This window comes from Pelodiscus sinensis, chromosome 1 (assembly GCF_052426305.1).
Source record: "Pelodiscus sinensis isolate ZL-2025 chromosome 1, ASM5242630v1, whole genome shotgun sequence".
In the NCBI taxonomy this organism is placed as follows: Eukaryota; Metazoa; Chordata; order Testudines; family Trionychidae; genus Pelodiscus; species Pelodiscus sinensis.
This window is the reverse complement of record NC_143052.1, coordinates 159903048-160180848: the sequence shown is the minus strand read 5'-3', so window position 1 is coordinate 160180848 and position 277801 is coordinate 159903048. Positions and strand designations below refer to the sequence as shown.

The 277801-nt window shown below is 42.6% G+C and overlaps 5 protein-coding genes across 8 annotated transcripts; 4 read left to right on the top strand and 1 right to left on the bottom strand.

The window, feature by feature from the left end:
- Positions 1–18282: 18282 nt before the first annotated feature.
- On the top strand, positions 18283–39806 carry SH2D1B (SH2 domain containing 1B). The gene is made up of 4 exons (XM_014570339.4): positions 18283–21493; positions 26042–26105; positions 34024–34192; positions 37209–39806. Exons 1-4 carry the CDS (start codon positions 21207–21209, stop codon positions 37244–37246), a joined length of 558 nt encoding a protein of 185 aa, XP_014425825.1. The 5' UTR covers positions 18283–21206; the 3' UTR covers positions 37247–39806.
- Positions 39807–43641: 3835 nt separating this feature from the next.
- On the top strand, positions 43642–76856 carry CIP2A (cellular inhibitor of PP2A). Its single transcript, XM_075908291.2, has 21 exons — positions 43642–43941; positions 45444–45591; positions 47021–47133; positions 50222–50316; positions 51149–51245; positions 52804–52926; positions 53101–53246; positions 53464–53539; positions 57195–57422; positions 57999–58158; positions 61022–61163; positions 62066–62165; positions 64108–64226; positions 64839–65031; positions 67720–67794; positions 67900–68010; positions 68963–69159; positions 69618–69731; positions 73329–73411; positions 73991–74130; positions 75221–76856. The coding sequence occupies exons 1-21, from the start codon at positions 43840–43842 to the stop codon at positions 75389–75391; spliced, it is 2733 nt and encodes a 910-aa protein (XP_075764406.2). The 5' UTR covers positions 43642–43839; the 3' UTR covers positions 75392–76856.
- A 30185-nt stretch (positions 76857–107041) lies between these two features.
- MYH15 (myosin heavy chain 15) lies at positions 107042–176637 on the top strand. The gene is made up of 43 exons (XM_075908240.2): positions 107042–108032; positions 111942–112083; positions 113345–113448; positions 114202–114345; positions 115881–116037; positions 118886–118913; positions 120425–120518; positions 121950–121970; positions 122583–122675; positions 123414–123477; positions 123578–123676; positions 128322–128425; positions 128896–129034; positions 129173–129291; positions 130968–131117; positions 132381–132551; positions 133099–133278; positions 134897–135029; positions 136705–136772; positions 138847–138934; positions 139163–139280; positions 139582–139705; positions 140864–141000; positions 141368–141623; positions 142181–142423; positions 143060–143236; positions 143722–143867; positions 144895–144985; positions 147803–148192; positions 149403–149529; positions 150429–150547; positions 151200–151396; positions 151693–152042; positions 154323–154447; positions 157259–157374; positions 163067–163259; positions 164001–164204; positions 165716–165841; positions 168786–168956; positions 170009–170113; positions 171594–171689; positions 172600–172737; positions 176502–176637. The coding sequence occupies exons 2-43, from the start codon at positions 111993–111995 to the stop codon at positions 176517–176519; spliced, it is 5814 nt and encodes a 1937-aa protein (XP_075764355.2). The 5' UTR covers positions 107042–108032; positions 111942–111992; the 3' UTR covers positions 176520–176637.
- A 2385-nt stretch (positions 176638–179022) lies between these two features.
- Positions 179023–211777, bottom strand: HHLA2 (HHLA2 member of B7 family). Of its 2 annotated transcripts, XM_006116806.5 has the most exons (7): positions 210954–211629; positions 192696–192791; positions 191260–191571; positions 188198–188458; positions 185122–185424; positions 183158–183261; positions 179023–180149 (listed from the first exon to the last, which is right to left on the bottom strand). In XM_006116806.5, the coding sequence occupies exons 2-7, from the start codon at positions 192748–192750 to the stop codon at positions 180126–180128; spliced, it is 1059 nt and encodes a 352-aa protein (XP_006116868.3). In that variant the 5' UTR covers positions 192751–192791; positions 210954–211629; the 3' UTR covers positions 179023–180125. The 2 variants fall into 2 exon arrangements, with proteins under 2 accessions (XP_006116868.3, XP_006116867.3); XM_006116805.5 differs by lacking the exon at positions 179023–180149 and having other exon boundaries at positions 183107–183261; positions 210954–211777.
- A 60-nt stretch (positions 211778–211837) lies between these two features.
- On the top strand, positions 211838–241355 carry IFT57 (intraflagellar transport 57). 3 transcript variants are annotated; one of them, XR_016347781.1, is made up of 11 exons: positions 211838–212204; positions 216364–216526; positions 226842–226960; positions 228150–228240; positions 231173–231241; positions 231783–231905; positions 234306–234377; positions 234969–235100; positions 236918–236999; positions 239573–239639; positions 240967–241037. XR_016347781.1 is itself a non-coding variant. In XM_075908250.2 (11 exons), exons 1-11 carry the CDS (start codon positions 211870–211872, stop codon positions 241143–241145), a joined length of 1413 nt encoding a protein of 470 aa, XP_075764365.1. In that variant the 5' UTR covers positions 211840–211869; the 3' UTR covers positions 241146–241355. The 3 variants fall into 3 exon arrangements, 2 of the variants coding, with proteins under 2 accessions (XP_075764365.1, XP_006116864.1); XM_075908250.2 differs by having other exon boundaries at positions 211840–212204; positions 236937–236999; positions 240967–241355; XM_006116802.5 differs by lacking the exon at positions 211838–212204 and adding an exon at positions 212564–212932 and having other exon boundaries at positions 236937–236999; positions 240967–241355.
- Positions 241356–277801: the final 36446 nt, after the last annotated feature.

The window sequence follows — 277801 nt, the reverse complement described above, 5'->3', positions numbered from 1 at the left end:
GTGACGGAGAAATGTTTTATAATTCGAAAGTCCTTTTTTTTGTAGTTTTTTTCCCTCATTGGTCAATGTTGATGTTTGAGCTGGTAGTTCAGAACTGGGAGCTTATGCTCTGAGCTGAGTGCATTCCTTTAAAGTCTGTCAAGCAAACTGGAGTTTACCATCCCATTGTCCTATATTCAGTACTGCTTTTAGTGTATGTGCTTGTAACAATCTGAGTGACACTTTGTTTTACAAAGGATCTTGAACAAGCCTATGGAACTGCTTTTAGTCTGTGACAAGGCAATTTGTTGAATCATTTCAGCATGAAAAGCCAGCATGACAGGCCTTGCTTATTTTTCAGCAGGCAAGAAAATAACTTCAAGCTTATGTTCTTCCACCAGTGTTCTACATGAAGTAAATAGGCACAGCTGGAAAGCGGAGGGACTAATCGTGCTCTCAGAGGGTGTACAAGAAACAATCAAATAGACATTTGATAGCTTAGTGATTGGGTGGCTTTGAGATGGTGTCACAGGGCTGACTTAGTTTTCTAGTTGGATAAAAACCACTTTTGTTTTGAAACCTTTCAGCTTTAAAAATCTCAAGGATAAAATGAGAGGTAAACTTGCTCAGGAAGGCCATCTAGTTGCAGAAGAGTTCTTGCACATTTTGCAGCTGCACTCCAGGTTTCTTCATTTTCTTCCATTTGTCCTGAAACCTGGCAAAAAAAATTGACATGCTGGTTTTCACATCCTCTCCACATATAAGCTCCTCATGCAATCAGAAATATTATATCAAGTGAAGAAAAAGATGCTGGAAAGGAAAAGATGTGATGTCCAGAGACACAGGTAAGATATATTCAAAGGCATTAATGCACAGCACCATACAGCTTCTGTAATGTGCCTTCTATTCTTCATATTACTACATGTTAACATTCTTGCAGCCCCATGGAGGAAATTACTGTACTTTAGTCTCAAGCAAAAAACTTGTGGTGGATAGTGGTCTGCATATCTTACCTGAAAGTCATCTATTCAGTCCTCAGCCTTATTTCTAGCTACAGGATTTCTACATTTCAATACCTTCCAGTAAGTTGAAAATCACACAGCTGCTGTATATGACTGATCTTTTGTTCACGCCCCAGCATGAGTAATGTTTCATACAACACTTATCCTACACATGTGTTTAAAAACTACTTTTATGAAATGATTCTTAGTGAAGCCTCTTTAAATAATAAAAGGTGGGAAATTGGACAACTACCAGTAACAAACACAGCAAAGCAATAGATAAAAATTTGCTCCAGTTGTCAATGGCAGAAAAACAAAAGTATAATTGCATTAAAAAAACTTAATTTGAAGAATGTTAGCTTGCACAGTCAAATATACATGTTAGAAAATGCTAGAATTAGGGTTGCCTCTGTAACATTAAATTTAGTCACTTCGTGCATCATCATAGTCTTTAAGACCAGCGTTTCACAACCTTTATTTATAAGGTATCCCTTTTTTTAAAAAATTATTATAAGTACCCCCAGGACCTACAGTTTTCAGACACATTTTTTTTCTACCATTGCAACACATTTGTTTAAACAACTTAATCGTAGTCAGACGGGCAATGAAATTTTTGGGTGTAAATCACACAAAAATAATAAAGAGCTGTAAAACTTAAAACCAAAATTCAGTTTTCTCCAAATTTCAGTTGTGTTGACATAGCCCCAAGACTTCTCTTGAGTACCCTTGAGGGTACTCATACCACTGGTTGAGAAACACTGTTTAAGACTATGTGCTATCTTTTCCCCCACATACTTCCATGAGATTTGCAGACAAGGTTCTGAATGTACTAAAAATGCAGAGGTGGAAATTTGATATTAATATTCTTTGCTGCTGCTCCTTTTGTAATCAACATAGTTAGATCCCTTCAAATCTATGGATATTCATTTTTATATCCACAGGTATTCGCAGATTTGTCTATTAGTGGATCATTTTTGCGACTTGTGGATCAGATGTGGATACAAATTTTGTAACTAACCATCGTTCTTGGTGATATGGAGATTTTCAAAGGTGAATTGATTGCTTATTTCCTTTAAAAAATCTCATATTGTTGTGAGAGGGAACCGTATGTTTAAACCCCAGTAGAAAGCAGGCACTCATTAGAATTTTTAACTGCTCTGCTGAATTGAAACTAATCAGAACAGCAGAACAGAACATTAAAAGCAAGAGTTATTCAGTTGTACTAGTGTTACTGACATATTAAGGAGGCCTTTTATGTTAAGCCCCTTTTCTAAGGCCTTTAACTTTCTGGAAGGATGTCACCATTTAAGTCAGTGGTTTGAATCCAGTCAAGTTAGCAATAATAGAAAACCATTACCACCCAATGGAAGAGTCACCTATAAAAAATGAGTTGCTGTTAGTTCCAAATGTGATGGTAGCTAGTTAGCACTAGGACCTGAATTAGTTGTCAGTCTTGGCAGGGTGTAAGATGAGAGTCTCCTTAGCCCCCCACTCTACCCACACAGGCGGTGGCCTGGCAGCCAACATTAGTTGCCCCAGGGATGGAGCTGGCTCCAGCATTAGGAAGGCGGGATAAAGGACAGGCTGCAGTTTACCCTCAGTACATTCACTGTCTTTTCAAAATGATATAAAGCTATTGGTAGCAATAAAGCTACCAATTAGGGATTCAAGATAGTGTTGTTCACAAAACAGCCTGGGTGGCTTTCGCTTGAGTCTGATGGGTAGCAAGTGACATCATGGTTGTTTGCCGATTTCTTCTGAATTCTTCAGAGCAGGTATGGGAGGAACCTAAGTGGGAATTACTCGTGCTGATTTCATAAAGTACTGGATAAATAAGTCATTGAACCAATTCCGACTTACCAGAGATGTCACAGCATTTAGAGCTGTCACAGCATGCAGTTCCTCAGTGAAGCAGTAACAATGTGGCCATGCTGTTTTACAATGAAGATGATGGGTTATGTTCACATGGAATCTAGGTTATTGCCCCATAAAACAGGACAACGTGCTAGAATTGTTAATTCTACGTTAGCAGTGCTTAATTAGTCAGTGTGTTTAACCAAGTGATCAAAACAGCAGGCCACAGAGAAGAAGGGGATGGTAGAAATAAGAGAGCACCATTAAGCGTGAGTATCACAAGCATTCAGAAAATGTAGAGTCCTCTGAAATGTGATGTTTATCTTAGTGAAAGCTTTAAGCTTCTGTTTTAAGGCATGCAACATTGGGTTACTATAATAAAAATGATACTTTTACAGTGTCTTTAATCCTGAAAGATTCCTGGCGATTTTGCAAACTGTCCACTACAACTCTACAGCAACCACCTCTGGGGTGGCAGAGTGCAACCAGTGGACATTCAGCACAACTATGGGCATTTTGGCTAAGGAGATAGGTGAATTCCTAGTTGTAAAAAAAGTCAAGGCAAAAAAAACAGGGCCTAGGTTTTAAGGGCTCATAAGAAAATTGGAGAGAAGACATGTTGTGTTGCCATGGAAATCATTAGTTTGAATAAACTTTCTCTGAGAAGAGACATTAAGCAAACCATCTCAGCCAGTCAGACTTGCACTTTCCATTCTTAGGGTATGTCTACACTAGCCCCCTAGTTCAAACTAGGGTGGCTAATGTAGGCATTCGAATTTGCAAATGAAGCCCGGGATTTAAATATCCCGGGCTTCATTTGCATGGTCCCGGGAGGGCGACATTTTTAAATCCCCTTAGTTCGAACTGACTGCCCGGCTACATGCGGCAGTCAGATGTTAATCCGAACTAAGCCCTTAGTTCGGATTAACTGTTATTCCTCCTTCAATGAGGTATGTCCCTAATGACTAAATCAGGGTGCTGCTGCCACATTTTCTCCATTTTAAGTTCATGTAATCTCTGCCATTCTCTGTTCTGCCAGTCAATCAGCTTCTGTCACTCCAGCTGGTCACTCTAATGCCTGGCCTCCAGCTCTATCCTCATCTTCCCCATGAGCAGAATTTCTCCTTTAGCTGCATCTTCTTCCATTCAAAATCTGCTGCTCTGGAAATCTGTCTGCTGGACTGTCTGTGGCAAAGTCTCCTTGATAATCTATGTATCCTATAGAAGAAGTGGAGATATCTTCTAGGCCAGTATTTCTCAAACTTTTTTTTTTTTATAAAGTACAGTACTCCTCTTTTCAAAAAATAAATTATAAGTACCCCCAGTACCTACAGTTTTCAGACACTCACAATTTTTTTCTACCATTTCAACACATTTGTTTAAACAACTTAATTGTAGCCGGGCGGGCAATGAAATTTTTGGACGTAAAAAGTTCAAAAATAATAAAATGCCGTAAAACTTAAAACAAAAATTCAGTTTTTTCCAAATTTCAGTTGTGTTGACATGCCCCCCCCCCCCCCAGACGTCTCTCGAATACCCCTGAGGGTACTCATACCACTGGCTGAGAAACACTGTACAAGGCAACCACTTGAGACAGGTGTTCCATGCTGCCCCAGATCGCAGGAGCACAGCTTGGACAGCAGCTTTGACTTTCTGAGCGCAGCAGCAGGCACTGTGCACACAAGCTCAAAGCTGATTGGTCTTGGCTTATTTGTAACTCCTGCTTGCTCCCTAGCTTTATCTCCACAGAATAAGTTGATCTGCTCGTTGTTTCAGTCCTGCACAGAATGTTTATATAATTGCAAAGGTCTCTCTCTCAAAATATTTACACACAATTACACTCATCGCACTTGCAACCACCATAAAAGTTCCATCTTAAGCAGTACATGGACAAAAGGTGTTTCAGGGTCACTGACTGTACTCTGCATGAATGAGGGAAGGGTGCTGTGCTTTCATAAGCACCATCTTGGCCCCTGCCAGATTGGTAGCTACACTTCTTTTTTCACAGAAAAGACAAACACACATAGTAACAAGGGCAAGATTAAATCCATAGTACATTTTACCCAAGATCCTGGAGAGTTCACTGTTGCATATGCTTATGACAGCAGCTGATTTTTCAACCTGTGCAAAAACAAGTGTTCTTCCCAGTGGGATGAAAGAGACAAATTCATGAGAAGTGAAATAAGACACCATCCCCTGAAGGGCTTGATCATGGTCCAGTGATACTTGTTGTGTAGCACTGTTTCAAAACGGCACTGGGTGGACTCAGCGTGTTCCCTGTGGCCATCATTACAAAGCCCCATGCCAACAATTACCAGTAAGGTTGGCTGAAAATCTGTGAATGCAACATTTTCTCTTTAGCAAATGGAATTTCATAAAAACAAAAATTTTCCCAGTGTAAAATCCATCAGGATAACACCTATCTCTTCACCTGTCTGTGCTGATGCAGTGCCTCGTGGGAGATGAAATTCCAGGTCTTTAATGCCTCTATTTTCCGCTGCACATACGGCTCTGCAGATTACATCTCCTTTGATGCACCTGGTCTCTTCTTCAGGGGTATAGTCCTGAATGGGCAAGTACAGGAAGACCCCTGCCTGGGTGATTTCATGCATGGGATGCTGTCAGCCGACGGTCAGGGCAGTAAGTCCCTTATGACCGGCTGAAGTTCTTTTAAATTGTGCTTGGTTCTGTTACAGCAACTGAAGGAGTCAGGTTAAAGCTTAAACAGTTACTATTTTATTGTTACAGGGCAAACTTAGCTGTTAAATGCTACTGCTGTGTTACAGATAACACAGCCATTACAAAGGACAGGACAGAAATTACACTAATAAGTCACTTACAGGTACCATGAAACCCTTTTGGTTCTCTGAGCTCTTATTAAATGCATGCAAAATAGACACCTAGCAGGTATAATTCTCACCCCTACGTTCCAGACTTGGAGTGGCCAGCGTCTTTCTCTCAATCCCTCAGGAAGAAGTAGGGCGAGGTTGGGCGTCCCACAGACCTTGGGAGACAATCAATACCTGCCAGCAGGTGTAGATGATTGGAGCTCAAATGGGGTGGGCTACTAAACCCCTCCTTATACCCCTTGGGTCACGTAGGCTTCTTCCTTGTCTCAAGTGGCCAATTAGGAAAAATGGCTTTGAATGCCAAGTTTCCCACAAAGGGTGCAAAGCATAATTCACACATGGGAAAATGCAGACAATGGGCACCTCTGGTATGTGATGGGCGAAGATTCCTCTCCTAGGACAGTGCAGGTGTGTCAATTACTGGTACTAGCCATCACGGTGACGGGAGGCCTCCCAGTCGTCAGCTAGCCCATTTACTGTCTGGTTTCTGTTTATGGTAGAGTCAGGGACAGGCAGCACACCTGCGTTCCCAGGGCATCAAAGGCTGACTGCCTTTCTCTTGCTCTCGGGGAGGGGGGAACCAAGATGGGGTTCATATCTGGCTACATTCCACCCCCTTGACACGCCTCACTATGTCCCAGAACGCAAGATGGCGGTGATGCCAGGACCTGTTGTCCTCCTTGGAGGAAGCTAAAATCGCCCTATCGGCAGGGTCTCATCAGATAATTTTGGATCAAGGGATTGATTAGGATCGCTTCCCAACGCCATATACCAGATTTGTGCAGAGGAGGTAGCACTGTACACAAAACGCCTAACAATACATAGAAGCATGCAGCAAGCAATTACGACAAGTAAAATGGTTAATATAGTATTTACAATAGAGTGAAGGAATGGAGTTAACGAAAGTCCTAGGTGTTGGGCTAGCCAATCTAGCCATGAGGGTTTTTCGTTCTCAGTTACAGCGTGTATTATTTTAACAGCGCCTTTTATAGCGAATGCATCTTGTTTAATTTGTAACCATCAAGATTGGTTAATTATCGCATATACTCCCCCCCCCCCTGCTGGGCTAAAACTATGTCTAAGGCTATTCACTAATGCCTTCTCCAGCTCAGCTACTCCAAGCCAGGGCAGGAATGTGCGGGTGAACTGGTGAAAAATCTGTAGGGTGTTCTATAAGGGGGTTCAGGGTGAATCTTCTTGGTATCCAGTGCAGGAAACTTCCAAGGTTAGTGAGACCAGGAGCTATAATGTGGGGGTGTACAGTGAGCCCCCCAGGGGCAGCGTGCCTCAGTGAGCAGCACCCTATTTAATTCAGTGGCAGATACTTGTAGGCTTTCTGCCTGCAAATGAAAAAGAGTCCTGGCTCTTCCTTTAGAATAGGGGAGCAGGGTCACTTATACCACCCTGTTCCAATGGGTCCTTTCTTTGGGGTATGGTGGGTAGCACAGTAACTATCATTAGCGGCTGTGCAATGCAAGGCAAGCAGCAAGTCCTGTAGGACCAGATCCGCTGCAAAAAGCTCTGCCCTAGCACACTGGTTTGGGACCGGTGTTAGGAATAATGAATAATGACTGAAGTTTAGGGGAATAATGGTAACATTGCTAGATAGTGGGATGTTATATCCCCGGCACCTTAAGGGTTTTTGGTGGGTTGCATTGGGATAGACATCCCAGACTTTTAATTTCTACGCTTCCCTAGAGGTTCCTGTTATATACTCCAGAGGTTGATCCCATAGTATAGGTTGCCATTGTCCATGCCACCCCCAAGTTCCTTTCCCAGAGCCATTCCGAAGATCCTGGTGGTCGGGGTCACTGTCGTTGAACCAGGCTGGTTCACATCTGAGGATGTACACGTCCAACAGTCTGTGGCGCCAGTTTGGATGGCATTCTAGAAAGGGTGCCTGGGAATGGCGGAGGCTGCTGTGACCACAAGAAATGTTACAACAAGTCCAAACATCATGCTGTCGCTCGGATCGGGGTCTGTCACACAACCAAGTTTGATTCTAAAAGAAAGCACAAAGTCAACCGGTCTTGGATACAATCCAAGCCTTAGTTATAGTTATTGGCATCCTTCGGGTCGGGTAGGCAAAGCCAATTCCCAAGACAATCTCTACTCCAGTTAAAACATACTTCCACCCTTGCTTACTGGTGGGTGGTGGACCAATATAATCTACTTGCCAGGTTGCCCATAGTATTTTTCCATCTCTTAGCCTGGCAAACCGTTGCCCTTCTGTTATATGTTTCCTTGAGTTCAGCACATAGAGTGCAAGCTTGTACCAGATCTCTGGCTTGTTTGTGTGTGATAGGCCACCCCCTGGCATGTGCCTGCCACACCAGCTCATCGCTTCCTGTGTGTCCCAAGGTTTCATGTAGCCAAATGTACAGGCGTTCCCAATCCACCTGGGCAGCAAAAATTTGTACTGCTGCATCTGCTAGGTTATTTAGCTGTGCAGTCAGGGTGTTATTCTTTTGGCGAGCTGCCACATGACCTATGCTTAAGGCATTTTGGGTTGCATACTGGTATATCCATTTCCAATATTCCAATCTCCAAACAGGTTTTCCTCTTATTTCCCAGTTAGTTATCCACTGGGTGGCTCCAGCCCATATAGCATAGGAGTTAGTGTAAATGGAACTGGCATCTGCCTCATAAGCTAGTTTGATTGCTGCCAGCTCTGCAAGCTGAGCTGTTCCTTCTATGTTTGTGGTCAGGGGTGCAGTGGATGTGTCTGCTGAGACAGCAGCAGCCTTCCCTGTCCACTTTCCTTTGAAATAGGCAGGCAGCCTGTATTCACATATAATGTTGAATTTAAAAGCAAGCCAAAAGTGTTATCAACTCAGCCTTGAAAAGAGACAGTTAAGTGTCAAAGCTTGAATTTCTAAAATAATAATTTGGTTTCTAGAAAGTTAAATTTAACCTTAAGAATTGAATGCCCAACAGAAGCACTAACCAATTTGTACCTTGTCTGTTTGTAATTTTAAGCAAGAGGACATTATCCAAAACAAAATAAAACTAGTTAATTTGAAACCCACGAAATAGTTACAATATATAGAGCTCATTCTTTATGCAGTTAACCAATTAAGTTTCAGTAGAATCCCTAATTTTCCTTTGCAGATTTAACAAAGGTGTCCATAGACAAACTGTTTACATTTGATTGTTTCTTTGCCTAGATGGTTTGCACAGTGCTTAAGGAAGAGGCTGCAAAGAAACAAGATATCATTTTTAAAACAAGATTTCCCTTCACATCATTTAATTCCTTCCACACTCCCACGGAGTCCACTTTTTGTCTTCACATTCCCTCAAATCACTTGCTTTGTCCTTTCAAAGAAAATGTTTCTCAACTTTCCAATGTCTGCTCTACTTTCCTTATTCCTTCAACTATGCCCATAGGGCTCCAAACTTTTTGCCTTCCCCTTTCTACATGCTTTTTCCTTCTTATGGTCCATCCTAATTCCTGCTAAATGACTTTTTCCAATGACACAGTTTTGTCTACTATTAATTTGGTAAGGAGGGTGAGCTTGTTCACTAAGCCTCATACCTCCTGGTCCTTTTCTTAAGCATATTCCTGAAGGAAGGAAAAAAATAAATCTGAGAGTTTCTTTAACTCTCAGCACCCATCCTTAAGGGAATCTAACTCGTCTGGGTACTGAGGGACATGCATTTCTACTCTCCACTTCTGAAGCGGAGGCTTTTACATTTTTGCAGTTTCATATTTGTATTCTTATTCAGTGAATTTTGAAGAACACCTCATTACAGGTTTTCCATAGAAGACAAGCTGCAGCTGCTTCCCTCTCCATTGGAGCCAAGGGTTTACATATCCACGAGTAGTTAGCCAATTGTCTTCTAGGTCTGAAATTGTATGGACAAGCAGCTAACACTTGATCAGATCAAGGGCTATGCCCGAACCTTTGCAAGATTTTGTTCAAAAGGGGTAACATCTTTTACAAATGCCAATTTCTCAGTCTTCTCTCTGGGAGCCTTCTTAAAAGACTGTTTACATTTAAACATTTGCTAGTATACCCAACCCCCTATTGGGACTAAAATAGCAATACCAATACCTCCTTTTTTTTCTTTCTGGAGGGCTACAATTTGAACTTTCTGATCTCAGGTAGTTTGCTAATTAAACTTAGCTATTACCTGCAAAGTTTCTTTGTGCTGCCAGCTAGGGCATTTGCATCACAAAGGAAATTACAACCTGTTGTGGCTCCTGGAGCCTTCACAGCCATTTTTCCTTCTACAATATACATGGCATGTCACAGGAAAATGTACAATCTTTGTTTACAACACTACTTAGCCACATTAAACTTTGCATAGAGTGTAACTCTTTCTTTATGCTCACAGTTTTCCTGTACTTTCATTAAATAACTTGGACTGAAATGGTCTTACTGAAAGTAAACCAAACCAATTTGTTTTAAACCTACAAACAAGATTACTGGATCTTGAAAACCACATTTATTTATACTATATATATGTATATTTACACACAGATACACATACATTCTCTCTGAACCTTTCTTACACTATTTCTACATACCTGTACAACAATTGCATTCCCTTTTTATTCATTGGGGTAGTTAAATTCCAATAGAACCCCCTCCCTTTAGAGTTCTTTTAGCAGTATCTCTAATAAAATGTACAGATTTGAGTCAAATTTGCCTGGATTATTTACAGACATTCCTTTGGAAAAAGGGCCCATTTTTCCTTCAGAATGGCTGCAAAGAAAATACAATTTCCTATCTATACCATTTTAGCATTTGCACAACTGCTCAATTCTCTCCACTCTCTGTAGAGTTAAATTCTCTGTGGGTTTCTTTTCTTAAAACACTTTCTTATCTCTAAAAATAATAAAAAAAAACTGGCCTTGTTTCAGATATTACTCTTGTAAGTATTGTTTGAAGGATTTAGATTTCTAGTACTTACTGCCTTTTTCTCAGTTCTCCCATAAGGCCTTCAGTCTATCTGTTACCTGCCTGCTTGTCTGGGCCTGATCCTGTTTTCCTTGCTAAATGGAAAGTGGCTCCTTTCCACAGACTCAGGCTTTGTCCCATTCCTTAACTTGCAGGCAGTTCTATACTTACAGAACTGTACCCACAACTCCTCAGGATTTCCCCAATCATTTTCTAACATTTCTCTATCCCATTTTGGGTTGCCCCAACCTTCCTGGGCAAACCCTTTCACTATACCACTAAAATCCATGTCTATCATGACAAGCTTCATGTTGCTGTATGTGAACCAGTAGCACAATCCTGCCGACTATGCCTTGTCTCAAGTGGCCAATTAGGAAAAATGGCTTTGAATGCCAAGTTTCCCACAAAGGGTGCAAAGCATAATTCACACATGGGAAAATGCAGACAATGGGCACCTCTGGTATGTGATGGGCGAAGATTCCTCTCCTAGGACAGTGCAGGTGTGTCAATTACTGGTACTAGCCATCACGGCGACGGGAGGCCTCCCAGTCGTCAGCTAGCCCATTTGCTGTCTGGTTTCTGTTTATGGTAGAGTCAGGGACAGGCAGCACACCTGCGTTCCCAGGGCATCAAAGGCTGACTGCCTTTCTCTTGTTCTCTGGGGGGTGGGGGGGATTCATGTCTGGCTACAGATGCATAGAGAGAATCCCATTTTCAGAACAAAACAGCATCCTCCATGTAGCAAAAGTGCTAGAATACCAGAGGAGCTGAGCTGTCTCCTGCCACATAATGTTACCATATGGTAAGGTTGAAACATTTTCATTTTGCTAGGAAATGCCTAAGCTTGTTCTTTCAATGTTTGTGAATCAGACTTTTTTTTGTGTGCAACTTTCATATATAGGCCAATAACCGATGTTAAAATATTGGAATTTCCTGCAGGGTGAAAATTGCGGTGTTCAATCTGCTAATGGTTTTGTGGATAAGACTGCAGTTAGTTATTGTTTCTTAATTCTGATTCGTCAGTGGCGAATTTGGATGATTATCCTCTTTCCCGATTAATTCATAAAAATAAACCATTCTGCAGAGTTGTGGGATCAGGTTTCTTCTTAGCTTAACAGTTTGGAGACCAATCTAGTGAGATATCATTATAGGTTGTTTTGCAATTACTATAGTATTGCACAATTGACTCTAGTAACACCTATTAATGCCTTATCTTGGCAATTGCATTTGTTTCTTGAATTTACATTGTGACTATTCTCTTTCAGTCTGAAAATCCAATTGTGGGGCTGTAACAAAGAGATTTCCCCCCCATCCCTCAATTATAGTTAGGGTATCTATTTGGAGTGCCCAGTTACAGAGGCAGCACACTGGATAGGCTTAAAATGTGGGTTGGTTTTACAATGTAGATGAGACCAAACCATATATGGAAATCATACTACAGCTTTGGACATTACAGACTTTGATGTGAAAACCTAGTTTGGTCCAATGTGCACTGTAAATGTGAGCTGTATTTTAATTTTAGGATGTTATTTTGAGAGGGGCCTGCATCGTGGCAGTCTTTCACATATTATAGAAAAAAAAATCTAAGGCTGCAGCAGACAGAGCTGGAGCTCACTGCTCAGTATTGTATTTCTTTTCCCACAGATCCGCTTTTACTATCTGGTCAAAAATACAAGTGACCACTTCCTCTACATCTCTCTTTTTCTTTTCACCTGCTAAGTCTTTTGTTTGTATAGTTTAGCCAACTGTGCTGTCAGGTCCCAGGCTTGTTAGGCAAATTCCTCTCAGGTGCTCACCATTAGCATGTCGGCAGGTCACAGCAGAGCTGGGCTGGGAGGCTCACGTCATTGGACTTCCCAAAATTTGCTATCTGGCTGTTTTTTCTTCCACCTTTCTGACTTCTTCTGCCAGCTCAGTGGACTTTACTGTTGTTCTCTTAACTGAAGATGAAGTAGAATTGGATTTTGATATTGAATTCCTCTCACAATGTGAGTCAATCTGGTCTGATGCATCCGCTCAGCAGTCACGGCGCCTCTCTTGACAGTTCTCTCTCTGTAAATAAGCTTAAGCCTTCTAGCCCCTTTGTTGTCAGACATTAAGGAACTAAAAATATTCTCTGTGCTCCCTAAGGTGTGAGCAAGGGCCGCTAGATAGGGCTGGCCTGACCATATAGGCAATCTAAGCAGTTGCCTGATGTGCCAGGCTTTCAGGGGTGCCAATTAGATTGAAGTGATTTTTTTCTCTATTTAAAAATATATTAATATGGTCTCTCTTATAAATGGAAGTATCAGATATTGTGCTTGTAAAACAGTGCATCATTGCCATGTCAGAAGTTGAGTTCTGTTATTTACTTCATAATGTGGAGCACGGCTGTGTTTGTAAATACAGTTAAAATGTGTCCTGGCATAGCTTCAAAAGAGCGCCGCCTGGATTTGCTGCCTGGGGGCAGAGTCTGGCAGTTCAGTTGTTCTCAGTAGCCCAGTGTTGTCCAGTCATACAGTTTAGTCAGGCTTGCTCAACGCTTAGTGAGGGCCAGTCAGAGATGCACAGTAGCTGCTGTTCTGCCGTGTTATGAGACATGATTCTGAAGACTCTGTGCCCATGAAGAATCTGTGTTGTGATGGACTTGAAAAATTGGAAAAGAGGTTTTAATAAGATTGTATAAAGGAGAATCACAAGTAAGAATCACTCGTAAGGTTGTGTATTTATTGTAGACTGTTATTGTTAAAGTAATAGTAAAGCCCTGATTTTGGAAAACCTAACTGCTAATGTTAACGAATACCACATAACATACACATTCCTTTCCCTTCTAACTGCAAACAATGAAACTTCAGGGAAAGGAAAACAACAGCTGCAACAGACCAAGACGTTTCCAGAAGGATGCAAGAGTGATGAAGCATTTGAAAAGATACTAATATATGCTTGTGAGCTTGCTGAGGAATTTGAACTATCAACAGACGTTGAACCAGCATGTGGTGGGAGAAAGAAGCAACAGTTAACCTATGAGATGAATTAGTTCAGGATCCAAAACAAAAGTTCAAAATAACTTCTACTTTTCAGCCCTAAGTACTGTAGTCTAGTCAGTTAAAGAACAATTTGAGCAGATAGAGCAGCTTGATTCAATATTTGATTTTATTGACAATGTACGTGGTTTGCAAAATAAGACTTTCAAACAGATATTAGAACATTGCTTGAAGCAAGAGTTGGCATTACCATATAGAAATTCAAAAGGTATTGAGGCAGTAGGTTTGTGCAGTGATCTGAAGACTGTTTTACAGTGACTTCCAAAATATCTTATGCCTTAAGATATACTGAAGTTTATTTCTGAACCCAGGCCCACAGTCAACTTTCCCAACATCTTCATTGCTCTTCAAATTCTCTTGACTGTTTCTGTTGCTAGTGGGAAGCATAACTTTTCAAAGTTAAAACTGATAAAGACATACCTTCATTCTTCCATGCTGAAAGAAAGACTTGTTGGCTGGCTACCATCTCAAGAGGACACGCAATAGCTTCATGACATTGTCTCAAACAACTTATTGCCCAGCCTGTGAAAGCAAAAGTGTGAAAAGCAAAGTTTGAAATGTTTACACAAATCGATGGCCCAGTGCAAAAGGGTTACCGCTCAAAAACAGACTTCATTCAGTACCAGGGAATAAAGATTTTCAGAGCTTCCCCAAAATCTGTTCCTTTGGAAGGAAGACAGTTGCAACTTGAAGTGCAACTATTTATAGCGCTGACCAGAAACACTGTGTGGAACTCAAAATGATTAAAACTTTAAAGTGTCAGCTACTGGGTAGTTTACCCTATACAGTATAATTGTGCTAGGATTGATGAAAAGTAGAAAAAAAAATCAATAAACATATTTCTTTTTACATTGTTCATTTTGAATGCCAAGTAAATAAAGGTAAAATTTCATTCTAGACTTCTTATTTTCTCTATATTGAATGCGGCGGGGAGGGTACAAAAGTCATAGTTCGCCTAGAGCACCACAAACCTTTGGCCTGGCCCTGCCTCTATGTCCTCCTTCACATTGAGCTTCAGGATGCAAATCGTATCGGATGTTTGGTCTCTGGAACTTTCTACTGGACATCTTCACTTTTCTGCATCAGGTACAGCCTACTCCTTTTCACTGGTATATTCCAATCAGGGTTCAAACTCTTCTTCCTCATGTATTGGGATGAGACCCCCACCCCCACGCCAGCAAATAATCTTAACTTAGGACAGAAGCTTGGCTTAGGATGGGACAGCACAACCTTTTCTGATGCTTGCCACAGTGCCTTTGCCTACTCATCGGGTGAGGATGCTTCGCCCAGGCTTAGAACTGCTAGGTGAAGGCCCACCACATACAGTGTATCAGTTAGGGTCTTCCCTTCTTTCCCTAATAAGGATGACATCTTCTGAAATTACTCTGTATCTGAGGTGGTGGCAGAGCTGGGGGGAGGGAGGAGAGGTGGGACTTGGGGGGCAGGATGGAGTCTGGGGCATAGGGTTTGGTTGCCCTGCACCCTCTAAATCTGGCTCTGGGTGGGGTCTGGTGGAAATTGGAACCTCCCAGCTTCCACAAGCTGCCTGCCGCTGCTTTCTCACTTAGAACCTGTGGGGGTTCCACTGCCTCTCAGCTCTCACAGTGCTGCAAGGATACCCTTGTTCCTCACAAAAAGTGGCTGCATATTCTGTGCTTGCTCAAGCATGCTATGGCTGCCTGTGAAATGGGTTTACCTGAGTCTCACCAATGCCTCAGGTATCCTTATTACTAGAAGATAGTTTTCAAGGTCACTATTCATCTCTTTGCACTTGTATGTTATAGTCCCACCATGCCCCGTAACCCTCTAACGAGTACAGACATTATGCAAATTGATTTCCTCAAAATATAACTACATTATTTCTGGCAAATTAATGGCTCAAGCACCCCATGAGGCAATACTTCCCCATTGGCAGACACCGAATCTGTGTATAGCACAAGGGAAATTTTAATACAAGGGAATGGAAACCAAACAGTTAGGGGTGCCCACCCTCCAGAGTTGTCCTGGAGTCTCCGGGAATTAAAAATTAGTCTTGAATTAAATTATGTCATATGATGAAACCTTCAGGAATATGTCCAACCAAAACTGACAATCCTACACTCATTTTAAAAAAACAAACAACAAATGGTCTGGTAGCACTTTATAGACTAAGGGTATGTCTACATTACAAAGTTAATTCGAACTAACAGACGTTAGTTCGAATTAACTTTGATAGGCGCTACACATACAAACCGCTAGTTCGAACTTAATTCGAACTAGCAGAGCGCTTAATTCGAACTAGGTAAACCTCATTCCACGAGGACTAAAGCCTAGTTTGAATTAAGTAGTTTGAATTAAGGGCTGTGTAGCCACTTAATTCGAACTAGCGGGAGACTAGCCCTCCCCAGCTTTCCCTGGTGGCCACTCTGGGCACCACCAGGGAAACTCTTCTGCCCCCCTCCCGGCCCCGGAGCCCTTAAAGGGGCACGGGCTGGCTACGGTGTCCATGCCAGGTGCAAGCCTGCCAGCACCCAGCCAGCAGACCCTGCACCTGGCACAGCACGAACTAGCCACCCGCTGCCCCCCAGCCCTCCGCCTCTTCCCAGGACCAGGCTGGCGGCTCCCAGGAGCCTGCCTGGGGCTGCAAGAGGCGAGCGCCCACCTGGTCTAGTGCAGAGATCATGGACCTCATCCACGACATCCGCACTAGGCACAGGAAAGTGGCCGTCTAGGGCAGGATAGCTACCAGTCTGGCCACCCAAGAGCAGGTTTGCATGAAAATCAAGGTGGTCCACTGAGACCCCCGACCCTGAGCCCTGAGCTTAGAACAGCCGTACTGGGTCAGACCAAAGGTCCATCTAGCCCAGTACCCTGTCCTTGGGCAGGGACACCACTCCTACCCCCTGACTAATACCACTCCATGGACCCAACCTCCATGACTTGATCTCACTTCTCTTTAAACTCTGTTCTAGTTCTAGCCTTCACAGCCTCCTGCAGCAAGGAGTTCCACAGGTTGACTATTTGCTTTGTGAAGAAGAACTTTCGCTTATTAGTTTGAAGCCTGCTACGCATTCATTTCATTTGGTGTCCTCTAGTCCTGCTATTATGGGAACTAATGAAGAACTTTTCTTTATGCACCCTCTCCACGCCACTCATGCTTTTATAGACCTCTATCATATCCCCCCCTCAGTCTCCTCTTTTCTAAGCTGAAAAGTCACAGTCTCCTTAGCCTCTCTTCATATGGGACCTGTTCCCAAGCCCTGATCATTTTAGTTGCCCTCCCCTCTCCCACCCTCTCTCTTCCCTTCTCCCACCTCCTTTTCCCAGTCTCCCCGAGTTCTGTTCAATAAAGAGAGTTTCTATTTTTGAACACACGTGTCCTTTATTTTGTACATCGGGAAGGGGGGCTAGGGAGGGGTAAATGGAAGGAGGTGAGGGAGGAATGGGGTACAAGCCCCCGATGGGGAGGACTGGGGTGGCTCTGTAAGCTGCTCGGGATGGAAGATCTCCTGCAGCCCCCCGATTAACCCTCCCCCCAGATGGCAGCCTGCGGCAAGTGCAGCCGGGCTGATGGCCGAGTGCTGTGATGTGCCGAGTGTGGGCATTCAGGGCACTCCAAGCCAGGACTGCTTTGCTGTCCCTCATTGAGTTAGACAAGCGAGTGGGGAACCCCTGAGAACTGTCTGTCTGGGATGGGGGTTGGGTCCCTTTAAGCACAGCCCTCGGCTAGCCTGAGACAGCAGCTCCACGCTCTAAGTCCTAATCTGATGCCCTGCCGGCACTGCTTCCGGCCAGCCTTAACCTCAGTTCAGGGTCCACTCAATGTGGACATGCTAGTTTGAATTAGCAAAATGCTAATTCGAACTCGTTTTTAGGTCTACATTAACTAATTCGAATTAAGTTAGTTCAAATTAGTGCTGTAGTGTAGACATACCCTAACAGAACATGTAGATGGTATCATGAGCTTTCGTGGGCGCAGCCTGCTTCTTCAGATGACCGGAGTTATGAGTTTGGGATGTGTACACTCGAAATAAATAGGAGAGGAGAATGGGAGAGGGGAGGGAAGAAAAAGAGAAGGGGGGTGGGAGACAGAGCATCAGTAAGTATACGATATGGGTACTTAAACCGAAGCAGATAAAAATCAAAGTCGATAGATTCCCATGTCAGGAAGGATACTACACAGGTCGCTGTTAGCACCTTCAATGGTTTTTAAATTGGTAGCGTCCCAACCAACTTTCATCACGATTGAGTCCATTAGCATGTGAACTGAATTTGCGGATGAACTGTAATTCTAATGTTTCCCTGTGGATCTGGCTTGTAGAGCTGGTTTGTGACAAGATAGCCACTTGGAGATCTGTCAGAGTGTGATTTGGAAGGTTGAAATGTTCCCCCATAGATTTCTGTACGTTTCCTTTACGTATATCTGATTTGTGTCAATTGATTCTTTCCCGCAGAGACTGTCCAGTTTCTTCTCTCTGTGTAGTACCCTTCCTGACATGGGAATCTATCTATTGACTTTGATTTTTATCTGCTTTAGCTTAATTACCCATTTTCTAGATACTTACTGATGCTCTGTCTCCCACTCCCTCCCTTTTTATTTCCTCCCCCCTTCCTTTCCCTCTCCTATTTATTTCGAGTGTACACATCCCAAACTCATAACTCTGGTCATCTGAAGAAGTGGGCTGTGCCCGCGAAAGCTCATGATACCATCTACATGTTTTGTTAGTCTATAAAGTGCTACCAGACCATTTGTTTTTTTTTCTGTAACAGACTAACTTGGCTACCCCCTGAAGCTTCTACATGAATTAGTTTGGGAAAACACCACAACCATATTCAAAACAAATCTGACCCCACGATGTGTTGAGCAGTGTCCTTTGGCTTAATTTCTCACCTTACAGGAAGAAAGTCTGATGAGCTAATCATGCATTGCTCCCCTCTTCCCCACTCACAGTTGGCTTTTCTTAATTAGCAGCAAACGAACCCTTAGATGTTGAATCTAGCCAACTCCAACCTAGGAGAATGGTTATACATGTTTTGTCTACTATGCCTGGCAGCAATGTTGTTTAATCCTTTTTTTTTGTCAGAGCTCACAGCATTTTAAATGGCTAACCCTTGTGGAGCCATCGCCACCGCAGCTGCTGGTCCTAGTACCTCCGGTGCCAAGTCCAGGCCATGCTCATCCCCCACCTTCCAGCCTGGCCCACCATATGCAGTGTTACTCTCCATCCCTAAGCTCTCCTGCAGCTGCTGAGCATTCCCAAGGGAGCTGAGTGTACCCAAGAGCAGCCAAAGCCTTCCCAAGCCCTGACCCTGCTAATGGTATGCACCATGTATACTGTGTGTTTGGCTGTGGGCAGCACTGAATGTGGGAACTGTTCTTCCACTAGGATGGAGTTTGGGGGAAGGGGAACAAGTGGATCGAAGAAGGATAATCCTGTGAAACCCAGAACTGCTGGGAGTTATGCGCACGTGCATCGAGGTTTACAGAATCGGTTGGAAAAGGCTTTTCTTGTCGACCGATCCCCATCTAGACTGCCGCTTTTTGCTGGCAAAGTGCTGTGGCGGCAAAAAGCAGCGGCCATTTCTATTCAAATGAAGCGTGGGATATTTAAATCCCCGCTTCATTTGCAATAGCGATGTGCCTAATCTACATCCCTCTGTCAGCAGAGGGGTGTAGTTTAGACACACCCTTAGATGTGAATATGGGTCTGGGATTTAAATATCAGATTTTTAACTTTCAGGGTTGTTCCTCCTCCCCACCTCCATGTTACAATTTACTGCACACCACTCAAACTCTGTTCTGAATACAGAATTATTAATTTCCTCCTTAAGTTTTTCTATGGCACTTATCACTAGTACCTCAGCAGTTCACCAATTTGAATGAATGTAACTTCAATACACACCTTCTAATTATCAACAAATTAGACAGATGCCCTACAGACAACAGCCTCCTTCAGTACACCACCCAGCCCTGAGCAAGTCCATCCAATGGGCTGAAGGAGGCCAGGGTCATGTGGGAAAAAAATAAGATGTGTTCATGTAATTAAATACTGTACCCTAATGCATGCACAAAAGGGGGATTACTAAAAGCTGCACATCCAATCTGAATTCTGGCATTGCTTAACTGGTGAGTTGAAGTAAAACTTCAACTTTAATGCTCTTTTAATGTTTTTTTTAATGAAATTACCTGTTTTTAAAAAGCAGACTAGAAAAACAAACTCATGTGGCATCATAGTGACACTCATGGGTCACCAGCAGGTTGGGATATTTACAGGCACAGCCCAGTTCTCTGCCACTTGAGCTAATGATAACTGATAGCAGTAGTTTTATTATCCCCTGTGGACCAGCCGCTAGAGTGGGCTGAGATACACCCACTGGAAGATTGTAACACAGTGGTTCTCAAACTTCATTGCACCGTGACTGCCTTCTGACAGCAAAAATTATTACATGATCCCATGTGGGGGTGGTAAGGCAGTGCCTGAACCTTGCTGCCTTGGCTGGGGTGGCACAGCTTTGGCTTCAGCCCTGGACTCCCAGCCAGTCTGATGCGAGTCTTGATGACCCCATTAAAATGGGGTCCCAATCTGCAGTTTGGTAGCTGCTGTAAATATAACATATGCATTGGCGACAGCAGAGGAATTGTGAGACTTGGGAATCTGGAGTTCCATTCCAGGCTCTGGACGGCATTCAAATGGGCACAATTTCACAGACCATTTTGTCTCTGGTTTGTGTATTTTGTGCCTTTTCTACCCTTTATAGGTTCCTCAGCTTTCTTTTGTCTCTTTGCTTTAGTAGTCCTACAATCCCTCTCTGGGTTTCCCTTCGTCATCACAATTTACTCCCTCCTTTGCCACGTCCCCATGTCTGCCTCTTGTCCCCTCTGCATTCAGTTCAGAATGCTGCCTCCTCTTTCATGCTACCTGGGCAACAGAAGCGGGATTTACTAGGAGAACAGAAAAGACAATCTTATTGCTCTCAGTTTTGGTTCCAGGAGTCATGGTGTCCGGGAATAGCAATTCAGTAGAAAGTCCTGCTCTATCCCTGCATTCCTGGGCTGGAACATGCTCAGCACAGGCTGAATCTTGGGAGAATTTAGCTGCCAAACTCTACGAAATTTCTGCTGAACATGTGTGAACTGCATCTTTTTTCAAAGGGTTATAACTTGGCTAAATTTGGGTAGATTTTCATGGGAACACCGAAGGAACATCCTTGACAGCAGAGCAATCCATTCCTCTGCCAAACTGCACATTCCGTGTTCTGAATCTTGGCTACACTACAAGCGGCTCTATAAAATGTGTGCGTAAAATGTTTAATCTGGGTTAAACATGTTGTTCTCTAAACTTGTTCTCAAGTAGCTGAGCAATATTTACTGGTATGCCACCCCCAAAACAATCTCCACCAAAAATAAAAGTTGAAAAGGAAAATATCAGCCCAACTGACTAATCTTTGCCAAAGTTAAGAGCATTGGAAAACAGGGTCTTATAATGAAGTGTTGGGGGATGGGACATATTTCAGGTAAACCATTGGCCATGTTTCATTTCCTGTGTTACGTTCATTTGTTCTCTTAACTACCATCTGCTGAAAAGCTGTCCAGAACGGTCAGTAACAGCCACACAGATGAATGCGCTGATACACTCAGTGCTTCAAAAAACACTTCTACTAGCACCAGTTTTAGTTTCAACATCTTCAAGCCAACTTCATTTTCATGCCAGACCGCTGAATTCACCTGGAGTTAACTATAAAGCCAAGGGACCTGGGAGGCATTCTTCCATGGAGTTCCCATTTTATCATGGAAACATAACGAGAAAAACCTGTGAAGACTTACTGAGCAAGAAAGGCAAGAATGGCAGCTTTTTATTACGAGAGAGCGAGAGCATGGAAGGAGCCTTATGTCTTTGTGTTTTGTAAGTATTGTACTTTACAACATTTATTAATTTTAAGACTATCACAAGGGAAAGCTATTACATCCTTTAAGGTGAATAAATAGCAAATGTGAAAGTGATCTCGCAGGACAGAAATGTAAATAAGCTGCACATCCCTAGTTACTGTACAATATACTTTGTAGAGGAAAGCTGCATGCATTACTTATGGAATAGGAGAGAGTGGAGGCTCTGGGCATAAGCGGGTACCTACATCTGGCAGGAGGAAGGTGGCATAGTTTGGAATCCCTGAAATTAAAAAGTTTGGAAGGGTGGCACAGTTTGCTCCGCATACTGTCATCAACGGTCAAATCCTATATCAAGCCTTTACGGAGGGCGGGTGCGAATGGTGCGAAAGCACCCCTCCGTGGTCCCCAAGTAAGCATGCACCAGCTGGCCAGGGGAAGGCAGGAGTGGTGTGCTATCCAAGCCTCCCTTCCCCATGCTCTGGCTGTCCGGGGGAAGACTGGGGATGATTTCCCCACTTGCTTGGGGAACCGCTGGGGGTTCATTCACACACTTGCGGTCCACATTTACAAAAAAAAAGCACACACCCAGAAATTCCTGAGTATGGGTCTGCATATGCATCTCTACCTGCAATCAAGCTAAATCAGATACCCTCTAGGTTAAAGTGTCTGGCTCATTATTCACCTAGAATTCCCATGGGCAGCACTAGTTTTGGCATTCTGGTCAGGTATGGACAGCCCATGTTCAAGCTTGTGCTGCCACAGCTTCATTGTTCCAGGACCGGAGCTAGCTAAGTGAAAGCTAGCTTGGGTAACTCCGCTCTGTCTGCAGTCACACCCAGTGATTGCGCTACAGACACACTCTTAGCTGTGCTGTTTCTGCAGAGGTACAATAAAAAGCTTACTTTGTCTAAGCTAAGCAAATCCGTACCCTAAAAAACGAAATGAACAGATCTTTCATGTCAAGGCAGTTCTATTTGCACACAGTCATGTTCAACCACACTTTTTTAAAACATGGCTTGAAGTAACCACATAAGACACACTGACATCTGTTTCCAGGGTATGATAGCTCTACATTGATAAATAAGAATCTCAAAGCACTGTGAATGTTGCCTTCCTAAAATATAAGTTAGGGTTGTCACATAATTTAATCAAAATAATGATTATTAATCACAAGTATTTAAAAAGTGTGATTAATCAGTGTTAAACAATAAATACCATTTATTTATTTATTTTTGTTTTCTACATTTCCAAATATATAGATTTCAGTTATAACACAGAAAATAAATTGTACTGTTTTAACATATTATTTTTACTATAAATATTTGCCCCATAAAAATAAATATTTTTCAATTAACCTCATAGAACTACTGTAGTTAATCTCTTTATCATGAAAGTGAAATTTACACATGTAGAATTTTTATATACATATATATAATTGCTGTCAGAAAGAAAATAATCTAAAATTTTGGAGTCTCTCACTTGGTCCTAATTCTCGTTCTGCTGATGGCTAAGATCAACAAATTTGTTTACATTAACTGGAGATAACGTTGCCCACTTTTTATTTACAGTGTCATCTGAAAGCAAAAATAAGTGTTTATACGGCACTGTTGTAGCCAGCTTTGCAAGGTATTTACTTGCCAGATATGGCAAACATTTGTAGTTCCTTTCATGCTTCATCCACCATTCCAGAGGACATGCTTCCATGTTGATTTTGCTTATTTAAACAAAGTGTTAATTAAATTTGTTACTGAACTTGAGAGAAGAATTATGTTTCTTGCTCCGTGGTTTTGCCCACATTCTGCCATATGTTTTGTGTACAGCAGTCTAGGATGTTGACCCAGCATATGTTTTCGGATTTAAGAACACTTTAATTGACGATTTGACAAATTGCAAAGAAGGAACCAATATGAGATTTCTGAAGATAGTTACAGCACTCAACACAGTGTTTAAGAATCTGAAGTGCCTTCCAAAATCTGAGAGGGTTGAGGTGTGAAGCTTGTTTTCAGAAGTCTTAGAAGAGCAACACTCTAATTCAGAAACTATAGAACCCGAACGACCAAGAAAGAAAGAATCTTCTGTTGGCGGCATCTGACTCAGAAGATGGAATTGAACATGCATGTTATTGAACAGAACTTGTCATCAGCATGGAACCAAATTATCTGGAATGGTGGTCAGCTCATGAAAGGGCACATGAATGTTTAGCATATGTGACATGTAAATACTTTCCAATGCCAGCTATAAAAGACACATTTGAATGTCTGTACACATTTAGGAGACATTTATAAATAAGAAGAGTGCTGTGTTATCTCCAGTAAATATAAACAAACTTGTTTGTCTTAGGAATTGGCTGAATAAGGACGGTTTTGTTTTTGAGTGTAGTTATGTAACAAAAATTCTGCATTTGTAAGCTGCACTTTCACAGTGCTTTTCTTTTAGTTATCTTTTTACAGTGCTGATAATTGTATGAAAAAATATAAAGTGAGTACTTTATACTTTGTATTAGAACATAAGAACAGCCGTACTGGGTCAGACCAAAGGTATCCAGTATCCTGTCTGCCGACAGTATCCTGTCTGCTAGCCCAGTATCCTGTCTGCCGACAGTGGCCAGCAGCAGGTGCCCCAGAGAGGGTGGACCGAATACAATGATCAAGCGATTTGTCTCCTGCCATCCCTCTCCAGCCTCTGACAAACAGAGGCCAAGGACACCATTTCTATCCCCTGGCTAATAGCCTTTTATGGACCTAACCACCATGAAATTATCTAGCTTCTCTTTAAACTCTATTATAGTTCTAGCCTTCACAGCCTCCTCTGGCAAGAAGTTCCACAGGTTGACTACATGCTGTGTGAAGAAGAACTTTCTTTTATTAGTTTTAAACCTGCTCCCCATTAATTTCATTTGGTGTCCTCTAGTTCTTCTATTATGGGAACTAATAAATAACTTTTATCGGCCCTCTCCACACCACTCATGATTTTATAGACCTCTATCATATCTCCCCTCAGTCTCCTCTTTTCTAAACTGAAAAGTCCCAGTCGCTTTAACCTCTCCTCATATGGGACCCGTTCCAAACCCCTAATCATTTTAGTTGCCCTTTTCTGAACCCTTTCCAAGGCCAAAATATATTTTTTGAGGTGAGGAGACCACATCTGTACACAGTATTCAAGATGTGGGCGTACCATAGTTTTATACAGGGGCAGTAAGATGTTCTGGGTCTTATTTTCTATCCCTTTCCTAATAATTCCTAGCATCCTATTTGCCCTTTTGACCGCCGCTGCACACTGCATGGAAGTTCTCAGAGAACTGTCCATGATAACGCCAAGATCTCTTTCCTGATTTGTCGTAGCCAAATTAGCCCCCATCATACTGTACGTATAGTTGGGGTTATTTTTCCCGATGTGCATTACTTTACATTTATCCACCTTAAATTTCATTTGCCATTTTGTTGCCCAATCACTCAGTTTGGTGAGATCTTCTTGGAGTCCCTCACAGTCTGCTTCTGTCTTGACTATCCTAAACAGTTTGGTATCATCTGCAAACTTTACTACCTCACTGCTTACCCCTTTCTCCAGATCATTTATGAATAAGTTGAAAAGGATTGGTCCCAGGACTGACCCTTGGGGTACACCACTAGTTACCCCTCTCCAATCTGAAAATTTACCATTTATTCCTACCCTTTCTTTCCTGTCTTTTAACCAGTTCTCAATCCGAGAAAGGACCTTCTCTCTTATCCCATGGCAATGTAATTTACACAAGAGCCTTTGGTGAGGGACCTTGTCAAAGGCTTTCTGAAAATCCAAGTATACTATATCTACTGGATCCCCCTTGTCCGCATGTTTGTTAACCCCTTCAAAGAACTCTAATAGATTAGTAAGACAGGATTTCCCTTTACAGAAACCATGTTGACTTTTGTCCAACAAATTATGTTCTTCTACATGCTTCTATGTTGTAACTGAAATTAATATATTTGAAAACATAGAACAACGTCCAAAAATAGTTATAATTTTAATTGGTATTTTATTATTAACTGTACATTTAAAATTATGTTTAATTTATAGTAATTTTTAATCAAATTAATTTGTTTTGATGTAATTTCTTGAGTTAACTGTGACTAATTGACAGTGCTAAAATAAATAAATTATAAAAGTGAATGTGTGCCAAAATTTGAGTCTTTCATGGTAGTGCCTGAAGAAAAGTAATGATAAATACACACAATATACTTCTGGTGCCCTTTAGAAAAAAGTAAATTGACACCTTTTTCTGTTTTAAGAAATTGAGCTGCAGAGTTAGCTTTGGATTATCAAACTTCTCTAATTAAATGGCTAAGCATTTTCTAAAATAGCTGTTTGTACAAGTGACCTACTTTGCACTTTAAATGAGATTTAAATAGAATGTAATTTCTGACAGCAAAAATGTAATGACAGACATTTCCTGAGATTGGATTTTAGTTGTTTATTATTTTAGCTTGGTTTACATTTAAAAAAAAAACCTCCCACCAAAATGTTTAGATGCAGAGCTATATTGTCTATGTTGATTTAAAAAAACTTATGAAAGGGTATCTCTTCACAGCTTTGAAAAGTTCATCTACACTTATCGAATCTACAGAGAACACGAAGGTTACCTTAGGATTCAGGTAAGAAAATACCATTTCACCTGCAAAAGAAAATATTGTTTAATGTCATTCTCTAATTTTAAAAAATCATATACATAAAATCTCACCTTCATAAGGTATTTTCACACCTGTATTCTTCTAATGCACTCTTTACAGAACTTTCTGTCATTACCCATTTGTTTGGAAGTAACACAATATTACAATCACACCACAGCAGTCTTTTTGTATCTGGTCGTTTATTGCCTGTCTTCCCCATAGCTACTGATTTGACCACATCTTTCTGACAACATGAAATCTCTCTCGGGCATATCTACTTTCATATTTCTTCATCCTTTGGTGAAATGGAAGAGCATTCCACCAGAAAAGACCATGCTGTTCCCCATCTAAAAACAAGCACAGCTTTTTGAGCTTCTTAATATTAACGGGGCTTGAATTTTGGAATTAGTCCTTTCCTTTTAGAAAGATCTGTTTATAATATTTTGTTTGACTGTAATACTGAAAAATGCTCTGGAGCATTACTGATTCGGGATGGATCCAAGTCAGCAATTTAGAGGTGAAAGGTTCTGAATCCTATTATTAGGGTCCTACCAAATTCATGGACCATTATGGTCAATTTCATTGTCGCAGGATTTTAAAAATTGTAAATGTCATGATTTCTGTTATTTAAATCTGAAATTTTCCGGTGTTGTTATACAGGCTCCTGACTCAAAATGGAGTTGTGGAGAACTTGCAAGACTATTGTAATAGCGGTTGTGATAATGATACCGGTATTTCAAAGCTGGGCAGTAAAGAGTGGTAGCTGCCAGGCAGGAGCCCAGCTTTGAAGGCAAAGCTGCCACAAGCAGCAGCACAGAAGTAAGGATGACATAGTATGGTATTGCTGTCCTTACTTCTGCCCTGCTGCTTGTGGCAGCTTTGCCTTCAGTGCTAGGATCCTGCCTGGCAGCTGCCACTCTTTACTGCCCAGCTTTGAAATACCGGTATCTGCGCCCTCAATCAGCAGCCTCCGTTCACCCAGCTCTGAAAGCGGTAATGCAGAAGGGTGACATGGTATGGGACTGCCACCCTTATTTCTTCACTGCTGATGGCCAAGGGAGGAATTTCAGGAGGGTGGAGGAGGCAGCAGCTGTGCACTCCGGGACACCGCTAGCTTTTCATTCCGCTCCCTGGACACTAAGGGAGTGCGGGGAAAGTACTTGCATTCTGTGCCTGCCTCTCATGCCTGGCTGGTTAGCTCCCTTCATCCGCCAGGTATGAGGGGCGGGCACGGAATGCAACTATTTTCACCTCACTCCCTTAGCGTCCAGGAAATGGAATGAAAAGCTAGCGGTGTCCTGGAATACACAGCTGCCCCACCCCCCTTTGCCCCTCCTGAAATTCTGCCTTTGCTGCTGGAGTGCACTGCCTTCAAAGCTGGATGCTCAGCCAACAGCACACAGAAGAATGGGTGGCACTACTGTGACCCCCACCCCAAACAGTCTTGTAGCCTCCTTGCAACTGCCTTTTGGGACTGGCCTCCCAATTTGAGAAATGCTGGAAATCTGTATGGTATATTGTTAAAGTTTACAAAAGACCAGATTTCACCGTCTGTGATGCATTTTGTTAATGGCTGTGAATTTGGTAAAGTGCTGCCTATTATTATGATTGGCTGACAAAACTTAAAATTTTAGTTGTCAGTCTTGCTTTCTTGAATCACAGTTGCTTCCTATTCGTCAGAGGGTCTTCTTTCACTGAATATTAGTTGAAATATGGTTTTGTATTTTTTTCCAACACAAACTGTTTTCCAGGCTTCTGCAACAAGCACAAATGAAAGCAATTCTCAGGCTATTTGAGAGGCTTTCCAAGCAGGGGCATTCTTCATCATCGACAACCATGGGTTCAACGCCCGTTGGTGTCCGATGCATCCCTCACTATTTCCTTCCATCTTTCTCTGGCCAGTGCGAAGCGGCTTAGTTTCTGTAGACTAGCTCCACACCAATCTACTATATCATCTACCCATTCTCTGCCTCTCTATTCAGACCATCCATTATGCCGAATACCAAGGTCTTAACTTTTCGCTTGTCGTTCATACCGCAGATATGCCCAAATAGCTGTAACTTCCGTTGTCTAACCTTCTGCAATAGATTCTCTTTTAGTTGTATCTTCCTATATAATTTTAGCTGTATCTTCCTTGTTGGTGTCCTTCTGCATCCATCCTAGTCTCAGGATCTTTCTATAACAACTCCTCTCGAATGCTAATATCCTTCTCTTTTAATCTTTCATTATCACCCACGTCTCACATCCGTGCAACATGCTACTGAATACACACGTTTTCAAGATGCTCAGCTTCGTTCCTAAGCTAATCGCTTTACTTTTCCAGATCTTATCCATCACCTTCAAACTCACTCTTGCTTTTGCTATTCTAGTTGCTATTTCCTTCTTACAGTCTAGATCATATATCATGTTGCTCCCCAAATAAGTGAATTTCTCTATGTTCTCTAGTTAGATCCCATCTATACTGATCTTCCTTTCTATTTCCTTATCTCCAAATACTATTGTCTTTGTTTTATCGATATTCATAATCACTCCACACCGCTTCCCTTCCTCATTTAGCACCTGCACCCTTCTCGCTAGCTTCTCTTCATCTTCCTCGATGATAACTATATCATCCGCAAACATCAAGTTAATTCTGCTTAATTTTATTTTATTTTATTTTATTTTATTTCTCTGCAGCACAGCGTATAGTCTGCTTGCTAGGAATATCTGGGGATAGTTCACCAAACTAATTCCCTGGCATTCCAGGGGCATCAGATACTGGTAGTGGGTATTTGACTAGAATTTGGTGGTCTGTGTTTAATCATTTAGAAAAAGCTTCTGTGCGGGTGCGGGGTATACAGAATTTTTTTTACTCCGCAGGTGGGTGAGCTCTCCATCGCCTCTTCCTGTGGCTGCGCAGCCTCCAGCCTCTGGGCGGGAGAGGGCTCACCCCCCGGTTCCTGCGCAGCCGCAGGAAGGGGCGGGGGAGCACTCACCCCCCAGTTCCTGGCTGCCAGCCTCCAGCCTCTGGGCGGGAGAGGGCTCACCCCCCAGTTCCTGCACAGCTGCAGGAAGGGGCGGGGGAGCAGTCCCTTGCCCGGAGGTTGGTAGGACCTGCTCCCCCACCCCATCCTCCGGCTGCGGAGGAACCTGTGGGATGAGTGCTCCCCAGCCCGGAGGCTAGAGGCTGGTGGCTGCGCTGGAACCTAGGGCAGTGAATGGCTAACCCCCCCACCGCACCGTAAATATACCCCCAGCATAGAAAAGTCTTGTATACCCCCTGGGTTATATTCGTGCACGGGGTATACAAGATTTTTTTACTCAAATAGAAAAAACTGTGGGGTATATTTGGGTGTGGGGTATATTCACTAAATTATGGTACTTTTTTTTAAAGTATCCCTTTTAAATAGGAGCGGCCCGAGGCCGGCTGCAGCAGCTGGTGCCCTAGGCGGGGCGGCGCAATTGACGCTCCTGCCTGCACGGTAGTCAATGGCCATGACATCATCATCGGGCGCCCGTGCCAGTGGCGCCCTAGGCAGCTGCCAAGCTTGCCTACGCTCAAAGGCCGCCCCTGCTTTTAAGCCAATCTCCTGATTTTTGGAATGCTTGGAGTTGGCAGTACTGCATACCTTCTTTTGGAAGGGGATAACATCCAAGTCTTATCTTTCCCCGGTGCAAGTCTTGAAAGCCTCAATCACAGCAACCTAGGTCAATAAGAGGTATGACCACCTCCTGAGTGTGTCAGGGTATGTCTACACTGCAGTGTTTTTCCGGAATAATGGGCGTTATTCCGGAAAAACAATTCTTGTGTCCACACTGCTATTGTGTTCTTTTGACAAAAAGTCGAAAGAACAGAGGGGGTTTTCCGACGGCGGTAAACCTCTTCCTATGAGGAAGAAGCCTTTTTTCCAAAAAAGCTTTTTCAGAAAAAGCTGTGAGTAGATGCAGAAGAGGGAGTTCTGTTGAAAAAAGAGGCCTCCAGGAAATAACACAGGTGCCCTGCTGGTCACTCCGTCCAAACGCATCACAACTCTGTAGTTCCTGTCTCCTGCCAGCTCTTAAAGCCATAGGCACCCGGGACAAGCCTTGTGGGAAGAAGCTGGCCCTGAGAGCTGCACCTCACTGTGTGGCTGACATTGCCATGCTTACCTGGACCCATGGCCCAGCCTCAAGCTCCCTGAGAGCCCACTGGCCCTACACAGGGCCCCCAGGACTCAGACAGTGGCACAAAAAGGCGTGTGCCATTCTGGTCTGGGGCGGAGATCCTGTCCCTCCTAGACATCTGAGGCGAAGAGAAAATCCTGCAGGATCTCTGCTCCAGGTACAGGAACACCAACATATACGTCCAGATGGCCGAGGGGCCACCACCCCAGGAGCCTCGAGCAAGTAAAGAGCAAGTTAAAGAGCTCTGACAGAGATATGCTAGGGCAAGGGAGCGCAGCTCTCGCTCAGGAGCGGCCTGAGGCCGGTTGCGGCAGCTGGCACCCGAGGCGGCAGGCGCGATCGGCATCCCCACCTGCACGGCCGTCAATGGCCGTGACGTAATCACGGGGCGCCCCGCTCTCACTCCAGGGCAGGACCCCACTCCTGCTCCTACTACACTGAGCTCCACCACATCCTGGGGGCCAGGACAGCCCCTTCCCCACCCATAGTCGTGGACTCGAGGCTGGAGATGCCCATTGTTGCCCACCTGGGGCTCTCAGGCCAAGAGGAGGAAGAGGAGGATGACAAGCTGGAGGAGGAGAAGGAAACAGCCAGCACCATCACCCTAACCCTGGAACTGGTACCCCAGGGCCTGGATGTCTCCCAGTCATCCTCCAAACCAAGGAGGGATCAGCAGGTGAGCGCTCTTAGTTTTTCACGCACACAGGGTGGGGGAGGTGGCTGAGGGGCTAGGGGGCAGTCGTCACTCGGCCTTCTCAGCCTGGCCCTTGTGCTGCAGTCCATGCATGTGGAAGCACGTGCAGCACCAATCTGCACCACGCAGCACCAGGAGGCAGCTCCAGAGCACCCCCGGACTCCTGTTCACAGGCTCTGGGGAGGCCACACACGTCTGCCCCCTGGGAGGGATGCCCTTCCACCACTAGCCACCACTGGAAGCAGGCTGGGGACAAGGGCACACATGGCTGTGCACAGACCGAGGAGTGCCGCACACAGCACACAGGCATGCCTGCATGCTCGAGGCACTACCTGCACCTGCAGGTGTGTGTGTGGCCCCCATGGAAGGCCAGGCTGCTCTCGACCTCTCTCCTGCCCTGAGATCCCAGTGTGGCTGTACACTTCCCTTGCCTGCTTGTCCGTGGGACAGGGTGGGAGGGGCGGGAAGCATGGTCCCCTGAGCACCTCTGGGCTCCTGTGAGGCAGGGCCTGCTGTCCAGGCCACACGTGGTCTTGCTCCTGGGACATCCCCCTCCTCAGGCCCGAAGACTGTTGCTTGCAGCTCACAGAGGAGGGCAAGGGCTCAGGGAATGTGTCTGCATGGATGACTGACCACCTCTTCCTCTCTATTCTCCACAGCCAGACCAGCCATCACTGAGGGGCGATCACTGCCAGCAAAGCCAGTCGCTCGACCCCAGGGGAGCCGCAGGTGTCGGAGGATCCAAGAGGACCTAATGAGGGAGCATGTGGCCATCCTCTGGGACATGCAGCAGACACTAGACCAGAAGGTCCGGCAGAATGCTCAATGGTGGACCCAAATGTGGGCTGAGTTGGTGCAGCAGGGCCAAGACATGTGTGCCACCGTATGGAAGATGATGGAACACCCGGCTCCTCTCCCTGCTCCTGCCCCTGCCGGCCCTACCCCCCCTGCCATGTCTGTGACAGCTCCCCTGCCATGTCTAATCCTGCTCCAACCCCCCCCCATCGCCTATCCCCCTGTTGTCCCAGGCCCCCCCAGACCCAAGGCGGAACTTCCAGCCACAGCACGCGTGACTCCCAGCCCTGAGCCCTCCTCCTCCTCCCCCCTCCAGATTCTCAGATCCCCTCCTCCCCAGCTACTTTTACTGAAAAAAAAAATACAAAGTTATGTTTTGAAAACAAAACTATTGTTTTTATTGAGTTTACAGGGAAGGGAGGAAGGGCATCGGGGGGGCAAGGCTCAGGCCCCTAGTGGGGAGGCCCTGAGGAGAGTTACTGGGGTTCTTTAGAGAAACTTTCCCTCAGAACCTCCCGGATGCGCACCCCCAGTTGATGGGCATGGTGGATGGCAGCTGTGCGTGGCTGTCCGAAGACCCTTCCCTCCCAGCCAGCCTCTCCCCCACTCCCCAATAGGAAGACCTCTCCTTTGCTCTCCACAATGTTGTGGAGAATGTAACACAGGGCAACCACCTCAGGGCTGTTGTGCTCCCCCACATCGAGGCAGGTCAGGAGGCACCTCGACCGAGCCTTCAGGCACCCAAAGTGCAATCCACCTGCATGCAGGCCTTGCCCAAGTGGGCATTGAATCAGTCCCTGCTGGGGTCCAGGTTGCCGGTGTACAGCTTCATGAGCCACAGCATAAGGGAGTAGGCCGCATCCCCCACAATGCACAGTAGCATCTGCACGACCCTGACACGAAAGTCACGCTGGGGTAAGAATGTGCCAGCCTCCAGCTTCCCATAGAGGCTGGAATTTCTGAAAATGCAGCCATTGTGTGCCCGGCCTGACCACCCAACAAAAATGTCCGTGAACTGTCTGTGGTGCTTGACCAGGGCCTGCAGCACATCGAGAAATAGCCCTTGCGGTTAGTGTGCTGGGTGGCTCAATGTTCTGGGGCCCGGATGGGGATGTGGGTTCCATCTATGACTCCCCCATAGTAGGGGAACCCCAGGGCTGCAAATCCAGCCATGATAGGGTCCAGATGTCTGAGGCGGATGACCCTGCACAGCAGGATGGAGTTGATGGTCCTCACCACTGGCAGAAGGAGACAAAGAAACACATGAAGCAGAGAATCAGAGGGGGTGCCTGAGCACCCTATGAGGCCGTCTCCCTGGCAGAGCTGTGAGAGGATAGGACTACAGAGCCCCCCGGAGACAAGGCTTCCTCCCCCTCCAAAACCTACCCCCTACACCCTCCAGCCCCCTTTCCCTCGGGTCCCCCTTTCCAGCATTCCCCCACCTGCAGGGACTGCAGCCTGAGAGTGCCTTCCCTCCATGAGGAGGTCCTCAACGGTGGACTTCCCCATGCCAAACAGCCACCTTCCTGTGCCTAGTGCGGAGGTCGTGGATGAGGTCCACGATGTCCGCACTAGCCCAGGCGGGTGCCCGCCTCTTGCTGTCCCAGGCAAGCTCCCGGGAGCCACCAGCCTGGTCTCGGGAAGAGGGGGAGGGCTGGGGGGCATCGGGTGGGTGGCTCAATCCGTGCCAGGTGCAGGGTCTGCTAGCTGGATGCTGGCAGGCTTGCACCTGGCACGGACACCATAGCCAGCCCGCAAGTTCGAACTAGGCTTAATCCTCGTGGAATGAGGATTACCTAGTTCGAACTAAGCGCTCCGTTAGTTCGAATTAAATTCAAACTAACGGAGCGCTAGTGTAGCGCCTATGAAAGTTAGTTCGAACTAACGTCTGTTAGTTCGAACTAACTTTGTAGTGTAGACATACCCAATGTGTGGTGGAGTTAGTGGTGATACCAGCCCCACAGAGGAGGTAGGCAGGACTAGGGCAAGGAGACAGGCAACACCAGCCCCAAGTAGGGAGCAGAGTGGCAGAGCTTGGGTAAGCAGCTCAGGCACATTCTGCATGGGGATGGAGAGCAGCTCGGATAAACAGCAATGCCTGACCCACGCGGGGAGGGAGTTGGGAAGCTCAGGTGAGTAGCTTGGGCCAGCTCAACAGAGGGGAGTGTGGGAACCTCAGTTAGCCCCAGGCGGTGTCTTGTTTTCCCTTTAGAAAGTATGGTTGCCCTTTGGATGAAACACACATGAAATGCATTTTTCACTTTCGTGCAGACTTCTGAAGATGTTCCACAACGGGTCTTCAAAACAATAAAGGATTTAATATACAACTATGAAAAGCCAAATCAAGGACTAATCATCAATCTTCGCTACCCAGTAAAGAGACCAAAGCCCCCAAGGAGAGTAAGACACTCCAGGGTAGTTGTGGATGAAGAGTATGATGGTAAGAGATTAATTGCTATCTTTTTAACCTGGTGCTGCACTGACAGTTCTGTGAGTTCCCCTCTCTTTTCCTCAGGTCACAGAGAGCCCAGACAGCAGTTCTATGTATTTCACTCAGCCCTTGTATCACGTTGAATCACATTTAGAAGTGAAAAGGGAGCTCTGTCAGCCTTTTTACCTACAAATAAGGGTGGCAGTTAGTAACAATATAATGGCAACTCTTAGAACTGGTGAAGACGTGAAAATCAGTTCAATCGATGGGTAAAACTGAGGCACTCACAAAGTTTGAGAAGTCATCTAAACTTTGTAGCATGTCACAGTGAGAGTCAAGAGTGATACTTATAATTCTTGGTTCCCACTCAACCTCCTGATAGTTATAGTCTTAAGCACTACTAGTATGGGCTGGATTTGAACCCATGAGTTAGAAGAAATATTCTGTATCATCCAGTACTCTATGCTTGATTTTACTCTTGGAAATTTAAACTTGCAAAAAATTGAAAAGAGAAATTACACATTCTGCCTAGCTGATCAAAATTCTACCAGTGACATTAGCTAAATACTCCCATAATGATGATGGGGTCAAAGGCATATTTAATTACTTTGATGGAGTTTGGATTTGATGTGTAATGTTTTAAAATAAAAAAATAAATAAAAGTATTGCAATTATGCATTACTCTTGTATAGTTATGTATTATATAGTATAGTTCCTGTAAAGTGCTAAATAAGTCCCATGATTTCAGTGAGAGCCCCCCCCCCGGCTCTAAATTTCCTTCATACCAAAAATGGCACAAACAAACTAAATTATCTTTGAGGCTTAGGGGAGAAAATATAATGTAACATCAGATTCATAGTTTTCTTTTGCCTTGTGGTCTAACATTATAAACAGCCTTAAATCTAAACTATCTGGAAAATAATAATTGAAAGAGGAAGGAAGGTCCAACAATGAGGGCAGCGTTCCAGAAGCTGGAAGACCCAAGGTCAATCTTTGTTCTGCCATAGTTGTCTTTTGTAAAGCTGGGCAAATCACTTTGGTTTTGTCCCCAGCTATAAAATGTGGATAACACTCAATGAAGGATTTAGATAAATTAATTAAAGATTATGAGGCTCTGAGATATAGTATACTTCCGCTGTGTTTTACTGTAACATGTCTTTGGTTTGGTAAGGACGAATTGAGGCCTTGTCTACACTGGCAATTGAGTGACAAAGCTTTTGTGGTTCACAGGTGCTTAAACACCTCCCCCGCCCCAGACAAAAGCTTTGTGGAGGCAAATACTAGTTTAAACAGTGCTTTGTTGGCAGAAGTACTCTCCTGCTGACAAAGCAAACCACTCATAAAGGATGGAAGAGCCAACAAAAAGCATTTAGACTGCCTGTCTTTTAGCGGACACGTTGACATTGCTAGCTCCCCAATCAATAGACAGAGAATAGCAATGTGGATGAGCATCCCACAGTTCAGTGTTGAGGGAAGGCAGAGCTGTACTTCTTGAGATTCGCTCCTAGCTCTGTGAGCTTTCCGTGGTGAGGAATGTCAAAGCAGCACAGCTGTCTCTCCAGCCCTTCTGCAGCAGCAGAACAGTAGCATTTCAATTATTAGTTTTGTGTTTGTTCCGCAATTGGAGCAGCTCACTCAGCTGTCAGATACTTGCCAGAGCTTTGAAAGGGAAGGCGTGCATGCCTGCAGGGAGCAGAGAAAACAAAACACTGAGCACAGCCATCAGGGCAGGCATTGTGGGATACTGGTGGAAGCCAGTTCTCTCGACAAAACAAACAGAAAAGTCCACACTAGCACTTTGTCACTAATAAAGGGAGGGGGAAATACAGAAGTACAGAACTAAATTCAGGTTGGGAACCTCTCTAATCCAGAACTCTCTGATCTGGCATGGTGTTTTAGTTAGCTGGATGTCCACTTATCATGGCTGTGGCCTAGTTTCCCATAGTTGCATGAAGTTTGTTTACACCCACCAGTCTTGACTCTTAGGCTACATCTACACTGCAGGTTTTTGCCGGAAGAGAGTATGCTAATGAAACGGTCATTAGCATTTGTTGCGCTGTCATTTGCATATTCTCTGCCGATGCTTTTTGCGCATAAGGTTTTTGCGCAAAAACAGGCAGTGTAGACGGGTCCATTTTGCGCAACCAACCCCCCCCCTTTTGCGCAAGATTCTTATATCTCCTTTTTTGAGGCATAAGGATCTTGTGCAAAAGGGTTTTTTTAGTGCAAAATGGACCCGTCTACACTGCTTGATTTTGCACAAAAAGCATCGGCAGAGAATATGCAAATGACAGTGTGACAAATGCTAATGAGCGCTTCATTAGCATACTCTCTGCCAGCAAAAACTTGCAGTGTAGACGTAGCCTGAGTGTTCTGTGCTGTTATTTAGCTCTAATTTAACTGTCTTCTAAGAGACCAGGAAGCAGGGGACGTGTCGCTAATGCTGCTAGACAATGTTGACCTTCTGTGGTCTGGCAAATTTTCTGGTTCGGCACCTGTCAGGTCCCCAGGGTGCCACACTAGAGAGGTTCAACCTGAACAAAGTTAAGGATTCTTAGGTTCTTTTGCCCTACAGTTTACAATCGACTTTCAATTTGGAATTACTATATGTAGTGGGAGGTTATGTTTGAGCAAAAGCAATGAGATCCAATGACATGTCTTGGTTTCAATTCAGAAACAATTGATCATTTCTTGCTATGAGGTGTTTTTAACTGTACTTCATGAATATGATAGTTTAAGAATTGAGTTTTCAGGTTCTGGAAGAGAATAATGCAGGATTTCTTTGGCTTGAGTTTCAGGCAATTTCACTCAGACAAACGGAGAAGGAGTGGTGTCGGGGGTCAAATCTCTGGGACACTGGTCTTAGACTAGTGTCATATATAACTGGTATCCACAACTTTGTGTATGTTTCCATCTCAAAAAAACAAAATAAAATATGTTGTTTTAGAACAAGCTACTCTCCTCACACTAAAAGATTGTTGGAACATACAAATGTTGACATGTTGATATGCTGCTTTCTTTACAGAAGTTGAAGATCCAGATTATGTTGATGTTTTACCTTAAATCATCTGGGAACTAGTTTTGGTCAGAATCCATCTCTTATCCTGCCTTCCATCTCAGCAGATCAAATATAAAGAACTTGCTCTCAGAACTTTTCCTTGCACATACCACATCTGCTGGCTGAACATTATCATCAGTGGACTTGTGCCACTCCTCAAAGCAACAGACTTGTACTCTGTGGGACACAATACAAGTTATATTTATTTTATTCATTATTAGATTAATTTATTTGTGTTTTAAATTTGTTTTTACCTTTTGCTAACTGAAGTTCTAGCTGCCACAGTCTACAGCATAAACAATGTGGAGCCCTGTGGCATCTTAGAGACTAACAGATTTATTAGGGCATAATAAAGCCTATGCCCTAATAAAACTGATAGGCCATGTCTAGACTATGGAGATGATCAACGCTGTGGCAGTTGATCTTCTGACGTTCAATTTTAGGGCAGGACTACTCAACTTTGGAAGCCCTGGGGTCCACAATGATACTCACAGCAAATGCCGAGGGCCTCAACTTAAGTGTAGTTTCAGATACATGCAAATATATACGCAAATATATGCAAATAGCTTCTTTAACACTGACGGGCATGATACAAAGCACTTCCCACAATGCCCCAGTGCTCCTGGCACTTCCTCCCTGGGATCTAGAAATGTCAACACCCTGTATCTGTCTGTTCCAGCCAGCTCGTCCGCTCGTGTCTTTCAATGCTCACCCTGCCCGGGAGATGCCATGCCGTTGTGGAGCGTGTTCCCAGGGGAGGCTATATTCACAGGATCCCACCTATGGGCCATGTATTGAGCCCTGCATAAACCTAACCACACTGTGGGTCGCAAACCAACAGACCACGGGCCGCATGTTGAGTAGCCCTGATTTAAAGGGTCTAGTAAAGACCCACTAAGTTGAATGCTGAGGATGCCCTCGTCAATGCCAAAACTCTTACACTTTGTGAGGAGTAGAAGGGAAGTCGATGGGAGCATTTCTCCTATTGGCCTCCTGCTGTGAGGCTAGTGCTAAACTTAAGGTACATCGACTCCAGCTACTTTTTTTTTACATAGCTGGAATTGCATACCTTAAACTATCCTTTGGCTGTAGTTTACACCTGGCCTGTCTCTAAGATGCCACAGCACTCCTCCTTGGTTTTGCAGATACAGACTAACGTGTCTACCCCCCAAGACTAGCCTACAGCATGTTAGGAAATAGTAAGTAAATATGCTAACTGTACATGCGTAGATCAAATAGTAATGGCAGAACTGAACCTACTATGATACAAACTGAGTAGACTCAATAGGATGTTAAAAACCTGTTTGTTATGTGCTTGTTCTTTGCATATGAGACATTAGTTTTGCTGTGTTTTCAGATAACTGGTTGGTATATTCAGCTTCAGAATCTTTACTATCTTGAAGGAACCATGCTATCCTGTAGCACTGAAACAATCTAAGGCTGCTGGCAAAAGAAGTACAGAAAAAACTCCAATAGTCTGGCACTCCTGATAGTCCGGCATCAAAATGGCAAGAGCCTAGATAGTGAGCTTCGGCAAAAAATGAGTTACAAGGTAACAGCGGCAACAGCTGAACTGAGCAAAAAGGGTAAAAAAGGCTTAAAAAAACTAAAACATTATAGTATACTGTATACAGTATGTACAATAAAAAGGGTTAAGAACACTTTATATATAGTATATAATGTATATATATATATATAACCATCTTATAGTACCTCCTGATAGTCTGGCATATCTGATAATCCAGCACCACCTAGGTCCCATAGATTCTGGATTATCGGAAGTCTACTGTATTGGAAATGGAAGATATACCGTAAAGTGTAAATAAATGAGTTGGGCTGTTTTTATACTTATTCATGGTACTGCTAAAGACTTATTTTGAGGACTGCAAGTTTCTACAAAGATGCATTTAAGAACAGTTTGATTGTTTTTATATTTAACATTTGTTTTGAGAATTGCATTTGTTGCATGCATTTAAAACAGAAAACAAATGACTCTGTGGTGCCTACATTTCTTTTTTTTTTTAACAAGAGTTGACTTTAAATAATTAAACCAGGGATCTGCTTATTATACATTTTTCTTCTGAAGGTCACCATTTGTGGAAATAGTGTGACATTTTTACTGCTAAAAAAGAAACCAATAATACTGACTCTGTTTTTGGTCTGCCAATGGATTGTTCTTTGACCTCTAGCAAGTCATTTAACTTTGCTGTACGTGTTCCACATCCGTAGAAAGAAGATACAAAGGCATGACAAAAATTGATTGTTTAATGTATGTAAACTGCCTTGAGAGCTTCAGGTAACATACTAGATAATTGTGAATTTTGACTACTGGCTCATTGTAAATTTAAAGGGCTGGTCATTCCACATTTTGTAAGCCGGGGTGGGCAATAATTTCTGATGGGGAGGCCACGCCAAGATTTTGGTAAGTGGCCAAGGGTGACACTTTTTTGTGGAGGGGCTGTGGGGTCTGGGTGCAGAAGGGAGCTAGGGATAGCAGACTGGGGTACAAGAAAGGATTCTGGCCTGGGGAAGGGGCATAGAGAGGGTGCAGGGTCTGGAAGGGAGTTGAGGGGAGGAAGGGGCTGGGTGCCAAAGGCAGGCTCTGGCCGGGAGGTGCTTAACTAAGCTGTGCACGTGGTTCTCTGCACTGCCAGAAAGGGAGCGGGGAAGGGAGAGGATTCATTTGCTGCCTCCCCAGCAAAATCTTTTAGCTCCTATTGGCTGATTTCAGGCGGCAGGGGCAGCATGCTGAAGCCTCTCCCCACAGCACAGAGAGCAACACAGAGCAGCTAGCCACTTTTATTGGTGCTGTTCCCGACTACAGGAATAGACTTGGACCAGATCACAGGGCTTGGCAGGCCGAATCCACCCGACGGGCCATATCTTGCCTACCCCTGTTGTAACTGAAGGGTATTTGCAGTGTTGTGATACAAACAGGTGTTTAAAGTAATCCTTTCACCTCCAAGAAGATTAGTAGACAGCCACAACATTGATTTGCATGGGAAAGTAAGTTGTTGCCCAAGGGAGAAAAAGTGGTTTGGTGTTGTAGGAAAAATCTTAAAGAAATACAGGTATTATTGCTTTATATTAGAGCTCGACAGCCTCCTCCCCATTCTAACATCAATTATCTGAATAAAGTTCATTAACTTTGCTCTTCCTACAGATATCTTTATGGGACATTTTTTTATGATTATATTAAATCAACACAAGCCTGAATAAGAAAAACAGTGTTGAAAATGAGTTTTCATTCTGGGGACTCTAGCTTGAAAGTCCCAGAGAATTAACACTCTCTTTACTTGACTCTTCACTAGCTGCAGAACCACTTCAGCACAGGAAACCACAAGTTTCTTTACCCCAATGTACTTTAACTCTAACTTAGAGGGCCACTTCTGAATCAAAATGGCAGTTAGATTTCCTGTTCAACTTTTAGCCAGTGCCCAGTGGGCCAGTCATTAAGTGAAATTGTTTTTCTGAGATAAACACTTATATTCTAGAGCAGAACTAACATAGTGTTATTTCACCCAGGCTACTAAACAACTTCAGGGTGGTTATGATTGTTGGTCATTAGGAGTATGTCTACATTACAGGACAAAGTTGAATTAAGATACGCAAGTTCTGCTACATCAATTGCATAGCTGAAGTAGCTTAACTTGGCTTTTGGCGCTGTATACACAGCAGGAAGTCAAAAAGGACACTCTTCCTTCGACTTCCCTTACTCCTCATGAAAGCAGTTACCAGCATCGACCAGAGTGCCCCTCTCACTTCAAATTAGCTCTCTTAACTAGACCGCTAATTCAAACCTGGAAGATTGACAGTGGTAACTTCAGTCTTCCTCTGTAGTGTAGTAGTACCTTAGGTGACCTAGAGATAAAGGGCGTTTGTATGTTCTCTTATTATCAGTGCTTTAAGTGTGCCATGTCACAAAATAATATTGCTACAGTCTGAGCCAGGTAGCAATGCAGACTTCAGACCTGTTTGAGGGAAAACCTTGCTGATTTCATTGGCTGCCTGCCCTTCTTGCCTATATCTGGAATGAAGAACAAGTGATCAGAACTGCTGCAGAAAGGAGAAGAAAACTCTGTCTCGTTCCTCTCAGGAGTCCAAGTGGCTTTCAAAGGAAGTGAGAAAAAGGAGCAGAACCCCGCCCTCCTGTGAACCAGACAGGAGGGCTCGTCTTCTCATCTCTCTTCCCTACTGAACCTTGCCTTAAACGGGTCCAGTTATGACATTTTGGGGATCAACCCCGATGAGTGAGGGGGCTATCATCTTGCCCTGCAATCTGGGATGCTTCATAATACTTTGCTGCTAGACCACTCACTAGCAGCCAAATAGCAGGCAGCTCACGCCCTGAGGCTATGTCTAGACTACATTCCTTTTTTGTAAAAGGGTTGTAAATTAGACGTATCGCAATTGCTAATGAAGCGGGGATTTAAATCTCCCCTGCTCCATTAGCATAAAAATGACTGCCGCTTTTTTTCTGCACGAAGCTTTCCCGGAAAAAAGCGCCAGTCTAGACGCTGATCTTGCAGAAAATAAAGCCTTTTCCAAAAGATTCCTTATCCCTCTATGAAATAAGGGAAATATTTCATCCAGCGCGTTATTACGCAAGAAGGGCCATGCTTCTGCAGAGCGTCCCCACTATCCACTCGCTCTTGCATAAGAAGATTTACAGTAAAGCGTGGTAAAAGAGGGCTTCTTGTGCAAGAGCTACACTCTTTTCTAACAGATGTAAATCCTCTTGCACAAGAGCTCTTGTGCAAGAGGGCAGAGTGGATGCACGACAGGGGTTTCTTGTGCAAAAAAGCCCTAAGGCTAAAAGAGCCATCAGAGCTTTCTTGCACAAGAGAGTGTCTTCACTGCCATGGATGCTCTTGCGCAAAAGCATATCTTGCATATGGGAGTGTGGACGTGTTCTTGCGCAAGAGTTCTTGCTCAACCCTTGAGCAAGAACCCTTGAGCAAGATGTTCTTTCGCAAGAAGCCGCCAGTGTAAACATAGCCCTTAAGTCCTCACTCATACCTTTGCCTTCTCTGTGCCCCACTCCCACCCCTTTGGAGCCAGTGTTGGGGAGAACAGGCTTTTAAACTAGCTCTTCCCCCCAGCACCAGCTCCTGCTTTCTCAGCATGGGGACAATGTGACAGTTAGGAGTGTGGGTGGTAACAGAAGCATCTTAACCCACTTCTTCAGATGAGTGGAACGTGCCCACAAAAGCTCATGCTACTATATAGGCTATGTCTACACTGGTGGGTTCTTGCGCAAGAACAGCTGTTCTTCCACACAGCATCCATGCTGCCCGCCTGCTCTCGTGCAAGATTTAAAGTTAAGCATGGTAAGAGAGGGATTCTTGCACAAGAGCTACTCTCTTTTCTAACAAGTGTAACAAGACCCCTTATGCAAGACGGCAGTGTGGATGCACGGCAGGGGGTTCTTGCGCAAGAAAGCCCTATGACTAAAATGGCCATCAGAGCTTTCTTGTGCAGGAGAGCATCCACACTACCATGGATGCTCTTGCGCAAAAGTACATGGCAGAGTAGATATGTTTACACAAAAACATCTTGCACAAGAACCCGCCAGTGTAGACATAGCCAAGCAGTCCCTGCTCACCCCAGGTCCTGACTGCTGCGCTTCCGCCTTTTAATTATAGTAAGAGTTGCATGGGCAGGTCTTACTACATTTAAAAGGCAGGGGCACAGCGGGGATAGCGAACGCCCCACCTCACGCCCTTATGGACTAATCCGGTAGTAGTGGGTGGACATCCCAACTGCACGATTAGCTGATGAATCGAAGGCTACGTCTACACTGGCCCCTTTTCCGGAAGGGGCATGTAAATTTCACCAGTCGTCGTAGGGAAATCCGCGGGGGATTTAAATATCCCCCGCGGCATTTAAATAAAAATGTCCGCCGCTTTTTTCCGGCTTTTAAAAAAGCCGGAAAAGAGCATCTACACTGGCCCCGATCCTCCGGAAAAAGCGCCCTTTTCCGGAGGATCTTATTCCTACTTCAAAGTAGGTGAAATTTACATGCCCCTTCCGGAAAAGAGGCCAGTGTAGACGTAGCCAAAATGTAACATCCCGCCCCAGGACACCCATCCGGTCTCTTGCTCTTCCAGGACAGCCTGGGGCAGGGGCTGCAGCTCCCAGGCACCCTCCGTGCCAGCTGGCTGGAGCAGGGGGTCTGCATTGCTGCTACTGCCAGCACCAGGGCAGGAACTGGGGGATGCTGCCCCCCCCCCCCTTGCAGTGGTTTCCCCAGAGGCAGAGCCTAGAGTTGGGTTCATTGGCTCTCAGCAAACGCCCCGCCCACTGACCCCAGCGCAGCCCAATAGCGACAAAGCGCCCAGGCAGCAGCAAGGCAGAGCCCCGCCCCCCGCTCCCAGCATGCCCCGCGGCGGGGAGACTGGTTCCTCCCAGTCCTGTGAGCCGAGCTCTCAGGGCACCCGCCCCGAGCGTCATGGCGACCGCCTCAGTCCGCGCCGCTCCCGGCATGCACCGCGCGGGGGAGGGGCCGCTGGCTCTGCGGGCTCGTAGCTAAGATGGCGGCTCGGGCGCCAAATACGATTGCGACTCGGCTGCGCGCGTGAGGCGCCGGGCGGGCGGCATGGAGGCCGCGGCCTGCTTGAAGTCCCTGCTGCTGGCCGCCGCCCAGTACCGGGCCGCCAGGAGCGAGCCCCACGCGGCGCTGCTGCAGCGCAGCCTGGAGGTGAGCGCGCGGCCGGCGGCGTCACGCCCCTTGCTCAGGCTCGCCCGCCCCGACGGGGAGGGGGGGGGGAATTACTGTGGGTCCTACCGTAACGGGCGCGTGTTTTCTTAGAGCCCGGGGGGGGGGGGGCTTTTAAAAAAAACGATGCTGGGAGGCGCGGGGCTTGGCAAAGCTACAGCAGCTGAATCCCCCCCCCCCCCCCCGCGACACTCAGCTCGAGCCCCCGCCCCGCGCCCTTTGGCTCTGGAACTCAGGGGCGGTTGCAGAGGCAACGGGATGGAAGGGGGGGGGGGCTCAGTGGTTTGAGCATTGGCCTGCTAGACCCAGGGTTGTGAGTTCAATCCTTGAGGGGGCCGTTTAGCAACCTGGGGCAAATCTGTCAGGGGTGGTACTTGGTCCCTCCCTCTGCAGCATCATCTCGCTCTGGATTTGGCTGCTGGTCTCATTACATCGCTGCCTTGGAAATCGCACTTCTTGGATGTATTTATTGTTGGTCTTGCTTCTGGGGGCCCCGACGTGACGCTGTAGAAGTAACTTGCACGACCAGGGAGCTTTTTTCTGTCTCTAGTCAATTTATCTTTTCAGATATGGTCACTGTGTTGCTTTTCCTGTGTAGTAAGTAAATTGGTTCTGTTGCTCCTTTAGACACAGGAACCGAGTAAAGGAAAACGCTATTTTATATACACTTGCACTCTGCCACCTGCCTAGACCTGCCCCCCCCCCCCCCCCAGCCCTCTCCTGCACCTGACCTCCTGGCCAGGCACTCCCCCCTCCTTCAGCCCACTCCTTCATCCTGTCAGGCCCCCCACTTCTCAGCCGGCTCTTACACCCTACCAGACCCTGTGCCCCCCATCTCTATCCTACTCCCCAGCAGTCCAGTACTGTACACTAAACCCTTTACTCCAGAACCTAGGAGGGCCCAAAAAAGTACCAGTTCTGGGACTCCAGAAGAGTTAGTCTGGCCCATGAGAATCCCTGAATTTCTGTCCTCCCTATCCTCCTCCCCTTCTCCCTCCACCCCCTCCCCCCTGGAAAGATAAGAAATGTATGTTTTTTTAAAATATAAAGGACACTACAGTAATGAAAAACATATTTCCAGAATTCTAAAAATTCAACAAAAGTGAGCTTGAAAAAGGCAAATAAAAATGTCAGTGTGCTGTTAGTGATGCTAGAGTTATTGACAGTATTATCTTTTCAGTTCAGTGCAACTTAGGGATGTTAAATTTCAACTAATTAACAGAATAGTCGATGGAATTTCCATCAACTATTTGATGAGTCGATAAAGACTTCTGCGTTCTGCCTTTGAAATGTACAAGAGCACCAGCAGGGGCTCTTGTCCATTTCAAAGATTGAAATGCTGTGTGGAGGCCAGGGCCACTAGGGAGTCCCGGATAGTGGACTAGTTACTTACATCCCTAGTATAACTACCTTCTCAATCTTGTGTTGAAATGAGACAAATATGGTTGTAGTTATATTAATAGTTACTCTAACATGTCTTTTAGGTTATCTCTGGATTGAAGCTAACGAGATTGTTTGCATCAAACCAAATACTGCCTAGCGAATGTCTGAGCTGTCTAATAGAGCTCATCGAGGACCCAAATATAAGTCCATGTCTAACATTGTCTGTGATTACTTTGTTGTCACAACTAGGTAATTTATTTACATCTAACTTTTCTTTTAAGAGAATTAAAGCTCATTTTTCAAACATTTTTAATAAATCTTAAAACAGTTTGAATCAGTGACAGGTTGCATGCAGAAGTGAGTTATCTGCTATATTATCTGTGCAAATTGCATTGATTTTAGGGATGGGGAATTAACTGCGTGCTGGAGAAAAATTACCAAGAATTTAGTTTTCTATTTTATTCCTGGCAATGTCTAATGTCTTGCATTTTATGGGATCACAGAAATTGCCAAACTGAATAATAAAAAAGCCATCTGATTTAGTTCCCATACCAGATGCTTCAGAAGACTATGTAAAAGCTCTTTTGCTTGACTGCTATCTAATATACCCATATAGGAGAATTTTGATTCTAAATCCATACAGTCAGTGGTTGTCTTAACATTCAAAACATATGATGGTGTGTATCTCTTTCTCTACATCAACCTGGCTTATGTAACCGGTGAATGACACATGGCAATATTAATTTTCTTTGATAGTTGCTTTCCCTTTGAGATGCTTCCCGGTTGCAGTCAGCAGAAGTGTCTGAGATATGAAACAGAATGCAGGGCATTTGTTACAGGGATGCATTTTGGAACTTGCTCCAGGTTTATTCAAGCCAATCTCCAGGATCTGCTTGAAGGGTGATCTTTTCTCTCTGGTCCATGAAAGTCAGGAAATAAATGAAGTTGCAGAGTATTGGAAGTGGGCTGGCCATTTTAGGTTTATTACGTCTGGGTGTATGTTGCAGTGATAAGGGGTAGATAATCTGTTTTTAAAGGATCATGATGGGTTCCGAAAATGTAACAGTAATGTAGGTGAAATGCCTATATTAAGCTTATTAAATTATTTTGTAAGTTTCTTGTACTCTATCCAAGGGTGATAAGTCATGGTTGGAGGTAGATATGAGAATGAGTAGTTTATAATGGCAGTGATTTCCTTTATAAAAGTCTGCATGTTTACTCAATAGTGTGACTAGTTCTATCTTGAGGTGCATTTGATTTGTGAGTAAACTGAGTTTTGAGGTCCCCCATTTCCCATCTTACTGGGGAAAACTGCAAGTGGATTTTTCTGCTCATGCTAGTAAAACTGCTTGACAGTTTGCACAGCTGACCTACAATAATTCAGGAGGGTTTTTTTAGATAGGATGGAAGGGTCCTAGTAACATCCTGTGAAATAAGTGGTAGTGGTCCCATTTCGCATTTGGACAGAAGGGAGGCTAGAAACAAGCAGAGAGAAATTTTGACTTGCTTATGGTTATAGATCATGTAAAAAGTTAGAACTGGTTTTAAAACAAATACAAACTAGGGACAGAGCTCAGTTGCTGGTTTCCAATTTAGTGCTCAGACCACTAGGAAATGTTGCTTCTGTTACTAACTGTGGTTGTGCAGGATGACTTTAATAAATGCCTTTACATTATAGTTTTGGACAGTGAGACCAGAGAAGCTCTTCAGAATACTTATAATTTGACAAGCGTGCTGGCAGGAGTGGTTCGCCGAAGCTCTACCAACCCTAATGATCCAGTATTGTTACAGGTAAAAATAGTAATGCTTAATACTTTATCTATACCATAGAGTTAGTTCTTTTAAACAGTCCACTCTCAAACATTTATAACAAAACCAAAATGTTATCTTTTCAGTAAGCAGACATCTCTAAAAGACATTATGCACTTAAAGGAACTCAAAATGATCTTCATAATAAATAGACGGCGAGGAGTCCTGTGGCACCTTATAGACTAACCGAAGTGTTGGAGCATAAGCTTTCGTGAGCAAAGACCCACTTCGTCAGATGCATGTAGTGGAAATTTCCAGAGGGAGGTATAAATATGCAGGCCAGAATCAGGCTGGAGCTGACCAGGTGGATCCAATCAGGGAGGATGAGGCCCACTTCTGGTAGCTGATCTGGAGGTGTGAATTCCAAGAGAGGAGAAGCTGCTTTTGTAGTTAGCGAGCCATTCACAGTCTTTGTTTAATCCTGAGTTGATTGTGTCAAACTTAAAGATTAACTGTAGCTCAGCAGTTTCTCTTTGAAGTCTGGTCCTGAAGTTCTTTTGCTGAAGGATGACTACCTTTAGATCTGCAATTGTGTGTCCAGGGAGATTGAAGTGTTCCTCTACAGGTTTTTGTATGTTGCCATTCCTAATATCTGATTTGTGTCCATTGATTCTTTTACATAGGGACTGTCCAGTTTGGCCGATGTATATAGCAGTGGAGCATTGGCACATGATGGCATATATTACATTAGTAGATGTGCAGGAGAATGAACCAGTGACAGTGTGGCTGATCTGGTTATGTCCTGTGATGGTATTGCTGGTGTATATATGTGGGCAGAGTTGGCACCGAGGTTTGTTGCATGGATTGGTTCCTGAGTTTGAGTTATTATGGTGTGGTGTGTATTTGCTGGTGAGAATATGCTTCAGGTTGGCGGGTTGTCTGTGGGCAAGGTCTGGCCTGCCTCCCAAGGCCTGTGAAAGCTAGGGATCATTGTCCAGGATGAATTGTGTTCTGTTAGTTTCTTTCTTGGGCTTGTCCCGTAGCAGGAGGCTTCTGGGTACACGTCTGGCTCTGTCAATCTGTCTCCTCACTTCCTCGTGTGGGTATCATAGTTTACAGAATGCTTGTTGAAGATCTTGTAGGTGTAGGTCTCTGTCTAAGGGGTTGGAGCGTATGCGGTTGTACCTCAGTGCTTGGCTGTAAACAATGGATCGTGTGGTGTGTTCGGGATGGAAGCTGGAGGCATGCAGGTAAGCAGAGCGGTCGGTAGGCTTTCGCTATAGGATGTTGTTTATGTGACTGTCACTTATTTGCACCATGGTGTCCAGGAAATGGACTTCCTGTGTAGACTGGTCCATGCTGAGGTTGTATATTTAAGTTGTATATTTTATTTACTCTCTGTTTTCTATAACACCATCTAGGGATGTGAAATCCAGCTTAATTGGTTAATTGATTAAACATTGTTTATTTGGTTAATTGATTAAAGAGGAGGGTTGCTGAGGAAATAAACTGAACGGGGATGCATCGACTTGGCTGGAGCAGCCCCTGTCCATGGCAGGCCCCTGTGGGGGCTGGATTAGCCAGCTCCCACTGGTTAAGGTTAAACATTGACCTCCCTAACACCATCATAATAGTATCTAAGTGATGTACAGATGGTTCTAGAACTACTTTTCAGTACTTACAATCAACTGCTTATTTATTTTTATCTTGTGATTTCACCATGCTCTAATTTACAAAAACTATTGACTTAGAAACTTTCAACATTTACTTAAGAAGCTAGTGTTGGGGAGAGAGTTCATTTTCTATAATTTTGAAGCAAGTATTTAAAAAAATAACTCTTTTAGTTGACCTCTGTCTTGCATATTTCTATGCAACTTGTAACTAGGGATGTTAGATGTTGGGTAATTGAAGTGTCATGTAATCCCACAAAATCTTAAAGGTTAAACCAATTATTCTATAGTCCCTGGGGATGGGGATGTCAGCCAGTGCATTCCTGGCCCCACTGCTAGGGAGCCCTCTGCCATTTCTCACTTCTCTCCTGCCTCTTGCCCCCCCCCCCCCCCACTCCTCCCGTCTCTGATACAGGGGGAGAATGTGAGTAGTCAGCGAGATTAACTGATAAGCTTCGGCTTATCAGTTAATCATGTAGTCAACTACTCACTGACATCTCTACTTTTAACAGACCTTTTTAACTCCCCCTCGTATAGCACTCTTCATCTGTAGATCTCAAAGTACTTTACAAAGGAGACAGACCTCGCTATTCCCTTTCATACAAGGGAGACTGAGGCATAGAAGTGATATAAATACTTATATACACTGATTGTCTAGTCAACTTATTTGATCAGTCATTAATGAAGGGAAAACTGATTTTCCTCAGTGAAGGTCTGCAGATTACTTACAGTAATTTCATGGTTGTTTTCTTCCCTCTGTTCACAGCTGTTCTGGCACCAATAGCTGCAGGCTAATCCTACTCATTCTTAAAGCAGTCCTCCCCAGATTGATTTTGGTGCTTTTGAGCTGTTCTCTTTATTAACCAGGAGCATTTGGCAATGCTTTTTTTAAAAAACACTTTAGATTTTCTTTTGGCTTATACTGGTTTCCCAGCTATCTATTCGGAGACTGGTGGCTGCACAGCCGCAGGAAGGGGTGGGGGAGCGCTTCCATTCCCCCTCCTGGAGGTTGTGCCGCTGTGTGGGACCCAGGGGGGTAAGTGCTCCCCCGCCCAGAGGTTGTGTGGCTGCACGGGAACCAGGCGGGGTGAGTGCACCCCCGTCCGGAGGGTGGCTAATTCTCTGCACCCCCGCACCTGTAGAAGCCTCCCTTCCCCCGCACAGTTTGAAAAAAAAGTCTTGTAAACCCTGCGGGTTATACTCGTGTGCGGGGTATACAATATTTTTTTTTTACTCAAGCTGCAGAAACCGCGGAGTATATTCAGGTGCGGGTTATTCTCGGGTGTGGGGTATATTTGCTAAAAGACGATAGATCCAAATATAACCAAGTCTCAGAATTGATAGCCATTGTTCTTATGACCAATTAAACTGTTGAGAAGTACTCTTATCTGCAAGTGTCTATATTCTACAGTGGAATGTTGTGGGAAAGCTATGTAATTGATTTTGTTTTGTTTCTTCAGAGTATTCAACTTCTTCAGAAATTAACCTACAATGTCAGAGTTTTTCATGCCAACGCCAATGTTGATGAATTGATTTTATTCATAATGCACCATATGTAAGTTGTGTTGTTTTTCTTTTTTAGCTAAGCATGTTTCTAATCTTTAATAGCTTCATTAATGTGTTATTTCTCAAGCTTTTGATGTAGCATATGTTATGTAGTAATCACTTCTAAATCATTCGTCTCTTTCAAAGTGCTGCTGTTGCAAAGAATATTTAAAGATGGGACATTTACTTGTGATTTTTAACAGCTGGTGGAATTTAAGGAGAATGTGTGCTTTTTTGAGGAAATAATGAAAGAAATAAACCAAAAAACTAAAATAATAGTGAGGGCATTTAGATTTATCACACAATTTGAGCCGTTAACTCTACAGCAAGTTCTGTGTTGGCAGATATCTGTGCCTGTAGGAGAGCTCTCATGACGTCAGTTCATGCATCTGGTGTCCGTTGCAGGGTGATGACCATTGACATGAACAGTTAATGTGATTGGTTTTACTTTTGTATTGTGGTAGCTTTTCCATACTGACTGTGTATTCGGGTCTTGGGGTAGCCGTGGTAATCTGTAGCTGCAAAAATGAGGAGTCCTGGGGCACCTTAAAGACTAAGATTTATTTGGCATAAACTTTTTTGGGCAAAAACCTTTTGGTCAGTTGCGTGATCACATTTGCAGAACTGTTTTTTAGCCATAAAAGCTTATGCCCAAATAATGTTAGTCTTTTAGGTGCCACAGGACTCCTCTCTTTTTTGCAAGTTTATAAGCGTCTTTGTAATACTTGACTAATTGGGGTGGATGCTTTTGCATAGAAGCAGACTTCATTGAATTCTTAATGTATAAATTAAGCTAAATTTCTGTAACTGTTAAATTCTTACGTCCTGTGGAATTCTTTTAGCCAGTCAACAGAAGACGAATTAACAATACCATGTTTGGGACTCATGGCAAATCTTTGTCGACACAATCTCTCTGTTCAAGCTCATATAAAATCTTTGGTAAGAAACCTCTCTAATTATGTATTTTCCTTTGAGGGTAGACAAAAGGAAGAGATTAGTGGACTCTGATCTTTTGATGACCTAGAGCTTCCCTTTTGCCAAACACCCTGTTTCCTTCACATCCCTCGTGCAGGGTTTTGATTTCCAGTTGTGTTCCAAAGCTTGCTGTGCCATGTTATCCCACTGATCATTTTCCACAATTTTAATGTGGAGCCCCCACCTTTTCCTGTGCTTTGTTCACACCATTACCATCTCGTTCAGAGATCACATGCTGCTTTCACACTTCTTTGGTGAAGTACTAAATTAAGGTTTGAATCTGGTCCATCAGTTGAGGTGTTGAGAGAAGCACATTGTTTGGGTATAACTTGACTGTTTAAGGCTTTTGCCTTTCTGAGAAAAAACAAAAATCACCCCAATCTTCGTATTGGAGTCATGTCAGCATTGACACCAGTCTGTAAAACAGTACTGTACCTTACATTGTTGTTCCCACCACTGCACAAATTAATGTTAATTATGGCTTAGAGTTGAGTGATGAATTCACAGCTAAGTGGGAAAATTGTGCTATTTTATGGGGAAAGAGACAGGTTCCATGCCACTGGAATTAATCCAGGGGGCCAGATTAAAGTGAAAGAAGAAATATACATCTCAGCTACTTTCCCTGAAGACTCAAGCAGTAAAAGTTCTGTTGCTTAACACTTGTCTTGTCTTGTGGTGTGCGGGTGTGTGTTGTGTTAATTTCTCTGCTACAATTTTATTTATTACTGGAAACAATTTGGAGCAGTTACATGACATGAGGTTTAAATCAAATGCTGCAGAATTAGAGTACCCAGGGTACTAGTTAAAAATAATATAGTTATCTTTGAAGTTATTCCTGGTTAGTTAGAGAAAATTTAAACTAAAAATTTTCACCAAATAACTTTCACCCCAATTAAGACTACAAGGGAATAAAATAGAAATGTAAAATCTACCTTCAGCTTTGCCAAAGTATTTAGAAGTATACTTAGTTATTTTCAGCAAATGGAATAGTTAATCCTTCCATAGATTACATTAAATATAGACTTCCTTTGTAACATCAATATTTATTTTAAAAAAATTATACTTAGTTATTTTCAGCAAATGGAATAGTTAATCCTTCCATAGATTACATTAAATATAGACTTCCTTTGCAACATCAATATTTATTTTTAAAAAATTAAGCGAAATAGATAAATTTTGTGTCAGTTACACTAGCTAACTTTTTTATCTACAATGACTTGTTTGAGAAAAGGCATTCCATTTATCTTGAAAAATGAGGGTGAAAACCCATTTCCATTGTTTTATTTACCATTCAAGTTTGACTTAAAAATCTCTGTTCTTGAGGATACTTCTCATACCAGTATATGCCTTATATGGAAATAACATTTTGTATATTTCCCCGGTAATTCACTGTCCTCTTTCTGGGTTTCACCTTAGAATAGCTTTTAGGTTATGTTGAATCCTTACTTGTAAATCATTATTCCAGACAGTTCTTTTGGTTATGTCATCAATGTCTGTTAATGAGTTTCTCTTTTTTACATAGAATAACGTGAAAGGTTTCTATCGTACCTTGATCAGTTTCTTGGCCCATAGCAGTTTAACTATGGTCGTGTTTGCACTTTCGATATTATCAAGCCTTACTTTAAATGAAGAAGTTGGAGAAAAGGTAATATTTTGGAGTCTTGTTATGAAAATCTCATTGAAATTTGTAAACTGAGTAAAGCTACTAAATAACCTCATTGACTAAGTCAATTTTTCTGACTGGAGTTTTTGACTAGTGGGGCATGATTTATTGTTACAGAATAAATAGCTCTCATTCCTTTTTTTTTTTTTTTTTAAGCTTTTCCATGCCCGAAACATTCATCAGACATTTCAGTTAATATTCAACATTCTTGTAAATGGCGATGGCACACTTACAAGGAAATACTCTGTTGATCTACTCATGGATCTATTGAAGAACCCCAAAATTGCAGATTATCTTACTAGGTATGACTCTACTTAAGTATACCACAATTCTTTTTTTATATAGTAGTTACAAGTTTGAGGATGTTTTCTTTGAACTTTAAACTTCAGAAAACAATTTCATAACTATTCTAGGAAGGGACTGGGAGAGGACATTTTAATCCATTGCTGTTGAAAAATGTTTAATTGGGTAACTTTATTGAAATAAGAACTTAGTTTATTTTTTTCATTTATAATACAGATATGAACACTTCACCTCTTGCCTCTATCAAGTATTAGGCCTTCTTCATGGAAGGGATCCTGATTCATCATCAAAGGTATCTTACAGTGAGCGAAACTATGGAATCTTTTTACCAAGCATTTTGCCTAAATCAGGAGCTTACTTCTAATACTGGCTCTAGTTACTTGGTGCCTTAAGCATATCTCTCAGGTTTCAAGAACTACTGAACACCTTTGAGTCCATTAAAATCAGTGAGCGCTGAAGGTTCCCAGTACTTTCTGGGATCAGGTAGTTAACCTTTGTCAATTTCATTGTTCCTCAAATGAAATAATTCTTCTTATTTTGAAGATTGAGTCATAACCTGGAAATAGTAAGTCTAATGCATATTTTCAGTTTGCCTTGCATATAATGAACACTTAGCTATTTTTAAAGGGTTTTGTAAATCTGCCTAGGACTAATTTTACAACGTGGCAGACAATATGCGCAAAATCATTTTAATGCATTGGACATTGAATATATTAGTGAACAAAAAGATATAGGCTCTCTATATGAAGATTTCTAGAGGTATGTTGTTTGAAATCTCTTATGAATGTGCACATTCTCATCCATTAATATCACCATATATTAAGGTGTGCTTTGCCAGTAGATTGCTGGGCATATAGTATGCATGGGCAAAATATTTTTTTGTTTGGTTTAATAATCCTTATGGTTTGGTCAAATTATTTGGATTTCCATCACACTATTTAAAGGGATAGCTATAGAACCCTGAGAATCCGCAGGCATCCATAGATGTGCAAACAGGTATCCGTGGCTCAACTTTGCAGATATCAATGTGTGTACAAATTATGTATCTAGAACACTATAAATTTGGGGATGTCCACAGGTATTCATTGATGAGGATGCAGATATCATCTTCTCATTTTTGCAGATAGGGATGCAGATAAAATTTTGTATCTGCATAGGGTTCTAGAAAGCTACATCATAGGGAAATTGAACTTGCTGTCTTTTAAGAGCAATTTTTTTCTTTTAAATTAGCAAGTATACCTGGTTTCTTAAATACATTAATATCTAAAAAGGCTGCAAACAAGCAAGTGATCTTTTGTAATAGAAACCAGTATGGATGAATGATTCATTTTAATGAAAAAGTGGATATTGATTTAAATTGCATATTTTGTTAAAATGTAATTTCATTTAAAACTACATTTAGATTTCAAAACCTATTTGAAGGCCTAAATTGGCTACTCTATTATTTTAAGCTTCAGGGGATCAGAGTTTTAGTCTGTTACAGAAAAAAACAGCAAATGGTCAGATGACCTGAAGAAGTGGGCTGTGCCCATGAAAGCTCATGATAATATCTACATGTTTTGTTAGTCTATAAAGTGCTACCAGACCATTTGTTGGTTTTTTCTATTATTTTAAATTACTCTAAATAAATGATACGCATACAGTACATGTTTCTTGCCAAGCTAGAGAAAATCACTGACTAAGCACCTGAAACCAGAGTTAGGTTGAAATCCTTAACCAGCTTTCACAGCAATGGCCTCTTGTGCATGTGGCAAAAGTGTTTTTATTTAATTTTATTAAGATAGTTCAATTATTAACTCATTCAGATTGAGAAACAGACTGGGAGCTGAATAAGCTTGCTTTTTCTTTCAATCTGTGAATAAAAATCTCAGAGGATGAGGTCTGCTGGTTTTATAATCTTGAAGGATGTCTTGACCAGGAAAAGTCGGTTCATATAACTACTCAGTCAATCAGTTAAATTACTACTTATGTCAATCTGCACTTGAAAAGAAGTTTAAGCTAACAATTTTTATACTACCTTGAAGTGCTGGATATATTGGAAAAAAAGTTTATCAAAACATGTTTTGCTTTTAAAATGGATACATTAAGCAGAAGTCATAAATTGAAGTTATATTAGTAAATAAGAAATGTATTATTTGCCTATTTCTAACACTAACGTATATTCACTTTCTTAAATTAAACTATGAAATTGCTCTAATTTATATAGTTTATCCTCCTAGTAGCATAAATACAAAATGTTAGCATAAATACAAAATGTAATATAAAGGTTGTATTGTAAATTCATTTTTTTCATGGTTAAATGGCAATGAAAATAACTTTAGCTATTAATCTTATTTTGCTTTTTTACTTTAGCTATTTTCCTAATCATTGACTTAAATCGAGGTTTCCAGTTTGCTAAATTAAACTATGGCTATTAAATTTAGTTTAATCAACTCATCGGCTAGTCTGTGTATTTTCCATCGGCTAGTCGAGAAGCAGGGGAACTAATCCCTCTGCAGCTCTACCTTTTAAACATATTACATGAGGTTCGTGGATGATATAGTTATCATTGAGGAAGATAAAGAGAAGCTAGGGAGAATGGTGCAGGTGCTAAATGAGGAAGGGAAGTGGTATGGATTGATTATGAATATCAATAAAACGAAGACAATGGTATTTGGAGGTAAGGAAGATCAATGCAGATGGGATTGAACTAGAGAATATGGAGAAGTTCATGTATTCGGGGAGCAACATGATTTATGATCTAGACTGTAAGAAGGAAATAGCAACTAGAATAGCAAAAGCAAGCGCAAGTTTGAAAGCAATGGATAAGATCTGGAAAAGTAAAGCGATTAGCTTAGGAATGAAGCTGAGCGTCTTGAAAACATGTGTATTTAGCAGTGTGTTGTACAGATGTGAGATATAGGTGATAATAGAAGATTTGAAGAGAAGGATATTGGCGTTCGAGAGGAATTGTTATAGAAAGATCCTGAGAATAGGATGGATGCGGGAGGTCACCAATGAGGAATTATTTAGGAAGCTACAGCCAAAAGAGAACCTACTGCAGAAGATTATACAATGGAAGTTATAGCTATTCGGGCATATCTGCAGAATGAATGATGAGAGAAAAGTTAAGATCTTAGTATTCAGCATAATGGATGATCTGAATAGGAGAGGCAGAACCCGGAGAGAATGGGAAGATGATATAGTAGATTGGTGCAAAGCTAGTCTACAGAAACTAAGCCACTCTGCACTGGCTAGATATAGATGGAAGGAAATAGTAATGGGGAGCATTGGACACCAATGGGCGTTGAGCCCATGGTTGAGGATGATGAGGCTCTTAATACATTTAAAAGGCTGAAGTGCAGCAAGGGAGACCTTGTGTAAGCCAAGCCAGCTGATTCCCGCTGCACACAGGATCCCTAGGCTATGAACCAGCCTTTAAATGAAAGAAGGCTGGAGCTCAGCGGGAAGACTCAGTGCAAGCTTAGAATCAGCTGTCCCAGCTCATGCAGCATCCTCCCTGCTGCATTTCTGCTTTTAAAATGTATTCAGAGCTGGCAGGCTCTGAATACATTTAAAAAGCAGAGGCATAGCGTCTGGGACTGAACACGATTTGGGAGCCAGCTGATATCCACCTCGCGCCTGGTTCCTGCTTACCCCCGGTTTCCCTTGTCCCCCATGGAGATGGTTCTGGGTGTGGGGGGGAGCTGACTTTTAAGCCAGCTCCCCCCAGCACCGGCTTTTGCTTGCCCCCCTTTTGATGCCTCTGATAGAAGCAGCAAGGAAGGGAAGTGACTAGTTTACTAATCACTTACATCCCTAAATTAAACCATAATTAAAATCAATACACTCATGGAAATGCTGACATAGTCTTGGCAGAAGGTGTCACGGTGCACAGTTCTAGAAGATATATTTGCTTAATTGCGTGACTGTATAATATTTAATTCCTCTTGTTCTGATTTCTTCAGGTCTTGGAATTATTACTTGCTTTTTGTTCAGTGACTAAACTACGCCACATTGTGCGTCAGACAATACTGGAGCCATCTGGTGTGCCAGTCTCAGGAAGTACCAGATTCACATCCCGCTCAAAATCTTCAGAGCCATCTATTGCTTTAGTGCACTGGTTAAACCAACCATTGGAAGGATCTGAAAATTGTTGTATTCTAGCTTTAGAATTATTCAAGGATATATTTGAGGTACCAAGATTGATTTTAATAGTCACCTTATATTTGAATTACACATTACTGATTTAGGAACTTGTGCACTTACAATTATATATCATCTGTATATTTTATTTGGAAAGCAAAGCATGAAGATAATCCTCAACTGTAATACTTACAAAATATGCAAGTCTGGAAAGAAACATTATAACGCAATTTCCACTTAAGAGATATCTGATATATAGATATATATAAAGTGTTCTCTTAAAGCAGCAGGCAAGTTTTGCATTTGGTTCAAAAATATTTAGAATATGAAGTTTCCTCAAGAAATAGTAAACAATTGTAGCTACTTTGAAAGATTTGGAGAACTGTGGTGATCTCTATTGATTCTGTATAGTTTCCTTAAGTTGATTATGCTGGTCAGTAGTTTGACAAGTAAATCTAAAAACAGCAGTCATGTTGGGGAAGAGCTCGAGAGGCCCCTGGGATGTGGATTCATGAATGTCACAGGATGAGGATGTCAGTGGGCTGACCTACGGATAGGAGTAGGTTGCACCTCCTTGATTGTGGTTTTAAATTTTGACACAGTCTGATGTCTGTGTTTTGCTGCAGGATGTTATTGATACTGGCAACAGTACTTCAGCTGAACGCTTTGTGGATCTTTTGCTACCTGTCCTTCTTGATAACCTTGAGTTGCCAGAGCAGAATCTAGAAGAGCTGTTAGTGAAGAAGAAATGTGAAAGAATGGTGAAAGTTATTGATGTCATGCTAAATATCCTTATTCAAGTTATTCCCATTGCCTATATACTGTGAGCTCTGTTATAAGATCTTACTGGTTTTATAGATGCTTATAAAATCTTTTTTCAAAAAACTTTTAATTTTTTCAAGATATTAAGGACATTCATTTAATTTAATTTTTCCTTTTCTCTTGCACCTTGAAATTCTTTAGAATGAAGAGTATTTTACTAGGTTATTGCAACCAATATAGAAAGATCACCTTACAGTAACTCCTCCCTGCAGCATGGAAGTTATGTTCCTGAAAAATGCTACTTTAAGCATAACAATATTAAGCAAATCCAATTTCTCCATAAGAATTAATGTAAATGGGGGTGTTAGGTTCCAGGGATATTTTTTTTTCAACAGACAAAATGCAATATATGCATATTACAGTATACATTGTAGGGCTGTCAAGCAATTAAAAAAATCATGATTAAAAAAATTTAATCGTGATGAATCGCGTGTGCTGCCCCTTAGAAACACTGGCGCTATTTCAAAAGGACAGTGCTGAGGAAGCCTGGGATTAGCTGGAGTCCTCAGCTGACTCCAGGCTCAGTGCAGCTGCCCCTTTGAAATGCAATGGCTGCATTTAAAGGGGCAGCACCGCAGGAGCCTGGGATCAGCTGGAGTACCCAGCTGATCCCAGGCTCCTAATGCGCTGCCCTTTTGAAGCCCTGCAGCTAAAAAAATTAACGCACTAATCCTGCCCTGTGTTAATCGCAGGCATTAATGCATGTCAATTGACAACCCTAATAAATTGTAAACAATTTAATACTGTAAAGCTATGATGATTGTGAAGCTTGGTCGAGATGGTAAAGTCAGAGGGTGGATTGTTTCCCAGAGAACATCTTGTTACTAAATAATGAACTAGCTGTCAGCTGAGCCCTTAAGGGTCAATATATTGTAGTTAATGTACCTCATACTCTACAAGGAAGTATGAACTGAGGATCAAGGGAGGAAACATAATAGACGCATGGTAGTTGCTACAAACACTTCTCTGCAGAAATTTAACATGAAGAACCCTTCCCTCCAATCCCACTGGAACACACTTCTCTTCTGGATGGCACATACTCAGCTGCACAGTGCCAAGGGGTATAACAGACACACACACACATTCTGTGTGGGGGTGTGAGAGTGAGAGAGAGAGGCAAACAGAAGCACATTGCTATTTGAAGTACACTGCCCTTTTAAGTGTAGTAGATGAGCAAGCTCAAATTTAGGCATCTGTAGTTGTGATATCTTGCTTTGTGGACATGGGGAATGGAGTATGGTGGGGTTCAATTATGGGGAGGAGGGACATCCTGACATCAGCACTCCTTTCGCTCTGCACATAGCATGGAGTGATGCTTACCAGGTAACTTAACCAGTGCCAGGAGCGGTTCCTGGCCTGCAGCCTGCCATGGGTCGCTGCTGTCCCAGCACAGGGGACAGAAGCCAGTGGTGGTAGCCCTTCAACCAGGATCCCACTTAGTTGTTTAACTGGTTAAATCTTGTGGGATTCTTACATTTAAATCAGGAGTGGGCAAAAGGGTCTCCATGGGCCGGATCTGGCCCGCCAAGCAGGTTGATCTGGCCTGCATAGGCCCTGCTGCTCCCCTGCCCCCAGGCCAATTAGGCCCTGGGGATGGTGGAGAGCAAAAAGCTTCCTCCATCCTGTGAGCAGCATGCAGTGCTTCAAAGTGCAACACGCTGCTCCCAGGGCCAGAGGAGATGTCACATGCTGCCGTGCCCCCCCCCAAGCCCTAATTGGCTTGTGGGCAGGAGGAGTGTGTGAAGTTTCCTCTGCCCTCCCCTCCACCCTGTGAGGAGCTCAAGGCACTTCAAAGTTCCATATGCTCACGCAGGGTGGGAGCAGGCCAAGGGAATCTTCGCACAAGTCAGGGCTTGGGGGTGGGGGAGCACATGACGTCTCCTCCTGCCTTGCAAGCAGCGCATGGCACTTTGAAGTGCTTCATGCTCTTCACAGGGTTGGGGTAGGGCATGAGGAGGCTTTGCGCGCGCTCTCCCCATCCCCAGGTCAATTATGGTCTGGGGGTGGGGAAGCCCAGAAGTGTTCTGGCCCCACCCCTTCCGGGGCAGCCCCAGGGGCACTTCAGAAAATTTGTAAGTGGCCCTCAGCCAAAAATTATTGCCCACCCCTGGTTTAACTGGTTAACGGATTAATCAGGAATTTACATTCCTACTCCATTCCTGCCCCCATTTAATCAGTTAAGTAGTTAAACATAATGCTTAACTGGTTAATTAAAGAGGATTTTACATCCCTATTATGGACTATTGTTTGGACAATCAGGATTCTGTTTCTGCCACAGATTTCATGTGACCTTGAGCAAATCACCCTCTCCCTGTCAGTGCCCTATCTGTTTAGTAGCCCCCCTCTCCTTCTTTTTATTATGCTATCTCACATCAAAGCTGAGTATAAATTCATGATAATTTGGAATGGTCAGTTACTATGAGGAGCACCATAAATCTTCCTATACATGCATTTATTTGTTGGGTCTCTTTTGAGCAAGCTCTGAAGTGAAGGTGCCTTCTTTTCAACTAATAGGTATTTATTTCCTGCATTATGTCCGTGTCCTTTAGAGATTCCCATCCAAGAACTGGCATAGCCAAACTTTGCTCTGCTAGTGACTCACAGCTTAATATGCTTTTAAGTTTTGGTTTAAGTGCAAAAGAAGTGATTTTGTTTGGAGAGAGAAAAACAAAGCGTATTCCTTTATCTTTAAAGAACTGCATTCTAATTGAGCAGTGATGTTTACTTGTCTAGTGTTTCAAGCATTTGATATTTTGAATCTAATTAAAGTTTTCAGTATGTTGTAATGTATCAGAATAAATTAGTTTACATCCTTAACTGAAATTACTGCTTTGTGGAGAGGACACAATGAAAATGCATGCCTCTAAGGTACTGACTGCAAGTAGATGCGCATCTCTAATAGAATACCAGTTTACGTATAGTGGGATTGATGTTGCCTATGGGACAAAGGTAGTGGACTCAGAACTGTGGTGAGCATGCTAAAATCAAATTAATCTAAAACTTAATTTACTCTGAAAATGAGGGTGTTAACGTTTTTTTTTTAAAGCCTTATGTTTCAGTTAATGCTAGTTAACTAATTTAATTCAAATGTACCACTTAATTGCTGGTAATAGTATTTTCTTGGCAGTAGACAGCAGCATTGAGAGACAAATGGTAACATGAGCAGTTCAATGAGTATTGTCATCTTTGCACATTTTGTAATTCTTTCAGGATAAATTGAAATTCTGGTTATATGGAAAAGGTAATTTAGTATGTACTTGTACAATTTTAGTTATTGCTTTATATCCTAGGTATATTTAATGTTCAAGCCATCCATTCTTTAACATCATTGGTTTAGATGACTGAAGTTTCGATATCTGTTTGAAATTAGTTTGGAAGAAACATTGAAAATACACGATTTCAGAGAGAGCAAATGGGTTGGCACATGGGAATGGCCTTATCATACCTTTCACCTTAGTATTGCCAGTGTGAATTTATCTCAGATGATTGGTGACTAGGATTTATTATTCTCCATTAATTGCTTATGTGAAATTAATGTCAGCTTTAAGGTTTACAAATGTATCATGTAAAGTCTTGCATTATTGCTATTGGCTTTCTTGTCATTGCTTGCAGCAGAGACCAAGGTATGAAGATTATCCATTCTCCTAGAGAAAGTGCACATTACATGATAGAATAGGGGAAGCTTACATTGCTAGCACCTCTTTTATATCTGTTCTTTGAATTGATAGAGGAATTGAATCTCCAGGGTTGTCATTACTTGACTTCAATGGTACAAACTTTTTTCCAAGGCACATCTTTTTTTCTAAGTAGCTAAGTGTAAACGTATTCTTGGTGTATATATTTAAACTTTTCATTCCAATTTTATTTAAAGCAAACTTGCTGCTGATGTTATTTTGAAAATACTTGATCTTATGAGCAGACTTAAACAGTTGATGCCAACTATGGAAGTCAGCTTCTACAAAATTCTTCAGGTAGACTTTAAATATTTTATAAAGAACCATTTAAAAAGAGAATATATAATATATCACTCTTGATTTGATTCTGAATGTGTTTCCATCATAAATCTTAAGTGTCCATAATATATTGAAGAACTTGCCCAGGGAACTGTGATTCTTTCTGTTTGTTTTTCAGTCCAAAAGCTTTTATATGTTTGTTTAAAATATTTAGTGTTTAACATTTTGACCTTTTGTTTCACTTGTATTAGTCTTCAGTCCTTTTATTTCAATGATGTATATTAAGATACACTTAAGCATACTGTTTATGATCAACTGCAGATATAGTGTAAGGATTAAAATTTCAGGTGTCCTAAACTCGGAAATTTATTTTGGCTCTCATATCAAGTAGCTGGCTTGGTGGATTGATTACTAGGAAATGAAACTTTTAATCTCTTGTGCAAATCAGATTTAGCTTTCTTTGTGTACAGGCAGTCCCCGGGTTACGTACAAGATAGGGACTGTAGGTTTGTTCTTAAGTTGAATCTGTATGTAAGTCGGAACTGGCAACCAGATTCAGACACTGCTGAACCTGACCGCCAGTTCTGACTTACATACAGAATCAACTTAAGAACCCCAGGCGTCCCCAAGTCAGCTGCTGCTGAAACTGATCAGCAGCTGATTCCAGGAAGCCCGGGGCAGAGCAACTCTGCCTGGGGCTTCCTGTAGTCAGCGCTGGTCAGTTTCAGCAAAAGCTGACTTGGGGACGCCTGGGGCAGAGCAGCTGGGCTGCTGCTGGGTTGCTCCAGTAGCGCCGCTCCTGGGTGCTACTGGACCAACCTAGCAGCACCCCATCTGCTCTGCCCCAGGCGTCCTGATTCAGCCGCTGCTGAAACTGACCAGCAGCGGCTGAATCAGGACCTGGGGCAGAGCAGCTGGGGTGCTGCTGGGTTGGTCCAGTAGTGCCCAGAGCGGGCGCTGCAGGACCAATTGGCAGCGCCCCAGCTGCTCTGCCCCAGAGTCCAAAAGAAAAGCCTGGTCTGCTGGGGGGGGGAGCACACTAGCTCCCCTCCCCCCCTCCCCAGCAGACCAGGGACACGGGGAGCAGAGCCTCTGAGGCTTTGCTCTGGCAGAGCCTCAGAGGCGAGGGACCCCGCCGCGGCTGCGGCTTCAGTCCGGGAGCCTGTGGTCTGCTGGGGACCAGGGGCACCGGAGCAGCTTACCAACGGGGCTTTCTCGCCCCGACTTCCGGGGCGAGAAAGCCCCGTTCGTAAGTGCGGATCCGACTTAAGTCGGGGACTGCCTGTACTACAAAATCATTTATAACTGACAAGTCAGATGAACTGTATTCAGCTCACTTTCTTGTTGACAAGTGTTCACAGAACAAAAAACACCATAGTGTCTGTATTTGGCACCTTCGTTTTCAAACGCTAAGACACTTAACTTCTTCCTTATTCTCATTGGGTGTTCCTCTAAAACTTGATGTTTAGATTTCAGGAGAATGGATGACTTAAGCTATTCTAGGCATGCTTCTGGCATGGTTATATAAATCCTTAAAACCCCTCTTGTTCAAAGTGGAGGCATGTGCTTAAGAAACTGCAAGTTTGGCTCATTTGTCTTCCTTCTGATATCTAGTCCAGATGGGAGGACAATGACCATTTGCATAGGTAAGATAATTTTGCGCTCAGAGACAATAATATCTTTCCCTCATTACATGTTATCTGAACTGAATGCCATTACATAGTCCTGTGCAGCTAAAGTGCAGAATCCTGAAAGCAAGCTTTTCATGTTTGTAAAAATTCATAGCTCTGTTAAATTAAATGGGTTCAGAAAATTGCAAATATGTATATCTGCATACATTTTTACAAGGGTAACTGAAATTTAAAAAATTATATCTGTTCACATTGTTTTTGGTCTATTGCAATATCTGGATTCCGTGGTTGATTATAAATATAAATTGACACAAGTGGTTTCTGCCCAGGATCAACGTTTGATTACACCTTTGGCTTTTGCTTTAACATCAGACAACCGAGAACAAGTACAGGCTGGACTTAGAATACTGTTTGAGGCAGCACCATTACCAGACTTCCCTGCTATAGTGTGAGTTTCGTGTGGGTGGTAAGGGGCTAACAACGATATCTTTCACTTTCATTACTTTAGTCTGAGTGATTTATTTAAAGTCTGAACTTGCATCTTTTTCACTACTAATGTTCCAAATGTCTGAGTAACTGTTACATTCTTCAAAATGTTTTCATAGTTGAATCTTTCATCATCGCAAATTCTGGTCTGTTATGCATGCTGGGCCACATTCACCATTCTCGGACAAGTTGTAAAGTCCAGTAACTCAAACTGTCAAAGCTAGGAACAGATGCTGTGCAATTTAAGAGGAGCTGGAAATATTCTTTCCAATAGGATACAACATTTGTTTGTAGATATAGTAGATAAAATTCACAGTGATTGTAGAGAGAAACTGCCATATGTGAATAATTTTGTTTGTTTTTGAGTTCTTCTCCTTTTTGTCTCAAAACATTCCATGTACATATCTAACTGAAGTGTAGCTAGTACAGTATTTTAGTTCTAATAGGGATGATGTTATATTTTCCAAGTGTGTGTTCATGTTGTACAATTCTTTGTATAAAATCATTGTCTCCACCCTTCAAATTGACATTCTTTCCAGGTTCTGTTACTTACTTTATAAATCTTGTTACATAGGCTTGGTGAAAGTATTGCAGCAAATAATGCTTACCGACAACAAGCGACAGAGCATGCGTCAAAAAAAATCCATATGCAGTCATCTGTTACTAATACTATGCCCATGAAATGCTCTACTTCCTACCCTTCGGGTGATGATGCAACAACTTCAAACATTCAAGAACTAATACAGAAACTTCAATCTGGACTGGAGGTTAATAGTATTTTTTATATTTCTGGTAGGATAACTACTTACTTTGTTAGTATTAACAGAGTTGTAGCACCTGAAACTTTTAGGCTACAGTATAATGTTGACAAATGTTAACTCGGACACCGCACCAGAACTCAGTATGTATGCTATTATATTCTCAGGCAGAAGCTCAAATAAGAGGGCCCCTGTTGTGTCCAGAGAGATCAACAGTCTGGCCTATTAGACTTTCCTAGTTGAGAACCTTTCTCTTGATAGTGTATTGCTTATGTTTACCTAGCTTGCAGATATGGGACTTAGCAGATATGTCCCACAAAATCTAAGATCTTTGTTGCAATGATGCACAAAGGGATAAGTTATTTATAGAAATACATTCCTTGAGGTGTGGGGGATGGAGGGAGCAAATTGCATTCTAGCACATAGGCTGTGGGATAATCACTCACCTTTTTTAGATACTTGTCTGCAAGCACCTCTCGATCTTGATATTTATCCTCACAGCATCCCTATGAGGTAGAGACGTTGTCTTGCAACAGTGGAAATATTACTTCCATCTGATACAGCATTCATTATAAGATGAGCAAGCAGCTTTAACATTCTTTTTTATTTAAATTTTCTAAAGCATGTGTCTAGATAGCAAATACAGAATTTGTTGCATTAACTTAACTGGTTTCTCCAGTACAAAATAATTCCAAATATGGCAACAGCTCCTGCAATCGAAACTGTAAAATGAATTTCTGACAGAACTAAAACTTACTGGCATACACCTAGTGTTGTACTTAACTCTTCATATCAGAGGAGCTGTTCCTTCCAAGAGGAAATGTCTTTTTACATTTTTTGTAATTTATTCCATTAACATGAAATACTTCAGTCTTAAATGTTTAACACAAGCTATCGAAGAAAAGTCATTGTAGAACAAGGGTGGGGAACTTTGGGGCCACTGACCCAGAGAAAAACTAGTCAGGGGCCGCACACAGGTGAGAAGTTTAATAAAAAAACAAACAAACAAAACCCAAACTCACACTGACTTGGTCCCTGACTGAGAAGAAGAAAGGCAGTCCTCACTGTTGAAGCAAACGCCTTACTTAGTTTATGCGGCTAAACAGTTTTATTGGCCAATAAAAGCAAAGTGAGCCAAACGTGGTTTTAGCAAAGCTGGGCCCAGTAAGGCTGGCTAATAAAATACTAAAATTAATTGTATACCCTTAACCAAACAAGTTTGACGTTAGGGCAAGAAATTAAAGCCAACTTTAAAGAGGAATTATTATTAGCAGAGAAAAAAACAGGTTTAGAGGGAGTTTGAGCTTTAGCTTAAAATAGTTTATTAACATATTTTAACAGCGCATTTTTTTGGCCTTTTTTTTTACCTTGGTGAAGGCCAGTTTACTTTTTTAGCCTACGTGCAGACACAAGAAACTGAAATGGCTTTTGTTATACAGAATGGCTTTTAGCTAAATATAAAATGGTTTTTACATCACCTTCTCTTCATACACCAGAGTCTAGGATGGGCCCGGGCTAGAGGATTGTGTGTGCTCCAGCCCTGCGGTGGCAGGGGGTTGAGCACCAGCATGGGCTCTCCAGTGCTGGGGGAAGGGAGCCCTGATCTTTGGGGGATTGGATCCAGGCAAGCTGCGGGGGGCGTCAACCAGCCCCCTGAGCCTTAGGTTCCCCATCCCTACTGTAGAAGAGGTCATCTTTTTGTAATGCATTTTAAGTTCTTCACATGAAAAAGCTAAGTAAATTAAAAACAAAATAGTCCAAAGAATGTTTTATCATTGGTCTTGCCATGTTTGTACATTTTAGTAAAATTCTAAATGAGACCTTATGTGATCCTTCAACTTTGCATCCTCTTGGATCCTACTGTTACAGAGAGAATTAAAAACAAATGGGGAAAAAGAATACATGTCTGATCTTCTACATTAGGGAATTTTCCCTGTGTAGGAAGTGATGGTGTCACAAGATGTTAGTAAACTATCTTTGAATAATACTTCTATACTGAAAAGCACAAACAGCTGGGTTCATTTGTGCAGCAGCATCCATGAGCATAAACTGAACAACATGCCCATAATTGGCATTAATCTCCAGCACCTATGGAAAGCTCTCCTCAACAGAATATACAAAAATGTAAATGTTTACAAAGGTATTCAGTTGAGTAAACATATAAGCCATAAAGGTCAATTTTTTTAGCATATTAAAGGGTCTTAAAGATGGAGACATTTCAGACTGTCTCTGTATTGTTTCTAACAAAATATTCTGACCCATCTCTGTAAAGGTCGTGAATTCCAGAGATTAGTGTTTTTTTGGCCATAATGCCCCGCCACTAGTCCTGCAGAACTGAAATACCATTTCACAGGAAGAACTCTATAGGCTTCCCATGCCCAACCAAACTGTAGGAGCCAGCAATATATAGTTAATGAAATCTCCCTCATTTTTGAAGTGATACTAACTTATATGCCTTCATTGGGTAAATTTTTATTCAGTAATTCTGATATTTGCTTTCATTAAATGAATAGGATTGAGATATACTTAAGTTGATGCAGCAATACTTTTAATCTTTGAAGGCAGAGTGGCTGCCAGCCTGTGGACTCATTTAATTACTGTACTCTCATCAAGACAAATGATTGTTGATCCAGTAGCTACAAATCTGACAACTTAACTTCAAGCTGCTGAATTCTACTACCGTAACTTCTCCCACAGATGAAAGAACCAAACACTGATGTGAGGATGTCTGACCTAATGGACGTCTATGAACAGAAACTAGCAGCATTAGCTGTGAGTACATATGAACGTATTTATTTATATGACTGTAGAGTATAGGTACTTGTATGAAAGGTGAAAATTAATGAAATAGCGCTATTAATCTTTCTTAATCTTTAGTCCAAAGAAACCAGGTTACAAGATCTATTGGAGGCAAAGGCACTAGCGCTTGCTCAAGCTGATAGGCTAATTGCCCAGTACCGTTGTCAGAGAGCCCAAGCTGAATCTGAGGTGAGTATGAGTAAGGAAGTCTGGATGGTAGAGGTATAAGATACTTATAAGATCTAGTCCATACTGTAGTTCTTTTGTGGAGGTCCCAGTAGAGAGTGTTTTTTTTACATATTTCCTAAGCTACAACTAAAATTAAAAAAAAACAAAACTAAATACTACTGATAAATTACCACCTGTGGAAAATATTCTAAGCTAGTGTCACTTCTAAATTTTTCTGATACAGTAAATATTCTTTGTTTTATCCTTTTATAGCTAATAGTTCCTTGAGCCTCTATATTTAACATTTACACCATAGAAGTGTGACTGTGTCATTTTTGAAGTCTGCCCTTCCTTCACTGTTTAGCCAAGTTATATGTGTGAGTTTTGTGGACATGGCTAGCTAGTGTTAATGCCCCATTACCAATTGGTCTTTCAGAAAAGCCTCAGTAATATTCCACATCAATGCAACATCATTCACTGTAGTAGTGTTACTGTTCAAGTTTTATAATGCTATTCTGAGAAACTGTACTTCTCAGTATAGTATTGAAATGAGAGGCATTAGCAGACAGCTCTAAATCCACTTCCTGTTTATATATTAGCTAATAACCAGTCTCTGTTTCTTTGGATAGTTACACTTTTGAGTGAACCTTCAGCCACCAATATAATCACTTCAGATACTCTTTAAAAGTATCTAAACTTTTTAAGGTCACAAATGTCTAACAAAAAAGTAAATCTCAGCGTATAAAATAACTGCTTCAGTCATCATTTGCCAAAACATTAAAGGTGCTTTAAAGTTAGACAGCGAATTTTAATATTATATGCTGACCATGGAATATTTGATCATATAGGTTTTATAGATGATCTAGCAGTAGGGTGAATTATAAAATCATGTAAAGTTCCCAGGTTTTGAGTGACTTAAGCAACATAACTTAAGCATGTAATGGAGTTTGTGTGTTTTCTTTTTGCTCAAAAGGCAAGGACACTTGCTGCAATGTTGAAGGATACAGAGCGAAAAAATGAAGAACTTGATGTTTTGCTGAAAGCTCAGCAGGTAGAATCTGAACGGGCACAGAATGACATAGAGCAACTCTTTCAACATAATAGGAAATTACAAACAGTGGCTGAAGAATATGAGGTACTGAAAAGATCCTCCGTTGATCTTCTGCAGAAGTAAGTACTTAACATCTACATGTTCTCTAACTTAAAAGAAAAAAAAATTAGATAGGCAACAGAGAAAAAAGAGAAAATGGGTTTCACAGGGCCTTCTTAGAGGACCTACTTTTATCTAATTAGTCTTTTCTGCCAAAGAGCGCTGGGTACAGCTCTGTCTGAATCCTATAAGGGTGTGTCTAGACTACTGGTGTGTTTTGGTTTTTTTTTTTTTTTATTAAAATCCTCTGCGTTGAAAGTAAATCAAAAGAACGTGGTAGTTTTTTCAACAACAGAAAACAGCATTTTACAAGTAATAACATTTTTTTCTCATTTCGAAAAAAGGAGTTATTTAATGCAAACTGCTTTTTTCAAAAGAGAGCATGTTGTCTTTCATGAAAGTAAATTTTTTCTTTCATGAGAGTAAATTTTTAACCATTACTTTTCTTAACCATAACCCATCAATTATTTACTTTTAGGCATGAAACCACTGAAAGACAATATAAAGATCTGCAGGTTACATGTAATTCACTAAATAAACAAACTGAGGCCATGAAAAAGCTGAATGAATCACTTAAACAGCAGAATGACAAGTAAGTCTAGTTCATTTTTTTTAAAAGCAAATTAAAGGGATATGATCAAGTCACAACAATACCGATTGCTTAATTATCTCTGATTTCTAGAGTCTCCTGAGGGGCGGGAGGCCCCTCAGATTTCTCCAATTTGTTTTGTTTCTGGTATTCCACACAAAGAGGCAAGGAGAACTTCAAGTTGTGTAAAATTCCTGAAACTACTTGGAGTACATTATGGAATTTAGTAGGTTTCAAGACCCCCTTCTCGTGTGCAAAGGATTCTCTCGTGTAAAATAGTGCTTTTGTCAGTACATTAGGGTCAAAAGTTTTGCTAATTAAGGATTTGTAAAATAACGCTGTGGCAATCAGCTGCAAAGTGCTCTCCTGTTGACTCTGGTACTTCACCGGAATATAAAACATGATTTAAGTCAACAGGAGAGTTTCTGCTGTTGACCCAATGCAGCGTAAACCTGGAAATAAGTCGACCTAAATTACGTCAACTCCAGCTACGTAATTCATGTGTCTGGAATTGTGCAGTTTAGGTCGACTTAACCCTTAGTGTAGATCTGACCTAAGTAATTCCCTCTCATTAGAGGGCATCTTAAATCAGGCCAGAGGGCAATGATGAATTTCAATCATTTAACTTTGTGAGGCATATTTCTATTAGTCTAATAGGAATTGTTTGATTAGTCTAGCTAAATTTGACAGCCTTCACTAGTTCTATGATACTTGGTGGTAGTCAAGGCAGAGAAGAACTTGACAAAGAAAAGGAGTCTTAAACTCCCTCTTCTACAGTGATGGAGCTCTTAACTTGTTCATCACTTTTATTATAGCAGAAGTCTTCTGTACAAATTTTAAATAATTGGAGGTTGGGCCCCTCTATCAGAGGCAGCAGCGCAGTTTGACTGGCACCTGGTCTGTGAGGGAAGCTTTTTTTTAACTGGCTTCCCTTGTGGATCAATCCCCCCCTGTTACCACACATTGCTGCCTCTGATACAGATGCAGCAGCGCTGAGTGGCATCAGCCCCCCTGTCCGTGGAGGGAGTCCAAGCTCCAATTATTTCAGTTTGTATAGAATACCTCTTCTATAAATAAAACTGATGAAGATGTATCAGAGCTGTGTAGGGTGGCAAAGGGCTCTCCGGGAGTTGGGCTGGGAGCACACTGGCTGCTGGCCCCGTGCCTGGGGACTATCGAATAACCATGTAACTGCTAAGATTTAATGCAGTTATACAACTATTCTATTACATGATATCTAACATCCCTAACTGTAACTCAATATATAATTTATTATTGCTGTACTTCACTTTCCTCCTGTGATGTAGGACTTGGAACATGTTCAAACATAAATGACTAATTTAGTTCTTCTCTGCTTCACAAGTATATGTGCTCACATACTCCTATCCCAAATGAACAAGAATTCTGAATTTAGTTTCTTCATTCATCTTTCCTAATCCATCAGACTACCCAGGTTTTTGAGGAGAGAAAATTGGTAGGCTGGCCAGAGAAGTGAGGTGGGAAAACTGATCTTTCATTGCAACAACTGAGGAAAGAGCTTCTAAGTTGTATATAACTTTTTTTTCCCCCCAACTGATATTTTTAAGGATGATAACTCTTTTGCAAAAAAGACAGAGTAAGATCAGACCAAATAAGTTCACTTTATAAGTAAATTGCTTGGTTTTCTAGCTTCCAGCTATGACAGTTAAGCTGCATTATTCCGGGCTTTTGTATCACCAGTAGTAAAAACTCTGCAGTCAGAATGTAGTTAACAAGTGTGATTTATAACGCAGAGTGGAATTACCATTCACATGTTTAAAGCTTGTCTTCAGCATTAATAGGTGTAAAATTGTATTAGCAATCAAATATTACTCATATACCAGGAAGCTGATCTGATCTTACGTTTTCAGATTGTCTATTGTTACACTGCCTAGGGACCTTGGTGTAATAGGTACTGTGAAATAAATAACAGCAGTCTACTTCCCTCCACCTCCACCTTGGGAGTTTCCGATTAGGATTTAGACCATAGGCAACAGATGTACAACAGACCAAGTAAAAGGATGGCAAAGTGACACATTAGTGCATTTACATAAGTTCATAATTAAAGGTACAGTAGAACTAAACTTAATTCCCAGAATTTAGTTTTTTTAACTTAAGCAATTAATACCTTGTATTATAGATATATCAGCAAAAAAGATTGTCTAGTACAGTGGTTCCCAACCTTTCCAATCTACTAAACCTCTTTCAAGTCGTATTTCTCTTGCATGTCCCAAGTTTTACCTTACTTAAACTATTTGCTTAAGTGTGCTGTAACACTTCTGTCTGTTACTGAAAAACTGCTTTCTCATTCTGTCTGTATGCAACTTTAGTTTATCCTGACTTTGCTAGTGCTTTCCATATAGCCTGTTGTAAAACTAGACAAATACCTAGATAAGTTGATGTACCACCTGTAAGACCTCTGCATATTCTCAGGGGTATGTTGTGTTTTTCATTGAAAACCACTGGTCTATATATGTAGTCCTCCTAATGGATGGACAAAATGGTATTGAAAACTGTACACCATAGTTGCAGAAATGCCTTTTTCTTAGAGCAGGTTTTATTAATGTACTTGGTGTGGGATAGTGTAGCATTAATAAATTTACAACACTAGCTAAATGGGTTTTCAATCCCAATAAGATGGTTGTGTTCACTTGCTTGGTGATATCAAAAATGATTTATTACTTGTACAGGTTGGACCTCCCTGGTCCAGCACCCTCGGGACCTTAGCTGTCCTGGACCAGGGAGTTTGCTGGACCAGGGGGGAGGTCAAGTATTCCCCCCTGCTGGCTGCCCTACTCCCAGGTTCCTCTCCCTGGGGCTCCCTGCCCTGCTGCTGGCACTACTAAAGCTGGCCTGGCACAGCTCCCCGCCTTGCTGCCCCAAGATCTCCCAGAAGCCCAGAGGGGACCACTTGGCGGCTTCTGCTAGTCCTGCTGCTGTATGGTATTCCCCAGGATTCCCAGCTGGGTCCCCCTAGCCACCGGCAGCCTGCTGCTGATGGGAGTTCTCCATCTGGAGTGTTTGGCTGCCCCACTGCTGCTGGGGATTCCTCCGCCAGCCCCACTTCAGCTGGGGGTTCCCCGGCAGAGGCTGCTTGGTCACTGGACCCGCCCCCCACTACTGGGGGTTTCCCAGGGTTCCTGGACATCCAGCTGCAAGCTGCTCTGCTGCAGCCAAGGTTTCCTGGGGGGGGAGGAGGAGGGTGGGCAAGGCTTCTCAGCCACATGGCCCTGCTAACACTGGGGGTTCCCCAGCCAGGGTCGGAGCTCCCTGACTGCCATCTGGCCCCGTTGATGCTGGGGTTCCTAGCCTGGCGGAGGCTTCCCACATGCTCTTTGCTCCAGCAACATCCATGGCCCTACCAGACCATAGATGTTGCCAGACCAGGGAGTCCCAGATTTGGGAGGTTCAATCTATACTTGGGGGACTGAGTCTCTAGGATTCAGGCTCTAAGAATGAATAAGGAATGCTGCACAAGTTGTTATAGCTTGCTGCTGCAAAGAGATGGGAACATGAATCTTGCATCTGTCTTTTTATGTTTGAAATAACTGGTAATCAGGATTTTCTCACTTGCAATTTCAGAACTGTTGCACAATTGATAGAAACAGAAGATCATAGAAAAGAATTAGTGAAACAGCTACAGGATAGAGATAGTAAAATATCAAGTAAGTCATTGTCTGATTTTGTAAATCTAGTGCTATCCATAGAGAATTAACTGGATTTAAATAGACTCATTGCTGGATTATTTTTTAGTGATCTTATTTCTGGACAGCAAAATTTTTGTTAAATACACGAAGAGTGGATTTTTAGCTTTAGGAGCAAAAGGTAGTCAGAGAAGCATGTAACTCTTATTCAAAACATAGACTTAAATATCTGTAAAATATAAAATGAGGAATTGTTTTAAGGTCACATGGTGGAGAAGTCCCAAGAAAGTTTTAAAAGCTTGCCAAACCTAAACTGTTGCCTTTTGCATGGTTTCAAAACAAATAACTGCCTTCTTGAAAACTTTCTGTTTCGAACATGTTGACTAGAAACTGCTAAGCTACAAAGTAGGAAAAGTTAGATTAGGTAGGTCATCATTTGAAAAGTCATCAGCGAATATAAAATGTTTTGCAGTAGATGGCAGTACAGGCTAATTACATTAGTAGTCCTGGTGTGTGTAAAACTTAAACATACTAGCAGTTTTACTAGGAATTGGAAAAATTAAAACTTGCTAACTGTCTCTTCAATACATCTTTCAAAAGGCTTACAACAAAAGATAAAGCTTCTAGAAGAAAAACTGAAAGTCCGGCATAAAGAAAAAGCAGATATGGAAGAAAGTATTGACATTCTAAGAAAGGAATTAAGTAAAACAGAACAGGCAAGAAAAGAATTGAGTATTAAGGTAAGAATTTCTGTTGGTAGCTTACTGAAAACTGTAAAACCCAGAATTAGAAAATAATTGTTAGAAATGGAAAATTGTACAAAAAAAATGTAGAAAATAGCTAAAGTTAAGGCTGCCTCAATTTCTCATATAATTGAGCAAGGGACTTCTGAGATTTAAACCGGAGAGGGGTTATCTGTTCTGTTAAGGCAATGAGCTTCTTTTTAAGTTTGCTGTGGCTCTTTCCCCACTGTTCCCCTGGATCCAATAAGTTATAGATGTGTTTCGGGGAGCTATGCTGAAGATGCACATATTATATCAAGGTATGAGAGAGTTCTGTATATACAGGAGGCCCCTGAGATGTGACCGCCCAAGTTCTGACCCCCCCTTTTCCTCCCCCACACACACACTTACAACCATTTTTGTAAGTGTGGAGGGGGCTGGAACCCCCCGACTTATGTCGACCTGCATTTACGACAGGGCCTACCCTAAATGCAGGTTTGAGTTACAACGCCCCCAATTTGCAATGCTTCCTCCCGGAACCAATTACATTTCAAGTCGGGGGACTCCTGTACTTCTAGAATCTAGACTAACCAACAAAATTTGTCAGTGGTTGCAGAAGAAAGGTGTGTCTACTTTGAAGTTAGTTAGGGACCTGTCCTTGCACTGAGCAGGGCACAGGATCTTTCCCTTGCTAGAGGCTGTGGAGAGAAAAGAGACTTTTTGCATCTTGTATGCTCTTGTAAAGGTTTGGCACATCGTGATCTTCAGTTGTTTTTAATGAGATTAATACTTACCTTTCAGTGGTGAGTATTGACATTTGTAAAGCATTTTGAGAAGCAGAAAGACACTCCTCACGTATCCCTCACCCAGCAGAGCCTAGGGGAGCCCAGCCCAGTAGATTTTCTGTGCTCTAGCCCCATGGGGTGATGGCAGGGCTGGAGTGCCAGGACAGGCTCCCCAACTCTGGGCTTTGGGGGCTGGATCCAGTCAAGTCAGTGGCTACATCTGGCTCACGGGCCTGAGGTTCCCCACCCCTGCCTTAAGTGAAAGTGTTCTGTGAACTCCATTGTGGGAGGGATTACTGAACTAGTTTTTGTTCATGTTTCAGGCATCTTCCCTGGAAGTTCAAAAGTCCCAACTGGAAGGACGTTTGGAAGAAAAGGAAGCCATAGTAAAACTGCAGCAAGAAGAACTGAGCAAACATTCTCATATGATAGCAATGATTCACAGTTTAAGCGGTGGGAAACTAAGCACAGAAACTGTGAACCTCAGTTTATAGGGCTCTTTAATTATACAGTTTAATGATATCTTATACATTTGAGTAAGGCTAAAATTTATACACTATCTTGCTCAAATATCTCAGACTGAAATTGACACAAGCCTACACCATTGTTTAAAGAAAAACATGATTGCTTTTTATTAAAAACATGCTTTGGCTTGAAAAATCTGAGCCATATTACAGTAGGTAGGCCTGCAGCTGTTTTAGTTGAGGTTAAATGGCCACATTTCCAGTGACTGCAGTAGGAGCAAGATAAAGCTCTGGTCTTGTGATTAACTATCCCTTGATACTGGAATAAAAAGGGGAGAGAGAGTCCTCTATTTTTGGTACTGACCCTCTTACTGCCAGTGGGATATACTGAGACTTTCATTTTGGAAGGTTTCAATGCTACTTCTGCATAATTCCATGCTCCTTGTTTTGAGATGGAATCTACATACAGATGTTGCGTATAGAAATATTAATATAGCACAGATTCTAAATGTCTAAGGTGCAAATCTAGAAATATGAAGTCAGTAATGTAGATTAAAGGGGTAGTACTTGTTGCAAGACACCTGTTACAGCGAGAGCTGTATTTGACACAGCTTTAGTTGAAAATACCTTAAATATTAACATTCAACTAATTAAAAATACCTCCACATATTTGTGAAAGGATGTGAATTTGAAAAGGCTGAGGGGAGGCAGGGAGAGAGTATATATGTCAAGTTGCCAGAAAGTAGTGTCAATTAGAAATTGTAGATGTGTGGAATACTATACATCTCTTTATGCATTTTCAAGTATCTGTTAAATGCCATCAGTACATTGCTCCTAAATTTCATAGCACTTTCTCATGATTCTTAAAGGTCTGCAATTAATTTGTCAGTTTTACCTGATGTACACTAGCTTTTTCAGCATTGTCAGTTGTGCATTGTATAAAAGATTTTATACTCCTTTTTTTTAAGCTTAAAATGTAACTTACCATTTTTGTAAGAAGAAAATGTTATATATTTTACACAAAAGATTTGTGCTTTTTTTCTGGGTCATGGGAGCATACTTTTCCTTCTAATTTACTAAAATTAGATGTGACATGAACAACATGTCTACCATCTCAAATGTCAAAGAATGGCTGTGTACATTTCAGAAAAACAGTACGGCAGCATTTTGAATGATATAATGTGTACCAAAATTGTATCATTACTGCCATTATTTTACTATTTATTTTGTGCTGACCAGGTTTTAATGTTGTTCCATAAGAATAGATGCCTTATTTTTTTTCAATTGTATTATGGGTCCATCTTCTTACATTTGCATAACTACAGAGAGTCTAAGCACAATCTTTTATATATTAGATAAATTTATAAACTACAGCTGAATAGTGGCTATTTTAACTTGCGTATCAACTGTGTATTTATAATGACTAGTATCTTTTTGACAGTTTATAGATATTGTTGGTCTCCATGATGGGAAGGGGAATAAAAAATTTGCTCAATTTTGTTTGTTTCATATACTGTATACTATAATAGAAAGTGTTAGACAACCTTAATTATAGATACAGCTACAAGTCAGTCTCTAATAAATTTCAGTTTTGATGCATTTTCCAGACGTTGATAATGGGTGCTTTGGAAGGTAACAATACTATTACCAGCTCAATTGCTTTTCAGTTTTTTAGGCTCTATGTACATTATATACAGGCAGTCCCCGACTTACGCGGATCTGACTTATGTCGGATCCACACTTACGAACGGGGCTTTTCTCGCCCCGGAGCTCGTGGGCGGCGGGACCACCTAGAGCGCAGCGGTCCCGCCACCGCGTCCTCCGGGGTGAGAAAAGCTGCTCCGGGTCTCCCTGCTGTGCTGGGGGGGACTCCCCCCCAGCACAGCAGGGAGACAGGAGCAAAGCCGCAGAGGCGGGGGACCCCGCCACCTGTGTGGCTTTGCTCTGGGGCAAAGGAGCAGGCTTTTGTTGCAGGACGCCTGGGGTAGAGCAGCTGGGGTGCTGCCGGGTCGGTCCTGCGGGGACCAACCCGGCAGCGCCCCAGCTGTTCTGTCCCAGGAGTCCAGATTCAGCCGCTGTTGAAACTGATCAGCGGCTGATTCCAGGAAGCCGGGGGCAGAGCAACTCTGCCTAGGGCTTCCTGTAGTCAGCCGCTGGTCAGTTTCAACAGCAGCTGAATCTGGAGCCAGTTCCGACTTGCATACAAATTCATCTTAAGAACAAACCTATAGTCCCTATCTTGTACGTAACCCGGGGACTGCCTGTATGTATATTAGACATATAATAATATACATATGTATATTATTATATGTCTATTATATTGAGAAAATAGACTGTTAACAAGTTTGAGGGGTTGTCATAAAATCATTTTACAGGCACAGGTGGGGGGGGAGGGGGACTAAATTAAGTTTGCATAGACAGCCTTAATTCTGGCTCTTAACTTTTGAGTGCTTGGCCTTTCAACTTGAAAGCTCTTACTACTATATGTAATTTCCTACCTAGATAGTCTGGACAAACACCTATCACTACCTACCAAGTTCAAAAACTCCCTGGACTGATGGAAGAACTCGGCCAATGCATACAAAAATGATTCTTTTCTCACCCTCATTATCCCTTGCTACTGACACTTTGCTCATAGGATGGGAGTGTAGTGTATTTAAGTAGTCTCACATGCAAGGCAGATGGGTACAGATGGCAATATCCCTTCATATCAATCTTCTCAAATAGAGTGGTCAGGAATATGTACCATTTTTTTTTGCTTACAGTAGGATCAGCTAGAGAAATCCTAACAGACAACATTGCCTATAAGTACATCAACTGCCCAAAGGGCTGGATTGCTCTCTTTGTGCCCAGAAGTGATGAAGCTATGGAGTTGGTATATCTCCAACAGTGTCACCTTTGTCCATAGCTTACCTTAGGGACACACAGAAACTGATAGACCAGCTCAGTCACAAATACCCACATAACCTCAACTGGGAGATGGATCCATCAGTACTTGACAACTTGCCCTGATGGTAGGGAACACCAGCTACAGACCTGTTTGCCTCTTTCCAGAACAAGAAATGTCCACAATACTGCTCCACAGTAAGGATGGGATGATTTTCTCCTCCTTGGTTCAGAAACCTTCATGCCTTCCCTCAATTTCTTCTTCTGTTGAAGGTTTTGCAAAGATCAAGAGCTCACGTAATCCTTATTGCTCTTACTTGTCTAAGACAGACCTGGTAACCTTTACCTGACGCAGCTTGCAATGTTCCTGCTGATCTCCCTTCCAAACACTTCACGCCTCCTCTCACGGGGCAAAGGGTATACAGTATATCTCAACTTGGAGATTCTCTGCCTCAAAGGGTGGTTTCCATGTGGTTCCAGTGCCTAGAAAACTCATGCTCAAGGGAAGCTCTGTTACATTGTAGAAAGTGTGCTATGGGATGCACTCATCTGCAGCAGTGGTCCAAATTCAGATTTGGTTCATTTCCCATCAAGTCTCTCCAGTGATATCAACTTTTCCTCATATTCTGGACATGCTCTGACCTTAATCTGGGGCTATTCCTGAACTCTCTCAGGCTATGTCTAGACTGCAGAGTTTTTCCGGGATACCAAAGGTATCCTGGAAAAAATTTGCATCTAGGGAACACGTCTTCGTTTTCAGAAGTTTCGGAAAAAACAAGCATGTTCTTTCCACATCCCTGTATTCCTCTTGCTGAGAGGAATAAGGGATGTTCCAAAAGAGGAGAGTTTACTGAAATTTGGCCCTGTGTAGACAGGGCCGAAAAAGTGCAGTTTAGACGTACCCTCAGACTCTAATTAGCTATCATATTGTTTCACTAACAACATAGAGGGGCACTCGGTGGTATTGTGTTGACCCACAAAGGTTCCGTAAGAGATAAGGAATCTCTTCCCTCAACCTCTGCTTCCTTATCCCCTTGAGACCTAAACCTCATCACAAAAGGGCTGACCTGGTTCCTCTTCACATTTATAGCAATCTGTTCACTGACCTACCTATTGATGGAAATGGCCTTTATGGTAGCAATTACCTCAGCTAGAAGCATAAGGATGATAGATAGCTCTGATGGCACATCCCCTGCTTTATTTTTCCCTGACAAAATTATGTTCAGGCAGCATCCAAAGTTCAATCCTAATGTGCACATGTACCAGTCAACCTACTTTCCCATCTTCTACTCCAAACCTCCACCAAGACAGTTGGGGGTCATACTGCGTACCTTAGATGTCAGGGGTGCTTCAGCATTCTACCTCAATAGAGACAAGCACCTGCAGGATGTCCTCTAAACTGTTCCTATCTATAGAGAAAAGATATAAAGATTCAGCAGTATCAGCCCAAATATTCATGTAAGTGGGTCTCAAAGGACATCAGACAGTGTTACCGAATTCATAACGTGATTCCTCATGACTTTCTCTGTACACATTCCACAAAACTGATCTCATCTGTTACCTTCTTTAATGATGTCACTGTCTCAGATATGCAGAGTGGTGACATGGGCATCAGCCCAAATTTTCACGGCCATCGCTGGGGACTCCGTCTCTGATGCTACCTTTGGATCCATAACACTTTCATCTGTTATGGACCCTACTCCCAACTCCTACTCTCCGGAAGTGTTGCAACTCAGAGGTCACCTACAAGAGAGCGCCCTGTAGGCACACCATGCAAAAAAAGAAGTTAGCTTGTACAGTAATGATGGTTCTTCGAGATGTGTCCCTCTTTGGGTATTCCGCAATCTGTTTTCTTCCCCTCCTTTCAGAGTTCTCGTTTATGAATCTGCAGTAGAGAAGGAACTAACGACGGTTCCTTCCATTCCATGCTTGCTGGCTACCCTCATGGCACAGCACGTGCACAGGTCCAAAAGACACTGCTACCAAAGTTTTCCAGTCAGCAGAGCAGGGATGTACATGCACCAACAGTGGACCACCCTAAGGGGATGCATCTTGAAGAACCATTGTTACTGCATAAGGTGAGTAACTTTCTCCTTTTCAGTTGACCCACTGGCACCCAGTCTGAACAGCCCCATCCATTGGATGCCTCGGGGTGGTTGCCCTGTGCTTGGTCTCACATTTCAGGAGGATGAGATGTGCAGCAGCCACTGGCCCCACTCTGCCCCAGAGGAGGAGTCTGGGGGGCTTTGGGGACGTGGCGGCAGAATGAAGGCAGGGATAAGGGTGGGCCAGGGGAAGGAGGAAGAAGTGGGGCAAGGCCTGCGTGGATGTAGGGGTAAACTGAAGCAGTCCATGGTATCTTGCTGAGAACTGAGAACTCAAATCCTAAATCATTAGGCCAGGCCTGGGAAGTTACAGTCAGGCAGTTACCGTGACCCTGGTTCCCCTAGCACCTACATTCCAAAGGGACCTCACTCTGTGCGGTTTCTCCCTCTGTCTCCTGTAATTGCAGATAAATAAGCTTGGATCCCAAGGACAGTGCCAACGCAATGAAGTAGTCATCTCGCAGTAGACACATCACAATTTCAGCAAAACAAGTTCCCATCAACATGTCTGTTTGTTTATGTTGGCTCATTTAGCTTGTTAGAAATAACTACCTGTATTAGTGATAACATGTTTAATTGGCAATGGGCGGAGATACTGTGTAACCTTCGTAGTTCATTGGATTATCTGCTCATCTAATTTCCACCGCTAGACCTCTCAAATCACTTCCCCCTCTGCCCATCTGCTGCCTATATAATCTAATGTATGTTTTGATTAAGTTAGTGCTCTCCAGGTTAACCCCTGGTTGGTACTCCACCAGTGCTGGTGTTCAATAAATTCTCTGCTCGTTTTCACCTGCACCCAGTGTGTCTGGAATTATTCCCTACAGTTGGCGTGTGTATCCTGGGCCTACCCTCCCCCCCCCCCCCCCCCCCGGGAGATTTAAGGTTCTGTTAGATCAAAGAAGAGAATTGTGAAAGTTCAGCAATAGCTTTCAGTAGTGAGTGATCTTTGTAGTGCCAACAGCTGTATTAGCTGTGCACCAGGAGCCTAGGGAGCTGCATGTATTTATTCATTTACATTTTACATAGGCTTGTAAGTTGAAGAAAAAACCACATAGGTCTTATAGAAATGCTGTGTAAGTGTGTACAACACTCTACAAAACATACAACTGGAACCGCAAACAAGCTGAATGCTGATCAATAGTATAGATTTGAAGAATCAAATTAGTCGTGCTTTGATACATGTAGTGGAATGTTCTGTTCTGTAGAAGACACACTGTCACACATCTCCTGGACGTGCATTAAGTTAGAAATTGAGGAAAGTCCATTCCACTAATGTTGACTGTACAAAATGTTGTTATGGGAAACAAATTAGTTGATTGTGCATGACAACATAAACGTGTTAGGTCAATGAGTGTACTTCCTCGTTCCCAGGCCAGTTGCAAAGAGAAGCCCTCTTCTCCTCTGTTCCTTTGGAAGCTAAAACAGTCTCTTGCTGCCACCTAGAGAGAGTATTTTTAGGTACTTAAGGTGAATCAAGAAAACTGTTTCAACCTTAGAATTACTTTCAGAACGACTTTCCTACACACTTCTGTGCTTGAATATTTCTAAAATCTTCAGTTTTGCTCAGCCTAACAACACATAGGAGTTCCCTCTTGTCAGCTTTCCCTCTCTGTTTTTTTCCTGTTGTGGGGTGGTACTGAAGCCAGGAGCAGACTGCACGTTGTGTATCACAAATAAAGATATCCCGGAGTCCTAATTTTCCTTTTTTTCTGTGCAGGATGATTTTTTTTTAAATCTGATGTTTATCACCTGTACATAAGGCCTACTTAGTCATGCTCAAAATTAAATATTGGTTGAAACTTAAACTGGATATATACGTTTCTCTGCAGCTTTGGAAGTACTCACCGAGAAGGCAACAGAAGGGACATGACCATGCCTCACAGCCTGAGTGATGGGTCTGGACTGCTCTTGTAACTGCAGGAAGAATCTTGGAACTCACTAAGGAAAGATGTAGAAGAAATTGTCTGGTAACACGTTTTCCATTTTTAATCTCCAAATTCTATATTTACCTAGAGGGGAGATGAGTACACTTTTTTTGCTTGTTCACTGTGCATCACAGCATACACATGTTAAATCAATGGCTCTTGTATTCAGATTACATTTAACTCTTCCAAAAGACATTCTCTACTGGGAACTGATTTGCCACCTGATTCTCTATTTTTTTCTTAATGTGAAATTCATGGATTCACAAGCTGATAGTCTCAGATGAAGAACTGTTAAATTAAAAGTAGTTTTTCTTTCATTGTGAGTTGCCTTTATGAAGCTGATTTGAGGTGGTGTTAGATTATAAGTTTTGTATTAGAATTGGTATTAGATTTAGGTTTCTTTTAGTACATATTATAAGGCTTGTATAGGAATGCTTAGAAAGCTTTAGCTTTCACTAAAAAGACTTTGGGGAATACAGTGAACCTATTACAGAATATATTCCTCCTGACTTTCATACAAGAACTAAATAATTGATACAAATGGATTCTGGTCTCTTTCCAGTCCAGACTCTTTTGGACTGTGTCAATCTGGAGCAAATACTGAACATAAGCACGGCTATATTGGCTCCGACCAATGGTCCAGTATCCTGTCTTCCAACGATGGCCAAAGACAGATGCTTCAAAGGCAAAGAACAGAACAGGGTAATCATCATGCAATCTATCCCATATCACCTAGTTCCAGCACCTGACATCTAGATCATAGGGTCACATCCCTGACTATCTTTCTTAATAGCCATTGTTGGACCTATCCACCATGAACTTACCTAATTGTTTGTTTGAATCCAATTATAGCTTTGGCCTTCCTTACAGCCCTAGGGATGTTAAGTTGTGTTTAATCAACTAATCGACTAGGCAATGGAATTTCCATTGACTAGTTGATTAGTTGATAAGGGGGGGGAACTGCAGAGCTGTAGCAGGTTAGCTCCTGGCCCTGGGAGCTAACCCTGCTGCGGCTCTGGCTTTTAAATGTATTAAGAGTTGCAAGGCAGCTCTTAAAACATTTAAAAAACAGAGGTGTAGCATCTGGGACCGAGCATGAGCTAGGAATCAGGAATCCATCCTGCAGCAGGAAAAAACAGTCCCTTCTTATAGTAGTATTTTTTTTTTCATTGGGATCAGTAAGTTTTGCATCGTCATACTGTATTTTTAACAGATGTTTATCTCCTATTGTTTTTCTTGCTGCTTATCTTCTTTGTTTTGCCATGCTAAGCTGGTTTTGATCACAGATATCTTGTCCCAATTGATAGAAGCTTGCCTTCTTTCAGAGCCATCAATTTGCCTACTGCTTACACCTTGAAGGGGATATACAGCAATCTTCAGCGTCTTTACATCTGTCCTCCGCTTCTTCTTAGAACATCTGGTCCAGTGGCCTTCACACTTATATTTCATACATTCCTCGCTCTCTCTCACATAACAAGGTTAATTTCTTTGTTACAGAGAAGCAAGCTTTGTTAAAGAGAAGCAATATGCACATTCGAACAAGGACATCAAATTACATTTAAAAAAAACCCATAATCACACTCTTTTATTTATTTCACAGTACTAATTTTAAAACCTAAAACAAAATTATTAGACTCTATTCCTGCCTTAGAATCAGCTTGAGACACAATATTCTGGCTGGTGCACCTTTATCAACAGTAAGATAAAATCTATGGTCCTTATTACCAAGTGGTTCATTTGTCATCACATCTTGGACCAGATCCTGTACTTCCCATAGGACGAATCAAGAGTTTGGTGGCAGTTCACTCATGTTTACAGGTTCAGTGAAGAAGTTATTGAAAATATAAACTCTAATATGTAGGGTTAAGAGTCTAATAATTTTTTTAATTACAATATGCTAGCTATTTATGCACCAGTATTTTGCTTAAGCACTTAGACATCATCCACTTGAACTCATCAGAATTCTCACCTTTGGGCCCTGCCCTTCAAATTGAAGGCATCTGCACAATATACCTCTAGGAGAAACTCATTGTCACCATTAATTGCTAAGGCTCTACATTTTACTTTCACCCCTGGGGAGGATGAAAGAATGCTGCTCTTCTTTCCTACTAGTTGAATCTTCATGCTTACTCACAAAGGTAGGTGTGAAGAAAAAGGATGCTCTTATGGATAAGGCCCTGGATTAGGACACAGGAAATTTGAGTTCCTCCTCCAGCTCTGCTACCAAAAACTGCCTGTGTGATTTTGAACAAGTCACTTTAATTTCTTGTCTTAGTTCCTTAGGTGTGAACGTTCCAGGTGCTTCACAAAACCAATAAAACCCCTGTCCCAAAGAGTAAAACAGCTCAGATGTGTGCCTTAACTCTTTGGGAGTGGGTCTTTCTCCTTTTCTGAAAAGAAATTCCTTCCTGGAGTTGAAAACCTTCCCAACGACTGCATCTTCTAATGCTAAAACATTTAATCAACAAGTTCCCAACTGGGCTTTAATTAGCAGCACTTGTTCAAGAATGGAGGGCTTCACAGTGTGTAAAGAGAAGAACTAAATGGAAGAAGATAGTCCCACATTTCCTTGGATAAGGCTACAATAAATTGAACTAGCTATTGTGTAATAACTGATAGCTGTGGTTTCCTTTGATGTGCATGTCTCCTCATCCCAATATGTGGTTTTGTCTTTGTTCTGATTCCATACCATGAGTTGTCATTGAATACATGCAGATTAAATTCTGCATCTCCTTTCCTGCAAGTTGAAACATATCATCTCTACAAAAAGTTACCCAAAGATGGAAAGCAGAATCTACATAAAGATCCTTCCACATAGCAGAAATGGCTATTCAGGAATTGTAATCCTCTTGCTTGTTTTCTGCAAACTTAAAATGAGTTTTTATATTAGAGGACAAATACTTCATGAAGGGCTAAGTAGTTCTTCAAAGTAACTGAGAGTTAACAATGTGTTTTGGGGTCTCACTCTGTATTATGTTATTAAAATCTAATTTGGCTAGTAAGCAGCTGTTGTCTTGGCTGGGTTTTACTTTAGAATACTGTATCTGTGTGTATTGTTTGTTTATGTTGGTATTCAAGTGTTGCATTTCAGCTGAGTTTTACTGGACAGCCAAAGAAGTCCTCTGACCTTTGAAGGAAGTATAATGCTGCTGTAATTTAAAAACCAGAGGCTTATGGTAAGCCCTGGAAAAATACAACACCGGTCAGTTACAATATATTTTGTTTTATCTTAGGAAAAAGGTCAAGAGTCATTGCCATTTGCTTATTTGTGTCACATCAAGAGCCTTAATTGTTTCTCTTTTTATCTCCTGAGGATATAGCTTAGACGTATCCTGGGTGTGTTTTTGTGCCATATTCAATCTGAACTCTAGGTGACAATGAAATATCTAGGAATTTTCTTGCTTATATGAATTTATCCTACTCTGAATATACCTCTTTTTTTGTTCTAAATAATAGGAATTCTCAATGCTGGATTGTATCCTTTGCAGCTTTTCAGAAGCAGACTGTATCAGTATACTAAAAACGTTTTGTCTTCAACAATGTAGAAGTTATTAGGTCATTCTATTGTCCCCTGTGTTTTTGAGTCAGGTGGCTTTCTCTTTCATGCTGTCTGGGTGCCAGCCGGGAGTACAAGAGAGACTTGCTTCCTGCTCTCAGTTCTGATGCCTGGCCTAGACAAGCCAGGAGAGGCGATTACAGGAAATGTCCAGTTTTGCACACATAGTCTGGTCAGCACCAAGAGTTCTGAGGGGATGGAGCATACTAAGGGCTTGGTTCACAGCTGATGTATTTTTGGATTGGTTCCACAACTGTTTCGTCAGTGAAGTAGAAAAATACCGATGGTCCAAGAGGCTGCACTTCGAAGTGCTACTTACCTTGGACACAACCGAGGCCACCCACAAACCACTCTGCAATTTGCCCATTCTGACGTGGAAGTGGTTTTCTTGCCCTTCAGCACAACTTCTCTTGTCCAGCCTCTCGACCAGGGTGTGATTGCTTCTTTTGAAGCCCTACTCCAGGCGCACCTTTGCTTAGATTTGTAATGTGCTGGAAGCTGATGAAATGCTTGATGTCAGGAAGTGCTGGAAGGACGGTTTGAGCGTTGGTAACTGCATCACTAACATAAAGGAGTTGACTGATTAAATAAAATAATCAACCCTCAATGCTTGTTGGAGGAAGTTGTGGAAGGAAGCTGTCAGTGATATCACTGATCTCCCACCTGTTAAGAAAGAATTTGAGTGTGTTGTGAGAATGGCCCATGATGTTGGAGGGCAGGGTTTTAAGGATATGGAGGAATCGGTGGTTGGAAAACTGATAGAGTTGCATTCAGAGGAATTGACTGATGAGGACCTAGCTAAACTTGTGCCAAATAGTGAAGATGAAGAGGAAAGGGAAGAAGGGACAGAAAAGCCTGATTTAAATTTAGAAACACTAGCTGATCTCTTCAGCTGCAGCAAACTGACAAAATGTTTGAGAGTGATCCCTCAGTGAAACAGAGCCTGAAAGTTTAAAAGGGAAATTGAAGCTGCAATGATGCCCTTACCAGGAAATTTTTAAGGAATTAAAGAAAAAGTCTACACAGGTTCCCATCACAGTGTACCTTTGCAACCCCTTCTCTCCTGCCCCCCATCAACTCCCCATCCCGGAGGAACAGTAAGATTCATAGGGAGCAAGTTCAAAGAACTGTTTTGGATAATTAGTTTTGAAGTTGAAGTTGTTCGTTGACTGTATTTTTTGGGTTCGAGTTTGTTTGGAAATCTATTGTTTTAAACTTAAAGTTATTTGTTGAATGTGAAACAGCAGGTAATGAAATGGTAGGTAGGATTACATTTCAGGCAATATGTTGTTTTGTGTCACAAATTTCCCCACCCCCCCAGTATTTGCAGATTCCGTAATTCTCAGTGATCTCTAGAATATATCCCCAGCAAATGGAGAGAGCTTTCTATACTGTGAAAAACTGTCAATTTCTTCAGTATATATTCAGTATATATCTGATTAGAAATAAAAATGCTTTTCTTTGTGGATCTTGTCACTTGCCACAACATAGACATTATAATACCACAGGCATTATACCAAATATATATATAAATATAAAATATGCAGCCCTTCCAGTTGAAAGACATTAAAGCACCATAGTTGACTGGTTTCTACAGTCTTTCTACCTCATGCACTAGAATTCCAGTTCTGTCCCCCTACTTGGTCTTGCTCCTTACATTCTTCTCAAGTGCAGCAGCAGCTTTTATACTAGAAATGGCTGATTAAAAAGAAACCAGGGTTTGTAGAGGTGTGCCCCATCCAGCACATCAGGGCTATTAAGAACTTGATTCACACAATAAAAGCAGAGCTATTGTCCATTGCACTGGGAACTGCTTTTTAGTAGTGCTATAAGGAAATAGCTTAAATTGCACTAGTGTTTTTTAGACTAAAAGACCTTTTGGCCAAGATCACTTTTGTTATGTAATATCTTCTCAGGAAGACTATATCCTGAATTTGTAGGAAGTTGAATTCTCAATAAGTCTCTTGTCTTTTACTAATATGATCCTATGTAGACACAAAATGTTATTATTTTATGAGAATAAGACACAAAAGGGATGAGGAGTTTCTAAAATGTAAATTTTCTGCATTCCTATATAAACTATTAACATCTTTCAGACAAAATATTTCTCTAGCATGGCTGCTGTGGATGTGCAGATGAAGGCTTTTTTTGCTACAATCTTCTGCTTTAAAGAACCTAGAGTATAAATCTATATAAGTAACTAAAGGGTAAGATTGAAAGGGGTAGTGTTACTCTTTGGTAAGTATTTTCCATTCATTGGAGCATTGTGAAGTAAGATACAGTGAGCTAAAGTCTGACATTAGTCTGACTGTTAAGTGGTAACATTGTCTTGGATTTAACCTGCCAGACTCACAAAACATAAAGTGTGGCAAGCAAACTAATACCTGGCCATAAATGTGTTATGAACTAGACTTACCTGGTATTGTCCAGGTCCTTCAGGGCAAGGGGTTGGTGGGATGTGTGAGAGCAGGAGTCAGGGTAGGACCTTGAGGATGTGGGTGGGGGAGGAGCAGGGCAGGAGGCTGAGGGTGTAGAGGATGAAGAAGTCAGGGTCAGGATGGCTCAGATTGGGGGAGAGGATCCCCTCTGTCAGGGTGTTCTCTCTCTCCCTGCAGTTCCCCAGCCGGCAGGAGCCTTCTCAGTCCCCCCAGTCCCACTGTCTGGCAAGGGCCTTCACTACTCTCTCACCTGTCCCCTCCCTCCCGCCCTTGGCTGGCAGAAGCCTTTTCTATCACCTCCAGCCACCTCAGACAGCAAGGGCCTTTCCACCATGTCCAGCAGAGCTTTCTCCCTCCCTCCCACCTCTGATGCTGTGGCCAAGGGATGGGGGAAGGGTTTGGTGTCGGGAGGCTACTTACCTGATCTAGTCCCAAGCAAGATGGCGAGCTCCAGGTCCAGTTGGCCACTCTCTTTCCCCCAGTGGTCACTCTGCGGTATCTTGTCCCTCCTCTCTGCCTCCTCCCTTTCCATGATATGGAAAACAGTCCCATTCCAGGGACTTCCCCTTTTCCTGGCACAACCAAACCATTACCTTGTTTTAAGTTATGGTAAGGGGAAGCTGGATACCAAATGTTGTGGTCCTAGCTCTTACTGTTTAGGAGTTCTTGAACAAATTGTCTCTCAGACAGATGCACTGTAGTGAGCGTGAGTGTGCTACACCAGAAACATTCTAGAAAAGAATTGTGAGAGCGCATGACAAGGGGTCATCCATTCCTCTGATTCCTTAGCCGCTGCCCCTTACTCTGGTATGCCTACACCCAAAGTCTGGGTAGTCTACATAGAACTGTATGGGGGGGTTATCTCCCCTCCCCCCCACGCACATACCCCGTTATTTTCTGGCATGGCTGTGGACCCAAGTAAAATCTAGTTTTTAACATTTTTTCATAAACACAGCCATTTAATGTGCAGGCAACACACCAAAGCAGCTTTGATTTCCCCCCCCCCCTTTTTTTTTTCTTTCAACCATGGTCTGCCATCCTGTCCACCCCTGCTCTTCCTCCATTTGTGGTATTTTCATTATTCATAAGTCTGTACTAAGAAAACAAGGTGCAGGGTGTGTTTTTTCTAGTACACTAGGAATTTATATAAATTAATAAAATGTAGGGTTAGGCATTAAGAGGGGTTCAACTCCTAGACTTAGCAGACAATTCTTGTCTTATCTTGGATAAATGCTATACTTTCTGCCTTGGTTTCCCTGTGTGTCAGTGGTATAGTTCTTGTGTCATTGTGGTTTTATGACACTCACTTTACCATTAAAAGCTTTTGGAAGCACATTGCTATATATAAATATTATTTATTCTACAGCTATTGTTTTCAATATCCTTTGTGAATTTTTTATCTAAGATAATATTTCTGCAGTTTATGAATTAGGAACTTTGTCTAAAACTACAGTGTACTGCATATTTAATAATCATATGTATCAAGGAGAATATTGGCTGGTTTATATATGCTCAAGTGGTTTAAGTGGGTAATAAATGCATGTGACATTCTGGAAAAACCACTCAGAGAACAATAGACAAGGTCACTTCATGTCATTTAGGCATGGTGTTGCAGGACTAGGAACCCAGTTCTCTTTTATACTTACACTTCCAATTGCAGTTCAGTCATCTGATTTCCTAGTATAAACAGATTGACTTTTAAAGAGAGGTAAAACACAAGGGCGGGAGCTTGTTATTTCCTACACTACACTAACTTAATAAAGCAAGGTAATAAATCATGGTGTACATTACATATATTTTGGTACTAGAAGACATTGCCAAGGTCCTTCAGGGCAGGGGGCTGGTAGGGGAGGGTGCAGGAGTCAGGGCAGGGTCTTGTGGATATTGAAGGGGGACAGGGCACAAGGCAGGAGTAGCGTGAGGATTGAGGAGTGGAAAGGAGGGGCTCAGGATGAGGGGTCCCATCTAGCAGGGCTTTCTCTCTTCCCCATCTCTGAGCCAGCAGGGGCCTTTCCACACCCCATCTGGCAAAGCTTTCTCCTTTCCCCCACCTCCAGTATTGCAGCCAAGGACTGGTGGGCAGAGGGGAGAGGTTTCAGGCAGGGAAGCTACTTACCTGGTCTGGTGAAAGGCAAGATGGCAGAGCCCCAGTGCCAACTGGCCGCTCTCTTGGTTGTGCAGCAGCTCCCAGTGTTGACCGTGCTCTGTAGCTCTCCCCTGCAGTATTATGACCCTCCATACAGCAGCCCCTTCCCTTTCCATGTTCTGGAAAAAGTCTTATTCCCAGCACTTCTCATTTTCCTGGCACAACCATTCCCTGACCTTACTTTGAGTTAGGATAAGAGGAAGCTGCATACCAAATTTGGTGGCTCTAGCTTTTACTGTTTAGGAGGAGTTCCTGAACAACGAGACTTGGACAGTTGCAAAAGATATACATAGATGAAGACCTAATTGAAAGCTAGTTCAAGAAGATCTGTCATGACTGAAAATGTGACTTTGGTCATAACAATCAAGGATTTAGTATTCATTTTTTTAAAGTAAAATAATATAGAGCCTTTAAAACAGTTGGATTATTTTAATGGTATATGCCAAAAGAAAGAGGAAATCAAATCTGCTTCAGGATGCAAATAAATTGCTGCCAGAAGTAAAGACCTGAGAAACTTCTGGTTTATATTTATGAAAGGATGCGTGTACTTATTCCTCTCTCCCTCCTCCTGTTGTACATTGTACTATTACCTACAAGGATGAAAAGGTTAATTTCATTCACTTCTTATAGTCACTTATCTTTTCTAGAGGGAACATGTGATAGATGTAAGATATTGGAAGCATGGAGATTTCAGACTATTATACAGTACTGAAATATGCCAGAAGCTATGGGCAAATAGAGTATTCATAGACCTTTGTATCGATAAGTATTATACATATCTCTGTGTTTCTGGCTTATAGCATACTCAAAGTTTCAGCACGTACTCTTTGATTATAAATGAAACATTCTGCGACTTTACAGTTCCATTAATTAGTGTGAGTTCAAATACATTCCAAACTGGGTCCTTTAAGAAATTTATAATGTCACTATTTTCTTTGTCCTGAATGATGATGAAATAATGCAAGACACTTGACATTTTCCATATAGTTAATAATTGAAATCTTGTGCATAGGGTATTTTTGAAGAGCTTAGTTTAAAATTAAGTTATAAGCAACTGTTCTATCTAGTTGCTATGATCGTATGGGCTATGAACAGTCTTAAATAACTCGTCGGTGGGTCCATTGTGCCATCGGATGTAACTGAACTTATCACCCGATTCCTAGCAAATCTTCATGTAACAGTTGTATTGGTTGTAATGATTCAGCGGTATGAGGGACACAGGGCACATGCATCAATAGTTTTCATGAGTGGATTTACTGTCCCAACTGTCCTTGCTCTTTAAAGGGTCCATGGTCACATGCTGGTTTGGGCATCAAAGCTCTCCATGGAATTAATGCATTGACTGCTCTGTCCATTAGTGAACATTACTGGGGGAACTGAGGCAGGAGCACACTGGAGCTCTTAAAACTCAGGGCTGTTGGGGCTCAGAGACTGGGCTTTCTGCCCTTCCATCACATAGCATTGGTTTCACTAACAGAGCCCTGCAAGCCAATAAGTCAGTCGTGAACAAAAGGACAGATTTACCACTGTGCTGCACTGCACTGCTCTAGCAACTCAAAACAGCTGTCAACTCAATTTAACTGAGCAGCATGCACTGACTTCTCTGTTCTTTGGTCTCCTGGTGAATCTTCCCTTAAAAGCTATAATTAAATAAATACATACATATTACAGCAGGTTGATTCTATATACCTTCAAACGACTAGAATTATCACTTAGTAGCATTGCTCTGTGTTTTCTTGTTTAGTGTCTGTGTAAAATATTTTTTGTTTTAAAAAACTAGAAGTGCCAGAGAAAAAACTGTTCAGATGAAGTTATGCTTGAGAGAAAATCTCTTGTAAGGGGGAGAAAAGCGGGGTTAAAATGTAATGTCTCTTTTAAAAATCAGTGTATTTTAACTGTGACTTACAAATACTAAAATACCTTAATCATGATCCTACAACAACTGCATGGCATTGCTATACAGCAGAGTTTGTTGTTTGAGTGCCTTAACTGTACGTTTCTCACTCTAACATGTTTGGATTTCTTTTGAGTTTAACAATATCTCTGACTTTCCTGGATTTGTGATACTTAGTTTTAGTATAATTACAATACAATATCCCTGTAATTTTTCCACACTTACATTAGAGTATGTATTAGTAACTTAACTCCATCTTAGTGTAACTTTATCTGGTATTAAGAGGCTGGGTTTACATGGATCTATTCGGCAGAGACAATTTTCTATACACATGGAGGGTGGTATAATACCCTCTACCCCAGTGTTTCTGAACCTTTTTTATAAAGTGATAGAAATGTAGCCGTGTTAGTCTGGTGTGGCTGAAACAAAATACAGGACTATGTAGCACTTTAAAGACTAACAAGATGGTTTATTAGGTGATGAGCTTTCATGGGCCAGACCCACTTCCTCAGATCAAATAGTGGAAGAAAATTGTCACAACCATATAATCTGAGGAAGTGGGTCTGGCCCACGAAAGGTCATCACCTAATAAACCATCTTGTTAGTCTTTAAAGTGCTACATAGTCCTGTTTTTTTTTTATAAAGTACCTCTTTATAAATTATAAATACCCCCAGTACCTACAGTTTTCAGACACACATACTTTTTTTTCTACCATTGCAATACATTTGTTTAAACAACTTAATCATAGCTGGGAGGGCAATGACATTTTTGGGTGTCAAAAGCACTGTAAAACTTAAAACAAAATAAGTTTTCTCCAATTTCAGTTGTGTTGACATACCTCACAGACTTCTCTTGAGTACCCCTAAGGTTACTCATACCACTGGTTGAGAAACACTGCTCTACCCCACACACTTAAATGTTAACCTGAACACTCTTCTCCAATGAGTTTCTGCAAAACTGAAGCTTTGGGTTTTATTTTGAGAGTGAGTTCCTTGGTTACTTTGCACTACTGTTAGATACTTAGTGTTTTTTCCCTCAAATCTGCAGATAGTCTGAAAAGAAGCGCTGATAATCATGGAGAATGGTTAATTCTGAAACCAAACATTGGTAAGTTAAACATCAACACTTACAGCTTTTTATTGTAGTGATCAGCAGTGAAAACACCCAAGTTTACATGCTCATTATTTTCAAAAGCAGTGATGGAAAAAAGGGATATTATGTGGTGATGAAATCAGCTAATTTTTCTTCCCTCCACCCCCTACTCTGGTAAAATAAATGCATTGTTATGAACAGTGAAGTCATGCTGTGCGTTCCTTTTGCTGTGCTAATCAGCATCTGCGTTTCGCTATCCCTTACTGGGAGAAAAGAGAGAACTGAGCTGCCGCTTGGGGAAGTTAATATGGAGAAACAGTTGCTACTGGGCTTCTTCATCTACTTCCTGAAGAAGTGGAGGGAAGAGAAAAGCTTCTTCACTATATTTCAAATGGGTATCCAGGCATCTGTGAAGCAGCTGCCCCTCTCTCTTTCCTTCTCTCTCTGTCTCTGCAGACTATTCTGGGCCATACTTTAGCTTATTCTTGCACAGTTGGGAAACAAGAAGAGTTGCAAAAATCCTATTAAAACTAGGGAAGTTGTACACAAATGTCCATCTCTTGCTCACAGTTTTTCTGTTCCAGTTGTGAGCAGCAATACTGGGAGTTCTAATAATGATGGGGAACTGGATTTTTTTAACTCCAGAAGCCTGTCATTTGCCTTAGTCATTACACCTGCATATAGTCTCAGAGGCCTCTGTGGTGTTCATATTAATTTAAATGGACCATGTGGGCTAATGGTGTTAATGTAACCGAGTTATTGTCCAACATTTTAAAACAAGATTTGGGGTTTGGTATACAAAGGCAGCAGCCTGCTTTAGTACCCTGGCAAACATACTATTAAACTTCCCTTTAAACTTTTATTAAACACACAGAAAAATAAAGAAGAAAAACCATTAAAGCCTTTGAAATCTAAGGTATTAGCAAGGCTTCCCTTCTTACATCCCCTGTTCTTTTGTATCTGTAGAGAATCTTTGGAAGGAAAAAGCCTTTATTTGACAGTCTTTTAGGCATTATTAAAAATGATGATAGCTGAGGAAAAGAGAAGTAGTCAGTTAAGAAGGCAAACAAGACGAGAGGAGAGAAAAGAACAGCAAAAATAGAAAATGCAGCTTCTGTCTCTGGCATTGACTTACGAGCTGTCACTGCTGGAAAATCACACAGCATAGCATACAGTCTTATCAGCCACTCCTTCAGGCAAACCTGAAACAGCCTGGGGCTTGGCAGGGTATTGCAATTAGCTGCTTCTTTCTGGTCACAGTCTTATAGCAGTGTTGTAAAATATAGTGTTGGCCAACAAAGACAAAAAGAGAGAGATAGGGAAGAAGAAATAAGCTAGAGAGGGAACTGAAGGTGGTAAAGAGAGGGGCAGACCCAGGTACATCTGCCTCAGGTGGTTTAGGAGAAATATAGCCAAAGCCACTGGAGGTGACAGTGTCATTGGGGTCCTTCTCTTTGGCCGAGTTTGGTCAGGACATCTCTCTAAGGATCAGGATGACAAAGGTTCCAGGAGGTGGAAATCATGATGGCAAAGATCACTTCTGGAGCCAATATTTCCTCCAAAGTCTTTCTTTTTAAGGAATCCAAAAGGAAGTGTTGGGCACAGTATTTTCAATTTCAGGATGCATTGACTAATAATTAGAACAAGATCCTGTGTCTTGGATTCTTTGGCTTTTGAGCAAATAATTCAGCAGAACAAGTACTTGTAAAGGTTTTATTGTGAAGGCATCAGAAAGCTTGAAGTCCGAATTTGAAATGCCACATCATTTCTGTTATTTGGTGTTATAAAATGTTTTATTTCTCAGCCATTCTCCCTTTTGATCTCTACTCTCCTCTTGTGCCATGCCATGCCAGACCCTGTATCTACATAATTAAATCAGCATGAGTTACATAGATGAAATAGCTACAGAATAGGGTCTTTTCCAGGTGCAAAAGACTTTGTTAAACAGTATTTCTGTAATGAGTATTATTAGAGATGAAATCCATAGATAAATTATAAAGTGCTGTTTTATAGCTCAGTTCATGCTCCTCTCTTCCTTCCCTCCCTTAGAGCATCCACAATCCATGTGACATTAGTTGTAACTCTCATATGGGTATGTCTACACTACAAAGTTAATTCAAACTAACAGCTGTTAGTTCGAATTAACTTTCATAGGCACTACACATGCAAACCGCTAGTTCGAACTAAATTTGAACTAGCGGAGCGCTTAATTCGAACTAGGTAAATCTCATTCTACGAGGACTAACGCCTAGTTCGAATTAAGTAGTTTGAATTCAGGGCTGTGTAGCCACTTAATTTGAACTAGTTGGAGTCTAGCCCTCCCCAGCTTGCCCTGGTGGCGACTCTGGGCCAAACCAGGAAAACTCTTCTGCCCCTTTCCCGGCCCCGGAGCCCTTAAAGGGGCATGGTCTGGCTATGGTGCCCGTGCCAGGTGCAACCCTGCCAGCACCCAGCCAGCAGACCCTGCACCTGGCACGGCACAAACCAGCCACCTGCTGCCACCCAGCCCTCCGCCTCTTTCCGGGACCAGGCTGGCGGCTCCCAGGAGCCTGCCCGTGGCCGCAAGAGGCGGGCGCCCGCCTGGTCTAGTGCGGAGATCGTGGACCTCATCCACGACCTCCGCACTAGGCACAGGAAAGCAGCCATCTAGGGCAGGAGAGCTTCCAGCCTGGCCACCAAAGGCCGCATGCGAACCCAGGAGCAGGTTTGCATGAAAATCAAGGTGGTCCAGTGAGACCCCCGACCCTGATTCCTGAGCTTAGAACATAAGAACGGCCGTACTGGGTCAGACCAAAGGTCCATCTAGCTCAGTAGCCTGTCTGCCGACAGCGGCCAACACCAGCTACCCCGGAGGCGATGGACCGAAGACAATGACCAAGCCATTTGTCTTGTGCCATCCATCTCCAGCCTTCCACAAACAGAGGCCAAGGACACCATTCCTACCCCCCGGCTAATATCACTCCATGGACCCAACCTCTATGACTTTATCTAACTTCTCTTTAAACTCTGTTCTAGTTCTAGCCTTCACAGCCTCCTGCAGCAAGGAGTTCCACAGGTTGACTATTTGCTTTGTGAAGAAGAACTTTCTTTTATTAGTTTGAAGCCTGCACCCATTCATTTCATTTGGTGTTTTCAAAGGCCAAAACATCTTTTTTGAGGTGATGAGACCACGTCTGTACACTGTACTGAAGATATGGTGTACCATCGTTTTATACTTGCCCTCCTCCTTCTTCCCCTGGCTTCCCCCTTCCAGCTCCCTCCTCCCAGGTTTCCCCCTCCCCTCTCCCACCCTCTCTCTTCCCTCTCCCACCTCCTTTTCCCAGTCTCCCCAGAGTTTAATCCCCCCCCCAACTCCCAGTTTTGTTGAATAAAGAGAGTTTCTGTTTTTGACCACACGTGTCCTTTAGTTTGTACATCAGGAAGGGGGGCTAGGAAGGGGTAAGTGGGAAGAGGTGAGGGAGGACTGGGGCACGAGCCCCTGATGGGAAGGACTGGGGTGGCTCTGCGGGCTCCTCGGGGTGGAAGCTCTCCTGCAGTCCCCCGGATGGCAGCCTGTGGCAAGTGCAGCCGGGCTGATGGCCGAGTGTGGGCATTCAGGGCACTCCAAGCCAGGACTGCTTTGCTGTCCCTCATCGAGGTAGACAAGCAAGCAGGGAACCCTGAGTACTGTCTGGGGTGGGAGTTGGGTCCCTTTAAGCACAGCCCTGGGCTAGCCTGAGACAGCAGCTCCACGCTCTAAGTCCTAACCTGATGCCCTGCCAGCACTGCTTCCGGCCAGCCTTAACTTCGGTTCAGGGTCCACTCAATGTGGACATACTGGTTCGAATTAGCAAAACGCTAATCAGACTAGTTTTTAGGTCTAGATGCACTAGTTCGAATTAGCTTAGTTCGAATTAACTAATTCGAATTGTTAGTTCGAATTAGTGCTATAGTGTAGACATACCCATAAACACTAATGTAATTTCCACATGTACATCATAAGAGAAGAGTAAACTTCTTAAATACACAAGTGCAGGCTTGTACTATTTTTGATTCATTGTCCGTGGGCAGGTAAATCTTCAAATTTGGTTATCTGACAAAACGTGGCCCACATTTTCTGACTACATCTCATTCTTTCACATTCTTTGAAATGAAACATAGTGGCTCCCACTGTTATGGAACAGCATTTCTCTGCATTTTTCTTGTTCTGCTTTTGAACCATAGAGTCAAGTTTTTTAATTGTCTGACTTCCCTAGTTTAACACATTTAATTTTAATCTTACTTCAATATAAAGTACAATTATACTGCCACCACTAGTCTGAGAATCAGAAAGGAGACTACATAATAATGTTTATTTCAAATTCAGATAAAAATTGCAATAAATAATGTCCGTCTGGCTTGCAATCTTATTGTGATCTTGCAATCTATCCTTCCTCTAAAATTATCTGCTGTTGAGTACTTCTTGTGATTGGGATGTTTGGCAAGTCACTTAGGATAGATCTACCCAGCCCATGGCAGCAAGCCGGACGGACATTATTTATTGCAATTTTTATCTGAATTTGAAATAAACAGGCCAGAGTAGACAAATTCAGATTCAGGCTATCACATTAAAAGTAGCTGTGTGGATGTTGTGGCATGGGCTGGAGCAGTGGTAATGGTAATATGAGCATGGTGATGTGAGCCTGAATGTTCACTTAAGCTTGGAAGTTCACGGATGAGGGCTGCCACTGATTGTCTAGATGTATCCTGAGGCACCAGCTTCAGCTGCCCATCTGTAAAATGAGCATGATATTTTCCTATATCACAGGCGTGTTGTGAGGATAAATGCATTAAAAAATTGTGAGACGTTGAATGTTGTGGGTGGAGGCTACATAATTATCAAAGATGGATAATGGGTTGGAAGATATTTGTGCTTGGGCTATGAAGTTGTTTCTGATGTCTGCTTTGCTGCACATATGTAGGTGAGGCCTGGTTTTTTTAATTCATTGTGGGAAAGCCAGAGTGTAGAACTGCAGAGCTAGATGCAATAATAACAGTGTTTGGACAAAAGGCAAAAAGCCCTGAAAGGCAGGGGATTAGATCTGGTCAAAATAATATTTGGGTTTTGCCCATGGAAATTTTTAACTGAAACAAACACAGACCATTTTCATCAACATTTTCCATGCAACGTTTTGGTTTTAGGCAGGCATCCGACTGCTGCAGTGCCTCCTGGAAAGTGTAGTTTACATACCTCATGCTCTCCTTCTCTTCGAGGTAGAAGCCAGTCATCATGGAAGACATAGCCCAGTTGGGGAGCATGGCCCATAAAAGGGAATGAAGATACACGGTGATCAAACTACAAGTGAAGCTCTGTGATAGCATTTCCAAATCAAAATGTTTTTATGTTTGAGCTGAAGTAGTTGTGAAGAAAAGTTTCATTAGGACACTTTTCCTGGGGGAAAACAACCACTTGTTTTATCAGAAACAGTTTTCCATCAAAAAAATAGTTTTAATGAAAAAACTTTCCACCAGCTCTCAGGTATGCCTAGATCTCAAGTTTCATTCTGCATGCCTGTGCATGTTTGGGTTTGGATGTGGTGGTATTTAAGTGCAGTATTAGAGGCAATCTCTGGAGTGACGGTCTGTTTTATATCCTCACTCAGTGTGTGTTAAGTGGTTTAGCAGAGGTTACTCTATGTTGCAAAGGGCAAATTGTTTTTTGATATTTGACCATCGTATGGGAACAAAACACGGTTCTATCAGAATGGTGCTTTCTGCAATTTAGTGTGAATATACGATCAAGTATTTGATCTGTTTTCTCTGCCTATCGTTTAAATTTTCAGTGGTGAGAACATATTTAAAATCAAATCAAACTGTTCTGCTACAGCAGCAGCTGATGAAGCAACATTATTAGCCGCTAGAAGTTGCTACACATCCTATTCCAGTGGGGCTGGAAAATGGTTGCTTTCGTTTCTGGCAAAGGTAACTTGATTTTGCACTGCTTGACTGTCGCTGTAGTGTCAAGTCGCAGCAAATCTCTGATCAGAGCACTAACAGATAACCCTTCAAAGTGGGACTCAGTCTCAGGCATGCAGAGTAGAGAATGAGATTACTTGTGTATCTGATGTCAACATACCCTTCAGCTTAGTTCTATTGCTCTGCTCAGCCCCTTAATCTACCACGTAGTCCACCAGGCAGTTAAGTTATTTTTCCCCCCCGCTCTATTATGCAGACAAATTTTGCTAAAGTGAATTTTTCTAGCATCTTTATATGCTGGATTTAAATTTGTGCCTCTTTCTTTTCTGAACCTTACCTCGCCTATTTTACCAATCTTTTCTCCCTGGTTTTTCAATTTGGCTCCAGATTTGGCATATTCATACACAGTTGCAAGGAAGGAAGGAAAATATAGACACTTCATTTGGAAAAAGCTCATTTCAGAGATTCAGTCTGCAGTTTCCTCTCACAATTCAGGCGCTTTGCTGGTAGTTGATTTAACTAATACTTTAGAGGTGCAACTTTTCAGCTTCATTACTCATTCCCTGGAAGCAAGTGCCAGGAGCATATCTGTGTGTGGAAGAAGTGGAGCTGAGCACAGCATTGAAAGTCAACATATGGGTTGGCCTTTAGAACAGCTCAAAATGCTTACTTTTTAGCTAGCAGTTCTCTACTGTAAAAGGCCCTTTGGCACAGAGATTATGGATCAGTGAATTCCCTGGATCTAGTCTCAATCTATAAACATCACATTTTGGGGGGGGGGGAATGTGTTTTATTGGTCAGAGCACTAAATTCCCTGGTTCACTTTGTGTTCATACAGCCTGCTTAATTTGTAATACAGCAGCTTCTCTCTATAGAAAGACCAAAATGCCTATCTCACAAAGGTTGTGAAAGTAACACCAGCAATTTTGAGATTTCCAGAATATCCGAGAAGAGCAAAGTTGTTATCCAAGCTCTTGGCAAAAAGCAAGGTTTCTGGTAGTATACAGGATGGTTTGCTTTTGAGGAACTTCATAGTCTGGACTTCCTGAGAAGAGGACAGTTCAGTGCTGCTTGTACCTATAGATAAATACAAATAAAATACCCTCCCTTTATAAACAGAATGCATGTAAAGGAAAAACCATATGTTTCTCTCTCCTTCTTACTATAACTTTTCCTTGTATGCCTTCTTTTTCTGGCACTTGCAAAGGTATTCAAAGTATCCTGATAAAGACATTATTTCACAGATTAAATTGTCACTACTTATTTTTTTCTAAATGTGTAGTAGAGTTTGATATTGGCTTCAACACTACCAAGTAATGTGTAAAGTTGCCTGCTGGCGAGATTGTTCCCTGTTTGTGGAGTCTTTGAAAGGGAAAAAACTTGAACATGTTACGTTTAAAAAAAAAAAAAAAAAAACCCACACCAGGGCACCAGCATAGATCATCGCTATTTCTGCACCCAAGTAAAGGAGGTCACTTGATGTAAAAAAGCAAAGACAAGTTGAATTTGCCATGGCGGTTATTGGCACATAGAGGAATTCAGCTGAAATCTTACTCCTGTTTGAAGGCATATGTGTATTTTAGGGTGGTGCCTTTTATCACAAGATGGTGCACTTGAGCAGACAGAATGTCATAAGCAAGGTGATAGGTGGAGATAGGGATATGTTATGAAGTAGATCATAGAATGAAAACCTTTGAGCTTTATGTTTGGATGACATCATTTTATTGGCAAATCAAGGCTAGAAAAGAAGTTCAGGCTGTGGGGAAATATAGCAGGTAAATGGGCTAAATGATAGCTTTTGTCTCCATAAAATCTTATTTGCTGAATAAAGAAAAGTACAACGTGAACTTTTTAGATGCATTGATAAGTCTTTTCCTTAGGTGGTCATAGGTTAGTTTAGACCCTAAATTGAGAGCTCAAGAAAAAATACCAACTTATAATGTTTATTAAATATTTATTGAGAGGGTTAAAAAATAAATTTCGTTATATAAATTGACTAGCCTCATATAATCAAAATAAGCCTTTGGAGTAGGGAAATGAAAATTATTAGAGATATGGATAGGAGGAAAGATTTAAAGGAAGAGGACAGCTTTTGCTTTGAGAGAGAAGATGAAAAAGAGGGAATGTAATAGTCTTTACTTCCGGAGAAATGTGCAGGATTTAAAAGGCTGTTAACCATTTGTTTAGCTGGCTCTTGTTTTTGCTTCTTTCTCCTTTCTTTCACTAATGGGTATAGAAGTCTACCACTAGAATCTCAGATGGATTAATCAAAGTCAGTAATCTAGTAAGAGGCTTAAGAACTCTGTCAGCCTCACTTCCTGAAACTGATTTCTCCCTCTAAAGGCATGACCTATTTAGAAGTTCTTAAGATACTGTAATGATCAAATGTCAGCAAGGGGGAAAGTGTAATGACAGATTTGAAATGTATATTATCTTAGCCTGGGATGGAAAAGGGACATACATGATGCTTTAGTATGAAACATAGCACATTATCGTGTGCCATGTAATGTGGTCTTCTGAGAACACAAGGGCTATGAATATTTTTTGTGTGTATGAAGTTGATATATTGTTAGATTATTTTCCTTTAAGGATTTAATATTTTCATTTGATACTATAATTTCTTAGGACACTGGTGATTTTTACATCAACTGTTAAGGCAGGAAAATACATTTTTGTAAATGATCTGTAAACTAATGGCAATATAACTTTTTTTTTTTTTAAGTAAGTAACTATTTTTAAAATGATTGCAGAGGCTTTTATCTGGTAAAATCCTTTCTTGTACAAAAAGTGATATGGTGCAACTTACTGAAAGTTCACTCTATGCAAAGATGTAGATTTCAGCTGTGTTTCTTAGATATAAGGAAAAACTGAGATGACATTAAAGCATTAGTGAGAGTCTATAGTGTTTTGCAATTATAAATTGCTCTTTCGAATGGTTTGGGTATTACTAAGTCTCGGTGGTGGTTCTTGACACTGGTAGTTGTAAGTAAACATTACAACAGGGATTTTGTAATGTGCCTTAGCTGCATATAGTCATTCAAAGAAGGATGCTGTTACAGGTGACCCTCACTAACATACATGGCTGGGTACTGCTTCCTATCTGCTTAGCATATGGAATCTAACTTTTTAGTATCTTGATTAACAGGAGCATATAGGGAAAGTAATATTATCTACCAGAAGGGATTTGGCTGTCCACTATTGGGGCCTGTGGGACTGTTTATCCAACGGGTATGACCTGAATACATTCGAGGGCAGGAGCCGATATAGTTCTCAGATATAGTTACCTTGCTTGCTGTGCAACAGAGAACTGTGTGCTGTCTTTTTTTCAGAAGCTAGATTGCAAGTGAAAATCAGCTCCAGAGACAGAAGCTGCCTTTTCAGTCTTTGCTGTTCTTTTCTCTCCCCTCTTGTGTGTGTCTGTTTTCTCTTGTCTTGTAGGAAATGGAATCAGACTTTAACAAGTATAGCTCCAACCCATCTCAACTAACTTCTCTTCTCCCCAAAATGAAGTATTATAATATATAAAAAATATTACATTTAAAAGATCATCAACAAAGGGGAGAGGGTCTCCTTCTAAAAATTCACTCCCGTGAAAAGGAACGAGGGATTCTAAAATGAAAGACTTGCTTAACATTTTACATTTCAAAGGCTTTAACTGTTTTTCTGTATCTTTTCAATAAAAGGTTAAAAAGAATTTTTAGAAAGTGTTTGCCATGATACTAAGCCCCTTGAGGTCTATATATACCAATCCTTGTTTATGACTGTTTCATGTTGGACAGTGACAGATCTTTGACTCTTTGGACAGATATTCCATCTAAATGAATGCAACACCCCTGACTTGTGAGTGCACCAGAAAGTATGAGCAATAGCCTAGCAGGGATCTGGGGTAAACAAAGAGCCCTAAATCTCCTCAGATACTTCTGTGGTAGATGCATCTCACTGAGGGCACGTCTACATAGCAACGTTATTTTGGAATAACTGACGTTATTTTGAAATAACAAAATGCGTGTCTACACAGCAAGCCATTATTTCAAAATAATGACAAGATGGAGGACTTCTTACTCCACCTTCTGTAACCCTCAATTTACGAGGAGTAAGAGAGGCTGAAGGAAAAGTGTTCTTCCCTTGACTTCCTGCTGTCAAAAGCCGAATTAAGTTATTTTGACTAAGGATGTTAAATATCAGTTAATTGACTAGTTCAGCGGTCGATGGAATTTCCACTGACTACTCGACTAGTTGATAGGCACTTCCACATTCCTCCTTTGAAATATAAATTTTCAAAGGAGGAATGCAGAACCGCATGCAGCCCAGGGCCAGCGGGAAGTTGCGCTGACTCCGGGCTGCACGTGGGTGTGCCAGCTTTGAAATGTACAAGAGTCCCCAGCAGGGGCTCTTGTGCATTTCCAATCGGCAGTGCAGCATGGAGCCCGGGGTCAGTGGGGGATTTGAAATGCCACATGGAGCTGGGGTCAGCTGGGGACTCCCAGCATTTTAAAGGGACAGCACCACACAGCTGAGTGTGTGGCAGTGTTCAAAGGGCAGTGCCGCACAGCTGAGCTGCCCCTTTGAAGTCCCCCCCTTCTCCTCTGTTGCTGCCTCTATCTTATAGAGGCAGCAAGGGGGGGGGGGGGGGACCAATTGTCAACTAGTTGCCTGACTATCCCTTAAGTTTTGCTTATCGGGTAGTCGACTAGTCCTTAACATCCTTAATTTCAACTTAATCTACATAATTTACGTAGCTGAAGTTGCATATCTTAATTCAACTTTTGCCCTGCTGTGTAGACATACCCTGAGGGATATCCTTTTACAGAGGATTCTTATGAAGAGACCAAGGAATTATGAATCAAGACAAATTTTCCAAATATTTATTTATTAGCAATGGCATCCCTCTAACTTGCAGAGCTCTCTTCAGTAGTGCAAGCTATTTTATTTCCAAGGCATGCTATTAAAGTACAGACTTTATATATGCACATAATGTTATAAGGGACAGCCAGCCCTTGTCAAGATGCATTTTGTGTTTTAGAAAACAGTAAGGTGTCATAAATGGGCCTTTACACAAACCAGATGACAACCTCTCTAAGACTATGACATCCATGTTGACACTATCTGGGTCTAGAGAAGATAAATGTTATTGCATTCTTCTCCAATATGTAATGTTATTAAAAATAGGTTAGACATAAGTGCACTTTATCAAACCTAATAGTCTGTTAAAGAAATAGTGAGCAGTATTAACCTTTCTAAATGTAGCTTTGCAGGGGCTAATGCCCTTGTTTGTCACTGTTGCCTAACTCAATTAAGTTGTCTCTTTTAGTTAGTAGTAAAACAAAAGAGAGAGACACCTGACAAAGCAAGAATAAGAGATGTTCAGTGACCAGTCATGTGAGCATTGGTGAAGAAAAATAGTGTGATTGTGCGGCACCCAATGCTACCTTACGCCTCTTAAAAGTGACACAAACCATGAAATGGCATTGGCATCAGCCGCTCAACAGCCTTTTACTGCCCTTTGCATGAACACAAGTTTAAGGTGGATTAATATGTGCAGAACAGAAGATATAAAAATAATGCAGTGGGGCTATAAAAGTCATGTTCTTAATGTAATCGGATAGTGTTTAATTCTGTGTTTGAAAATATAGTTACTAACATAGTATGAAAGGACACATTCGATGACAGGACAGAGTCACGAACTTGGAAGTCTTTGACAAAGCAGGAATCACAAGCATTGAAGCCATGATTCTGAAAGCCCAGCTTCGTTGGACAGGGCACATCATTCGAATGGAGGAGTCAAGAATTCCTCAGAAACTCCTCTATGATGAACTCTCTCAGGGCAAAAGGAGTCAAGGTAGGCCTCACAAGAGGTATAAAGACTGCATAAAGGCCAACATTGCTCGTGCTGGATTAAAGCCAAAGCAGCTAGAGCAGCATGCAGAAGACCGAACAGGCTGGCGTACGACGTGGTACAACAACTACAGCAGCCACGCATATGCCTGATTGATGTTCGTGAGAGGAGAAAAGCAACAGTAGCAGCCACACCAACAGAGCCAGGGCAATTCCTTTGCACCCACTGTGAACGCCCATGCCGTTCAAGGCTTGGACTCCTCAGCCACATGTGAGTCCACAACCGATAAGCCTGTGCAAGCTGAAGACATCATCATCCGACACGACGGACTACCAACAACAATGAAAGGACACATGGGAAGAGGGGCTGGGTGTTTTATGACTCCATCCACTAGTGATGTGAGCATTCCCAGTCTTCAGTAGCAGATTAAGAGTATCCCCATAAATGTTAATCTGGACCATGTATACAGTCTACCATATTTTTGCATAGCACTATCAGGAGAGTCCAATCAAGTTTGACAGGGTCATTCATTCATTATACATCCAACTAGTCTAAATCCCGAGGGTGAAATTTGTTTGTTCAGAACCAGTATATAACAGTAAATCACAAAATGTGTGGCCTTAGAAATCATTTCTGAGTACAAGATAGCTGGAATGTGGGACTGAACTGGGGAAAACACAATATTAAACAGTTGTCCAGTGTTCCGGGTACAAAAGTTGGAGTCAAGAACAGCTGAGTTGTTTTTCACCTCTGCCACTAACTCCTTCTGTAGTCTTAAGCAAGTTTCTTATCCATCCTCATGTTGTGTGGATCATTAGTGTTTAGGTGTTGAAAAGTGCTAAGCAGATCTAGAGCAGTGCCTTGAGAGAGGAAATGAAATGAAACTGTTTCAGTGGATATGTGAAAAACACATTTGCCACAGCACTTTGGACTACAAGGGACTTGTAGCATATAGCTTTATATACAAATGCACGTTGCTTGTATGGATGCGCTCAAATTAAACAACATATTGAAACTTTTTCCTTTATCTCCTGAGCTCCTTTAACTCAGTCACACTGGGTTTCTAGGTAAGGAATATTGCTTTTCTATCATGTAGCAACCTGCTCCGTATGAAGCGATGTACTCTCCCCTCCTGGAACTCTAAGCATATCTTGTCAGGAAAGCACCCATACTCTCAAAGCATAGCACATCATCTCCTCTATTAGTTTATCTATTCTGAGAGCTCTTCTCTTCTCATGTGCTCCCCTTGACTTTGTAACCTGTCCTGATCCATTCCATTAGAGCAGCATCTCAAAAAAAAAAAAAAAAAAAAGCATATTTAAATCTGTAAGGGTGTGTCTAGACTACATGCCTCCTTCGACGGAGGCATGTAGATTAGCCAGATCGGAAGAGGGAAATGAAGCCGCGATTAAAATAATCGCGGCTTCATTTAAATTTAAATGGCTGCCCCGATCTGCCGATCAGCTGTTTGTCGGCAGATCGGGGGAGTCTGGACGCGATGCCCCGACAAAGAAGCCTTTCTTCATCGACACAGGTAAACCTGGTTTCACGAGGCTTACCTGTGTCGATGAAGAAAGGCTTCTTTGTCGGGGCATCGCGTCCAGACTCCCCCGATCTGCCGACAAACAGCTGATCGGCAGATCGGGGCAGCCATTTAAATTTAAATGAAGCCGCGATTATTTTAATCGCGGCTTCATTTCCCTCTTCCGATCTGGCTAATCTACATGCCTCCGTCGAAGGAGGCATGTAGTCTAGACACACCCTAAGTCTTTATTTTGGACTGATTACAAACAAAAATAATCTTAGTATAAATCTAGGAATAAAACATTTGATGTTTGACTTTCTTAACTCTTGGAATTCTGTTTTCAAACTAACACTCTCCAGACTTGTCTTGTAGTCAACCAACAGTATCTGCAACTTTCACATTCCGTTAGTAATGTATGTTCCAATTACACTGGAACCCAAAGAGACTCAGAAAAGTTGGCATGCTGGTGAACCTAATAAACCTGGATATCTTAATATTTGTAGGGATTTTGGTTTGCTTAGCTATTTATGGGCTGAAACAAAGTGAGATCTGGATTTATTAAACTATTTCCACTGTCCAGGCATTGAGGACTGATCTTGGACTATTTCTTGAAGCATAAGATGGCACATTCACACTTAATTTTTACACTACTGCTTTAAGTACTATCTGCTGGTTAACTTTTCTGATAGGAACATTATATTCTTCACCATCTTCACTCTCCAGCCATTGCATATAATTAGAAGTTGTATAGTGCTTATGTTTGGTTTTGATGCTTTAGGGCCATGGAAGAAAGAAGGAAGGATTGTTTTGTAGCTAAGGTACTGGAGATCTAAGGAGATCTGGGATCAGTTCCTAGCTTTGTTATTTGCAGACAGTGTATATTTGGTCCATAGTCACTAGAGGTACATAGAACCCAAAGCATCTTTTGATCACTTATCTTTTGTATAAGAAATTTGGGCAATTTATTTTCCAAAGTAATTACATCTGAGTTTATTTCTCTTTCTAGCCAACAGCAATTAGGTTCTCAGACAAAAGTGGCACTTGCCATTGTTCAAATACAGGCAGTTTGGCAATGATAGGAGATATTCCATGAAGTCATCCAGCAAGAATGGAGTGGGTAGGGAAGCAACTCAGTAGCCTGTCACTCCCCCCAGTCTCTAGAATCATACCCTCACATGTACACTCTGTAGAATTGCCTCCTCTTCCAGGACTCAGGAGACAAATATAGAAACAGGAAAACTACTGATGCTCTCACCAGTGACCTTGAAGAAGGTGTATAAAAAGTCTGCATCAAGCAGAACCCTGATGCTTTTCTTCTTTGCTTTACAGGGTAGGTACTTCTCTCTCTTACTTCTAAACCTACTTATTTGTAATCAACTGTGTTATAACCATTTATAATTGGTTTATATGCTGCTATCAACTTAAGTTTTTAGTAGTGATGCCAGTAAATAAACAGCCCTCTATTAGTAACCCTAGAGTACTGTCTTAATGGTAAGGTACTAAGCATATATTGCTCTTGAAATGTTCTCTATTTAATGCTTGCTTATTCATTTAGCCAGCTGGCAGAGCCAAAACGGCAGGTTCTTTGCTGTTATGCAGCTGATGGACAGATCAGCTATTATATGTTAATCACATTTTCCGTGTTCCCCAACATCTAAGGAAGATTATGTATTATGCATTTCAAACTTTCAGGAAGCTTGGATACCCAAGGAGTTCTAAAGGCTGGCCTGAATTTGCAACCCTTTGAGACTAATTGAGACTCAAATATATGCTCTGATTGCCTTCATTGATCCTGCTAATCAGACTTCCCTGTCTGTGTAGTCTACTGGCTAAAGGCAAAGCAGGGTTGGTAAACGAGTGCTCTTGCTTTCCAATCTTGGACCTGATTTATTGATGACATTGGATGAATCATTTAACTACTTTAACTATCAATTACTCCGTTTAGAAAATGGATATACCAAAATTCCCAGGAGTGTTGTAGGGCTCAGATAATGTATACAGTGCTTCAAGTCCTTCAGATACAATACAAGTGTGAAGCATTATTATTATTTTGTTACAGGTTAGGATGATTTGAGATGTTGGCTTTCAGAATATTTGGGTCAAGCCAACATGTGCTGATTACAATAACTTAAAAATATTTGTGTGGATGCAATGGACTGAATAATAATTTATTGTGTCTTGTGATGGTTTTGTCTTGTTTTCTCCCAACAGCCATACAAGGCCCTAATTTTAAAAGCCCTGTACTCATGGAACACCAATTAAAGTAAATGGGAGCTTTGCACACAGTGGTGTCGCAGGATCGTGTCCCCTGATTTTAGCAGTGCTGTTTTATAATGTTGTAAAATGCCTAGCTGATGTGCTTGTCCTGTATTTACTCAGGGTACGTCTAGACTACATGCCTCTGTCGCCAGAGGCATGTAGATTAGGCTACCAGACATAGTAAAATGAAGCGGCGATTTAAATAATCGCCGCTTCATTTAAATTTACATGGCTGCCGCGCTGAGCCGACAAACAGCTGATCAGCTGTTTGTCGGCTCAGCGCGATAGTCTGGACGCGCGGGTGTCGACATCAAAGGTATTTGTCAACCACCCATGTAAGCCTCCTGGGATGAGGTTTACCTGGGTGGTCGACAAATACCTTTGATGTCGCCACCCGCATGTCCAGACTATCGCGCTGAGCCGACAAACAGCTGATCAGCTGTTTGTCGGCTCAGCGCGGCAGCCATGTAAATTTAAATGAAGCGGCGATTATTTAAATTGCCGCTTCATTTTACTATGTCTGGTAGCCTAATATACATGCCTCTGGCGACAGAGGCATGTAGTCTAGACGTACCCTCAGTGTTGAGAGGGTGTAGCTCAATAGGGTACCCAAGAACTGAGAGAGAAGCCTTGTAACAGCTGTCATGAGCAAACATATATAACATTAATGTTGTGAAAGTAACTTATTTTATATTGTAGCCTTACAGAATCATATACTGGGCTGATATACAAGTGGCCACATTTGTACTCAGACATTTGACACTGAATTGATACCCGCACATTTGTCTCAATTCTGTTTCAATAAATGACTAGATGTGGTTTCAGAAGTCTTTTGGATATGTCTACATGGAGTTAAACACCTGGGCCTGGTCTGTATCACTGGATATGGGCTCACAGGGTTGGGCTGCTGATCTTTAAAATTTCCCTGTGGGCTTTTGGGTTCAGGCCGGAGCTCAGGCCTGGGGATCCTCCCTGCTCATGGGGTTCCAGACTCCAGCCCAAGACTGAAAAACTACAATTTTACTGCCCTGCTGCCTAGGCTCCATGAGCCCATGTCAGCTAACAGGATCCAGCCACAAATATTTAATTGCAGTGTAGCTGTACCTTTGGTGCCATAACAAGTCTTCTCCTGACATCCTGATACAGCCCTCTCAAGTGATGAGGCCCTAGCAAGTCAGATGGTATCATGAGGATCTTGATGTTAAATCACTTCAGGGCTTTTCAGTCAGCTCAAAGTGACACTGAAGTAGTTGTCAGCAGTGACCATACGCTAGTTACAAGACCATAGGCTAATTTAAGGAGAAAGAGATGGATTATTATGTGGCAGCTAAAACAGGGAGCTCTAGAAACACAACTGTGTTAAATATATAAAGCAATACAAATAAAAGTGATTGCTGGTTTTTGTATTTAAGGCATGTATCCAGACATGGATCCTTGCATGGCTTCTTAAGAATTCCGTAAAATTAATCAACTAAAATAATCAAAACTGAAACCTCAAAGAGGCTTAACTTGGGCCTGTTGCAAATTTCTCTTTAGCTTCTGGCCCTGGCATGGTCATTAAAGCTTCTGAAGTGAATATCTGTTGAAAGAATCAATATATAGGCATAAAAAGTGTTTAATTATGGATTCTTGAGTAAATGAAAATCGAACAAATCTGGTAAATGTGACTGAAAACCCTCTGGGAGTAGACTGTCTTTTATTGTCCGTACAGCATGCTGGACAATAGTTCCCTAATCCTAGCTGGACCTTATGCATAGTACTGTAACAGACCGATCTTTCTGAAAAGATTAAACTTTAAAGATATATGCAAACAAATTAATCTCTGATGACTTCCCTGGAATTAAGGGTTACTATTAAGGGTGACTTTTATGAGCTTTAATATGGAGTGTTTAACAGGTTTCCATTATATCAATGCTGCCCACATATCTCAAATGAAAATAGCAGAGGCATCATGAGCTATCCAGCTAGCTTCTAAGCTTCTTGCACTATTTTTCACATTTGTGTTTTCCATTAGTCTCACTAACATATGCCATTTACTGTCTTTCTTCAGCATTAGGGTCATTTCAATCCCAATAACTTTGCTTTTTTTAATATGGTCTAAAAAGGAACACTCATGGACAGTCTAATCCTATAGTTCTTGCTCAGTCAAAATTCCTGTACAGCTCAGTTGGAGTTCAGCCTGAGCGTGTGCGCGTACTACAGGATTTATCTTGAGAATGTTAAGGACAAGCAAATATTTAGATAAGCAAAATGGTTAGGAAACAAATATTTGTTTGGCTCCCCACATCTCTGTTTCTGGAAGAGCATGTTAGAGAAAACAACATGTACACTTAACGGTTGCCCACTGAGCTGCCTCAAGACTATGAATCCATTGTTTTAAAATGTGCTTTGATACTAAAACAAATTGAATCCTGTTTAATATTCATGTCAAGAAAACTCATTTACGTGTAACATCTAGCAGTTAAACCATCCTAAGAAGATAGGATCGAATTTTCAAACAACTCAGCCAACTCCTAAGGACTTCAGCAGGAGAAGAATTAGGCAGTTCTGAGTGGATTTGAAAATCTCCCCCTCAAATGACACTTCATTGTGAATGACTCTCAAGCAGGACTGAAGTGCATCAGTTTTCACATGCAAGAGCTCAGATCTCCATTTATATTCTGAACTTCCATTTAAAATGATAGTTTACCATTTGTGCCAGTGGAAAAAAAGGCCTAGATCAAATTCTTCCATGGAGAAAATTGTGATTCATAACTATGGCTACTACTCTGTTGACTTCAAAGAGCTTTGAAGGGAAGAGGTTAACTCAGGATACAACCTGATCCATAATCTTTGGTTGACTTATCAAGGTAGCATTTGAAATTTGTAGGCACTGTTATTACAGGCTTCTCTGACAGCTTTAAACCCTATCATTTTGTTCTGTATGTTTTGGAACATACCTCAGATTTGTTCTAAAACACTAATATTTTCTATTTTATAGCCTAGATCCTTTTGTTCTCTCTCTGGGTTGCACTCTAGAAAACTTGCCAAGATGATGGACATGTCAGATTTCGGGGAAGCTGCACCCTTCCTCAGGAAGAGTGATAAGGAGATAATGATATTACAAACTGTGGCATTTGATGGTAAGACAGAAGATGCTTTCCTCTGCTGTTGTCCTGTTAATCTGAAATAGTTGGTGAATTGAATATTATCTGGATTTATAGATGGGGAACATTGTGACTATAAGCTCTTCAGGAGAGCGACCTTTTCATATTTGTTAAAAAGTATAGCACACTGACACAACTATAATAAAAAAAAATTGCTCTCACCGGACTCTATTATTTACATATCCACCTGACTTCCTATTGTCTACATATCCACCTGAAATCTAGTCTGTATACATGGACTTAATTTTTAATGACACTGTCTGATTTAAATTTAGTCTACAGGCCTCATTTTATAAGATTTGTTTCCCACACTTATTTTTCTTGCAGTGCTTTCATACAGGATCCTGAGACAGAGTAATGCATAGGATTCTGCATTAGGAGGGATTTATTGTGTAAAGAGTAATATTTTTAGACACTTTGGAGATAGCGTAATTACTTCTAGCTCAGGAAAGAAGAGGCTTGTAGCTGAACACACATTGTTACTACTATTAATGATTTACATAACAAAGACCTCAATTTAACAGAATGTGACAGTGTGGTTAAGCCACATGGTTGGAAGGCAAGAAATATGAGGGTATGTCGTGGAATGAGGAGTAACGGTAGTTCGGACTAGGAAGCCTAGTCCGAACTACCTAGTCCGTGCCGCGTCTAGCCGCGCGGCACGGGGTTCGAACGAGCCAGGATTTAAAAACGGCGGCGCCTGGTTTATGCAAATGAAGCCCGGGAAATTCAAATCCCGGGCTTCATTTGCAAGTGCGGTATGCCTACATTACCCTCCTAGTTCGAACTAGGGGGTAGTGTAGACATACCCTGAGACATCTGCTCTTGGTTCTGATAGTGGTTTGCTGTAGGACTTTGGAGAACTTACTTAATACGTGCCAGGGTTTTCCCAGCTATCGATTGGTGATGTCCACCTATCTCCAGGGTTGTTGACAGTTAATTAATGATTGTGAAATATTTTGTATACTCTGATGAAAGAATCTGTAGAAGAGAAAAGTTGAATCTGCAAATGGGAAACAGAAAAGGAATATTCAAGGACTTTATACCTCACCTCTACATATGCAGTTCCCACGGCTGTTGGTGGATGTTAAGCTGTTGGTTTGAAGGAGTGATATTGCTTTAAAGTGTTTTGGTATGCTTACAGTATGAAAGGAATCTCAGCAATATTAATCAATAGCTATGCAACATGATTTCATTTAAATGCAACTGTTGAACTATTACCTGTTTGATTCCATAGGTAAGAAGAAGTGTTGGATTCCCGATGAAAAGAACGCTTATATAGAAGCTGAGGTTAAAGAGAGCAGCGGTGGCAAAGTCACTGTAGAGACTGTGGATGGAAAGGTATTGAATCTTTTTTTATATGTCTATCAATGTGTGCTGGTTGGTATAAACAGAATCAAATCATCACAACCTGTGTATGTGTGATTCTTTTTTTGTTTTGTTTTGTTTTCTGTACATTTTCTTTTTGATATTGAAGAGCCAAAATATGCAACAAACCAACCCTATCTCAGAGAAAACAAATTAAACTGCAATATACTTAATGATTTCCAAGATCATATAACTTTCTGTAAAAGAATGAGCTAGGGAGACAATGTGTACTGGGGTTTGTGTAATATGGAGGTTGTGCTGTACTGGGGCTGAGGAGATGCGTATTTTATTTCTGGCTTTGCCAGGGCACATCTATACAGCAGGGCTAAATTCGAAATAAGCTACGCAACTCGAGCTACGCTAATTGCATAGCTTAAGTCGAAATAGCTTATTTTTCCTTTGGCGCCGTGTACAGAGCAGGAAGTCTGAGCTAGAGCACTCTTCCTCCGACTTTCCTTATTCCTCGTACAATGATGGTTACAGAAGTCGGACTAAGAAGTCCTCCAGCTTGATTTTATGTTGAAATAACTGCTTGTGGGTAGAAGCAGACTGTGTTATTTTGGAATAACACCAGTTATTCTGAAATAACACTGCAGTGTAGACATAGCCCCACTGACCTCCTCTGTCTCTTTTGGGGAAGCCACGTCCCTTCCCTGTACCTTTGTAACCCTGACACCTGTCTGTCCCGCGACATGGACCATTTGTTGCACTTACCTGTCTTTGCAGACCGTCACTGTAAAAGAAGATGATGTTCAGCAGATGAACCCCCCGAAGTTTGATATGATTGAGGACATGGCTATGTTGACCCACCTTAATGAGGCATCTGTTCTGCACAATCTGAACAGGCGCTATAGCCACTGGATGATTTATGTAAGGGTCATTTGTTAAAATCAAGTCTTTTGAAATGTGTTCCACAAATGCCATGCAGTGCTAACGGCTTTACCTCTACTTTCTACTCTGCTTCCAATGCTGACTGACTCTTTTGGGGAGGGGGGGGTAACTCCCACATTTTAGAAAGGAAATGGGTTGCGGGCTCAATTTTGATTCTGAACAGGAAACTAAGGATCAAAGCAAACAAAGGCAGTGTTTTTGCCGCCAGTGGTGGGATGGGGCAGCAGAATGGACAAACACTGGAGACCTGGTTCATTTTATACCATTGTCAGTCCTAATTAAGAGTCCTCCAAAGCCTAGACATGCCTGGTTTCTTAGGCATCAGTGGCTCGCATTTATCTGGTTTGGAGGATTTAGCTTTTTGTTTGAAGGAGGAGGAGCAGTAATAGCAATTGAGTGTAAGGGAAGCTGGCTTTTTATTTTACTCTCAGCAGCCTTCATCCCTCTCTCCCTTCCTATCTGTCCTTCATTCTTATTTGGCTCTAAATCCTTCCCTGGTACCATGATTCCCCAAAAGAAAGATCAATGCAATTTCTATTAGCCACATAGACAAGGTTCAACAGCAGTTACCTTCATGGGCCAAATTTTGCCCTCAGTTTGATATTTGCAATTGTGACTGAAATTACTAGAAGTTACGTGTGCTCCTCTGCTCTTTAGCTTCTTATATATTAACCAGGGTTCATGCTGTTTATCTTTCCTTTGTAAAATTCAATGGATCAAGGACAGTGAGGCTATGTCTACACTACACATTTTTTTTCTGGAAAAAGGTATGCAAATTGCACTCTGCAATTTGCGCACCTTTTTCCAATTCTTTTTTCGGAAGAGGCTTTTCTGAAATTTGGCCCATCTACGCTGGGCCAAATTTTGGAAAAACCTCCTCTTTCGGAAGTGAAATGAGGTTACAGGGCTTCCGAAAGAGTGCATCTGTTCTTCCAAAAAAAAATTTCAGAAGAGCAGACGCGTTCCCTGTCCCTACTCCATAGTGTAGACATAGCCTGACTTGGAGGCTGAGGTTGTTAGGGATATGTCTACACTGCAATTAGACATGCGTGGCTGGCCCTTGCTGGCTGGCTTGGACTTGGGCTATGAGGATGTTTAACTGTAGCAAAGACATTCTGGTTCAGGCTACAGCTTGAACTCTGGGACCTTCCTACCTTGTAGGGTCTTACAACCTGGGCTTCTGCCTGAGCCCAGACATCTATACTGCAGTTAAACAGCCCCACAGACCAATTCTGTGAGCCTGAGTCAGTGGTATGAGCCAATCACAGGTATTTAATTGCAGTGGATAGATACCCTAGGTGCCTAAGCCATTTTTGAAAATGAGACTTACCGGTAGTCATCTAAGTCAGCTAGGCTTTTCAGTGCTGAGTGGAGCAGTGCCTAGATACATTTAAAAATCTGGGTCAAAGGCACTATGTAAGAGCTAATGGATGACTGATATTAAAACTGAGATCTCTCTCTTAAATCTCATTCTATATAAGGGTCACTTACTCTCTACTTGGGTTCCCTTTTAGACCTATTCAGGTTTGTTCTGTGTGACTATAAACCCCTACAAATGGCTTCCAGTCTACAACCCAGAGGTGGTTGGTGCATACAAAGGCAAGAGGCGGTCAGAGGCTCCTCCTCACATCTTCTCCATTGCAGATAATGCATACAACGACATGCTGCGCAGTAAGTAGCATCCTTTGCATTTCAAACCTGAAATTTCTGTGTTTTGCCTATGTGAGTGATGCTGATTTAAAAATAAAATTGGATAGAATTTTAAATATGAGACCTAGCAGCACTGAGTATCCACATACTGTAAAATGGGGTTTAGAATTCAGAACTGGAAGATTAGGAATATGTACCTCAGGTTCTATCCTGGATACTGCCACTGAGTGACTGACTCTGACTTTGGGCTAATGTGCCACTTAATTTTTGTGCTTCACTTTCTCTGTCTACTGGGTGTTTTGAAGGCCAATCCATCATAGGTTATAATGGAACTGTGTTAATACCCCCACCCAAAGTCCATGAGTATTCACTCAAACTTAAAAATAAATTGGCTTCGGCTGTGCAGGAGGAACTCTACCAGAATTTAAATGGGACAAGTTCCTCAGAATAGTTGTGGAGGAGACCTCTCTTGCATATATCTAATGACACATGCCTGAAAGCATAGCTTTGGCTATGCTCATGCAATTACTTTGTGTGAACGAGACAAGGAAACTAAACTTTAAATTCTGCACCTACTCATATCTTATAATAGCTTGTTTCCCCCCCCACACACATTGTCTTATGCAAAGCTGATCTGGCCCAAAAAGGAAAAAGTCCAACAGTTCCTAAAATTCCCTGATTCTTGTTTATAACCCCCTCTTCCAGAAAAATACAATACCCTAGTGGCTTGTTCAAGTCTTGTAAGAAGAATAAGCTTATCCAATCAAGGGATAGAATATAAAAATAGGTTTCAGGGTAATGTAACTGGATTAAACTAGTTTGATCACCTCCTCTACTCTGCGGTTGCAGTCCCAAATGATGAACATTCCTAAAGAATGTTCTGTGCTGAGTGTGGGAAGAGCGGTCTGTGTGACCATTGGAACTTTGAAAATCTACTATTATGTGGAAAATATGATGATGTCAGGTATTGTTGTTGTTAATGTTAATAATAATTAAGAATAATAGATCCTGAGGGGTGGAAAAAGGCATGTACATTTAGATTAAATAGGAAATAAAGGTCTTTAATCTTGCAACTTCCAAATTCTCTGGGGGAAAATGTGCCCCACACTCTATTTTAAGAATACCAATGTGCAAAGATTTCAGTTAATCTAATGAGCGGCAGAGAAGGAGGAAAAATACAAGTTAAAATGAAAATTAACTCTAGATTCATGAGCACCTTCATGATGTGTTATGTTAAAATAAGTATCTGATTTTTTGCTTTGACACATCCTTGTCTGAAATCGTTGTATCTGCCTCTTTCTTCATTATGTCCTAAAAGCTGCACTATTTCTGTAGTTAGGCTGGTGCGCTTTCAAACAGTAATTCATTGCAGAGGATTTTTAACAAAACGAGGAGAAACCAAACCAGAAGTAAAAATGAGGGAGAGCCACAAATCCACAGAAGTTACTACACAGATACCAAGACTGCTTTCTAAACCAGGAGTTATCAAACTGGGGGGAGGCACCTAGGGGAGTGCAGAATGCATTCAAAGAAGGGGTCATGAGACTTTTGGGGGGAAAAATTAGAGCACATTTAACCCAAGGCAATGAAAAATTGGCAAAGTTGATTCCTCCAGACATATCAGTGTCTCAGATGGCGCTGTGCATTTGACTCTAGATGGTGCTGTGCATTTTGACAGATTTCTGTTAAGATTACATAGCATTATGCAAAGTTGTTGCCATTTGTGTGTTAATCCATTTGCTATGATGTGGCATACACATTTAATTGTAAGCATGGACCACAATGGCAGTTTTGCTTTTGCTCGCATGCCAATGGATCATTGTCTCTGTTTTGAATCAAAGACTGACTGATTTAATATTTAGCAAAATTGCATGGTGGATTTTTTTAAATTGGCATATGTACTTGTGTGGCAAAGATGTAACCTATTTCACACACAAAAAAGGGAGATATTATCAAATACATTTGAGAACCACTGGTCTAAACTATACATGCATCATCTATGTTCCTCTTTCACACTAATCACTGTGAAATCTGAACACCTAATTATGGGGGAATGAATACTGGATCTTCTGTTCCCTGTCCACATGCACTGGCTCTTGAATTGGTAGAAAATCTCATTAGCAGTTAGTAGCATTAGGTTTGGTATCCACTAGAAATAAATATTTGATCAAGTCTGATTCCTTCCATTAGAGGGCAGTGATGGTGTACACATGTTATCTACTGCGAGTAAATCTTATTATGGGTGGAAATGCAAAAAAGCAATTACTGGAGCATATGATTTTTAACATATTCTTTTAGAAGATGCAGGAGTCTCATCCTGCTGTTGAAAGGGGACTAGCAACTGGAAGAGAATGGGAGAGAGTAGAGAACTGGGAGATGTTGACATTAACATGGCTGTGAAGGGAAGTTAGTTTATCAGCTTATGGCACAATTATGGTCAGACTGGGCCACATAAGCTCTGGGTGTAATTCACTGAGGTCAGTGGAATTAAAATAAAGATGTATTTGGGCCAAAGTTTGGTGTTTTTTTTTAATCTACGATGAAAATTTAAGTTGTTAATGTACTGAGTGCACTTACAATAATCATGCATATAAAAGAGCTATCTCTGTGTAAACATCAAGGAGAGGGAGAGGAGTTGTTTCGAATGGTCCAGTGAGGCATGAGCAGAAGGGCCAATTGGCAGTGAGCAAAGCTATGCTTAGGATGAACAGAAAGACCATTTTGCTTTTTACATTGTGGCATAGTTTCCTGGGGAAGTGGTGGAATATCACTTGATTGCTGAAATTAGATTGGAGAAATCACTGTAGCATTTAGTGTCTTACTAATACTTTTAATAATCTCCCTTTCTTCTACTTTTCTTTTTCTTTAGATCGAGAGAACCAGTCTATGCTGATCACGTAAGTGGTTTGGTTTTTTTTCATCTGGTTTGGGAATCTGTTATTGCATTTCAAGAGGACCTTTCTTTTTGTAATGTCTGTGAATGGATGGGAAGGAAACTCAGTTAACTCTTGACTGCTGAGCAATTTTCAGGAGGATGACATCCTGAACATCCATTTTCAGTGTGCTTAAGAACACAGTACACAGTCTAGCACTTCTAGGGTGACTATTTTGCATGTTTTAATTCATATAAATGGTGAACTATCTATCACTTGAAGTCTTTAAACTATGATTTGAGGACTTCAGTAACTCAGCCAGAGGCAGGGCTGCCAACAGAATTGCCAGACCCCAAGGAAAGGGGGAGGGACTAGCTACGGGTCCCTACAGAGGTGGGAGGGGGTGAGACTCTTCAGCGCTGCCTGGCGCACACTGTGCGGCGGCTTTGGCAGTGATTTAAAGGGTCTGTGGCTCCAGCCACTGCCATGGTGGCAGCCAGGAGCCCTGGGCCCTTTCAGATCACCAGGCCCTAGGGCAGCTGCCCCAATTGCCCTCCTTCCCGGCAGCAGCACTGAACAGAGGTTAGCGATGGGTGAGGTTCTGTGGCCTGCAATGTGCAGCTCAGACTAGAAGATCACAACGGTCTCTTCTGACCTTAATGTCTCTGAGTTAGTGATTGGAAGCTGTTGCCATCTGATGGCTGTGCGGTAGCCAGTGTGAAACGAGTAGCTCAGGACTTAATTGAACGTGACCTGTTCTCTAACCTATATGTGGTCTTTGCAGTACAGGCACGAGGCACATTGGGAAAGCAACATGAAAGTAACTTAAAATTTCTTACCGGTCTTGTTCTATTGGAACCCGGATCCTTGCCAGCTCTTTCAATAGCTTCCTGCTGGCTTTTGCTGCAGCTCAGCCAGCTCTTGCTGGAACTGCACATCAGGGCACATCCGCTTACTTTCCCCTCTGGATAGATCTCCTCTTTGCTCAAAGTAGCTGATTTGGCACATTTCACCAGACCAAAATATATTTAAACGAGACAGTCAAGAGTTAGGGAGGGAGCTTACCAGGACAATTAAAACAGGGAGCATGGTCTAGTGGGCAGAGCACAGGATGGAGAGCCTGGTTCTCTGGATGCTATTCATAGCTCAGCTACTTGCTGTGTAATGCTGGGCAAGTAACTTTGCCTTTTTGGGGTCCATTACCTATGGGCTGAACATTCACCTACCTCAAGTGTTGAGACTTGACGTTTGTAATGCGACGGACTGCAATTATTTGGAAGTCACTACACAGTGCAAATTATTGTCATACTTGTGAGCTCAGGCAGGTGAATACTCAGTTATTGCTGTTGCAAACATTCCTCCATGTTTATTCCGTCAGTGGTATGATTGCCACCCAAAAGCCCAAGCATTAATAACAGGAGCATAATAGGCAGCTGAGAAGAGCCTGTCAGAAATGAAGAGTTGGCAGGATTGGAGGGTAGAAGGACGGGTTATGGTTGTTTTTAATGGTGTCATTGTTATCCCTTTGCTTTTAGTGGAGAATCTGGTGCTGGCAAGACCGTGAATACAAAACGTGTCATTCAGTACTTCGCCACAGTAGCAGCACTTGGGGAACCTGGTAAAAAGAGTGTGAGTATGCAAAATGTGACTGCCAAAATGTTCCTATTGTGTGAAACCTACCTTTTGAGACTGTAACCACATCAGATCTTACAGGCTAAGGAGTAGCAGGCATGATCACTATGTGGACAGGAGATCCAAAAGGAAAAGTCAGGGCACTTGGGGAAAAAGATGTTAGACTCAATAAATGGCATTTCTCCTTCTAAGTCAGCACTAGTCTTTATGAATAACATGGCTTTTGCTGAAGCTGTTGCCTTCCAGATGGGACAGCAAAACCAAGGCTTCTACCACTTGTGATTTTTAAAGACTGCATGGCACTTTTCACTAGAAAGCAATAGTGTTGGTGCCCTGACTGTATTCTAGAGCTGATCAAAAACTTTTCTTTTCTTTTCTTTTCCATGAAAATTTTAGACAAAACTGTGGGCTGTTTTTGTTTTTAATAACTCTTGTTGCAGAATGTTTTGGTGTTTTGTTTAAAAAACTAGAAATGCTTTTGGTTGTCAAACTGCAAAAAATTCTAATCAAAAGTTCTTTTTATTGTTTATTTGGGGTGGAGAATGTAAAAAAAAAGAAAAGTTGACACAAAATTTTCACCCAGTTCACCTAAATTCCAATTTGGTAAGTTACATTCTGTCCATCATCACTGCCTGGAATTCCATTTGAATATTGTTGTGTAGTAGTGTTGTGAGCTGCTCAACCTCATTTTACCTCTCTATCAAATGTGCTTCTTTGGCGGATTGAGCGAGTCCTCAGTACTGCACATACAAGGCCCAATTGTCTGTCAGTAACTGATGATGACACAAAACTAAGCATGCACTCATTTTGTGCATGCAAGACATTTACCAGGTGGCTGAGTACCCAGTAGCCAAACCAAGTGAGTGCCTGATTTTGAGGGGTGGAGTCAGTTGGAGATACACACTGGGTCATACAGATTTAGAAACTGAAATTGGTCCTCGTTTGATAAATGAGGTGACACTTTAACCCCATTGTCTTAATCATGATCCATATCTATATTACAGCTCCAGAAGTTCAGATACCACAAGATCCAGTTTCCTAAAGCTTTTCTATTTCTGCTTGCACCTATACATCTTTGTTCTCTGATGCTGTGTCCTATCTCTGTGTCCAGTTTGTCTGTTGTTCAGATTGGAATCCATTTGGGGCAGCTGGTTTGACTTAGGGATTGTGGGAACAAGCAAGGCTGGTCCCACACTTTCCTATTGCAAGATGTGCCAGAAGCAGGGAGTTACAGAAGCAGAGGGAGGCCAGGGTGTGTGCACTAGGAGAAGGAGCGTTATCAGTGAGCCTGCTCTGCCCACAGAGCTTGCCTGGTTTGTGCATTCTAGATCTCTAATCCTTGCTAATCTTTCTGTTGTTCATGAACTCTTTCAGGGTAGTAAACATGTCCTCCTTTTTCTTTTCTCTTTGGTATGGCTCCGTTGGTAGCAACCAGCCACCAAGACTGGGGTAAGTAGATGACTATTTTGTCTCATATTAAACTGAGGTTCATGACCTGCCTCGGTGAACTCAATACCAATTTCAGATGGAAAATATAAATCCGTTATATATATTGTCCCATATTTCTCTGAGCCTTAGACTAGTCACTTGATAATTCACTTCAGGACATTGTCATAAGATAATTTAAATTAATGGGAGTTCTGTGGTGTTCTAAATCCTCTAGCTGTGTTTGAAAGTCTCACCCATTTAGGGATTTTGAATGCCTTCAAGCAATAGTAACATGTGTGCTATTAGTCTTTGCTTCTCACTTTATTCTGCAGTGCCTCTCTTTCATGCACACACTTCCATACGCACCTGTACTATCACATTTCAAAAAAAGGATTGGTTTACTTATTTTCAGTGACCATTAGGTGTGAATCTACAGAACAGCTGTTAGGCTTCAGGGACTTTAGCATGTGAAGGGCTGAGAGTCCTGCTCTTGTCTCTGTCCAGATTGTACTAACGATAGATGTGAGCAAAATCATATGCTGTAATTGAAGTACGCATGTTGAGATAGATTTATATACTGTGTTTCTATGCTGAAGTTTTTTTTAACAGTGGTTCAACCCTTTGATTTTTTAGGGAACCTTGGAAGATCAAATCATCCAAGCAAATCCAGCCTTAGAAGCCTTTGGCAATGCCAAAACTCTGAGGAATGACAACTCTTCACGTTTTGTAAGTCCACTGAGTAGTTCTAATGTCTTGTTAATCTGCTCTTAATTATAACCTATATAATCATAATAATAATAATGTGTAATGCAATCATAATAATGTACACATCTTATTTATAAAATATAAGAACATAAAAATGGCCATACTGGGTGAGCCCAAAGGTCCGTCTGGCCCAGTATCCTGTCTTTCCACTGTCCAGTGCCAGGTGCCTCAGAGGGAATGAACAGATCAGATAATCATCAAATGATCCATCTCATGTTGTCCATTCCTAGTCCCTGACAGACAGAGGCTAGGGACTCCATTCCTGCCCATTCTGGCTAACAGCACCTCTCATTTCCTTCACTGATGCTTGGATTGCTTTATAGTTTAAGTATAATTAACAATGATCAAGTGATCAAAGAAAAAAAACTGTTGATGATGTAAACAAAATACCTTATATAACAGACAGCGGTATGCATATGCCAGCACTTTGCAACACAAAGACTGAAAATGATTAAACAAACATATGTGTGCATATGTGTGGTTTTTTAGGCTTTGACATGGGTAAGCATAATATATAGGTGTGTTAAGCACTACATTTAGTACCTTCAACGTATCTTGTTAGAAAATTTCCTCTCCCTACACCAGAAAGTTAACCGAGCCCTAAGCAATCTGACTGTCATGCACGAATTGTATTTTGATATTTATTGTGCCTCTTCACAGTTTATTTGCAGTAATTAAAATCTTCTTTTGCAAAATTAGGGTAAATTTATCAGAATCCATTTTGGAACCACAGGCAAGCTGTCGTCTGCTGATATTGAAATTTGTAAGCAACAATTGTTCTTCTTGCTATAGAATCACAAATTCCTGTCTGACACTTCAGAGAGGAAGCTTTCTCTTAACTAAACTCTTTATTATTTAACCAGATTTACTGGAGAAATCCCGAGTGATTTTCCAGCAGCCAGGTGAAAGAAGCTATCATATCTTCTACCAAATTCTGTCAGGAAAGAAAGCAGAACTTCAAGGTAAGCCTAAAATACTGGGTGTGCAAAAAGACAGGCCTTACCTGATTGGAGAAATGGCCAAAGGAAAAAAAATACTGTTATGTTCAAAAGGATCTTTATGCTTCCACATGTCAAAAAAATGAAATTGTCTGTCAACATGAAATGTCTGTGGATCTGTAAATCATTTAAAATGAGGTTGTTTTGACAGCAGCAATATACAGGGTAATTTCCTTCTTGACATTCAGGTACAGAATGGACACTAATGTTGACAAGTGTTACACGATAGAACATGAGAATGAATTTCCAAGCTGGATTTTTTAAATATTTTGTTTTCTGCTAGCTATAATAAACAGTAATACATAACATTTATATAGCCAGGAATTACAGAGATTTTAGAAACAATAAGTCTCAAAACACCATCTGAGGTAGAAAGGTTTTTAGTATCCCCATTAAAATGTGAGGAAACTGAGGCAAGTAAAATTTAAAGGGTTTGACCAAGCTCATTCAGCACATCTGTAGTGAAGGCAGAAAGAGAACCCAATATAGTTTTCACATTTGTTGCAGAGGATGCAAATTCCACAGACATTTGCAAAGCAGAGTACTTTCTATAATATTTATCTTTATTTTTTATTTTTCATTGTGGGGAAAAAAGGAAGCAGTAGAGCAGAAGTTTAGTTGAACTCTTGTTCATTGACGACAATGTGAATTTTTTTTTCTACTCACCTTGGGATAGTGAGAATTTCCCTTAAACACAAGGCTAGTTAAAGACAACTCAAGTGCTTCTTGCAAGCATGGCAGAGGGCAACACACAGAACACCCTTACTTGGTCCTCTACCTTATTTATTGTCCAGCACTCCTCTCTTGCATCATGCTGAGATATCTGATTCTCTGTCTGTGCATCTATCCTATTATCTCTAAAGATCTGGATTGGGCATGTGCCCAGGAACACATTTACACATTCATGACTACTTACTGTTGCTTACTCTGAAACAGCTTTCATTTTTTACAGACACATTTTTGTTCTTGCTCTCTCTCCAGTTCTTGGTCTCTAGACAGAGGCGGACTGGCCTTGCAGGATACCAGGAATTTCCTGGTGGGCCATCGGCCAAAGGGCCGGCTGGTGGCTGCTGGAGGAGGAGGGGGAAACCCGGCAAGCCACTCCTGGGAGCCGCTGCCAGAGGTCTGGCTCTGCACGGCTCTTTCTCCCCCCCACCCCTCTCCCACTCCAGAGGCATAGCAAAGGGAGGGGCGGGAGGGTAGTTGCCCCCGCCCCCCAGGTGCCATGCTAGGGGAACGTGCCGGGTTGGGGTGGGTCTGGGAGCTGGGGTCTAGTCTCACTCAGTCTGCATCAGAAGTGAGGCAGACACAGGCGGGGGGTGGGGAGGAATTCCTCTTCTCCGAACTCAGCCGCTTAGAACAGAGATGTGGAATCTCCTGGCTCCGGGGGGTTGCTCGGACAAGCAGCCCAGTCTCGTTCCCCTTGCTGTGAGGCAGCGACCACAGAGCCCTTCTGGCTGCAGAGTGTAGCGCTCCCTTTCTCCAGCCTTCTCGCCCACCCAGACCCCTAAGGACCTTCCTCGCGTGCTCGTGTCCCCCTGCTCCTCCCAGGCTGTTTCCAGCGGCAGACATGCCCATAGAAACCCTCTGCCTGGAGAGGAAAATGGGGGTTCCCAGGACATTTCCAGACATGTCCGATGGGCCAGTTGGCGCCAAGATTCCCACAGAGAGGATGTGGGGTTGGCAGCAGGGAGGGGGTAAATCAGAGACTCGTGCAGGATCTGGACTTCTGGGGCCCGATCACAGACTCCAGCCCCGCAAACTGGAAGGCAGAAGGTGGTGGAGAGGAAGGGAGAAAAATAGGGGGAAAGGGTGGGAGAGGAAGGGACTTGTGTTGAGGGGAAGGTGGTGGGCATCAGGGAAAAAGAGGGCAAAGGGGGCAGGGGTAGTGAGGGAAGGGGGAGGCACCAGGTGGGTGCAGGGGTAAGGGAAGGTGCAAGTACCAAGGGATTCCGGGGGTGAAGCAGAAGGGCAAACACCTGCAGGGGAGGGACCAGCACCGGAGGAAAGAGGCAGGGCTGGTGTGTAGAGGGAGGTGTTAGGAGAGGGGATGAGGAGGGGTAGCTCACATGATCAGAATGGGACTACTGGAGGAGTGGGCTCAGGGGGGAGAGAAGGGCTTGTGGAGGGGGGCAGGTCTCAGGAAGGCTGAGGGCAATGAGAAGGGCAGGAGTCTGAGTCAGGACAGCAGAGGCGGGTGAGGGGTTGGGGGGCAGCAGGCACCAGGGGAGCTGATGGAGCAAGGGGAGGAGACATGGCAGCGGAGGGAAAAGGTAGAGGTTTATTAGGTATTTATTAATAACTTGGGTGGCACATCCAAACAAGCCACATGAACTTAGTACTGGTGCACAACACAAAATTCATTCTGTTCATGAGAGGAAACTCTTAGAGGGAGCACTTTCCCCCTCTCCCCCTACTCTCGAGTTAATGTGACACACATTGGGTTAATGCAATTGCAGGATAGTTGCCTGAGGGGGATGTGGTGGGGGCCAAACTAATCCCTATTGGAAGGAGGATGATAGGAAAAGTTCTTAGAGAGGAGTCACATGATACCTTTTACTTCTGGTCATGTGTCCATCTCGCCCCGAGAATGTTACTCCAGAGGTGTGGCTAATTGGAGTCAGGGGGTGTGGCTAATGGGGGTTAGGGGCGTGGTTAACGGGTCAGGGGTGTGACTAATGGGGGTCAAAGAGTAAATTTTTTTAAAAATTATTTGATGAGAAAAAGTGGGCCTTTCTCAACCCATTTCCCGGGCCTATTTTGATTGCCAGTCTGCCCCTGTCTCTAGACTGAGAGAGGGTGTAGAGTGCAGTGGTAGAAGTAAGAACTCGGGGGGTAGATTTTTGGGTTTGATGCCACGGGGCTCTGCCACTGACTTCATGTGAAATGTAGGGAAAGAGGCCCTACCACCATTACCCAGGTGATAAAAGGGCATACTGCCTCCCTGTGAGGCACTGAGGCTTATATAATTCACATTTGTGAAGTATTTTGAGGTCATTGAATGAAATGGCCTATTTTTCACCATTATCTTCTGATTGCATTGCTGTCTAGCAATAACAAATATTGGGAGTGTTTAGTAACAAATCACTGGTGCTGCTTGCTGTGCATGCGCAAAGGCAAATGAAAGATAAGGATGTTAAATATTGATTCATTTACTAATCGAGTAGTCGATGGAATTTCCATCGACTAATTGACTAGTCGATAGGCACTTCCGCATTCCTCCTTTGAAATGTACAAGAGCCCCAGCGGGAAGTCCCGCTGACTCTGGGCTGCACACAGCAGGCCAACTCTGAAATGACAAAGTAACTTACGCAGAAACTCTTCACCCACTTTTTATGCGCAATATTTATAACCTGTGCAACGTATCGTCTCTCCCATGGCCTCCACCTATATGTCTTTGATATACATTTCTTTTACATAGCCACAAGCAATTTTTTTCCTTCAGTGTGCTGAAACTGAACTCAGCGTTGATCTTCGCATATGATTACTTTTGCTTATAGGAGGAATCAAACTCTGAATATGCATTTGCCATATTCTCTGAATATTGTTTGATACTAGAAAGGAAGGAGCTAACAGTTGCTGAGATTTTTCATTGGTATTGCTGTGGCATCTGAGGGTACGTCTACACTACATGGCTCCGTCGACGGAGCCATGTAGATTTGTTTATTGGGTAAAGGGAAATGAAGCGGCGATTTAAATAATCACCTTTTCATTTAAATTTACATGGCTGCCGCGCTGAGCCGACAAACAGCTGATCAGCTGTTTGTCGGCTCAGCGCGCTAGTCTGGATGCTCCCCTGCCGACATCAAAGCCCTTTGTCGGCAGCCCCGGTAAACCTCAATCCATGAGGAATAATGGGGCTGCCGACAAAGGGCGTTGATGTCGGCAGGGGAGCGTCCAGACTAGCACGCTGAGCCGACAAACAGCTGATCAGCCGTTTGTCGGCTCAGCCATGTAAATTTAAATGAAGCGGCGATTATTTAAATCGCTGCTTCATTTCCCTTTGCCTACAACCCTCATCTACATGGCTCCATTGATGGAGCCATGTAGTCTAGACACAGCCTGAAAGCCCCGATGAGGTTGGTGCCAGATGCAATACACACATCTAGTTAATGACAGTTCCTGCCCCCAAAGGCTACGTCTAGACTGGCATGATTTTCCGCAAATGCTTTTTACGGAAAAGTTTTCTGTTAAAAGCATTTGCTGAAAAGAACGTCTAGATTGGCACAGACACTTTTCCGCAAAAGCACTTTTCGCAGAAAAGCGTCCGTGCCAATCTAGACGCGTTTTTCCTCAAAAAAACTTTTTTGCGCAAAACAATACCGCGTTGTCTACACTGGCCCTCTTGCGCAAAAGCACTTGTGCAAGAGGGCTTTTGCCCGAACCGGAGCAGCATAGCGTTTCCGCAAGAACACTGACAATCTTACATGAGATCGTCAGTGTTCTTGCACAAATTCAAGCGGCCAGTCTAGACACAGCCAAAGAGTTTACAGTGTGTGTGAATTCGTATGGAGAGACAGAGAAGTGAAACAATGGATTCTTTTTTCATTTAGAATCAGTTTCAAGCCATTTAGAACGGCACTGCTTGACTGCAGTGGTTCTTTTGCAGATATGTTGCTGGTATCTACCAACCCCTATGACTTCCACTTTTCTTCACAAGGGGCAGTGACTGTAGACAATTTGGATGATGGAGAAGAGCTAATGGGAACAGATGTAAGACCTCCTTAGTTTGGCATTTGCTTGATACATTAAATGAGGGGGGGGTGTTGAGAGAGAGTACTGTCAGTGACCCAGTCATATTCTCACTGGGATTTTTACCGTTGATTTAAATGGAAGCTGGAGTAAGGGGTGAGGGGAGGCACATGTTAATTGTTTCACACCATGAAGTATGAAATTTGATCATCATTACAGTTTGGGTATAGACGCCTTGCAAGTTCATGGACACAAAATCCTTGTCATGTTCATATAAAAGGCCCAAGTGGTGGAGAAGGGGTTGGAGGATTTTCAGTGTCACTAAGAAACACCTGCCTCGATGAGTGGTCTGAAGGCTGTTCCAAAAGCTCCTGTTCCAGAGAGTATCTCCAGAATAGTGCAACTCTAGCCATTCAGAGATGCTCTTATAGAAAAGCAGGATGCTTATTGAAGAGGCAAGTGACAAAATCTCTCTTCTTTCCTTTTTAAAGCAAGCCATGGACATCTTGGGATTTATTCCAGATGAAAAGTATGGTGCCTACAAGCTCACAGGGGCAATCATGCACTTCGGGAACATGAAATTTAAACAGAGACCCAGAGAGGAGCAAGCAGAGGCTGATGGCACTGAAAGTAAGGCACTAGAAATAATTCAGAAGCCATTATGCACTTTCTCTGGTTAGAAATTGATAGACTTAATTCCTTTTTCTGTCCAGGCAAGTTTTCAAGGTTCAATTACAATTAATTTGAAATCCTGTTTCTCTTGACTAGATACTGATAAAGCTGCTTATCTGATGGGAATTAACTCCTCTGATTTGGTTAAGGGTTTGTTGCACCCACGCGTGAAAGTTGGGAATGAGTATGTCACCAAAGGTCAAAGCGTTGAACAGGTGAGCAGACACTTTGACAGCATTTGATCTCTCCTACAAGCCGACAACTTTTTATAGTAGAACTCTGCACCCAAAAAAGATAACTACAATTATTAATATAATGTCTCTATGCATTATACAAGTGCTGCGCTCTTTTGTAATTTAGGCTCTTTAGACTCCAAAACTGTACTTTATCTCAGACGTATTTTTTCTTGGCAAACATTTTTTCCCTGAATGTTCCAGCCCATTCATTTGTGGAAATAGCATCTCAGACACATACAGAAACTCATTTTTTTAAATAATTGTATTGGGCACTGGTAGATTTAAAACTGAATTGAGCCCGGTTCTGTCAAACTTTGGGCAGCCCTTAAGTTTTTTCACCTTATCTTTTCTTCGATATTTGTCCTGGCATAAAATGGACTCTCTTGCCTAGCTGGACTCTTGTTTTTCAGCTATTCCTGAGTCTTAGATCTCTTTCCCAAGTAAGCCGCTCAGCCCTATAGTTTGCCGTGTGCTGCATTGCAATGTGCTTCTCTGCCTCTGGTAATTAACAAAAAAAGATGATAGAGTTAGTGAACCCATGGAAAATGCTACCAGGGAATCATGGAAGGAGGAGACTTTACAGTAGCATTGTTTCCTTATATCATAACAGTACCCGCTAAAGGAAACCTTTTGTGTAAACCACACAAGTCAGTGTATCTAACTCTGGACCTGAATTACACCTAGAAGAATTGAGCCATGGATTATTATTTATTCATGGATCACTTACATGATTTTAGAACCCAAAAGCCTTGGTCTGGATCAGGTCAATACATTAGTATCTCTTAATTTACCTATTAAAGAAGGGATTAAGTTAGTGCTGCTACTTCTCTGGAAAGTTGCAGCAGTATGGATGATGCTAAGGAGCTTAGTTTACAATGAAAATGAGTCTCTGAAGACAAAGTCCTGGTGTGGGATCCAGAATCAGAGCGCCATCAGATATAGACTGTCTTATATCCTGTGCATCTTCTCCTCTTGGCTATTTGAGAGGATAGTGAAGAGCCATTGCCTGGTGCTATTTAATGTGTTTAGTTGTGTTAGGTTGTTTTAATATATCCTTAGCTAGTCATCATGGGTAGAACTTTGAGGACCATGGTACCTTCCAAAAAAATAAGAAGCAGTTAGTCTGTAGTAAACTTTGGACCATTCAGACCCATTAGGATCCTCTACAACTGTGCAGGACTTCTTCTATTCCCAGCACAGGCAGGGAAATAGGGGCCCTCTCTGACCTCATCACCATGAGTCTGGGTTACAGAGCTCTCCTGCGTCGGTACAAGAGGACACAGCCACCGGCACTTGTCTGCTTCACTCTCCAGATTCCAGCTGCACTCCAGGGTTACCAGTTTATCCCAAGTGGTAAATTGCTACCCAGCTCTTCCGCAAAGGGTGGGGGTAAGGCTGGGATTTGGCCCCAGATGGATAGATTGAATGAAATACATTATTGCTAGTGCTACAGAATTAAGATGCAGCACAGCTCACGGAGGAAACTTTCCTAATGTTGTTAGACATTCATCATTCAGAGTTAGGATTACTGACTTCAGACTACAAGCAGGGGTTTAATACTTTAAGTGCCCAGAGATGAAAAGCATTGTGTCCTGGAAATGCATTCTGTCATCCTGATTACTATCTGATAACTGTGTTTGAAAACTGTCCTTTAGGTTCTGTACGCTGTTGGGGCCTTATCCAAGGCAGTGTATGATCGAATGTTCAAGTGGCTGGTATTACGAATTAACAAGACCTTGGACACTAGGCTGCCAAGACAGTTCTTCATTGGGGTCTTGGACATTGCTGGCTTTGAAATCTTTGATGTGAGTATTGGTTGGGAAGGACTCAGCTGAAGGTCACCAAAAGCTATTTAGCAATAGTTCTTGGATTTCAACATTCTTCTAAATGGACAGGTAGGGTAAAAAAGGAATGGAGTCAAAAAAGAGACTCACGAGTGCACGGGGGCACTCGTTACCTTGTAAGATTAGGTATGCAGACCACGATTGAATTGGGGAAATGTGGGACATTCGATAAAGGCGGACAGCTCCAAAGGTTAGATAGGACTTCTGCATCTTATCTGCCCTTGAATCGTGTATTTGAAGTTGACTGGAATAAGGTGTGCTTTAGGGTATTTTACTCAAAGCAGCCTTCCTCTTGGAAAGGAACTACTTATGTGCTGTGATATTGCTCATGTGAAGGGTGTGAGCAAAGTATCGTGGTCACGAAGGCCTCTTCCTCAAAATGTATTATTGAAGTCTTGGAGAATAGTGTTTACAAGGAAGAAATTCAATATAGCCCAGTGTAACTAGAAAATATACTGAAAGTTTTCCCACCATGGAGCCCAGCCTTCCCATTGGTATCTTTTCCTACTTTGTCTTCTAGGGATGACCTATACGGGGGGCTTAACTGGAGTTAATTCTTTGTTCACTGAAGACCAAGTCATGGTACTCAACTCATTCACATTCAGAGACCTGGTTGTGGTCTTACTGCTTGAAATAATGTAGACTGTTCATGGCAATAATTCTCTGTTTATTTGCCAGGTCAATGTAAACCACTCATTTTGTTAGCCTGGTTTGCCAGCCCTTGTCTGACTCTTTATGATGCTGCTTTCTATTGCTATTGGCTTGCCACTCAAATCAAAAGAATGTTGTTGTATATTTTGGTGTTTTGGCAGCCCTGAACATCCTAAATGTCTCTAATGATCAAATTATCTAACCCAGGAAGTAAATTTGATTACTCCAGGGGTCAGAAAAGAAATGCACAGTGCTGCACAAATTGGCTAACATGTTGATTTTGCTTTCCTGGGAAACTCTAGGTTTTAACTGCTGCCAAACTAAGCATGCTGAACTTGGCAGACCAGTTTTCTGATCAAATCTGGAAATTCTAATGTTCCTATGTACTGCACATTAGGAAGCAGTCAGCCTGGCAAACAAACACCCCCCATAGCCTCTCTGGCATTTACCTGCCATGTAGTTTTAAGTTTAGACCATTTTTAGACCATTTTTTTCATATCTGATCCCTTTCACTGAACTCTGTTCATATTTAATTTTGTGTGAATGTTTCTTTTTTTCCTCTTTGCCCCAAAGTATAATAGCTTTGAGCAACTTTGCATCAACTACACAAATGAAAAACTGCAACAGTTTTTCAATCATCACATGTTTGTCTTGGAGCAAGAAGAATACAAAAAGGAAGGCATCGAATGGGTGTTTATTGATTTTGGCTTGGACTTGCAGGCCTGCATTGACCTAATTGAAAAGGTATGCACCGGAGCACAAAGTCATGTATGTTCAGACCTGTTTTCATTCATAATGCTCTCTTCGGAGACCGACGAACGCTTATGCCCAAATAAATCTGTTAGTCTTTAGGGTGCCACAGGACTCCTCCTTGTTTTTGCCTATACAGACTAACACGGCTACCCCTCTGAGATTTGTCAAACTAAATGGTAAGCTGATCAAGACAGGTGCTATATTCCACCTGTGTGTAGAGCACTTCATATGATGAGCTCCTGCTTGTGGTCTTTAGGCATTATTGTAATAGGAATAATATAATAAATATTAATGTGCAAATCCCTACCTGCTCTATGGTCCAAAGCAGGGTTGCAGAGTTTCTTCTGAACTTCAGTCCATTCATTCCCTATGGTGAGTCTTCAAAAGTCTGCTAGCTGTTTTAACAGAATAAACATGAGTCACCCAGTCAGTATGACGGGGAATTCCATCAAGTCAAGCCTGAGAAACTACTAAAATCTGCTAATCATAAAAATGGAATCCAAAATATTTTTTGTTAAAAATCTGTTTGGATCAACAGCCATTGGGCATCCTGTCTATCCTGGAGGAGGAGTGCATGTTCCCAAAGGCTACAGATATGACGTTCAAAGCTAAACTCTATGACAACCATCTTGGCAAGTCACCTAACCTCCAGAAACCTCGGCTTGACAAGAAAAGGAAGTATGAAGCTCACTTTGAACTTCTTCATTATGCTGGTGCGGTAAGTTTCCAGTCTCATCAGAGAAAGACATTGCACTAGAATTATTCCACATGGATTCATCCCATAGCCACCAAGGAAAAAAGTTATACTTTAAAAATACCCGGGGACAGTGAGAAGTAAGTATAAAATAGCATATTAAGACGTAGGGAGCCAGGTGCATCAAAATGTGGCTATAACAGCCCAAATTAAGTAGGCATGTGGTGGTTTAGTGAAGATTTGCCCAGGTGTATCTAGGCATGTCTGTAAAATTGCTCTAATTTACTCACCTTCAGAAATGTAACCATATAAAAATGTTACATCTTACTTGGTTTATTAATTCCCTGTATGAATTCAGTCATGCTATATTGGTACTGCTTTTTACTTCTGATAGTGCTGCAGAGCCAACATGGCTAAAAATAAAATGAATTCTGTTCTCCCTCTTGCACAGTTAACTGGATTATTAACTAAAGTCTAAGTGCGGAATCATTGGTGGATGGGTGGTAATACATGAGTTAGAATGAATCTGATTTCTCATTCTAAGTTGAGTATTCAGAACTTTTCAGAACATCTTTTACTCCAATGGAGCCAATGTGATATGGAATCATTGAGAAAACGTAAATACCCAATGAGACCACTTTTAAGACTCACTATACAGAGTGCGATTTAATGTTATATTTAATAATAATATAATTCAAATCCAGTTTTTAAATAGTGCTTTTCGTCTAGAAAGCTTGAAAGCACTTTACAAAGGCGGTCAATATCATTATCCCCATATTACAGGTGGGAAAACAGAGACACGGAGCGACTGTATGTTGCTTAAGGTCACCAGATGGGCCATTGGCAGAGCTAGAAATTATAGCTTTGTGCCTGCAGTTAAGAGATTTCTATCAGAAAATCCAACAGCGTTCTGGAATATGAAAAGGTCTATTATTATACTATAGAACTGAAACTTGTCTGTTCTACTAGCAGTTCTCAAGATATGGTTCATGGAATACCTGAGGCATATGGACTTTTTTCTAGTGCCCTGCAAGGTCACAGAACACATGGAGACACAGGAAAAAAGAGAGAATTGCAAGACTGAGAAGGGATATAGGGTACGTCTAGACTACATGCCTCTGTCGCCAGAGGCATGTAGATTAGGCTACCCGACATAGTAAAATGAAGCAGCGATTTAAATAATCGCCGCTTCATTTAAATTTACATGGCTGCCACGCTGAGCCGACAAACAGCTGATCAGCTGTTTGTCGGCTCAGCGCGATAGTCTGGATGCGTGGGTGTCGACATCAAAGGTATTTGTCAACCACCCAGGTAAACCTCATCCCAGGATGAGTAGCCTAATCTACATGCCTCTGGCGACAGAGGCATGTAGTCTAGACGTACCCATAGAGGATTCAGATGGGGAATTGTTGGGAGTGGGAACCAAGAAGTAAAGAACTGGAGACTAAATGAGACTAAATGGTATGGCTCACGAGAGTGATTCCCTATGAAGTGTTGTACAGAACAAAGCTCATACCATTAATTTCAAACCAAGATGTAAAGAACTATAGATGCTTGTGAAGAAGAAAATGTTAGATAGACATGCTCCACTGGTAAAATTGTTTATGTGGTTTATATTTTGTGCCGTGTGATTCTTTTTTAGGTGCCTTACAACATCATTGGCTGGCTTGAGAAAAACAAAGACCCACTTAATGAAACTGTGGTGGGGGTTTTTCAGAAGTCTCCCAACAAACTGCTGGCAAGCCTGTTTGAAAACTATGTTAGTGCTGACGCTGGTAAGTAGAATCGCCTCACAAGGATTTTCCTTCACTTCCATGATACATGCTTGAAAAGGAACTTAAAAACTGAACGTATACTATCAGCATCTGCTGACTGACATTGTCAGGCATTTTCTTTTTAATTAATGGGCATGGCATCTATACCAGTGTGCCCCAGTAGTTTAAAAGGAGTTTAATGCAACTTGTCCATGTGCTTGCCATTCACATGTATCATCCTCTGAGCAATTTTGGCATACTATTTTGTCTGCACAAATGCTGAAGTCTGTGCATGCATATCCTGTATGTATATTAGCACATGGTTTGACCATGCCATTGGGGACTGAAGAATACAAAGTCTCACTTGTGTGTGCAAATAATGTGCACAAAATGTATAAATGACTGCATATCAACAGGAACAGGCCACGTCACCAAATTCTGAACCTCTCTCTAGCTGAATTACAAAGTTTCCAAACAGTGTCCAAACTCAAGAGAAACCTACAATTTAGGAGAATGCACTTGCTGTGATGATAAAAGATCTTATGAACAAAATATGCTGTTGGATTAGTGATGGACAAACAATGATATCTGTCTAGAGCATCTCCAAACTTCTCAAGTCTGCAAAATTAGGCGGGAAAAATGTGCAAGAATAGGTCTTCATTAGATTCCTAGTACTGTAGTTCTGAAATAAACTCTCCTTTCCCGAACTGTTTTATTTGAGGTAAGGCAAGTCACAAGCTTCCCTAAAATTGATGTTAAGGAAATAGGACTGGTACTCATTACAGAGATGTAACTGTTATGTCCTAAAGTCACAATCACTTACAGCCTATTTATTACAGACCTCATTTATGTAGATGTAGATGTAGTTGTCATGAATCATAAGATCCCTTGTGAAAGAAGTAAATAGACTGCAGACTTCATTCTATGGATTAGAGATGGTGCAGAATAAAAATAACAAAAAGCCTTCCTCTAGCAAACCATTGCAGGTACCTAAGTGCCTATTTGCCTCTGGGTAGTCCTATTTGCCACACACCATCAGTCCCAAAAGTGCTACCCTGTCTTGTACATAGTGCCAGTCAAAAAGCATAGCCATTCTTGGTACTGTCACTCTCAAGAGAAATATGTATTTTTGAGAACATCAAACACATGATACCTTTCACTTCCCTGGACATGGCCTGCTGTTCTCAGGTGAAACGTGCCAGGCCATTTACACTCTACTGTTCACATGTTATATATCCCGGTTAGTTATTTATTTAGTCTGACATTATTCTGAATAGATCTGATTCTATGAAATAAAAATAAATTAATCCTGAACTCCCTATATTTTGTCAGAAATTCATTTGTATGACTTTATTATGAGGCATGTTCAGAAATGAATAGTTAACACCATATGCGACTATAGAGAAACTATAATGCAGTAAATTTTCTACTGTTTCTGATGAAAACCACAGAAATGAAGAGAGTACATAGCACATGTCACCAAAAGCCTTAAACAAGATGATAGCCATTATAATATTTATAGTGTGGGAATATTGAATTTCTTTTTTACAACACCTGAGGACCAAAGAGACTCACATGGCTTTGATTTTTACCTTTATTCCAAATATTAATTACATTGTATTTCTGGAAATGTTTTTACTGTCATTATCTCATACCTAAATACCGATAGCTATTCTTCGTGTATTTTTTTTTTTAGTTGATCACAGTGGAGAAAAGAAACGCAAGAAAGGAGCGTCCTTCCAAACAGTGTCATCAATGCACAAAGTAATTTTTTTAAAAAGGCTTACAATTTTTTTCTGTAATTTCAACTATGAGGGTACATTGTACAGGGCATCCCCGCTATAAGTCGCTCCGGTATACAGTCGTTCCACAGTAATGTTGTTGACACTTGTACGAACTGATGCATGGTAAGTCCTTCCATTCCCTGAGCTTGTCACGCAAAAAAACCAGCCAAACAATTTGCACAAATGGAAGTCATCCGTGGGAAAAAAATTCCCTGCTTTAAGTTGTTTCACTACAAATCCAAGTTTTTTGGAACGTATCTTGGACTTAGAGCAAGGACGGCCTGTATTCAAAAAGAGGAACCACAATGTCTCTTGAAGTACCTTCCAAATACAGCAGCAATTTCTTTGAAGTTGTTTCAGGCTACAGATAATAGGTTTCAGTATCCTGAGCATATCCTCTACATTCGTCTTTAATCCAATGTTAGATACTTTGGATGAGATACTTCTGTCTATTCAATCACAGTTTTCTTTGCAAAGTTTTATGAGAATAGGCCAATTCTTAATACATTGTGCAAAGCAATCAACCACAAAATCCCATCGAACATTTTAGGGATGAATTTGTTTGGATCCTCCTGCTCTCTTCAGTGAATCTGAAGCAAAATGGTTGTTACAGAAGTATTTTGTGACTTCAACAACATCTTTTATTCCTGGAGAAAACATAGCTAAGTCTTTGGCTAAAAGATGCATTAAATGGGCACTGCAGCCATATATTATTAAGGAAAATTCTTCCGTTTCATCTTCTAAGTATCTCCTCATGTTTGCAGTGTTGTTTGTGACAAAACTGCATGTGACAGTTTAATTTTTGTTCAGTTTATTATAGCTTTCACTGTCATTTCTTTTGAATATTCTGTTGTGTGGGCATTTCCTGGTATGCCTATTGTATCTGAAAGATAATGCAAACCCATCTTCTATTGTCACACATGTACATATTACTGGATCATTGTGTAGAGTGCTTCACCCATCAAGATTTAAACTGGCAAATTTTCTCTCAGTATTTCTTGCACAGTGTTCAAGTTCTTCCTCATGCACTGTATCTGTCAACCTTCTGTCAGTGTCTGTTTTACCTGATGGAGGGTAGCCTGGTCATAGGGACTCAAACAAGTCATTGAAGATGTTTATTGTTAACAGTGCAGAAAGGAGAATTTGTGGCATAAATTCGTGGCAATTTTTTCATCTATGGTGTCTTATTGGTATTTGCTGGACCTTACTACAAAACCCATCCATGTTGGTAGTTTTACTGTCTCTGAGGGTACATCTACTCAGCAACATTATTTCAAAAAATGAGTGTTATTTCAAAATAACTTAGTCCACGTCTAAGCAAAATAATGTTGAAATACTGTCAAGCTGGAGGACTTCTTAGTTCAATTCCTGTAACCCTCATTGTACAAGGAGTAAGGGAAGTCGGCGGAAGAGTGCTCTATTTCAAATTAAGTGCTGTGTTAGACGCTCCCAGTTTCAAAATAAGCTATTTTGAAGTAAGCTACGCAATTGACTTATTTCGAGTTAAGCCCTGCTGTGTAGATGCACCCTGAGGGCTTCAGGTTATTTGCCACACACACATGCGATATTTCTATGAGGCAGGTAATCATACTTGCACTCAGTGCAATAAAACAGGTAGCCCAAACCCTGCTGCTGGACTTCTGTCTGCATTTTTGTGTGTGACTTTTTTTATGTAGTCTAAGTTTGTTCATGAGGTGTATCAGCATTTCTGAATTTTATCAGTTGTTTTGGCAGCTTGGTGACTTTCTATTTGTTATAGTCCCTCGGGCTTCTTTCCCGGCCTCCAAATTCTTTTTAGGTGGGCACCTAACTTCCCCTTGTGCCTACAAGAATCTCTCCCAGTACACTTATTATGAAGATATGTATTTCATTTGACATATGCAGAGTATTCCCTCTGAATAGTCAGTAGGGGTAGTGTGAATTGTAAGTCTGCCTCCTTTTCTGCTTATTAGATAAATATGTATTTTATAGCATTGCTGCTCACATATACACTTATACATGTATGATATTAGTTTTCTAATGATTTAGCTAATTTTTTATTATATCCTTTTTAGGAAAATTTACATAAACTGATGACTAATCTAAGATCTACGGCTCCTCATTTTGTGCGCTGCATTATCCCCAATGAAACTAAAACGCCAGGTATGGAAAATCCAGCAATCTATTTGCATTTTAGTCCTGTTGTTTTTATTCTAGAATCCATTTCTAAGTCATCAGCTCACACTTAAAAGCAATTTGATAGTTCTCCTCCTCCTATGATAGCTGCCCTTTCAAGGCATGCTCTTCCAACTCTTCTCACCTACTGGGCAAAATGAAGGTTTAATCCTTATGGACAAATCTCATTTAATTAAATTCTTGAATTTTTTTAAGGGGCAATGGATCCATACCTTGTCCTCCACCAGCTTCGCTGTAACGGTGTCCTGGAAGGAATCCGTATTTGCCGTAAAGGATTTCCAAACAGAGTGCTATATGCTGATTTTAAACAGAGGTAACGCTGAGACCAGCTCCTGACACGTCCCCTTTCTTCAAATGAGCCAATTGCAGTCAAAATCTTTGTAGCCTCTTCATAAAAATGAGCCAGGGCAATTCTTCCCTCTCTGTTGCATTCATACTAATTTTCAGTTCAAAATGCCTGGAATTGGAGAGGAATTATTCTGCTCTTGGATTAATTCTGAAATAATTCCACTGGCATGGCTGAGGTTACCCATATTTTTTACAGTTTAATGAAAGCAGAACCTGGCCCAGCCTCCTTGGCCCCCTTTGCTTATTCTTCCCCTTTTTATTAACAGGTACCGTATTCTGAATCCAGCTGCCATCCCAGAAGATAAGTTTGTGGACAGCAGAAAAGCTGCTGAAAAACTGTTGGGCTCTTTAGATATTGACCAAACCCAGTATCGTTTTGGACACACAAAGGTAACTGGAAAAGAACTTGAGATTCCTTTTTTGAAAGCAAAGATTTCAAATCTGCGGAGTTCAGACCTAGATCTAAATGTTGTTGAAGTTAATGTTTTATATGGTAACATGACCATACCAAAGCCCATATTTGAAAATAAAGAGAAAGCAAATGCACTGCTTAACATAGCAAGAAAAACCCAGCTATAAGTTCTTGTCATGAATATTGATGTTTCCATCGAGAAGTAGCCTATATCTTGATGCAGCTATTTTAAACATTCTGTCTAATAATGGCAATAAAGATGCAACATGAGAGAGGTGAGGGTAGTGAAGTTGATGTGGTTTGCGGCATTGTGGGGACACTTGTTATCCAGGATTTAGATGGACACAAAAATCTCTTCTCATGTAAATCACCACACAGCTGTCAGTGATGGTAATATATGGTTACGAGAACCTGAGCGAGATTAAAACAAGAGTCTTACTAGTAAAAGAAATTCTACTGTTAAGCTAGTAATACAAACAATAGTACAGATGAGTTCTGCTTTACATGTCGAGAGGTAGTTGATGCTCTGCGTATTATTTTCTAAAAGAATAATGCTGCCAACAACAGGTAGCTGATAGCACTTTCACTGCCAGTGTTGACAGGACCAGCACTGATTCAGCTGCCTTATTTACACAAAGTGAGACTTGACTACAGTTTATGAAATGGTGCTAACCACAACTCTGTCCTGTCTACCCCAACAGTGAAATTGATGCTAGCACCAGCTCAGATACACCTATTTTCAGCAACAGGAGGATGATTTTCTACATTGAACGAGGCTAGTGAGATCAACAATTATACCACAGCAGATTTGCTCCTATTTTATTTTGCCCAAGTGAAAAAGTTTAAAAACATTCCAGGGGTCTAACATCAATTAGTAGCATGGTTGTTAATGAATTTGGTACAGTAGAAATAGGCAAGATCAGACTATGATGAGTACTGTGGTGGTGTCAGTATAAATTTATAACACAATCCCTTGACACAGATCTTTATAGTACCTAACCACCACTCTGCTTCTATATTGTTACCAGTCTTCCCTTGACCACTAGAATCAGAATAAAAATTGACTTATATTGCCCCATATTTTGTGAGTATGGAATTATTCTGAGCTTGTTAAATGACATCTGCTTATATTTTAGGTATTCTTTAAGGCTGGTCTCCTGGGCCATCTGGAAGAGATGAGGGATATGAGGCTATCCAAGATCCTCACAATGATCCAAGCAAGAGCACGAGGCAAACTGATGCGCATTGAGTTCCAAAAAATAGTGGAGCGAAGGTACAGACAATCGAGGGTTATTCCCTCCAGTCTGGGGGATGAAACCATTACTATTGCAGCTGATGACTAAATAAGGTCCTTATAGAAGCACTTACGTCTCTAACTGAATTATATTATGGATAATAAAGTATAGATTTACAACAACATATTGTTCACCCACAATTTTGACTAAAATCAGTCAGCTGAAGATGTTCAGTGTTTTTGGCAGTCAAGCCATAAGGAAATGTTTTGTCTGTATCAGTACAAGTTCCTACTGCTGTTCAGAGCACAAAAGTACAACTGATCTGGAGACTTGTTCAAAGCATGTTCATATCTCCCTCAACTCAGTCTGGCTTTACTTTTTTTTTTTTTTCTTTTTTTAAACTAGGGATGCCCTCCTTGTGATCCAGTGGAACATTCGCGCTTTCATGACTGTGAAGAACTGGCCCTGGATGAAGCTTTTCTTCAAGATCAAGCCCCTTTTGAAGTCCGCAGAAACAGAAAAGGAGATGGCCAATATGAAAGAGGAATTCTTGAAGCTGAAGGAGGCCTTGGAAAAATCTGAAGCCAGGAGGAAGGAACTGGAAGAAAAGCAAGTCTCTCTGGTTCAGGAGAAGAATGACTTGCTGCTTCAGCTGCAGGCAGTGAGTTAGCAAAGCTATTTTTGGTTCATGTTTTATTTAATGTTCTTTCAGATATGACATCTTGCAAACCAACCAAAGGGGACTTAGCTTTAGGTATTTACACAAACCGTTGTAAATTATGCAGCTGCTCTGGCTAGGAAATTAGGTTAAATTAACAATAAATTTAAATTCTCATGTTTGTGAGTGCAAACGGATAGCCTGCCAATGCAAAAATTCTGGGTTCAAGGTAATATTAATGTCCAAATTAGTTGTGAATTATATTCCGTCAAATTGCTCGCCTGAGAGGGCATGCCTAACATTAAAGCCTCCATCTTGCTTCCATTGAATTTGTCAGGAGTTTTGTCTATGAGAGTGTATGCGATGAGGAAACCCAGAGTTATCATTCAAAAAGCCTTATTAACCTCGTTTTAAGAACTGGTCTGGTATACTCTTAGCATTTTCTGTACTAATGTGAACTGGTCCGTGCATCATGAGAACTAAATGAGTGGAGAATAAATGGAAAAGAATGAAGTTGCTAACTCCCAGACATTTTTGTCCTTTTCTCTGTCCTATGCCAGGAGCAAGACACTCTGGCAGATGCAGAGGAACGATGTGACTTGCTGATTAAATCCAAGATCCAGCTAGAGGCAAAAGTCAAAGAACTGACAGAGCGGGTGGAAGATGAAGAGGAGATGAACTCTGAGCTAACATCCAAGAAGAGAAAACTGGAAGATGAGTGTTCTGAACTGAAGAAAGACATTGATGACCTTGAAATAACACTGGCAAAAGTAGAAAAAGAAAAACATGCTACTGAAAATAAGGTACCATTAGAACTTGGTCATATATCTCCATAGAGGATTTACACATAGGGTGGACTACATTAGGGCAGGAGATACAAGAGATCTGCTAGTTGAAAGGCATAGACAGTAGGCCACCCAGCAAGACCAGATTATATACACAGTTGACTGTTCCATCTGGTCTCCAGTTTCCCAAGCGATTTCTGCTGCCGCTAAATCAAAGAACTCTGTCTGGTTTTGCCATAGTAAATAACCCTGGTGTAACTAACCTCTTACTCTTATAAAGTCAAAGCTTTTCCTTTCTCCCCCTCTTTTCCCCCGACTCCCGAGTGAAGCTGGAAAAAAAATCAGGGCAGTTGGAAAGCAGCTGTCCCCCCCCCCCCCCCCAACAAACTACTGCAACAATTTGCACTAATTGCAGTTTCAGCTGAGAAGCTAACATTAAAATGTACTCCCCCTTCACTGTAATACCCTAATAGTCGAGTTAACTGCTTTTACAAAAACAGCCATCTCCAACTGATTTAGTAGAAACTACTTTCTAATTTTCCAATATGAGTATTGGTGTAGACAGTTCCTTCAGAACAGGTTTCAATAATCCTCTGTTGTAATTACTTACAAGTAATCCCTCTCACTGCTATTGCATTTCTTCTACCACACCAGGTCAAAAATCTGACAGAAGAAATGGCAGCTCTGGATGAGACCATCAGCAAACTTACTAAAGAGAAGAAGTCTTTGCAGGAAGCTCACCAGCAAGTTCTGGATGACCTGCAGGCAGAGGAAGACAAAGTCAACACACTGAGCAAAATTAAACTGAAACTAGAACAGCAAGTAGATGATGTGAGTTTGTTCTTCTCTCCATGTACATAATACGTATTTCTCCATTGCTTATAGCTTCCAGGAATCTGGGGTGCTTGGAAACATTTTTTTGTTCTTTCATAAATGAACTAGATTAATGTGGATGTACAAGTGTAACCCTCCAAGAGAGAGGGCATCTACAATAAAAATGTCTCTCTATAGTTAAACTTTTGAAAGATTTAAAACAATACGAAGAAGCAATTCATTTACTTTGTATTTGCCGTATATTTGACCTGTAGTCAAACAGAGCTGGCTGGGAGAAAGAGGGCTGTAATGCCTGCACAAGCAGGGAATGTGAAGTGGCCCTTGTATCATATTAATCCCAGTTTATGTTCTTGATATGGGCTGCTGGCAACTGGAAAGCAAAAATGGGAAATATGACAATAGTACTTTAACTCTTCTGCTTCAGCATTCATTAGGGTGTGGCAAAAAACTGGACTTTAATGACTCGTTTCTCATTGCCATAGCTTGAAGGCTCACTGGAACAGGAGAAGAAAGTGAGGATGGACCTAGAAAGGGCCAAACGCAAACTGGAAGGGGATTTGAAACTGACCCAGGAGAGTCTTATGGATTTGGAAAACGATAAGCTGCAGTTGGATGAAAAGTTAAAAAAGTAAGACGCTATTTATATTGCACAAAATAATAAAGGAACCTGGGATTTGCCATTACAGATCCATCAAGCCCAGAATCCTGCCTGTGACAGGGACCAATACTAATGCCTCTTCAGAGAAAGGTGAACCAAGAATACTGGGCCGTACTGAATTAGGGAGAAGAGAATTCCTTCCCAGCTCCAGCAGTTTGTACACTGCAGCATGAGATTTGATTTATCCTCATTTTCATATGCATAAAATGAGTAATGGTAGGCCTTTTAGCTGATTGGAGGAAAAGGCTTACAGAAATTTAAAAAGTATCTACTCCATTTAATCCTCTAATGGTATAGTTGTAGAACCTCAGCCCTATTAAGTATATTTATCCAATGAGTTTGAAAAGGAATTTCATTACAGATTCAGTCTCTCTGGTCTGGCACCCTTGGGACCTGACCAGTGCTGAACCAGAAAATTTGCCGAACCATGGGAGGTCAATATTGTCTAGCAGCATTACCAGCAATTCCACTGCTTATTGGACTCTTAGGGGTAAATTAGAGTTAAATAACAGCACAGAACACTGAGAGCCAGGACTGTAAAACAAACTTGGTGAGACCAAGGGAATCTTGGCCACACTTGTGATAAGCGGACATCTGGCTAACTAAAATCATGCCCTATCAAAAGTCTAGCCAGCACTGATACTGTACAAGGTAAGGACTCTTTAAATGTAGTTGCACATCATGTGACTGTATGCAGGCTCTTAGATTGGGAGTACTGCCACATGGAGGGAATTTGATTGTTTCAAACAAAACCTTAGCACAGCTAGTGGCAAATCACAAAGAACAAAATGAGGTTTGGAGTCACATGGGCAAGTCATATGTCCATATCTGAGTTTGTGATATTACAGAAGCAATATTCTTTCCATTTTGGGTCTGATTGTGCCAGCAATTTTATTCCCTGATCTTTATTAGGGGACTATAAAAATTTCCTTTAGAAAATCTTTGCTTGGACTGGTAGTTTAAATCTGTCACTGCAGAACTTTCTTTTCTATGACAGGAAAGAATTTGAAACAAGTCAGCTGAACTCCAAGCTGGAAGATGAACAAGCCATAGTGATACAACTCCAGAAGAAGATCAAGGAGTTGCAAGTAATGTTTTTGTCTCCACTTCTTCTGTGTGTCTTAGTTACTATACTACTGTGGGGCCCACGATCTCTGGGCTAGTTTCTGGCCTGCCAAATAGTTCTTATGGCTGACAGCTTCAAGTCACAGTCTTGTTTTGAGCTCAGTTGTGCTTTCAGAAACACATGTGATGTAGAAGGAGATGCATCCATGTACCCAAAGTCAGGAATGAACCCTGACCAAGGCTAGAGAAGCATAGAGAGTGAGGGAAGGAGAGGAAGTGTTTTGACCTCAGATGTTTCTTCCCTGGATACATGGTGTAACCATGCTTTTGGGAGTCACAATTGAAAAGATCAAAATCAGGATACATTGCTGGGAAATAGGATAGACAGACCCCCAAATGCTGTTGATTATTTTCGCATGAGGTATATCAAACAAGCCACAAAAGTCAACTTGTATCCCACTACTCTGGCTAACAAGAAGTCATAAAAGCAATTTCCTGAGGCTCTCCAGTCACACCATCCAAAACACTGGATTCAGAAATGAGTGGTTCTTTACAACCAGTCTAATCAAATAAAGGAATCTTTGATTCTAAATGACCAACCTCACAACCAAGTCAGGACATAACTTAGAATCTTATCCAATAATTATTCTGTTGCCAATTCTATAGTATCTAAAATCTAAAGGCTTTTTATACAAATCAGATATGGTCACACATAGCACAGAGAAGAAAGAGAGTGAGCTGGCTGACCTGAAGCACAAATGCTGAGGCAGACAACACTGAAACATGAACCATAATAAAGAAGTTTATACCATCTGAGGATGCTCAGGATTCCCTCTCCAAGCCTAGCGCAAGAAGTAGAAGCTGAGGCTAGTTTGCTAAAGAAGAACCCATTTTGGGAGGCCACCATCAAGCACAGAGGACAGAGAAGCCCAGGCTTAACTAGAAGGGCCCAAGGTTAACCAATGACATGGGGATTTGGTAAAGGCAATAAATAGGGACCTACCAAATTCATTGTCCTTTTTGGTCAATTTCACAGGCACGTGATTTTAAAAATGGTAAATTTCATTATTTCCGATATTTAAATCTGAAGTTCCACAGTGTTGCAATTGTAGAGGATCCTGACCCAAAAAGGAATTGAGACAGGGTTTGCAAGGTTATTGTTTGTAGGGGGGTTGCAGCATTGCCTTCAGACCTGGACAGCTGGAGGCCAGCACTGAAGACCGAGTTACTGTCAGCATCTGTGCAGAAGGAAGGATGGCCTGGTATGGTATTGCCACCCTTACAGAACTGAGCCCTTAGCCAGAAGCCACCATTCTCTGACCATCCTTCAGCAGTACAGAAGTAAGGGTGACAGGGGTCTGGTATTACTACTTCTCTTGATTCTGCACTGCTACTGGCAGGATGCTGCCTTTAGAAGTAGGCACATGACCAACATTGCATCCACTACTCTCCAGTTGCCCATCTGAAGGCAGCAATGCAGATGTAAGGGTGGCAATATTGTGACCCTCCTGGAATAACCTTGTGATCCCCCTTCAACTTCTTTTTGGGTTAGGACTCCCAATTTGAGAAACTCTGGTCTTCCCCATGAAATCTGTATAGTAAAAGGTAAAAGCAGACAAAAAGCCAGATTTCACAGGAGAACACCAGATTTCATGGTCCTTGGCACGTTTTGCCTGTCTGTGAATTTGGAAGGGCCCTAGCAACAAGGAGGGAAACTGAGAGAGAAATCAACATGAGAACAGGTGCAGGAGAACCAAAAGAAGGAAATTGGACAACAGGATGCTCAAAGCCTGGATTTCACTGGTGCAAACTGAAGAATCAGACTGAGACTTTGGTTTTTGCAGATCTTGAGTTACAAGGTGTCAGAGCTTTGTGGGTTCATGAAATGATATACTGTGTAGGGAAGGGAAGGGAACTGCAGTGATATAGCCCAGAATTTGTCACAAATGATTATTAAGATATAAAATCCAGAGTACTTGCTAGAATAAATGGTGCTGATCCATTGAAGCTTCATTACGCTCCTGCATTCTATAGCTGCCTGGGTTGTTTCCTGTTCTTCTCTGGGGTGTGCAAGATGCTGCACTAATTATGCATTGGCTCATTTTCAGGGCAAAATGTGTGACTGACCAGCTCTGCTGGTCCCAGTTCAGAGGTAGAGAGGGGATGGAAAAAAGAGTTTGTGAGGCCTGTCAATCACCCATGCACTCCTCAGGCTCTCACATCCCAGGCAAAGGTTGAAGAACACTGGCAACACAATAACTATTGCAGTAAGGAGGAAAAGCCTATTACAGTTTTCTTGAGCAGTAATCAAGAAGGGAGGAGCTACTTCTCCGTTCCACTTCCATATTTACCGCTTTTCTTCTATTCCTGGTCTGCAAACCTTGTGCTCGAGCTTGCAGAGAAAGCACCTACTGGTTTGAGAAGGAGATAGAACACAGCCTTTTCCCGACTTACCAAGCAATTGATTGTAACTCGGTTCGTTCGTAAGTTGGACCCCATTGAGTTACATGCGACTGCGCTGTTCATCAGCGCGGATCGCGTTCGTAACTCGGGGTCCACCATTTACGACAGCTTTGGTCGTAACTGCGAACGGTCGTAAGTTGACCGTTTGCAACTCGGGGACTGGCTGTACATAAGGTCCTATTCTAACTCAAACACTGACATCTTGGTCACTGGGCAACGTACTTCCCTGCTTTGCCATGGTTTCTCCCTTTATAAATTGCAGTGCATACAACATCGAGCTGGTGTGAAGGGTCATTCTTTATGAAGCACTTTGAGCTCTTCTGACAGTTGTTATGCAGGTGAAGGGTGTTCCATGCATGTGTGTCTTTGTCTTGTAGGCTCGTATCGAGGAGCTAGAAGAGGAGCTGGAAGCAGAAAGAGCTGCCCGAGCCAAGGTGGAAAAGCAGCGTTCAGACCTGGCTCGAGAGCTGGAGGAGCTGAGTGAGCGACTGGAGGAGGCTGGAGGAGCCACTGCAGCTCAGCTGGAGATGAACAAGAAGCGGGAAGCTGAGTTCCTGAAACTGCGGCGGGACCTCGAGGAAGCCACGCTGCACTATGAGGCGACAGCAGCCACCCTGAGGAAGAAGCATGCAGACAGCATGGCAGAGTTGGGGGAGCAAGTGGACAACCTGCAGCGTGTCAAGCAGAAACTAGAGAAAGAGAAGAGTGAACTGAAGCTGGAGGTGGACGACTTGTCATCCAACATGGAGCAGATGGTCAAGGGAAAAGTAGGGCTTCCAAGACTTTGTATACAAACCTACAAACAGGGGCTTGTTTTAAATTTTCCAGGGAGGCAAAAGAGGGTCAGATTATTCAGGACAGAGCAGAGAGGGTCTGGAGGCTTTTCACATCTAAGTCATCTGTTTCACCCCAGGCTAATGACAGCGATTGAGTGGGCTATCTGAAATGAGTCCTTACCAGTCATATGTTCAAAGCACTATACTATTGTGATAAAAGACCCCTCTTAGCAGTCTCAAAAGAGCACCCAAGGGCTGGAAGGTGATGGAGACTAAACTATTCTCCTTCTCACAAAAAAGTCCCTCTGGGTCACCTTCATTAGCATGAAGGTGTGGTGGGGGGGTGCGATAGCTAACGCAGCCATTTCCTGTCTTTTTAGTGTTGGTAGAAACAACGAGAAGTCCTGTGGCACCTTATAGACTAACAGATTTATTGGAGCATAAGCTTTGGTGGGCAAAGACCCACTTTGTCAGATGCATGTCACATAATAAATCTGTTAGTCTATAAGGTGCCACAGGACCTGTTGTTTATGCAGATGCAGACTAACATGGCTACCCCCTCATACTAGTTTTGGAAGATTAATGTGGGTTTAATTCCCTATGTGGTTAATCCCATTCAGCAATTTAAACGTTTTAAGAAATGTATGCCTAGGGTATGTGTCTGTGCATGTGATACTTTTTTAAATCATTGCAAGATCCTTCTAGCACATTATTTCAATTTAGAATCCAAGGCTATCTTTAAAGAAAATAACTATTTCTCCGTCCTGTTAAACCACCACCTCACACTCGTTTTATTTTTAAAAGTTTAATTTAAATATAAATGTCTATACAGGATCATTACTTCTGGGTCATCTTAAAATCTGAGCTAATTCCAAAGTTCCTTACTCAAGTTTTTCTCGGCAAACTTTTATTGAAAAAAACCCCATAGTCAGACTGTAAAAAAACTGGCAAATGTCAGAAAAAAATGAAGTACACTCTTCTCCTGTATAGTATAATATTAACAAAATGCAAAGCTGGTGTTCTTATTCCAAAGCTCATTGACCAGAATGTTTACCTTCTGCCTTCCAAAATTCAACTTGTCTGGGATGAAAATATCATTGTTTTTTATTGTGAATCTTTGTATTAAAGGTTAAACCAGTTAAGTGTGAAACTGAGCTGAGAAGTCTTCAGCCTTCTATATCTTTTCTCTTGATTCCATTAGTCGAATGCAGAAAAACTTTGTCGGACGTACGAAGACCACCTCAATGAGACAAAGACTAAATTGGATGAGATGACTCGCCTAATGAATGACCTCACCACACAAAAAGGAAAGCTGCAAACCGAGAATGGTAGGTAGAGGCAGCATCAGTGAACTTCTTTGAGTTCATTGCAGGCATGTGCTAGACCCTGCAGGGAACTGGAATTCTGTTGCATACATATCAGTGGAGGTTAAAAACACCTATTAAGGTATAACAGAGACTGGTCAGGTGTGGTATTGCAGGTGGGCCTTGCCTCACTTCCTGGCATCCAGGTTAGGGCATTGTGCTTCTGAACAGGCCATTTTTGCAACGAGACAGGAAACCAGTGTCATCTTAATGATAATGCAAAATTCTGTGTCACTTTTTGCAAAAGTAGGAGTGTTAATCTCTACTTCTTGCCTACATTCCCACTCGGATCCCTATTTTTGTTAACCTAAATTCCTACGTATTTTCACTTGGCCGTTACGTTTTTCACTTCTTGCCCTACACTAGTGTGCAACATTGTTGTGCACTGTAAAATGGCTGTTGTGTGCCGCCGCCACTCTGGCTGTATTCACATTATGGCTAAAGTGTTTCCATGTATTCCTCGGACCTATCTCATGGGAGTTTTGAGGTTGATGTTTCTGAAGTACTTTGCAATGTTGGAAAAAAGGTCTATGGTAATGGTGCAATGTATGGTAATAAAAATATGAAGGAAAACAATTACAAATATGTCTATTTCATTGAATGATGCAAGAGTCCAGCTAAAATTAATGCACAACTATACATGCCATGTGCAAATAAAATAAAAGAAACATTTTGTTGGGTTTGAGCATTACATATATCTGAGCAGGCTGACTCAGATGCTCTCCTTAACATGAAATCAGCCATATTCATGGCTTTTTTTCTCTTTAGGAGGGTTGGGCAGGTATAATTAAATCCTGAATTTAGCCCAGTGGGACAGCAAGCAGCTCATGTTCCAATCTTGCTTGATTAAAATTCCTTGGCAGGTGAATTTGTAAGACAGCTAGAAGAGAAGGAGTCACTGATAAGTCAGCTTTCCAGAGGGAAGACGTCATTCACTCAGCAAATTGAAGAAATGAGAAGACTGTTGGAAGAGGAAACCAAGGTAATGCTTTGGCTATTTCATCCCCATTAGTTTATGCATCAAGTTTGGGCAATGACACATTTTATTAACTCAAGTTTAAAAAAAAAAAAGTGAGATGGCTAGATTGCTTGTTGACTGAAATGAATGGGAATGGATTAATTTTTAATGTAGAGGAAAACATTTGAGCCTAAGCATTCTGACACAAGTACTAAAAGGAATTTCTGCATGTGATCAGGACAAATCAGAGACTGGGAAAGGGGAGTTGCAAAAAAAAATGTGTTATGCTCTATCTTTCTAGAAAGAATTATTCTAAAATGTGCTCCAAGCAGTAACAAATATTTTTAAAATCTTAGAATTTTCATTTGACTGGATCTTTATGTAAATTAATTAACCTCTTTGGCCTCAACATTGGGTTGGACATGTCACAGGAACAGGTTTTTTAGTGGCATTTAGGAGATTTCTTCTATTTGGACCAGCAATATCATGACAACGTCCTTTCTTGTACTCTTCCCCTGCCTTCATCTGTGGCCAAACACTCGGAGACAAAGAGGAAAAAGAACTGAACTTTTTGAAATCTAGAAAGGATTGTTGGGGATCTATTAGTAGGGACTTATTGTGTCCCAGACTGGTTTACCGTGTTCAAATGGAATGACATAACCTTTTAATCCTGTAGTCCAAGAATGCCCTTGCTCACGCACTGCAAGCTGCTAGGCATGACTGTGATCTTCTACGGGAGCAGTATGAGGAGGAGCAAGAAGCCAAGGCAGAGCTGCAACGGGCACTGTCCAAGGGAAATGCAGAAGTGGCACAGTGGAGAACTAAATATGAGACTGATGCCATTCAAAGAACCGAGGAATTGGAAGAAGCCAAGTAAGTAGTTTGTATCCGCGTTGCTGTCTTCCTGTCCTCCATAGGGAGAACTCCACTCTATCGCATTTTTAGTCCCCTGCATCTACAAAGTTAGAGGATCACGCTGCTAACGGTTTGCACACTGTCAGCCAAAGAAGGTATGCCCTGCCTGCATTATGTTTGCTGTCTCCAAAAGGTTGAGAGAGAGAACTAATCAGAGAGACTAATCAGGAGTCGCACTTACTCAATAACTGGCTTGGAAGCTGTTGTTCATAGTTGTCTTATGGCTTTACCCCATTTTTTCCCCTCTGTGTTAGAAAAAAGCTAGCGGCTCGCCTGCAGGAAGCAGAGGAAGCAATTGAGGCAGCCAATGCCAAGTGCTCTTCCCTGGAGAAGACAAAGCACCGGCTGCAGAACGAGCTGGAGGACATAATGATTGACCTGGAAAAGGCCAACTCAGCAGCAGCAGCCCTGGACAAGAAGCAGCGCAATTTTGACAAGCTCATCAGTGACTGGAAGCAGAAGTATGAGGAGACACAGGCAGAGCTTGAAGCTTCCCAGAAGGAAGCCCGCAGCCTGAGCACTGAGCTGTTTAAACTGAAGAATGCCTATGAAGAGACTCTGGACAACCTGGAGACCGTGAAAAGGGAAAACAAGAACCTCCAAGGTAGTCCATGCACAACAGGTTCAGCAGTAGTTCAGGGAGAACCTGGTCTTTCTGCGATGTGGAGCTCTACTGGCAACTTGTCTGTGGAAAGGGATAAAATTAGTCTCACTGCTGATTGGAGCAGAGAGGAGTAGATGTTCCCTCCATCATTGAAATCTGTTCTATTCTCCTTCTCTAAATCCAGAGTTTAAACAGATCTGATGCTGTTGAAAGATGCTGAATTCACAGCATTTATCCAAAGGAACCGGAGCAGCATATAGTTAGGGCATGCTTTTCTACACTATTCTGCCAAAGTACCCCAATAGTACTCTATAGCAGGGCCTATCTCCATGGGATAAAGAAGAAATCAAACGCTTTCTATCACTGGTCAACTGCTAAGTCTGCTGAGGAAGGGCCTAACTGGTACTAGTTATGGTGCTTTTTGTAGCATGATATACATCTCCACTAGTATAGGAGAGAGATAACTAGTGGTGTTCCACAAGGGTCTGTCCTGGGACCCATCCTATTCAACTTATTTATACATGATCTGGAGAAAGGGGTAAATAGTGAAGTGGCAAAATTTGCACATGGTACCAAACTGCTCAAGATAGTTAAGACCAAAGCAGACTGTGAAGAGCTCAAAAAGATCTCACCAAACTAAGTCATTGGGCAACAAAATAGCAAATGAAATGTAATGTTGATAAATGTAAAGTAATGCACATTGGAAAAAATAATTCTAACTACACACAAAATATGATGGGAACTAATTTAGCTACAACTATTCAAGAGAGAGATCTTGGAGTCATTGTGGACAGCTCTCTGAAAATATCCACTCAATGTGCAGTGGCAGCCAAAAAAGCCAACAGAATGTTAGGAATCATTTAAAAAGGGATCGAGAATAAGACAGAGAATATCTTATTGCCCTTATATAAAACCATGGTACACCCACATCTTGAATACTGCGTACAGATGTAATTGTCTCATCTCAAAAAAGATATCTTGGCATTAGAAAAGGTTCAGAGAAGGGCAACAAAAATGATTGAAGAGAGATTAAAAAGAGTTGGACTTTTCAACTTAGAAAAGAGGAGACTAAAGGGGGACATGATAGATGTCTATAAAATCATGACTGGCATGGAAAAGGTGAATAGGGAAAAATTATTTACTTGTTTCCATAATATAAGAACTAGGGGTCACCAAATGAAATTAATAGGCAGCAGGTTTAAAACAAACAAAAGGAAGTTTTTCTTCATTCAGTGTGCAGTCAACCTGTGGAACTCCTTGCCAGAGGATGTTGTGAAGACTAGGACTTGAACAGGGTTCAGAAAAGAGCTGTATAAGTTAATGGAGGTTAGCCAGGATGGTAGGAATGGTGTACTTAGCCTCTGTTTGTCCGGAAATGGATGACAGGAGAGGGATCGTGTGATTATTACCTGTTGTATTCATTCCCTCTGGGGCATCTGGCATTGGCCTGTTGGAAGACAGCTACTGGGCTAGATGGACTTTTGGATTGACCCAGTATGGGCATTTTTATGTTCTTATGTTATGTAGAGATAAGTAGTTTCACTTAAGCCACTGAACAGCCATTTAGTACTAAATTTTGGCCACTATTCCTTAATGAGTATTTTGAAATATCCAGTTCGGTTGTATTATAATTGTTTTTAATGGAACTGTACTAAGTTCTTCAGCTTTACTGGCTTGTCTTCCAGTGGTTTTGTTTTGAGCTGTACCATCTATCTGACATGTATTGACCAGAATTAAATTTTAAAATAGTAGGTCCTACATTGAAAGATCATGGAATCATAAAGAAACTCTCAGATGTTTGTTACTCTCAGAAAATCCAACCAGTTCTTCATAGAGACCCAAAGGAGTTGACATCACAAAATAATCCCAGCCATAACAGGTGATATTTTTGGGCCTCACCTGAGTGAGCACAAGCATTGAATGAGGGGTGGAGACCTAACATACCCTCACATTCTTTAGAGAGGAATCCTTGGAATAGGAGTGAGGAATATAGATGGAGTGCTGCATGTGACATTTGAAGTTTTTCAGATAGAGCTGTTCCAGATGCCAGCAATTTTTAAAACTGGTTATGAGAGAGTCCCCACACCAAAGATGCACTGGTTTAATTAAACAGATTTAAGTGAAATTGAGTGTAACTTCTGTGTACAGACAAACCTTTTGAAAGTTGTATGGGCATGATTTTGGTAATCACTCTCTGTGCTGGGTGGTAAAATCATAATGTTACAATTGTACCTACTATGTTTCTGGGACTTTCTGATACCTGAATTATTGTCATTTCAGAGGAGATTTCTGATCTGACCGATCAGATTAGTGAAGGAAACAAGAACTTTCATGAGATAGAAAAAATCAAGAAACAGGTTGAACAAGAGAAGTCAGAAGTTCAGTTAGCCCTGGAAGAAGCTGAGGTAAGATGAAGTTTTGAAGGGCGTGAAGGAGGTTTGTCTGTTACTGCATCACTTTCTGCCAATTATTTACTGCCTATTAAGAGAGATCTTTCTCTGCTCCTCTGTACTTACACCTCAATCTTGCTGGCCTAAACTTTCAAAAGAGACATGATTTTGACAGCATCAGTTTTTGGGTGCCTAAACTGAGGCATCCGTAAAGCAACCTGATTTTCAGAAACTGCAAGACCCCTTCCTTTGCAAATAAGGCCTCTTCAAAGCACCTCAAATTGGAGCATCCAAACTTCCAGTCATTTGAAAATGCAAGCTGCCCAAAGCAATGGTTTGTTCATCCAATTTAACACCTTACTGAATAAACCAAGTATCATATATTCATCAGCAAATTCTTCTCTCTCATCTTCCTCTTTGAGAATTAAAAGCTAAACGTTATGATTTTTTATTCTAAATAATGTCTTATTATGGATTGTATGGAGATCAGAGCCCTGCGTTCTTTCTACAATGATAGTCTTCTAAGAAAACAGCATCAGTCTCATAAACCCAAATTAAAACAGCCTATTTAGAAAATTTTCTACAGTGACAAGGATGCATACATCCAGGGAGGACCCATATCAATTTTTGGGTCCTGATTATTCATTTTAAAGGTCAGCTTGTAGATCTTTTGAGGTTTTGTTGCACTGAAGGGCTAGGTTTGTGCATCAGTGTATCATGCCTAGTGTATAGCATGTGGCAGGGGATTTTTCATTAGTCAAGTATTGAATTTCTTGTGTCAATATCTTATTTGCTCTCCTCTAAACAATGTTTGCAAAACTAAAATCAATCAAATAACTGTAAAATACTAATACATTAAATATGTGTAACTTTTTTTGGTCTGTTACAGGATGTTTTATACTTGGCAGGGATTTCACGGCCATGTAGACAGGTGTTAAAATCAGAGCAGAGGAAATAGCATCTTTTTCCATAGCTCTGGGGTGTCGAGCATGATTATCTGTACTGTGTACATATTTATCTCATTACAGAGAATACATCAGTTCTTGGGGATATGACAACACACCTGATTTTCATGAATTATGCAAAATACTTCCCACACCCACTAGGGATGTGAACGACAAGTCAACTATCCAATGAGCAAATGCTTATCGGATAGTCAACACACCAGTTGACTAGTCGCTTCCCACCCCCCTTGGTGCCTCTATCAGAAAGAGGCAGTAAGGGGGTGGGGAGAGGAAGGGTGCTTGAAAGCAGCAGCACTGTGTGGAACCCGGGGTGAGCTGGGGACTCCCCAGCTGGCCCCATGCTCCATGCAGCACTTTCGCTACAGTTCATAGGTGCCTCCTCTGGACCACTTCAAAGGCCCCATGCTCCCCTCAGCTCTTTTGCCTTTGAAGTGTAGCAACAGCCAAGGGCTGTTGCTACACTTCAAAGGCAGAGGTGCCTTTATCGACTAATCAAGTAGTTGATGCAAATTGCATTGACTATTCGATTAGCCAATTAATCTAAATTTAACATCCCTAACATCTACCCAGAAGCTCAGCAGGATTCTAAGTCTATGAGCAGATCAGGCTAATGAGTAAAGATTGTGTTATGTCCCCAAAATGATGATGTATCTTATTTAAAAGTTGATTTTGGAGTGCAATTTTTAATGTTTTTTTTTCTTGCGAATCTGGGTTGTTGGCTGTTGCTTTGATGTGCATTACTTTTGTACTGTTGCCATTGGTGGCTTATTAGTGTGGCATGTTTGTTTAAATGAATACAGATGGTGCATGGTGACAAGAAATAAGGGATAATTTGCTTATCAGTGTCCCCTGAATATCATTATTCTGTTGATATCATTTCTTGTGACAAATATAGATCAGTGAGTGATTCTGCTCTCTTTATAAATGCCCAGTCCAGCTAATCCGCCTGCTTAAATCAGAGGAAGTTTTGGCTCAGTCGGAATGAGTCTGAACTTCCACTGTCTTCAATGGGAGTTCTGCTTAAGCTTGCAAGTGTAGGATCTTATTGTTTAACCATAAGCTATTATGTAAAATCTCTTGATTGCAATGTATGGAGTATAAACAGATCATGTGATTTAATAAGAGGTTGCCATATCATTTCTGTATTTCAGTGGCAAAGCAGAAGATTTTGTTAGTTAAATCAAGAACATCTGATATTTTTCATCATTTCCTTCTTTTTGGTGTCAAATCAGAGATTGACATACACAGATCCCACTGACAACAATAGGAGCTATGGTTGCTCCTGGAACAAAATTTGGCAAGGAGGTAGAATAGATCTCTTTAATTGATGACAGTCAGAGTGAGGATAAAATACAAACACATCTACTTACTGATTTAAGGCTGATAAGGAAAAGGTAGGAAACACAGATTTAGAGACGTTTTGCAAACAATCCCGTGGCTCAGTCGCTCCCACCTAAGTCTTTGGAAGTTTTGTCACTGACTTCAGGGGGAGTAGCATTTCCTTTTACCATTACCGTGTAAAGCTTTTCTACATACAGTTTTGGTATTGGTACAAAAACTGTGTAAACAAGGCCTAAGACATCAGTTCTCAAACTGTGTTTTGTTTGACCACATGTAGTCTGATGGAGGTGACTGCTTGTGTTCACAGCTGCCAAATTTCTTTAAAAGACAAGTAAACACATTAGGAAAGCAAGGTTTCTCTTCTCCAGAAGCAAATGCTGTTGCCACAAGTAGATGGTGATTGGTGAGGAGACCGTTGGAAACGAGAAGGAGGTTCTCCATGTTTAATCTGTGTTGCAATTCACACTTCAAAAAAGTCTACGGATACCCTAAGAGTCTTGTTGTATGCATTTTATTTCAGGGAGCCCTGGAACATGAAGAAAGCAAAAGTCTTCGTTTTCAACTTGAACTGTCTCAGATTAAAGCAGAGTTTGAAAGAAAACTGGCAGAAAAGGATGAGGAAATGGAAAACATAAGGTATTGTGTAGTGAGAAAATGGTTTGTACGTTCTGATCCCACCGATAGTTCTGATGTTTCTTTAAGGCTTCTGCCAGTTTTTCTGATCATCCTGGAAATCTGGCTGGAATAAAGTTTTTCATGCAAGCTTTGGGTATTTTCATTTATTGTATTAAGTTGCTAGTCACAACAAGCCTTTAGGCTATCACTAGCCATATCCTTATATGTAGCTGGAGAAAGTGTCTTCTTTATTTGGAAAAACTTAAAAAACAATACATAGTCTAGCAGCACCTTAAAGACTAACAAAATATGTAGATGGTATGATGAGCTTTCGTGGGCACAACCCACTTCTTCAGATGAATGGGTTAATTCACCTGGTTTTCACATGCTTCCTAACTGTATTCTGAGTTATGGTACTGCAACCAGAATTAATCCCACTGTTGATTCCACACACTTCCCTTTTAGGTTGACAGAAGAAATTGCAAGTACATTTAAGGATGGCCAAACTGGTTAAAAAGAGTGGACTACAAAATGTTCAGCTGTTGATTTTGTTTTTAGCTTTGAACGTCTCTCTGCTTGCTTCCTTCGGCCAGAAATTAAAACAGCCAAAGTGTGCATGAAAAACTTTGTTCCAGGACTCCCTGAAATAAAGTGCACACAACTGAAAATAGCTAAAAACAAAACCAATAGTTGAACATGTTGTAGTCCACTTTTTTCCAACCAGTTTGGTCATCTCTATATGTACTTACAATTTCTTCTGTCAATCTAAAAGAGAAGGGTGTAGAATCCATAATGGGATTAATTCTAGGTACATTAGCATGACTCCGAATGCAGTTAGGAAGCATATGAAAACCAGGTGGATTAACCAAACAAAGACAACACTTTCTCCAGCTAGATATAAGGGCGTACCTTGTGATAGCATTGGCTTGTCTTCACAAGCAACTTAACACAAAGTAAAGCTCAGTGTGCCTGTTAATTTGACCCCTGCGCAAATTCATTACTTGTGTTTGTAGTGATAGTAATAACATAAATGAGCGAGGTTTATATGACAGACCTTGAGAGACACTAAACCAAAGAATCTGTAGTGTGGAAATAGACTACTGACTTTAACACTAGCATCAAAGGCTGCTGTTATACTAATGCCTTGCCACACTCTGCCCACAGAGCTGCTCCACTGTCAGGAGGTGCTTATGGTGCCACATCTGAGGATGGCTCTGAGACTAAAGCTGGTTGAAAAATGGAAAAACCATTTCAAAATTTCTCAGTTGTTTCCCTTTTGGGACAATGTATGTGGGATTTTTTGATCTTTATCTGAAACATTTAAAAGTGTTTTCCCTGTTCATCAGCATAATAGAAAATGTCTGATATCCAGATTTTGTTTTCATTTTTCACTGTCTTTTTTCCTTGTGCCACCCTGCAACTTCTAAAAACTTCTCCATGTTTTTGAAGAATTACAGTGGCAGTTTTATTTTGCCTGTAATTCTGTAATTTTCCCAATGTTGAGGAAGTTCTGAAAAGTTAATGGCAGAAGGGAAAAAAGCCATCTAGAAATCATTCTGCCTTATTCACTAGCAAAGAGAAAAGAGAGGGGAAGAGTTGAAAAATTAGCATTCATGAAGTTTGAAATTTTCACTTTTGATTAAAAACCAGAAAAGTTTGAGAAACTAAAAGCTTCTCACAAAAGAAAGTTTGCTTTTGAAAACAGATATTTTTTGGTTGAAAACAATTTGGCCTATTCTAACTGGGATCCATCCCTGTGGACATGTTCAGTGGACATGTTCACCTATAGACCTGCATGGGTTTCACCTCCGTAAACCAGGAGTCTCTGGTCCTTCAACATCCGTGTCCAGGACCATGGATGGTTCCCGTGCTAGATAGCCTTGGTGGTCTGGTGTCAGGCATCATGAGGGCTGGTAGAAGAGCCAAGGTCATGGCTGTATCAGTGTGGCAGGGGAGCCCGCGCCATGGCAACCCATCAGCATAGCAGGGGAGCCTGAGCCACCTCAGCCTGGCGTAGAAGCCGGGAGCAGTGGCAGGCAGCCTGGCCAGGGCTGGTGGTAGAATGATTGGCTGGGGCCAGAAGTGTTGCTGACAGCGGGTTGGAGGGCTGGTACCAGGGGACGTCCCCTGGTCTAGCAAATCCCCTTGTTCAGGACTGGGCAGGTCCTGAAGGTGCTGAACCATGTAGGTCTAACCTGCACCAAATTGCTGTTCTGCCTGAGAAGTTTCTTCCCTCACAACCTCCCTTCTATATGGGGTTCTGCTCTATTGTCCATCGGCAGCAGGCCTTTAAAGTTGCAAAATGCACCCTGGAAGTCTTTGGGCTGGCTGCTCAGGTACATGCGTTAAAACATGGCTGCGGGGTTCTGAGGAACATTCCTAATGGTTTAGCCCATAACTAAATAGAATCAAGGACACTGCCTTGGAGGGGAAATAAGGACATAAAGGTCTGAATGTGTTGCTGAGCTGGATGAATTAATAGGGAAACACAGAGCCACTGGAAGACACCAAATCGAGGCACTAGGGGTATGTCTACACCGCCACTCTAGTTCGAACGAGGGTGGCTAATGTAGGCATTCGAACTTGCAAATGAAGCCCGGGATTTAAACCTCCTTGCAGGAGGAATAACGGTAGATCCAATTAGGAGCTTTAATTCGAACTACCTAGTTCGTGCCACGTGTAGCCGCAGGCAGGTAGTTCGAACTACAGGGCATTTAAAAATGGCGGCGCCCGGGAACATACAAATGAAGCCCGGGATATTTAAATCCCAGGCTTCATTTGCAAGTTCGAATACCTACATTAGCCACCCTAATTTGAACTAAGGTGGCAGTTTAGACATACCGTTGAGTAGTAAATACAGGCAGGAAACAAAATGATCTGGTGTGGAATAAAAAAAGAAGCTAAGAAGCTGGGTGGCCTAGTGGATAGTGCACCACACTAAACCCAGATTTTGTATCTGGGTCTGCCATTGGACTGTTTCCCTTTTGTGAGTCTCAATCCCCCATGCGTAAAAAGGGGATAATAACACTGCCCTCTGTGATGGGCTCTGAGAACTGCTGAAGAAGAGCCCAGCAGAAGAGCTCTAATCAGCAATACACATTCAATGGGTGAGAAAAGCCTGGAAAGCCGTAACGGGGGAAGAAACCTTAGGCGTGTGATGGTGGTTATGAGTCTGCAGAGTGATTCTTGAGCTGGGCACATGGAGGCATCACACCACAGAGTAGGCAAGTGACAGATCCTCTGCCAGTGGTTAAAGTAGATTGAAACCAGAGCCCAAGCTCTCACGCTAGCCACCAATGAGGAGCACCCTTATCAGAAGGAGGGGGGGCTGTCCTCATCCCACTCTCTCTGTCTTTAAAGTGCTACCAGACTATTTGTTGTTTAAGTTTATCTTGTACAGACTAACTCGGCTACCCCCTGAAGTTACTGTAGCCTGTGGTTTTTACTGTCTTCAAGACGCACACACATGTAATACTGCAGTTAGTTCTGACCAGCCCGCTGCATCATAAGTTGATATAAATGCAATAACCATGTTGAATGGACTTGTGAGAGGTGATGAAGAGTGAACAGCAAAGGGGTGCAGTTTGGCTCAGCAGCAACAGAATGGGGAAGATTTAAAGGGACAGTAGTTACCAAGGAGAACAAGGAATTACCTGAGAATTGAGGCAGACTTATTAGGAAGCTAGGCAATGAAAAAAGTTGCTTTTTTCTTGTTCCTCCTGTGGTCAACTGTGGGAGGAGGGATGCTCCAAACCAGTTAGGTCTCCACACAAGGGGGCCACTCCAGCCCAACTGCAGTAGGTGGGCGGGGGAAGGGGCACTCCTGCCCAGCCAGGCTGGAGTGCCCCCTCCCCGCCTTCTCCACCCTTTAATAGCTTACCCAGTTAAACATTAGATTTAACCAATTAACCAGTTAAACAGGATTTTATATCCCTAGCCCTGAGAATGCTGACGTAAAGGGCAACTCTGTTATGAGTAATATGAATCTCTCAGCATTTATTTTGCATAATAAAGAACCGGGAAACAGACCAACTAGGGATTGTTACTCACTGCCAGAGGTAGCCTTTAAAAAGTTCACCAAACATATCAGATGTCGTACAGTCTTTACCTTGAATCACTTCCTGGTAGAAGGCATGGATAAAGAATCTGCTGAAATTTCACACCCTGCAGCTCAGAATCATATATTCCTGAGTTCTAATGACTCAGTATATTGCAGAGGTCAAAGTACATAGCTCTCTGTGTCTGTTTCACCATGTATAAAATAGGAATAGCCCTTGCCTATCTCTCAGGGTGATTGATGAATAGTGATTGATGGTTACTGACTGTACAAAACAGCACAGATGTAAAGTACTGACGTAGTGCTAAGAATTAAGTAGCGTTTGTTAAATTCAAACCCAGAGAAAGGATTTGTGACAATTGTGGGGAAAATCCAATAACTCCAATTGTATCTAAAGGGGGGACTGTGTAGGAAATCAAAACTCGCTAAAAGAAAACTGCTGTAAGGGTTAAAAAGTTTTCCATGCCTCTCTCCCTGTAACAGAGAGAAATCAAATTAACTCTAATCAAGACCCTTACAATGCCTCCTATCTCAAGTTCATGGATACTCCTAGTCTGTCACAATTTGTCATGTAAACCCTTATCTTTGTCACAGTTTGCCTTGTAGACTCCTCCACTCAAGTTCTCATGTGGCTTTGTGTACTGTAAAAACTTACTTCTAGCACTCCTGGGGTGAACAGAAGTCTCAGAGTACTTCTGCTGAGACTTTGATATGTTAAAGAAGAACAATCAGCAACTGAACTGTCTAAGCATTCTGTATATAGGATACCTGAATCTGTCTCTCATGGCTGCTGCTTCACTCTTGGAAGTGACAGCCTGCATGCATGCATCATAAAGTTTTCTCTTCTAGGTTTCTCTCCTGCCTCACTGATTTGACCTCCGGCCTCGGACCCTTCTGGGGGCTCTGTACCCCAGGGGAGCGAGATTTCCCCCTCACCCTCCCCAGTATAATCGCTTCAGTGATGCTACTTGGATGTTTCGGCTATTTCTACACTGCACACACATTTTGAAATAACAGAAAGCGCATCTACACAGCAAGCCCATAATTTCAAAATAATTTCAAAATAACGGGCTTCTTATTCCAACTTCTGTATCCCTCATTTCATGAGGCATTAGGGAAGTCAAAGGAAGAGTGTTCTTCCCTCGATGTCCTGCTGTGTAAACAGAGCCAAAAGTTGAGCTAGCTACTTCGACTTCAGCTATGCAATTAATGTAGCTGAAGTTGTGTATCTTAACTCGATGTTGTCCCGCAGCATAGATGTACCCTTAGGGAGGAAGAAGAGGGGAATAACGTGGCTTGCTGTGTGGCACATCATAACCCAGCCTCCTATGGATTAGAATACTTTGTTCTAATTTTGGATGTTGGGTGCAGTGTGTGGTTGGTGCATTGCATCAGTAGCCTCTGATATGTCAGACTGGAAAATCTGCTGGTCCCTTAAACTCTGACGCTGAGTGGGAGGGTAGCAGACAGACCTCGTAGTCAGAATGGGTCATTGTACTACCGCTATATACACTCAGCTATATAGAAATATGATGTCATTGCTGAAAATGTGACTTTTGGGAAATATAATGTTACTGGAGGTAATTCAAACTTCTGTGGAGGGAGGGAGAACATTCCCTTACCCATAACGTCCTTTGAATGTTACTCCAAAATTAGGAGAAACCAACAGCGTATCATAGAGTCGCTGCAGTCCACCCTTGATTCTGAAGCCAAGAGCAGAAATGAAGCCATCCGGCTGAAGAAGAAGATGGAAGGGGATCTCAACGAGATGGAAATCCAGCTAAGCCATGCTAACAGGCATTCTTCAGAGGCAATAAAGTCTGCACGTATCCTGCAGGCACAAATAAAGGTACCCTCTAGAGCTGCCAGTCCGAGCCATCCAACCACAAGCAGGGACTGGGTTTTATTAATATGTAGCTATTCAAACAGAATCACACACGCAGAGCAAGTGCTTTCACTGTGATGATTATTAGTACAAACTGTGACTCTGTCCCAAACGAGAAGGTGCAGTTAGAGTGCCACGCGCAGTGAGCCCAATCCTCAGTGTGCATTCGGTGCAAAATTCTTCTTCGATTAAAAACCTTTTCAAAGAGCTTGATAAAAATTGAAGCAACAGTACAAGGAACTTGTAGCCATTTGACACAGAGTCTGAATGGCCAGAGCAAATGTGTAGCTTCAGCTACATCTCTAGAAGCCTGACAGTAGGTTTCCTATTAAGCCCTAACACCAGGTTAAAGTCAGGTTTCCTGGAGAAACTCTTAAACCCTCCTCACCTGTGCTCCATAGAGGATGAATGACGAAGCCACACCTGAAGTTCCATTGGCTTGGAAGACTCAGTCCAGGCCCGCTAGCCATCATGGGGTGAATTAAGCCTACGGCTTCTCACAACATGCATTTGTGAGGAGGGCAGGGAGGGAGTCTCTTTCAGTGCTTTTGTAAGCAGGAGCTAAGCCAGTTGTGAGGCCTCCTGGGTGACCCCCCACAACACGTTGTCCAGTCAAGTTTTCGGAGGCTTTGGCATCGAGCAACAGACTTGAGTTCAAGTCACATGGTGCTGGTGTTTGTGAGCTCGCTGCTGCTTCTGTTCTAGGACCTGCAAGTGCAGCTGGATGATTCGATTCACTTGAATGATGACCTGAAGGAGCAGCTGGCAGTCACCGACAGACGGAACAGTCTTCTCCAGTCGGAACTTGACGAGCTGAGGGCCCTGCTAGACCAGACTGAACGGGGGCGTAAGCTGGCAGAGCAAGAGCTACTGGAAGCCACCGAACGCGTGAACCTTCTCCACACCCAGGTTGGATTTCACTGGTGGGGTTTTCAAAGTGGGGTGCACACTAGTCTCAACAAGCAGCAGGTGGCTATTGGGGAAAGCTGAAGATTCCACGTGCCAGTAGGACATGAACTCCATTGCCGACCATCCACTCTCAGGGAGGTTTCATTCATTCCACTAAAGGAAACCTCTCTCTCTTTCTCTGACACCACACTGCTAACATGCCCTAATAGACACACCACAGTATTAAAACACAGTTGGCTGTATCTAGACTGGCATGATTTTGCGGAAATACTTTAAAAAGTTTTTTCGTTAAAAGTATTTCCGCAAAAGAGCGTCTAGATTGGCACGGATGCTTGTGCGCAAAAAGTGCTTTTGCGCAAAAGCATCCGTGCCCAGTATAGGTGCGCTTTTGCGCAAGAAAGCTTCAATGGCCATTTTAGCCATTGGGCTTTCTTGCGCAAAAAATTAAGGTGCCTGTCTACACTGGCCCTCTTGCACAAGTGGGCTTATCCCTGAGTGGGAGCGCCAAAGAATTTGTGCAAGAAGCAATGAATTCTTACATTAGAACATCCGTGTTCTTGCGCAAATTCAAGCGGCCAGTGTAGACAGCTGGCAAGTTTTTGCGCAAAAGCAACTGCTTTTGCACAAAATCTTGCCACCCCGGTGCACCCAGTTGGGTTTGTGGATTGCATGGATACTATTTTGATCGGGGTGGGGGAGCAGTAGATGAGACCTTTTTATGTAAGCCACTTGGGGAAACCTTCAGTAAAGCATGCAAAGTCCATTCATTATATATAGCTACATTGAGCAAGACAGTACATTGTAATAGCAACAAGGGGCTCCATACCACATCAAAGGTCTTCATCAATATAGGGCTATCAGATTAAAGGAAAATGAGGACGGGGGCAGGGCAAGGAGGATAGAAGGACATAGAATAAGTGATTTGCCATTGTTGCTTGTTATCTCCTTTTTGCACAAGTGGAGACTGTAATTCTAGCAGGCTGTGTCTTCGTAGACTAGTGTTTCTACTTCAAACCCCTCTGAGCCCATCTCTAAATAATTAAACACCAGCTGGCTATGAACGCTTGTCATGCATTAGCAAAGCTTGTACTGCAAACACATTATGTGCTTCCTCCTGAACTGCATCCACAATATTGGCTTTCCACTTTAATCACCTTTTAGAATGACTGCTTACAGGGCCTTCATTAATCAGAGTTGAAAGCACTGCACTAGTCCTTCTATTTCCGTGTTTGGCTGAATTATTGTATTTAATAGTTTAGTTCCCTTTTGATTGTTAAATATGAATATTCATGGCTCTAGGAATTATATATAAAAGAGAAAATACCCACAGTCTAAAGATCATCTAAAATATAAAGTCAGTCCCCTACCACATTAGTAGGTACCTTTTCCCTGAACTGTCTCCCAGTGAAACTTGGGGAGCTGCAAAAATAGATGAGCCTGGTCGTTGGTTTCTTGTAGGACTTAAACAATTTATGTCCTTAATAATCCTTTCCCTCTTTTTTCCTTGGAAGAACACAAGCCTTATCAATCAGAAGAAAAAACTGGAGACCGATATCACTCAGATGCAGAATGAAGTGGAGGAGGCTATACAGGAGTGTAGGAACGCTGAAGAAAAAGCCAAGAAAGCGATCACTGATGTAAGCAAACTGGCTTCTTGTTCCCTTTTTGCAGGATTAGCATCAAGTTCTGCCAACACACTTAGGGTATGTCTACACTAAAGCGCTAATTCGAACTAACTTAGTTCGAATTCGTTAATTTGAACTAAGCTAATTCGAATTAGCGCATCCAGACTTAAAAACTAGTTCAAATTAGCGTTTTGCTAATTCGAACTAGCATGTCCACACTGAGTGGACCCTGAACTGAGGTTAAGGATGGCCGGAAGCAGTGCCAGCAGGGCATCAGATTAGGACTTAGAGCGTGGAGCTGCTGTCTCAGGCTAGCCGAGGCCTGTGCTTAAAGGGACCCGATTCCCACCCTGGACAGACAGTTCTCAGGGGTTGCCCGCTTGCAAAGCAGTCCTGGCTTGGAGTGCCCTGAGTGCCCACACACGGCACATCACAGCACTTGGCCATCAGCCTGGCTGCACTTGCTGCGGGCAACTAAAATGATCAGGGGTTTGGAACAGGTCCCATATGAAGAGAGGCTAAGGAGACTGTGACTTTTCAGCTTAGAAAAGAGGAGACTGAGGGGGGATATGATAGAGGTCTATAAAAGCATGAGTGGTGTGGAGAGGGTGCATAAAGAAAAGTTCTTCATTAGTTCCCATAATAGCAGGACTAGAGGACACCAAATGAAATGAATGCGTAGCAGGCTTCAAACTAATAAGCGAAAGTTCTTCTTCACAAAGCAAATAGTCAACCTGTGGAACTCCTTGCTGCAGGAGGCTGTGAAGGCTAGAACTAGAACAGAGTTTAAAGAGAAGTTAGATAAAGTCATGGAGGTTGGGTCCATGGAGTGCTATTAGCCAGGGGGTAGAAATGGTGTCCCTGGCCTCTGTTTGTGGAAGGCTGGAGATGGATGGCACGAGACAAATGGCTTGGTCATTGTCTTCAGTCCATCCCTTCCAGGGCACCTAGTGTGGGCCGCTGACAGCAGACAGGCTACTGGGCTAGATGGACCTTTGGTCTGACCCAGTACAGCCATTCTAAGCTCAGGGCTCAGGGTCGGAGGTCTCACTGGACTACCCTGATTTTCATGCAAACCTGCTCCTGGGTGGCCAGGCTGGCAGCTCTCCTGTCCTAGACGGCCACTTTCCTGTGCCTAGTGCGGAGGTCGTGGATGAGGTCCACGATGTCTGCACTAGACCAGGCGGGCGCCCGCCTCTTGCGGACTCGGGAGCTGCCAGCCTGGTCCCGGGAAGAGGCGGAGGGCTGGGTGGCAACGGGTGGCTGGCTCAAGCCGTGCCAGGTGCAGGGTCTGCTGGCTGGGTGCTGGCAGGCTTGCACCTGGCATGGGCACCGTAGCCAGCCCGTGCCCCTTTAAGGGTTCCAGGGCCGGGAGGGGGGCAGTAGAGTTTCCCTGGTGGTGCCCAAAGTGGCCACCAGGGCAAGCTGGGGAGGGCTAGCCTCCCGCTAGTTCGAATTAAGTGGCTACACAGCCCTTAATTCAAACTACTTAATTCGAACTAGGCGTTAGTCCTCATGGAATGAGGTTTACCTAGTTCGAATTAAGCACTCCGCTAGTTCAAATTAAGTTCGAACTAGCGGTTTGTATGTGTAGCACCTATCAAAGTTAATTCGAACTAACGTCCGTTAGTTCGAATTAACTTTGTAGTGTAGACATACCCTTAGTGCCCTCTGAATGTCCATTTCCGTGACTTGGAAAACCTGTTTAGTCGATGGCTCCAGAGCTGGCTGAAAGAGGTCAATGCTGCCCTGGTGCAGAAAAGATTGAAGGAAGCAAAAGAAAAACATTCTCTCCCTGATCAATTTCTCCTTCTCAGGGGCATATCTGCTGATTCTGAAATTCTGGGTTAGGTTATGTCACCTCCAAACAGATCTGTGCACTGGACAAGCTGAACTAGTTGGGAGCCCCCTCACCAACTTCCTGCTTGGCAGCTGCTAAATCCCAAGAAAGGTTCTGATAGCAGGGGCTGCATTTCAGGTTCCCCAAAGAGTCACATTGAAGTCAGGTGTCAGCGAGAAAGGTGGGTTCCACGTGACACTACTCTCAGCACAGGACTTATGATCAAGAGAAGAGAGCTCATAGATATCTCTTGGTGAGGACTGAGAGAAGTCAAGCTACTGTTGCCTCAGCTCCAGCTGAAATGGAGAAATCAACGTTGCCAGAGCAGTTATATGAACAAACAGGAAATCCAGAGACCCTGGTTCCTCAGTATAAAGAGTCTCCAGGAATTGTATACCCAAAATTCCTGGAGGGAGTTCCACCTGTGTCCTTTTCCCTGCTATTCCTCAGCTGCCACTGGTCTCTCTCCTCCACATCTGAAGAGGTGAGAAACCACTAATGTCCCCAGTTCAGTTTCAGCTTAGTTTTTGCCTTCTGATGGCTGTTCAGTAAACCATCCAAAATAGGTAGCTGGAGCTTGGTGTTACCACACCCATCTCTTCAGAAATAGACTCAGTGCCGGGAGCAATGTCAACAGAATGCCCCATGACATAATAGGGCCTGGCCTCTGAATGCTTTGTCCCAAGACGTGGTGCTTCCTGGTCACTGCTGGCACAGACTGGAATAGCCTGTCACTGCCCAGACTCATAGAGATTTTGTCTGTTAGCCCAGCCGACTTGCCCATGCATTGCATGCAGATCTTTGTTTAGTACAGCCTGTGTAAAATGTATGCCTCAAATGGCAGTTTTATTCAGCAGACCTGAACTGCAAAGCCACCTGCAGGTGCTGAAGTAGGAAGCTAGCTCTTAAATCACAGAATTAGAAGAGAGAGATGGAAAGACCTATTGGGTCACACTGTCTGTCCCTCCAATCTGCTGGCACAGGACAAATCACTACAGAGTGTTCTCCGGTACTTTGTTCAGTCTAGTGTTAAATGACGCAAGCAATGGGGCTCCCCTCACTTCTCTTCAGCGACGCTTCCACAGTCCAACAGGCCTCTCTTGTGATGTCTTTCAGGCAGCAATGATGGCTGAGGAGCTTAAAAAGGAGCAAGATACTAGTGCCCACTTGGAGAGAATGAAAAAGAACATGGAACAGACTATTAAAGATCTACAGAAAAGACTGGATGAAGCAGAGCAAATAGCAATGAAAGGTGGCAAGAAGCAGATCCAAAAGCTGGAGGCCAGGGTAGGTTTTGGGTCCAGATTTATAGGCTCCTGCCTCCTGCTTCCAGAAGCCTCATAAAACCAGAGGCGAAAGTGAGCCTGTACGGTGTACCAGTAAGAAGTGGTGCTGGTACCAGCCTGTACACAGCTGATAAAAATGTTGCCACAGAAGCATTTTAATGTTGCTACTGCTTCACACCCCTCTTCCCTGCATTGGTGGCCCTGTCAGTATGGTCCATGGCAACGCTTTAAGGTTGCTACCCACCCCTGGGGCTGCCAATGGGGTGGGGCTGGAGATGAGAGGAAGTGATGTTAAAATGCTGCCACAAGAGCACTTTACGGACCTGACTGGGTAGGCAACTTAAAAGGGATTCTGGCCATCACTATTGCAGCAGCAGCTGGAGACCAGGGCCCTTTAAATGCAGAGCTGAAGGGTTGGCTGGGGAGGCTGGTCCCAGGCCCCACCCCTTCCAGAGGCTGGAGTCAGCCCCCATACTGATAAGATGTGTTTTTTTTTTTTTACTTTCACCCCTTCATAAAACTCAGACAAAATGGTTGCTCTGGACAGAGTTGCCTCTGACCTCGGTTTAGGGACCATCTGTAAAGCTCAAAGAACTCTTTAGAGTTTGATCTAAAGAGTAAATTCTTTGAAGAATTGCACTGAAGCCACATGGTTCCACCTTTCCACGTGATTTGGCTGTCATAGCAATGTGGTAGTTGCAGTTCTCGCCAAATTTATGGTGAAGCCAGTGCTTACAATAAGGTATGAAATCTGAAAATGGCCAAAGCCTCTATGCTTCCTGCACAGCTTGTGAACTCTGGAGTTTTTGTATGTTTGTATAGCACCTAGAGCGTCAGGGTTCCAGTTTTGACTGGAACCACAAGTGCAATATAAAAATTACATAATAAAATGTAGAAAACAGTATAGAAAAACAACATATGCATAGAAATAATGATCTCCTGCTGAAGCACATACTCGGAGATATGTTACGAAGGGTCCTGCAAGGATAAATGTCACTTAACCTGTAGATTAAACTACCTGCTGCTTTAAACATAAAGCCTTTGCTCTTGCAGGTGCGTGAGCTGGAAAATGATCTTGAGAATGAACTCCGTCGCAATACAGAGGCCCAGAAAGGAGTCCGCAAATATGAGAGACGCATAAAGGAGCTGACTTATCAGGTACTCTAGCAAACCCCTAAGCAATACACTAAACAATAGGTCCCTGGAAAAATGTTTTCATTCAACTACAGACTTGAGTTGCATCCTTCTCTCAGTGAAAGTCAGCATTGCCTAAGGCAGTGGTTCCCAACTGCTGGTCCACAGACTGGTGCCGGGCCGTGAACCACTGGTTGCCAGGCTGTGGCACTCTGCCAGGCCATGCCCATGCTGACTCTCCAGGACTGGGGCTGGGGTATACTCTCGGTGTGTGGCCAACAGCGGCTGGAGCTGAAACCAGCTGCTGTGCGACAGCTCTGGAGCTGGGGCTAGGGTATACCTCAGCTCCCTGAGCTGCCGCACAGCAGCTGCCGCAGCTGAAACCAGCTGTTCACAGCAAAAGTGTGAATGGGTTTTCCAGTCCACAGTATTAAAACAAGGTTGGGAACCACTGGGCTAAGGCTTTGTCTGTGCTAGTGAATTTTAGCAAAACACTTTCCAGTACTACCTTCAAGTAACCTATACAATTGTTAGCACTGCTAGGAAGGTTAATATAGTTGGAGCTTTGGCATTTTAACATGGTGCAGCGTAAACCTGCTGAGGGGCAGCTATTGGTCCAACTCTCTCACTCAGGTATGGACTCTGCTAAGAGCAATAAAATGGATTAAACTTACTTTTGTTGTGGGGATAAAAAGATACCTTTCCACATGCAGAAGGAGATGATCTATACCAGAGAACTATTTTTACTTCATAGAGTAGAAATGCCCTTTATCATCTTTGCATTATCCATGAGGGTGTCTGGATCACTAGGCTTGCTCCTTTCTAAATATATTTCCTGATAGCTCTTTCCACTGTTTTGTTTTCACTATTCAAATACATTCTAGGGGACATTGATCCACTAGAATATTTTTCTTACTCTAGTCATTGTGATAAGCGATTAACATTTTTATTTAAGTCCTACATTTCCAGTGTGATACAAATAATTGCTTCATGAAATGTGCTCAGTTTGTGACCTGCTTATATCTTCTGTCTATACATTCTGGCTGCGTCTAGACTGGCATGAATTTCCGGAAATGCTTTTAACAGAAAAGTTTTCCATTAACAGCATTTTCGGAAAAGCACGTCTAGATTGGCAGGACGCTTTTCCGGAAAAGCACTTTTTGTGGAAAAGCGTCCGTGGCCAATCTAGATGCGCTTTTCCGCAAAAAGGCCCTGATCGCCATTTTCACGATCGGGGCTTTTTTGTGGAAAACAGAACTATGCTGTCTACGCTGGCCCTTTCGGGCAAAAGTCTTTCGGAAAAAGACTTTTGCCCGAACGGGAGCAGCATAGTTTTTCCGGAAAAGCACTGATGATTTTACATTAGATCGTCAGTGCTTTTCCAGAAATTCAAGTGGCCAGTGTAGACAGCTGGCAAGTTTTTCCGGAAAATCAGATGATTTTCCGGAAAAACTTGCCAGTGTAGACGCAGCCTCTGTGAATGCATTTTTTCTGTTTGGTGCAGGCAGAGGAAGATAAGAAGAACCTGACCAGGATGCAGGAGCTGATTGACAAACTGCAATTAAAAGTGAAAAGCTACAAGCATCAAGCGGAGGAAGCTGTAAGTAATGGGCACAGTTGTAACATGGAATTTTTTTTTTTTAATATGATTAAGTCATACCCTCACTGGCACACACATCCTTGGTCATTTAAGCCCACATCCTCAAAGGTATTTAGGTACCTCTCATTGAAACCCATTAGAGTTAGGCACTTAAATAACTCTGAGGAGCTGGATCTAGGGGCCTCCATACACTAAAAAACATTTAGCAGCTTTATTGAGTATATTCAGCTTAGCTGAAGTTCTATGTAAAACTGAATTACACTGTATACTTCCTACACATTCTATTTTAAGCAACTTGCACCTAATGTTATAAAGGCCCCACAACAGGGCAACTGCCCTGAGACCCAGCATTTCAAAAGGGCTCTGGGTACCATTGCTACCACAGTAGCAGCACCTGGGAGCTACAGGCCCTGTAAATCACCGCTGGAGCATCTTGCGGTGCACTCTGGGTGACTCTTAGAGCTGCTTGGGGAGGCAGAGCTGGGCACAATGTGCTCCAGGCAGTGTGAGGGCAGAGGGCAGCTGCCCCTACCCCTTCTGCTTGAGGTCCTGCCCCTTCCAGGAGCACGGATCTGCCCCCACACCTCCTTGGTCAGGGGCCCAGTGAAGCTGATGTTGTATAATGTATATGGATATTTTTCAGGGGCTGGCTTTCTCTGTATTCAGGGAGAAAGGTTTTGGCTCAACCAGAGTGAAACTTTTCAGGACATTGTATTAACCTGCTTGCTAAGTTGGTGAACTTAAAAAATGCCCATCAAGTAGCTCCACTTCAGACTATGTTTGCATCACAAGGGTTGGTTAAGCCCCACAGATGTTTACTACTTAGTCACATCTGAACCTTGCCTGACATTGGAGATTACTGTTTTCAAGCCCACAGGGGGAAAATGTGTCTGATCCTTTTTCTTACCAGGAAGCACAAGCCAATCAGTATCTTGCAAAGTACAGGAAGCAGCAACATGAACTGGATGATGCTGAAGAACGAGCTGAAATAGCCGAATCCCAAGTTAATAAACTGAGGACCAAGTCAAGAGACGTTGGGATAAAAAAGGTAAGGTGTTTTTCTGCAGAATAAGGGAGCACGCATGCACACACACACACACAAAGGAAGGAGCATGGATAAACACAACTCTAAAAAGGTACTTGTACAGGAGACGAAAATGATTCCTTGTCATAAATGCAATACAGATTGAAATATGAGTTTCAGTGCAGCCTTTTTTTTTTTTTTTAATGAAAAATCATTGGGAGGGTGCCCTGAACTTTCTGACCTGCCAAAGAAACATGTTCTTACTATATCCCAGTGCAAATTTGTTACTTAAGAAGCTATACCCAAAGAGGATTTTTATATGGTTATTCAAAAGCACCATCTCTCATAATGTAACATGGATTTCTACTTGTCTTAGGGTCTTTTACCACAGTACAGTGCAGCCTGCCTGGCACTGGCAGGTTTTTTGGTTACACACAATTGCCCCTTCATCTTGAAACTGCACTTTCAGTGGAGGTGATAGCTTTTGGAGTTGAGTGCAATGTTAGTGATTAAGGGTGTTAGCAATTGGCTGAATAAGCACTCAAGGCATTCTTATTTTATTAATATTTGCATGTGGGTTTGCATTTGGTATGAAGGGAACTTACCAACAAGCTGTTAAATAAAGGTTCCAAATAACTAATCCTTAAGGCTGTGGTGTGATTTCTCACTCTTTCAACTTGAAGCCTTTAATTGCCCAAATGCTACCAGGGGCAAATACACTCCTTATCCATACATGGGGCATTGAACAAGAAGTTAGAATGATCTTTATTTTGTAGTCCACCTGATTTGAAGGCATAATCTAAACACTCTGGTGTCTAGACTGGCAAGTTTTTCCAGAAAAGCGGCCGCTTTTGCGGAAAAACTTACCAGCTGTCTACGCAGGTCGCTTTGAATTTGTACAAGAACACTGACGATCTAATGCAAGATTGTCAGTGTTCTTCCGCAAATACAATGACTCTCCAGTTTGGGAAAAAGCCCTCTTGCGCAAATGCTTTTGCGCAAGAGGACCAGTGTAGACAGCTGAGAACCGTTTTGTGCAAAAATGCCCTGATGGCAAAAATGCTTTTGCACAAAAGTGTCTGTGCCAATCTAGACGCTCTTTTCCACAAATGCTTTTAACGGAAACACTTTTCCGTTAAAAGCATTTGTGGAAAATCATGCCAGTCTAGACGTAGCCTGAGGCTCAAGATTTTAGAAATGCATGTCACGGATGACCAACAGCAGCCATGATGGCACAAAGAAAATCTCTCTCTTCCTCTACCCAGAACGTAAAAAGGAGACTTTATGCAATCACCCTCTTCTTTCTTTTATGAACTCCATTGTGTGGCAAAATTTTTCCAATTTCCTTTGCCTGCCTATACTATAATAAGTGAAGCATACTGGGCTAGAGCCTCAGGAGGTATAAATCGATCTCTCTCAATGACAAAGCCACACTGCTTTACTCCAGCTAAGGATCTGCCTCCTATACTTTTATGTCGTGCTGGAACTGTTGGTGAAAAAGTTGCCTTCCTTAATGTGCAGCATTTGAAAAAAAAAAACCAACAACTTTGGTTTTTTTTTTATTCATTGGGAGTTTCCACAAGTGCATTTCTCCGGTGAATGTCCAAATTGTTCCAGTCCCGTACATTCATGTTACACACAGAGCCAAGCTATTGCATAGATTTGTTGAGATCTATCTTACATTTCAGTCTTAAAAATTATTATAATGTACACAGTTACACATAATTATCTTAAGTTTAAAATATAATTTTTTGAGTCGTATTGATTAACAACAGCATCCATTGTTTCCACTCATCAGTCATGTACCTTGTTCCCGCCTTAAGAAGCTCAGTCTTAAGAACAAATAGATGCTCGAGAGAATGGAATACACAGCTTTCCTTGAAGCAAAATGCAGGACAATGTAGCACTTTAAAGACTAACAAGATGGTTTATTAGATGATGAGCAAATGTAGATGTTCAAGAGGGATCTAAATGCTGAGAGGGTAAAGGCCTTATAGATATAAGCTCCTTAAGTCTGTGCTATGCAGCAGGAGAGTATGGAAAAAAGGCATGGAGGTGCTGAGGGAGGATGGCAGATGAATGGCTGAGGATTAGAAACACCAGCAGGAGGGAGGCAGTGGATGTGTCTACTTTGCACATGCTTTTCTCCCTCAGGGGAGAGAGGGTGAGAAAAACATGTGACCACCACTAGACAGGTCACTTAAGGTATATCTACACTGCAGAGTTTTTCCAGAAAAACAACCATTTTTCCAGAAAAACAATACTTAGTCCACACTGCTATTGCGTTCTTTTGACAGAAAGTTGAAAGAACAAAGGGGTTTTTCCGATGGCGGTAAACCTCATTCTACGAGGAAGAAGCCTTTTTCCGAAAAAGCTTTGTCAGAAAAAGGCGTGTGTGGATGCGGAAGAAAGTATGTGGGGTTTTTTTGGTTTGGTTTTTTTTTTTTTTTTGAAAGACAAGACTTCCAGGAAAAAGCACAGGTGCTCCGGTGGCCTCTCCGTCCACAGTAATCACAACTGAAATGTGAGAGAATTTCCTATGAATGTGGACGTGATCTTTCGAAAAAGTAGATAGCTTTTTCATTGTGCTTTTGCTGTGTAGACACTCTCTTTTGAAATAAGTTTTTCCAGAAGATCTCTTCCAGAAAAGCTTCTTCCGAAAGAAGCCTGCAGTCTAGATTTAGCCTTAGTGAGCTACTGGTAGGTGCTTAGATGCTACAGTGATGTTAGTGCAAGGCAACATAAGAACCTACAAGGCCAGCAGGGCAATGTGCAGCAAGGAAACTTTAGGTAAGTAGTAAAGGGCAGCATTATGTATCATGCTGAAGTTGCTATCCTTGAATTACATGCAGTAGCCAAGAGAGATTCTAAGAGGCAAGTGACATGGTTGAAATAATTGGTGCCTCGGTGTGCACTAATGTTCACCAGTGCTCTTTGATCTTTCCTGCTGTGAAATGGGAGTAGATCAAAAAGCACTAGGGAACTTTTAGTGCATGGCAACAATGTCTACGCAAACACTTAGTGCCCAGGAAGATGGGGAGGGATACATATACACTCCAGCTTGCTACAAACTAAGTGTTGGTATAGACAAGCCTTTGTGAGAATAATTTCAATACAATGGGCTATATGACATGTAATACAGGCAGTCCCTGGGTTACGTACAAGATAGGGACTGTAGGTTTGTTCTTAAGTTGAATTTGTATGTAAGTCGGAACTGGTACATATTGTAGGGGAAACTCTAGCCAAACATTTCTCCAGAGCTCAGTTTTATTCTCCCACACCTCATTTCCCTCAGTCCTTTATTCTCAAGCTGAGGTGTCTGCTGAGAAAAGCCGCTCCGCATCTCCGTGGTCTGCTGGGGCGGGGGGGGGGCGCTAGCTTCGTGTCTCCCTGGTCTGCTGGGGGGGAAGCAGCTAGTGCGGGGTTGCCTCACCCCGTTTGTAACTAGGGATCCGATGTAGGTCGGATTCATGTAACCCGGGGACTGCCTGTACTGAACTGTCATACCTCGTTACAGTGCTGCATGAAATTCATAAGCTGTTAATAACATAACACAGTGGTATAAGGATGAGAAACAGATGGTAGTCCCAGCTCATGGAAATCTGTTTAGCACCACTGACTTCAAGAAAGCTAAGCCAGTTTGTGCCCAGTGAGAATTTGTCCCTTCAACAGGTGAAAGGGAAAAGGAGCTTTTATTTGGTACCTGAGGATTCAGTCCTTAAGAAACAATGTAAATATATTCATTCATAATTGACTTATAACATCTCTCTCACAAAATTGCATTTCAGGTTCATGAAGAGGAGTAAACATATTGTGCTTTGAATAACTTGAAGACCGAACGGTGGTTGATGCTCCATACTAATTGAGCTGCACAGCTGAACAAAAAAGTAGAATAGGCATGTTAAAAAATAAAAATGAAACAGATTTTGATGGTTTTCTTTCCCTTACACTTGTCAGGGCTCGGTCCCAGAGCTCAAAAAATTGCTTGAATCCTGATGACTTGACTGCCTTGCTCATTATCTTGGAACTAGGCCCATTTGTCAGCAATGCAACTGAATAAACAGAACACAAGGACAGAGCAATTCACATTTCCAAAGTTAACATTCTTCATACAGAGAGTTTGAGTGACAAAGACCAAGCATGTGTGGGGGGCAGCCTTCTGCATTTCTGACTGGATGCCACTTACATTTTATATCCTGTCAGCCAGAGTCCCATACCCATTTCATGTCTGAGCAGAAACTGACGCACCCCCAATCTAACCCTCCCTCCTCTGCTCACCATTTTGATTTCCCATGTCTGTGAATGAGAGTCACTAGTGGTTTTGGCTCATTATAGCTGTGACAGGAGACCACCACCACCATTAACTGACTGCAGGCAGAAGGTAACTGAGCTTAGGAAACAGCCCTAGGTATCCAAAGATGCAGGGGCTTGTACAAAAGAGAGGACGGAACTGAATGTGATGCCACATGAGTCACCTGTGGTTCCAAAACCAAAGACTGGCCTGCATTTTAAAATAGTATTGGCATAGCAGACAGGAAAAAGTGCAACACAACTCTTTAGTTGGGCTTGTTTTAGGAAGAAAGAGAAGGATTTTTGGTGTCATTTGTGAATTGAAAATCATCTGGTAATCAGACAGAACAACCTACAATTCAAAACTGGGTTTTAATTCCTCAGGGTAATATAAGCAATGTTGACCCATGGCTTTTTTTTTTTTAAGGTTTAGACTTTAAAGCCAATTCTAGGTTTCCATTAACATTTTCCACTTTGGCTTTCCATATTCACTCTGCATGTCAGAACTTTCTTCAGTGCTTGTGTATTTGCTGAACAGCTGGGGCAATGTTCAGAGTGAGTTTTTCTTTTAAAAATTAACTAGGTTCAAAAAGCCTTTCAGAAAAGTAGCAGTTAGGGTTAAATGTGGTTCTGATATTGCATTGTTAAACACATGCCAGGCATGGAAACACTGACTTTCTTTTTCCTCACACGATATGGCTAGCAGTATTATGTACAAATGAGTACCTACTACTGGTAGAGTCTCCAAAAAATTAAATAATCTAACAAACAAGCCTCACCTCCAACTCTTAAAAAAAATGTATCTTAGCAAACATCCAAAAGGCATGATTTCCAGCCTCTCCTGGCTGAGGTTTGTGCATAATTACAATACTTTACAGGTTTCCCCACATCAGTTACATGCCAATGTGTTAATGGCACCATGGTGTCCTTGGCCTCTGTTTGCCAGAAGCTGGGAACAAGCAACGGGATGGATGATTAACTGTTCTGTTCATTCCCCCTGGGACAGCTAGCATTGGACCCTGTCAGAAGACAGGGTACTGGGCTAGATAGACCTTTGGTCTGACCCATTATGGCCATTCTTATGTCCTTTAATAGCACCTACAACTGATTTTAAAATTTTAGCTATTTTAATTTCAAGACAACAGTTTCTTATTTCTGTGTCCTAGGCATCACCATCAGAATGATTCCTTGGAAACCATACATACTTGGAAACCATTTTAAGTATTACACATTCAGTGTACAGGTAAAGGTTTTCACTGAATGAGGAGATGTCCTTACTACTTTTCAGATCAGATAATTTGGCCCGTTAGCTGATTGGGCTTGTATAACATAGTAATAGATGAAGTATAAATAGGTAGCTGTATTTGGTAGTTCCCCATAAAAGTAACAGTAATTTATGCAAAAAATGGCAACTTATGCAAAAAAAATTCTCATGCCTAGATTGTACAATTGTAGATGTTTTCAGAGCTGACGGTCCTGGCATATTTCATTAAAAAAGTGTTTACCATATCAAATTTAAATAACAGGCTTTTTAATGCCAGTATTTACAACTATGCAATGTCCCCTGACACTAAGCCTTCTCTCACCATTTTGCTGCAAGGACAAATATTTTCCCTTAGAACTGTGCCATTCGTGAGTACAGCTACGACATTCAAATGTTCTGCATATGGTGCCAGAGTGAGGCTGTATGAAACCACTCTCTCATTTCTTTTCATCCACCTCGTTATGTTTTGTTCTGTTGCTGACAGTTCAATGCATCTCAAGTGCTTCCTTCTTTATGTTTGCGAATGCCTCTGTATACATTCATACGTGAAAGAGAATGCAAGGAATTTTCCTTGGTTCCCACTTTCAATTTACTCGAAACCTCAGACAACTATTCTGCCTCTGCTGAGCAAAGTTTGCTTCATATAGTCTTCCAAGAAACTGTTTCCTTGATTTATTTGAGTCCTGAAAGTCAAATCAAATACAAAGCGTGCCCCACTTTATGATGTATAAAATTAGTCTGTTGGCACCACCTCGGAATTTAAAAAATGCCTTTACTGATATCATTGAAGCAGCAAGATTTTTTCACTGTTAATATTAGCCAAGTGCAATGTAACCGAAACGGAACAAGACTAGAGATATGCTCCACACATTTTCGCATTAGCACTTGCATTAATCCTTCAGTGTGTTAACTTATTCCATACTGTAGATAAATAAGATAATTATTACATTAAAATCAAGATGTAATCAATGTTACTTGTTCTGAAAGTTCACAGTAAATTCGGCACGCTCTCATTTTTAGGCTGTTATGCCCTTTTGATCATCTTAAACCATCTTCATTCTTTTTCCCTTTTATCTGTAAATACTTAAATATTTCATACAGTGTCTTCATACCCCACCATGGTCTCCTATTCTCTAAACTACACACATAATATTCCATTAATCTCTTACGCCATCTAATTCTTTTATCATTCAAGTTCCCATCTTTGTATTATCTAATTATGTAATACCAAAGGATATCACAGTTACCTGGAGCCCCTGTTATCGTCTAGTATTGTAAGCTAATCCAGTGGCAGGACACAGTGCAGTAGAGTGCCAATAATAGAGTATAATTAAAACAATGTTGCAGAGTGTTGCTTTCTGGCAACAAACATGTAATTGATGCATGGGCCACAACAGACTTTGTTGAAGCCAAAAGGTGTGTCTCCCATCCCATCCCTTCCACCATCCCCAGAGATCACAGACATAGCTGCTTCTGAATCTGTTTTCATTGTCAATCTCAGAGAGTTCCTTCAGATAATTACCAAAACAAAGAATGGTGGACATTTTTTCAGTGTTGCCAAAAATTCAGATACTTTCTCCTTTTATCTGCTTTCTTAGATGAAACGTACATTCTTCTGTTTAAAAATATGGTGATAGGGACAAAATGCTTCTTTAGAATCTCTTTTATGTCCTTATATTCCAGTTTCATTGGTTCTTGAGGAAAACTCTGAAGCACCACAAAAGTGATTTTACACATCAATGTCAGGTATCGGTATCATCCATAGCATGTACATAAAAATACTGCTCGAGTCTCTTAGCAAATCTTGTGAAAGCTCCTATCTTTTCATTACATTGTAAACTGACCATATACATCCCTCTTATATGACCGACTGTCTTCTCCGCTATGATAGAGGATACACAGAGAAAAATGAGATAAAACGCTAGTGTTATTTTGCAACCTTCCAGCAAAATTATTTAATCTATTTCACTGAATTCATAATTTAATAATACACAAAACAGAGAAAGAAAAGCAGGCTGCTCCCTAAGGCAGCAAGGCACAAATCACATCTTCTAGCTTTAAACTGGCTCTTTTCAAACTGACTCCAATTAGGTGCTTTATTAGAGACCCTCTGACTGATTACAATTCTAATGCAGTCCACAATGTGCCATAGTTGTGGTCATGGAAGTAATGGGGATTAATTAAGCTCACAATTCTATATTTTTTGGTTAGTCTCCAAAGTGCCACAGGACTACTCGTTGTTTTAGACAAAGTTTATGAAGAAATTAAGGTAAGAAGAGGCAACTTTTCCTGATGGGCCACCAGAATTCCTCATTGAGAAAGGAATTTGGCCTATGTCAGAATTAGGGACTGAAACCCATAGATTCCTTTATTGCATGGAAAGAAATAAAGCAATACAAACAGCAAGACCCAGTCTAAACCTAAGTCTTAAGTCAACCTAATTACATTGCTCAGCAGTGTCGAAAAAGATGCACATTCTGTGTTGCAGCTAAGATGATGGTGGAAGAATTCTTCCACCAATCCAGCTTCCATCACTAAGGCTATGTCTACACTCGCGGGTTCTTGCGCGAGTAATATGCAAAAGAGGCTAAGCGTGGAATATCGCCGAGCCTCATTTGCATACCTAATGAGCCACCATTTTTTTCACAAGAGGCTCTTGCACAAGAAGGAGCATCTACACTGCCCCTTCTTGCGCAAGAAAAACCCTCTTGCGCAATGTCGCTCTTCCTGAAAAGTAATAGGTGTAATGGCATTGCACAAGAGGGTATTTCTTGCACAAGAAGGGGCAAAGTAGACGCTCCTCCTTGCGCAAGAGCCTCTTCTGAAAAAAATGGTGGCTCATTAGGTATGCAAATGAGGCTCGGCGATATTCCACGTGGAGCCTCATTTGCATATTACTCACGCAAGAAGCCACGAGTGTAGACCTAGCCTCTAGGAGATGGACTACCTGCAGTGATGGAAACCCCCTCTTCCATCTATGTAGGAATGTCTATATTACAGCAGCACAGGTCTATACCGGTACCAGTGTAGCTGCTGTAGTATAGACATACCGTGAGGCTATGTCTAGACTGGCATGATTTTCCGCAAATGCTTTTAACGGAAAAGTTTCCATTAAAAGCATTTGCGGAAAAGAGCGTCTAGATTGGCACGGATGCTTTTCCAAAAAAAGCACTATTGGTGGAAAAGCGTCTGTGCCAATCTAGATGCACTTTGGCGCAAAAACGCCCCGATCGCCATTTTCGCCATTGGGGCTTTTTTGTGCAAAACAAATCTGAGCTGTCGACACTGGCCCTTTTGCACAAAAGCTTTTGCGCAAAGGGACTTTTGTCCGAATGGGAGCATCATAGTATTTCCGCAAGAAGCACTGATTTCTTACATGAGATTGTCAGTGTTCTTGCAGAAATTCAAGCGGCCAGTGTAGGCAGCTGCAAGTTTTTCCACAAAAGCAGCTCCTTTTGCGGAAAACCTTGCCAGTCTAGACACAGCCTGACAGTGGGCAGGGGATGGCCTGTAACCTCAAATGACTTGGGATCTGCAGCAAACCTGAGCCAATCCCCGTGGATCCCTAAAAATGTGGATCTGAGAGTCAGGAAAGAGCAGCTGTGCTGAGATGTAAATAAGTGAGTTTTCATTTCAATAACAGAGATTGGATGCCGGGGCAAATGATGAAGGGAGTGGGCCACTTGATCTCCCACCCCCGCAGCCAGGGGACAACTCCCATCTCCTCCAGACCCTGCCCCTCACCCCCATCCCATCCTCTTCCTCACCCCTGCCCTACCCTTACTTTCCCCCAAACAATACAGCCCGGGGGACCAGCATAGTGAAGGGCAGCACCAGCAGTGTGGTGGAGGGAGGACAGGTCAACCCCCTTGCACTCACCACAGTGGTAGGGTAAGTGGAGCAGCATAGCCCCAGCTCACTTTGCTCCTCCAGCTGCATCACTCTGCTTCCTGATGGTGAGCATGGGGATGGTCCTGTGTTCCCCCCGAGTAACGCAGCAGAGGAGTAGGGTGAGCCCGAGCTGTATAGCTCCACTTGTCCCTCAGCCAATGGTGAGTGTGAGAGGGCAGACCTATACTGCATGTGCTAGGTCCTCTACTGGACCCCGCAGATGCCCACGGACTCTGGCCCTTTGTCACTCCTGCTCATGGCATTTGGGGGCATGTGCCCTCTCATGCCTCCCTCATGTATCACCTAAGATGGCACATATCTGGACACGTTATTGCCGGGTTAAGGCTGGACATGCTGGCATGCACCTTCATATTCAAATGGAGAGCCTGCCTGTGGATTGTTTTTTAGCTCAGTGGGGTGCAGAGTGCTCTTGCAGAAAAACAACTTCCTGACCACCCCTTAGATATCTGTAGAGCAAAACGGGCCTGCCCTGGGTCACTCAGCCAAGACAACATCTACAATAGAGCAAGGCAGACACTGCTTGCAGTCTAGGGGTCATTCCCACTGGGGCTGCATATTAACTACAAGGGGTAGCAAAAACAGGAGAATTTTAATTACAATCTATGATTTTATAGCTTCAGTCTTCTGCCAGCTTCTTAACTCAACTAAATAGAATACAGCCAGTCCCCAACTTACGAACGAGTTATGTACCAAGCACTTGGTCGTAATTTGATCTGTTTGTAAGGCAGATTACATTCACTTACATACGGCCGCACTGTTTGTAAGTGCAGATTTCATTTGTAACTGGGGTAGCAGCTATATAGGAGGCTGGTCGTAAATACGAACGGTCATAAGTCGATGCATTCGTAACTCGGGGACCAGCTGTATGCTTGTCAAGCATCCAAATTCTAACCACAATTGTAGTTGTATTTGTGCATGTATCTTTTTCTAACATTTTGTGGAAGGATTTACAAAAATAGATAATGAAGCGATACACACCTTCATAACACACCGTGTAACGGCAATCCCCCCGATGATGAGGATGAAGATAAGCATAAGCACTACTACAGAAGTTATCCAGTGGTGAGGTGAAGTGATGTTTTCTAAAAACACATAGTTCATATTAATTTCAAATAAACGGGAGATGTTAATATTTCTCAAATGTCTCAAAAGTTTAAAGCTTATGAGTTCCAGCTAAGTGAAATACTCCACCAGGCAAGCTTGTCTTAATACTCACACCAGTCCCTAATGAGCATCAATCTGTCGCTCTTTTCCATTTTATAATTCATAAAGTTGTAACCAACCTGTTTGTTCCATTAACTCAATTGTAATCTTAACACTGAAGTGACATTTAATGTTTAATAAAAGCTTTAAGATCCTACAGTCTTAAGAGAACATGAGCTTTCAAATGATAAATGCATTTCAAAGCCTAATTGTTGAAACCAGGCTCCCTTACTTACTGCCACAGTCTCTAGTGAGAGCTGTGTGTGTGGCCTCACCACAAGAGGTTGGTGACTTCCAGAACAATCTAATTAACATCAACTGGCCCCATTTTGTAAATGCTGACCTCACAGAGAGTGCTCACTGCCATGAGCAGCCCCCCAGCTTTGCAACAGGACCACTCAGCTGGTAATACAGCTGGCTGGGAAATGGAAATCCCTTCCTGACACAAATCAATAATACATGTTTGTAAGGAGTATTTAGTCATGGACCAGGATGAAATAGCAAACCAGAATTGATTGATTTTTTGCATGAAGGGTTTTAAAGAAAAGAAATTGTTTCAGGAGACCCAAAACAGAACTGTTGGCTTCCCAGCTATCAGCCTAAAAGGACAAGGAGCTGTTCATTTCTATTTTAGCCATTAGCTATATTTATGAATGCATTATGGCCTTTTAAAGAACTTGGGGACATCTGCATCTTCCAACTATAGCCCCTCCCCATTGACTTCTATGCGGGTGTGACTGCTACATCTCCCACTTACCCCATGCTTTGTACATACTTGTTAAGCTTGCCCAATTTGAACCAGGATTTGGACCACATTGGGAAGGTGCAAAATATGTGACAATGCCCTAAATGCTTGGAAAACCTCTAGGAAGTGCCATAGGATGGAGAAAGTTAGAATTGCAACCTGGTAGGTGACGTTAGATGTGGAAGAAAGTGTTCTTGGACCAAATTCAGTTAGTGATATAAAGAAATATATCTTAATAATCAGAAAAGTCTAAACTTGCTTTTCTCATCCAGAGCAATATTTCTCTAATAAAATATCACTGCGTTCTGCTACCACTGTAGGAATAGAGGCCCACGTCAGATTTGGGTAAACTATGGCTTTAAAATGAACTGGGATATTAGCATGAACAACTGACCCAAAGCATGGAACCAAAAAGAATGAAACCTTCAGAATGAAGAGTAATTGCATTATATTCATAGCAACCCTTCAAATTACTAGTGTTACCAAAGTTTGGGCTAAAATAAGAGAAGTATAATTAATTGGGTGCCAGATGCAGTAAAGAATTGGCTATATAAGAAACACTTTCATCTGCCCTTAGTGAATGTCTGACAATTGATCATGACATCACCTGTTTGTTAAAGAGCATATACGAGTAACCTCTTAAAGGGATCCTTGTTAATACTTCTCTGATCATGCTGGAACCAACCAATATGGATCTAAGCACCATGAGTTTAGCCCATTTGTAACATCTTCATCAACTCCTATAAATATTTTGTTACTGTCTGGATGTAGTAAACAGCTTTCTAGGTATGTGTAGAACAATTGTATAAATAGCATTAAGCCTTGGAGGAAAGATTGTATGGTTAAATTAGTTTCCTGGCAATCCCCTGCATAAATAACAGTAATTCTAAATCTTTATCCCTCGGAGGACTTGAGGTTTTTTTCCCTCAAATTTTGCAGTTTTTAAGTTGACCTTTTTTCCACAATCTTCAGTGTTGAAATTGCTGCAACTTACCAACTTTCAACATTCTTACAGTGAGTTGTGTATAGTGTGGTGCTGAAATATTGCACACATATTCTCCGCTGTCTGCCAGAGTAAGATCTTGTAAGATTACTGATTCATTGATTTTCTTCCAAGAGAGTCGTGTTTCATACAGTTCAGGGACTGGTGATGAACTTTTGAAGGATGCCAAAATTGAGGTAGATGCATTTCTGATTATTGTCCAAGTGACTATGAAGTCTTTAATATTTGGAGACCTTTCAGCCTTAAATTCACATGGAATTGAAATGGTATCTCCTTCCTTTTTGGAACACTGCTCTGAAATATACAATTATAAAAGCAACAATTAATGTGAACGCAATGGGTGAGCAAGCTACTGTAAAGGATGGTTCAGGCTTTTGAAACTTTTTCATTTGATAAGCTTTTGTGCACTATTTCTGAAGCAATCTTTTGATATAAGTTTACTCATATTTCACTATGAGCTTTACAAGATATCCTACTGCAGAAACCACTTCTTGAAAAAGTCGTTTCAGACCCTGCAGTTCAGCCTCAATAGTTGGTTTAAGATCAAACAAACAAAAATAGATAAAGATTGCGGGGAGATAAATGATTTTTTCTTTATGCCAGTCACAGTGTAAATAGATGGTGACTCTGAGGACCAATGTGGGGGACTGCAGCCCACATTGCCTCTCGTCTGGTTAGCAGAAGCCACGAGGGTCTCAAACAGTTCAGATAAGCAGCCAGAAAACTGGATGTTTATCCAGACCAAACCCCAAACCCTTCTGAATTTCACTCAATGTTAGTAAGGACAAGTGCTAGGATCATGTGATCTTTAAGACGTGGGATTCCTTTAATGAGCAATGTTAATACATCACCACACACATTCAGAACAAAAGTTTGCTCTGCAGTGGGCCGAGTGGACTGAGAATAGTAAGAATTCTGGGCATGTAGCGGAGGGAGCGCAGAGTAGTGAAATCAAAATCAACCATGCAGATACGACAGGAAAACTTTGTCTTTCATTGCTGTTGCTCCAATTAAGAAATATTTTTAGAGAACTAAGACCCTCAGGAAAGTGGTGGTGGTGTGATTTGACAAAAAGGATTTGTAGTGAGAGTGCAAAAAAAGCAGCAGGAATAAATAGAGCAGTGATTCCCGACCTTTTTTATACTGTGGACTGGCAAACACATTCAAAAACTTTTGGCAGACTGGTATAGAAAGATTTGCATATTCATAATGGTAATTAATTTATTTGCATATTCAGTGTAGCAAATAATTTTAAATGGTCATGTGGTATTTTACATTGCGTCTGAACGCACACAATACCTGTCATCGTAACACATTTGTTTTATTATTATTCCCCCCACCCAAAGTATTCGCTTTCTACCTTAAAAAAACCATACATAACACATCGCTAGCTACCCAAAGTATTTTATTAAAGCAGCCCAAGAAAACATGAGGCTGCTGCTGGAGAGAGGGAAGGGGAAGGAGACAGGGAGGGCTGCTGGCTTCCTGGGCTTTTTATTAAAGCAGCCAAGGAAAACATGAGGCTGCAGCTGGAGAGAGGGTAGCAGTGCTCTGGCCCCTCCCATCCCAGCCACATCCTTACTCACTCCTTCCTCTGTATGCCCCTCCCTTATCAGCATGCTCTTGTCTAGAGTCAGAGCAGGGAGCTTCTGCTGCTGAGAAAGTGCCCTTCCCCCACCAGTAAGCTCTCTGCAGGTGGGGCTCTCTTAGCAGCTGTATGGCCATGCTGCCACGCAGTTTACAGGGAACATCACCAAGCTAATTATCAAGCCATGGGGGCGTGGCCAGGCAGTGTGCCACAACCTGGCAGCGAGCAGTTCGCGGCCTGGCATCGGTCCGCACACCAGCGGTTGGGAACCACTGAAATAGACCATAGGCTTCACTTCCATGTGTTTTCTGCCCAAGTGTACTTTGTTATTTAAATCTAGACACTCTATTTGTCTGCTCCTCCTTTCCCCACTCATCTCTGGCCCTTTGGGTTTGGGGAGAAGAGCAGATAAGATATGAGGGAAGGGAGGGATGGAAAGAAGACAGGGAGGCAAATGGTAGTGAATAGACTTGGATAAACAATAGGGATGGGAGTGAGCTAGGGACAGACTGGTAACTAGAACAATAGATGCTACTACTTCCCCCATCTCACTTCTCCTACTTGTGCAAAGCAGGCAGAGTGAAAGGAGAACGCCTTAGGTCAGCCAAAGGGAATGCCTGGCTGGGTCACAGTGATAGAAATGTAGCCGTGTTAGTCTGGTGTAGCTGAAACAAAAAACAGGACTATGTAGCACTTTAAAGACTAACAAGATAGTTTATTAGGTGATGAGCTTTCGTGGGCCAGACCCACTTCCTCAGGCTGGGTCACTTGAACAATGGGAGAGAAAGAAGAGGTGGATAGATTGGGAATTTTTTAAAGCAATAATAAATAATAGGACATAATCTTACATTGTCTGTCTAGGCCTGACACGTGAACAATATTTATATTGTAAGTGCTTCGTGGCAGGAAGCATCTCTATGTGATCTTATTATGTACAACACGGTCCCAAATCCAGACTGAATGCTATGTAATATACAATGAATAAGTGTACTAAACAAGGTTAGCTGTCCTCTGCATACAAAATGAACACCAGCCAAACTACAGTCATTTAAAGTTGGCTACAGGCAAGTCTTACTATTGGGTGATATTTCATGATAGGTTTGCATTGACACTTCAACTCACATTATGCTTGTGTTACAAACTCCAGCCAGGGTCCGTTCTGAGTCTGAAATAGTTCTGAATTCATTGCACAACTTGGAAGGTGCAAAAGCCCCCTGGTCAAAACCTAAGCATGAAGTTACCACACACAGAATAAATACATTGTATGGTTCTGAAATAGGGGGTGAATGTTGAGAGGTTTGTTCATCTCAACCTCACTAGTAATGCTGGTTTTATAATTAGTTGAGTTCTACAGAAGGAGATGTAACCTTAACTATTCTCTCTACCAATCCAGCACAATGTAGACACATTGCACTCATTATGGCTCACTTGTCCTGGATTTCGTATATGTTTAAGGGATGAAGAATAGTTCAATCCTACCTTCCATTCTCCATTCAGCAGTCCAGTTTTGGTCGAAAAGTTGAATGTGACACTGGTAAGAAGAATCTACATTTACAATGTTCTGCTCACTTCTAACGAAATAGGGAGGGCCATCCCAGGTTACGTCCGTTTTGGATCTTTGCATAGATGTATTGTTGTATGCCCATGTTATGTTTGGTTCAGGATAGATATAAAAGGCAAGACATTTCAACAATCTCTCTGTGTCTCGCTTTTCATATTCCATTGCATAAGATGGAGAAACTGTAAAGACAGAAAAAGTCTGGTTCTTTCATCATTCATTTTAACTTGATGTGATTGGCTTTTGGGAATAGTATAGGAAAGAATCTGCACAACACCAAAGCAGAAGTCAAAACCAATAATTTGTGTTTATTTCAGACTACAGTTTATTTCATTTGCCCCACTGTCAATCACCAGTCTCCAAGCTTGTCTCAGAATCCATCCTCCCCACTTGCTATTTCAGTTCACTCACTCTCCTGCAGTGATTTTAACCTCAAATGAGCAGACCATAGCTTTCCATCCTTTGCTATAACTAGGTGTAATTGTATCTGAATTGTTAGATGTCTGATTAAGATATGGCACAGGACCTGAAAGTTTTAACCAGCGCCTAGGGCTGAATGACCTAGGGTCGAACTCTGAAGAGCTGTTGGGAAGATAAGAAAAAACAATTGGGCTATTACATTAGGTTAGAGTAGAACTTTGAAATGCAAACCTGCATAGTTAGAGCATTAGAATGAACGTGTTTACTCAGGTCTTGAGATGTGAACAGTCAAGTCTTGTCTGTTACTGTAGCCTTGATTCAAGATTGAAAGGCAATATTAACATTTGTGATGAAATGTGATTGAAATAATATTATTGTCTATGTGTCTCGCTGAAGACTATGGTAAACTGTATGTGAACTGTTTAATGGATAAATTACCCTATGCTAATCATCACCATGTTTGTAAGACAGAAGGTTATGTCAAAAGTCTGTTCTTCCAGGAAGTTAAATATAAAGGCCCTTTGGACATGATCCTTTTTCATCTCATATCTGCTTGAATGCTCATGTGGAAAACAATAAAGAATGAGATCCCAGGCTATTCTAGTGCCTCTATATTGGACATTGACTTAATACCTCTGGACTGATGCTGAAAGATCTATCTGTATCTATAAAGCTCAAGAACTCTATGAATCTGATGGCACAATAGATTCCTCTAACCAATTTCAATTCACTTATTTGTCTTTCTTTTTATAAATAAACCTTTATATTTTAGATACTAAAAGATTGGCTTCAACATGATTTTTGGGTAGGGCCTGAATTGTATATTGACCTAGGGAGATTGTAGAATCTCCATCCTTAGAGGTTTTTAAGTCCTGGCTTCACAAAGTCCTGGCTGGGATGATTTAGTTAGGGTTTGTCCCGCTTGGGGCAGGGGCCTGGACTCGATGACCTCAAGAAGTCTCTTCCAGCCCTAGGATTCTATGATTCTGGGTGTGTGAAAGGGTTCTCTCTAAGCATGCAGAAAAAATTTCCACCCTGTATACCTCCTACGCAGAGCCACGCAGCTACATGGCAGGCAGTAGGAGGCAGCAGCTGGGGCTGGAGGAGCTATGAAGTGGGAAGCTGCGCCAGCAGCCGGGGCCAGAGGAGCTGCGAGCCATGAAGTGGGAGGCTGCAGTGGGGGCCGGAGGAGCCACAAGCCACATTGGAGCCTGGGCAGGAGAACGGCAAAGGAGGTACCGGGGTCATACCATAGGGGCTAATAGCGGTGACCTGGCACAGAAGCTGGCCAGGTCGGGGGCAAAGGCAGCAGCCAGCTGTGGTGGTGGGAGGTACAGGGCACAGGTAAATTCCGGGGAGGGCAAGGTGCGGGATTGGACACAGTTCTCTGGGAAATGGGGGGAGAGGAGGCACAGGTCTCTGGGGAGTGGTGCTTGGGCTGTGGGCCCTAAGCCCAGGTACTGGCTGTTTGTGTTTGGGGGGCAGATAGCATGGCCCTGGCTTATATACTGGTGGCATATGGGGAAGCAGATTGCAAGGATGGGCACAACTAAAGGATGTGTGTAAGGGTAGGCAGTTAGCCAGGCCTATACTGGTACCCGCTGGTTGTGTGTGGTCCTGATGGGGGCACAGTGTATGTTCGGGGGTGGGGCCAGCAAGCTAAGTGGTTATCAGGGTGGGTGGGTGCAGGGTCATGCACCTTGTTAATTATCTCTTGTGATATTTTAAAGTGAGTGTGTGTGTGTGTGTGTGTAATTTTGTTAGTAACTGGTAGGTGCTACAGTGACACACTCAATCAAGAACACACGACATCAATATTGGTGCACAAGACAAAACTCACTCCACTCATGGATGGAAAATCTTAGAGGAAACACTGGTGTGTGGCTGAACCTTTGGGATCAGAAAAACCTATAATTTGATGAGATTGGTTGTAAAGAACCGTTCATCTCTGAAACCAGTGTTTCTGATGGTAGTATTAGACCTGAATGCCTCAGAAACTGCTTTTATGACTTCCTGTTAGGCAGTGTGGCAAGACGGAAGTTATTTTTATGGCAGGCTTGGTAAATCCTATGGTAATAACTACCAGCATTTTGGGATAGATTTGCCCTGTTTCTCTGCAGTGTGACATAAATTTGATTTTCTCAGTTATGATCCACAAAGGGTTACAGTCAAGGGAGCCAACATCCCTGATGGGCCCCTGGACAACGTGGGGGGCATCGACTCCATGCTCTCAGAAAGGATGGAGCCTGGAGCAGAAGAAGCAAGGCCAGAACAGCCAGTCCTCAGTGCTGCCCAGACTGTGGCATCCCCCTTTCCTTAGTGCTGCCTTGAACGTGCCATGCAGTGCTTCAGCAGTGAAAAGGGCCCAGGGCTATGGGTACGCTGGTCACACTAAGTTATTTTTTTTTTCTATAGCTGAAATGCAACAGTAAAGTACAGAGCTGCCCTTTAGTGCCGATAGACCAGTAGTTTTTCCAGCGTGAGGTATTACAATTTCAAGTGGCAGGTAAGAGCATAAGATCTGCTACCTGCACAGTTTATGTATCTAAAATATCTGCCTGACCTGTTACAAGCAGCCCGACTTCCACTTCTGTTTTGTCTTGATTTGTCCCCACATAGCAGGTGTAGGAGCCCTCATCACTCAGGCTCAGGTTACTCAGTTTCAAGGAGGCATTTCCACTGGGAATTTGGTCATGGAAAAGGGACGTTCTCCCCCTGTACGCCAAGTCTTGGCTGTGTAGCTGATCCTCCTTGTAGTAGTAGCTGTGCACATTTTTGTCTCCTTTCTTCCAGTAAATTACCTCACCGTCCGCACGTGCAAAAGAGCACGGTAGGATACAATCTTCGGAAAACCGCCCAGTTACTTCTTCAAGACCTTGAAAACACAATGCACATACTATAAAGTGCCTGAACATTTCCAAAATGGGCTAATGAACATAAATTAGTTATATCCAGGCAATTCCTGCCATCTTCCTTCCCTTCTAATAAAATTACAAACACGGTCCAGCTGAATTGATCTTTTGGCCCTAATACATGCACAGCTCCCACCATTAATTTGTTTACAAACATATACCCATTTGTAGAGTTCCATGTCACCCTCATGCATCCATGAAACAGGGAGGATGGAATAACCGTTACATATGCCTTCCTCCAGTATACCAGTCTTCTAATGCATGACACTCATGTTCACATATTCTTGACTCTGTGCCACTGACATTCTAGACTGCAGCCTTCCTGTGCCCAAAGCAGTGATTAGGATTTACGTGGTGCTATTCTGCTCCAGTTCGCTGTACCTAAATTAGCTAATTAACCATACAGTTCTAATATTTATAAGCTAAACATAAAATTGCTGAAGGTTCACCTCTCTCTCAGAGAGTGGGGAGTTTGTTGGTTTGAGACCCTAATAAACTTTGGAGCAACATTGGATAATTGAAGCTGCCAGTATAACCACAGAATCATTAAATTGGTGCCTGATTGATGTGTTTGAAATTGGAACCAACTTTGCCTTTAACTAGGGTGATTGAGTGTTAACCACTTGTACTGAAAACTGCTACTGTCATCCCTGCTCAAGGGTGTGTTATCCTCATGTACTCCCAGGGCCTATAGAACAGAATATATCTGCTAAGAGATCATGAAGATTCTCAAGTGGGAGGGCCTGCTGCTTTTGGACAGAAAATTCCAGCACACTAAGTCCTACCCAAGAAACCCTGTTGTTATTAAGACTATTGCTTTTTTGTGCTTCATGTTGTCTTCATATACAAAAGCAGAAAAGATCATGGCCAAGTTTGTTTTCTCATTTGTTGCAATGCAATCTATTTATGTGGACAGACTTATTTTTTTTTTGAGGGCTTTATATCAATTCAACTTACCGGTAAGTTGATTTTACCATGATTTTTATCTTGATCATATCACTTTTAAGTAATTCAGCTCTTGAGGAGGGGAAAAAAAGCTAGATTTTAATTTCTTGATCATTTCCATGAACACACAACTAAAACTCACCTGAAACCACAACATACAAATGAAACAGAAAGATGAGTATATTCTGCACCTTCATGTCCTCTTTGAGTCACAGCAAGTTCATTTCTCACTGATAACCTAGAAGATGATAAAGAGTTTACAATCTGTAAAATGCTTATTCTATTGTACTGTATAAGCCATTATTATGTCTGAGGGATAAACATGTGAGTCTGTAACTTTAAAAACAACCAGTAGTCCTGTGGGTAAAACTCACTTGGCTAGATGATGAGCTGGAAGCTGCAGCTCATCTGATTAAATGGGTTTTGCCCACCAAAGCTCATGATACTATGTATATTTTTGTTAGTCTCTAGGGCTATGTCTAAACTACAGCCCTCTGTCCGCAGAGAGATGTAAGTTAGACGTATTGAAAGTGCAAATAAAGTCGGGAATTAAATATCCCGTGCTTCATTTGCATAATGGCAGCTGCTGCTTTTTTCGAAACGCGGCTTTTCAAAAAAAAAAAAAAAACAACAGCAGTTTAGACGGGGCATTTTCGATAGAAATGCCCTGTTTTGAAAGATCCTGTACTCCTCAAAGTGCTTCATTTGCACTTTTGATATGTCTAATTTACATCTCTCTGCTGACAGAGGGCTGTAGTTTAGAGGTAGCCTAAAGGTACCCCAGGACTACTTGTTGTCATGATTACATGGTACATTAATATAGCTCCAGAGGTGTGAGAGCTTTTCTAGGCAAAGTCCAGATCTTTATCAAGCATTTAAAGTCTTGCAACATTGCAAGTGCATGTTGTGGAGCCCCACTGACTTTAACAGGACTCCAGGCTAACACAGGGGTGTGCCCACAGCTAACAAGGCTATGACCATGGACCTAAATGTGAAATGTAAAAACAACTCTCCTGCTAATCCCAAACTTTCAAAAATCAGGAGTCAGTCCCCATAATCATAAGGGGTTTAAAAATCACAATCAAAAAGGGGAAAAAATTGTCTTCCGGTTTCTGAGTCTGCAGCATGCATATTTCCTCTGCAATTTTGAGGACTAGAAATTTGATTTAACAAAAATAAAAGCTGGTAGTATCACATAAAATAATGTTACTAATCTTTAATCTGTTGTGTGAAACCATTAAAAACAAGTAACACTGATTTTAAACAAATGTGAAAAAATAATTATTGTGGGCAGCAAAATGATGCAATTAACAGTTGTATTTGGAGTTCAGAGATTTAATCCAACAGCCTAATTCTACGCCACTTTTAAGCCATACTTAATTTGTGCCAGTGCTGAGCCATGACATTTCTAGGCTTGGCAGTTTATAGCCCTGGAAACTCTGAGCTTGCTGCATCAGTTATGAACCTTAAGGGGTGGGGGAAGCTTGAGCCACAGCTTTTCTTTCATTACAAGTTAGGACTTGTATTAACTTTAAGACAATATTGGACTCTAAAGTTTTTAAAAAGTTTGTTCTGTAGCTACATACAATGTAATGCACTGACTGCTGCTTTTATAGAAGTGTTCTTCTTCGAGTGGTTGCTCATGTCCATTCGAAGTAGGTGTGCGCGCCACGTGCACCACGTCTTCCGGAGGGTTTTCCCTAGCGGTACCCGTAGTGCCGGCGGGGCGCCCCCTAGAGTGGCGCCGCCATGGGGGGCATAAGTACCCCTGCCGGCGCTGCCCCACCTCAGTTCCTTCTTACCGCCGTGTCGGTCGTTGGAGCGTCTCTCTCTCTCTCTATAGCTGTTAGGCTTAGATAGTTAATGGTTCCCGTTTCTCACATTGTAAATAGTTGTGTGGTTAGATAGTTAGGTTTTTTGTTTTTCGTTCCTTCCCCCCTTGGGGGTAAGGAATGCCAGAGCCGCAAGGCTTCAAGGCGTACGCTGACTGCGGGAAGTTTATGCCCAGGGGCGACCCACACGACAGCTGCCTTAAGTGTCTGGGTGAGGCCCATTTGACAATTGCCTGCAAAATCTGCAAGTCTTTCAAGCCTCGTACGAGGAAAGAAAGAGTTTCCCGCTTGAAGCTTCTCCTCATGGAGACGGCACTTCAACCGGCACCGCCGGACCAGCCTGCGGTGCACAGCGCATCGGCCTCCACGCGCGAGGCCACACACTGGCACCGGGCATCGACGTCAAGATCCCGGCACCGGTCTCACTCTCCACCATCTAAGAAGGTGAAGAAGTCCCGGGGCAGGTCTCTGTCTAAGAAGTCGACGTCGGCTGGACACTGCACCGGCAGTTCACCAGTGCGTGTCTCCCCTCTGGTGCACCGTTGGCACCGAGGGGGTCTAGTGAGCCCTGGTCGTCTGCCCTCTCATCGCCCGTCTACACCGGACACCTTTGAAGCGGCGCAGGACCTAATAACTCTTATAACCTCCCCGCCGTCGTCAGTTGACTCGGACGGGTGGAGGTCGCCCCCGGTGCAAGCTCGGAGGGCACCGCCATCGCCCGTGCATGGCCAGGGTCGGCAAGCTACAGGGGCTTATGCGTCGGGACCAACCGCGGTGGGGTCGGCTCCCGCTACTACTACGGCACCCTTCACGACGCCGAACCGTCATTCTCAGGGAGCGTCGAGCCATGGCAGGTCGTTGCTCTCCAAGTTGCCAAAGCCCCGCTTGGCTGTACAGGTGCCATACCCCCATGGCCATGTGGCTTTCCAAGAGTTGGCGTCCGTCTCCATGCCATCATCAGCACCGGCATCGACCCAGTGGACTACCCCGGTACCGGGCCTGGGCACCCCGGTACCGTCTCAATTGGGCACGACTCAGTCGGCATTGAGCCTGGGCACCTCGGTGCCATACCTGCTGGCCATGCAATCGGCACAGGGCCTGAGCACCCCGGTGCCGCAGCTTCAGTCAGCGCAACCGACACCGGGCCTGGCACCCCGGTGCCGCAGCTGCATGCGACGCACCCGGCACCAGGCCTAGGCACCCCGGTGCCGCAACTCCAGGCATCGCAACCGAGCCTGAGCACCTCGGTGCCTCAGATACTGGCGATGCACTCGGCACCGGGCCTACGCACCCCGGTGCCACAAACGGTGCAGCCAGCACTGAGCCTGAGCACCTCGGTGCTGCAAATTATGTCGCAAACGGCACTGGGCTTGGGTACCCTGGTACCGCAGTTTCTGACTTGGCAGCCGGCACCGGGCCTACGCACCCCGGCGCCACAGTTGACTGCTTCAGCGGAGTTCGCTGCACTGGGTCTGGGCCTCCCGGTGCCGCAGTTATCAGCGGCCCTTACGGCACCGGGCATGGGTCCCCTGGTACCACAGATGGTATGTCCTCGCTGCGCCCACGCAGGCAAGCCGGAGTCGATGGCCAAGTTTGCGCCGCAATCCTCATCGGCCCCCCCTTGGTCTGAGTCCAATTACTCCTCGGATTCGGACGCGGTGTCGGTGTGGTCAGGGTCTTCGGGAGCTTCCTCGACCCACAGGTCCAGATCCAGGCAACGGAGGGGCCACAACCAGCAGATGTGGCCCCCTCATCCGCAGTGGCCCTTTTGGAATCCCTGAGCCTATCATCAGTGGCAGGGACAACCACCACTATCTATGGGGTCGGAGGCTTCGGGACACCGTTCCCACCCCTCTGTGTCCCTGTCTAGGGCACCCCCCTCTCCTCTTCGAATGCCGCAACAAGATCCTGCGGCACCACAGCCACCGGTACCGGAGACAGGCCCTCGGGAAGCTCAGACTGTCCAACCGGCTCCGCAGTTGGTCATGACCACTCCCCTGTTGATTCAGGAGTTGTCGTCGTCATCCCGACCTGGGATGGGGTGCACACCTTGGGTGCTACAGAACCCAGGGCCTCTGGTCCCCTTCCGAATGGTCCCTGCACATCAACGTCCGGGAACTGCGGGCGGTGAGGAGGGCCTGCGAAGCATTCCTGCCGAGGCTCTCCCACCGCTCCATTCTGGTACGTATGGACAACACTGCAGCGGTTTTCTACCTTAACAAGCAGGGTGAGGCGCGTTCGCCACCCCTATGCAAGGAGGCCCTGCGTCTATGGCATCTGTGCGTCACCCACAATATCACGCCTCAGGCGGAGTACCTTCCCGGGTGCAAAAACCTACTTGCAGACACACTGAGCAGATCCTTTGGAGCACACGAGTGGTCGCTCAAGGACTCTGTCCTCAGCCAGGTTTTCCACAGGTGGGGCTATCCCCACCTAGACCTGTTTGCCTCGGCATGCAATGCAAAGTGCAGGAACTACTGTTCCCTGCTGGGGCTGGGGGAATATTCCCTGGGGGACGCCCTGATGACCGTGTGGCCAAAGGGCATTCTCTATGCTTTTCCCCCATTTCCATTAGTTTCCAGGGTTTTGACCAGAGCGAGAACTTTCAGGTCCTCGATCATCTTCATAGCCCCCAGGTGGCCCAGGCAGTTCTGGTTCCCCATCCTGGTGGACATGCTGACACAAGACCTTATAGCACTCCCTCCAGTTCGGGATCTGCTAACCCAACCTTGGGACGGGGGGGTAATGGTTCACCCGGATCTCCGATCTCTTCATCTAACGGCCTGGTTTATCCGTGGTTGAACCAACCAGAAAGGGAATGTTCCCGACAGGTACAGATGGTGCTCCTTAGCATCAGGAAGCCCTCTACTAGACGGTCGTACGCTGCCAAGTGGAGGTGCTTCTCGTCTTGGGTGTCCCAGAGAGGAGTACAACCGTCCTCGGCCCCTATTCCAACTATTCTTGACTATCTCTTTCAACTCCGTTCTTCTGGCCTGTCCTTTTCCTCTATTAAAGTCCACGTGGCATCTCTCTCCGCCTTCCATGTTGGTACGGCAGGAACCTCTCTTTTTTCTAACCAGGTGGTTAAAAGGTTTCTTACTGGTGTAACCCCCAAGGAGATTGCTTGGATTCCTGGGGCTTTGTCTGCTGGCAGCTCAGGGAGAGGCACTCTGAGTTTGCCTTGGCTCCCCCTCCCTACCAGGGCCAGAGTCTGCCCGGCAACCCATGGGGAGTGAGATGCCCCTCCCAGGGGGAAGGAGAGACCATTGTTGAGGGGAGTCTGGAGCCAGCCAGGAAAAGGGGAGGACTGAGTGTGTGGGAGCTAGTAAGCCCCAGGCCTGCATGCAGTGTTCCCCCTGAGAGCTAGCCTCTAGGGACCTGAAGGCAGGATCCCTCAGCTGGGTTTATGTCTCCACTGTTGATTCCCAGTTGTGGAGTTTGCTGGGAGGCTTCCCCAGCCAGGCGGAGTTGGCTCTCCAGCTCCCTGGGTGAGGGAGTCACTGCATGGTCAGCTGGGCTCTAGCAGCAAGTTCAGGGCTGCTGCCTGCTGTGTGGGTCTGGAGGCTGGCCTGGGAGGCTATAGTTTTGAATTTTGGTGCAGTTGTGTGGTCTGCATCTTGAGCCCTGCACCCCTTCACGGTGAGGGGAAATTCTGGGACCGAAGCAGCCTGGTTCCTGCTTGAAGAGGACCCCTGTGAGAAGAGAGCAGCCCCTTTGCAGAGACTGAGTCATCTCTCAACCTGAGGCTCATTCATGGAGTGTGTGAGTGCACCAATTTTTAGTTAGTAAGTCAGGGAATTTGTTTGGGGATTTTATTACCTGCAGCCTATTAAACTGTGGAGGGATTTGCTGCCTTCTCCCATTTGTGAGTCCTTTGGGCTGTACTGGACCTAGTCAGCCCCACTGCTAAACCTCTGCAGAGAAGGATTGTGTGGTCAACAGTCATCAAGGGCCCCAACAAAGTACGCGTACCAACGGGACACTAACTTCACAGTTGCAGGGCACCGGTGACCCTAAAAATAATGTTTTACCCTGTTCTGTTATAATTGTCTCCTGTTTAATATAATTGTGTTTATTATAGTGTATGTGTTTGTGTTATTTTCTGGGAGTCTCCAACTATCTGGCGAATACGTGGGGATTATCCTGGGCTAGAATTTTCCTCCCAAGCTGCCCTGGCAACCCTGCTAGGAAGGAGTGAGGGGGGTGGAGGCACCGCCAAGTACATCAATCAGAAAGAATAAAATTGAGTAGGTGGCGGGATCCAGAAGAACCCAGACCTATCCATCCGAACCTGAAAGGAGATTGGCTCTAAAAGAAGGTAACCAGGTGGAGAGGGGGCGCTACACTGGTTTGGAGAAATTGTATCCCTCGGTGAGGGCCTGGAACCTCAACCTGGTCCTTCACAGGCTTATGTCCCCTCCTTTCAAGCCTTTGGCTACATGCTCATTGAAGCACCTTTCATTGAAGGTTGCTTTCATAGTAGCCATTACGTCTGCTAGAAGGGTATCAGAGTTAAGGGCACTGACTATAGAGCCGCCCTACCTTGTTTTTTCACATGATAACGTAAGGCTACGGCCTCATCCAACCTTCCTCCCGAAGGTGGTTTCTCCTTTTCACCTATCTCAGGAGATTTATTTACCGGTGTTCTTCCCTAAACCTCACGCATCCCCTAAGGAGCGCATTCTACACTCCCTGGATGCCAAGCGAGCGCTGGCTTTTTATATTGACCGAACCAAGCCCTTCCGTAAATCCCAACAATTATTCGTTGCATTTGGGGATAAGGGAAAAGGTTCACCTATTTCTACACAAAGGTTTTCCAGATGGGTGGTGCAATGTATAGCAGAGTGTTATCAACTGGCTGATAAAACCCCACCCAGGGTGAAGGCACACTCTACCAGGGCACAGGCGTCCTCGGTAGTCTTTGGTGCCCAAGTACCTATCACAGACATTTGCAAGGCAGCCACCTGGTCTTCCCTCCACACGTTTGCAACACATTATGCGCTACCTCAACAGGCCAGGGAGGATGCAAGGGTGGGCTCTGCAGTCCTCGAATCTGTGATGTAAATATGTAAATATATAGATCTGGTTGTCTTTGTTCTGGGTTGGTGACTTGTCACTGTTTATTTGTTCAAATAAATCTGTTATTCACCTTCCTTTATGACTCTGGTGCTATGACTGTTCCGACCCCTCCTCCTTGGGGTTAGCTTGGTAGTCACCTACTTCAAATGGACATGAGCAACCACTCGAAGAAGAAAAGAACGGTTACTTACCTGTAACTGTTGTTCTTCGAGATGTGTTGCTCATGTCCATTCGACTCCCACCCTACCTTCCTTTCGTCGGAATATCCGGCAAGAAGGAACTGAGGTGGGGCAGCGCGGGCAGTGGTACTTATGCCCCGCCATGGCGGCACCACTCAAGGGGGCGCCCCGCCGGCGCTACGGGTACCGCTAGGGAAAACGCTCCGGAAGACGTGGTGCACACGGCGCGCACACCTACTTCGAATGGACATGAGCAACACATCTCGAAGAACAACAGTTACAGTAAGTAACCGTTCTTTTTTCCTACTTCCCTTTCCTATATGGTTGAGGGCAGGTGTTTCCTGTCAGCATAAAGACATGGATAGATTTGCAAAAGAGCATTGTGTCCCATCCTGGCAGTACCCTCTCAAATCACATATGAAATGAGAAGATAGCAATGATTAAGTTAGAAGTTTGGCTGGAGCAAACAACTCTGGCAGCAGCAAAAGAGAAGTCAGGAAATTTAAGTTATACAGCTGAAACCTCCAAGCAAACCAGCAGGTATTAGCCTATTGCCAATATATGTAAACAGATCCTGTAAAGCTCCTTTGTAGAATCTGCACAACTGACCCTTTGAGAGTTCTTAATCAATTTTAATCTCGTTTGCGTCCATGTTATAATTCACAGTGCTGCAGCATCTTTCATCCAGAAAGTTTGCAAGTCAACTTTGATTACATAAAGGAAAAATGGAAACAAATTCACAGACACATATATGCCAAATCAAGGTTACCAAATAAACTGTGCCCATGAGGAGGTGGAGAGGATATGTAGATGCTAGAGCATTATCTGTTTTTAGAAACACAGACCTCTATCATTTGAGCCAAAAGAAAATTATCCTCCATTAGTCACTACTATTATGGCTGTTACCTCTTTGAGGGTATGTCTACACTAGCCCCATAGTTCAAACTAGGAAGGCTAATGTAGGCATTCGAAGTTGCAAATGAAGCCCGGGATTTTAATATCCCGGGCTTTATTTGCATCTTTCCGTCCGGGCGCCATTTTTAAATCTCCTTAGTCCAAACTAACTGGCAGTCCTTACATGAAATGAGGTGTAACAGTTAACTCGAACTAAGGACTTAGTTCGAGTTAACATTTGATTGCCGCGTATAGCTGCAGGCAGTTAGTTCGGACTAAGGGGATTTTAAAATGGCGCCCGGACGGAAAGATGCAAATAAAGCCAGGGATATTTAAATCCCGGGCTTCATTTGTAACTTCGAATATCTACATTAGCCTCCCTTGTTTGAACTAGGGGGCTAGTGTAGACATACCATGATAGACAATACTAGAGGTCTTGCTGGATTGTTTCACTTAGGAAGAGAAATTGATAAGAGAATTGTGTTATTTCACATACATTGCACATTAAGTCTTGTTTTCCTGAACACGGTAGAACCTAACAGCAGGTAATTTTCATGCTAAGAAATCGAAGTCTGCCCTTTTAGCCCAAAAAGAAGTTGTCTCTTGGCTTCCTCCCAAGGCCATGTTCACACCTGTATCTCCTGCTTTGTGCTTCTCCTACACTCAGCTACAACCAATCAATTGCCAAACCAGTGTATGTTTCACAATCAGTCCCAGAGAATTCCCACACTCTGTGGCTGGTTGCCTCAGGCAGTGACTCGATTTTTTACAGCTTTCACTACATTAAGGAGTATCTAATTTCTCCTTCCATTTAGCTTGAAAGAAAACTATTTGGTACATCCACCAGCTTTAACAATGTCTGTGATTGTCTATAAGCTTGCTTCATAGCAGCCATTAACACCTCCCAGCTATTAGAAAAGATAACTCAGTAAACAGGGTAAACACCTAAGAAAAGCATGGAGACAGCAGGACCCTTTACAGAGCTATTAAACACAATTACTTACCCCTTATCAAAACTAGGGCACTCACAGCTAACCTGGATCTCAGAGGGCATATGTGAAATTATGGACATGTAGCCTAAAGAACTGAACTGACCATAAGTGCTGGCATCCTCCAGCCTTGGGGGAGTCCTCACCCTGCTTCACTGCCCCATTATTCCAAGTTTGCACCTTTGTCCTGTCTCTTTCCATCCCTCTACCCTGCCACTTCCTGCCCCCAAATATGTCCGGTGCCTGCTCCTCCCTCCCACAACTTCTGCATGCTGTGAAACAGCTGACTGCAGTGGGCACTAGGCTCTGGGGGAAAGGGGGAAGACTTTACGAAAGGGGCCTGTCAGTAGCCAGGAGACACTGCTGGGGTAGAGAGCTGGCTGCTGAACACCCGCTATGTTTTTCCATGGGTGCTCCAGTCCAAGAGCATTCACAGAATTGGCACCTATGCAATTGTCTGGATTGTGTTGCGAGAGATGTCCTCCTGGTATCTGTATCCACTGATGTTCTCAGTGAATGTATTAACAGAACTGAAGCACTGGGAAAGCAGGATCAAAAATTGCTACCTCTTGGACCAAGCTCTGTGTTCCACTTAGGACAAAATAAATGACTGCCTCTCCACTTGTGGGTTCCAGTACCAGCTGTTCCAATAATCAGTCCTTTGTGGTATCTAGCAATTTTATCTCTCCATTACTTGCTGAGGTGATATTACCCCGCCAATATCTGGATAGTTGAAATCACTGATTATTCTTGTGCTTCCCACCTCTGTGGTCTCTCTAACCTCCCTTACCTCTTTCACTATCACTGCCGCCTTTTACTATTCTCTACCAATAGAGTCTATACAACAAGTCCCTATAGAGGATATATCTATACTGCAATTAGTAGTCCTGGAAAAATTCTGCAGTTGCTGCATTTGGAGCCTTAGTCAAATTGCAGAATTCCCCCAGAGCTAAAGTGGGCTCAGGCCAAAGATGTGTTTAACTGTGAAGCAGATATTCAAGTTTGCATCCTGGCACCTCCCAAGAGGGGGAGAGTCCGAGAGTCTGGGCTCCAACCCAAGCCTGAACACTTACACCACAATTAAAGAGCCTCTTAGCCCCAGCCCCATGGGCCTGAATCATCTGAACTGAGCCAACCACAGATGTCTAGCTGTACTGCAGACATATTCTATGTAGTTTGCATATAGACGCTGTTTCCTAAAAGGGGACAAGCTTATAAAAGGGTCAGAGACAGAGATTGCTCTCTGGAAATATATGAGTGTTTAGTTTTATTTTCTGTAACTGAAACTGGGAATGCCTTATCTAGTTGAACTTTTACCTGCTCTAAATAGGTTTGCTAAGTCAGTTTTGTTTCAAATTTCTCTCTACTTATTCATAAATCTATTGGTTAAAGAATTTAGAAGCTGAATAGGATTTTCCAGCAGTCCCATTTCTGAGGAGAGGAGCACAGGAAAAGTTGAGAGCCAGAAGAATAAAGAGTTGAGAGCCCTAAACAACCCATGCTTGTCTCCAGTCAAAGGACACAAAAGAATACATTCCCAATGAAGTGTATTGAAAAAGAGTAAGGTAGTAAATACCGAAGGCAGAGTAACTGTGTCCTGGTCTACACCAGAGCCATGTCTATACTAGCAAGAAGATGGACGCTGCAGTGGTTGATCTGGCATTCAATTTAAGGGGTCTAGTAAAGGCCTGTTAAATCAAATGCAGAAGGCATGCCTGTCAACGCCAGTATTTCTCAGTTTGCGAGGAGTAAGGGAAGTTGCTTTGAAGGTGGCACGAAAGATCCAATTAAAGTACATCAACTCCAGCTGCGCAATTAACATAGTTGGTGTTCCATATTTTAATTCACACTTCCGTAAGTATAGATGTGGCCTAAAGGAGCTTAGGTCAAACCACAGTAGGTCAATTTTCTAAACAATGAATCCACACCACTAAGCCTGTTCCACCGACTTTAAGGGGTCGTTAAAGTCTATTTCGGTACACCTGCTTTTCACAAGGAATAACAATAAATTTGATCTTGCATGCTTGCTTTAGGTTAGTGCAGTTGCAGCGCTGTGACAGCTGACATTTTTGGCCTCCAAGAGGTGTCTCTCAGTGCCTCGCTGGGACCACACTGACTAGTACCTTCAACTCTACTGTTCTCCAGGTGCCCAGGAAAAGCTCCGGGAAAATTTGAATTTCATTTCCTGTGCGGCAAGCAGACTTCAGAGCAGGCAGCACACCTAACCAGCACACCTGACTATGAATGCTCAGGGTTGCAAATGAGCTTCAGCCTGGACCTCATTGTTGTGTGGGGAGAAGAAGCAGTTCAGGTAGAACTACAAAGCCGCAAAAGAAATGCTGATATCTATGCCCCAATCACACACAGCTTGGTAGAAAAAGGATATACTAGGGATGCTCAGCAGTGCCGTGTGAAAATAAAGGAGTTCAGGGCAGGTGTAGCAGAAGACAAAGGAGGCAAATTGATGGTCTGGGTCCTTGCCCCAAACATGCTGCTTCTAAGAGCTGCTGCATGGGATTCTAAGGGGAACCCGACCAGTTTCCCAACCCAGTCTGTGGATTCCTTCCACGACACTCCTGGCAGCAGCACGGAGGACAGTGTGGCTAAGGAAGAGGAGGAGAAGAAAGGTCAGCAGGCGAGCAGAGCATCCGATCTCACCGACAGCCAGGACCTTTTTATAATGTTGGAGACAATCTCCTACCAGGACGTATCGCTGCTGGGCCTTGATGGTGGGGAGGGCACTTCTGGCAAGTTCACATTTTTAATCATGGTACAAGGGGGTTAAGGCAATTGGGTCTGATCTGTGGCGACCACTCTACCTACACAGCGGGGGCTCCCCGGAACAGTTTAACATGTCTAGAGACGGAGTGGGAATCCTCTCTGTTCATCTCCATTAAGCTCTCATTGAGGTACTCTTTCATCCTTCGCAAAAGGCTTCTGGGGAGGCCATCCTCTGCAGAAGAACACTTTTCCATAGCAGTAAGGGGTCTGGCATCATTGCAGCACAAAGCATTGCAGCATAAGGTCCAGGTTTCTGGCTGCATTCCATCAGCATCCCTATCATGCTGTGTGATTCGGAGAAGACTGATACCGCGCATAGCAACCGCGCATGAAGCAGGGGAAGCTATTGTAACGGGTACCACAGCAGTACACCTCCGTTCCCTCATCCCCAACAAAGCACTGTTTGAGCTCCTGCCCAGATGCCATCCCCGGACCCCCTCCTGCCCACAGGCTCCTCAGTGTCCAGGTGATCCTCTGCCCTTCCACCTGCAGGCTCCTGGGGGAAGGGAAAGTTGCACTCTCCCAGCAAATGGGAGGCGCCAGACACATGGTCACCATGTGAGAAACTGACCTGTTGCCACCATGTCCACACCACCTTCCACTCCTGCCCACAGGCTCCATGCTGCCCCAAGCTAGAGCTCCAGCCCAGCCCTGCTGCTGCCTACCTGGCCTCACTCCTGCCCGTGGCTGCCACTAGGGCTTGAGCTCCATGACTGCTGCTGCCAGCTGGAGCTCCGCGGCTGCCACTACCAGCCCCAGGGGCCAAAATATCCCTGCTGCTCCACCCACAACTCCGTGCCCCCCCAACACCGGGCTCCCGCCTGAGTCGCCACCTCCACCCCACCCCTTTTATTCCTCCCCCAGCCTCCCTGTACCTGGCCTCCGTTGTCCTGGATCATCTGTGGTCCAACACCCAGACCAGAGTCCAGGTTAAGGGAGGTACAACCCGTAGTGGCGAAATAACAATGACTGACAGCCACCTGATGAGCCTCCATACACCAAGGTTCCCCACATGGAGATGTAATACAATTGACGCTGGACATCTTTTATCACCTCACGTTCTTCTATTATGGTTCAGTGATTGTGGCACTATTTATGTGTTTATCAGAAGTATTAATAAACAACTGTGAAAATCATTTGTGAATGTTTCTTGTGTTATTGTTTCTTGTGTCACTATTCTTCGTGTGCCCCTAGGCTCTCTCGCTTTAATGATATGCATAATATAACACTTTCCCTAACCCTCCAGATATTGGAGCCAATCAAGGAATTGAACCCTTGACAATCACTGCAGCCAGAGCTGTTCCATCTATAGGATGGTTTGGGGCAACTGCTCCAGATCCTGCACTTTGGGGGGCCCCACGGTGTCCGGGGGATTAGCAAGGGACATGGCACTGACAGCAGGGGTTGGGCCTGCCCCTGCGCTCAGTGACAGTGGGAAGTGGAGCAACCTGGCCCCAATCTGCACCACTCCCCAAACTGCATTGCTCAGGGGAGGGGACCTGGCAGAAGGGGTGGGATCACTCCCTCCCTCTTTGGTGGTGAGAAGCAGAGGAACATGGCTGGAAGTTCATGGAATAGAGCAGGCTGGGGCTGGGTCGCTCTGCTTCCTCCCACTGCCATGGGTGAGTGTGGCGGTGGGCCCAACCCCTGCTGCCTGTGCCAGGCCTCTGCTAATCCCTTGGGCTGCATTGCTGGGAGAAGAAGGCTTGGAGGAAGAGGCAGAGTGTGGGTGGGGTGGGAGCAGGGACTAGGGCAGATAGGGAAGGGATCTTGGATTTGTTCCAAACTCTGGAGGTGTGAGTATGCACTAGTGATCAAAGAGCCTTCTGCCAATTCCCTTCAATCTTGGTTCTTTCTGCTTCATCCCCTCCAGTCCCATCTCTTCCACACTCTTGTCTTTCTCACCCCAGTCCTACTCTCACATCTTCCACTCTGCCAATCATTCTTGTCTCTTCCCACCTGCCCAGTTCCTTCTCCACAGTTTCCCCCCCCCCCACCCACCAGTCCCAGTTTCCTCACTCTCAGCTCCTCAATCTGTCTCCCTCTTCCTAGCCTCACAAGTCTACCCTCTGGACTTTAATCATACAATTACCTGTTTATACTGCTCTATATACCACACCTTGAAATACAAGAATAATATTTATATTCCAGTAGGGAGGTAAGCAACTAGTGCACGGGGCCAGCAGGGGACTCAAGCAGGCCCCTGCTGGCCCCATGCTCCCTGCTTTTGAAATGTACAAGAGCCCCAGGATGGGGGGCCAGCAGGGGACTCAGGACCTAACCCTAAGCCCCCTCTCTTGCACATTTCAAAAGTCGGGAGCACAGGGCCAGCGAGGGACTGCTTGAGTCCCACGATGGCTCCGTGCTCCCCACGGGCGCTTTGCTTTTGAAATGTACAAGAGCCCCAGGATGGCTCTTGTACGTTTCAAAGGCAGGGAGCACAGGGCCAGTAAGGGATTGCTTGAGTCCCCCCACTGGTCCCATGCTCCCTACAGGTGTCCACCTTTCAAATATAGCCAAACTGGCAGGGCTCTTCCTACATTTCAAAGGCAGACTCCCCTTATCCACTATTTAGTTGATTTAATCTTAATTTAGCACCCTTATATTCCAGTTGATTCATTATGCGGGCAAAATGAGAAAGTAAGCAATTGTCCTGTAACAGTGTTCTGTGTTTATATGTCTGATTTTGTAAGCAAGTAATCTTTTCAAGTGAAATGAAACTTGGGATAGGTGAGACAAAGAGTCCTAGAAGGGGTACGGTAGTCTGGAAAGATTTGAAACCACAAGTGGGTATAAGATCCCATAGTACTGATGAAATCCCATAGAAGTAAAAGTAGTTTTAAGATCACTGCCATCATAATACATTTGGGGTTAAATATATGGTAATTTCATGTGTGTGTGTCTAAGGGGAAAGTTTTGCTATAATATAAAATTACTTTGCCCTAATATCACCCTGGATAAAGTAATTTTGAACTGACTCTTAAGTAACTAAGGGCAAATCTACATGAAGTTGGTGGCAAACTGAGGTGTAGATCTGCCCTGCACTAGCCTGCAGGGCTCCAGTTGTCTGTATGGGCCCTGCCGCCCCACACACAAAGTTTCTTAATAATCTGAGTTACAACTGTAAATCCAATGTTTCTGTATGCAAGTCCTATAACTTTTCTGCTTCTAAATTCTGTTTTTCAACTTGTTTTGTTCAGCTGCCATGAGCGATTACATAATGTCATTGGCACAGAAACCTAATTAGTATTAGTAAGAATCTGTATTTCAACTATCCATAATTCTGTGTTGATACCAAAAATTCACCCACCTGGAGCAGCACACAATTAAGTTTGCCTATGTGACAAGAAAAAACCTTGAATTAATTAAAATTATTTTTGATATACAGAAAAATCCCATGTGGAATTTAATCTTTTGAAGTTTGTAAACACCCTCATTTAGCTATCTTTGCCTTCTGTAATTTATTTGCTTTAGATCCTATTTTTCTAATAAAACATTTACAATAATTTTCCATTCTGTACTTTAACAAAGTAATAGAAATCGAGGGACTCATGAGAACCTCGGTATAAGTATCTCATTAAATAAAACTATTTAACCAATGTGTGTTTTATAACATGTTTCCCATAACAGGACAGCAGTTTCAGTTAGGCAAAACTGGAACTCTGAATATTTAACTCTCTTTACTAGATAAGTCTCAAACGCCTGGCTCATGAGCCATCCCCCTTCAGAGTGATTGCACAATCATCCAGTGTGCTCCACTTCTCCATGGCTCCTGATGCTCTGGGGAGTGCGGGGGCTTATTGACCGCTGCTGCCACACCACACCCGGCTCCCTCTGTGATTCCCAAAACTGTGTCCTTGGGAACAGAGTGCCATGGGAAGAAAGGGCAAAGGTGATGGTGGGAAGGGGTGCAGTTTGGGGAGTGGTAACGTACAGGTCTTGGGTGGAGTGTGCAATTGCTCCAGCTGGGTATGACTTGTGGGCTGGAAATTTGAGACCCCTGCTTTATAAGCTTTGACCTCAATTTTACCAGTCTAAATCTCATGTAAGTCACTGGTTGTAGTGGAGTAACTCTGTATTCTTACCAGTGAAAATAAGAGTACACTTTGTCTCTATAAACCTTCTGGTTTCACAATGAAGATAAGGCATTTCAGCTGATCATTACTTCTTTAAGATTGTAACCTGGTAACAGCTGGTTAAAGTATGCATAAGGCTTATGAGCATTAGAAGCATTCAAAGCTTTACAAATTAAGTAAGCCAAACTTGGAAAGTTGTAGATATCCAAAGCAGTATATTAAGCCAGATTACTTTTGTACAAAAAAACCCCACACACAACTACAGTGTATATATATTTAAAATCCTCCACTAGCTTCAAAGAGACCAAACCCTACATCTCCTCTATTTTGATAGCCCAAACACTGGATCCATTTTACATGTTAGAAGCCTCTTTATATATACTGGCCCTGTATTTCAAAAACAGCATGGAAAAAGGGCAACATGATCCTGCTATCAGCGTTTCAGAACCAAGTAATTTTGTTCTACAGTGATAGATCCTTTGTTATTTCAGAATGATCAGAAATCAGCATGTATGTAGCAACTGAGCAGAAGTAGTCAAAAGTTGAGCTGTCTTCTGGGATCCTGTAATATGTTCACTTTGTCCTACTTCCTTTGGCACATTTTTTCCCCAAAAAAGCGGTGTAGGCCAACATTGTAATCTTTCTCCTTTAATAAAAAGTCAGAAATGGCTTAGAATTCAGTATGAGTACTAGCAACTTTTGCCAGTATAGTAACCTTGCTGAAGGGTGTAATTTTTAAAATTTTTATTTTAGTTTGACATTTCTGAACCAGCAAATGCCCTAGCAGAAGCACTTACACTGGCAGAAAACAGCTTTTGCCACTGTATTTAAACTAGCAGAAACTGTACCAGCAAAAGCACTTTTTGCCACTATAAACTGCATCTACACTTAGGAGGGTTCAGCCACCATAACAGCAAAACTTAAGTCAAACGGACCTTAAAGCCAGGTACTCTCATTTATGATTCATATGATATATAGTATAATTGATAAAAAGAATGAACACTGAATTACACACTCCATTTCCCCTCTATTTTCCCACCCCACTGTAGCATTCCACATTCTAGCAGGGTGTCTGTGTGGCCTCCACTTTTTTCATGCCAGGGGCTTCTTCCCCTCACCTTCCTTTCTTATTGACTCAGTTTGGTGAATTTCTGCAGCTGACGAGCGAGACAGTCTGGCAATATGCGATACACACTATTGTAGTTATATAGCAATTTGCGTAGCTTTTTCTGAAAAAAGGCTCTAGTGTAGACATAGCTAAATTCTTGGGAAGCAAGACACAGTGCTGAAAGATGTTCCAAAGGTAGGTTCCACAGCAGCAATAGCAGCTACCTATGTAGCCCTTCAGTGTCATCTGTGGAGACAGTGGGCCACCCAGCTTACAACAAAGCAGCAGCTCTATAAAAACATGGTTGTACCAGCTGTATTGTGGATGTTAAGAGTGACAGCTTCACATTTCTGATTCTTCTTGTCTTTGCCAGCTGTTTCATATTAAGTAGCAAGCCAAGGGCAGCCACCAAAGTATTAGTAGATGAGTAGAACAGTTTCCACCATCAGCATTAATTCTGTTTCAATGACATTATTAGGAAGATCAAAAAATTACAGAACACTTTTACTCTTATCTGTAATGATCCTTATCTGCTTCTTTTAACTATCCAATTTTTCGGTGCTTATAGATTACCAGTTTTGTCTGTTTGGTTTTCCCTTTGATATTTACATACCCCCTCTGCTTCTTGTTTCCTGCCCCCTTCCATTTTTTTCCTCCCCCCCCTGTGACTTCTCTCCTATTTATTTTGGGTCTGGACATCTTAAACTCATAATTCCGGCCATCTGAAGAAGTGAACTGTGCCCACGAAAGCTTGTGATACCATCTACATGTTTTGTTAGTCTATAAAGTGCTACCAGACTATTTGTTCTTTTTTTAAGTTTATCCTGTACAGACTAACTTGGCTATCCCCTGAAACTTTTATTACAGAATGCCACTACACAGGTGAGGGAGGGTTATATTTTGTATTTATTGCCCTCTAATATCTTGGGATAGACACAGCTACAACTACAGGGCATACAACAAAGGAAGGCATCAAATTTAATCATCTGAAGTGAAAACAAAAAGACACAGAAATGAGTCCAATACTGGGTCATACTGTCTCTCCATTATGTCTATATTAGAAACAGGATCAACAATCCACTACAACTCTTCTTAATGACTGTCTGATATTTTGATTCACGTTAGTTTTGAAAAGTTTAGGCAAGACAAACTTAATGGTATAAAATTTAAAAGAATCAGATCCTGTATTAAAGTTTAGATAAAAAGACCTATGAGCCTGAGTTCAATCAACAAACTAAGTCATAAGAAACACATGGACATGTACTAAAGGAATAAGTATAACAATAAGGTAACAAGGCATTTTAGTTTTGAAAGTACCCTTTAAGAAGTCAAACCTATAGTTACATTACTGACCAAATACATCTATTCTTATAGTGGCACAATTCACATTTCAGTCTCTTTAATCATCTCTGTATTTTTGTTTTTCTTAAGCGTTTGGTCTAAATTGCAAAAATATACTCACAACAAATGAAATCAGTGTTTCAAGTGGCAGCACACAGTCAGCTGTTCAGAAATTAAATGTGCGTTTATCTGTAAGGAGTAAACATTCCTTTGAGGTCAAAAGTCTCTTGAGCAATGCGATACAACGTAAGGCGGAAAGGTGTGGGACTCTTACAGTTACCTAATGAATTCCAGTCACCTGAATGCTACGGGGCACCGGAGAAATCTGATCTCACTAAGTGTTTCTATGCAGCTGGGGTTGGGTCTGCTGCCAGCCTGAGACAGACACAAGGTAAAATGAACAGAGGGGGAAATGTATCCTTCGGAGCAAGTGGAAGCCACCTGGATGCCCAAATCTCAGCACACCCCTCTTCTTGAAACTGCAGTGCAGGAGAGCCTGGAGACAGGCAGGGGGAGGTGCAAAGGCATCTTTCACTGGGACAACTTTTGTGGGTGAAAGGAAGGGGCAGAGCCAGCTCCCCGCCGCACAAAGCCTGCAAACCTCGCAGCGAGCCCGAGCCGGCTGCCCTCCCACGTCAGCCAGGCACAGGGCGGGCTGCGGGTGACCCAGCGCATGGCTGGACAGTCCCCTGAGAGGGGGCCGTGCCGCTCTACGCCAGCCCCGCCCGCCAGGGAGAGGGAGGCAGGCGGGGTTGGAGTAGAGCGGTTTCCTCCAATCATCTCTCGGCTCTGCCTTAGCTCCGCCCCCCCTCATCGGCAGCGAAGAAGTTTCCCCTGCCCCGCCCAAGAAGAGGGAGGGGGAGACAGAGAGAGCAGCGTCCACCCGGAAGAGCATCCCGGCTGCCTTCGCGCGCTAAGGTGTCCCTCGAGAACCCTCGAGCGGAAGTGCCACTCTAAAGGCGCCACCTGAAGGAGGTGGTGGTGGTGGTGGTGGGGGGGGAGGGGTGCAGCGCATTCCGGCGCGGAGAGGTGATTGGATGAGTGAGCAGGGAACCCGGGAGGTGATTGGAGGAGCGGAACCAACAGCGCGGCCTGAGCCACAGCGGGGAAGTGATTGGTGGCTCGGAGTTGCAGGGGGCGGAGTTTGTTGCCCCGGAGACGCCGCGGCTGGGCTGGGGCCTGGGGTCTGCGTGCAGATGGAGGAGGAGGCCGGCGGTGCCCGCCGCGGCGGGGAGGAGCAGGAGGCGGCGGAGCGGGGCCCGGGCGCGGCCTATCACATGTTCGTGATGATGGAGGATCTGCTGGAGAAGCTGAAGCTGCTGAACTACGAGGAGGAGGCGCTGCGGCTCCACCACTTGCGGCCCCTCTCCAGGTGACCCCTGACCCCGGCCGCTGACCCCTGACCCCGCTGCCGGCACGCGCCCTCTGACCTGGGACCGTTGTCAGCGGCCCTGCCACGCGCGGGCGAGGGTCCGTGGACGGGGCCCCAGGAGGGCTCAGGGTGGGACGGGCTGGGGAGGGGCCTTTTGCTCCCCCGGCCCTTGGGCAGCTCCCAGCGCTGAGGCCTAGTTCACACTCCTGCTTTACAGCGCTGTCACTTGATGCGCTGGGGGGGGGGGTGAGTGGGCTCTGGGGGGGTGGTGGAGGGGGGGGGTCTGGGGGGGGGCTTTGCACCCCTGAACCAGTAAATTACAGGGTTGTAAAGTGCCAGTGCAGGCTTAGCCACGCGTTGAATGAGAATGTTTGCGCTGCATAGTGTATGCATGGGCCAGGGAACTGCATGTGGGACCAGGGCTTGCTTGTGAGTGAGTAGGTAGCACACACCCCTCTCTCCCTCCCCGTCCCTACCCCCCATCTCTGCCCACATTGGTGGAGCATTGATCTGTCTTTGAAACCTGGGCTTCTGGTGTACAGGTGGGGATCTTAGGGTCTCTATTCACCAGAGAATTTGTCTGTTCTGTGTCCTTCTGTGGCAGTCTTCTTCGCCTGCCAACATGTCCAGCTGTGGGGTGTTCCCAGCTTTTTACAGTCCACGGGTCCAGTAATGGTGGAAGAACTCTTTTTGCTTGTGGCTTCACTGTGGCAGAACACACACAAGAGGTCTGTGAGATTAGTGACATTTCAGCATTGGCTTCTGTCCTTTGGAAGGTGACAGCAGCAGCTCTTAGAGGGTCCACCAAGGCACTTGCAACACATTTGATGCACTTGATGCTTCCAGCCAAAGCTATGGATTCTCTATATATAGAATCATATTTCGGGAGCAGGGCCACAAGCCCAGACTTGTGGGATCGCATTATTATGAAGACTTGGGAGACGATCGGTGGCTTCAGAAAATTTTACATGTGGAAGCAGACATTCATGAAGCTGTGTGAGAAGCTTTCCCTGACCATTCTGTGCTGGGATAAGCACATGAGTGAGGCCATATCATTGAAGAAATAGGTAGCTAGTTCCATCAGAAGCTGGCTACCTCACACTGCTACAGGTCTGTTACTAACCATTTTGGTGTTGGCATTTTGCTTGTGAGGATTGTGTCTTTAAAAATGGCCAAATCAGCTTAAATCTATAGCTGCTGAGCTAGATGGAACATCTGACAGTGGATGGTGCCATGTACTTCAGGGAATGAACAGAGTTTAGGGTATTTATCAAGTGATCCATTGCCAGCTTCTGGCAGTTAACATCCAAAACGTGGCATTGTACCGTGACTGTCTTGTCTAATAGCCATTAATGGACCTGTCCTTGAACGTAGCTAACTCTTTTTTTTGAACCCAGCTGTGCTTTTGCCATCACAGCATCCCTTGGCAGTGAGTTCCACAGGTTGTGTGTGGATAGAAGAAGCACCTCCTTGTGTTTGTTTTAAATGTTCTGTCTGTTAATGTCATTGCATGATCCCTGGTTATTGTAGTATCTGACTATGGAAATGACACCTTCCTGCTCAGTTTTTCCATGCCATTCACAGTTGTAGAAGTTTGTGAGATAACTTATTACACCCACCTTTGGGTTAATCACAATTCTAATTTTACTGAAATAATTGCTGACTCTGAAGAAATCGATTTCCCACACAGAGCTAGGTCCATTGATGATATTCATAGACCATAGTTCTTCCCAAGGAGCAAGTGAATGTCATCTGCATAGGGCACTATTTCATACTTATGCAGACCTTGGTCAACCACACAGGCAGATTCATGGACACCAGTGTGGAGTGTACTGGCAAAGTGCATTGTATTAGGGTGCTGAGGTGAACAGGCATTTACCCTTTTGGACAAACATGGGCTATTTCTCCAAGTGACGGGGTCTCTATGTCCAATAAGTTTAGGAGATTCTGCTTTTCTTGCCCGGGCTCATTAAATCATAGTTTAACTTAAGAGATGCTGGCAGTAGAAGATTGTTTCACACTTAGAATGATGATGGTGTGCACATTTGACAGACTCAGAGAAAGACTGTGCTGTCTGCAAAACCACTTGAATGCCGGTGTTGCTGATTCTGTCCATATCGTAGTAGCATGCTGCATATTGCACAACACCTGTAAGGCATCAGGAGAGCATTTTTACTTGGAGTAGACTGAAAATGCTGCTGGTTTGCAGGTCCAATACAGGCAACCATAAGCAGCACCAGTTATTATGGGGGCTGTATCCAGACAGGCAAAGGATTTCACACATGACTTCTATAATCTCATCCTAAGGTCACGGGTGACGGAAATAAGGGTATGTAATGCTGGTGAACTGTTATGTGCCTTGCATTTTATTGCTACTGCTATATTTTATGTGGGCTTTGCAGTATATTAAGGGCTTCCTGGAGGTTTTTTTGTGTACATTTTGGAGGTTTTTTAAAACAATTTTTAACTTTTATATCTAGGTCTAAAAGTTGGGGGAGGCACTTTGTTAGTTTGTGTTTGAAACCAGACAATGTTAACATGAACAAGACACTGTTTTAGAGCATGCCAGCAGCGTCCAGTGTTTAGCTGGAAGGCAATACACCCTTCTAATGTGCTCTCCTACTCCCTGTGGAAAAGTACTTAGATGCAAGTCACAGATCAGAGGCTGCTTGGGTAAACATAAGCTGCTGGGAAAAGGGTGAGGTTGGCACAAATTGAGTAACCATTTCTGGTGGTTTTTCATTTTTCACTCTAACTTATGTGAATATTATTCTATGTGCAGTTTGGCAGTATTGCAATGATACTAGTTCTGTATGAGTTTTGATAATTGTTTAAAATATTGTTTTAAATTTTTGTATTGTTATAAATAGCTGTACATGCAAATATGCATAAAATAAAACACTTTTTTATCATTTTGTAGATGATACATAAGATGGCACAGTGAAATACATACAACTTTTACAGATTTGTTAAAATATGCTTTGTCCTGTTAAGATCAGTAGTTCCCTAATTGTGCTCTGCAAACCTCTGGTGGTCTGGAACTACAAGGGGTCCATGGAAAGTTTCGTTTTCTTTTCTTTTCCCTCTCCACCTCCCCCTCCTTCCTCCTCCCTCAGGATGAGAGGGATCTGTGAAATTTCAATTGATTGAAAAAGTGTCCATATGCTCAAAAAGGTTGGGAACTACTTGTTTAGATTATTTACTTTCAGGAACATTTTGCATAAACTCTTGCAAGATGATCACTTGATAGTGATATCTTTAGAATAATAGGGACCAATTCTGAATTTAAAGAAGTCAGTGCAAAGAGGGAAGAGAATTGAGCCCATTGTATTTTAAGGGCCTGAGTGTGATGTAGAAGAGTAATTTTATATTTTATAAAGAGTAAATAAAAGGTTAATTCAGTTCAGAGTAATTGAAAGCTGGAGAGGAACCTACATGAGCAGGCTGGAGAGGAAGGACCAAAGTCTGTTAAATTCCTGGAGGGGCTTTAAAAATAGCTTGCAGATTATCATGTTAAGACATACTTGATGGCTTGCTCATTCACTTGAGGCAGGAGAAGTGAATTGCCTGTAAAACGTTCAGTCCCTTGGCCCTGGCCTATAATAGGGCATTATTTCGAATTAACCCCTTTTAGATTGAATTTATAAGCAGAGTATCCACAATATCAAGTCCGTTATTTCAAAATAACAGCCTACTATTTGAAATATTTACTTCTGCTTTCTTGGGGGAATAATGCTAATTTTGAAATAACTATTTCCCAGAGTAATTTGAACTAATTGCTTCCTGGGGCTCTAAGTCAAGACAGCATGTCCATGTTAACGGAGTGTGCCTTGGACTAAATTTGAGGCTTCCCTGTCGTGTGGACATGCTGTTTTGATATTTGGGGAGTTATTAAATCAATTTTAGTTATTTCAAAATAGTTTCCTAGTGTAGACATGCCCTTAGAAATTAGTCCTTCTCTTTGTGTCATATACATGATGGATAGCAGTGACTTGGGTGATCTCATTTTGTAATTTTATTTATGATAGAAACTGCTAAGCTTGAATAGTTTATCACAAATTGTTAAGGAAGCTGCTTTCCCATGCTGTGTTGCCCTATAACTGAAGGTTCTCAGTTGTTCAGAGAATCCCATATTTAACTTTTTTCCCTTTTCAAACAGACACTACTTTGCATTGCCGACTAATCCTGGTGAGCAGTTCTACATGTTTTGCACTCTTGCTGCTTGGCTGATTACGAAAGCTGGGCATCACTTCGAACAGCCTCAAGAATATGATGACCCCAATGCAACAATATCAAACATACTCACAGAATTGCGATCATTTGTAAGTGTTGAACATATTTTTGTGTTCAAATGTGTTACATGTGCTTATATACTTCAGAAAGTGTACTAATTGTGTCTTCAATCTCTATGCCGACATTTCTGAAGACTTACAGACTTGTGTTGTTTGTAAATTTTGTACCACAAAATTTAACATGTAGATTATAAAATCTGAAGCACTAATTCCCTGTACTGGGACTGCAAAAATTGGTTCATTCTCTGTTAAGGTTTCTCTTCGTCTTGGCTGCTATCCTCACACATCAAGCTCTGACTAGTTCATAGGTTCCAAGGCCAGAAGGGACTGTTATGATCACCTAGTAAGACTGATTGCCTGTATAATAGGCTATAGAACTTCCCTAAATTAATTCCTGGAGCATAACTTTTTTAGACAAAACATCCATTCTTGGTTTAACAATTGCCTGTGATCCAACCCAACTCTTGATAATTTGTTCCAATGATTAGTTACCCCCGCTATTAAAAACTTACACTTTTTTTCCAGTCTGAGTTTGTCTGACTAGCTTCCAGACACGAATTTTGTTATACCTGAGTTGCTGTCCTCATACCCAGAACTATAAGCAACTGTGGGTTTGAGCTGGAGCCTTGATGTCTACACTGAAGTTTTATAGCCACAGTCCTGGTCCTACATGTCAGAATCCACTTACACAGGCCAGCCAGGGTTGTTTTACTGCAATGCAGACATGTGTTAAAAGACAGGAAACAAAGGGTAGGAATAAATAGTAAATTTTCAGAATGGAGAGGGGTAACTAGTGGTGTCCCCCAAGGGTCAGTCCTGGGACCAATCCTTTTCAACTTATTCATAAATGATCTGGAGAAAGGGGTAAGCAGTGAGGTGGTAAAGTTTGTGGATGATACCAAACTGTTTAGGATAATCAAGACAGAAGCAGACTGTGAGGGACTCCAAAAAGATCTCACCAAACTGAGTGATTGGGCAACAAAATTGCAAATTAAATTTAATGTGGATAAGTGTAAAGTAATGCACATCAGGAAAAATAACCCCAACTATAGGTACAGTATGATGGGGGCTAATTTGGCTATGACAAATCAGGAAAGAGATCTTGGAATTATCGTGGATAGTTCTCTGAAAACTTCCACGCAGCGTGCAGCGGTGGTCAAAAAGGCAAATAGGATGCTAGGAATTATTAAGAAAGGGATAGAAAATAAGACACAGAATATCTTACTGCCCCTGTATAAAACTATGGTACGCCCACATCTTGAATACTGTGTACAGATGTGGTCTCCTCACCTCAAAAAAGATATTTTGGCCTTGGAAAGGGTTCAGAAAAGGGCAACTAATATGATTAGGGCAGTGGTCCCCAACATTTTGAGGTTGCTGGAGGCGGGACCGCTCACGCGCTGCACGTACGGGGGCGGGGCTACTCACGGGCCTTGGGGCGGGGGCCAGGCATGCGCCGCGACCCTGGGCAGGGGCCGTGCAGGCATACCCCGGGCAGGGGCCACCCATGCGCCCAGGGCTGGCACCTGCTGACCGCCTGGGGCCAGGGCCAGCCCAGATTGCTCCGCGGGCGCACATAAATGGCCCGGCGGGTGCCATGGCGCCCACGGGCACCGCGTTGGGGACCACTGGATTAGGAGTTCGGAACGGAGATTTAAGTGATATTAAGAGAAAAAGATACATTTATAAACAAAAGAAAACATGCTTCCTAGTGACTCAAATTTTAAATTCCAGAAAACTGTATCTTTGCCTAAAACAGTTTCTTATTTAAAGCTAGTTAGCAGCAGTTCCTTCCCTGCAGTCCAAGAGAATACACTTTCACAGTTCTCTTTCCCCCTCCCCTTTTTTAATGGTCCATTGAAGCTTTGAAATGTATGCCTTTGAAGTATATGCCTAGATAAAATGTCTCCCTCCTTTGCTTCTTTTCCCATTGATTCCCTTTGTCCATATGCTTCCATTATCTTTGCCCTTACCTTGTTTAACTTGTGTTGAAGATAGGGTTGCCAGATGGTTTAACCAAAAATACCGAACACCCCTCCCCCCCCAAAAAAAAAACACCACGGAAAAATTCTGTTGAAGGGGAAAAACCGGGGGTGGGGGGAGGCGGAAGAGACCCCAAGAGTTATTAAGCAAAAATAAATAATTAAATTAAATTAAACAGCATTAAAACAGCATGGCCCCTTTAAGTGCATGCAGAGTCAGAATAGGGATAGAAAGAGGAGAGGTTGAACACTAAGGGCTCGTCTACACTGGCCCCTTTTCCGAAAGGGGCATGTTAATTTCACAGGTCGTAATAGGGAAATCCGTGGGGGATTTAAATATCCCCCGCGGCATTTAAATAAAAATGTCCGCCGCTTTTTTCCGGCTTTTAGAAAAGCCGGAAAAGAGCATCTACACTGGCCCCGATCCTCCGGGGAAAAAAAGCCCTTTTTTTCCGGAGGATCGGGGCCAGTGTAGACGCTCTTTTCCGGCTTTTCTAAAAGCTGGAAAAAAGCGGCAGACATTTTTATTTAAATGCCGCAGGGGATATTTAAATCCCCCGCGGATTTCCCTATTACGACCTGTGAAATTAACATGCCCCTTTCGGAAAAGGGGCCAGTGTAGACGTAGCCTAAGACTCAGGGAAGGCATTGCTTCCTCTTGCTCAGGTCTTCAGGCTTTTTTACTGTCGGCCATCTTGTTTTCTTGGTTGAGCCAGAAGGGAACTTCCCTGTGGAACCAGGTAAGCGGGGGAGGGGGGACCCATTGTTGAGTGTCATAGGGTTGCCAGGTATCCGGTATTTTCGCCTCCTGGCAGGGGAAAAAAACAAAATACCGGACATTTTAGGTGTCCGATATTTTCTGATTTTTTTTTTTTTTTTTTTTTTTTACCAGACAGGAGGCGAAAATACCAGTGTGTCCAGGTCAATACCAGACACCTATCAACCCTAGCTGAAGACGCAAGCAAAATAAACATGTTTGTTCTAGGCAAAAAGTGCTATCTGCTATGCTTGGATTGAGTATATGTTAGGAACATAAATTTCCAGCACATGTATAACTCTTTATATTCTTCCTGTACGTGTATAATATAATAATCAGCAAGAATAATAATTCATACAAATAAAATACTGCTTGATACACTTGTGTAGTATAATATTATATACAATCAGTTGATTTGATTGCTCATTCTTTGGAATTCAAACTCCCTGTTCTCCTCCTGTGGACTCTGATTTTCCTTTCTCTGCTAGATTGAGGAGCCCATTGAGGAGTACTGTATTTGTTTCCCATGTAGATTACTTATACACTGTAATCAAGTCACCGCTTAAGCTTTTCTTTGCTAAGCTAAATAGACTAATTCACCATAAGACATGTTTTTTCATCTCTAACCAGTCTCGTCTCTTTTCTGAATGCTCTTCCACTTCTTAAGATCCTTCCTTAATTGTGGATACTAGAACTGGACACAGTTCCAGCCGTAGTAAAACTGGGGCCAAGAATAGGGTAAAATAATATCTTCTCCTATGCAGGTTTCCCCTGTCAATATATTAAAGGATTGCATTATTGCTTTTAGCTGCAGCAGTGTCCTGGGACCTCATGTTCAGCTGATTATCCACTATGTCCCTCAAGTCTTGTTCACAGTCACTGCTTACAAGGATGGAGTTTCTTCCATTCTATAAATATGACTTACGTTTTTTGTTTCTAGACGTGTATGTTTACATATAGCCATATTAAAATAGCAGCTAGTGAGCTGGGAAAACAAGCAAACGATTCAGATTGTTTTGTGTCAGCTACCAGTCCCCTTCATTGTTTATCTCTCCCCAGTTATTAGTTCATAGGCAGACTTTCAGTGATTATTTGTTTTCTTCCAGTCATTGATAAAAATGGTAAAGAACATAGACAAAAACTGATCACTGCAGGACTCCACTAGAAACTTGCCTGTTCAATGGTGATTCCCTATTTGCAGATACATATTGAGACTGAGTCCATTTAATGTGTGCCATGTTAATCTTTTAATATTCTAATGTTTAAATCAAAATGTTGTGTGGTATCATGTCAGAGATTATAGAGTTGTAAGTCTATTATATCAACACGATTATTTTTATCCACCAAACTTGTAATTTCATCAAAAAGACATATCAAGTTAGTTTGACAGGCTATATTATACACTCTGATTGGCATTAATTAAATTACCCTCCTTTGATTCTCTATGAATTGGGTACAGTGCAAGCCACTCTATTATCTTGTCCGTGATCACTGTTAGAAAGACAGGCGATATTTATTTGTGTCATCCCGTTTATTCTTTTTAAATAGTGACCCAATATTCACTTCCAGTTTTCAGGAATTCCAGTGTTCTGAGGCTCATTTAATTCAGTTTTAATGGTCCATTGAGCTCCTCAGTCAACTTGTATCCAAGAATTTTAAAAAAAGCTATCTGGGCTTGCTGATTTAAAAATGTCTAATTTTAGTTGCTGCTGGAGGTTTTTCCTCCAAATAGAGAACAGATTTTTTTAAATTGAACATTTATGCCTTTTTTGCATTATTATTGAGACTTCTATTATTTCCATCCCATAATTAATCAGTACAATATCTAGGATTCTCTTTGTTCCCAGTATGCATAAAAAACACCTCCTTTTTATTGGCCTTAACTTGGTGGACTATAGACTTCTTGTGTCCTTTTATATTGCTTACTAATTTTTCTGCAATTCCTAGCTTCTGATTTATATTCATTACTATTGACTTCCTCTTTCTTCCATCTTTAAAAATTTGTAATATGTATAGCTGCCTTTATTCCCTCTGTAAACCAAGTCAGCTTAATTAATATAGCCATTTTCCTCAGTTGTGGAATTCTAGCTTTTTGGGCATCTAGTAAAATGCTCTTGAAAGTACCCTATTCATATGTTTTCTGATTCAATTCTTTTTTTATATAGCTGATATAGTTTATGTCTGTTCTCAGCTTTGTGAAATTGTCCCTTTTCAAGCACTAAGTATGAATATTAATTATCTGGATTTATTCTGCTATCTTTAATTTTTAGTTCTGTGATCAGTTCCTCTTTATCTGTCAAGACAAGGTCTGCTGTTGAATAGAAGACTTTTTGAATTAGAAATTCCAATGATTTTCTACTTCTGGCAGTATGAGACCTCCAGTGCGTGTCATTCAAATTGAAGTTCCCCAGGATCACAAAAGCTTTCCCTCCTCTCCCTCCACCAAGACGACACAGATCGGTACGGAAGGAGCTCTCCCATAGTGTGATTGCATAGTCCGTAGCAGACAACCAACTTGTACTTTATCTGTAAGGAGGACATTGATCCATGAGCATTCATTATCATATCCTTCCAAGTTATCGGTGACTCAGAAATGCCATTTTTGACCTAGAATACCACTTTCCCTCCCATTTTGTCTACTCAGACGTTCCTAAATAGGATTTAACTTTTATCATGCACTTTGGAGTGGTTCACAGACATAAGTGCCATCTATAGGATAACACCTATAATTAGGTTTTTCCAAATAAGACCTTGTCTTCACTAAAAGGGAAGATCACCACTGATGCAGTTGATCTTCTAGAGTTCAATTTAGCGAGTCTAAATTGAACTCAGAGGACACCGCTACCAACATTCAGTATTTTTCCCTACTCTGGGGACACCACCAACTTTGGCTTAAGGTATTCTACCTAGTTGAAATTGCGTACCTTAAACCGAACTGCTGAGTCTAGTGTAGACGTGGCCTCAGTAACAAGTGGAAGCACCAGGATCACTGTGACAGTCTTACCATTGAGTCACAGACAGTCCTCTTGGACACTCCAGTCTGTCTTGCCACCAGGCAGGCTAGACCTAATGAAAAATGGTAACTTACACCAAAACCCACACAATATTCAGAATGTTTCCAGTCCTAAGAGTCTGTATCATTTATTCCAAATCAATATCGATCTTCGATCTCACATCAAAGACCACACGGGAGCCAATTTTGTAATGAACTACAGGTTGAACCTCTCTAGTCTGGCACTGTCTGGTCTGGCATGATTTTAGATAGCTAAAGGTTCACTTACTATGGGCGTGGCCAAATTTCCCGAAGTTCCATAAAGTGTGTTTATTCTGTGCCGTTATTTAGCTCTAATTTAACCCTAACTGTTTTCTAAGAGGCTAATAAGCAGTGGAAGTATTGGTAATGCTGCGAAACAATATTGACCTCTCATGGTTCTGCAAAGTCTCTGGTTCAGCACAGGTCTGTTTCCAAGAGTCCCAAAAGATGCATGAGAACGTGCCGTGCACATACAGAAGATTTTTCTCTTAAACCTTTGTACAAAAGTTATTGTTCCTACTCCTGTTGAAATCAGTAGCAAAATTCCATTGATGTGATTCAGATTTGGGCTTATATTTTGGGGTTCTTTATTTTTCTGTTGAAAAATAAAAGAACACAAATTGCTCTTTTTTTTTTTTTTTCAATAAAGTATGAATTACAAAAAATAACTGATGTGGATAGATCGGCCATGGTTAGGAAATAGCGGAGAGTTGCAACCAGAGAATATAATATCAATAACATTGTAAAAGAGAAATTATATAATGAATACTCTGTTTTAAAATGTTTAAAGTATCATCCAATGGAAACATTTAATAATGGAGCATTTTCTTGTAATGATAAGGATTCTCTTCTATAAACTAAATGGCAAGATACACAACTGTTTTTTCTCTAGGACAGTAATAAACAGAAAAATCGTAAATAAGAATATGAGCAAACAAAGTGAACAGTGAGAACCTATTACTTTTTCTCCCATGGCCTGATTTCTAATCTGCTTGCTCTTTGTTTGCTTCTTATGTGCCCCACCTGCTTCCTTGCTTACCCAGCTGCTTTGCTGCTCCAGAACTACTTTTACCCTTCGAAAGATACTCCCAAGGCCCACCTCTCATCAGCTGTTGATTTCTCCTTCCCCATATGGTTGAAGATCTTTTCTTCAAAAGTGTGTGTTGGGGATCCCATGTGGAGGGTATCTTTAGTGCCATTCTGTTATGAAATTCTGCAGCTTATTTCTCTAATATTTTCCCTAAAATTGGAAACAGTCTTATCTTATACAGCTCTTGCAGGTCTATATATTACTGCTGAATCATGACATAATTATTGTAGCAAAAATACTAGCTAGCCAATTGCAGTCAATGCTCCCTCGAGTTTGTATAAACCCAGATCAAATAGGATAAACAAATGTCAAGCTCTGTTCAGTGAATTCTTGGAATCCTCCATAATTATAGATTTAGAAGGGGGAAAAAAAAAACAGAAACAAGATCCCCATTTGTTTTGTCATCACTTGACATAGAGCTTTTGAAATAGAAAGTTCCACTCTTAAGTCCTGTCCTATATGGAAGTTGGCACCCCAGTTCCTTACATGGATAAATTCTCTTTTCCCAAAAGGAGCTGTTCTACGAGTTAATGGGACTCAATCTCTCCGGTGAGAATTAAACAGGTGGCCTAGGCAGGAATGTCAGTTGTCTGCTTTTTTGTGCTGGCCATAGAACTGTTTAAACGGAAAATGGGAACAGTGGTCTCTGACAAGAATGAAACTTGAAGAAACAAGTCAGAAAATAGCTTTATTTGCTGATTATATGAAATTATTTTTATCTAACGCAAACATTTCTCTAAAACTGGTGTTTAAAGGAATCCATGATTTTGGGAAAGTGGACTGAAAGTAAAGTATGTCACACCTGAAATGTTAGGTATGTATTTGCCAAACTCTAAAGTCATTTGTCCAGAAAATATGGGGTACAGATCAGCAACAAATTCAATAAAAAAACCTGGAAATTCAAAATCTCAAACAAGGTAGAGCACTATTATTTATTATGTCAGGGCACTATTTCATCAAATAAAAAAGATCTGCTATTCTGGGAGAAGTATTCATTTCCATCCTTGGGGGAGAAAAAAGCTAAAGTCAAAAGAAATATTTTGCCGAAGATTTGTTTCTTGTTTCAAGCTTTTCCTGCTGCTCTGGGATGATTACTGAATACAAAGAATGTTAGAATTTATATGGAATAAGAAAAGACCAGCGCTACAGCTACACTACCATCAATCTACTGGTGGTTGATTTAGCAGATCTAATTAAGATAGCCCTTACTCTACCCCAGATGAGACGAGTAAGGGAAGTTGGCAAGAGAAATTTTCACATCGACCCTGGTAACTCAACCTAAATTACGTTGACTCCAGCTATGTTATTCACATGAAGTTGTTGACTTAGTGTAGATATAGTCCTAGAGTGTAGATATAGTGTAGATATAGTCCTAGAGTGAGTGGAGATTTTTTTTCTACAATTCATTGAACAGGGTGGACTAGCTGTGCTAAATACTCTCTGATGGCACTATCAAGTCAGCCAGCGGAAAGCAATATTGGATTGGGGATATATTCAAACACAGGGTTATGGAACAAGAAAATTGTAAAAGTGTAAATATTGCTAGAATACACAGATTAAAAATAATAGTAAACTCTCCTTTCATAAATAGCAACAGTTATTATATGGATTTGGGATAGCGCTGAAGATGAATTATTTTCCTTCATTGAGGACACCCATTGCAAATAAACCATATCATGAACCAGAGAGATTTAAACCACGAGTGAGCCATGGAATACATATAGTTGGCCAGTTGCTCAGCAAAGAAACTGTTCTAACTTGCTAAGAGATGAAAATTAATTTTAACCACCCTTCTGTCCCATGGTATCACATAAGACATTATATGTCCTAACTTTCTGGAAAAAACAGTTGTATCCAGAAAAGTAACTGGTATTCAAGTGATGGTGTCTGGCCAATTAAGAAATATAAAAATAACTAATTTTATATCAGTCTTTACAGACAACTTTCCTAACAAAAATGTCTATGTTGGTAGACAAATTACCCAAGAAGAATGGGATTTGATCTGCAAAAGGGAGCTATCAACCTTTAGTTTATAGCATGAAAAACATTTCTTTAAGATAACTCTGTTGACAGGTTAACTATGTTAACCTCTTGCCAGTCAGGTTAAAAATGTATCCCCATTCAATCTTTATATGAGCATTGGAGAAACTGTGGTAAAGGTGGTTTTTATGGGTACATGATGGATGTGTTCAATCATTAGTATTGGACATGATTCATAACCAATTACAGCTTGTTGGATACTTAATCCTCCTGTGATTTTTCTGGTGGAAATGGCCACCCAAAAGGAAATGAATTAATTTATCATCTGCTAGTAGCTGCTTCACTATTTTTCTTTTTCCACTGAGGGGATATCAATAGTCTGTCCAGCTCTAAAGGAATTGTAAAAAAATATGGGAGTTTGTTGTAGAAAAATAATACTGGTTATGTACCCAGCATAAGAGACAAGAGAGTACATGGAAATCAAATATCTATCTACAGTAAAACTCCATTAGTCCGGCATCCAATGCTCTGGGACTCCGGATGGTCCGGCACCATCAGGAACCCGGAAGTGCTGGAGCAGCCGGACAGGCTTCCCACATTCAGCTGCTGCTGAAACTGACCAGCAGCTGAATCGGGAAGCCAGGAGCAGAGCAGCTGGGGTGCTGCCAGGTTGGTCCTGTAGCGCTGCCCCTCGGGGCTGCGGGACCAACCCGGCAGCACCCCAGCTGCTCTTGGGGATGCCTGGGGCAGAGCAGCTGGGGTGCTGCCGGGTTGGTCCCGCGGCGCTACGCGACCAACCCGGCAGCACCACAGCTGCTTTGCTCCAGGAGTGGGGATTCAGCCGCTGCTGAAACTGACCAGCAGCGTCAGTTTCACCAGCAGGCTGAATCCGGACGCCTGGGGCAGAGTAGCCGGGGTGCTGCGGGGTCTGGGGTGGCATCCCCTCCCACCCTACTCCAGACCCCTCATAGCCCCCCCTTCTGATAGTCCGGCATATCTGATAATCCGGCACCCCCTGGGTCCTAAAGGTGCCGGATTATCGGAAGTTTACTGTATCTACACAATTCTCAACTTGAATTCATTTGCCCAAAACAAAACCAGCATTCCTAATGAGAATTATTGTAATAGACATGCCTCATTTGTTAAATATGTGTAATTAGTGGTTTCACTGCATAAAATAATTGGAAACAACATGTCATGGAGTAGTGTAATGATGCTCACTCTGAAATATGGTAATAAAAATCTGATGATTATATTACAGAATAAAGTTTCTCTAAATTAAAGCTCCCTGTTATGATTATTGTTTTGTCTCTCATATTTATATGGCAAGAATTTGTAAACCTGTTAAAACTTAATAAAGAGATAGTTAATTTTAAAAATGGGTAGAAATTATAGAAGCACCAGATGCTGTGAATACTTTGGTATTAGTGAAGAAAATCTGGTTACCTGTCTGACAGAAAACAGTAACTGCTGGCCAGTGATCATCTCTCTCTTTGTTTTAGGGAAGGTCTGTGGATTTTCCTCCATCAAAGTTAAAGGCAGGCTATGGAGAGCAAGCATGTTATGCTCTTGATTGTTTAGCTGAAGAAGCCTTGAAACATATTGGCTTTAGCTGGAAAAGGTATAGTGTACTTATAAGAATCCCTCTGTAAAACTTGTTTTCAAATGAACAAATGCTAATTGTACAAGATAGCAGATCCCATGTACATATAATAAGCCTATAAAAAGTGTTAAATCTTTATTTGCGGTTACACACTAGACTCACAAGATGAGTACAGTCAGGCTTGTAATATTGGAATACATTAATTCCTAATATAAACTCCCACTTAGTTGGGTGAAATTACACCAGATCTGAATTTGGACAGTTGTTTGCTTCTTTGATCTGACTAGATTAGATTAGGTAAATTAGTTCAATAGCTCTTATTTATCATCCTGTATAGAATTATTTTTTTGCTCCTCAAATATTTGAGTGATTGATGTTTTGTAATAATCTTATTACCTAATTTTTTACTCTCTCAATAGAAAGTAAAGCAAACTTTTGAGTCTAGATTCAATTAAATAATAAACTGAATACATATTGTGATCAGGTGGAAATTTTGGAAGAAAGGTAAATGGAAAAAAATTTCCAGGAAGTGAAACTTCGTTCAAGAACACTTTTAAAAAAAAATTTGGGTCTGAAATGGTAGAGAAAAAATGAGTGTAATGGTTAACATATTATACTGTTTACTATTATGTATTACTTAACCTCACAAGATTCAAGCATGAGTCCCCAGAGATTAATTTTTTTATTAACAAAGTTTAAGTCATAAGAGAAAATGAATCTGAACCTTCACAACAGAGAAATTCTAAGATTTGGCACAATAATGAATCCATGCTCTGAGTTCTAAGCCTAAAGTAGCCACATTTTTTTCAGGTCAAGTTTGTTGTGTGTTGTGTCTACATCAGATTCTTCATCACTGTGCTTCATTATACCTGGGCATAGACAGCATCCATAACTCTCACGCCTAAGAATTGTAGAATAGTGATAGAGATGTTGCCGTGTTAGTCTGGTGTAGCTGAAGCAAGATGCAGGAAAATGTAGCACTTTAAAGACTAACAAGATGGTTTATTATGAGCTTTCGTGGGCCAGATGAGGAAGTGGGTCTGGCCCACGAAAGCTAATAAACCATCTTGTTAGTCTTTAAAGTGCTACATTGTCCTGCATTTTGCTTCAGCCTAAGAATTGTGTTTGCTTGTAATTCTTCCTGAGAAGTACATTTACTGTGTGTTTTGAAAGCTATTCTATTCTGTGAATATTTATATTATTTCAGACCAGCATACCCAACAGAGGAGCTAGAAGAAGAAGCAATAACAGAAGATGATGCAGAATTGACCCTTAATAAACTGGAGGAGGAAATTGCAGTAGGTCCATATGACTTTTCTTTTCCTGTTTTACTTGTACTTACCAACTGTAAGCTTTTTCTTTTAGTTCTAGTGTTCTGTATTTTATTGTTTTGGTGGGTTGTTTTTATTTGTTAATTTTTCCATTCCCTCCTCTTTCCTTTCCCCCTCCCCCGCTTGACTTTCCTGTGTTTTCAGCTCCTTTTTATTTCCTCTTGTTCTTATTTTAATTTGGGGCATGGTGCTGTAGTTTGTGAACCTTACAAGGCAGGACATCTGTATTCATCTGCATGAGCAGATATTGTAAAGCCTCATAGAAATTTATGGTGATATAGAAATAAAAATAAATATATTATTTCCTATGGGACTGAGTCCTGAGGTGCTTTGTTTCTATTAAGGCAAACTCTAATTTATGTTAATAGATGTTTTTGTTTGGACTTCAGGAACTGGTCTATTGCCAAAAAGTCACATACCTCTGCACAAATGCAGGGCTTACTCCTACAACTCTTTTTACGCAAATAGTCTAGAAACCTAAATAGTAGTTTTAGAACAAGATATATTTTCTGAGTCAAGCATTTGCAGTCTGAGGTCCAGTCCATCTCCAAAAGAAAGAGCTCTGTAAGAAAAAACAGTGTCTACAGAACAACAAGGAGTCCTGTGGTACAAATTTCTGTGGATAAAAACCACTGTTTGATGCAAAATAAATAAATTGCGCAAATAAATCAGTTAGTCTTTAAGGTGCCACAGGACTACTTGTTGTTTTCATAGCTACAGACTAACACATCTACCCTAAAGACTAACACATCTACCCTTCTGAGTGTATACAAAGGTAGACTTCATGTATGATTCAGTTATTTCTATTGTAAATTAATTCTTTGCTGATATACATCAAAGTACTTTTTCAGTTAAGTTTGAAAGTTGTTCTCGCCTAGTTCCAAAGTATGCAAAATATTGTAAGGTTGCAATATAAGATGTACAAATGTATTTTTAATTTATGTTGATAGCTGTATATTGAGTAATTATTTGATTGCTCTGGGTCTATTTTATTCAGGTATTTTTGTAGGATTTGATGTCTTTAACTGTTGATAAATTAGTGGTCTGACATCATCACAGAATCTTTTCTTCTGGATGAGATCACGTTAGCATCTTCAAATGGCCTCCGTTCTACATGTTTTGGGTTTTTTTGGTGTCATGGATTTGCAGCCTCTGTGGACGCAAAGACTGAATTTTTTTTTTAAATCATTGGCTTAAATAGTACTTATCCCCAAATATGATGCTAACTGAAACATGATGTTACTCAAACATGAGTTAGCTTGGCACTTGATTTGTCAAAAATCATTGGAGAGAGGTGTACGAGGCTGAATAAGCAAAGCTCACAAAGCTAAAGAATTAAGGATAAAATAGAGACGTTTCCCTGTTGGGTCAACAAACCACCTAAGGGAAGGCCAGGTGCTCTAGGTAGATGAAGTAAAGACATTGACTAATACGCTATGCAAGCCTTTTGATCTGTCCCCCTACCTTCAACAAGGTCTCACTAGTGAGAAGTGCTGTGCCAGTAACATCTGGCTCTTTGACTGCAGTCTCAGTTCCTACTCCAGCAGAGTCTAAAGGACTGCAAGAATTGAAGAGTTTGCAGATCCTTGTTATCTTAAGTATCTCATTTTTATTTTTGTTTCTATTAGCTGGGAAACAGCCAAGCCTTTTGTTCTTTAATCTTAGGGTGGGAAAATGTGGTTGTATAGATGCATGTGAGTACCCATACAATCTACACAAAGAAGGCACAAGAAAGAAAATTTTATAGATTTAAACAATCTAAACTCAGCTTCCTAACAGTGCTCAGTAAAATGTGTTCTCTTTTTGAGAAACCTAAAAAACACTATGCTGTCAGCTGTAAACTGTAAGAGTTGTCAGACTTCCACTTGCTGGAGTATTTTATTGGGGGCTATATGATTTGTGCTGGTAGCAAGGAAAACCACACAGTTAAAATCTAAGAGGAAGCTTTTATTTGGCTTTGAAGTTATGATTTAAAAGAATTTAAACAATAATTTGTTTTCAATTATAAAATATTCAGCCAGCTCTAAGTTTAGATTTCACTGCCATTGGTAAAGCTCTTTCTTTGGAATTTTTAGCCAATGGGAAACCACCTACTTAAATTTCTTTTTGGAATTATAAGGAATATTTGTTGTATTAATGTGAAGATTTAATTCCCATCTGGCATACTTTTACATTTAGTTTAGTAGTGTTTAGATTTAATGATACGCTTTCTTGATTTTATGTTTAATAGTTTTATTAAAATGTAGAAAACTGGTACTGAATCACATTTCATTTAATAAGTAACACGTTTGAAGACTCCTTCGGGAGAATTAGACGGTCTATTCTACAGCCCTATTTAGCCTTTGAGTCTTACAATATTATTATTTATATTACTGTAGTACCCAGTCATAGATCACACCCTCACTGTGTTTCATACTTGGCAAAAACAGACCCAGCAGAGCTTAAAGGTAGCTGGATTGTGCTTATGGACCAAATTTTGCTCGGGCACAAAGTGTAGATTTAGTCATTTACACCAGAGCTGAGCTGATCATTGGCATAGATCTGTCTTGTGGTGTTAATGTGAGATATCATATTACTTGTGCTGAATAGACTGTTACTTCCTTTTGGCAAATGAATTAAGGATGTAATTTTTCAAGAGTCTTGGGAATCTGTCTTATTTTTCCCTTTAAAATTTCAGCTAAAATCTAAAACTTCTATAAAAGAAACATGCTAACCAGAGATGCTGCATGTGTTAATATGAATTTTAATAAACACAAGCTGTACTTTCAGAAACTCCTGGCTATTTTACAAAACCTTGAAAAATATTACTTGTTCTCCTTTGGTTCAGAAAAAGCTGAGATTTTTGAAGGAAAACAATGCAATATTTACTAATTAAATATTTTGCAATTTTTCTTTTAAGGAAGAAGAGACAGACAATGAGGAGAACTTTATTGATCTGAATGTTCTAAAAGCACAAACATATAGATCGGTAAGCTGTTACCTATTAGCATTTTGATAAAGAATAGCAGATCTTTACATTTAGTTTTACAGTTTGTTATGAATAAAGGCGGTCACTTGATTTTTATCACTTGAAAACACTGATAGTCTAAATACAAAAAAAAAATTACAGAGGACCGACTTATTGTAAGACACTATTATGTCAGGTTTCTAAACTGCAGAATCTTTCAAAATTATATGAATCCTTGAAGAATCAGCTTCCAAGAACTTTAATAACACCATGTTCCTATGTTGTATTTTTCTTAATTGGGTCTAGAATAGTTTCATATTTGTTATTTTACCAGTAGTATTTTATTCATTCATTTTAATGCTTAATAAAATCAGAGAAGAGGTTTTAAATCCTAATACTTACAGGTACAAAAACAACAATCATAAACTAATAAAATCAAACAGTTGTAAGTTTTCCTAAGCATGAACATTTCTCCCTGTTCTGAATATCTTAAGCCATTGTAACTTGATCGCCTAGCAATTGTTTTCTTTTGAAATTTAGAAAACTTGACATGTTTGTTTAGGATATGAATGAATCCACAAAACAAGAAGAGATTTTAGAGTCCACAACAGATGCAGCGGAGTGGAACCTGGAAGTGGAACGTGTTCTTCCACAACTGAAAGTTACAATTAGAACTGACAATAAGGTATGTAAGATAATGTGTATGCCTTGGTATAAACAATTTATGATGATCTGCTCCCCCAGCGGGGCTCTTGTGCATTTCAAAGTCATGGAGCCTAGGAACAGCGGGGGACTCAGAGTCCTCCACTGATCCCGGGCTCCATGTTACACTGTATGCCTCTAGGAGCCTGGGGTCAGTTGGGAGTCCCCAGCTGCGCCTTTGAATCACGCAGCTGCATGGTTCAAAGGGACAGCTGCCAGACAGCTGATCCACAGACCAGCTGATCCCTGATTCTAGGGAAATGCCGCAGGGAGCCCAGGATCAGCTGGGGAATCCCCCGCTGATCCTGGGCTCTATGGCTCTAAAATGCATGAGAGCCACAGGCGCTCTTGTGCATTTCAGAGAAAGCATCCTCATGCAACCCAGAGTCAGCAGGTCTTCCCGCTGGCCCCGGGCTGTACGCAGAGTTCCACATTCCTCCTTTGAAATGTACAAGATCACCAACGGAAATTCCATCGATTAGGCAGTTAACCACATTTTAACATCCTTAGTTTACAGTGAGATGTTTCAAAACTACTAGTAACTTCTTATCCTCTCCAAGTGATCTGAGAGAATTATTTATTTTAATGATTTTTTAAAATATGCTGTAGTAATTACTATTGTACTAATATCAGAGCATTTTAGTAATTTGCTAATGTGTGCTTGCATTCCAGTGGAAAAGTTAAAAAACATGAAAAACACTTTTCATATTGAAGCTTTAATTTAGCTTCTTAAAAAAATTTATTGGGACAGGATACAGAAATACAGCAAACACATGGATTATTGTTGGACGGTAGTTTTGTGTCAGCAACATAAGGCACAGTTTCTAGTTCCAGCTGTGCTACAGACTTTTCTAAGTTTGGGCCACCTCCGTTCCTCTGTTAGCCCGTTTTATTAAATGGCAAAGAAAGGGAGCATGAATCTTCTCTTTTTTAACAAGGCTTCATTCCCCTGCAGTATGTGCTATGAAAGGTAGAATTTTGTTAAAGCCAATCAGTGCAAGAGTCAGGAACAAAGAAATAATGCAAGATAGACAATGCATGGCCTGTGGTTCCATGTGGCTCCACATCTCTTCCTCCTTTGTTTAATATGGGAGCTAGTGATTTCATTATCCTAGGCTGTGTCTACACTTGCATGAATTTCCGGAAATGCTTAAAACGGAATACTATTCCGTTTTCAGTTTTTCCGGAAAAGGAGCGTCTACATTGGCAGGCTGCTTTTCCGGAAAAGTCCTTTTTCCGGAAAAGCATCTGCGGCCAATGTAGACGCGCTTTTCTGGAAAAGAGCCCCGATCGTCATTTTCGCGATCGGGGCTTTTTTCTGGAAAAGACTACTGGGCTGTCTACACTGGCCCTTTTCTGGAACAGTTTTCCGGAATAAGGACTTATGCCCGAGCGGGAGCAGCATAGCTTTTCCGGAATAGCGGCTGATTTTGTACAGTAGAGAGTCGTTGCTTTTCCGGAAATTCAAGGGCCAGTGTAGACAGCTTGCAGCTTATTCCAGAAAAGCAGCTGATTTTCCGGAATAAGTGTCCCAGTGTAGACACAGCCCTAGTGTTTGTGCTTTAATGTTCTGAAAGCAACCTACCTGGAGGCAGGTTTCCTTTTCGATCTGGCCTTTCCCTCTCAGTATAAAATATAGCACCACTCTTCGTACTCCACAGTTTCCTTAGATATACATATATGCACAGAACCAGTGGAAGGTTGGCAGATTATGCACAGTACCTGTTATAAAATAAATAGTATGCACAAATCCAAAGTACTACTACTTTTTTGTAGTTTATGTATGTTTGCTTTGATCCAGCAACTAGAGTTGTGTTTTTCTTACCTTCTTTCTTTCCCCTGCCCTCCTAAGGAAGGGGAGTAAGGTAGTCTTGCTATTCCTTCCTCCTGATAACACTGTAAATGAATTGGAAAGAAAGGTCTGAAAGTTTGAACATTGGCAGATCTTTTGACATTTAGCTGTTCTCTTTCTTTGCCTGCGACCTAGCAGAGCTAGTGGAGTGGTAATCAATAGTCTCAATATTTGTGCCTGGAAGGCATCATCACAGTATTTTCTAGCAGAAGCACTTTCATGAAGATCAAATACACTCCTGAGAATACAGCCTCAGATCCATCTGTGAGTATGTTCAGTATTTGGTTTTGGACATGAATGTCACAGTGTGACATTTAGGAGTCTGACAAATTACTTTACCCTAAAGCGGCTGCCTGAGGGGGATGGAACATGGCAGCTGTGTAATTGCACAGAGCAATAGTGCTCAATAGATATGGGCAGATATGACAATAACTGTGAGTTGCACACAAGTCACTTTAGCTCTTTGATGCTTGCCACTATTATCTGAATTTATAATTTAGGCATTATATTAACTTTCTGATGTATTTTTAGGATTGGAGGATCCACGTAGATCAAATGCATCAGCACAAAGATGGAATTGAATCTGCTTTAAAAGAGACGAGGGTATGTTTTATACATGCAGAGTATTCTACTTTAATAGCCTCTCAGCTGTTTTTTTTAAACTGCCCTCTTTGATAGATATTAATTGCTTGAATCAGTTTTCTTGGGAATGTTTTACAGCACTATGGAGAAATGAAATCAATATGATTGAGGGCTGGGGGATTGACAAAGGAGAAATTATTCAGGAAGTAAAGTATAATTTGCTAAGAATAACTAATTGGGGACACAACTGCATACAAGTATTTGAAGTATGTTCATCCCGAGAATGACGAGGAACTATTATTAAAGACAGTATAATGGAGAACACTTTTTAATAATGGGTGGAAATTTTTAAAAGGAAAATTTATACTAACTACTGTCATCAGAATAACTTTCTGATGGTGAGACTTCATAGACAGGAATAATCGGGGAAATGGTAGGAGCAGTGTTTAAGAAATTTGAATCTCGGCTAGACTATCGTAGGAGCCAAGTGTCCCAGTAATTCTTTTTTCATCTTATTCCTACGATGCAGTATCCTTTCTGGATTAGAGGGGTTTTAACAATGTTTGTCTTCTATATAAAGTATAATCTTACCTGCAGAATATCATTTTCCAGGGTTACTTTGACAAACTTCATAATGAGATCAGTAGGACCCTCGAAAAGGTCAACAGTCGGGAAAAGTATATCAACAACCAGTTAGAGCATTTGGTTCAAGAATATCGTACTGCACAAGCTCAGCTGAGTGAGGTAAAGCACTGACCAATTGCTGAGTTGCTTACCCTATGGCCCCAAGATCCAGTGCAGCCTGTGGAGTTCACATCAGCTTTCTCCTTCTGACTGAAAGGTCGAAGACCAAGGCCTGGACACACAAAAGGAATTGGATGTGGTGACTTTAACATCACATCTAACTTTTAGTAGGGATGTGAAGGACTAGTCGACTATCCGATAAGCAAATGCTTATCAGATACTTGACAGGATAGTCAACTAGTTTCTTCCGTTTCTTCCGCTTCCTCCCCCCCCTCCCGCCACACACACCCCTGCTGCCTCTATAGAGGCAGCAAGAAGGCAGGAGAAGAGAGGGCATTTCAAAGTGGCTGCACTGTGTGGAGCCGGGGGTCAGCTGAGAACTCCAGCTGACCCCAGGCTCTCTGCAGTGCTACCGCTTTAAAACACCGTAGGGAGCCTGGCATCAGGCTCCTCGGAGCATTTCAAAGCGGCAGCACTGAGTGGAGCCTGGGATCAGCTGGGGGCTCCCCTGCTGACCCTGGGTTCTACATGGCGCTTTCACCTTCTGAAGTGTAGCAACAGCCCTAGGGCTGTTGCCTCACTTCAAAGGCAGAGGCCCCCTATCGAGTAATCAAATAGTCGATGCAAAATACATTGATTAGTCGATTAGTCAATTACTGATACTTAACATCCTTAACTTTTATGCACCTAGAAAATCACTGTGAAAGAGGGGCAATAGGCTTCCTATACAATGATTAGGGAAAGAGGGACACCTTAGACTGCAAATCATAAAAATGTATATGCTTGGCAGGGAGTTGTCTGAACTAACCCATGGTAGATGCCACTGTGTGCTAAATCCTATCCATTTTATGAAAATAGGTGCCTATATCCAAGCTGCAGAGAGATACCTAATGATTTTTGGGGTGAACCCTTTTCTGGAGTTAGGCTCCTATGCCATTTTAGCAATAAGCTAGGGGAGGACAAGAACTTCCCTCCTAACTTTTATCTCAATGGTTAGGGTGCTCACCAGTGATGTGGGAAACCTCCAGTTCAAGTCCCATCTCCCTCTTCATAGGTCATGCATGTTCTTACCACCAGGCTACAAAGTCAGGCTGTCACTGTTTCATGTACTTTCACTCACTAGCCCAAATGATTCTTTAATTAGTTGTACCCAGAGCAACAGTTTCACCAGAAGGGGCAGCCATACATCAGAATATCCTATAGTACAATTGTTAAGGCACTCAACTGAGGGAGGGGTGACATACCTGTTCAAACCACTTCTTCCCCTCAGGCAGAGAAGGGACTTGAACTAAGGGTCTCCCACATCTCAAAGTGAGTACCCTAGCCACGGAGCTTAAAGTTTTGATGGAGCATCTTCTCCTTGTCCCTGCTTCCCTCCCCCCCCCCCCCAGATGTTTTGTATAAACTGGGGCCCAGTCCAGCACATGGATGTAGCAGAGGTGCAGTTAAACCCAGAATGATGACAAATTACATTTCCTTTTTGAGAAAAAGAACCTGAGATTCAGGACTGCTGAGTCCTATCCCAATTCTGAACAACCTTGGGTAAGGCACTTGCACTTTCTGTGCTTCTCTTTATTCACCTGTTAATAACTAATACAACTTGCTTCCCTCACATATTGTAATCTTTAGTAGCCATTTGTTAAGGTGCTTTGAGATTCTTGAATGATAAATATATGGGCCTGATCTTTCAAATTCTTCTCCATTGATTACATTGGCACTACATGCATGAGTTAGGATTTCTAGAACTGGGATCTAAAAGAGAAATAATTATAAGTTCTCTAAGCAATACATGTACTTCTGCTTTGTCAATAATACAGAAAGTGTTCTCTCTACCAGGCCAAAGAGAAATACCAGCAGGGAAGTGGAGGAGTAACAGAAAGAACTAGAACACTTTCTGAGGTAAAATATGTTCTCACGTAATTTGTGTTATGATTTTAATTCTCAAAAGGTCACCAATCTTTCATTCATTGTTTTCTAACTTCTAGAGTAGTCCACTGGGCATAGTCATTTGACACTTTTATGTTACCATTTTATGAAATAGGATTTTTTGACATAGAACTTTTTCATATCAATGTTTAGAATTTGTTCATTACTGAAAGTGGCTTAGAAATCCAAGTGCAGTATTGAGAGACAGAGTCTGAAATTTTAGCCCCATCTCGGCTACTGATTCTTTCTGTGAGATGGGCAAGCTACTTCACATCTCCACCATAGTTTTCCTTATCTGTAAGGACAGTAATATGTAAATAAAATATTGATTTTACTTACTTCCTTACGGCTATTGAGGATTAATGCTTTAATATTTGTAAAGTACTTTAATATTTATTTTTATTTAAGAAGTTAACATTTGGTACAGCAAGTAAAAAAATTTTCCAACAAAAAGGTTTTTATCAGAAGATGTGGTTTTGTTCAATTTTTCTAATGGAAAATATGACATTTTATTTATCTGAAGCATTATTTTAAAACCAGGTGTTTTGTTTAAAAATGTTTATGTGGAAAATATTTTGTTTAAAAACATCTATTTGTTTTGTTTGCAAATGTCAATCTTTTGTTTCAACATTCCAAATCAAAAAATGTTATGTCACTTAATAATTTTACTGTTTAGACTTTAAAAAACCTTAACCACTAGAAGACTAAAGTTCTATAATAGCCCTATCTCATAACACCACTAGAAAACATTAGAAACTGTCAATATTTATTAAGTTTTTTTTAAAAGGGCAAAAAAACATGACACACACAAAGCGGGTCATAGATCATAGAATCATAGGACTGTAAGGCTATGTCTACACTGTATTGTAAACTGGAAACAAGGTTACCAGGATGCTAAAATAGCACGTCGGCTATATTTCGGAATAGCGGACGCATTCAGAAGACACTGGGTAGCTATTTTGGGATACCAGAATATCCCAAATTGATGTGTAGACATACCCTAAGGGACTTCAAGAGGTCACCTAGTCCTGTCCCTTACATTCAAGGCAGGACTGCCTATCATAACCCATCAAAGATGGGTGTTTGTCTAACCTGCTCTTAAAAATTTCTAATTATGGAGATTCCACAAGCTCCCACTGGCTATTTCTAGTGGTTAACACCCTTCTCCTCCCCCCCCCCCCTCCCCCCCCCCGGACAGGAAGATTTTTCCTAATATCCAGCAGTTTAAGTCCGTTGCTTCTTATCTTATCCATAGCGTTTAAGAAGAATACTTTTTTTCTCCCTTCTCCTTGTAGCAGTCTTATATATATTTGACGAAATGGGTGAGGTGATATCTTTTATTAGTCCATTTTCTCTTGGTGAAAAAGACAAGTTTTCAAACTAGAAGCTCCATGGAGCCTGAAAGCTTCTCTTTCACTAACACAGGTGGGTCCAATAAAAGAAGTACTTCATCATCTTGTCCTTGTAGTACAAATCTGTCTTCTGAAGTGTAGGGCCCTTGCAGAATTATGCCTTTTTAAAATAATATTTGTACAATTATATTTAATCTTATGTTTTTAATATTGCCTCATCCTAAAACCAGAAGTAATTTTTAAAAACAAAACACCATTTGAACTTGAAATTTGTATGATCTGCTTGTGCTTTAGTAATTAGTGTGTGGCTTATAAAGAATAATACATGTCTGTGTGGATATTCAACAATATTCTGATCTCTGCTGCACCAGTGCATATCTGGAGTAAAGCCAGGTACAATTTAGATTTTCATGAGATAGCTGTGATCAGAACTTGGCCTAGTAGAACATACCTGTACATCTTAGGTGTGCAGTGAATATGTTTTTCTCCCTCTGAACATATTGAAATATAGAGGTAAATGTGGTTTAGTGGTTCCAACCTATTCATTTCCTTGTCATGGTCAAAGTTCTTTATTAGCCAACCCGGTTGCAGCCTTTTCACAATCAGTGCTACAGACACAATATTACTGTAAAAGCAGACCTTTCATTGTACAATACCAGTGCTGATTTTTTGTATTTTTATACAGAGACATCACAACAAAATATGTACACATGCCAGCAACTTTCATTGACTACCTTTTTATTCTGATACCTTCTCTCTGGATTCCTTATCCAACCTGATTTTTGCAGTAATCACTATCACCTGGCAAACCACTTTCTAGCTCAGAAAACACAATACTTAGTCTTTTGTAATATAGATAGACATACTACTCCATCAGCCATTCTATTAGGAGAATAGTGCTTCTTGACTTCTGTCAGTTACTGAAATTATTATTACTGTATAATGAGAGAACCTTCAAAATAGTAACTCAAAGAAACTGTCAAAATGCTGCTTGTTGCATGACTTGTATTGCTGTTCTTTTTTCACATTAAAAATCCATCCTGGTATTAGTAGTTTGGCATTGAAAAGTATTATTGTTCTATTTATGGAGCTGAGCACAGATGAGTCATTTTGTAAAACTAATGTATTTATTCAGAATTTTGTAAATTGAAGTTCAAAAAAATGCACAATTACAATCGGTTTCTTCAATTTCAGATCACTGAAGTATTAGAGAAAATAAAGCAGGAAATGGAAGAAAAGGGAAGCAGTATGACTGATGGAGGTAAGTACACACTTTCCTCAGAAAAATCTCCCATGACCTGAGAAACAAGTATACATTCAGGCCTAGGTTAAGCAAAAATAGTCTGGCATGCAAAAAATAGAACAAATGCAGCAATCCGTTACTAAATAGGTGAACACATGAGGAGTAAAATTTTCAGATTCCTAAGTGTGTTAGGAGCATAAAAGCTCTATTTAAAAAAAAACAACAAAAAAAACCAACTGTCTAAATTGCATTGGGTTCCCAAATTTGGTTTTCTGAGAATTTTATAATAAAATTCTCAGAAAATTCATGGGCTCTCTTAATTTGAATAACTAATCCACTTTTGGTAATGTAAAGACCCAATGCTGCTATTTAAATGTTTAATACCATCATATTGCTCATGGCAGGAAGCATTGTATTTGGTGGTAAGTGTTTACAGGATTGGGCCTTTGCTGGTAGAAAAATTCTTTCTACTTCTGATGGCTGAACTGTTTCTGTTTTAAATAGGTTTATATAACTTTTAGAATCAAAATGGTTTACTGTCTTAAAGACTATTTTGGTTGATAAACCTGCTCCATTTCAAATATTAAAAAGAATTGTGGTGAAGACATAGAAGGTATCAGACACCTGAATAGGGTTAAGCACAGGGGCCGCAATTGTTTTTAATTACTGATGCCTAACTGGTACAAACCACTTGCAGTAGCTATCTCACCTGGAAGTAAAAACCCTCTCCTCACTTCAGACTTAATCACCTGGTCTCACTCCATCCCCTGTGCCCAATGACAGTAGTGATGGGTAGAACAATCTCCAGAACCTGCAGCTTGTAACTCCCCTATTCCCACCCTCTATCCAACCCCGTCCCCACATGACTTGCTCCTCAGATAGCGGTGTGGAGGGGTGAAGAAGCAGCCTCTGCTTTGCAGAGGTAAAAGCAGGTGAGAGGAAAAAGGGATATCCCAAAATGGGGTATATGGAATACTGCCTCAGCCTCTCCTAGCTGATGTCTTCCACTGTCATCTGCTGATGGGGTTTGGTGGAGCAGCAAGCATTCAAGACACCAACTGAGAGAAAAGAGTGAGCGTTATTGCTGTGCAAAAAATATTAAATAGGAAAACCTGCTCTCGTTTTTATGCACATTATTAGATCCAACACGTCAAAAAGGCAGCAAAATTATTACCACTTATTTCTATTTTAAATGTTATGTGTGTTGAGAATGATGTCTCAGTAACATCACGTCTCTAGAATATAAGATTCTTTTGTTCACTCTGCAGTTAGCAGAGGGAGTGAATTATAAGAAAAGTAATGCTTTTCAAGTACAGGAGACTAACGCTTTTTTTTTTTTTAACAGCTCCTTTAGTGAAAATTAAGCAGGCCTTAACCAAACTGAAGCAGGAAACTGTTCAGATGGACATACGGATTGGCGTAGTGGAACACACATTACTCCAGTCAAAGCTGAAAGAGAAATCCAATATGACTAGAGATATGCATGCAACTATGATTCCTGAAACTACAATAGGTGCCTATTAAAGTTGTTTGGAATTTACTTGTATTTCAGACACACCAAATGTTTTTATAACTTGTTTTTTACATTATGCTTGTTGTGCAATTTAGAGTGTTGCAGATGTGTACATAGCACTTTAGGCTCTATAAATGGAGCCATGCTGAATTTTGTGACATGAATGCTTTCAAACTTACTGCAGGTTTTTATAAATACATTAATAAATTCTCATTAACTAACTTGTCTCTTCCACTGTTCTGTCGTATGTTAAATAGTATAAAAGTCTATTGACACAGCCTATAATCTTCAAGCCTTGATTAGATATTCTTTGCTGAAAGAAAATTACTTGTGGAAGGGTTGAAAAGAATTTAAAATGTCTGCTTTTTATTTCCATTTACATATGATTAACATTGAAATTTAATTGCTGACATTGGAATATTACAACACTATCCTTTCTAGAGACCTGGGTTAAATCTGATTCTGGTTGCAAGTGCAAGTAAGTTGTTTGGTCCCCTCCCAACTCCTAGTTGAAGTTATGCACAGAACAAAATAACCTCCTTGTCTGACATAATTGGGAATGATTGATGGATTGTGCTAAGGAGGTTTCGATGTGATTAGCAAGGCTATTGTAAGACAAAATCTCAGTACTTTGCAAGGCAGCTGTTAGCCTCATGATTCCATCAGGACTGGTGTCCCTCACTTTGAATAGCATGACACTGCACTTGAAAAATGCTTAAAACTTTGCTTCTATTCCTGGCTCTGCCATTGACTTGCTGTGTTACCTTGTAGTGTTCATGTAACTTCTCTATACACCAGTAAAATTGATCTATAAAATTGTGATAATGATCATTAAAGCTCTTTATATTGGTTGTTGAGATCTGTGGATGACAAATGCAAAAGTTTATTTAATTGAAGCCATGTATTGGCAATATTTTATGAGAGACTGTGAATCTATGTGTAGTCACAATTTGGGAAATTTGAGTTTGGTGGGATGTGCCTTCCTCGGTCTTATGGGTTGAACATTATGGTGTATGTCATTGGAAAGGTTATTTTGTAGTAGTTTAACCTGTAACCTTTCTGCCTTAATCAGATGTGTATTCTTAATGCACTGGTTCCTGAAATAAGTACTTCCCCTAGTTTCTTTCTATAAGGTCATATCACCATAGCTACATACCTGTATATGTGAGCACAGCCATTAGTAGCTCTTGGACGGTGAGAAAAGAGTGTCATCCTATGCAGGATTGCTGCCACTTCTCCCATACAGAGGGGTGGGTTGTGGGAGAGCCTTGGCTCCACACCTCATCAAGCAGGTCTGCCATGTCTTGTTGGTGTAGAGGAGGAAGTAATGGGTGTCAAATATCAGATTCATACAGATTACTCCTTCCCTGGAGCAATGGGGGAGCTCAGGACTAGACTGAGACAGTCCTAGCCTCATCGCAGGGTAGCCCAGCTAAATCTTGCCACTAACTCAAGTTAAGAGCAAAGCCCTAAGTAAAAGAGTAGATGCATGACCCCTTACTTTTTACTATTATTCCTCCATGAGTGTTCCTCTAGTTTGCATATGGTTTGTTGTTAGGTGCTGACATTTCAGAATGCCCAAAGCCCCATTTAGCAGATACATCTGAATTAAACACAACTTAAAAACAGATTGGTTTTATGGTGTTTTTTCTTAAACGTGATCACCATAGCTTGACCCTACTTTCCCTTAATTTGCATGGGGCTGGATGCTGCTCTGTTACACCATCATAAACGCAAAGTAACTCTCTTTACCTCATTAACTGTTCCTAATATACATCACTATAATTGCAATCAGGCCCCCTGGTAGTCAGAAATGTTGTGATGTCCAATTGGGGTATGTGAAGCAGAAAGAGAAATGCAGGAGGAAACAAGCATAGCAGCAGAGATGCCTCTCCTCCTGTGAGAGATTAAGACTGACAGTGGTTTTGATGGCAGTAGTGATGAAAGAAACTTTGACCTGGAGTAAATAACTACCCCTACTAAAGCACTATTGTGTAATATTAATTGTGTACTGAGTATGTGCCAGCTACATTACTGGAGTTGTGTGACATTAAATACAGCTAATGAATATATCCATGTTTCAGTGTCCTTTCCAACCATTAGAATAGCATAAAAGTAACCTCATCAGTTTAATAATATTTGCATGATCATGTGGCATGCTCACATGACTCAGTCAGAACCCGTTTTGACTTGATATCTGACCTTTTGGCAAGTTTCTTACCTTTGTGCCTCAGTTTTCCCATTTATAAAAAAATCCAGGTAACCACCATTCTTACAGAGTAGTTTTGTAGATGAAAAGCATCATACAAATGCTAGGTATTATAATTAGCTGCACAGAAATCAATTGAGTCACACTGGAAGCCAATTTTCAACCTCTTTTTCTGCCTGCCAAAATCTTCCCACCTTCGGCTTAATTTAGAAAAGTTGTCATTCATTTTCCCTCCTGAATCCACTGCTATATAGAGCTGCTGCGGCATATGATGCCTCAAAAATCTGAATTTCACGCAGGGATAGAGTAATCACATTCTATACAGTCTGACAAGCTCATGGAGATCCTTTTTAGCATTGACTGTGACTGAATAAAGGGGGTGGGTGGGTGTGCACACTCCCCTCTCCCTGTTGTGCTGCTATTAATCAGCTTGCATTTGTGGAAAAAATGGTGATGGAGAAAACCTCCCTTTTACATGAAACAAGGTTCTGAGGTCTCAGCAACTTCTCCTGGAAGGCTGAATGAGCTAAATAAACATCACATGGAAAGCTCAACATCTTGGTGTAAAGATATTTTCATGTAAAGGAAGGAAAAATTAGTTTGTACAAAAGTTACTTTATACTGAAGTAACAGAAAATATAACTGCTGGGGGAGTGTTTTTGTTTCTTCACAAATGAAAATGAGGGCCCTACTTTTGCACTTTGATCATTGTGAAATTACTATTTATATTTCTATATCCCATATTGATATGTGGCCCTACTTTACAATCTGATCAGTGCAAACAGCTGATGAGCCCTGCATAGCAACGCGGGCACAATTTTGCTTTAAAGGCATTTTTATTGAGCCAACAAATAGTTCCAGTATCCTCCCTATAAGTAGAAGGATAGTGAGGGAGTTCTGCCTTTGGCAGTGTGAATGTCTGCTCTTTTTAAAAAAAAAAAAAAAAGCAATTAGCCATGTCATTTATTTTTATGGATGAATCAATGCAGGAAGCAGAAACAACATTAAAGCTAAATCAGTCACTTCACATGAGGTTCATGTGAAATGCTTGTACCAACACAAAAGATTCAGTACTTATAGCTAATAATGAAATTAAGATATGGTGGTTTTTTCCCATTCAAATAATGCACTGTTTTGTGAAGCTGCAGCAGCTGTCCTGGAAAGTGACACAATATATCCTTGTTCCAAAGCATCTTTTATAACTGTGGGGGCAGAAGTATAATTAATAACATTAATATTTAGCATTTATGCAAAACTCTCCTCTTCCAAAGTGTGTTATAAGCGTCAGCTGTCTGAAATAGTACAGAATGTAGAAAACATCTAATTAGAATAAGCAGTATCCCAAATTGTCAGGTCTAGGGACGCATTGTGTTTAGAGTTGGAGCAGTGAGCAAGGTCTGACAGAGAGGTACCAGGAGTGCTTGCGGTGCTTGGATAGGGAAGACAAAATCCCTTTCCTTGTGATCATGAGCACCGCTACAGGCTAGTGCTGCCAATCATTGACCCTAGCTGGACGAACATAGAAGGCCCAGCCATCAGGGCCTTACTATCGTGTAAGATGTGTCCTGGAAAATGTACATGTGGTGGAGCTGACAACCTAGTGTTTGTTCCCCTAGCCAAAAATCCTCCTAGGGCTCCTTCTGCTCTCAAGACTCTCTAAGCCTCATCAAATGACTGACTGTGTCTCTGGCATGATAACAGCGTACAACATCTTGCTGCTTACACTCAGTATCAGGCTAGAAGGCTCTGAGTGTAAGGGTGTGTCTACGCAGTAAAGTTCTTTCAGAATAACGGCCCTCATTCTGAAATAACCATGTGAGTGTCTACACAGCAATTGCGATATTTTGAAATTATTTCAAAATAACCGGGGGCTTATTTCAGCCTCAATCTCCAAGGAATAACGCCTCTTCCGAAATAGCTTTGAAATAGGGGCTGTGTAGACAGGGCAGCTGCAGTTATTTCAAAATAAAGAGCCTCCAGCTCTTCCCAGGGTGCCCTGCTGGCCACTCTGTCTGCACTCAGCCAAACTCTATAGTCCCCCCTTCCCCTGGAGCCCTTAAAGCTGCAGCCTCGGGAAGGGACTTGTGGCAGACAGGAGGCCCTGAAAGACCTGAGCCACCCTGCAGCTGCCACTACCATATATTTGGCAAAATGAGACAGTCTGCTGCTCCCACCCAGCCCTCCACCTCTCCCAGGGAGCAGTCAGACAGCTCCCAGGAGCCTGCCCATGTGCCTTCCTGGTCTGGTGCGGAGATCCTGGACTTCACTGAGGTCTGGAGCGAGGAGGCTAACCTCCAGGATCTCCGCACCAGAAGCAGGAACGTGGGTGTCTATGGCCAGATGGACAAGAGCATGGCCAACAAAAAGCACATCCGCAGCCAGGAGCAGGTGCAGATGAGAGTGAAGGAGTTCTGCCAGGCATATGCTAGGGCCTGAGAGCACAGCTCCCATTCTGGGGCAGAACCCCACACCTACCCTTACTATGAGGACCTGGACCGCACCCTGGGGGGCAAGGTAGTCCATTCCCCCCCTCTGGTAGTGGACTTGGAGCTCGAGATGCCTGTCGTCATCCTCCTGGGGGACAGAGGCGTGGAGAAGGAGGAAGAGAAGGAACAAGACGAGGCCACCACTGTCACCCTCCTGACCCTGAACCCAGTACCCCCACACTCTGGATGTGTCCCAGGCATCCTCCTAGGCCGAGGAATCCACATCAGGTGAGTGCCATCACGATCCCTACACACACAGGGTGAGGGCGCAGGAGGTGAGGGGCTGGTGCCTGCTACTCACTTGGCCTTTGCAGCCTGGGGAATCGCGCAGCAGCCTGTGCACATGGGAGCATGTGGAGTGACAAGCCAGGGCGCACAGCCCCAGCAGGCTGCACCAGAGGACACTTATGCTATTGGCCATAGGGTGTCCGGAGAGGCCTGCCATGCTCATGACACCGAGGTGGGACACCGTCCCTCCATCACCCACCACTAGAAGGAGACTGGGGACATGGACACACCCCCCCTCTACAGTGTCGCACACAGGTATGCCCGCACTCTCAGGGCAGCATTCACTCCCAGGGACAGGGTGGTGAGGTGGAGGAGTGTCTGCTGCTACACACACCTCCCCCTCCCAACACCCTGTGCCCCTCTCCCCCATCGTGCAGGGATCCAAGTCCTCTCCCTGTGGGACCCAGCCACTGCCAGACCTGGTGGGCGTGTGTCACGGAGGGAAGCCCAGTGGCCCCATGGCCCCCCTCCCGCCCTCAGGATCCCAGTCTGGCTGGCACCTTCACATGCCTGCTTGTCCCCAGGATGGGGGTGGGGGGTTGTGATGCTTCCCCACACCTCCAGGGAAATCTAGGCTCCTTGCAGGCGAGGGCCCCCTGGCTGGAGCACACACAGTTCTCAGCTCAGGTGAAGGCGAGGTGCTTGGAGCAAGGTGCTCGCTCTCAGCTCAGAGATGAGGGCCAGGCTGCAGACAGCATCTCCAGAGATGACTGACCATCTCTATTCTCCACAGCCGGACCAGCTGCGAGAGGAGAGTGGTCAACATACTCAGGACAGCCTCCCAAACCCGAGGGACCCACAGGCGCCAGGGACCCATGGGTGAATTCCAGAGGGAGCACCTCACGGCACTCCGATCGATGGAGCAGACCATTGACTGCAGGAAGACATCCAGCTGTAGCAAGTCCATGTTGGCAAAGCCAGTGACAATGGCATCCACGTTGCCGAGGTGGATGCCCCATGCAGCAAGATGGTGTTGATGGCCCACACCACGTGGAGAAGGAGACCAACAAACAAACAAAGAATCAGAGGGTGGCCAGAGCCCTCAGCAGGTCCCCGAAGTCTTAGAGTGCCATACCTGGTCATGAGCAGGGCCCTGATGGTCGATCTCCCCAGGCGGAACTGGTTCCCAATGAATCAGCAGCTGTCCAGCATGGTGAGCTTCCAGAGGGCTATGGTGACCTGCTTCTCGAGGGGGCTGGCAGGTCTCATGTGAGTGTCCCATTGTCTGAGGGCAAGGGCAAGCCACTCACACAGCTCCAGGAAGGTTTCCTTCCTCATCTGGAAATTCTGGAGCCACTGCTGGTCATCCAACCGCTCCATAACGAGCTGGTCCCACCAGTCTGCACTGGTGTCCCGCTGCCAGAAGTGGCTGTGCATGGGAGGACAGGCGGGATCCCGCAACATGAGCCATGCCTACAGAGAGGCGAGGAGGGTCTCTGTGGAACAGGGGATTGGGTTCCTTCAGGGCCTGGGCTGCAGGCTACAGAAACTGTTGCGTGGGTTGCAGCACAAGCTGAAGTAGCCATCGACTGCCCAGAGACAGCTCCAGCTCCATGTCTGGCAAGCTGAGATATCCATAAGGGCAATCACAGCAGGCAGAAGAAAAGGCTTTGCTGTCCCTCAAGGAAGTAGGCAAAGGAAAAAAGCTCAAGACACTGCTGTATAGGGGTATCCCTTTAAGCGAGCGCCTCAGATAGCCTCTGGCTATGTCTACACTGCGTTCTTGTTTTTTGTTTTCGGAAAAAGATACGCAAATTGTGGTTCGCAATGTGCATACTTTTTTCTGTTTGTTTTTTTGGACAAGGCTTTTCTGACATTTGGCCCATCTGCACGGGGCCAAACGTGGGGGGAAAACTTTTCTTTTGGAAGATCCCTTATTCCTCATAAAATGAGGAATAAAGGGATGCTGAAAGAACACACCCGCTTTTTCGGAAACTGTTCCAAAAAAGCAGGTGCATTCCCTGAAAGTGGCAGAGTTTTTCCAGGATACCTCTAACTACCGTCTAGACATAGCCTCAGGCAGCAGCTCCAGGAAGTAACTGCTGACCTGATGCCCTGCCTGAAGTGATTCCGGATGGCCTTAAATGTGAGGTAGTGTCCAATCAGTATGGACGCTCTATTTCGAAATAGCTGAGCACTATTTCGATGCGCTTTTGGTAGGTAGACGCACTATTTCGAAATAAGCTATTTTGCAATATTTCTTCCAAAATTGCTTATTCCAAAATAATAAGCGTGCAGTGTAGACATAGCCTAAGTGTCACACCAGGATTTAGGCTTTTCCCCCAGATCTCCTGTCTGCCTTGATGTCAGGGCAATGGATGTTTGTCCATTAAGCTTCTGCTCCTTCAGCAGGTCTCTGATGACTATGTACGTGGGATAACAGCTTTCTAAAGGTATATCTGCACTGCATGGCTATAGCTAACCCACAAGCTGCCTGTTATTTCGAAATATTTTGCCAAATAATGGGCACACTATTTTGCCATCCCAGTAAACCTTGTTGCATGAGGAATAAGGGATGGCTCAAAATAGCACGTTATTTTTAAATTTGGCGCTGTGTAAACATCCCCAATTTCAAAATGAGTTATTTCAAAATTGTTTCAAAATCAGATACACAATTTGCATACCGCAAATCGCATATCTTATTTCGAATTTAGGGTGCTGTGTAGATGCACCCTAAGTGAGCAGGTAACAACCGCAGTGCCCTGGTCTCCATCTCATCTTGCTAAGATACCCACTCATATCCATAGCAGCATGTGAGTAGTACTTGTTGGGTTGGCTGGGAGAGTAACTATACTACAGGGATCTGATTCTTATCTTACTTACGCTGGGATGTAAATTCCTTGAAAGCAAAGGAATTCTGCTAATCTGTAAATATAGGGACTTAGCATTGAAGTATCTCAGGATTTGTTCCCAGTTCTGCCACTGCCTTGGTAGGTAGCCTCCAAAAAAGTCACCATGCCCATTGAAAGGAAAAGGTAAGGTAGGTGCAATTAAGAGATTACTATAGTGTATCATGTAAAGAATCTAAACAGAGATGGGCCTGAACCAAAACCCTAGGGCTGTGTCTACATTGGCAAGATTCTGCTTTTGCGCAAAATCTTGCCGCCTGTCTACACTGGCCGTGAGTATTTGCACAAGAACACTGACGTTATAATGTACAAAATCAGTGCTTCTTGCACAAATACTCTGACGCTCCCGCTCAGGGATAAGTCCTCTTGTGCAAGTGTTCTTTAGCAAGAGGCCAGTGCAGATAGGTAACATCAATGTCTTGCGCAAGAAAGCCCGATGACCAAAATGGCCATCGGAGCTTTCTTGCACAAGAGAGCGTCTACACTGGCACGGATGCTTTTGCGCAAAAGCAAATCTGTTGCGCAAAGGCACATGCCAGTATAGACGCTCTCTTGCGCAAATACTTTTAATGGAAAAACTCTTCCGTTAAAAGTATTTGTGCAAAATCATGCCAGTGTAGATGCAGCCTAGATGTAGATACTCCCAGCCTCTGGGCTGTTTGAAATCTGAATCCAAATTTTGGAACTTGGGTCCCTCTCCAGATATGACAAATGCTATTTAAGTCAAATAAATAGATGCTGTTTCTTTTCATTCTGGCTCAGGTCCCACTTCCAGACTGTCAATGCTGCAGTGTGTCTGCACAATGCAGCTGCACGTGCATGCCCACACACACGCTGCACTTACTCCCGCCTGCTGTTCTGCTGAGACTGGTGAAGGGGGAATTTTGTGCTTAGGCAGCTTAGAAGCTTGACTGTGAATGCCGTATGTCCTGACTCCTGCAGCCTCTGGGCAATTCATTGCCTCATCTGGGTTTCAGTTAAAGTGAGATTACATCAGTTTTGCCTGTCCCAAGGAAGGGTTGCAAAGTAGTGAGTGGAAACTGGAAGAGCTCGATTATTTCTGGGAAAGTCCCTTAATAACACTAGACCCATGTAGTTCAAGGAAGTAGACAAGAGAGAAAGCCTTTAAATGCTGACACCCATACAATGGTGCATCATGCTGCACTTACATCTGGATTAAAAATATATATATTTCATTTTCTCCCTGCCTGTTTCTTCCTCCCACTCTGACACATTCTTCACTGCAGCCAAATCCCCTTTTTTTGCTAAGATTAGTCAATATCAAGTTAATATTTCAGGAGGGTACTAAGGGCACTATGCTGCTATTTTATCTGCAAAATAGCAGCCCTGGCCTATACCATGTGTATTTGTAAATTATCACTGGATAATTTTGAGCTTTTTTCTCTTGGGCAGATGCACCTTGGAGTGTTACTTTTTTTTCCCCTCTTACATACGACTTCTACAGTTTTTGCTGGATACATTATTCTTTTTTTTTTTCTTTACTGCCTGCTGTAAATTGTTGTGTAGTATGATTGTGCGTAGTTATTGTATTCTGCCCCAAATTTGGGTGGTAATTTCTATATACAACTTAGCCAGCTATTGTGAAGGTTGCTTGATGGGAGTACTTTAAGGCTATCAGATGCAAGATGCTATAGAAGCACAAAATAATAGGGTAGCAAAATATCCCCAGAATGAGATGATCCCCTGTGATCTCATTCAAATCATTTTTGTTTGTTTATTTCTGCAGCTGCTGCAACTGGCATAGTTCAAGTTTCTTGCCCTGTTGCTGGGGTTCGTCTTCTTCCTCTGCTTTTTTAACTGTAGGTGTTGCCCACTCTCTGAATATTGCTATCTCATGAGTGTTGAAAACAAAGAGACCATTAGGCAGAGTGTGGAGCTGCCGAATTTGACATTTGGTGAAAAACATGGCATTTCTCTGCTCACCTCTATGTTGAAAACAGCATACAAGTGTCAGCCAAGTTTTCTTATAACTGTTATTGAACATAGTTTCCCTGTCTGTTACAAAAAGAAAACAGTTTTCAACACCTGCTTGTGAGTGGGATGAGAGCGGGGTGACATTTCTGGATGCATAGTTTATTTGTCAAAGAATAGAGTAATTCAGGTCAGCTGAAACAATATGGGAATTTGAATCAAATACAGCAGACAATTTCAGGAGGGGGAAACAATTAGAAAAAGACAACATATTCTGTGTTGACATTTTCTAAATGAAATGGTTCAACTTTTTGTTTTGTAACGCTGTTTCATTTTAAAATGTGGATTTGTTTTAAGAGTAACAAAAAGGCAAATACATCTGCACCACGATAAACAAAACAGGAAAAAATGTTTTACGTTGAACAAGATGTTTTCTTTGACCCTAAAAGATTTTTCTTTTCAGCAAGAAAAAATGAAAAATGTCCACTTTGGGTTGACCCAAAATGAATTTTTTTAAAAAAAGTCACTACAGCCATTTAACCAAAAAGTCCATTGTTCACTTAGCTCTAGATGGGTGGAATTGCAGTGCTGTACACATGATGTCACACAAGCTTTTTCAGTGTAGGCATAGCAGAGGGAACAATGGCAAGTTTATGACCTTGAGAGTGTTGTTTGCTAGTTTTCTGTCTGGCAGCCATTTCATTACAGCTTTCAGCCAAATATTTATGCAGTGACCTGCATTCAGATAAAACACACTTATTTTCCTGTTGTTCTTGGAGGGACCACATTTAAGTAGCAGGGAATTAAGCTGTTGTACTGAAAATGCAAGAGCTAATGCTAGGTGAGACAAGTTGATAGATGTTTACAAGTACTTTCATCCTCTGACATTTCACACTTGCATAATTCATTTTCATTAAGTAGAATTTTGTCACATCTCTGTTGTTTGTGTTAAAAGAGAGACAATTGTAATCTAGTTCTTCCCTCTGTGTACCAGATTGATTTCTGGATTATACTCAACTGATGGAGACCAAGAAACTTCCTTTGAAAGACTATTCCATAATACTGTTGACTCTACTACTACTGTGCAGATTTTCCGATAGATTTTTATCTCACTCATTTCTTCTGGTTCTTCCTCTATTTATCACACATGGAAATAGTCCTTCCTCCCACCCCCTCCGTTTGTCTCCCTTTAGATAATGTTTGTAAAAAGCGCTTTGAAGATGTTGATTGCTATGGAAATACAATTATTACAGGCAGTTAATGAAAAGGATCTTTCATGTCTATAGAAAGCCTTCTCTTCAAAGATCAAAAAGCACTTTACAAACTGTGAGTATAATTTATGGGTCAAATCTGTATTCCACGCTCAGGCAAAACTTTCATCAACTTCAATAGCAGAATGTACTATGCGATACAATATACTATAATGTGCAGAGCTAAATTAAGTCCCAAACCTTGGAGTCATCTAATTACTGAGCTTTCATTAAAACATGGAAGTTTCTAGTTAATGCAATTACAAAGAAAATCTTGAAAATTGGACCTTTGTGTAACTGCTGCAATGGGCCTGTCTGAGTCTACAGCCAGCCTGAAACAATAGCTCTGAGCTATGAACATGCATCTGAATGAGGTGTTAACTCCAAGACCCAGGAGCTGCCAACACTACTTCTATGGAGGCGGGAGAAAAGTATGGCAGACCCACCCCAGTGACCCAAGCAGATACTCCATGGCTGCTGGGCTAAGTACTGGAGGGTTCTCCCTGTTGCTACCACAATGTCTTTGTAACAAGAGAACAGATTCTGCCACCATTGTTGCTCTGAAAAGAAGGAGGGCCCCTGCTGCCATTTCTTGAGAGTAAGTGGAATGCCTATATACCTGTTTCTCTGGGAAGGAAGGTTGGTTTCCTGCTTTCACTCCGGGTAGAACAGAGCCACAGCATGGAAGGCAGAGCCATGATCTGGGAGCCACAAGGGGCCCCATGTCAGAGTGTGAGTAACCCTCAGTTGCCTTAATATGCCTTTGAGTGCATGGGACTGTGTAGTCTGATTTCCCCCCTACATTACTGCCTTATTTCAGTGAATTTACCCCAGCATAGAACCAGAGTAACCTAGCAGAGAATGAGACACACCTCTGAGAGGAGACATTAGTTTGTGTGACTCATCACAGGACAGTGAATAGTCAAGTGAATTACAAAGAAATGGAGGTGGGGCAGAATATAATTATCCAAACTGGAATTTTGCCAAACACTGAGATTGCAAAAGATGCCATGAGATCTTTAGTGGATACCGGTGGTAAAGACCTCACTTTTACATTTTATTCTAAACAGTGATCTTATTCTCTCCTTGCTGCTTTATCAAGCTTCACTATACATACTTTGATCTTTTAACCTTATTTTCTATGCTATTCTCTTTAGATAATCTATGTTGCCCTTTGTGATTGATCAATATTTAATCTGTGGTTTAATTGTTTCCTCTGGGTGAAAACACATTTATTAAAGACAATGGTGCCATTGCTCATCTGTTCTTACTGGCCATGTGAAAATAAAAAGGCTTCTGTTTCCAGTAGCTGGTCAGGTTAGTACTAGAGATCACACACTGAAGCTTTTCACCCCTTGTTGCCATACAGCTGCCAGAATTCAAGGTCCCTTTTTATTTAATCTGGCTTCTCAGAAGTACAGTAGCAGGAGTCTCTACTCAGCTACTAGGATTCAGCTCTGGAATAACTCCAGCACCAATTTTACCTTCTCATGCTAAGCAGACATCTTTCCATAACGAGTCATTTCCTTTTAAAGTAAAGTGTGTTACACAGTAAAATGGCCAAAAGCATCAAAAGTGAGTCATATTTTTGGACGCCTTAATTTTTGTTTGCTCATCCTGAGTCAAAGGGACCTGAAAGCGGAAACAGACTACAGGCACAACCTGAAATCACCTAACTCTGCAGAGTGTAAAAACGAGAAAATAAAGCCAACTGGGATCACCAACAAAGGTGAGGTACAGGTGAAGACAGAACACTCATGGAGCCAGAAGTAAGAGCATGGGGGAAGATAGATACAGAAGCCCAAGGAAGAGAGAATCTCCGGAGCTGAGCAATTTGCCCTGTGAAATTGACAGATCAAGGCAATCCACTGCTGAGAAGTGGCCTTTACCTTTGGCAGGAAGAATTCTCTGGTACCTTTAGTGAGGCTGTTCTTATGGAGTGGAGTTGATGGAAGCCAGATGGGTGGGAATCAAGAAGAAAGTTAGAGAAGAAGCTACAGCTCAGGGACTAGACGACCTGCTTGGCGATGAAGTCTCAGAGACCAGCAGGGGAATGTGGTAGTATGTGGTTTCAAGGAAAGAGGAACAGTTTGCTTAATGGAGGAAACAGCAGAGAAAGTGAATAAATTATGAGTAAGAGTCAAGGTCGGCCCTTCTGCTCGCCTGTTGCATTTCCCATCATCCCATTTGCCAGACATGATAAAAGAAAGCTTAGGGGAAGCTAGGACCTGGGCAAAGAGATGTGTTACGTCAAGGGGTTAGATGAAGACAGAAGTTAGGTGAGGTCAGAGTTGGATACACAAGTACAGCCGGTCCCCAAGTTACAAACGGTCAATTTACAAAAGTGCGCATTTATGACCAAACCTCCCATTTAGCGGTCGTAAAGGCAGTCCCCAAGTTACGAACATGACCTGCACTTAAAAAAAAGCACAGTCGCATTGTAACTCAATGGGGTCCGACTTATGAACATTTCAAGTTACAGCCAAGTGTTTGGTCTGTAACCCGTTCATAACTTGGGGACCGGCTGTAAAGGACATCTAAAGAAGAAAGAGAGGTGGGGGCGGAAAGGGAGCAAAGCGGAGCCTAGAAAGCTAAAGCCACTGTAATAATACTGTGTTTTACAGAGTCTTCAGTTGTTAGTAGCTCTTTCAGTCCTGTTCCCTGAATAGCTGGAGCTGTTCCAATTATTATGCAGAGAGTTATTACAGATCTGCTGCCTCCACAAAGAGCCAGTGAAGAGAAGTGTAAGCTGATGCAAACGTACAAGCAAGACCCTATTTGCAAAGTCTACAAGCCAAGATAACATTGTCATTGTATGCCTGACTATTGCCTTTTACCTAAGGAGGAAAGGGCAAAAAAATGTTCTACAATAGTTCTTTCCAGGGCAATGGATATTTATGCTGAGGCACAAGCTGCATGTTATGCCTCTGTGTTACTTGTTCCATTGGGAAAGAGAGGACTTCAGTGTTCAGGGCTGCATGGTCAGTAACCTTGAGCAATAAATACAATCTTTTTGGGGGGAAAAAGGGTTCATTTTATATTTTCCAGTTCACAAATGCTAATTGCAATGTGGACATTTGCCTGAATCTTCCTGACTTCCTCTTGCAGAGTGAATGGGTGTAGTTCCACTGAAGTCGGTGACACCGGGAGGGAATATGACTGATAATCCGTAAAATGCCCGAGAGGTACAGCGCAATAAAACCAAGTGACTGCATTGAAAAAAGTTCTTTCCCTCTACTTTGTTTTAATCACCATTCTTCTTTGGAGACTTGGGACTTGCAGAAACTCGCAAGCTGGAGGAAAGTTGAAGGAGAGTTGCCAGGAGGCTGTCTCCTCCCCCAAGGCGTTTGATCATTTCACTAGTAACACGACAGCTATGAACAAGAGAATGGCAGAATTCCAGCCACTTTAACCTGTGGCACTATTATCTAATAGAGTATTACTTTACCATGGGATCTGAGCACCTCAGATGGATTAACAGAGTCTATTTTTACAATACCACTGAGGTGAGGAAGCTCTACTGCCAGGGTGATCATTCACGCAGCGCCACAAGACTGGACATGATTGTACTTCTGGGAACAGCGCGGTCCTGTCCCCATCTGCGTGACCTCAACTTCACCAGCATGACCTCACAGAAAGCAACATTTTGAAGGGTGTGTTGCCCCACCCCTGCTGGTGTCACCTCACATGCGTGGCGGGCGGGGAGAGGGAAGGAGGCAAGGTCTCACCAGCAGGGGTGAATCAGCATACTTTTCAAAATGGCATCTGCCATTTGCAAGCCCAGCCAAACAACATTTTTTTTCTCAGTACTGGATAGCGGACAGAGTGCCCAAAAAGAAGAGTGTCCAGCTTAAAAATGGACAAATGGCCTACCTAGAGATGGGGAACTGGCTAGATTAAGTGCTTTAGGCAATGTAGTACAGGAAGTTATGGCTAAGCAAGGAATTGGATTCAGGTCTCCCGAGCCCCGTTATGGTATCCTATTCTCTAGACCAGTGGTTCTCAAAGTGTGGTCTGCAGATGGTGGTCTGCAGGTTCATCACCATCTTGCAGGTAAGCTGTGGGCTCAGGGCTTGCCCCCCCCCCCATGCATCAGAGAGCCTGTGGTGGTGCTCCAACCTTGCCCTCCTTCCCCCCAAGTGGTTGGAAAGCTAGCATCAGCTTCCCGCTGCAGGGGGAGTCCCGAGCTTTGCAGGACAAAGCCGCTTGTGGGAGGAGGAAACAGCTGGGTGCACTGGCATTCCCCCTAGCTGGGGAAATGGCTGTGCAGGAAACGGCTCACCTGGAGACTTTCTCCACTGCTCCCATTGGCCAGAATAACAGCCAATTGGAGTAGGAGGGGGAGTGCCTGGGAGTGGTAAGCTGTACAGGCTCCCAGATAAGTGCCTCCAACCCCAGATCTCCCCAACCATCCCACACACCACCCTGCTGCCAAGATCCCAGCACATCCAGCGTGCTCTTGCATCCTCCCTTCTTCCCAGATCCTGCACCCCCAGTCACCTCCTGCACCCTACCTCCCAACCTGACACCCCCCCACCTCCAGCCTGCTCCTGCACCCAACCTCCAGGCCTGACACACTGCCCCCATCCCCAGCCCGCTCCTGCATCCTACTTCCTACCCAGACCCTCCCCCTCAGCCCATTTCTGCACCCAACGTCTCATCCAGACCCTGCATCTCCACTCCCTCTTGCACCCATTTTGTCATCATCGGCAATTGGCTTGTGGTCTGTGGAAAGGTTTGCATTGAGCAGGGTGGGCCACAGGTCAAAATGTTTGAGAACCAGTGCTCGAGACCAGTGTTTCTTAAACTTTTTGAGACCACGGAACACCAAACAATAATATTTTTTTATGTGGAACACCTATGAAAATTTTCTTCAAAAAAATATTGTTGTCAGACCAAAAAAGACAAAAACCAAAGAAGTAACAAAAACAAAGAAGAGGTCGCGGCACACCTGTGAGTTGTTCATGGAACACCAGTGTTCCACGGAACATAGTTTAAGAAATACTGCTCTAGACCATCCTTTCCATGTAGCTGGTCAAGCTATTCATTACAGATTTAGGGCCCAGTACTGCAAACATTTAGGTTCAGGTTGAAATATACTATCTTCTTATCTGAATGACTTTGCATATATAAAATCTAGAAATCTAAATACTAAGATGGATGAATTTGAGGACCTGATATTAAATGAAAGTAGTGATAAAGTAGGCATCATAGAAACTGGACGGAATGATGACAATGGGACATGATAAGACCGGGGCGCAGAATATATAGGAATGATAGAATAGGTCATGCTGGTGGGAAAAAAACAGAGTCAAATCTAGCAAAAATCTTAAATGAATTTCCATAGTGGTAGGAATGTAGTACCGAGCACCTGACCACGACGGTGATGGTGATTGTGAAATGCTCACGTAGATTAGAAAGGCTTTGAAGAGAAAACTCAATAATAATGGGGGATTTCAATTATCCCCATATTGACTGGATACTTGTCACCGCAGGACTGAATGCAGAAATAAAGTTTGTGGGCACCATTAATGTCTGCTTCTTGGAGCAGCTTGTTCTGGAACGCACAAGCGGAGAGGCAGTTCATGAATTAGTTCAACGTGGCGCACAGGATCTGGTCCAAGAAAGTAAAATAGCTGAACCACTCAGTAATAGTTACCATCGTCTAATTAAATGTAATATCCTTGTAGCAAGAGAAATAACAAAAGAGGCTCACCATGATAGCATTTAACTTCAGAAGGGGGTACTATTCAAAAATGAGGAAGCTAGCTGAATGCAAATTAAGAACAGCCACAGAGGTGAAAATTTCTTCAAGCTGCCTGGAAACTTATTAAACACATCATAATTGAGGCTCAAATTAAATCTATACCCCCAAATAAAAAGAACTGTAAGAGGACAAAAAAAAAAATGCCAGCATGGCTGAACAACAGAATAAAAGAAGCTGCTACAGGCAAACAGGCATCCTTTAAAAATTGGAAGTCAAATCCCACTGAGGAAAATGGGAAGGAGCATAAACTGTGGTAAGTCAAGTGTAAAAGTATAGTTAGATAGGCCAAAAAAGAATATGAAGAGCAATTAGTAAAAGACACAAAAACTAACTACAAAGAAAAAAAAGTCAAGTACATTAGAATCAGGAAGCCTTCCAATCACTCAATGGGATGCGACCATGATTTAGGCACTAAAGGAGCATGCAGGGACGATGGCCATTGTGGAGACGCTAAATGAATTCTTAGCAAGTGAGGACGCAGGGAAGATTCCCACACCTGAATTATTCTTTTTAGATGACAGATCTGAAGAACTGTTCCCAACTGAGGTATCAGTAGAGGAGATTTTGGAACAAATTGTTAAATTAAACAATAAAAAAAGCCATCAAGACCTGATGATCTTCACCCAACAGTTCTGAAGGACGTCAAATATGAAACTGCAGAAATACTAACAATGACATAGTGATAGAAATGTAGCTATGTTAGTCTGGTGTAGCTGACCCACTTCCTCAGATCAAATAGTGGAGGAAACATGTAACCTATGCTACATGTCACCATAATGATGACATGTAACCTATCACTTGAATCAGATTCTGTACCAGATGAGTCGAAGATATCTAAAGTATTCCAGTTTTTGAAAAATGCTTCGCAGATTAACCTAGCAATTACAGGCCAGTAAGTCTAAATTCAGTACCAGGCAATCTGACACAGTAGTAAAGAACAGAATGATCAGACATATAGATTAACGTGATTTGTCAGAAGAAGCATCAACATGGCGTTTGTAAAGAGAAATCCTGCCTTATATATTAGAATTCTCTGAGAGAGTCAACAGACATGGACAAAGGTGATCCAGTGGATATAGTGTATTTAGATTTTCAGAAAGTTTTTCACAAGATTCCTCACCAAAGACTCTTAAGCAAAGTAAGTAGTCCTGGGAAAAAAGGGAAGGTCCTCTCATTGATCAGTAACTGGTTAAGGCTACATCTAGACTGCAGGCTTCTTTCAGAAGAAGCTTTTCCAGAAGAGATCTTCCGAAAAAACTTCTTCCAAAAGAGTGTCCACACTGCCAAACTGCATCGAAAAAGCAATCTGCTTTTTCAAAAGAGAGCGTTCACACTGAATGGATCTCGCAATTAAGCTGTGCTTTCTATGGACAGAGTGGCCACCAGGGCACCTGTGCTTTTTCCTTTTTCTTCTTCTTTCAAAAGGACTCCCTCTTCCCCATCCACACACGCCTTTTTGCGAAAGAGCTCTTTTGGAAAAAGGCTTCATCTTTGTTGAAAGAGGTTTACCAATGTCGGAAAAAACCATGTGTTCTATCGATTTTTTTTTCAAAATAATGTTATTGCAGTGTTGACATAAGTGACTTTTTTCAGAAAAATGGCCGTTTTTAAAAAAAAAACTCGGTAGTAGAAACATAGCCTAAGACACAAAACAAAGAAAAACATGGTCAGTTTTCAGAATGGAGAGGGGTACAAAGTGGGGTCTCCCACGGATCTCAGCCCAGTGCTGTTAATCATATCCGTAAGTGATCTGGGAAAATAAGAAAACACTGAGGTGGCAAAGTTTGCAGACGATATGAAATTATTCAAGGTAGTAAATCCAAAGCAGATTGTGAATAGTTTCAAAGGAATCTCACAAAACTGGGTGACTGGGCAACAAAATGACGAATTAAATTCAAGGCTGATAAGTACAAAGTAATACACACTGGGAAACATAATCCCGACTACACATACAAAATAATGGGAACTAAATTAGCTGTTACCACTGAAGAGCGATCTTGGAGTCACTGTGGATAGCGCTCTGAAAATAGTGCAGCAGCCATCAAAAAAGCTAGCAGAATAGTAGGAATCATTAGGAATGGGATAGATAATAAGATAATAAATATAATAAAGTCTGCGGTATGCGCACACCTTGAATACTGTGTTCAGTTCTGGTCATCCCATCTTGGAAAACATATTTTAGAAATGGAAAGAGCATAGAGCAAGGCAACAAAATGATTAAAGATGTGGAACAGCTTCAGTAATAAGAGGAGATTAAAAAGACTGGTACTAGTCAGCTTGGAAAAGAAATGACTGAGAGAGGTTGTGAGAGGAGTCTATAAAATCATAAATGGTGTAGAGAAAATGAATAAAGAAGTGCTATTTACCACCTTTATTAACACAAGAACCAGGAGTCATCCAGGATTTTTAGAATGCCCCACAGTGGTAACTTAACTATTTCACTCCAGGCAGCGTCAGGAATAAAACAATAGGAACACAGCAATTCTGTCTGATCAAGGAAGGATTAAGTGAAAGTAAGCATGCTCTCTTCTAAGGGCATTTCTATAATTTCCAGAAGATTGGCACCGCGGCAATCAATTCCTGGGGGGTTGATTTAGTACAGGGCAGGGCATCCTAGGCTAGTGAGTGGGCTGCATGAGTGGCCTTCCTTCATCTCAAAGGGCCGCAAGGTTGTTGTAACCAAGACTATCTCTCAGTATAAATTTTGCTAACTGTGCTTGCATACCTAGAATTTGCGGGGTGTTCCAATTGAACGGTAACAGTGCTTTGATTGGATGCAGAAGAAATGCATGGCTCTCACAGTCAATGTTTTGTGCAGTCAGCATGCACCTCACCTCACATGCCCTTGCATTACATGCATGTCACTTTAGCAATAAAAAAAATAGTAAAAAAAAATAACAGAGATGGAAACCAGCAGAATCTGACAACCCTGTGCGTGGGCAACAGTAAAGAAAATGTCTCATGTACCAGTGGTGTAGTGGAAATGCGGAAGACGATTGTGAGGTCGAGGAAATTAGGTGGTGTACTACAATCATTCCTTTTGTGCCTGCATTTTCTCACAGGCCTGGATGTGCTAGGCAGCCATTTGTGCTTTTTGCTTCTTATTATTCTTTTGTTATTCTCAAATTTAGCTGTTTGATCAAGATGGTACTGTGTTCGAATGCACTGTTGACTTTCAACAAGTTCTGGGACAGGTTCCAAGGCCATGCACCTGGGCTTGGGAAGATCACATAGCTATCTTTGCTGAATGTTTCCCACCTGATAATGCTAATTATTTGGCCTGGGAAAATATGCAAAGTATCAACAAGCTAATTATTGGATGTGGGAAAATATGCAATGTATCAACGATCTTGTTAGGTTCTCAGAACAGGGGTGATTATTGTAGATCCAACAGTATATAAGTGCTGGGGATATTCCTAACATTAGCCTTCACCTAATTTGTGTGCTTATTGCCTCCGAATCCCTTAAGGGAAGAACCATCGCCTCTTGGCAATACAGATGGGTCTCGTGGCCCTAGGGCCACAGGTTGTTCACCTCAGATTTGACAGGTCTTGTGAAGACCTCGCTCTCTCGTCAGCTGCAGTACTCCACCAGAATGAGAAGCAAAAGGGAAGTAAAGAAGAGAGTTGCTCCCCTGCACTGGACACCCTAAGGCAACTTGACCAAAGGTATGTTGACTCGTGCGATGGTATTCATCTGGCTGAAGTTGCATAATTAGGTTGACAATACCCCATAGTACAGAACTACCTTAACAATGGAGCTTATTAGATGTAAGCACACATAGACATAAGTAATAGGTGTAGAACATCTCCGATATTTTCCTAACATCTTGAATTGGTACTGAGTAATTTATAGCAGGTTCATAGTGGCCCATTGCTCACCAGCCAGGGAGAAAGGGTGTCAAGAAAAAGGTTGCTGAAAATGGCTTTAGAGGACTATTCCCAAGTACAGGTTGTACCTCCCTGGTCTGGAACCCTCGGGACCTGACCAATCCTGAATGAGGGAATTTGCCAGACTAGGAGAGGTCCCCTGCCACCCGTCCCCCAGCCTGCTGCTCATCAACACTGCCAGTTCCACTACAGCCTCAACTGGCCCCTCCATCTTTGTGCCCTCCCACCCCCCCGACCACCATTCCCAGCCAGGCTGCTGTTTCGCTGCCACCAGACCCGGCCGGGCTGCTGCACCACGGGCTTCAGCCCCATTGCAGGCTGTAAGGGGCTCTGCTCCCAGCCTTGTGCTGCCACGGGCTGACAGAGACTCAGGCCCCAACCCCAAACTGCCATGGACTGCCATGGGCTCCGGCCTTGCTGCCCCTGGTCCTCCTGCCACTGGGCTCCTGGATCTCCCTGGTGCAGGAACATCCATGGTCCAGACCAGAGAATGCTGATTTTGGAAGGTGCAGCCTGTACACTCTATTAGCTAATCATTTATAACTAGCTTCCACAAAACATATAGGTCATAATGATCCCTACTGGATCATCACTTTTCTTACTTTCAATAAACTTTTAATATTAGAGGCGTTTAGATTCAAGGTTTTCAGTTTCAATTGTTTACTTTTCTTCCTTTCCTCCCATTCTGATTAGCTGAAACTGTCAACTTGTTCTGACCTTGCTTCTGAAAGCCTGTCTCCAAATTAACCCTGAACTATTGTGGTGTTCTATTTCATTAATTCAGCATAGCTGCATGCACATAATACGGTTGCAATTAGCTGGATCACATTCTGGGGTACACACACACTTCAAATCCAGGGAAACAACTCAATGAAATTAATAGGCAGCAGGTTTAAAACAAACAAAATAAAGTAATTCTTCACATAACACAACGTCAACCTGTGGAACTCATTGCCAGGGGATGTGTGAAGGCCTAAAGTATAAATGGATTAAAAGAATAACTAGATAAGTTCACGGAGGATAGGTCCTTCAATTATATTAGCCAAGATAGCTGGAGATGCAATCCCATGCTCTGGGTGTCCCTAAGCTTCTGGTGGCCAGATTCTGGGACTGGATAACAGGGGATGGATCACTTGACGATTACCCTGTTCTGTTCATTTCCTTTGAAGCATCTGGTATTGGCCAGAGTCCAAAGACAGAATACTGAGCTAGATGGACTATTGATCTGACCCATTGTGGCTATTCTTCTATAATCCTGAGTCCATCCCCCTGCCGCTGCTTTTTTTTGTATTTAAAGTAATGAATTTGTGCAAATGGATCCTGATAATTTTCAAATATATTCCGTATGTCTAAGTATTCACTAAATGGCTGTAAATATATTGTTCTGCTTATGAGTTATTCAAAAACAATTTTTGGTTATTTATTACTAGGGAAATGGGGCTAGTTACTTAAGTCTCGCATAACATTGTGCCTCTCCCTGGCTGGGAAATTAAGCTTTTAAAACAGCAGAACAGCAAATGATGAATAATGCAGATAATGCACTTCTGGGGTGATTTTTGGACTAATAATATTGTAATAATCAAATTCATGTAGGGCATAATTCCATTATTTATAATGGAAACTGCACCTCCATCCAGAGCATTTGAATTCAGTTCTGAGACGTGTTAAGTTCACAACATACACACTGAGAAGTTAAATATAAACATACTCTTACTAGAAGTGTGCAATTTAACACCATTTCTTAGACTTCAGAATGATAACACAAAAGAACCCAAACACATACACACAATAAAAATCAGGCTGTTCCCTAAAAAACAGAGAGACACAACCCACACCACCTTATTCTAAACTTGCCGGCTGTACACTGACTACTGCTGCAGTGTTAGGTCTGGATTACATACATACTTGCAAAGGCTCCTTGTCTGCAAGCAGGATTAGGAAACCCTTCAGAGTATGTACAAAGTCAATACAGTTGTCAACACACTGGACAAGACAAGAGAGAGACCATGAGTATTTATACCTAACAAAAATCATCGTGAACTATAATGCCTTTCGTTGTGAATATATTTTTCAATCAACTTTACTGGTCAGCCACTAATAATTATTGATGATTACGTATCCAATTGTGTGAAAGCCACTACACAGATGTGTAAGAATGAGACACATACTTGTGTGTAGAAGTTATTCTAAAAGTAGTTGGAAAGGAAATAAAATCACTTACAAGGAAGCTAACCAGCAAAACACACACAATATGCAACCTTTTTGCAGCTGCCAAAAGAGATCAATCAAGTTGCTTTTTTTAACCAGAGCGGGAAATCTAACCAATAAAAGCAACTTGGATTCAAGAAAGAAATTCCTTTAAAAAAAATTAAGCTGGAACAAGCCAAAATCTTATCCAACGTCAAAACAGGCTGTCAATTAAGCTAATACATTGGGCCAAATTCACTGATGGAATTAGAGGGAGTAGCACAGTTTAAATCATTGCAGCTGTACCTATGGTCTTTGCTTCAAAACATTTGGGTTAGAGTTGCAGACTTGCTAAAAGTTATGTACATTGTATATGTATCCCTCCCTTTAAACCTCATGACACTTTTCTTAAGAGTAAGGGATTTGCTATGGACTCCTTGGCCACATTCTTCCTTTTCCACCATACTGTTATGTTGGTTGGGTTGCTATATTACAATGGAGCCATAGGCTCATGGTGTGTGAAACTGTTTGCAAACCTAAACAATGGCAAATATTTTTGCAGTGCTTTTCCTGGCATCTCTAAATGTTTTTTTTTTCCTCCACACCAACCATTTATCACATGTCTGTAATGTTTGCCTTTATCTTTATGCACATTGCATGGAGGCCACTCATCTGAGGCCACCACGCCTTCTTTAATGTAGTACTGTGCAACTTTTAAAAACAACAAGTAGTCCTGTGGCACCTTAGAAAAAAACAAAAATAGCCCACTAAAGTTTGTGATACTATAATATAATATATATAATACATGTGTAATTGTTGGTCTTTAAGGTGCTGCAAGATGACTCATTTTTAAATGTCGTTTTTCAAGTTACAGACTAAGATGGCTATCTCTCTGAGACTTTTGTACCATGCAACATTTAATCAGTTACTACCCGTACCTCTTTGTTTCCCTATTATATCCCACGGTTAGTATTTTTTCTCTCTATATATAAAAAAACTTTTCCTGAAGGACTGATGTCATTATGTCACTCTACATCCCGCTGCCTGCCTCCGCCCTCAGCCACCCAGCCTCCATCCTCCAGTCCCCTCCCATGTGTGCCTGAGAAGTGCTGCCCTGACTCAGGCTGGCCGGAACTGCGCATTGCTGGGGCTGATACGGGGCATTGGTGAGAACACATGATTCACTCTCACTCGTGGCTGCATGCTGGCTGACGGAGAGACTCCTCCCCCTACTGCAGGGCTTTGAGGGAAATGCCAAGCAGGAGACTGCTGGGGTGACTGGCATTAGGAGAAAGATGCAGGCTGCGTGTCTCCTAGAGCTGCGCTGACTGGGTTCTGGTGGCTGGGGAAGGATGGTCACTCCACAGAGTGGCTGGGAATTTGCCAGGCAGGACCCTTGGTGCCCCTGCTTCTCCCCAGGTGGATGGCTGATCCCACGTCATGCGGGATGGGGCAGTGGTGCATTCCAGTTACACTCCCACTGATGCAAATCAATGTCCCCCCACTTGGCGTCCGTGGAGTGGGGCTTGGGCTGGACTCTGCACCCGGCTGGGGCTTGGCCTAGGAGGGGCTGCCAGGCCTCTGGGGCAGGGTCTTGTAGTTCAATCAGCTTGGGGGTAGCAGGACAGTCCGGACTGCCTGACTGCAGGCAGAGAGGGTTTCACCCGTGGCTGAGGTGAGGAAGCCATGCAGAATAGAAGGGGAAGGGGGAAGCACATGTGTCCATGGTAAGTTCCAGCCCAAATAAAATACCTCAGCTGCGCCTCCTGCGTGCTCCAGGGAACTGTGAGTCACATGGCTTCCTCTGTGCTCAAGGAAAGGGGGGTGGGAGCCACATGACTTGCGTGGCCTCCCCCTTCCCTTGTGCTCCAGAGAGACGCAGGCCGCATCTCGGGGTAGGAGGTGCAGTCTCACCACTCCCTCGTGCTCGCGGAGGGGGCAGAAGTCACAGGGCCTCCCCCATCCCTGGTGCTCAGGGTGCACACCTCTCCCGGAAGCCTGCTGCAGAGCAGGTAGGCTTGGCTCTAGTGGCAAGATCTGGCTGCCCCAGTGTGACCCCGCACTGCAGCTTTTGGAGTGGGGGTGAGGAGTGGAGGGCTCAGTCCCTGGCAGTGGCTGCAGCACTGCCTCACCAGCGCATCCTGCGGTGGCACCCCTGCCTGGATCCCTCCCACCCAAGACGGCAGAGAGCCTCCCTGAGCACAAGCGGATCCTGCAGGAGATCCAGAGCACGGACACGGCCTACATGGGGCCCACCCTGTGGTGAGGGGCTGGGAGGGCGGGGGTCTGCTGATGGTAAGGGGCCTCCTGTCTGGTGACACGCAAGGGCTGGGCAGGGGCCCTGCACTGACAGCTACCCCCAGAGACACCCAGGCTCTAGCGAACACTGTGGAGGCACAGCCCTTTGGCGGTTTGCTCCCACTGAGCCTCAGAGCCCCTTGAGCTCCTCAGGAAGACCTTGCCCTCCAGGAGCTCCTTGTCCGTCCCTCTTTCTACAAAGCATTGCCACTTTCCTGCTGGGGACCCAGCTCACCGCTTCCCCTTTCTCCCTGCTCACAGCGCTGTACCCTGGCCTGAAGGGAAGGGGTGCACCCACTGGAGCATCAGAACTAATCCCTTGACTCAGGCAGGCTCTCCTGGGCCTGCCACAAGCTGGGAAGGTTTGGCCACACTGCACACCCAGCCCTTTGGGAACAGTGTGGTTACACTGCACCCCGGTCACATTTCTGGCTCTCTGAAGCGGCCTCTCCATACTTTGGGTTCCCTGGGCTTGCCATGGAGCAAAGCTGCCCCAAATGCTGTCCACATGGCATTACACAAACTCCAACAGGCCCATTCAGAAAGGATGAGCTGAGCCCAAGTGTGCAGCTCAACGAATTTGTGGGAGGGGGCAGAGTGTGTAGGGAGGGAAGAAAGAGGGATAGGGCGTATTTGGAAATGGGAAGAGTGGTGGGGGGATGATCGGGGTGAAGGGGATTATAGGAATGAAGGCAGAGGTTGGGCAGCATGGGGGTGCAGAGTGGGAAGGGTTAGCGAAGGATGGGCATGTAGGAATGGAGGAAGGAGGTGGGGTAGGGATGGAAGGAGGGGAATGGTCAAGGTAGGGTGGGCTGGGGGAGGGGTTAGGGAGGATGGTGGATATAGGGATGGAGGATGAGGGTGTAGGAATGGAGGATGGAGGTGGGGGTAGGAATGGAAGTAGGAGGGTGGGCTGTGGGCCATGGAGCTCCGGGATAAGGCTTAGCAGCCCAGATTACCCCTTTTGGCTCTCTTCTCACGAGACCCAAATCTGGTTCTCAGTAGGGCACAGGCGTGTAAAGCTGGGGGCTTCGCGACGGTTCCATGTCTCTCCATTGTGCCCTGTCTGCATGGAGCATATCCCAGCCTCATAACTGGAGCTCACTTGCCAGCTAGAAGTGCACATCTGGAGGAGCACTGCTGCCCTGCAAAGACAGGCAGTGAGAAAGCAGGTTGAAAAGCAGCATGTCACTACCTGGCTGCTCACACAGAACCCAGTTCCTGGCCCTCACCAGCGAGCTGGGTGCCCAGGAGCACCTGGAATGAAAGGGACTCAGTTGGAGTTGAATCCCATTTGACTGAGGGTACGTCTACACTACAGCGCTAGTTCGAACTAACTTAGTTCGAATTAGTTAATTCGAACTAAGCTAGTTCGAACTAACGCATCTAGAACTAAAAACTAGTTCGAACTAGCGTTTTGCTAGTTCGAACTAGTAAGTCCACATTGAGTGGACTCTGAACAGGGCTTAAGGATGGCCGGAAGCAGTGCCGGCAGGGCATCAGAGGAGGACTTAGAGCGTGGAGATGCTGTCTCAGGCTAGCCGAGGGCTGCGCTTAAAGGGTCCCGACCCCCACCCCGGACACACAGTTCTAAGGGGTGCCCCTCTTGCAAAGAAGTTCTGGCTTGGAGTGCCCTGAGTGCCCACACTGGGCACATCACACCACTCGGCCATCAGCCCAGCTGCACTTGCCGCAGGCTGCCATCTGGGGAGAGGGGGCAATTGGGGGGCTGCAGGAGAGCTTCCACCCCCAGAAGCCCGCAGAGCCAGCCCAGTCCTCCCCATCGGGGGCACGTACCCCATTCCTCCCTCACCTCCTTCCACTTACCCTTCCCTAGCCCCCCTTCTTATTGATGTACAAAATAAAGATAACGTTTCTTCCAACATTGACTCTGTCTTTATTGAACAAAACTGGGGGAGACTGGGAAAAGGAGGTGGGAGAGGGGAAGAGAAAGGCTGGGAGAGGGGAGGGCAACTAACATGATCAGGGGTTGGGAACAGGTCCCAGATGAAGAAAGGCTACAGAGACTGGGACTGTTCAGCTTAGAAAAGAGGAGACGGAGGGGGGACAGGATAGAGGTCTCTAAAAGCAGGGGTTGGGTGGAGAGGGTGCATTCAGAAAAGTTCTTCCTGAGTTCCCATAAAGAAGGACTAGAGGACACCAAAGGAAAGGAATGGGTATCAGGCTTGAAACTAGTAAGAGAAAGTTGTTGTTGTTGCCAAAGCAAATAGTTAACCTGTGGAACTCCTTGCTGCAGGAGGCTGTGAAGGCTACAACTAGAACAGAGTTTAAAGGGAAGTGAGATAAAGTGATGGAGGTTGGGTCCATGGAGTCCTATTAGCCAGAGGGTAGGAGTGGAGTCCCTGCCCAAAGTTTGTGGAAGACTGGAGAGGGATGGCACGAGACAAATGGCTTGGTCACTGTCTTCGGTCCATCCCCTCCAGGGTCCCTAGGGTTGGCCGCTGTTGGCAGACAGGCTACTGGGCTAGATGGACCTTTGGTCTGACCCAGGACGGCCATTGTAAGCTCAGGGCTCAGTGTCGGGGGTCTCAGTGGACCCCCTTGATTTTCATGCACACCTGGTCCTGGGTGGCCAGGCTGGCAGCTCTCCTGCCCTAGACGGCCACTTTCCTGTGCCTAGTGCGGAGATCGTGGACAAGGTCCACGATGTCCGCACTAGCCCAGGAAGGTGCCCGCCTCTTGCAGTCCAGGGGAAGCTCCCGGGAGCCGCCAGCCTGGTCCCGGGAAGAGGTGGTGGGCTGGGGGGCATCGGGTGGGTGGCTCTGTGCCGTGCCAGGTGCAGGGTCTGCTAGCTGGGTGCTGGCAGGCTTGCACCTGGCACGGGCACCGTAGCCAGCCCGTGCCCCTTTAAGGGGTCCGGGGCCGGGAGGGGGGCATAGAGTTTCCCTGGTGTTGGCCAGAGTGGCCACCAGGGAAACCTGGGGAGGGCTAGCCTCCCACTAGTTCGAACTAAAGGGCTACACAGCCCTTAGTTCGAACTAGCTAGTTCGAACTAGGCGTTAGTCCTCGTAAAATGAGGTTTACCTAGTTCGAACTAAGCGCTCCGCTAGTTCGATTCAAATTCGAACTAGCGGAGCGCTAGTGTAGCACCTATTAAAGTTAGTTCGAACTAACGTCCGTTAGTTCGAACTAACTTTGTAGTGTAGACATACCCTGAGTGTGTTTGGTTTTCGGTTACATGTGAGGCCCGCAAACCCACAGGGCATAGCCTTTCCCCATGCTTGTTGCCAGGAGAGGCTTCAAACTCTGCACACGAACCAACTATTTTATTGGCATGTGGGGCAGGAGTGGGAAGAGTGCAGGGGGGAGGGGCTGGCTGGCAATTGAAGGGTGTGAGTGGGCAGGATGGGCCAAAAGGGTTGGGATACAGGGGCCTGATCAGAGATGTGGTGGGGCGGGAGCAGAGAAAGGTGCCAGTCATTTGGGGCCATGGAGAGTGCAGCCAGGCTCAGTGCAAGATTAACAGGCTTTTTGCTCGTGAAAGTGGCCAGTGAAAGGGGGGTCGGTGAACACAGTGAGCAGGGGGCGCAGCCTCCTAGTGTTATTTAAAAATTTGAAGTCTTAGAGATTTTCCTAGCGTTTCTACAGAGAGGATCGATTCATTCAAAAGGGGGTTACAAAAACATTTGGATGCAGACGTGAGATAACAGATAACAATATAGCACCGTGTGGCCAGACAGCCCGCCTCCATATCATCCATCTTATTTGCCTTCCTGAAGCATACAGGACAGAAAAGGAGCAATAAAATCAGCATAGTCTATGCTGGCTCATCTGATCCTGAGAAGCTGAAACACAGATATGTGGATAGAGAGCAGTTAAGTCAATAAGCTGGCCTCGAGGCTGCGGCTGGCACCTATGTTGATTCGAACACACACAGTCCCTGGAAGGGGAATTTCCCACTGAGAAAACAATGTCCTGTACTTCCACTTTAATCATCTCAATTCTCTCTTACAAGTGTAAATTAAGTTCACAACTTCCTTGTAAGAACTGGTCTCACAGCAGACAGACCAGCATCAATTGGCATAAGATCATAGAATCATAGAATAATAGGACTGGAAGGGACCTCGAGAGGTCATCGAGTCCAGCCCCCCGCCCTCAAGGCAGGATCAAGCTCCGTCTACACCATCCCTGACAGATGTCTATCTAACCTGTTCTTAAATATCTCCAGAGAGGGAGATTCCACCACCTCCCTTGGCAATTTATTCCAATATTTGACCACCCTGACAGTTAGGAATTTTTTCCTAATGTCCAATCTAAACCTCCCCTGCTGCACTTTAAGCCCATTACTCCTTGTCCTGTTCTCAGAAACCAAGAGGAACAAATTTTCGCCTTCCTCCTTGTGACACCCTTTTAGATATTTGAAAACCGCTATCATGTCCCCCCTTAATCTTCTTTTTTCCAAACTAAACAAGCCCAGTTCATGAAGCCTGGCTTCATAGGTCATGTTCTCTAGACCTTTAATCATTCTTGTCGCTCTTCTCTGTACCCTTTCCAATTTCTCCACATCTTTCTTGAAATGTGGCGCCCAGAACTGGACACAGTACTCCAGCTGAGGCCTAACTAGTGCAGAGTAGAGCGGCAGAATGACTTCACGAGTTTTGCTTACAACACACCTGTTGATACAACCTAGAATCATATTTGCTTTTTTTGCAACAGCATCACACTGTTGACTCATATTCATCTTGTGGTCCACTATGACCCCTAGATCCCTTTCCGCCATGCTCCTTCCTAGACAGTCGCTTCCCATCTTGTATGTATGGAACTGATTGTTCCTTCCTAAGTGGAGCACTTTGCATTTCTCTTTATTAAACCTCATCCTGTTTACCTCTGACCATTTCTCTAACTTGCTAAGGTCATTTTGAATTATGTCCCTATCCTCCAAAGAAGTTGCAACCCCACCCAGTTTGGTATCATCTGCAAACTTAATAAGAGTACTCTCTATCCCAATATCTACATCATTGATGAAGATATTGAACAGTACGGGTCCCAAAACAGACCCTTGAGGAACTCCACTTGTTATCCCTTTCCAGCAGGATTTAGAACCGTTAACAACAACTCTCTGACTACGGTTATCCAGCCAATTATGCACCCACCTTATCGTGGCCCTATCTAAGTTATATTTGCCTAGTTTATCAATAAGAATATCATGCGAGACCGTATCAAATGCCTTACTAAAGTCTAGGTATATGACATCCACCGCTTCTCCCTTATCCACAAGGCTCGTTATCTTATCAAAGAAAGCTATCAGATTAGTTTGACATGACTTGTTCTTCACAAACCCATGCTGGCTATTCCCTATCACTTTATTACTTTCCAAGTGTTTGCATACGATTTCCTTAATTACCTGCTCCATTATCTTCCCTGGGACAGACGTTAAACTGACCGGTCTATAATTTCCTGGGTTGTTCTTATTCCCCTTTTTATAGATGGGCACAATATTTGCCCTTTTCCAGTCTTCTGGAATCTCCCCTGTCTGCCATGATTTTTCAAAGATCATAGCTAAAGGCTCAGATACCTCCTCTATCAGCTCCTTGAGTATCCTGGGATGCATTTCATCAGGACCTGGTGACTTGCTGACATCTAACTTTCCTAAGTGATTTTTAACTTGTTCTTTGTGTATCCTATCTTCTAAACTTACCCTCTCTCTGCTTGTATTCACTACGTTAGGCACACCTCCAGACTTCTCGGTGAAGACCGAAACAAAGAAGTCATTGAGCATCTCCGCCATTTCCAAGTTCCCTGTTACTGCTTCTCCCTCCTCACTAAGCAGTGGGCCTACCCTGTCCTTGGTCTTCCTCTTGCTTTTAATGTATTTATAAAAGGTCTTCTTGTTTCCCTTTATGCCTGTAGCTAGTTTGATCTCATTTTGTGCCTTTGCCTTTCTAATCTTGCCCCTGCATTCCCGTGTTGCTTGCCTATATTCATCCTTTGTTAGTTGTCCTAGTTTCCATTTTTTATATGACTCCTTTTTTATTTTGAGATCATGCAAGATCTCCTTGTTAAGCCAAGCTGGTCTTTTGCCATATTTTCTATCTTTCCTACACAGCGGAATTGTTTGCTTTTGGGCCCTTAACAACGTCCCTTTGAAATACTTCCAACTCTCCTCAGTTGTTTTTCCCTTCAGTCTTGCTTCCCACGGGACCTTACCTACAAGTTCTCTGAGCTTATCAAAATCTGCCTTCCTGAAATCCATAACCTCAATTGTGCTGGTCTCCCTTCTACCTTTCCTTAAGATCATGAACTCTATTATTTCGTGATCACTGTCCCCTATACTGTCTTCCACTTTCAAGTTCTCAACTAGTTCCTCCCTATTTGTTAAAACCAAATCCAGAACAGCTTCTCCTCTGGTAGCTTTTTCAACCTTCTGGAACAGAAAGTTGTCTCCAATGCAGTCCAGAAACTTATTGGATAGCCTGTGCCTCGCTGTGTTAGTTTCCCAACATATGTCTGGATAGTTGAAGTCCCCCATCACCACCAAATCTTGGGCTTTGGATAGTTTTGTTAATTGTTTAAAAAAGGCCTCATCCACCTCTTCCACCTGGCTAGGTGGCCTGTAGTAGACTCCTAGCATGATATCACCCTCGTTTTTTACCCCTTTTAGCTTAACCCAGAGACTCTCTACACAGCTATCTCCTACGTTCATCTCCACTTCAGTCCAAGTGTGTACATTTTTAATATACAAGGCAACCCCTCCTCCCTTTTTTCCCTGTCTGTCCTTCCTGAGCAAGCCGTACCCTTCCATACCAATATTCCAATCATGCGTCCCATCCCACCAGGTTTCTGTAATACCAATGATATCATAGTTGTATTTATTGGTTAGCAATTCCAGTTCTTCCTGCTTATTACCCATACTTCTCGCATTTGTATATAGGCATCTAAGATACTGATTTGATCTTGCCTCCCTGTTGTGCCCTGACCCTCCTTTCTCCTTGCCATTATAGGCCGTAGTCCCCCCCATTTCCAACCCATCTCCCAGTCCCGCACATTCAGCACTTACCTGTGGGCTTTGCTCACCTGCCCCCGACAAACCTAGTTTAAAGCCCTCCTCACAAGGTTAGCCAGTCTGTGTCCAAACAAGGCCTTCCCGCTCCTGGAAAGGTGAACTCCATGAAGATAAGAAAGAGAAATACATGACCCCATGAGTATAAAAGATGGGCCCAGCACACACTCACTTTGAGTGTCATTCTACCCTCTACCTGCTGGTCGGGTTAGGTGTTTGACCTCCCGAGGTTCTATGGGGACGCCCACCTCGTATTTTCATCTTTCCTAGGAATTGAGGGACCGGCCCTGGCCTGACATGCTGGAGTCGAGAGGCACAGAAGGGGGTAAAAATGGTACCTGGATGTGGTCCTCTGTCTTAAGTGTACACATAGAAAGAGTAAGCTGTTACTTGGTACCATTATTTCTATTTTTCTATCTTTATCTTCTTTGTAACCATTTTTAAGACCTATATTTTGCTAATAGTTAAGAAATAGAACAATAGCCATTGCAACCATATGATTTATAAGCTTCCTCAATAAACCTGTAACTGTTTAAGTTTTAACCTGACTCCTTCAGTTGCTGTAACAGAACCAAGCACAATTTAAAAGAACTTCAGCCGGTCTAAAGGAACAGTTATAGGAAGAGCTTGGGCGTTTGGATCTGTGTCACTCCCAGGTGACAGGATCCACTGGGGCATCTTTCAGTCTTTCTCCAAGGCTGCCCACTGCGAAGGAATTATGAAATTCTAGCAGCTGAAATCTAAGATGTAATAAGCTCTTCCTATATAACGGGGCGTCTGTTGGCCTGCTGGCCACCCTCTGCGATGGGACCCCGGTCCTAGCAGTAAAGGCACAGACGTTAAACCTTTTCTCGGAAACATACACACACACACTGCCCTGACCGTCGGCTGACACACCGATTTAGCTAAAAAGGCATTTCAGATTAAACAGGTTCTGAATGTTGGGTTTTCATCATAATCCTGTTAAAAAATTAACCCATAGCTCCTGGGCAGCATGGCCGATTGGTTAGCACAGGAAGAAACTGGGAGTGGAAGGATATAGAGTTCATTTCTGACCAAGCCACACTCTGTGAGCAATGCTGTGTAAATTGTCCCATGAAAGGAGAAGCTCCAGAAAGCTCCATGATTCAGAGACACATGTCTGAGTCAAAAATGCCTCCCTTCCTGCTTTCTGCTGGGGAGCAGTAATTTATTACATAGAACAGGAACAGACTACTACTGACCCTGCTCTGGCTCAGATACTCTGAATGCATGATCTTGGTATCTCATACACCAGACATCTACAGAGCAGCTGGGAGATTACTTCCCAATATGAGTATATAGACACATGGCAGCCCTGTTCAAGATAGATGGCTAATTATAACAGCTAGCCACCAGTGTACACACCCAGGGGCCCAGAAACTATTGTAGTTTGGAAACTAGCCTAGGCTGCCACTTTTGCCTTTACACTTTTATTTTTAGCTGGCTAGCTCAAGCAAAACTAATGAGAGTCTGCCTACATGAGATGCACTCTCAAGGCTATGATGTAGGTATAGCCTTAAGAACTAAAGATGATGCCCTTCTGCACTCTTGTAAGCCAGGTCACAGTCTAGCCTTGTGTGACCTTGGGCTAATTACTTAAACTCTGTGGCTCAGTTTCCACCCCTGAAAAGTGGTAATACTACTCCCTTACCTGTGAGTTCCTCAGATGAAAGGGGTTCTACAGATGCCATCTGTGATCATGTTTATGCCATTCCTCAGGAGACTAGATTTCATTTGTTATTCAGATCATATTTATACCTGTTGTGTAACACTGTTCTGCTCATATATGAATGGTGTTGCTTTCACAACCCCTCAGGAAGGAGTTCTCAGGTTCTCATTCCTTACCTTGTGAGTGCCTCAGAGCAGAGCTCTGATGTCACCCACTCTTGGTAATATTTGGTGTTTCATCTTAAAACCACAGTGCCAGGAGTCATGTGATTATATGAAGGTCTCAGCTTTCATTAAGAAAAGAATATTTAATTTCTAAACCTCGTGGTATGGGGAAAATGTATGAAAATGTGAACCATAAAGGCTCAAACCAAAAGATGAAGGGAAAGACCCGGAGTTGATTATTGTTAATCAAGATTTTTAATCTCATGAGGTCAGATTGTCTTTCCTACATATTTCAAGAGTACCTACCTGCCCTATGAAAAAGAATACTAGTAGAACACTGTGCTTCCCGAAAGATAATGTTTCTACAGATACTAATGTAGGAGAGGCATATATTTTGCTACTGCTATATTATGGCACTCTTGGGGCCTCCTTCTACCTCCGCCCGCTCCTCTCCCCAGCTGCCCATGATGAAGAAGAGAGAAAATTTCTGTTTCTGTTTCATTTTACATATTTCATTGCTACAAAGGAGGCAATGGTGCTGCCTTGTCCAGGGCTTGTACAGACAGATTGTAAAACTTGTAGTCGCAGAATAGGCTGGCTTGCAAAAGATCTCTAGGGAGGGCTGACTTGCTAAGTGCAAGATGTGCAAAGAGTGTGCTCCATACTTTAAGTATGTGCGTGGCTAGTGAACACTGTGTGGTGAGCACATTGCAGCAGAGTGAATGCTGTAGGTTTGCTCAGCAGCTAAGCTGCCTCTCTGGCTGGAATAGGATCCTTATGGAATAAATCCTATGGAATTGAATTGAAAATTCTTATTTTCCCTTCCTTCCTTGGTTTTTTTTTAACCATATTATAGAACTGAACACAAAATTACATCTGTGTTACAGACTTCTATAGACATATAGGCTACATCTAGACTGCCACAAATTCCGGAAAAGGGATGCAAATCAGGTAAGTCAGCATAGGGAAATCCGCGGGGGATTTAACTATCCCCCGCGGATTTAAATAAACATGTCCGCCGCTTTTTTTCCGGCTTGGGGAAAAGCCGGGAAAAAAGCATCTAGACTGGTGCGATCCTCCGGAATAAAGCCCTTTTCCGGAGGATCTCTTATTCCTACTTGAAAGGAATAAGAGATCCTCCGGAAAAGAAAGAAAGAAAGAAAGAAAGAAAGAAAGAAAGAAAGAAAGAAAGAAAGAAAGGAATAAGAGATCCTCCAGAAAAGGGCTTTATTCCAGAGGATCGCGCCAGTCTAGACGCTTTTTTTCCGGCTTTTCCCCAAGCCGGAAAAAAAGCGGCGGACATGTTTATTTAAATCCGCGGGGGATATTTAAATCCCCCGTGGATTTCCCTATGCTGACTTCCCTGATTTGCATCCCTTTTCCGGAATTTGTGGCCAGTCTAGACGTAGCCATTGGCTGTGTCCAGTTTTTCCGGAAAATCAGCCGCTTTTCCGGAAAAACTTGCCAGCTGTCCACACTGGCCGCTTGAATTTCTGGAAAAGCACTGACTTCCTACTGTAAGAAATCAGTGCTTCTTGCAGAAATACTATTCTGCTCCCGTTCAGGCAAAAGTCCCTTTTGCGCAAAGCTTTTGTGCAAAAGGGCCAGTGTAGACAGCTCAGATTTGTTTTCCACAAAAAAGCCCCGATCGCAAAAATGGCGATCGGGACTTTTTTGCGCCAAAGCGCATCTAGATTGGCACGGACGCTATTCTGCAAAAAGTGCTTTTGCAGAAAAGTGTCCGTACCAATCTAGACGCTCTGTTCCAAAAATGCTTTTAACAAAAAACTTTTCTGTTAAAAGCATTTCTGGAAAATCATGCCAATCTAGACGCAGCCATAGAGATGTGATCTTTTTTATTACAAACTTCGATCGTAATACAGCAATTTTTATAGAATCCTCTATCCCTATTAAATTCCATAGGAATTATGCATAAGAGGAGGCCAGTCCCAAGTAAGACTAAGGAATGTTGGCCTGTCTCCATCAGCCCACAACTGCTCTTCGAGAATTTGCTTCGCCTGTCCTACTATGCTTGACTGAGCTCTTTGTTATTGCTGTAATTCCAGAGCTCTTATGGTAGATCAGTGATTACATTGCACCCAAGAAGGCTAAGTCAGACTCTCCCTGACAGACACAAAGATATTTTTTTATTTAACATCTGCCTCTGTCAAACCCCACCGTGCTATGCATTTAAAAGTAAGTAGCTAATTAAGGATCTGCTTAGGAACCCAATGAACTCAATAACAAAATTCTCATTTAATTAAATGGCCCTATGAGTATAGGGGACTTTAAATTTAATAGGCTTGCCAGGGGCCCTGATTCCACTGGAGGAAAAAAATGTGTGACCAACTCCCCATAGGAGTAGCTGTAATAATAATAATAATAATAATATTTGGACATTATTCATTGTATTGTACTAAGAAGCAAAAGGGAATCAAAGAAACAAGATTTTAAAATTTCAAGATTTTTCAAACACAAAAAGTTTTGCAAAAAAGTCTGGAGGCAAGCCAACATTAATCCATTTCAGTCCCTGTGCAATAGAAACAACTTTGAAAAGTAATACTTTTTGCCAAATTATTTTTCTATTTTTGACCAGTTTCACTGAAAACGTTGCTGGATTTTGAACCTGACTTGAT

Excerpts from the sequence above, each read along its gene's own strand:
- SH2D1B (XM_014570339.4), top strand. The coding sequence starts at position 21,207 with ATGAATGCGCTGATACACTCAGTGCTTCAAAAAACACTTCTACTAGCA. Across the intron at positions 26,106-34,023 it reads AAGGTTACCTTAGGATTCAG|ACTTCTGAAGATGTTCCACA; the intron begins GTAAGAAAATAC and ends ACTTTCGTGCAG. Across the intron at positions 34,193-37,208 it reads TGTGGATGAAGAGTATGATG|AAGTTGAAGATCCAGATTAT; the intron begins GTAAGAGATTAA and ends CTTTCTTTACAG.
- CIP2A (XM_075908291.2), top strand. The coding sequence starts at position 43,840 with ATGGAGGCCGCGGCCTGCTTGAAGTCCCTGCTGCTGGCCGCCGCCCAG. Across the intron at positions 50,317-51,148 it reads TTATTCATAATGCACCATAT|CCAGTCAACAGAAGACGAAT; the intron begins GTAAGTTGTGTT and ends GAATTCTTTTAG. Across the intron at positions 61,164-62,065 it reads GTAGTGGACTCAGAACTGTG|CAAACTTGCTGCTGATGTTA; the intron begins GTGAGCATGCTA and ends TTTTATTTAAAG.
- MYH15 (XM_075908240.2), top strand. The coding sequence starts at position 111,993 with ATGATGGACATGTCAGATTTCGGGGAAGCTGCACCCTTCCTCAGGAAG. Across the intron at positions 116,038-118,885 it reads ATACAACGACATGCTGCGCA|ATCGAGAGAACCAGTCTATG; the intron begins GTAAGTAGCATC and ends CTTTTTCTTTAG. Across the intron at positions 144,986-147,802 it reads AGAAGATCAAGGAGTTGCAA|GCTCGTATCGAGGAGCTAGA; the intron begins GTAATGTTTTTG and ends TTTGTCTTGTAG.
- HHLA2 (XM_006116805.5), bottom strand. The coding sequence starts at position 192,750 with ATGAAGGTGCAGAATATACTCATCTTTCTGTTTCATTTGTATGTTGTG. Across the intron at positions 185,425-188,197 it reads TGCTGAATGGAGAATGGAAG|AGCAGTGTTCCAAAAAGGAA; the intron begins GTAGGATTGAAC and ends TGTATATTTCAG. Across the intron at positions 183,262-185,121 it reads TGTAAGAATGTTGAAAGTTG|AAAACATCACTTCACCTCAC; the intron begins GTAAGTTGCAGC and ends ATGTGTTTTTAG.
- IFT57 (XM_075908250.2), top strand. The coding sequence starts at position 211,870 with ATGAGTGAGCAGGGAACCCGGGAGGTGATTGGAGGAGCGGAACCAACA. Across the intron at positions 226,961-228,149 it reads ATTGGCTTTAGCTGGAAAAG|ACCAGCATACCCAACAGAGG; the intron begins GTATAGTGTACT and ends ATATTATTTCAG. Across the intron at positions 237,000-239,572 it reads GAACTAGAACACTTTCTGAG|ATCACTGAAGTATTAGAGAA; the intron begins GTAAAATATGTT and ends CTTCAATTTCAG.